The sequence below is a fragment of the Canis lupus genome, chromosome 9, assembly GCF_011100685.1.
Source record: "Canis lupus familiaris isolate Mischka breed German Shepherd chromosome 9, alternate assembly UU_Cfam_GSD_1.0, whole genome shotgun sequence".
NCBI classification, from domain to species: Eukaryota; Metazoa; Chordata; class Mammalia; order Carnivora; family Canidae; genus Canis; species Canis lupus.
In genome coordinates, this window is record NC_049230.1 from 24,706,176 (window position 1) to 24,985,419 (window position 279,244).

General features: G+C 49.5%; 11 protein-coding genes, 7 long non-coding RNA genes and 2 other non-coding genes across 46 annotated transcripts in view; 5 read left to right on the forward strand and 15 right to left on the reverse strand.

The window, feature by feature from the left end:
• Positions 1–5,318: 5,318 nt before the first annotated feature.
• On the reverse strand, positions 5,319–30,974 carry LOC102155920. 2 transcript variants are annotated; one of them, XR_005364039.1, is made up of 5 exons: positions 30,629–30,974; positions 28,637–28,775; positions 10,976–11,085; positions 8,859–8,964; positions 5,319–5,829 (listed from the first exon to the last, which is right to left on the reverse strand). It is a non-coding gene; the product is annotated as an uncharacterized LOC102155920 (long non-coding RNA). The 2 variants fall into 2 exon arrangements; XR_005364038.1 differs by having other exon boundaries at positions 8,842–8,964.
• A 6,389-nt stretch (positions 30,975–37,363) lies between these two features.
• HOXB1 (homeobox B1) lies at positions 37,364–40,901 on the reverse strand. The gene is made up of 2 exons (XM_038546141.1): positions 39,221–40,901; positions 37,364–38,724 (listed from the first exon to the last, which is right to left on the reverse strand). The coding sequence occupies exons 1-2, from the start codon at positions 39,807–39,809 to the stop codon at positions 38,396–38,398; spliced, it is 918 nt and encodes a 305-aa protein (XP_038402069.1). The 5' UTR covers positions 39,810–40,901; the 3' UTR covers positions 37,364–38,395.
• Positions 40,902–46,164: 5,263 nt separating this feature from the next.
• LOC111097369 lies at positions 46,165–48,861 on the forward strand. 2 transcript variants are annotated; one of them, XR_005364459.1, is made up of 4 exons: positions 46,165–46,430; positions 46,557–46,764; positions 47,379–47,442; positions 48,082–48,429. It is a non-coding gene; the product is annotated as an uncharacterized LOC111097369 (long non-coding RNA). The 2 variants fall into 2 exon arrangements; XR_005364460.1 differs by lacking the exons at positions 47,379–47,442; positions 48,082–48,429 and adding an exon at positions 48,628–48,861 and having other exon boundaries at positions 46,169–46,430.
• Positions 48,862–49,509: 648 nt separating this feature from the next.
• On the reverse strand, positions 49,510–53,773 carry HOXB2 (homeobox B2). Its single transcript, XM_038547580.1, has 3 exons — positions 52,763–53,773; positions 51,440–52,136; positions 49,510–50,589 (listed from the first exon to the last, which is right to left on the reverse strand). Exons 2-3 carry the CDS (start codon positions 51,816–51,818, stop codon positions 49,940–49,942), a joined length of 1,029 nt encoding a protein of 342 aa, XP_038403508.1. The 5' UTR covers positions 51,819–52,136; positions 52,763–53,773; the 3' UTR covers positions 49,510–49,939.
• On the forward strand, positions 53,037–58,160 carry LOC102156194. 2 transcript variants are annotated; one of them, XR_005364456.1, is made up of 4 exons: positions 53,037–53,631; positions 56,863–56,921; positions 57,364–57,436; positions 57,953–58,160. It is a non-coding gene; the product is annotated as an uncharacterized LOC102156194 (long non-coding RNA). The 2 variants fall into 2 exon arrangements; XR_005364455.1 differs by having other exon boundaries at positions 53,054–53,631; positions 57,364–57,426.
• Positions 55,828–112,556, reverse strand: HOXB3 (homeobox B3). Of its 14 annotated transcripts, none has more exons than XR_005364454.1 (6): positions 82,475–84,169; positions 81,257–81,434; positions 62,777–62,864; positions 59,108–59,705; positions 56,907–58,217; positions 55,828–56,581 (listed from the first exon to the last, which is right to left on the reverse strand). XR_005364454.1 is itself a non-coding variant. In XM_038547574.1 (6 exons), the coding sequence occupies exons 5-6, from the start codon at positions 59,553–59,555 to the stop codon at positions 57,358–57,360; spliced, it is 1,308 nt and encodes a 435-aa protein (XP_038403502.1). In that variant the 5' UTR covers positions 59,556–59,705; positions 62,777–62,864; positions 65,742–65,993; positions 81,257–81,434; positions 82,475–84,169; the 3' UTR covers positions 55,828–57,357. The 14 variants fall into 14 exon arrangements, 13 of the variants coding, with proteins under 13 accessions (XP_038403502.1, XP_038403501.1, XP_038403496.1 ...); XM_038547574.1 differs by adding an exon at positions 65,742–65,993 and having other exon boundaries at positions 55,828–58,217; XM_038547573.1 differs by adding an exon at positions 65,742–65,993 and having other exon boundaries at positions 55,828–58,217; positions 59,108–60,212.
• On the forward strand, positions 59,324–60,995 carry LOC119876645. Its single transcript, XR_005364461.1, has 2 exons — positions 59,324–60,422; positions 60,626–60,995. It is a non-coding gene; the product is annotated as an uncharacterized LOC119876645 (long non-coding RNA).
• Positions 84,172–86,078, reverse strand: HOXB4 (homeobox B4). Its single transcript, XM_038547582.1, has 2 exons — positions 85,406–86,078; positions 84,172–84,540 (listed from the first exon to the last, which is right to left on the reverse strand). The coding sequence occupies exons 1-2, from the start codon at positions 85,860–85,862 to the stop codon at positions 84,242–84,244; spliced, it is 756 nt and encodes a 251-aa protein (XP_038403510.1). The 5' UTR covers positions 85,863–86,078; the 3' UTR covers positions 84,172–84,241.
• On the reverse strand, positions 87,385–87,447 carry MIR10A (microRNA mir-10a). Its single transcript, NR_049387.1, has one exon. It is a non-coding gene; the product is annotated as a microRNA mir-10a (primary transcript).
• LOC119873282 lies at positions 98,126–114,583 on the forward strand. Of its 2 annotated transcripts, XR_005364458.1 has the most exons (4): positions 98,126–98,313; positions 108,409–108,507; positions 111,887–113,301; positions 114,153–114,583. It is a non-coding gene; the product is annotated as an uncharacterized LOC119873282 (long non-coding RNA). The 2 variants fall into 2 exon arrangements; XR_005364457.1 differs by having other exon boundaries at positions 111,887–114,582.
• Positions 98,988–101,704, reverse strand: HOXB5 (homeobox B5). The gene is made up of 2 exons (XM_038547581.1): positions 101,048–101,704; positions 98,988–100,283 (listed from the first exon to the last, which is right to left on the reverse strand). The coding sequence occupies exons 1-2, from the start codon at positions 101,607–101,609 to the stop codon at positions 100,036–100,038; spliced, it is 810 nt and encodes a 269-aa protein (XP_038403509.1). The 5' UTR covers positions 101,610–101,704; the 3' UTR covers positions 98,988–100,035.
• HOXB6 (homeobox B6) lies at positions 103,652–107,610 on the reverse strand. The gene is made up of 2 exons (XM_038547583.1): positions 105,596–107,610; positions 103,652–104,549 (listed from the first exon to the last, which is right to left on the reverse strand). The coding sequence occupies exons 1-2, from the start codon at positions 106,008–106,010 to the stop codon at positions 104,290–104,292; spliced, it is 675 nt and encodes a 224-aa protein (XP_038403511.1). The 5' UTR covers positions 106,011–107,610; the 3' UTR covers positions 103,652–104,289.
• Positions 114,584–115,278: 695 nt separating the features above from the next.
• On the reverse strand, positions 115,279–119,723 carry HOXB7 (homeobox B7). Of its 2 annotated transcripts, XM_038547592.1 has the most exons (3): positions 119,595–119,723; positions 118,298–119,402; positions 115,854–116,107 (listed from the first exon to the last, which is right to left on the reverse strand). In XM_038547592.1, exons 2-3 carry the CDS (start codon positions 118,695–118,697, stop codon positions 115,854–115,856), a joined length of 654 nt encoding a protein of 217 aa, XP_038403520.1. In that variant the 5' UTR covers positions 118,698–119,402; positions 119,595–119,723. The 2 variants fall into 2 exon arrangements, with proteins under 2 accessions (XP_038403519.1, XP_038403520.1); XM_038547591.1 differs by lacking the exon at positions 119,595–119,723 and having other exon boundaries at positions 115,279–116,107; positions 118,298–119,137.
• A 429-nt stretch (positions 119,724–120,152) lies between these two features.
• HOXB8 (homeobox B8) lies at positions 120,153–134,265 on the reverse strand. 5 transcript variants are annotated; one of them, XM_038547588.1, is made up of 4 exons: positions 134,120–134,265; positions 123,056–123,255; positions 122,280–122,751; positions 120,153–121,338 (listed from the first exon to the last, which is right to left on the reverse strand). In XM_038547588.1, the coding sequence occupies exons 3-4, from the start codon at positions 122,701–122,703 to the stop codon at positions 121,031–121,033; spliced, it is 732 nt and encodes a 243-aa protein (XP_038403516.1). In that variant the 5' UTR covers positions 122,704–122,751; positions 123,056–123,255; positions 134,120–134,265; the 3' UTR covers positions 120,153–121,030. The 5 variants fall into 5 exon arrangements, with proteins under 5 accessions (XP_038403516.1, XP_038403515.1, XP_038403517.1 ...); XM_038547587.1 differs by having other exon boundaries at positions 123,029–123,255; XM_038547589.1 differs by having other exon boundaries at positions 120,153–121,335; positions 122,280–123,255.
• Positions 130,066–134,654, reverse strand: HOXB9 (homeobox B9). Its single transcript, XM_038547584.1, is given in 2 exon segments — positions 130,066–131,396; positions 134,120–134,654. Coding segments are annotated over 2 exon segments (753 nt in total). The 5' UTR covers positions 134,637–134,654; the 3' UTR covers positions 130,066–131,160.
• A 2,324-nt stretch (positions 134,655–136,978) lies between these two features.
• Positions 136,979–141,862, forward strand: LOC119873284. Its single transcript, XR_005364462.1, has 3 exons — positions 136,979–138,085; positions 139,616–139,722; positions 141,230–141,862. It is a non-coding gene; the product is annotated as an uncharacterized LOC119873284 (long non-coding RNA).
• MIR196A-1 (microRNA mir-196a-1) lies at positions 140,928–141,018 on the reverse strand. The gene has a single exon (NR_049453.1). It is a non-coding gene; the product is annotated as a microRNA mir-196a-1 (primary transcript).
• Positions 141,863–142,159: 297 nt separating the features above from the next.
• On the reverse strand, positions 142,160–155,961 carry LOC119873428. The gene is made up of 2 exons (XR_005364040.1): positions 155,835–155,961; positions 142,160–145,095 (listed from the first exon to the last, which is right to left on the reverse strand). It is a non-coding gene; the product is annotated as an uncharacterized LOC119873428 (long non-coding RNA).
• A 46,250-nt stretch (positions 155,962–202,211) lies between these two features.
• HOXB13 (homeobox B13) lies at positions 202,212–206,794 on the reverse strand. The gene is made up of 2 exons (XM_038547593.1): positions 206,040–206,794; positions 202,212–204,870 (listed from the first exon to the last, which is right to left on the reverse strand). The coding sequence occupies exons 1-2, from the start codon at positions 206,641–206,643 to the stop codon at positions 204,617–204,619; spliced, it is 858 nt and encodes a 285-aa protein (XP_038403521.1). The 5' UTR covers positions 206,644–206,794; the 3' UTR covers positions 202,212–204,616.
• Positions 206,795–236,231: 29,437 nt separating this feature from the next.
• The window catches only part of TTLL6 (tubulin tyrosine ligase like 6), a 49,474-nt gene continuing 6,461 nt past the window's right edge, over positions 236,232–279,244 (reverse strand). Inside the window, exons 1-16 of one of the 5 annotated variants that reach the window (XR_005364464.1) lie at positions 277,582–277,622; positions 276,517–276,635; positions 276,249–276,379; positions 274,577–274,733; positions 273,271–273,414; positions 272,574–272,659; positions 266,956–267,181; positions 265,267–265,442; positions 262,953–263,141; positions 261,925–262,102; positions 260,754–261,035; positions 246,046–246,415; positions 245,087–245,355; positions 238,514–239,375; positions 237,589–237,646; positions 236,989–237,006 (exon numbers count right to left, since the gene is read on the reverse strand). Coding sequence is in view for 3 of the 5 variants with exons in the window: in XM_038547594.1 (XP_038403522.1) it covers positions 245,087–245,355; positions 246,046–246,415; positions 260,754–261,035; positions 261,925–262,102; positions 262,953–263,141; positions 265,267–265,442; positions 266,956–267,181; positions 272,574–272,659; positions 273,271–273,414; positions 274,577–274,733; positions 276,249–276,379; positions 276,517–276,635; positions 277,582–277,619; positions 279,043–279,244 (2,567 nt within the window). In the remaining 2 variants the exon portion in view is untranslated. Of the gene's footprint in view, positions 239,376–245,086; positions 245,356–246,045; positions 246,416–260,753; positions 261,036–261,924; positions 262,103–262,952; positions 263,142–265,266; positions 265,443–266,955; positions 267,182–272,573; positions 272,660–273,270; positions 273,415–274,576; positions 274,734–276,248; positions 276,380–276,516; positions 276,636–277,581; positions 277,623–279,042 lie in introns of those variants that run through there. The other 4 variants (XM_038547595.1, XM_038547594.1, XM_038547596.1 and 1 more) reach the window with 4 other exon arrangements.

The window sequence follows — 279,244 nt, forward strand, 5'->3', positions numbered from 1 at the left end:
GGGGGAGCGTCGAGGCAAAGGGAGAAAATGAGAGAAAGAAAGGCAGAGAGAGGCAGAGAGACCCACAAGAAAACTAAAATGACTCGGCCAAAGAGAACTTGAGTAGAGAGCTTTTCCCCTCTTTCTATTAAAATTGTATTTTCTGGGATCCCTGGGTGGCGCAGCGGTTTGGCGCCTGCCTTTGGCCCAGGGCGCGATCCTGGAGACCCGGGATCGAGTCCCACATCGGGCTCCCGGTGCATGGAGCCTGCTTCTCCCTCGGCCTGTGTCTCTGCCTCTCTCTCTCTCTCTCTCTGTGACTATCATAAATAAATAAAAGTTGAAAAAAAAAAAAAATAAATAAATAAATAAAATTGTATTTTCTCACCAATCTGTAGAGGTGCTGGTTTAAAGTGTTCTTTCCACCTGTCTTGCCTTCAAAGAGCTAATGCAAACCAAGTATTCTTAAAACACATTTGTGGATGCCTGGGTGGCTCAGGGGTTGAGTGTCTGCCTTTGGCTCAGGTAGTGATCCTGGAGTCCCTGGATCAAGTCCTGCATCAGGCTCCCAGCAAGGAGCCTGGTTCTCCCTCTGCCTGTGTCTCTGCCTCTCTCTCTCTCTCTCTGTGTGTCTTGAATTAATTAATTAATTAATTAACGAATAAATAAATAAATAAATTTTTTTTTAATAAATAAATTTTTAAAATGTATTTGTGATCCCCACAAAGGATCAAGTCTTCAAGAGTGATTTACTGTGTGACTTCAGGAAAGTCATTCAACTGTTCTGAGGCTTTATGCTCCTCTCTTTAAGAAAAAAAAAAAAAAAGGCAGAGATTACCCCGCAGGCTCTAAGGAGAGGCCTCATGGTCTAACTCACTAGAAGTGCTAAAGAGCTGTTCTTTCATCTGGAACTACCTAGGGAGAGATTTTCTTACCATGAGCTTTTACATCCTCATTCATTTGAATTGGCGCTCTGGGAGCCGGGAAGAGAACAGGTATTTTTATCTTACTTTAATGGATAAGCGGTGGTATAACTAGTAAAAAATGGATCTCTCCTTTGTTACACTCCTCTGCATACTGTGGAGAAGGCCCAGGCTTTCCCCCTTGAACAGGATTCTAAGACTTGGCTGAGCAGACTGGATTTTGGGGGATAGAAGGGGACCCTGCTCTTTGGAGAGGAGAGGCACCCATAGACTGGCATAGGGGCTGCTGGTATCATCAAAAGGCTTGAATTGGGAGCTCTCTCCTGAACCCAGCCACTCAGCCCACAGTTACACAAATCCATGGTATGGCCTGCTCTGGCTCTGTTTCAACGCAGGAACTTAACACAGGGCTATACTCCATAAGGCCCTGATAGGACAAGTCATAGGTGAGTCAGGAAGCAAAGCCAGTAATAAAACTTCCCAGGTCTGTGCCCTTCAGAGGCAAGAACAGTCACGTCTTCTTGTCCTGTCTTATGTGCTCACTCTCCCTTTCACTTTCCTCCAAGGCCTCCTCTCCCTTCCCACCCAACTGCTAGGTGGCAGCCCTTTATTTATACTCTTTTCTCCAAAGCCCTCATCCTCCAGGGGGCCGACTCAGATTACACCTGCTCTTGAGGAATCCTTCCTTTACTTTGTTATTAGATCCCCAAATTTGTCTACAAGAACAAGACCCTGGGCACACAGAAAGACAGCAGTAAATTAGGGGTGAGTTATATGTCTCGGGTGATGTGTGTGCTAGTGTGTAAGTTAACACCACATGGATGGAATCCAGAGCTGCCCCTGGTCAGGTGCTGCCTTGGGCTCTGGAAATTACCATTTTTAGGGAACTGGTTTCTAAAGAGTGGAAGGGACTATGATTCCCCTTGGTTGTTATTCCTTTTCTTTTTTTTTTTTTTTTAAGATTTTATTTATTTATTCATGAGAGACAGACAGAGAGAGAGAGAGAGGCAGAGACATAGGCAAAGGGAGAAGGAGGCTCCCTGCAGGGATCTGGATGCAGGACTCGATCCCAGGCACCGGGAATCACAGCCCAAGCCAAAGGCAGACGCTCAACTACTGAACCACCCAGGCGCCCCAGTTATTATTCCTTTTCTATGTGAAACACAGCCCTGGCCCTATGTCCCGCCTGCCCAGGACAAAGACCAAGTGGGAGGGCAGCCTGGGTGGCTCAGCGATCTAGCGCTGCCTTCAGCCCAGGGCATGATGCTAGAGACCTGGGATGGAGTCCCATGTCGGGCTCCCTTCATGGAGCCTGCTTTGCCCTCTGCCTGTCTCTCTCTCTCTCTCTCTCTCTCTCTCTCCCCCTCTGTGTGTGTGTGTGTGTGTGTCCCTCATGAATAAATAAATAAAATCTTAAAAAAAAAAAGAGAGAGAGACCAAGTGGGAGAGGGTACCCCCAGTGGGTGCGGGCTTCCTCCAGAACCACCCTGTGATATCACTGTTGAAGTGTCTGCCTCTCTGCTTTGAAGCCCACTACAGAAGAGTCTCCAGGAGGCAGAGGAGGCCTCCGTCATGCAAAAGACCAAAGGGAAGTTCCAAGTTCAAGTCCAGGAACAGCACTAGAGAGGAAGGGTCAGGTCATCAAGCAGAAGGAGCCTTTCCCTCAAGGAAGGATACAAAATTACCGAGGAACAGGAAGAGCTTCCTCCTGTCTCTACCTCCAGGATACCCAAGACCTCACTCCCTCTGCTCCCCCCCCCCCCCCGCCCCGTCCTTCCCCGACCTGCTCAACCGGAGAGAGACAGGGTCCCTAGACCTTGCAGGAGCCCCCTGAGCCAGGCCGGATCAGGGAAGGACGCCCGGGGAAGCTCCCAGGCAGAGCAGGGCGGGAACGCCGGGCCAGGGCTCCCCGGGCTGCGGCCGGACGGGTGCAGGAGGCGCAGGGGCCCGGCGGGCCGCGACCGGGGCCCCCGCTCTCCGCAGATTCTTTTCCAGGGTGCGCGGGGTGCGCGCGGGCGGGAGCAGGAGCGAGACGAGCGGGCGCGCGAGGAGGGGCCCGGGAGGGAGCCGGGGCGGGGCGGCGGCGGAGGCGGCGGGCCGCGCGGCGTGGGGCCGAGGCGCCGCTAGGGTGCAGCTGCGGGCCGGGCGGGCGGCGGGCGGCGGGCAGGGCCGGGGCGGGCGGAGCGGCCGGCGGCGCAGGCGAGGCCGCGCGGTGTTGTGTTTCCACTGTAACTATAATTAGGCGGATTCTGTGTTTATTTAGGCTGAGAGCTGTAAGATAAATGACAGCTTCGAAGATGCTTTTCAGCACTTCATAAATCACCCACGGGCCCGGGCGGTTGGCTTCTGCCCCGCCTGGGGTCGTCCTCGCGCCCTGCCCGCCCCCCCGCCGCCCCGGGGACCCGGGCACCCCTGGGACGACCCCCGGGACGATCCCCGGCGCTCCCAAGGGAAAAGGGTGCCTGTCCTTCCCGAAGCTGGCAGCGCCCGGGCACAGGCGGGGGGGGAGGGGGGCAGGCTGGTAGCAGGGCGGCCTCCTCCCCGAGGTGGTCCCGGGGGCCGCGCGGGGCTCAGGTTGACAGGCAGGCTTGCCCTCCTCTGGGAGAAGATGGTCTCTAATCGGCTCTAATTCAGGCTCTCTTCCCTGTGCCTGGCTGACACATCTGGAGATTTACAAGAGACATTTGAGAAGTATTTATAGCACAGGGGACTTTTCCTTCCCCTCCTCTGAGGGTCTGAGCCTCTCTAGGAGGCTCAGGGTGGGAGGCTCCGAGTCCTTTCCCATAGGAGAGCGCATTCTTGCAGAGGGGTGGTGGACAGCAGGCCCTCTCCCCGTTGGGACCTTGGAAGTCCCTGGCCAGGAAAAAGAGCAAAAAACTGGATGGTGACGCACCCGCTGCCTGGCCTGGCCTGGGTCAGGTCAGTTCCCTCAGCAGGAAGGGAGAGCAGGGTGGAGTGGAACATTGGGCCTATAGGGCTGGGACTGCAAGCATGCAAGCAGCACGCAGAGGTGGTAAACCCGACAGAGAAGTGAACGTGGTCTGAACCAGACATCTTCTCATGCAGAGGTTTCAAATCAAAACAGCCACTGCCAAGTCCCAGGTCAAGTGTCAAAGCTAGTGGCGTGGACCCTTCTCTTAGTCTGGGAGCACGGATTTGGAGAAATTGGCCTTGGTAAAAACAGCAGGCCAACATTCAGTAGGCAAAAGGCCACAATAATCTTATGAGGCCCCGTGCTGCCAAGCCTAGGCCCAGCGCCGGTTTGGGGAAGTTTCACCAAGCCAGCAAGGAGAGAAAGGGATTCCTGGCTTCAGACATCAAGGTCTGGCCGAAGGAAGGAGAGGTGCTATATGGACACTGCCCTGTCCCCTGGGCCTAGTCCTCCCCAGAAGGGGTCTGCATTCCACCAGAGAACAAAGCCATCTTCTCATATGGAATGCCGCACCCACAAGAAAATAAGCAGAGAGAGCAAACTCAGGAGCTCTGAGTAGATGTGCTCACGTGTGTGACCTTCGTGATCTCTATCAGAGTGGCATTCCTCACTTATTTGGTATTGATTAGCCACTGTCTCTGAGTCAGGCACTATGCTAGGTGTTAGGCACAAAAAGGTAAAAGACACAACCCTTTCCCTTCTATTCTAGTGGGAGAGATGAACATAAAAGCAAATCATCACAAGTGGTTATTATGACGACAAGTACAAAGTAGGATGGAGCCTGGCACCTCCTTGAGGAGACTGGGTCTTTTCTCTCCAAGGGTCTTTGGTGCCCCAGAGTGGGGATTTGGGGGATTCCTCAAATCTAGGAGTAGCTCTGAAAACACTACAGAGCAAGGGTTAGGAGCGTGGACTCTACAGTGGAGCATACTGAGTCTGAATTCTAAGTGCAACATGGGACTTAAACGCATGACCCTGAGGTGAAAGGTTACATGCTCTTCCTACTGAGCCAGGAAGGCACCCTCAGTCTGAATTCCAATTCTGTCACTTAATAATGGTATGATCTTGAGCAAGTGTTTGACTTCCCCATACCTCTTCTACAAAAATGGGGAGGAAGCGCAGCCGGGGTGGCTCAGTGGTTTAGCGCTGCGTTCAGCCCAGGGCCTGATCCTGGAGACCCGGGATTGAGTCCCACATCCTGCTCCCTGCATGGAGCCTGCTTCTCCCTCTACCTGTGTCTCTGCCTCTCTCTCGCTGTGTGTGTGTGTCTCTTGTGAATAAATAAATAAAATCTTAAAAAAAAATGGGGAGGAAGAGGATGATGATTACTATTGGGCTTACCTGGGGATCCCTGGGTGGCTCAGCGGTTTAGTGCCTGCCTTTGGCCCGGGGCGCGATCCTGGAGTCCCGGGATCGAGTCCCACGTCGGGCTCCTGGTATGGAGCCTGCTTCTCCCTCCTCCTGTGTCTCTGCCTCTCTCTCTCTTTCTATGTCTATCATAAATAAATAAATAAATAAATAATAAATAATAAATAAATAAATCTTAAAAAAAAAACTATTGGGCTTACCTCATAGGGTTAGCATGAAGATTAAGTGAGAAAATGCAGATCCAAGTGCCTGGAACATAATAAGTGCTCAATAAATGTTAGCAATGGAAAGGGAAAGAGAGAAAGAAACTGAATGGAAGAGAAAAGGAAGGAGGGAGTTTGAGAGAGGAGGAGAGATCAAGAAAGCCTCTGTGTGTTTAGGCAGGAAGAAAATTGGGAGAAAATGCTCAGGTCCCCTGAATGAGGGAAGTACTCTTTGGGAAGCCCCTGCTACCATCTCCATAGTTTGTAAGCACTTTCTGGTGAACTGAAAGGATTTGGTTCTCATCCCAGCTCTTCCATTAGTTGCTAACATGTTCTTTCTCAGTCTCCATGCTTCAGCTCCTCCTCTTTGAAAAGAAGCAGGCGGGCCTCCTTCTACAATCTTCGTTTCTGACATTTTATGGATCTGTTCAAGAATGCACACAAAAAATGAATGTTAGTATGTACATAGATAATTTTACAAATCAACTGCAAGACTGTATTGTTGCAACGGTTTCTAAGCAATGCTCTATCGCTGCTAAATGTCTTTTGTGGCACTCAAAATGATGATATATTATCAGCTGTCCTCCGTCCTGACAAACATCTTTGTGACACTATCAACAGCATAACAACCACACTGGGGCTGTAGCAATGTCAATGTCAATGTTGAAAAGGTCAAATTTCCAAACCCAGGGCCATTTTGGAAGTTTACCCCAGGTTCAGGCTACTCAGAAGAACTTAGATCTGCCATTTTTCTGAGACCTGATCTTTCTGATTCATATTTAGCTTTTCAAGTGCCCTTGTTCATCCAATTTAGTCGACTATACTGAATATTTTCCATGTGCTGGAAAACTTGGCTTAAGTTCATTGTCTTTTAAGGGGAAATACATGCAAGCAGATCAAAAAATGCAATAAAATGCTGCAAATGTGGCAACAAAAGTCTGAGTAGGTGACACTGGGGATGGTGAAGAGGAAGTGGTCTGTTTTCTCCCCTGTCTACACAGTGTTCTACACGTGCATACTTGTTTGACAAGTGAACCACCCAGTGAATAGCTGGGAGTGGAAGACTGCAGTGAGGGGGGCAGTGGGAGAGACGAGCAGGAAGGGAGAAAGAAATCTACCTGCCCACATACAGTGTTGAGACAATCAAACGAACTAAATTATAAAGCAAGTAGGAATGGGATTACACATCTCTAAGAACAACTGTGTGAGGTCAGAAATAGATATGCCCTGAAGCTTTCTTTCTGCCCCAACTCTTAGAAAAATCCCCAGGCTACAGATTTCCTGGCCAAAACAAGTTGAGCAGCACTGGGGCAAGGGGAGAACTTTCTTCCACCCACACCAGAAGAGCTGAATCCCTGCCTCCCTGACTGTTAATGTGGAAGCGAGGTCCTCCTCTTGCCGACTACTAACATAGTTGGATGAGGATGAAGCAAATCTTTCTAATCTTCATATGATCAAAGGCCACGTTGCATCTTGTTGCATCTGGGGCTTACTCTTGACTTTGGAGTCTGATACGCACAAAGGAAGACAAAGTTATAGGTTTATCTGTCTTATGGCTCACAGATTTCACCAACTACCAAGAGGACTGGATGAGAACATGTGAGTTAAGCCACACAACCAGCCCTACCCAGGTGGAAGAACCGCAAATATGTGGCCAGCTCACAGAGGGTGAGGATTGACAGCTTCCTTGCCAAAGACAGTATACTCCTTTCATTTATATTTCAGTGTAAGGTACTAAAATGCAGAGAAGTGCAATAGCTGTCACATTTCGTAATGGGATCCGTCTTTACAGCCCAGATCGTCGGAAAACTTCTTACAGAATAATAATTCAGCCCTCCTCGGGGCTTTGCTTCATTTCTGCTCTCCTGGGGAAGCAAGCAAAGAAAACTAGGCATTTCCTACTCAGCCCTGTGTCAGCCTAGAGGCACTGAAATCCTCTGTCTGGTTAACTTGAGGATTTTCCCATTGTCAACAATCTGAGAGGAAGCCTCAGACTTCAGCCAACTTTTACAGGCAGATCCCTGTTACTGTCACCCACTGATATCTTTCTGCTGACCCCTGGCTTCAAACTTGGCTCAGTCAGTGCTCTTGACTTTTCCCACACTCGGCACTTCCAATCTAAGAAAATGCAGCAGAGCCTGTTTTCCAGTGTAAGCATGTAAATTCCACACTCATCAACTCCAGGCATTTGCAACTCCGGCTTGGGCTCTACTCAGGAGACAGACACAGACGATGGAATTTGTTTTTAAAATCTGCCTTTCAGGTTAAGAAGATGGTGCCCCTAGTTTTTGTCAGGAGGCCCTGTAATTTGAATGTTTCTCTAGGACTAGAGAGAGGAGCCACAAAGACCCACAACACTCCTTCACCAATGCGCTTTGGTAATCAGCAGCTGAGAGCTCTCGCTCATGCTAGGTAATTCTATTTGGCTCAACAAACATTTGTTGAGTACCTATTAGATGCCAGGCGCTGTGACAGGTGCTGGCAATTATTGCTCACAACCTGTACTTGTGAAGCAGTTGGCCAGGGTTAGAGATGCTGTTAGGTGGCTGAGGGATAAAGGACAGAAGGGACAACCAAGCTCATCGTCACAGCGCTCCGTCTTTCAGAGAGCATCTTACACGTGAGAGAAACAGAAGCACAAAGCAGTCAAATCTCAGGATAACTCATTTGCTCTGAGTCAACTGCTTGTCTCTCCCTCTGAATCATAAGAGTAGTAGACCTGAGCTGAGGATCTAGAGTCCAAAGACCTGGGTTCAAATTCCAGTTCCTCCATGTAGTTGTGTGAGCATGGGCAAGTTGCTTCACCTTTGAGTCTCAGTTTCCATCGAAAAAATGGAAATCAGAATATTTGTCCTGCTCACCTCATAGGTCGAAGAGAAATTCAGAGCAAATAATGCAATGTGGACTAGTGCTTCTCAAACTTTAATGTGCGTATGAATCTCCTGGGGGGCTTGTTAAACTGCAGACTCTGGGTCAGATGTGGGTTGGTCTGAGAACTGACACTGCTAACAGGCTCTCCGGTGATGGTGCAGAGCATGGCCCATGGGTCACACTTTGAGTAGAAGTCTATGGACTGGGATGCCTGGGATCCCTGGGTGGCTCAGCAGTTGAGCATCTGCCTTTGGCCCAGGGTGTGATCCCACAGTCCTGGGATCGAGTCCCACATCGGGCTCCTGCGTTGAGCCTGCTTCTCCCTCTGCCTCTGTCTCTGCCTCTCTCTGTGTCTCTCATGAATAAATAAATAAAATCTAAAAAAAAAAAAAGAAGTTTATGGACTATTTACTAGTCAGACAAAAAGGATGATGATACCCAATAAGCATCACTATCTAAGTAAACATCCAGAACTCATACAGAATTCAGTAGAGCCATACTAAGTGATTAGAGATGTGTTAGGCAGTGTTAGGCAGCCACATTTGGAGCAATAGGAGAAACTTACAGCATGGCTTTGCTTACTTAGGTGAAACCATTAGAGAATCCATCTGATCCATCCAAACTCAGCAGCTAGGTCAGAAAAGAAAGAGTGGAATTCTTCTATCTCCTTCAGTTAAAAACATTTGCCCTGGATATAAAACATTTAGATAAAAATCAGAAGGCCCTTGATCCTGCTAGATCATATCCTGTACATTGTTACTATCTCCTGCCAAATTTCTATAGAGTCTTAAAGCTGTTGGAACAGATATGCTTGAGGTTAGGCACCTCATATCCTCCCCAGTCCTGAGCTTGGGCCTTATCCTAGTGTTTGAAGACCCTTTTGAGGTCATTTCTACCTGCTTCTGAGCACTGATGTTACCCTAGATGAGAAACATATTTCTGTTTTTCAAATGCTTTCAGAAAAAGCCTCTGCAGGGGCACCTGGGTGGCTCAGTGGTTGAGCGTCTGCCTTTGGCTCAGGGCATGATCCTGGGGTCCTGGGATCGAGTCCCACATCAGGCTCCCCACAGGGAGCCTGCTTCTACCTCTGCCTATGTCTCTGCCTCTCTGTGTGTGTCTCTCGTGAATAAGCAGTCTTAAAAAAAAAAAAAAAAAAAAAAAACTTCTGCATTTCCCTATGAAAATGACCACACACTCACACCCTTAGGAATATTTATATTTAGTTGATGTTTGTGTATCTCCTATGGGCTCAGGGGTAATCCGAGTAGTGTGCAACCTGGAAGAGATGAGCTGGACTCTGCTTGTCCCAATGACCTACAAAGAGATGATCCATGTCTTAGAATGTGCACAGCCAGATCTCCAAGGGCCAAAACAAAGCATAAAGTTGAGGGAATTATTGAGATAAATAGGAGGGGAAATATTATAATGAAATATTTTTGGTGGGAGGCAGGAGTCCCAGATTTTAGTCTTATCTTTGCCACTACTCTACTGATCTGGGATGGGGCTTCCAACATCTATAAACAGAATTTACCTGCTTGTAATGTACATACCTCTTCTGTGGCTAGAAAGGATTTATGATTCAAAGGAGATATGAAGGGAAAAAATGGTAGTAAAAAGCAAGAAAGCAAAACATAGAAATTTCTTTTCTCACAACTCTGGAGGCTTAAAAGTCCAACATTAGGGAGTCATCAGGGCTGGTGTCCTCTAAGGACTCTCTCCTTGGCTTGTGGATGGCCATCATCCTGTGTCTTCAGATAGTCTTCCCTCTGTGCGTGTCTGTGTCCTAATCTCCTCTTCATATAAGGACACTAGCCATATTGCATTATGACTCACCCTATTGGCCTCAGTTTGCCTTAATTGCTTCTTTAAAGAACATATCTACAGGGGTGCCTGGCTGGCTTAGTCAGTAGAGCATGCAAGTCTTGACCTGGGAGTTCTGAGTTCAAACTCCACATTGGGGATAGAACTTATTTAAAATAAAATTAATTAATTAACTAATTAATGAATTTTTAAAAACCACAAAAACATGTGTCACACTCTGGATACTAGGGAATATATTTGGGGGGGGATATATTTTTTAAGTTAACATTCCCCCAGTGGTTTTTACCTATATTTCTCAGTTGCTGGTTTCCTGCTTCTCTTTGGGTCTGAGAGTTGGGTTCAGTTGAAGCTAAGGGGAATCAAACAAGACTCTTATTGGAATTCCCTCCAGAACTTTCCTTGGAGAGCAACAGGCACTGGAGTCCTAGCTCCTGCTCCAAAGTTTGCTGCTGATGCAAAGTGGAGTCTTTCCTGGAGAAGGGAGGGCTGGGAGGAGTAAGTGGCGACAGTTTATCTGAAGCTGGCGCTGGGTTCATTAAGAGGCCTGGTGCAGTTTATCTGCTTCTTGTCCACAAGACTCAGCTGCTTCGAACGCAGAGTCCAGGCCTGTCACCATCCCAGCCCTGGCGGCGTCAGGTTGGAAGAGTGTGAAACAGGGCATCCTCTCCCCCCACTCGGCTCCCCTTGCCTCCAACTGTCTGTCCTCAAGGGGTCAGATAGGAGCTGCAGTTGTAGAAATGAGGCTTGAAGGCCCTCTGTCAATGCTTTCTACATACCCCTGAGACAGTGGGGTCCTGAGAGTTCACTTGGCTGCTCCAGCAAAGAAGAGGCCCAGACCTCAGCGGAAGGAGGTAGAGAGAGAAGAAGCACAGACTTACCTTTATCAAAGCCACCTTGCCCTAAATGTAGATGACACTTATTTTAAGTGGTCCCATTTGTCCTTGTTCTTGCCACATTTTGATGTTGGGGAGTAGGATAAACTTCTCTACTGCAAGAGAGGAGAGCAAGGGATTGTCAAGCCTCTTTCCTAATGTTGAACATTAAGCAACTCAGTGGTAGAATCAAACATGGAGGGACGCTCAGTGAGCTCACTCAGGGATGCTCACTGAGGGTGGCTCAGTGGTTGAACGTCTGCCTTTGGCTCAGGGCGTGATCCCGGCGTCCTGGGATCAAGTCCTGCATCAGGCTCCCTGCAAGGAGACTGCTTCTCCCTCTGTCTATGTCTCTGCCTCTCTCTGTGTGTCTCTCATGAATAAATAACTAAAATCTTTGAAGAAGAAGAAGAAGAAGAAGAAGAAGAAGAAGAGGAGGAGGAGGAGGAGGAGGAGGAGGAGGAGGAGGAGGAGGAGGAGGAGAAGGAGGAGGAAGTAGAAGAAGGAGAAGAAGAATCAAACATGGAACACAGAGCTCCTAAGTCCTGGACACCTTTTCTGGGACTGAGGCCCTGGCCAGGCCTAACATTCCTTCAATGCAGGGGAGAGTGGTGACTTGTCCAAACAACTCAAAACATCTGTCCCAGGAGGGAGGAGACACCCCCACCCCCAGAGGGTGAGTGCATTATTCAACTATTTGGAGTAGACTCCAACATCTGAGATTATTAACTTCCTGCTCTATCCAGAGAGTACCACCACTGTATCTACTATTGGGATTCATTTTCAGAAGACTATTGACTTTTTCCAGGAAGGTGGAAGGCAGTAGGTGGATTTATGCGAGTCAAAAGGACGGGATCCCTGGGTGGCGCAGCGGTTTGGCGCCTGCCTTTGGGCCCAGGGCGCGATCCCTGGAGACCCAGGATCGAATCCCACATCAGGCTCCCGGTGCATGGAGCCTGCTTCTCCCTCTGCCTGTGTCTCTGCCTCTCTCTCTCTCTGTGACTATCATAAATAAATAAAAAATTTAAAAAAAGGAAACAGTTGTTTTCATGGAAATCTGCCCCATTGAAACATGGAAAGTTGTTAGGGCGCTGAGGTCTCCTGCTCATCTCCAAATTCAGCTTCCCAGAGGGGCCGATTTACACTTACCCTTTGATATCTGCTTCTCCTAACTCCCCATCTGGATTTGCTTCCTCACTCCAGGCTCCACAGTGTACCGGGATGTCACTCTGAGTACCAGGGTATCACCAGGAAAAATCAGGCACCAACATTCCTCAACACACATCAGTGGCCATGTAACTCTGTGCCCCAGACTCGATCACCTGCGGTGTGTCTGTCCGCTACAGCCTGGTTGTTAAACGCTTGGGGCCGTGGAGCCAAGTTATCCCGTGTTTAATCTCAGCTCTTCTTACTGGCTGTATACTTAATCTCTCTAAACCCCTATTTCCTCATCTGTTAAACGGATGTAATAAGAGTATTTACTTCTTGGGATTAAATGAGATCAAGTGCTTAGCACAGGGCTTGGGCGCCTGGTAAGCACCCCATAAACGTTAGTTATTATCTTCAGTGACTTTTATGGAGGTGGCTTCCACACTCTCCACACCCATGTTCGTCCTTCCAGATTGCTATGTCTGCCCCCGTGGGCCTTCCTCTACTTTGTGTGCCCCTGTACCTTATAAAACATGATCATCTCTATGCCCTTTGCCTAGTAGATGCCCTTTCTCTCTTACTTCCATGGAGGCACAAAGGGCAGATGCGTTATTTGGCTACCTGTTTCCCAAATCTGTAAGTAGAGAAAGAGCACAAGGCCCTACCCTCCAGATAGCTGGAATGGAGGCCACTTGACCTTCCATAGAAACCCTCAGCAGCCCCCGTCCCAGTCCAGCCCTGCTCCCCCTAGCCTGGAGTGGGGGCTTCGGGGAGGTATGGAGCCCTATAAGTGTTCTCCCCGGACCCTCAGCAAGCTGCTTATCAGGGACCGATATGCCAGTCCAAGCTGCCTTGGGCCCGAGCTTGCCATGACAGCAGGAGCTGCCTGAGAAGAGAGGCTGAGATAAATGAAGGATCCTTCATCCCCGTCAGCACGGGCCAGACAGAAACCAGGTGCAGGGCAGCGAGCCTTCATCTTCTGTAAACAACTTCCATCGCCCACTGCGGCTGCTTGAGCCTGAGACAGGGATTAGAAGCACGGCTTCTGCAGGCCTGGGGCCTCTCAGCTGGACGGCACCTGAAAGGGCGCAAGATAACTGGCTGCTGGGAAAGAGGCTTGAGGAAACCCGGCCGGCCGTCCACAGGGGGTTTGCTTGACCTGGCAGGAGAGAATCTGATATCTAAACAGTTCCCTGAAGCCCTAAAGCTCTGAACGGTCTCCAACTAAATATTTGATATCACACTAGATAACAGCCCAGGGCTCTTCCCGGCTGGCGGGAGAAGGCTCTGCTTGGGTGGAGGGAGGCCTCACCCGTACTGGCTTCAGCTGACTTGAAGGGGAGGCCTTCCAGTTGGGCTGGTTTTGCTGTCCTTTAACCTGGGATAGTCCAACTAGGGGACAAATGTTGGTCTTCTGGGATGCCTGGGTGGCTCATTGGTTGAGTGTCTCCTGTCAGCTCAGGTTGTGATCCCTGGGGCCTGGGATCACGTCCTGCATCGGGCTCCCTGTGGGGAGCCTGCTTCTCCCTCTGCCTATGTCTCTGCCTTTCTCTCTCTCTCTCTCTCTGTGTCTCTCTCTCTCTCTGTGTCTCTCATGTATAAGTAAATAAAATCTTTAAAAAAAAAAATTGTCAGTCTCAGTGAACTCATGAAGAGACCTGGAACCTAAATCTCGTTGGAAGGCAGTCATCCCCTCCCTCTCCCACTTCTTTGGTAGAAGGTCCACTTTCTGGAGCTGAAAAAAATACCTATGACTCCCTGTGCTCAGCTTCATCCACCTGAGATGACAAAACAAAGTTAAGTGCTTGAATCCCAGGAGGGAGGTGAGGACGGACAGGCCTGGCCAAATGAAAGAGTGTCCCTAAGTAGAAGTCCTATTTTTCCAGCATTTCTCCAGATGAGAAAGTCCCCAATCCCGTGTTCAGAGTTCCTTGTAAGATGATCAGAACAAAAGCACGCTTCAGATAGTACTGCCTCCGAAAGGGTGTTCCACCTCTGGTTGTAAAGTAGGAAGCAAGAGTGAAGGATATGGCTCTCTGGCCAGACAGACCCGAGTTCAAATCCCAGCTCTGATACTAGCTATGAGATCTGGGCCAGTTATGTGACCTCACTAAGCCTTTCCTCATCTGCAAGACAGGGACAGTGGTACAGTCACAGCATGGTTGCAAGGGTCAAACAATGAAACGCGAGAAGGAAGCACTTACCCAAGTACCCGGTACAATAAAGGCTCAATAAATGGCAGCTGGTGTCTGTAATGAGATCTCAGTCAATCAAGCAAACTTAGAGACAGGAAAGTGAGATTTATCTCAGAACTGCTTCACAGGGGTATGATTTGAGCACAGAATATGGCTTTATTCTTTTTTTTAAACTTTGTATTTTTTTAAAGATTTATTTATTTCCTTATTCATGAGAGACACAGAGAGAGGCAGAGACCTAGGCAGAGGGAGAAGCAGACTCCCTGCAAGAAGCCCATTGTGGGACTGGATCCCAGGACCCTGGGATCATGACCTGAGCCAAAGGCAGAAGCTCAACTGCTGAGACACCCAGGCATTCCTAAAACTTCCTATTATAGAAAATTTCTTTTTTTTTTAAAGACTTTATTTATTCATGACAGAGACACAGAGAGAGGCAGAGACACAGGCAGAGGGAGAAGAAGGCTCCCCACGGGGAGCCTGATGTAGGACTCGATCTCAGGGCCCTGGGTTCATGACCCGAGCCGAAGGCAGACGCTCAACTGCCGGCCACCTATGCACCCTATTATAGAAAATTTCAAGCAGGGGTACCTGGGCGTCTCTGCAGTTGAGCATCTGACTTGGGCTCTTAGAGTCATGATCTTAGAGTCCTGAGATTGAACCCCACACCGGGCTCCCTGCTCAGTGGAGAGTCTGCTTCTCCCTCTCTCTCTGCCCTGCACCCCACTCATGCTCGCACTCGCTCTCTCAAATAAATAAATAAGTAAATAAATAAATACTTTTTTTAAAAAAAGAAAAATTTAAACATATACATAAATGACAGAATAGAATGGACTCTCCTAAACCTAACGATACCTAGTTTCAACACCTATCAATCAAGGCCAATCTTACATTGTCCATACCTCCCTATGCAGGTAGAGTCTGTTTTAAGCTAGATATTTTGGCCACAAGTCTAGGTTTATTTTAATAAGAGAAGGAATGTGGAATTTAGAGCCTAGAGAAGTGTTCCACTCTAGGCGGATCACTTAATTTATTTGACTCTCAGATTCTTCACCTATAAAATGATGATAATAATACTCGCCATATACATTTCACAGAGCTCTTGTAGAAATGAGCTGCCTTGAGAGGGCCTTATAAAAAGAAGTGCTATGCAAGCATGGGTTCTTAATGTCCCGCCTCTCACTCTGTGGCACCAAGTATGCTCTGAACAAACATTTATTGAGGCCGTTGTTAAGTGTTAGGTTATGCCAAAGAAAAACCTGTTCTTCAATTTGGGGTTGTGCCCCTAAGCCTAGCTGGTCACATTGCAAATGCTGTCACTAAGGCACCTGGGCCAGACAGAATGGATCACTCAGTGTGTCTCAAAGAATCCCCTCAGTATGCATGTTCTGTTGGACCAGAGACTCACTTCTCATACTCCATGTCCTTGTTCAATGTCAAGGCCTGCAAAATGTCAAACTATGTCAGGTCTCCAGGGCTGTATCTCCGTTAAGGTTCAGAGTGAGAATTACAGAGACAGCAAGACCTCAAAGTTAAGACCTCAAAATTACACTTTGAAAAAAAGAAGCTGTCCAGGACATAACCCAAATCGCCCCTTCAAAAATTATTTGGAGTTCAGTCTTACATCCAGACTTTAAAGGCATGAGAGGAGAGCAGAAGGGGATGTGTGACCCAAAGTTTGCCCCTAAAGCTATTTTGGCTTCAGCTGGAGAAGATGGCTATTTCTCTCTTGTTTTTCTTCCCTTCAAAAGAAGAGAATTCAGGATTTCATCCTTGCCCCAACCCTCTGCCTCCTGGTGGCCCAAGAAAACAATATTTTCCTGCTCAGCAGGGCAAAACCTCTTAATTTCTACACTGAAGTTCCCTGCTGCAGACAGATTTCTCCAGCAAGTTATTTTCTCACCACTGAGCCCTGGCTATTTTGCAACCCTGGAGCACATCAGGGCCGGAGCAGAAATGAAAGGACCAAGGCTGTGTCAGCTGCACTGGGGCCCAGGTCACTGGCGATCAAATTTTTTAATGAACATGGAGGCCAAGGACTTGAAAGGAAGGTCGGGGTTCCCTGAAAGGCGAATACAATATGTGTCTGGATTATTAAATCCTGAACATGAAGCCATCAATGTCCTTCCAATAGTCATTACTCCCAGGAGCTCAGGGCTGCCCTGATTGATCAGGTCCCTCAATCTCCTGGATGCCTCTGACTTCATGCTGTCAAAGAAGCATGAAGGACACTTGACCATAGGGATATGTCCCAAGAATCAGTATTTTGATGCGATATCTGCACTCTCATGTTCATTGCAGCATTATTCACAATAGTCAAGATATGGGAACAACTTAAACGTCCATCAATAGTTACATGATAAAGATGTGGCTTGTACACAGAGTGGAATATTACTTAGCCATTCAAAAGAATGAGATCTTGCCATTTGCAGCAACATGGATAGGTCTTGAGGGTATACCTTAAGTGAAGTAGAGAAAACCAGGTACCAATAATTTCACTCATATGTAGAATCTAAAAAAAGAAAAAAAACAAAACAAAACAAAAAAAAACACCCAAAACAGAAGCAGAATCATAAGTATAAAGAGGACATTGGGAAAAAATTATAAATAAATAAATAAAAAATAAAAATAAATTTAAAAAAACTAAAAAAGAGGACATTGGGAGTGACCAAAAGGGAGGGGCTGGAGGATGGGCAAAATAGGTGAGGGGAATTAAAAGGTACAAACTTCCAGTCATTAAATAAATAAGTCATGAGGAGGAGAAAAGTACAGCATAGGAAATATAGTCAATAATATTGTAAGAGCATTGCATGGTGACAGATGGTAACCATGCTTATCACAGTGAGCATGATATCTAGAACTGTCAAATCACTGTGCTGTATACCTGGAACTAATATAACATTGTATGTCAACTGTACTTTAATTTTAAAAAATTTACATATATTGCAATAGTGTTCAGCCATAAAAAAAGAAAGAAATCACGCCATTTGCAAGCACATATAGATGAACCTGAAGGACACTATGCTGAGTGAAATAAGCCAGACACAGAAAGATAGATATTGTATGATCTCATAGGTAGAATCTAAAAAGGTTGAATTCGTAGAACCAAAGAGTAAAGCAGAGGTTGTCAGGTACCTGGAGGCAGGGAAATGGAGAGATGTTGGTCAAAGAGTACAAATCTTCAGATTTAAGATGAGTAAATTCTGGGGAACTAAGGTATAAGCATAGTGATTATAGTTAATAACATTGTATTGTGTACTTGAAATTTGCCAAGAGAATAGATCTTGAGTGTTCTCACCATGCACACACAAACTCACACACACAAACTATGTGAGATGACAGATGTGTTCATTAACTTGACTGTGGTAATAATTTCACAATGCATACACATATTATTAAATCATCACATTGTACACCTTAAAAAAATCATGTTGTAGGGACGCCTAGGTGGCTCAGTGGTTGAACATCTGCCTTTGGCTCAGGGTGTAATCCCGGGATCCCTGATTGAGTCCCACATCAGGCTCCTTGCATGGAGCCTGCTTCTCCCTCTGCCTATGTCTCTGCCTCTTTCTCTCTCTGTGTCTCTCATGAATAAATAAATAAAATCTTTTTAAAAAATCATGTTGTAGGGGCAGCCTGGGTGGCTCAGTGGCTTAGCGCCACCTTCAGCCCAGGGTGTGATCCTGGAGACCCTGGATCAAGTCCCACGTCGGGTTCCCTGCATGGAGCCTGCTTCTCCCTCTGCCTGTGTGTCTGCCTCTCTGTGTCTCTAATAAATAAATAAAATATTTAAAAAATAAAAATAAAAAATCATGTTGTACAACCTAAATACATATAATTTTGTCAATCAATAAACGTGGAGTGGGGAAGGAATGAGATAATACATGCCTACATGAAAACATTATACATATGCTTTATAATCATCATCATCACTCTCCTCCTTTGGTCAACCTCCTCTGGATCTCTTCAGTACGTTGGGCTCAATTTAACATTTATTTGTTAGTTCAATAGGCATCAGAGAGCCAACAAATGGAGTAGGTACTGGGAAAAGCAGGACTAACAAGATGATCTCTGCCTTCAAGGTAATCAGAGGATTAGAATGCACAAAACCAAAGGCTGTGGTAGAGGCACATGCAGAGAATGAGGATCTAGGGGAAGGGCTCCTAACTCCAACTGAGTGGAGGAAGTAACAACTGGGCTGAGTTTAGAGGATGCATGGGAGTCACTCAGACAAAGGAAAGAGTGGGGGGCGTTCTAGGCAGAGATGAAAACATGCAAAGCCATGCAGTTTAACTGACATAAAAGTAAGCTATTTTGAATTCCAAAAGTCATTGCTGCTTCGAAGGACACAATCAGCAAGAGTGAAAAAGCAACCCATGGAATAGAAGAAAAGACTTGCAAATCATCCATCTGAGAAGGAGTTAATATCTGGAATATGTAATGAACCCCTACCACAACAACAACAGAAAACAAACAGCCCTCTGAAAATGGCCAAAGGACTTGAATAGGGTGCCTGGTGGCTCAGTGGTTGAATGTCTGCCTTCGTCTGCCTTTGGCTCAGGTCATGATCCTGGGGTCCTGGGATCGAGTTCCACATCAAGCTCCCCACAGGGATACTTCCCCAGAGAAGACATACAGATGACCAATGAGCACATTAAAAGATGCTTAATCTTTTAAATTATTTATATATATAAATATAAATATAAATCAAAACCACAATAAGATAGTACCTCACACCCATTAGGATGGGTACTAGGAAAAAAAACAGAAAATAGCAAGTGGTGGTAAGGACATACACAAATTGGAAAACTTGTGCACTGTTGGTAGGAATGTAAGATGACATGGCCACTATGGAAAATAGTATGGTGGTTCCTCAAAAAATTAAGACTTATCATGGGGGGCCTGGGGGGCTCAGTTGGTTAAGCATACAACTCTTGACTTGGGCTCAGGTCATGCTCTCAGGGTCATGAGATCCAACCCCACATCCAGCTCCACACTCAGTGGGGAGTCTGCTTGAGATTTGCTCTCTCCTTCCCCTCCCCCCACCAAAATAAATAAATATATTTTACAAACAGAGATATATCCAGCAATTCCACTTCTGGGTAATGCCCAAAAGGTTGGAAAGCATGGTCTCAAAGAGATATTTCTTCATAGCAGCACTATTCACAAATAAACATGGAAGCATCCCAAATATTCAACAACAAATTAATAGATAAACAAAATGTGGCATAGATGTACAATGTACTATTAACCAGCTTTTAAAAGGAAGGAGGGCAGCCCCAGTGGCTCAGCAGTTTAGCGCCGCTCTCAGCCCAGGGCGTGATCCTGAGCTGTTCTCACCATGATCTCACCAGGATCAAGTCCCTCATCGGGATCCCTGCATGGAGCCTGCTTCTCCCTCTGCCTATGTCTCTGCCTCTCTCTGTGTCTCTCATGAATAAATAAATAAAAGCTTTAAAAAATAAAATAAATAAAAAGGAAAGAAATTTTACATTTCCCATGATGCAACATGGATAAACTTTGAGTTCATTATGCTAAGTGAAATAAGCCAATCATAAAAAGACAAATTCTGCATGATTCTAGGTATATGAGGTACAATTTTGAGTAGTCAAATCCATAGAGATAGAATGTGGTTGTCAGGGGCTGGAAGCAGGAGAGAAAGGAAAGTGATTATTTAATAGATACAGAGTTTCAGGATGCGTAGGTGGCTCAGCCATTAAGCGCATCTGCCTTCAGCTCAGGGCATGATCCTGGAGTCCTGGGATCAAGTCCCACATCGGGGTCCCTGCAGGGAGCCTGCTTCTCCCTCTGCCTGTGTCTCTGCCTCTCTCTCTCTGTGTGTCTCTCATGAATAAATAAATAAAAATCTTGAAAAAATATAGAGAATTTCAGTTTTTTAAGATGAAAAGAGTTCTGGAATTGGCTGCATATAATGTGAATGTACTTAAAGTTAGTGAACCATACACTTGAAAATGATTAAAATGGTAGGTTGTATGTGTACTTTATCACAACTTTTTTATCACAATTTTTAAAAAAGCTATTGGGGAAGTTAGGAAAATTTGATATGTATTGCATGTTATTGCTAACTTTTTAGGTATGATAATGGTACTGTGATTATATAAAACACCGTCTTTATTCTCAGGAAGTGCAGACTGAAAAATACAAGGGTGAAGTGCAACCTATTTTCAAATGCATGAGTGGAAGGACGGACACCTAAATGAAGAGTTCCATAAAGCCAACCTGGCAAAAGGTTAACTGCTGAATTCAGGTGGTAGATGTAGTGTTCATTGTACTACACTTTCAGTATTTTCTTAATATGTGAAAATTTTCATGATGAAAGTTCGGAAAAATATTTAAATCACTGTATGGACTCAGCTGAAGAAAATACAATCAAGCCAACACATATGCAAGAATAATTAGATTTTTCCACAAGTTAAGTCTGATGTGACTGAAAAAAAAAATCCAACGAAACAAAAAAATAACAATTAGTTGTATTTTTTAAAAAGATGTTATTTATTTGAGACAGAGAGAAGGAGAGTGAGATCATAAGTGGCAGGTGGTCGGGGTAGGGTAGAGGGAGAAGCAGACTCCCTACAGAGCAGGGAGCTGGATGCGGCACTGGATCCCAGGACTCTAGGATCATGACTGGAGCCAAAGGCAGATGCTTAACCAACAGAACCACCCAAGTGCCCCCATTAACTGTGTTAATAGAAATTTAGTATCCGTGGTGTGACCCTGGACAAGTCATTTACCCTCTGTAAATCTTGGGTTCCACAGGATACAAAATGAGAATTATATTGATACTTTTCCTCTTTGGGTTGTGACAAGAATTAGATGAGACAATGTATGTAAAAGGCATGAAACAAAAGCCAATGTTTGATAGGCTCTCCATAAGTGGCTGGTGGGAGCAGAAGCACGAGGAAAATATTAGTCTTAATGGACCATGCTTGGGACACCTGGGTGGCTCAGCAGTTGAGCATTTGCCTTCAGCTCAGGGCGTGATCCCAGAGTTCCGGGATGGAGTCCCACATCAGGGTCCCTGCGAGGAGCCTGCTTCTCCCTCTCCCTATGTCTCTGCCTTCTCTCTGTGTCTCTCATGAAGAAAAAGAAAAAGGAAACCTTTATATCATATGGAGAAGAGATAAAACCAAAAACTAAATAAATTTGCTGTATCTGTCAGTTATTAATATTATACCATCTATGCTACGCGTTGGATCTGGCTCACCTTTACTCTTATAGTCATTTATCTTTTCAATATTTCATATCTATTTACCAGACATATTTTACCTAGGTACTAAGGATATAGAAATGAATAGACATATGAATAAGTGATGAGAGCAATGTGCTAAGTGCCCAGCAGCAGGATTAGTGAAGTATAAGCAACACAAAACGGAAAGAGATTCATCCTGTTTAGGGATGGTAGGAAGGCTTCTTCGAGGAAGTGAAACTTGAACTATGTTTTGGAAAATAGATAAGGATTCTTCAGACACAGAATGGGTAGAAAATCATTTCAGCAAATAGAAGAGCTTATTAAAAGCCAATAGAGAATGAGTATCATGTTTTGGAGGGACAAATAACCAGGTAAAATCAGATCTCAAGGAAATATGAAAAGCCAAGAATGTCAGGAACACATATACAATTCTAAAAGGAGATGGACAGACTGATTTAGACATCCAAACTCCTTTCTTCACACTTCACACTTCTACAACCTCCCTCCTAAAACCCTGTATCTCTTCATTCCATAAGCTGGTGACCTCATTCACACTCTAAGCTTTTTTTGTCCTCCAGTCATTGCCATATTTTAATAACATTTGCAGATACAACAACCTGGAATTGGTCTCTTCCTTACCTTATTGTACATTTCAGTTTTTTAAAAAAGATTTTATTTATCTGAGAGTGAAAGAGAGAGAGAGCACATGCACGAGCCAGGGGAGCGGCAGAGGGAGAAGGAGAAGCAGACTCCATCCGCGCTGAGCGTAGAGCTTGATGTGGGGCTCCATCCCAGGACCCTGAGATCATGACCTGAGCTGAAATCAGATGCCTAACCAACTGAGCCACCCAAGTGCCCCACATTTCAGAATTTTGACCTTTCAAAATAGACTTCACTTACTTACTTTACATTTTGATGGGCTTGTACTGATCTTCCATTAGGACCCTCCCTACAAAGTTGTCATGTGCAAAGAGCATTCACTTTCTTCCAGTCTTGCCTCCAACTAATTGAAATTCCTTTGGCCTCTATTGCCTCAGTTAACAAGCAAGGCTGATGATGGGAGGGATGAAAGTAAGAGTGAAAAAAAAAAAGAAAGAAAGTAAGAGTGGAAAGAGTCATAAAGCTTTAACTGGACCTTATAAAAAATAGCTCTCACTGCCCACCCCACCTCCATACTCTCACTGCTGTTTCATGATTTTTACTGATCCTCAGCCAAAATTGATATTCCCTTTGGTTAGGGGGCTGAGTAACTATCTACAAAGTAAGTGAAATATGGTGTGCTTGGAGTCCCGTAGCTTGTGAAATCACCAAGACCCATTATTTCAGCATGGTTGTCTCCAGGCCGGCTCCAACACATGAAAAGAAGACTGGGAAGATGCCTGGCTCCTGCCTTCCCATCAACTATTTAATTTGTTTGACACCTCTTACTGGTAAAAGCTCAAGTGAAGGCATTCTGTAGCCAGATGAGGGCTGAGATCTCTAAATATGTTGAAAATGTTCTCTGTTTTTTCTCAAATATGTCTCTCTCATTCAGGTATTTGCCCTATGATAGGCTTTTACCTTGACAGCCCTGAGTCTCCACAGCTTGCATTGCAGAGCCGATAAGGAAAGGCAAGATCCCCCAGATCGAGCACTGGGAGCACCTGGTGAGGAGAGGCCATATGTGATTTGTGCTGTGTGGCCTCACAACCAATGCTCACTAACCTCCCCCTTGCTGGGAATGCATTCTCATCTAGAGGGAAGGTAAAAGAAAGGAGAAAATAGTGGGTTTTCTCTGAGGGGCTCACACATGCACTCCCTAGTTGTCTCCTTATCTGCAGACTTGGCAAATTCTTTACAACATCTGATCAAGGAAGGGTTTTTTGTTGTTGTTGTTTTTTGATGTTTCTGCATGTTCTCGATGTGCTGCCCTGCTGCTAGGATATGATGAGATGCCCTTATCAGGAGCCCCTTTGGAGCTCTGCAAAGTCTGCGTATTTTTAAGTAAACAGCAAACTAGTCCCAGAATGTAGCTTCTTTGGGACTAAAGCAACATTTGCATCAAATAAGAGAGCAGATGCCAGACCCAAGTGGTCTACTGCCCCTAATTGGGCTCTGTGTCCTCGTCTCTCCTCTTCCTGTCTCACCCCAGGCTCCACATCATTCTATTGTCAGGACCCCTCTATAGCTTCCCCAGGACCTGGGCTGAGTTATAGGATAGGAAGCTGCTCATGGTCTCCAGCTTTCTGCCTTCCATCTGCTTTGTGTTTGGCTCTGCAGACCAGTGTCAGGAGTCTCGCAGGTGGAAGAGATTGGAGATTAGAACTTTTGATCTGCTTATTCCTCAAAGTCTTCAAAGCCCTGACCTATATGTCTACCATGTCCAGGATCTCCAACAAGGCCCTGGAGGGGAATGGCAGGGAATGAGGAATGTGGAAGAAGTCTGATTCCAATGAGAGTAGGCAGGGTGCTGAGTGGCCCAGTAGGTAAGGCCAAGAGTGGCACTCTTGATGTAGGCTCAGGTCCTGATCTCCAGGTCTTGAGATTGAGTCCCATGTCAGCTCCACGCTCAGTATGGAGGCTGCTTGAGGTAAGATCTCTCTCCCTCTCCCCTCTTGCTTGTGCTCTCTCTCTCAAATAAATAAATAAAATTCTTTTTAAAAAGTGAGAATCAGGGCACCTAGATGGCTCAGTAGGCTAGGTGTCTGGCCTTTGGCTCAGGTCATGATCTCAGGATCCTGGGATTGAGCCCTGCATCGGGGTCCCTGCTCAGCAGAGTCTGCTTCTTCCTCTCCCTCTGACCTGCCTCCTTGCTTGTGCTCTCTCTCCCTCTCTGTCTGTCAAATAAATAAAATCTTTTTTAAAAAATGAGAGTACGCAGGGATGCCTGGGTGGCTCAGCAGTTAAGCGTCTGCGTTGAGCTCAGGGAGTGATCCTGGGTCCGGGGATCGAGTACAGCATCAGGCTCCCTACAGGGATCCTGCTTCTCCCTCTGTCTCTCTTCATGTGTCTCTCTCATGAATAAACAAAATAAAAATCTTTTAAAATAGATAGATGATAGATGATAGATAGATAGATAGATAGATAGATAGATATGATAGATAGATGATAGATAAAAATCAGAGTAGGCAGCTGAGCAGTGCTACTGTCTCTAACTCCAGGGCTAAAAGCCTCTTCTTCTCATCCATCCATGAATCATGACTCCCATTTCCTGGGAGGTCATAGCCCCCACACGCCCATCATAAGAACTTAGAAAGAGATGTCCTCAAAGACAACCCTTCTCATATTCATGTTAAGAGCCCCCTTCCCATTTCCCCCTTCGCTGTAATATACCAAACCTTAAATTTTCAGCTTCAAGATCAGTCATGTTCAAAGTGTCTACCTCTTTCCAAACTTGGAAAAAACTGCTCCAAGGGAAGATCCCTAAGGCAAACCTCCCATCATGGGCAAACCCTGGACCATTAGAAGTTTTCATGGAACCTCTGAGTCAACCAATATTTGACTTGGACTCTATTTGCAGGAATTTTCTATCTTTAAAGGTTAGACAGAGAGAGCAATTCCCTAGTCGAACCCAGTGATCTTCAATACTTGGGTAGTCTGCTTGATTTCTCTTCCCTAAAAGGAAAAAGGCAATGACCTAAGACCCTGAACAAGGCCTGATAGTGAGGGACTTGGCTGCAGCAAAGATGGTGGAATAAAAGCCATGATCCTGAATGCATTGCATATTCTGAATATGTGGACTTACATATACATTCTTGAGGGCCAGAAGCAAAAAAAGAAAATCATATGTTGCTTTTCAGATATGCAATCTTGGGTACATTGCTTATTTTCTCCGTGCCTCGGGTTCCCTGTATGGGAGAACAAAGATCATAGAAACCTCCCAGAGATGCAATGAGAAGTAAGGGCTAATAGCAAAGTACTATATGGATGTCAATAACAACAACAATGGAAAAAAAAAAAACTGAGGCCCTCAAGAGGGGAGGTCAGGGTGAAGCATTAGGAAAGAAGTAGTTACCCAGAGAGCAATGATAAGGAAGAGCAGATGACCTGGGGTAGCTGGCTTAGCCCAGGTCATCTGCACTTCCTGCCCTTGAGATAATACAGCCTCTCCTTCTCACCTGTCCATAAGGTTTCTCTACTCCAAATGCTCCTTGTCCTTCTCACAAAAGACACAGGCTCCGCTCAGCAAATGTTTGTTCCCCACAAATGGCTGCCAGTCTGAGAGTGCTCACCCCTCCCAGAACTTGGGGATTTGTATGGATTATAGTTTTGATGACTGATGCAGCCCTAGACGTCAGGAAGATGAACACAACTGGCAAGAGATAAAGGATCCTTCTCATTTCTCACCAGCCACCAGCCTGCCCCATAGTCCTTTCCTGCCCAGGCCCTGCTGCCTGTCTCAACAGAAATATAGTGACCAGACCAAGGGATGTGATATTCCCACTCTGCTTAGAACTGATGCAATCACATGTTATAATTTCTGTTCCATTCTGGGCTCTTCATTTTATGGAAATATTAACTAAGGAAAGAAGAGCAAGATGGGGAAAGATCTGGAAATCTGGTCTCAGGAGAAACAAATGAAGCAATTGGGAATGTGTATCACTCTAGAGAAGGAAAGAACTAGGGACACACATGAGAGATGTTTTCAAATATTTGGAGGAGTAGCATGTGGAAAAGGAATTCAGAATCATTCTGTTGACTCCAAAAGGTGGCAAAATAAGATCAATGGGTGCAAGTCCTAAAGAGATGAGCTCCTAGTCTATATAAAGAAATATTTCCTGGGACACCTGGGTGGCTCAGCGGTTGAGCGTCTGCCTTTGGCTCAGGGCATGATCCTGGAGTCCTGGGATGGAGTCGCACATCAGGCTTCCTGCAGGGAGCCTGCTTCTCCCTCTGCCTGTGTCTCTGCCTCTTTCTCTGTGTCTCTCATGAATAAGTAAATAAATCTTAAAAAAAAAAAAAAGAATAAAGAATAAAGTCTATACAGACACCCCCATCTCCAAGCTTTTCATTATTCTTTTGCTTTGATTTGCCCCACCCTCATTCTCTAAGGCCTACTGAGGGGGGCTCTAGTGAGGCTGAGAAAAGAGGGAAATTCTCAACAATCATCAACTTCAGCATGTGTAGGTCTCCGGAAATTCACTCACCTGATGAGAAATTAAAGGCTTGTGGACTGTTTTGGGGGCGGCGGGGGGGAAGTGCATGGGAAAAGACAGAAGGGAAGAGAAGAGAGGGAGGCAACGCAGATTCCTCAGTTCTCTCTATGAGCTAAGAAGCAGCTAGATGGTTATCAAAATATCCAAAGGCAGTACAAATCAGAAAGCTGGAGTACAATCTCATGTGGGGGCAGGAACCTCTCTCCACATCTGCCAAAGGCCAGGAGAGAACACCTTTCCCTGCTACTAGAAGCAGATTTACAAGTAACTTACTCCTCCTCTGTCTCTATTCCTTAAACAACAAAACTCCTCCATTAAGCTTACTGTTGTGGGGACTGTGTGTGTGTGTATGTGTGTACGTGTTAGGAGAGGGGGAGAGGCCTTTCTCTCCAGGCACACCTAGGATGGAAACACCCACTATTCAGACCATCAGGGACCTGTGAACTTTTCTCTCCCTCTCCCAAACCAGGGCTTCAGACCTCATTGGTGAGTGGACCCTGTAACTCAGGAAACTGCTCCCAGTCCCAGACTGAGGTGGGAAGGGATGCTGAGGGTGCCTAGTCAGACCCTCTGTGACAGCAGGAAAATTCTCTGCACCTTAAACCCTGCCTTGGTTGAAAGGAGAGGGTGGAAGGCTTCAGGCTTCCTGCCTAGGCTTCAACTGACTTAAGAGAAGAATCTGAGTTATGTCTCAGCAACTGAGCAAACATTTACACTTGTCACCAAAAATAAATTTGAAAACTAAATTTAAAAAGATCTGGAGAGATGGAAAAAAAGAGAATCAGGTCTTTTCTTGTTTTCCAAAGGAGGAATCTGACATTCAGCTCAGCTCAGCACCTGGCCAACGCAGAAGACATAAGGGCAAGAGGTTTGTGTACTGACTAAATTAAATTCAAACCTAGGATTCTATTTCCCACCCCACCTTGGAGATTTGTGTAAAAGAGAGCTGGAGGAAGAAAAGGAAAAAAGTAAAATGTGCTTTAAATTTTTTCCAGCCACCTATATCCATTTGACTTAGAAAGTAATAAAGAGGCAGAAGAAAGAGCTATATCTATTGTAGATAAGCCTCTCATTAAAAAGAGGAATTTTTAAAAACGGGATTTTCTCTAGGGAAATAGAGGAGTTTTTCATAAAGGCAGAATTTGGGGACACACTCGGATTATTTTTGTTAGATTTATACAACGCACACTTGAAAGTCTGATTTTTTTTTTCCAAACAGTTTAGGATGTTGAAGAACACAAAGCTGGGGTTGGTAATAGGCACTAACTGGGTGCTATTTTCCTTTTATTTTAGTATCCATCCCTTTGTTCCTCATTATTAAATTCTAGAGATAAACACAAGCTCTTTTTCTTAGTCGAGGCAGGAAGATGCAGATAAAGTCTACTAAACTGTGGGTCCTGACACCCAAATGAAAACCAAGGAAAAAGTCAGCTTTGCAGATGTTCAGTATCCGATGAAGATAATGTAAGAGCTTGGCCATGTTTGGGATTGTTTGTTTTGCTTTGTCTTCATTATTGCTTTCCCTCTGAGTGCTTAGCCACAGGCCACCAAACTTGAAGAGCTGATTAATTTTCTACCTATTTCCTTTTCGTTTCCATTCTGGGAATTCTGGCAAGATAAATTTGACGAATTTTTAGCAAAAGGCCCTCCTCCTTTTCACCTGTATGCGGAGAACCCTTCTGTTTTCCACTCACACTTCTCAGAAGTGCTGCTTTGCACCACTGACAGTCAAAATACAAACTCAGGGGTGCCTGGGTGGCTCAGTGGTTGAGCATCTGCCTTTGGCCCAGGGCGTGATCCCAGGGTCCTGGGACCGAGTCCCACATCGGGCTCCCTGCAGGGAACATGCTTCTTCCTCTGCCTGTGTCTCTGCCTCTCTCTCTCTCTGCATTTCTCATGAATAAATAAATAAAAATTTTTAAAAATACAAATTCAAAGGAATGGGAGAGAAAGAGAATGTTTCCACGCAGGTTAACAATACCTGTCTCCCAGGGAGCCCGACTTCTCCAGCTGTTGCAGCCACATCTGTGAAGCTGTGTACTGGATTTTTGATTGAGAACACGAGTAACAGTGCTTGTTTATACATCGGTCTGCAAATGTGGAGGGGACGCCGGGGGACACTGCGGGAATATATCAAGGTGTGGATTTCAATAGGTTTTGAAATGTTCGCACCATAGGTGGGAGCCTGCAAGCATGCAGGCCCTTTCAAAGGCATCTTTGCAATTCCCTCATTTCCAATGCGCCTAAATTACTGAATTTGAATAGCTGAATAGAGACCCCCTGATGGATTCAGCACTTGCTAACCCCCCCCCCCTCCTCTGGGGTAGACGTTGCCTTTGTGGCTTCAGTCCCTGGGGTAGGATCTCTCCTGCCAAATCCCAAAGGTGGGGATTGAACAGTGAGTTCCGGAAGCTGACGGAGTGTAAATAGGAGAAACTGGAGGTGGTGGAGGGGGAAGGAAGAGTCGGGGCTGAAGAAGAAAGTGGGTTAGCTCTTCCACCACCTACCAGCCTTTGTCTGCTTACATACAGCTGGAAGACTTTTCCCCTAAATAACCTGTTATCCAGATTTTGCCTCTTCAGACTCCCCATCCTAAAAGACAAAAACACCTGGCAGAGCCTGCAGCCAATCCAAAATGGGGAACCAGAGAACCCTGGCAGAAGCCCTGGCCCTTTGCCTTCCTGCAGGTGGCTGCCCAGGAAGTCCCTTCTCTCAGCTTTGTTCCTACCGATCTAGAAACCTAGCCCCAGGTGGAGCAGAGGGTGCAGGGGACCTTTCCTTTTCCTTGACAGTTTTCCTTTTCTTTTAGATTCATTGTTAACTTTTTTATAAATTTTTTTTTAGATTTCTATTTCTTTATTTGACAGAGAAAGAGAGTGAGCACAAGCAAGGGGAGTGGCAGGGAGAGAGAGAGGGAGAAACAGACTCCCCATGGAGCAGGGAGCCCAATGCAGGACTCAATCCCAGGACCCTGGGATCATGACCTGAGCCGAAGGCAGATGCTTAAACGACTGAGCCACCCAGGCGCCCCTCCTTCCCTTTTCCTGACTTGTCAGGTTCCTGTTTCTGTGATCAGGATCCATGTGTGTAGATCTATGGTAGTAGTAAGCAAAAGGATGTCATCAATTGCCAGCAATTTCCAGCGATGGCAACTGACCAGGCTAGACTGGGTGATGCTCCTGAGGGCTCTTGGAAACTTCCAGCAGGTGGCCATCTCTCGCTATCCCCTTTCAGACTCAACAAGTCCATACACTGCCCTGTGCCAAGTCACCATATTGGCCTTAGAAGAGGAAGACAACCCAGACATTTTTAGAAAAGATGAAAGGAAACCTAGGTCCATTCGTGTATGGATGACCCTAGATTGTGTGGGGTTGAGTTGGGAGATGGAGAGGGAAAAGAAAGGCTTATTTGTGACAGGAGCACCTCACCAGGATCTCCTCAGCAAGATCTCCTCACCTGGATCACTCTGCAAAAGGATGGCTGCTCCGTCCCTCTTTTACCCACATTTCTATCAACCTAAACACCCAGGGGTGCCTTGCTGGCTCAGTCTCTAGAGCACGTGACTCTTGATCTTGGGTCGTGAGTAAGTTCAAACCCTATGTTGGGGGTAGAGATTACTTAAAAAAAAAAAAAAAAAAAAAAAACCTGGGATGCCTGGGAAGCTCATCTGTTGAGCTTCTGCCTTTGGCTCAGGACCTGATCCCGGATTTCCAGGATCAAGTCCCACAACGTGCTCCTTGCATGGAGTCTGCTTCACCTCCCTCTGCCTGTGTCTCTGCCTCTCTTTCTGTCTCTCATGAATAAATAAATAAAGTCTTAAAAAAAAAAAACAGCTGAGCCTTTAAATCCCTTACATTTCCAGAGTTGAGTATTTTCTTGAGTTTACACCTGCTAACCTAAAGAAGCCCCAAACAAAACCTCTGCGGGTGAGCCCTGGGAACAGACTTGCCCTGAAGCTAGGAAGTCAACTTACTGTCATTTGCCAGAGATAGACACCTTCAACGGACAACGGAGATGGTAGAGGAAGAAAATGCTTCTCGATCCCCCTCCCTACTTTCATTACCTCCATAGTAGTACACTGATGATGATAATACTCTTGGACTAATCAAACATTGGAAACTGATATCCTTTCAGGACACCAATTTTGGGATGCCCTCCTTCTAGACAGGAGCAGTTAGCTTCAATCTTCATTCACTCTCATAGGGCTCCCTGCATGAAGCCTGCTTCTCTCTCTGCCTATGTCTCTGCATCTCTCTCTGTGTCTCTCATGAATAAATAAATAAAATCTTAAAAAAAAAATCTTCACTTACTCCACAAATATTTACTGAGCATCTACTATGTGCCAGACACACAGAAATAGAACAATCAACAAAACAGACAAAATCTCAGCCTTCATGGACCTTACATTCTAGAATATTAGAATGCTAGAATGTTAGATTCTAACATTCTTACATTCTCTAACAGAATGTTAGAGACTGTTTTCATATATGGTTGCTGAGAATTGTGTCACCTCTTCATTGTATGAGCTCTTTTAGTGTCTTTGGAAAAAAAGTGCAGGCTATTACAAGTTTGCAAGTGTCTCTATGATTAAATATAATCTATAATACTAATAACGTGCAGATACATGACCCTTTGCAGCCCTGGATCATCTCCAAGACCCAATAGTTTCATTTTAGTCAATTTCCACTCCTTCTCTCAAAAGAAGGAGAATCATTTGCTGAGTCGTCTCTCCTCTGGGAGGCCCCGACTGCTTGCTGGTCCAACAAGAGTGGAGAGACCAGGGCATGACCCCACGACCGGGGGCCCTTCCCCCGCCCTTCTGGCCACAGCAATCCCCTGGACAGCCGGCTCCGCCAGGGCTGGGGGTGGGGGGCTGCTAGCCATTTTAGGGCTGAACTCTCCATGAACCAGGAAGGGAAGGGGCGGCAGCAGAGCAGAGCCAGCAGGAGCAGGCTAGGGAGGCCAGGCTTCTGGGCAAACCTCTCTGGCTGGGTAAATATTGAGCTGCCTCTTCTCCAAGGTGGGGGTTGAAACAGAGCTGTCACACCAGAGTAAACTGAAGGGAGCTTCAGGCCCCTGAGGAGCAGAGTGCACATGCTTTGTGGGACTCCCTCCCTCCTAGGTTCCCTTCCAGGCAGAAAGGGCTGCAAGGCTCAGAATCATCTGGACTCAGGCCAGTGATTTTGAGAGCTTAGAGGAAATGGACTGGGGGTAGGAAGAGAAAGAGTGATTTTAATTAGCTCTAACTGGGCCAGTAGACTATATCCAACAGGATGTTTCCCCCACCCCACCCTCCCATCCTCCTATCCCCATTAAGTTTTAACATTCTTTCTTACTTAGGTCTTCTTCTAGCCTCAGATGAAAGGATGAGTCAAGCTGCAGTGGGATAATTCAATTTATATGAAAGACTGGGAAAGCAGGCCCGGAGAGATTAGGTGACTTACCTGAGGACACACAGGAGTCTCCTGATGAGTAAACTTGGGTCCCCTGACTTCTTACAAAATGCTTTCTTCTCTGGAGTATCTGCTCCATCTATTTCCTGATGTGAAGAACAACAGTGGACAGGGGCCAGGAGGCCTTTAAGCCTCTCTCTTCTCCCAAGAAGGGACATAAAATATTTCTCATCTCCAACTCCTGTCCCACCCAGGATTCACTCTATTGTGTAAAGCACTTAGAGAGCCAAGGAAACAGCAAAAGCTGAAGCATCTGGAATATTGTGATTGAGTCATGCAAAAGAGGTCGTTCAAAGAGGATGCCTGGGTGGCTCAGCATTTTGGCGCCTGCCTTTGGCCCAGGGCCCAATCCTGGAGTCCCGGGATGGAGTCCCACATTGGACTCCCTGCATGGAGCCTGCTTCTCTCTCTCTGCCTGTGTCTCTGCCTCTCTCTCTATCTCTCATTAATAAATAAAATACTTTTTTAAAAGGAGGTCATTCAAGGGAGTCCTTAGAGTCAGGACTGAATCATCAGAAAAGAAAAAAGAGGGACGTCTGGGTAGCTCAGTGGTTAGGCGTCTGCCTTTGGCTCAGGGTGTGATTCTGGGGTCCAAGATCGAGTCACACATTGGGCTCCCCACAGGGAGCCTCCTTCTCCCTCTGCCTGTGTCTCTGCCTTTCTCTTTCTGTGTCTTTCATGAATAAATGAATGAAATCTGAAAGAAAGAAAAGAAAGGAAGAAAGAAAGAAAGAAAGAAAGAAAGAAAGAAAGAAAGAAAGAAAGAAAGGAAGGAAGGAAGGAAGGAAGAAGGAAGAGAAAGAAAGAAAGAAAGAAAGAAAGAAAGAAAGAAAGAAAGAAAGAAAGAAAGAAAGAAAGAAGAAAGAAAGAAAGAAGAAGAAAGAAAGAAAGAAAGAAAGAAAGAAAGAAAGAAAGAAAGAAAGAAAGAAAACAGAACAGGAAAGAAAAAAGAGAAAAGAAAAATCTGGTACAACACCAAGGGGTGCCAGTCTCATGGACAATAATAAGAATGTGCTCCCAGACTTATGCAATGAGGCTGTCCTGCCAAGAGCATGTCTTATCATGACCCTGTACCGGTATTCTGTGGGACTACCCTGAATCCTTTTGTTCCGAATTATTTTATTCCCTAACAGCAAGTAGCATGGTTATAGTACTAGTTGGGCCTGTGGCTACAGTGCAAGAGGGCCAGGGCTGGAGGTTGTCTGCTTCCATCACGCCAAGACCAAGAACAACTCAGTGTAAGAAAGTAAGAGAAGGGCAGCCCCAGTGGCTCAGTGGTTTAGTGCTGCCATCAGCCCAGGGCAGGATCCTGGAGACCCAGATCCCATGCCGGGCTCCCTGCAGGGAGCCTGCTTCTCCCTCTGCCTGTGTGTCTGCCTCTCTCTGTGTGTCTCTCATGGATAAATAAATAAAATCTTTTAAAAAGAAAGAAAGAAAGAAAGAAAGAAAGAAAGAAAGAAAGAAAGAAAGAAAGAAAGAAAGAAAGAAAGAAAGAAAGAGAAATGTCTTATGTGAATATATATATGACAGAAAATCTCTACTGAATGCCCTACCAGGCAGGTTCTAAGCAGGTCTCCTATATCTCATTTATTTTTCCACATCTCCCATTTTATATCAGAAGAGATGGAAGCACAGGAGAACTGAGTAACTGGCATAAGCTTACCCAGCCAGTAAGAGGGGACTCACTGACAATTGAGTCACACTTTAGAACCCTTGCCCTACACCACTCTAAGTCAGGAACTCAGCGTGTCTGCCTCCAGAACTACCCGTCCATCCTCCCATGGTAGAGAAGGGAAGAAAGTGCAGGAGGCCCAGATCACTCTTCCCCTCCACAGGTGAGTGCAGAGGCCTGAAGGGAACAAGGGGGCTCCTTCTCAGGCTCAAAGTAGGGAATCCCTTCTGTAGCTCCAAAATCTGCCACTAGTCCCATATGCCTATCAGGGATCAAACAAGCTAGGAGTGCGAGAATCAGAGTGTGTGTGCGCCAAAAAGTCCAGATGTGCCCTGGAATAGATTAGGGACCTATTAGAAGTGGGAGAGGACCTGTCTCCCTTAATAATGAGAATTATGATTATAGCTCAAATTTCTTTATTAGGGATTGTTTCAAGTATTTTACACATATTTTTAAAATATTGTATTTATTTGTCAAAGAGAGAGAGCACACAAGCAGGGGGAGCAGCAGAGGGAGAGGGCAAAGCAGGCTTCTCTCTGAGCAGAGAGCCAGATGCAAGACTCGATCCCAGCACCCCAGGATCATGACCTGAACCAAAGGCAGATGCTTAATTGACTGAGCCACCCAGCTGTCCCAGTATTTTACACATATTAACTAATTTAATCCCAACATCAACCCTAGGAAGATAGGTGCTCTTCCGATTGCCATTTTGTAGGTAGTGAAACTGATCACAGGGAATTAGACAACTTGGCCAAGGCCACCGGGAGGTGATAAGGCAGGATCTGAAGGAGTTGAACCCAGGTATCCTGGATGTTTTCCCAAATCCTCAGTCTTCCTTTCAGGCTCATCTGGATCTGCACCCCTGCCCCCATCTCAGTCCTCCCAAAGATGCCCCCAGCCTCCCCATCCCAATGCCCTTCCAGCAGCCCAGGGCTATGGGTGCAAGGAATGTTCATAACAAAGAAACTAACTTAAAAGTAAGGAGATCTTCAGGGTTTTTTAAATCTCTTTTTCTTGTCTCTCTTGTCCAGGAGATCAAAGGGCCTCACGTTGAGAGAACAAACGCTGAAGAAAAAGGCAAATGAAAGAAGAAAAGTTCACACTTCAGGCTGAGAAACAGATGGTGCAGAGGGTTGGGTGGAGTGGAGGCCCGACTGCCCCCCACCAGAGGGGGAAGGGTGAAGAGATGCTCCTCAGAAACCTTAACAGACTTGCAACCAGCCCTGAGAAGAATTCTCTGAAGACTCAAGGGGAAAAAATTCTCTTAAGATTTTAATTTTCAAAACAGGGGATTCTTCTTGAGATGGTCGTGGTATAAATGGAGGTGTGGGGTGGGAAGGGTTTTCCAGTTCTGTAGAAAATGCATGATCAGATCTCCTGGTGAATATAATTCCCCTCTTCTCCCTCCATGAAAAATCCACCTTTCTGAAAGCCGCAGTAGAATCTCTGAGTGAAGCAGTTTGGCATCTATTCTGGAAAGTTGAACAATGAAAACCATCAACTCAATTCAAGAGCAGCAAAGTGTGTGTGTGTGTGTGTGTGTGTGTGTGTGTGTGTGTGTGTTTTGCCATCCTCTCCCTGGTCGGGTTAGGATGGGATAGGAAAATGCAACGATATTTTCTTTCTCCAACTAAATGCCTGCCATGTAGACACATCTGGAGTCTGAGGTTCAAAAAGTGGGATTTAGGAGAGCACAAAGTGGGAAAGAGGGCAAGATTTTGGCATCTAAGGAAATGGGAGATTTGGACTTATTGTGGAGTATTTTGAGCCAGCCCCTCTGTTAACAGAGAATTGATCTGCCCCTCACCCTTCCCTGGGGGAATCTCGTGGCTCCTTCTGCTCTGACCAAAATCAAATGCGCCAGCCTTCCTCCTTCCTCCTGTCCCCTCTATCACGCTTCCCCCAGGACCTGTCAGCCCCAGTCCGAGGCCCAACTCCAACACCCTTGTATTCCTGCCCTAACCACTGCTCCTTCTTCCCTACATGCCTGCCCATTTGCTGGTCCAAAGGTTGGAAGATCCACAAACACCCCAATCAGAAGGCTCCACCGACTTGCAGTAAATGGCTTCAAGCAAAGGGAGTCTTGTTTCCATAGACACTTGCTCTCTCCCCTCTGTCAAGGTGACCCTTTTAGGGAAGCCAACCTTGGTGGCAATTTCAATTCAATGCAGAGAAGCAGTTAATAGATTTTTTTTTCCAAGACAGAGGGCAAGACAGCGGCCTCTGGGAAAGCTAGGCTTTCTCTAGCAAACACGCTTGCCTTCCTCTCCACCTGGGCTGTGCAATTATTGATAACGTTGCCTCTCCTATAATGGCACCGTTTTCATTAGGAAGCAAATGCTGAGCGCTTCCTACCTACACTCTAGTCCTTTTGGCCACCTCCCTTCCTTTTAGGTCAAGAATTAAACAGATGGGGTGGCTAGGAGCCCCCTTGCTGTCGCGCCACCCCCCAACCCCCTCAGCTGTCAGGGCTCGGGGCCTTTGGACTCCCCGGTAACCGGAATCAATAACCGGGTGGGAGCCCGCAGGCCCGTGTCAGCTCGATGGCACCGCGGGGCTAGTGAGCGATGGCGGTTTGTCGGCCGTCGCAGAGCTTCCTGAGCCCCGGCCCCCCGCCTCCGCAGACCAAAGGTTTGTCAGTGGGACCCGCCGGAGACAATAGCTGCCCCCGCGGGCTCGCTGTTGGCTTGTTTGGAAAACCCAGAGGCACTTGGAGGTAAAAAGGTCAGCGCGGGGATGGGGTCACCCCGGCCCCCTCTGCCCCCCAGGCTCCCAGCATCTCCCGGGCCCTGGGCGGCTCCCTGCCGGGCTCCCGCGCCCTCCCACCCGCCTCGGCCGCCTCCCCGCTGCGGTCCAGCGCCCCGAGCCCGGGACGTTCACCTTGAGCTCGGGGATGGCCCCTTGGCGCGGGTGGGCGTGCCCCCGGGGCCAGAGTCTGCCAGCTACCCTGGCCTCCTGTGTCCCCACGTCCAGGTCCCCGCTTCGGGGAAGGGCGCTGCGCTGCGGGCGGGGTGGAGGGGTAATCTGTGTGCCCGGCTGCACTTTGTCAGGGACCCATCCTCTGACGTTCTCTGAGCAAGAATTGGCGGGACTGGGCACACTGCACACCTTGCCTACCCCACAATCACCCCATCAGCATTTAGGGAGGGCCCACTCTAGGCCAGGCCTGGGGAGAGAGCAGGGGGAGGAGGCAGAGGGCCCTTGCCTTCTCCCACACTTCCTCCTCTTTTTAACACCTTTGCTGTTCTCTCCCAACAAGCTGTCTTCTCTCTTTTCCTGCCTTCCTCTCTCAGGACCCTCTCTGGATTATCCCCCCCACCCCCCATCTTTTTCCCTTCTCTCTTTCCTGGTTCCTCCAGTGATGTAAGGATGGCCACTGTCAGACGTGGAAGCTGGGCTCAGTTCTGCTTAGGACACTCCCAGTAAGTCCTTCTGTTTATCCAGTTGAGTGTTTACAGCTCACATCTCTCCAGCCCAACCAGCATTCACCAACTCTTCCCCCATCTCTCCCCAGGGCTCTTGGAGTATGCAGCCTCCTCTATCCCGGAGGTGGAGGAACAGAAGCAGTCTGGAAGAGGGTAAAACACAGACTTTATTGAAATGAGGTAGCTAGAGGTACAGAGAGAACCCGGTTTGCTTGGGGCTCTGGTTTCCAGAAACTCCGGTGGCACCTCCACTGTTGCTAAGGTTCAGAGAAATGTTTGCTGCTGCTAGCTCTCACTGCACCTGGGCCTCCCTAGGATGCCTCAGGGGTAGAGGTGGATGGAGTTGGGGAGGAGGGTCCTGGGTTTTCCAGGAGGCAATAAATAGGGGAGGAACTGGTGGGGGCGTGCCTGCGCCTTCCTGGTAGAGGCTTGCTGAGGGCAAGCCTCGAATGACAACAACGTTCCATAAGTCTCCAGAGTACCAAGTTCCAAAACACTTTGGTGGCTTAGAGATGAGGTTGCTGGTGGGAGGAGGCAGGTCTCAGAAAACAACCTCTGGAGGCTGCGTTAGTGCAATACAACCGTGCGGGGAGGGAGTTAATAAGGTTAAATGGGGCGGAGGGTGTTGGGGGGCTTTTTGGTCTGTCACAAGGCAGCTGGTGCTATTGTAAGGTCTGTGGTGACTGCAGAGATTGAGCATCGATAATATGCCTGCACCCAGAAGCCTCCCCCAAGAGAAATTTCAAGGCCTTCCCAGTGTCTTGGCCTAGAAGGGGGGAGTTAGGGTCTGAACGCAGGAGAAGAGTCCTCGAGACTCAAAGGCACTGAACTGAACACGCGGAAGTCGGCAGGGAGAGGAGAATTGGGGAGGAGGAGGCTTTGCTCCTACCTCCCCTCCCAGGTGCTGAGCCCCAGATGAAAGGCGGAAGGAAGCCCCTCCCTCCAAAGCTGACAGGTTCCTTGTCTCCCTGCCTCTGGTCCTGTAGTGTCCCCAGCCAGCAACACCCCACCCGCACCTAACAGGGAAGAAGTGGTTCCCCGCTCCCCCCACAGGCAGCTGTAAGCCTGCGCGCCGGCCTTGGCGAGGGTCGCCCGGGACACTACTGCCGAGGCCTGGTTAGGGAGGGCGGAGGAGAGGGCTGGCCCGGGGCGCTCCGGGGCCGCGGAGCCCCGACGGTAGGAGGTTTCATTCAGGAGGTGATGGAGCTGGGCGAGGCCTCCGGGGAGGTGCACGTCGACTGGTCGGAGGCGTCTCCGGCCGCCTCCTGGGGACAGCCCGGCGGGGCTGGGGGCACCCGGCCTCCCTCGCGCTCACGCTTCTTCTGCTTCATGCGCCGGTTCTGGAACCAAATCTTGACCTGCGTCTCGTTGAGCTCCAGGGTGGCGGCGATCTCCACCCTCCGGGCCCGGCTCAGATACTTGTTGAAATGGAACTCCTTCTCCAGCTCCGTCAGCTGCCTCGTGGTGAAGTTGGTGCGCAGCCCGCCAGGCGCGCCCAGGCCGGGCTCCGACACCTTCGCTGGGGGCGGGGCGGGAGAAAGGGCCACGTCAGTCCCCTCACCTCCTTCTCCTTCCCCTCTCCTCCTCCTGGGCCGGCTCGGCACCCCCACCCCCCACCCACCCCCAGCACACACATGCTCTGTCCAGCTTCGGCTCCCCACGGGTCCCTGGATCGCCCGACACCCCCAAGGTGACCTCCAAACTCAGACGGACCTCCCCCAACAAGTCCGTACCCCCCCTCCCGTCCTCCCCCAACCAGGTCCTGGGTCTGGGTGGGGCGCATGGATGAGCAAGCGGTGGCGGGAGGTGGTGGAGACTCACCCTTAAGGGTAACCGGGCACTCGCTGGGTGGGGAAACCCCAACCGACCTGCGCCTGGGCGGGGTGCTCTTACCTGCCTCGACCAGGGCCGCTCTACCTGTCCTGCCAGCCCAGGCCCGGGACCCCTCACTGCACGAGCAGCAGAGCTGCTTTGGGCCCCGCCCGGAGAGGAGGTAGGCCACGCCTGATTCATACCTGTCTTGGGTGGGTTCCTCTTAACCTTCATCCAGTCGAAGGTCCGGGCCGTGGGGGTGCTGGGTTCTGACGGGCAGGGCGACTCCTTGTCCTCGGAGAGGAGATCAGCATAGGCCGACGCGAAGCTCGCCGCCTGCTCGCTCCCGAAAGGGGGCTGCGGGGGCGGAGGGTAGGGCCCGGGGGCCGCTCCACCGGTTCCGTAGCCGTCGGACAAGCCCCCTAGCTGGGCCCCATAGCTCGAAGGATGATAATAGCCTCCATCTCCTTCCGGCTGGCCCAGAGGATAGTACTGAGAGGGCCCATAGCTGGGGCTGCAGGCGGCCGGGGCATACCCCGAGGTCGCGGAGCTGGGGAAGGGCACCCCGAGCGCCGAGGGCGGCTGCTGGGCGGGATAGCCTGAGTTCTGCTGGAGCGCGGGGCTGGGCAGTCCCCCACCATAGCGGGTCTCGCCTGCGTAACTGTCAACAGCCGGAGCGGAGCTGGGGGGGAAGGAGGTAGGGGCGCTGTGGGCGCTGTGGGCGCTGTAAGCGCTGGGTCCCCGGTTACAGAGTGGGTACTCTAGGAAGGAGTTCATCCTATTATAGTCCATGCGTGGAGGCCGCAGGAGGGTCGGCCCGTTTGGGGGAGACACCCTCTTGCCCTACAACCTTTCGGCAGTATGTCACAGCGCTGAAGCTTGCATCCATGGCCTGGCCCAGCTCGCCTGGGCCAGGGCTCCCCCAGGAAGGGGGTAGGGAGTGGGGGTGGAGGGGCGCATGTGATCTCTCCCAGGCCAATGGGCGCAGCGGGCCAGAGTTTGGCAGCCCCAGCGCCCATCCATCACCCCCCAAGCATTAGCATGACAAAGACACTTCAATCACCCGCAGCCCATCCATCTGAGAGCGACGTGGAAGCGTCAAAAACATCTTTCTTCAAAGACTTTTGGAAAGAAGGGACCAGAGGGAGAGGGGGTAAAAGTTAGAGGAATATTCAAGACTTTCCTCCCCTCCCAACCCCCAAGGCCTTCAATAGGCTCCCGGGTTATTAGATTTGGACAAATTCAACCCAGCTGCCCTTCACTCTTCCCACCCCCAAAGGAGCTTTCCTCCACCCCAAGACTGTAGATGGGAAATTGAGCCCCCTTACTTTGCCCCAAACGCCCACCGCTGGTCTCTTTCTCCCCATTTATCTTGGGGCGATGAGGATGGGACAGCAGGGGAAGGCATGTTATTCTTGGGCCAAATGGATAACTGTGAAGGAAGAGGGTGCAAAACACCCAAGGATGGGGCAGGGTCTAGAGTCTAGAGGAAAAATTCATTAACTGAGTGGTGGGAAATGCATTTAAGGGAACAAGGCAGGACGACAGAAATGTGGAGAGGAGGATGAGAAACGCCCCACTTCTCTTTCCACCTCTCCGCATAAATGCTCTCTCCTCATTCACACATCCATTTCTCTCCCTCAGCCTCACTTTATATTCTCTGTCTCAATCCATCTCTCCATTCGTCCATCTCTCTCCATATTTATATTCGTTCCCTACCTATCCATCACCTCATCTCTCTAGATGTATTTATCCTCTCTCTAGCCATCCATAGCTGTAGCTGGCTCGCTCACTCAGACTCAAATAACTTCTTGCATCTCTCCAGAGAGCCACAGTGGGCACAGAGCTAGGTGATGTTTACAGAGAAAGAAGAGAGAAATTTTATTCTCCTTCTCAATGTTTAAAACTAGTGGAGCTAATTCTAGGAAACAAACTGAGGGTTGCTGCAGTGGGGGGGTGGGTATGGGGTAACTGGGTGATGGGCATTAAGGATGGCACTTGATGTAATCAGCACTGGGTGTTCTATGTAACTGATGAATCGCTATAATATAATACAGTATATGTTAACTAAATTGAATTTAAATTAAAATTTTTAAAAAATAAAAAATAAATAAAACTACTGGGGCTCCTGTATTCCCCTGGTTGCCTCCTACTCCTCTCTCCCTCATCACCCACCATCTCTCCCCTACCTCCCCTCCTCTAAAAAAAATCCCAAGTCTCAAATTCATAAATTCAATACCAATCACATCTTTTAAAGATTAGTCAGACTTTCTAGAATAAATTAAGGGCGTTGGCTTGGAGAATGGGAGAATCAGTTTAGAGGTCTGAAGGTTCAGGAGTGGAGACTCACCCCTCTCTGCCCCCCACCCCCACATCTGTTGGGTTAGAGTTGAGGGAGGGGAGGGGAACAGGAAGTGCCTCCTTCTCTATCTTCAGACCTGAACAGGACTGGAAGAGAAGCTCTTAGGTGGAGCCCATTGATTCTCCTCCTCCAGACTCTGAGGACAAGAGCTTGGCGCAATCCAACACCCACGCTCATTTGTAACCTGTCAGGGTGTCTGCCTGACCAGAAGCCTGGGGCTGGAGCTCGGGCAAGTCCAGGAGGGCAAGAGTTCAGGGAGGGATCTCTGTAAACAACTGAACTCTGCAGAGGAAGGGAAGCAAGCGGGTGGGACAGGTCTGGGGAGGGCTCTCAAAGCTTCTCAGGTTTTCCCCACCCCTACAGGGGTAGAGTGAGTACTCATCCTTTGCCAAGAACCCCATAGCGTGCTCTCTCTCTCTCTCTCTCTCTCTCTGTCTCTGGGTCTCTCCATATTTCTGTTTCCCATTTCCCCTCAGTTAGCCTGTCCTTTATGGTCACTTCTCCAGCTTTCTATCTTTATCACTAGAATCACACAGCCTTTCTCTTCTCCTCATAACTGCGAGCCTGGCTTAGCCCCCCACAGGCCCCTTGCCCCTTTCTCTCCCCATGTGTTCTCTGCTTTGGACCCTGCTTCAGACTAGAACAAGTTGGAGGGGAGGGGGTCAGCTGGTAACTTCTTTAAGGGAGATACAGTGGGGAAGGGGGAGAGAATGTTCACTGCCAAAGGGAAAAGGGCAGACAAAGGAAAAGAGAGTTGAGATGGGGGCAGGGGTGGCCTGCAGAGGAGTTGAAGAGAAAAGGAGTTGTGGAGGTGAGAACAAGCATATTTCTTTCTATTCCCCCCCCCTTTTTTTAAAGATTTTATTTATTTATTAATGAAAGATAGAGAGACAGAGACAGAGACAGAGACACAGGCAGAGAGAGAGAAGCAGGCTCCATGCAGGGAGCCCTGATGTGGGACTCAATCCCAGGACTCCAGGATCATGCCCTGGGCCAAAGGCAGGCGCTAAACTGCTGAGCCACCCAGGGATCCTCTCTATTTCCCCTTTTGGGGTTGATAGATGTTCCCAACTTTCCCCTCTCACTTTAAGATATTCTCCACGGAGGTCTTTGGAGAAGAAGGGTTTATTTAGGGTTCGGATTTCTCTTCTAATCCCAAATCTGATTGAGGCCTATATCTGACCTGGCTGCCCTGCTTCTGAGGGACTTGAGACTTCTTCATTCTCTACCTTTCCCTCAACCCAGAAGGAACACGCTCACCTCATCCCTTGCTTTTACAATTAGGGTAACAATTTGAGGTCTAAATGAAGAAGTGAATTCCAAATCAGTTTGTTTGTTTTAAGAGGAAGAGGAGGGGCAAAGGGAGTGAGGGAAAGAAAGAATCTTAAGCAGGCTCTACCACCAGTGCGGAGCCTAACATGGGGCTCAATCTCAGGACCCTGAGACCATGACTTGAGCCAAAATCAAGAGTCAGATGCTTAACCAACCAACTGAGCCACCTAGGCGCCTCCTAAATCAGTTCAATAAGAGAGCAGAAATCTGTTTGGGAGTTGGGGAAATGCACTCTCCCTAGAAACAGCTGAAGTCACCAGTAGTCTATTATTAATGACAAAATGAAAAGAGTTGGGGAAAAAGTGTGTCAAGTGATACTGTTGATTACAGGGATAGCTTTGGCCTCAGCTCTCCAAATTCACATAATCCCTAATTCATCCCTGAACTTGTTGCCTCCCCTTGTGTAGTAGAAAGATTAAAACTTCCCCAAATTCCTATTGGCTCTCCCAGTCCCAGCAGAAATGACTGGCAGGGGGTGGGGGTGGGGGTAATAACTTGGCTCCTTATGTTCTCAAGTCTCTTCTTCCTTAAAAGAAACTTCACCAGCCTCTGGCCAGGGAGGAAATCTCTGAAGCCTGGGTTCCTTGCTAAATCCACAGCTGAGTATAAAACAAAACAAACAAACAAATAATCCACAGCTGGAATAACCTATAGGCTATAGCATTTTCTGGTATGACCAAATTAAGTTCCCCAGAGAAAGAAGGCCTGGGTGGACCCGACACCAAAGTGAAATCAAGCTGATTGATTTCCTTTTTTATAATCTATTTAGACACAGGAGAGCACAGGCATGTTTAGAACTGAAATTATCTTTGAGAGGCCCTAGTCCTTATCACACTGAGAATGCAAGCAGGGGAACCATTCTAATCAGAATGGGCATGTGTTAGAAGTTTACACCTGATTCTGGCCTTTTTTGTGGAGGAAGGTGCTTTTGCTGGGGGTGGGTAGCAGGAGCAATCTGCATAGTTCCTTCATAAGGTCCTCAAGTGTCTTTCTGCCTGTCCTCTCCAACTTAATTCTGGAGGCCCAAGGCCAAGCGCAAGATCAAAGGTTGGAACTCAAGAATTAAAAGGGCATTCGGGATTATAATTTTTTCTCTATAAGAGATGGCAATTTGAGGAGAGGATGGAATCTGAATTCAGTGGTATTTCTTTTTAAAACCAAGCTGATTAAACTGTCACAAATCCGGTTGAGAACCATAGACAACAAGCAGTATATAATCACAAGGGGAAGATGACTGGTTTGGGGTCCAGAATACTTAGGTTCAAATCCCTGCTTGGCCATTTCTTCGCATTATGACTCTGGCCAGGTTTCTTGGTCTCTCTGAATCATGGCCTCAGAGACAAAGAATGTATTTAATTCTACTTACTTCACTGCATTGTTAGTAGGATTAAAGCAAACAAGAAAGTATGAACAATAGAGAACTCTAAATGTCTCTAATGATATTAACATTAGATGCACATTCTGAAGTACTATGAGTCCGTCTTCTATTTTTTAATATAACTAGCATATTAAAATATGGAAATATGCATGTGATAGGAAAATAGCATATGTGCTGTATTTTCACATAATATACAGTCATATATTATACAATATGTATTGTATCATATGCAAATTTCTTTGAGAATTCAGAAGTTTGCTCTGTTTAGGCAAAGGATTTTCTAATTAAGCTGCAGTTTTTGAAAACTAAAACCTAATATTATATAATCTATAAAGAACCCAAATGATTCAAACTGTAGCAGAAGGGTGAGGCTAGATATTAGCAAGACCTTCCTTTTTTTAAGGTTTTATTTATTTATTCATGAGAGGCACAGAGAGAGAGAGACAGACATAGGCAGAGGGAGAAGCAGGCTCCCTGCAGGGAAGCCCAATGCAGGACTCAATCCTAGGACTCTGGGATCATGACCTGAGCCAAAGGCAGACACTCAACCACTGAGCCACCCAGGTGCCCCTAGCAAGAATTTCCTGATCTTCCAAATATTTGGAAAAGGTTTTCTGGGGAAAATGTTGTCTCTCTTTCCTTGAGGAACTTAGCTTACAAATTGCCCTACCTGGGTGGGAGTAGGGTTGAACCTGACTTCTGGATTCTAGATAGATTTCATCTGGACTGAAAATTAAGTCAGAAAGTTGGAATCTTTCTAAAAGGAAAAATTAGAGTGATATGAAGAATTGAAGTAATTTCCTACTTAATTGGGTTTCTCCAAGTGTGTTAGTTGTGGCCAAAATACCCACTTTGGAAACTTTATAGAACAATATTCAAGATGAATTTTTATCTGGATGACTGTCCAGACTGCGGATTTTTCTGTGGTGTTTGGGGAATTAGAGAAGTTTTAGGAGGGCTCTTTTACTGTTGACTGTCTTCTCAGGAGGAAGCAGTTTGTTACATCTCCTTCAGGCACTAAATATCTGCTTCCCAGCTGAGTGTGAAGAGGGGGATGGGGTGGGGACAGGAGGGCAGAGCTGAGCTGGAAAGGTCAAGGGAGGATTTGGGCCATACCAGCCATAGCAGGTAGAGGAGATGACTTAGGGGCTAGAGGCCACTTTCTGCAAACCAAGGACATGTATTTGACGAGGACACTTTCAGGAAGATGCACAGAAGACCACAAAATGCTTGTCAGAAACTTAGGGAAAAGGTGGGCAGGGGAATTTAGCAGGGCTATTTAGGGAGACTCGGAATTTGTGCCTACACTCTGATGCCCCAGCAACTAGACAAAACCTGACTACAGGGTACTTTTTAAGGTCTAGTACACCATGTCAAAGCAGTTTGGTGATTCTTCTTGTGTAAAATGCTCTACCATTTTTGAAACAAGAAGAAACATAACCAAATGTTGGAAAGGTGACAAAAGATGAATGTCAGAGGAAAACTTGGTTAGGACATTTCTGAATACCCATCTCTGTTGAATACCTGGCACATAACACTACACCCAATGACATGTTTGTTGAAAAGATTTCTTTCCCTGCTAGTTTAAATAATGATTGGGGGCATAATGGTGGGTATAAAGATACAAATTAAAATTTGTTAAAATGGCTCTACCAGATACTTGGGGAGGTGGGTTGTTGTCAAACATCAAAAGTCACAATCTCCACTTAAAAGCATATGACGCCAGCCATACTAAATATTTAATACATCGTCTGTGAGGACTAACAAATATACTTTGGGCAGAGACGCCTGGATGGCTCAGTGGTTGTGCCGTCTACCTTCAGCTCAGGGAGTGATTCTGGGATCCTGGATTGAGTCCCACATCCAGCTCCCCGCATGGAGCCTGCTTCTCCCTCTGTCTATGTCTCTGCCTCTCTCTCTCTCTCATGAATAAATAAATAAAATCTTTAAAAAAAAGGAAAAATATACTTTGGGCATATATCGATCGAGGTTATGAGAGGCATTAGTTCTTCCATTTATTTTACAGATGGAGAAACTGAGGTCTGGAAAGGGGAAGGACTTGCCCTGTCATCAGTTAATTTTTTTTTTTAATGACTCAAGGTTATCATGATGGCAAATAATTCCTCAATCTAATGGTCCTTTGCTTTCACCATAATATTAATGAGCCATTCTTCTTAAAAAAATGACTCACCAAGAGCAGAGCAGACTGACCAGCAGCTTTTGGGACTGCACTGAAACCTTCCCACTCCAACCACAGCCAATTTATAACCAGTCTGTGCTACAGACCACTCACACTTGGTCCTGACCCAAGAGGAGCCTTGCCCCAATCAGAATGGAATAAGTAAGTGCAGCTGCCTGGCATTGCCATCAGCTTACCATCAGGGGAGGTGGTGGTGGGGTGTTGGGGGGGGTGCTGCTGCCTTATCTGAAAACCCCCTCCCTCTTCTTCTTCCTTCTCCAAAACCAGCTGGGAAAACTCAGGCTAAACAGAGATGAAACAAGGAAAAGGAGCTTGGATGATTTGGAACACAAGCATCCTGAATACCAATCCTTTATGAATCCCAAATTGCCAGGCATTCCTTTGATTTTGAAACTCGGTGGGGAGATTGAAAACAGGAGTCCTTTCCTTCTGGAAATGCATTGTCTCTTTATTCTGCTGTGGTGCATCAGAGATGGTGAGTTTTGTGAATGTGGAAAAGGAGAGACAGAAAGGTTTGTGTATTGCCTGTAAAAGGAGTTCCAACTCCTCTCTAATAATCAACCAAGGGAAATGCTGGAAATATTCCTGATTTCCTGGATTCATTGCTTCCCACCCTCAGGATACAAAGTGCCTAGATGTGAACAAGTAGATGGAGCCTTTGGCTGGACCGTCCTGGCCTGCCACTCACTTTGGCAGGGAGGAATCAGGACTGGTGCAGCCTCAGGCAGGCATTCCCTGTTCTTTGGGCCACTAGTTTGGGTTGGGGAGGATGGGAAGGGAACAGCCAGGTAAAGCAGTTCAAAAAGTCTTAAGCACGGGAGGAAGGCAGGAAGCAAGGTGGCACTATGATCTAGTGGTGCTGCTCAAACTTTAATGTGCATATAAATTACTTGGAGATCTGCTAAATTGAGATTTTGATCCAGTAGACTTAAAGTGGGGCCTAAGATTCTGCATTTCTAGCTAGCTCACAGGTAGTGCTGATGCTGCTGGTCCAGGGAACAGTAAAGCTCTTAAAGAAACTGAAGCCTCAGAGGCCCCAGAATGTTGCAGACCAAGCCATGATCCCAGGATGTGAATTCTCTCCAGCAGAGCAGATCCTGTATTTTTGGCATTGATGAAGGGTGCTCTCCATCTGACTAAAGAAAGCTGGAAGGTGGGCAATTAGCAAGATCCTTCTGGTATTCTTGATCTTTGTAACAACCTGCTATAGCTGAAAGAGCATTTTTAATTAGACCAAATTATCTAGTTTGGCTGTCCATAGAAATCAAAGCCCCAGCTGAAATGTCTGTTTCATTTTGTTGGTGTAGAGATGGCTATGTGCTGGGATTTTTAAGAAGTTAAGCACTGCCTACCGGCATATTTTATGGAGAAATAAACACACAGCCCAATGAGATGTATAGTGTGCTTTTAATATATTGTATATTCGCTTATTTATGGGGAAAATAAATACACAAGCCAATAAGCTGTGTATTATTACTTTAATATATTGAATTTATTTCATACCTATATATTTTATGAGACAAAATAAACTAATAAGATACATGATATTATTATAATAACACATCTAATTGTTCTATATTAATTTATGAAAGAAATAAGTGCAACTTAACATGACATAAGATTATTTAATGCAGGAGATGAATTCTATATTAAGACAGTTTAAGGGATTGAATTCGGGCTGAATGGGATGTGTGCACTTCCCACACTGAGGGATCAGTTTAAAAAAAATATGGGAGAGCCCGTCTAGCCCTCTGTGTCATGACCCGTGTGGCTCCCGGGCTCTTCCTGACAGTTGTTGCCTCTCGGTGCCTGGTACTCGGAGCCCCCGTCCTGCTGGTCCAGGGGAAAGTCTGGGAGGCCCAGGAAATCAACTGCTCTTCAAGAACGGCAGCATCTGCTAGGGAGGTAGCCCCGCGGTGTCTGTTTCTGAGCCAGAGAAATATTAAGTAAACCTAAGGAGGATGGATGGCTTTCCAGGGCCCTTTAAATCTCCGCGTTCCCGGGAACGAACCAGAAGGCAGACGGGGTAGATCGATCCTCGGCTTCCCGCGTACCGGGTCTGCAAGGAGCGGGGCAGGGTGCGGAGGGGAAAGGAGACGGGGTTGAGCGGGCGGAGGAAGCTGCTGGAAGACCCGCAGGCCCGCATTCGGGGAGCGCGCGGGCGGCGGGCGGGCGGGCTTCGGGGCGCAGGGCGGGGGGTCGCGAGGCAGACCCCGCGAGGCCGAGCCGGGCCTGCCCGCCTGCCCGCCCGCCCCGCGCGGGCTCCACGTCCACCTCGCCTCCTGTTTTTTTTGTTTGTTTGTTTTTGTTTTTTTTTTCATAAAACAAAACCTACAAGGAGGCTCCCGGCTCCCTTTCTTCGGCGGCGCCCGGAAGGCCCGGAAAGGCGAAGACGCGCGCGGGGACCGAGCATCCCGGAGCGGCCGTCATGGCCGCCCAGGCTCTTCCCTCGCCCTCCCCGCAGCCCGGCCCCAGCGCCATTTTGAGCATCTTCCCCGCTTCCCCGTCGCGCTCCCGCTCTCTCCTCGCTCCTCCTTCCCGCCCCCGCGGGCCCAGCGCCTCCCGACACCGCCCGGGCCTCTGTCCCCCGGCTGGCCGCTCCGCCGCTGCTGGGACGCGCTCCGGCCCCCGAGCCCCCGAGCCCCCGAGCGGCCGCACTGTCCCCCCCGCCGCCCCGCCCCGCCCCGCTCCGCTCCTGCCCGCCTGGAACCTGCTGCCCGAGAAAACCCGCGACCCCCCTCCCCCCCGACGCCTTGGCCAGGCCCGGCGTCCCCGGGCTTCCTGCGTCCCGGAGAAAGCCTTTGGCTTGCACCCCGCTGGGGCACCGAAGCGAGAAACCCGGGAAACCCTAGGGTCCCCCCAAATTCGGCTACACCCCTCTGCGTCCCCTGCCACGACCCCCGAAGCCCGTCGCCAAGGCCTGCTCTCCCCGCACGCACGTCTGCACCTTCTCCCCCCACCCGCCCACCTTTATTTCTAGGCAGAGGCCCGGGAACACCAGCGCAGGGCCAAAGGCCGGCTGTTAGAGGGTGTGGAGGTGACGGAGCTCCCGGCAGATGCCCGACTGCTCCCGAACTGCGCGCCCGGGCGGCGGTGGCCAAATAGGTTACTTTTGTACCACCCGGACTGAGCCGGCCCGGGGTCGCGCGAGGAGTGACGGCGGCCTTGGGGTGGGGGATGCAGGGAAAGGGGCTGCTGGGTCCCAACACAAACACTCTTGTTCGTATGATAAAGACATTTATTTAATCTATGAAAATAATGTACAATAAATACTTTCCCCTTTTCCTATTATTAAAGAATTTTAATAAATAATCTACGGCCTAAAACTTAAAAAAAAAGAGAGGAAAACAAGTTCCTCTATTTCTTTTTTAAGAAAGCCCCCCTAGAGTTTAATTATTCCTGAGATTTCGTTGGAAGGAGTCTAGCAAACGGAATTTTCTTGTGTGATTCTAAAAAGACGCCCGAGTGCCCCATGTTTTAGAGAGAGGAGAAAGGAAATGGATTAAGCGCTAACTCAATAATACCTGAATTTTTGCAAAACACATAAAGAAGGTCTAAACGACTTGGGGGGGGGGTGAGAGGGGGTCCTCGGGTTTTCCAGCAGCCGGGCCGAGGGAGACGGCGTCAAGGGGCCGGGAGGAGGACCTAGGTTAAGGGAACTGCAGGTCGATGGCACAGAGGGTGCTGGTGAAGAAGTCCAGCTCTTCCTCGGAAAAGGGAACCGGGCTGTCGAGCGAGCCCTGCAGGCTGGGGGAGAGGCCTCCGGACAGCTGGAGACAGGAGTCGACCGCGAAGAAGTTGAGGTCGGGCAGGAAAGGAGAATCCTGGCGCTCCGGGAAGGCATCTTCCGGCAACGGCTCGGGCTCCAACCCCGCGGCCGCGCGCGAGGCGCCCCCCCCGGAAGCGGTCGGGGGCGGGGGGCCCGGGGGGGCCGGCGCGACCTCGGCCGGGTGGCAGCAGGCTTCCCGCGCTGGCCGCGAGGCGGAGGGCCGACCCGGGCCGGCCGCAGGCTCTTCGGCGGGCTCGCCGCTGTCCTCCAGGGCCCCCGGGCAGGCCGGCTCCCCGTCGGGCGGCTCTCGGTGCTGCGTCTGCCGCTTGTGCTTCATGCGCCGGTTCTGGAACCACACTTTGACCTGCCTCTCGGTGAGGTCCAGCAGGGCCGCGATCTCGACGCGGCGCGGCCGGCACAGATACTTGTTAAAGTGGAATTCCTTCTCCAGCTCCAGCAGTTGCGTGTTGGTGTAAGCAGTGCGCAGCCTGCGCGCCCCGCCGCCGGCGGCCTCCGGCGGGCCCGGGCCATCTGCGGGGAAAGCGGGCTGGGCGTCAGGGCGGGCTGTGTCCCTCGGCCCAACCGCGTTCAGCTGAAGTGAAGACCACCCCGTCCGCCAAAAACAGTATCAGCAGTAGCCCCCTCCTTCCCGCCCACCCCCCAAGGGTTGGCTCTCTTAGCTTCTGCGTTCTTTGCTGTCCCGCTCTCGCCGGCGGACCGGCCGGGGGTCAGGGCACAGCTTTCAGAGAGCCGCCCACGGGCCACGCAGGGGGTAGGGAGCGGCTCCCCCTTGCCCTCCCCCCCCACTTCAGAGCCTCTCTTCCGAGTCCTTGGAGTGAACCCCTCAATTCGGCACTTTCAAGCTCAACCCAGAGAGAGGGTTCACTAAGACTACCCCTCACCTCCTTTCCTCCCTAGCTTTCACATTCCCTCTTTCAGAGCCGTGGGAGATGGGACCGAATGGTTTCTCGCCCCCAAATGCAACCCCAGCAACACCACTTTCATTCCTCCACACAGATAAAGGTGAAAACCTACATCAAGCCCTTTTCTTCTAGCAGAGAAAAAGCTCTTCCCCAACCAGCTTCCAAAATCTGCTAGAGTGGGGGAAAAGAAGAAGGAAAGAAAAAGAAAGAAGAAAGAAAGAAAGAAAGAAAGAAAGAAAGAAAGAAAGAAAGAAAGAAAGAAAGAAAGAAAGAGAGAGAAAAGAGAGAAATGCTGGCAGCGGTCAGGCCTGAACCCCAGCAGTACATTTCCCTTCCTTGTCCCTGAAATCGATGGGGCAAGGATCCCCAACAGGCTCGACAGCCTTTCTACCTCCCCATCCTCTTTCTCCCCCTCTCTTCTCGCTGCCCCTCGCCCCACCCCTACCCCGCTCACCGACCTGCTGGCGAGCCGACCCCGGAGGCCGAAACGGAGGAGGCGGCTGGGGGAGACGAGGCGGATTGGCTGGGTTTCTTGGCGGATTTCTTCTCTTTCATCCAGGGGAACTCGGGGACCAAGGGGGCGGCGGGGAGCGGCGGCGGCGGCAGAGCGGGCCCATCTTCGGCTCGCTTTTGGCTCCCGGGTCTCTGAAGGGTGGAGGTGCCGGGCTGGAGGCTGGGGAAGGTTTGCTCGAAAGGAGGAGGAGGAGGAATTAATGTCGACTCCTTGATTGATGAAGTTTGAAATGTCTCCAAGACAGCGGGGAAGGAAGTCAGACACTCGGCGAGCGATGGCTGGCTGTTTATAAACCCAATCTCCCTCTCAAATTCAAAATTCATGGCTTTCAATGGTGGGGGAGGGGGCCTGCTGGGGGGGGCGTCAGGAGGGAGGATCGGAAGGGACCCCCCCTCCTGCCCCCCCCAGGTTTATGTGATGGAGCGATTTTGGGAGGGGGAGATTTCGTGCTCTTTCTCTCTCTCTCTCCCTCTCCCTCTCTCTCTCTCTTTTTTTTTTTTTTTAAATTTTGGGCCTTTATAATTGTATATTGCTGATAAATACAAGCGTATGGGGACTCTCTCTATTAAACCCAGGACTCCGGCGAAATTGCAGGGAATTCATGGTCACGGGACTGGCCTCGGCCAATCGCTTGTCTGGGCCTGGTGGAAAACAGAGAGCATTATTTGCTTTAATTGATTCAAAAACTCTAGAGGACCACGACCTGGACTCTGTGAGCCCCAAGTCCTATACTCCCTCTCCCCAATGCCTCCCTTTCTCCAGAAAAACTAAAGGAACCTTTCTCTCATCCCCTTCAGAGGATGGGAGGTTCCAAAAGCTGGGAAACAAGAGAATCTAAAGGAAAAGTCTTCCTCTTTTCCAAATATTTGTAATAGAATACATTAATGCTTTCTTCACAACGCCAGCAGCATTTTCTTCCCCACCCCTCCCCCACTAAAACAAGAAAAAAGAAAGAAGGCTGACTAAGGATCTCAACGTGGGAGGAAGAGGTAGTAAGTAGAAAGAGGCTCCCATCCTTTGGGAAAGGTCAGTGTTAAGGTGCAATAAGGAAGAGAAGAGATTTACAATCACCAGCACCAGGATCCCCTTCCCACCCCCCAAAAGCAACAGATAAATCTCAGAAAATCGACAGGCACTCCCAGGCTGACACAGAGGAGTGAGATAGATGGTGAGGGGCCCTTTTGGGCCTCTGGCCGCCATAGCTGTGTGGTCTCAGCTCCAGCATTTGCAGCACTGCCCTTGCCCCATGTCCACCTGCCTTTCTCACCTGGAGTCATTGTCACACTCTTTTCTGACACCCCACAACTGACAGGGCATAAGGTGCATCTGCTCCCATTCAGAGCTTCAAGTCAAGTATCCGTGTCTATATCCAGGGACAGGAACCAGAACGAAGGTAGTCGGATTTAACTTTGAGTTCCCTCCCAGGACAAAGAGTATCCCCCCTCTCCTATTTTTGCCAGTGTGCTAGTTAAAATTTAAAAAAAAAAATCCCTGGCAAGAAAAAATTCTCTGGGCATGGAGGGGGTGAAAACACTGACTAAGGAGATAATATTCCATTTCTGGCCCCTGGGGGAGATTTCTTTTTAATTTATTTATTTCAAGGGGATCAAGATAGTCTGAACTTTAGGGAGTGCTGTAATTTACTGGAGAGAGGGAACACAAGACTCCGGGCCCCAAGCCATTGGTGGGAAACCAGATCTCAAAAGCAGAAAATGAAAAGTCGATCTGGGGGAAGATTTTTAAATAAGTGGGTCAGAGGGACGGAGAGGAGATGAGGCGATCAATCTTAGCCCCCTGACAGCTCCCTCCGATGGCATCAAAGAATTTGGCTCTTTGGGAAAGCGGAGGGAACAGCCTAAATTCCACATCCCTTTAAAAGGCCTGGGGGTGGGGGGTGATAGCCAAAGAGAAAGGTGATTCTGCGAGAGCGGGGAAACAGATGGGAAATGGGGACAGAGGGAAGGCCGCTGAGTTGGGTGGAAAGTTTGTCTGGAGAACTCCCACGGCTCCGGCCTCCCCTCCCCCTCCCCCTCTCGGCGGCCGGGCCCAGAGAAGGCTGGTGAGCAGAGAAATGGCAGATGAGCCGGCCGCTGGAACTAGAAACTTTGTGTCACTGTAACAGTCGCGTGGGTGGCGGTGAGTATTCGTCCGCGTGGGTGGCGGTGAGTATTCTCGAAGGCCAGAGGAGAGCCAGGAGGGAGAAAGGGGATTTGTAGGTGGCAGGCTGCAGGGACAGGGGGTGGACGCCTCTGGAGGGCTCAGCAAAGAGAAGGATGCTCTGAACTGGGCAAACTGGCCAGAGACCGCAGCGTCCAGCTCCGCTCCAAAGAAGGCAGTTTTTGCCCTTGGGGTGGGGGTGGGGGTGGGGGTGGGGGTGTGCGGGGAGGAGGGTGGTGGAGGAGGGGGGGATGGGCACAGAAGAATCCGAGTAGAAGTCATCTGAAAGTTGTGCAGCGAGGCCTAAAAGAGGATTCTCCCTCCGGCCACCCCCTCGAGAAGCCGTGGACGTTCCTTCCACCGCCTCTCCAGCTGGCTGCAGGGTGGAGCGCCTGCTTCTCTCGGCATCACCCCCGGCCCAGACTGTCCCTGCAGGAAATACGGCTCTCTAACCCCGCTGACAGATTTTACGGCCAGATTAGAGAACAGCAGAAAAGTTGGGCGTTAAAAGGGGCCAAGGGAGCCCTCCTTCCCAGGGACACCGCTTCCCCGCCTCCTGTTGTGCTGGGAGTCTTACAGCAGAGATATTTACCCCCACGACTTTGGCTGCTGAGCCAGCGCCTGGAATCTCACAGGAAGAAGGCTAGAGGACACCAGGCCAAGTGGGCCCTTATTTTTCGTTTGCAATTCCAGCTTCCAGCCAAAGCTCCTTTTTTTTTTTTCAAACTCAAGCTAAATTCCTTCTCTTGGCCTGCCTCTCTCCTGCTAGATAAATAATCAATCCACTCCACCCCCAGAGCCAAACATGGCGCTTCATCTAGTTACATCATTCAGAAAATGTTATTCAGGGAAGAGGAAGAGGGAAAGACAGAAAGAAGAAAAACCCTTGAGCGTTATTTGATCCCAATCAAACTTTGCACGCTCTTATGCCTTTAAATTATAGCCTGACCCGATGCTAAATTGCTTGCTGCTTGGATGAGCCCAGTCCAGTTAAAAATCCTACTTGGTGGTGGTGGTGGGGGGGAGGGTGTAGAATTCAGGTTGCTTTTTTATTGTTATTTATTGTTGCATAAAGACTGTAATTACTAACCTTGGACTGCCAGGATGCAACATAAAAATGTAAATCAGCCCTCGCTTTAAGGCTGAGGGCCTGGAACGATTCTCACTGACACTGCCCCCCCATCACTACCACCAAATATATGCTCCTAATTAAGCAATGCGGGCGCATCGCTTACAATTAGAATTATGCAACTCTTCAGTGCAGCCATCGCTTCTCTTTCAACGAATTAGCTCCATATTTCAGCCGCCCTGTCTCTTCGCTCTTATCGGCTCCAGCGACGCGGTGGTGACATTTCATCTTTGACAGACCCTCTCTATCCTCGCTCCAACGTGATAAAACTTTTATGGAACCACGACTAAGAAATGAAGTTTTCCCAAGGATCGTGGAGCTGCACATTAGCCTGGGGACCATTTTATTTACGCTTGGATCCAACCGCTTCCCCCCTCCTCCCCTTTCCTGGGCAGGGCAATCAAAGGCACCTCCTCTCCCTCCGCCCCGAGTTTTATTTAGTGATTTAATTTCACTTTAGTTTTAAGGTTTGGCCTGAGAAGTCTAGGCCTCAGATTTTTTTTTTTAAATTATTTTCCTTTGTTTTCATTTTAGACCCAATGGTGGTTGGGCTTCGGGTCACGTGACGACTTCTTTGTAGCTCCGGAAGAGAACTGGGAAGTTTAGGGTGCTTGGAAGGAACAGTACACGGCCAGATTTTGTTGTTGTTGTCGTTGTTGCTGCTGCTCCTGTTGTTGTTGTTGTTGTTGTTGTTGGGTGAGGGAGGCCAGGAAGTTGTGGCCAAAGGAGCAAGAAGACAAAAGGTCAATGAGAAAAACTGAGAGGCAAGGAAGCCAAACAGAAAGACCTAAAGAGAGCACCTAAGGGTCCTCCTCCCCCACCCCCACCCCTGCAACTTGTTACTTAAATTTTAGCTAAAGAAGTTAGCAGAACATTCCAGGCCTGAGGCCTGACAAGGGGTGGGGGGGGGGGCGGTGGAGATAGGGGCCTGAGCCACCCACACAAAAAAGCCAGGATAAGGTCTTCACTGTCCTTCTCTCTCCTTGGGGGAAATCTGGCAGACACCAGCCTCACTCCGCTATCTAAATTGGACCACCAGGACAAGATAAAATTGATAACAGAAAGTTTATTCAAGAATTGGTTTGACAGACAACCCTTTCAAGTAAGGAAAAAAGTACGGAAGAACAAAGAAAGTTCCAAGAGGGAATTAACTCTAATTCTACAAATTCAGGACTATACAGTGACAATAGGAGCTGAGTTCATGCCTTTTAGAACTAATTACAATTGCTCATCAGTACGCGTTTAACATAAATCTACAGCTCTTTTCTAGAGTACAATAACTAAAATAGCTGGTTTTACATGACAGGAAACACAACGTCCTTTATAACAAGTAAATACTAGAAAAGTACAATTTTTCATTTTTTCCCTCATATAAATACATAATGTAGGGGGATAAATAATACAAAAAAGAAAATATTTTAACAGGCTATAACCAATAAATATATATGAAAATGTTCACTAGAACACACACTTTTTGAGCGATGCTGGACTCCTGAAGGCCCAAGCATCTCTCACAGTTGTTTTTATATCCATTAAAATGTAAACTCTAAGTGCAACAAAAGTGTCCTGTCAGGGGGCTGAGCAAGGCACACAGGCCCAGCTGCAGCCCCTGGCCGGGACAGACAGTTTGTTAAAATATACCCTGTTTTCACGTTAAGTCAAGAGAGCAACAGAAGAAAAGAAAAGTGTAGAACCTCGTGTCGCCGACTTTTTTGTGGAGAGAGGGGGATGGTCCTGGAGCTGAGACGGGAGGCAGCAGAATGGGCAAACCTGCAGTCCTGACATCTTGCCTGCTCTGGCCTCCCAGTTTCCATAAAAGAAAAAAATATATATTTATAATATAGACAGCTCTGACTTTCAGGATCTCTCACCATCCCTGAGCCCTCTGAAAACTGTAAAAGATGGGGGCGGCTGGGGTACAGATATTAAAGTCCTAAAGCAGAAAATATGGGATTAGCAATGGAGGGAATGCCCAAGAACCTCAAATAGATGGGAAGAAACTTGAGGCTTCGTGGAAAGGGGAGGGGAATTTGCTTTGTGCCCTTGGTTTTGAAATGCCTTTTTTTTTTTTAATTTTAAAGGAGAATTGCAAGAAAGAAAAAAAATCAAGATTTGGAGGAATTACCCACAAAGATGGAAGGTAAGTTGGTTGGTGATGGCTTAGCCATCTTGTCTGTTTTTTAAAATGTGCTTCTCTGCCTTGTTTCCCTATCTCCTCTTCCTCCACTCCACTGGGGAGCATGGCATTCCAACTGGGTATTGCTGGAGGCCTAGGGCTGATGGGGTCATCTCCACAGTCCGCTGTGGATTCTTCTCCAATGGGTTGGCAGGCAGATGGAGCAAGGACTGAAGGCCCGTAAAAAGCAACTTCTCAGGCCAGGGGTTGGGAGAGGAGCTCCAGGCCTGTTCTTCCAGGAATCGTGGCTATCACCTCTGGCGGGGGCGGGGGTGGGGGTGGGGGGGCTCGGGCTCATCCTTCGGATCTCTGGGCTGCCCTCCCAGAGCTCCGCGGGTCCTCGCACCCCTCCTGGCTCTCACCCACCCCATGACCTCGCCCCTCCGCCCTCCCTCTCCCATCACAGGTGTGTTAATTTGGGCGCTTCTTGGATTCTACCCTGAGGAGGAGGCGCGTGGTGAGAGGAGAGGTCTGTGTAGGTAGGGTGGGGATCGCAGGGTCCGTGGTGCTGGTTAGGAGCCATAGGGGGCGCCCCATTGTAGTCCAGGTTCCCCGAGGGGTGGTGGGAAAGGTGGTTGAGGCCGTAGAGGGAGGGGCCGGCAGGGGGCGGCAGCGGATCCGCGTAGCCGCCCCCGCCCACGTACACTGGGCTGCCCTGCATGGTGGGCGTCCCGTAGGCGCCTCCATTGGCTTGGAGGACGAGGGGCTCGTAATCGGGCGCCGGGGTCGGGGGGTACTTCTGCGGGGCGCCGCAGCCTTTGAGAGGGGGCTGGTAGTTGGAGGGCAGCGCGTAGGCATTCTGGTGGGCTTTGCCGAAGGCGGGCGGGGACGGGCTCTCGTAGCTGGGGGTCATGGAGTGCAAGGCGTTCATGAAGCCGGCCGTGGACTGCATGGGCTGCGGGGGGCTGCCGGCGGGAGAGGGGCCCCCGGACGACGAGGCCAGGCCCTTGGCCTTCTGGTCCTTCTTGTACTTCATGCGCCGGTTCTGGAACCAGATCTTGATCTGCCGCTCGCTGAGGTTCAGCAGGTTGGCCATCTCCACGCGGCGCGGCCGGCACAGGTAGCGGTTGAAGTGGAACTCCTTCTCCAGCTCCACCAGCTGCGCGCTCGTGTACGCCGTCCGCGCGCGCTTGGACGCCGCCGACCCCGGGGGGCTCTTGTCCCCTCCCCCGCCGCCGCCGCCGCCGCCCCCGCCGCCGCCGCTGCCACCGCCGCCGCCACCGCCGCCGCCGCCGCCGCCGCCGCCGCCGCAGCCCTCCGCTGGATCCGAGGGGGAGGGGTGGGAAGGGGACAAAATGAAATAAAAGATAATTACTGAACACGCCGAAATTGAATGCATGGTTTCTTAATAAATCCAGGCCTGGACTCGGAGCCCCCGCCGCCCTCCCCTTCCCGTCCCCGCCTCCTCCTCACCCCCCCCCCCCAACGCCCGTCGCATTAGCGGACACTCTATAATAGTGGCATTTATTAAGAGACCTGTTCTCCTCTTGCTGCCCCAGCTTATGAAAATTTGATCATGTCACGCAGACAGAGCCGCATGGCCATTTATTTAGAGCTGGATTTTCTCGCGCACGCTCTCTCCCCCCTATCCCCAGTTCCAGCTTCTGGGAAGACCTCCCCCCGCCGCGCCCCAACACACACACACACGCACACACACACACACTTCCCGCCGGGTCCTGTGGACAAGGTGGGCGGCCAAGGAGATCCCCTGGGGGAATCTGGACATTCGGTGGGTGGTTAGGGCGCCGAAGTGTGGCTCGAAGAGGCTGCTTTGCCTGGAGGCCGAGACCCCGGGGCCGCCCGAGCGATTGTGATTAATACCCACAGTAATCATACTTAATAATAATCAATCGTTGACGACTCTGCGTCTACGGGCAGTGTCTCGTGGCTCTGCGGCCTTGCAGAGGGCTGAGGCCGAGCGAGCACCTGGCTTTCTGGAGCTCAGGTGGAGGATGGCTGGAAGGAGAGGGTGTTGGCGGGTCAGGGGTCATCAGGTGGGGTGGGGGGGCGGGAAAAGCGCTGCTGCCGCAGCTGCCACCTGACATTGTTCCCAGGCCGCCGCCTGGGCGCCTAGGGGCCGGGTGCTAGAATAACAGTGACATTCCTGGCTCTGACAAAAGCTGACGAGGAGGAAGGCAGAGAGCTGGTACCTGTGCCGGGGGAGCTGTTTTTCAGCTTGGACGTTTGCCTTGACTCTTTCATCCAGGGGAATATCTGTTTGGTGAGGGTGGAGTTGGAGCCCGGAACGCACTTGGGGGTGCCGCTTTTGCCGGGCCCGCCCCCATTACTGCTGTTGCTAGTGGTACTGGTAGGTGCGGCGCTGGGCGGGGGTGAGCCGGGCGGGGCCGGCAGGGGCTCGGGGGCCAGGCCGGGCCTCATGCAGCTACCGTTGAGCTCCTTGCTCTTGGCCTGCGGGGCGGCGTTGCCCAGGGACTGCAGCGAGCACGCCGAGCGCTGGTAATCGCCCTCCAGGTGCGTGGCGGCCTGGAAGGGGGGTTGGGGGGGACCGTCGTAGCCGAAGCCATTGCTGCCAGGGTACGAGGAATAGCCTCCGAAGAGTGCTGCCGCGGCGTTGTCGTAGTAGGTGGCTTTCTGCATCGCTGGGCGAGGCCCGGGCAGTGGGTGGCAACTTGCAAGAGCCTGATACCCTCACGACCGGACATTGGCACCCGCGGGGGTCACGTGAGGCGCCGGACCCCCCCTCCCCTCTCTGCCCCCCTCCTCCCGAGTCCGTTGGGAGCGGCTGACCTGCGGGGTGAGAGAAGAGACACAAGGGGGAGAAGAGGACTGGGGCTCGAATCCATCTTAGGAGCTGAAAAGGGAACTGACATCAATAGGGTTTCTTCTTCTCCCCCACCCCAACATCTTCAAAGCAGATGCTGAGGCCACTTCCCTGACCTGAAATGGATTTTGCTTATTTCTTATTTTAATTTTAAAGAAAAAGCCCACCAGTTTTTATTTCCACTTCAAAAATAAGGACTCTACTCCTTTGGGGACTGCCTAAGTATTGAATCTTCCTACAGCGAAGGCCAGGGCTTCACTAGTGACTTAGTGCCATCTCCTGAGCTCTCCTCCTCCCCCTCCCTACCCACCCCTCCACCACTAACTCTGGGACTGGGTGGCTCAAGGAGGGGGGAACTAGGAGACTCCAAAATAAAAGCATCACCAACACCGTCCTCTGAGCTGAGAGGCCTCCTGTCTCCTGTCTTTGCCTCGCTCCGTGTCCATCTAGGTTTCTTACCCAAGCAGTCTAGCCTGGAGGAAAAAAAAAAAACCCAAAAAACAGAGGATCTCCGAGGGGACAGAAAGGAGAACCAAGTTGAGCAGGGAACCTTCTCCTGTGAGGAACCCTCTCTCTCCCCTCCCACCTCACGAGGACAGCATCAGCCTGACCTAGAAACTTCCAGAAGATTTTTAGCCTCCAGGAGCCAGCAGAACTAAGCGTCCTCCATGGCTCTGCTGCAGGTACCACCACTTTCCATCTGAGTCTTTGCTCAGCCAAGGCTGGGACCCAGCAGCTAGCAGCCCCCATGGGGCCTCCAGATGGAGCAGGATTGTTTCCATTTCCCTGGCCCGACTGGTTGGTGCAGTGACCATTTGGCCCAGGTCTTTCCCCACTCCATTTTTTTCATCAGACCTAATTTTTTTCCCTATCCTTTCCTTGACAGTCTGTTTCCTTTCATTTCTAAAAGAAAGAAGAAAGAAAGAAAGAAAGAAAGAAAGAAAGAAAGAAAGAAAGAAGAAAGAAAAGAAAGAAAAGAAAAGAAAAGAAAAGAAAAGAAAAGAAAAAAAGAGAGAAACTGGATAACGGCTGGACTTTTCTATCAAGAGATACGAAAGTGCTTCCTGAATGAGAACATCTTTCCCCAAGGCAGAAAAAAAAGAAAGTCAACAGAGCAATCAGAACAATATTATTTTCTGGGTTGGAAACAGAGTACCTTGCTTGCTGAAGTTTTCCAAGGCAAAAAAAAAAATCATTATTTTAATGCAGACTTTTAAAATGATACAAAAAGAATAAAGCTGTGAGCTGTCATAGGATTTTGTGTATTTCTCTAAAACTTCTGACTGCATTTTTTCCTCCCTGTCTTCCCGCATCTCTCACCATCGCATTTCATAAAACCTCCAGAGTGACCCTCTCTTCTGACATGTGAGTTTGGTCTACTTAAATCTCATTCAGCACAGCTGGTCAACTCCAAAGAAAACTCAAAATAGGAAAATAAAAGGAGTGCAGGTGAGGGAAGTCCCTCCCACACATAAATCCCCTTCTTAATGGCACAGATTTACACTCAAAAGGGAGCCCGGGTAGCCCTGAGTTCCGATTGGTTTCTGGGAAGAATTTATTTCTGGGAAATACACATGGGTCGGTAAAGTAGCAGGTCCGTCCAGGGAAGAGAACTGGAGTTCAATTGACCAGGCTGACCCAATCCCTTTATTATTATTACCATTAGCCTCTGATGATTTAACCAAAATTAGCTTCGGAGCAGCCCGGGATGAAGGGGGAATTAATTAACAGGCATCAGTTAAGTTTGTTATTAATAGATAGAGAAGAGAATGAAATAAAAACCTTGGAAAGGGTTGGCTGGCTGGGCCCTGGCTTTATTTAGTCTAAATGATTGTTACAGCAGTAATGATGATGATGATGATGATGATGATAATAAAGCAATAATCTGACTAGACGCCTGGGGCCGAAATTCCTGACGTTCACCCTGCAATAAACCTGCACACCATCGCAGGACAGAGGCCAGGCAGGCGAGTGTGGGAATCGGAGAAGCCAGAGACGTAACAGGAAAGAATGGAGACTCCGCCAGCGGCGAGAAAGGGCCGGGAGGTTTGTGGATGGAGCTAGCCCCTGGCTGCCGCCTCCGGGCTGTCTCGGCCGCTGCCGGGGTGGCTGGCCACCGGCTATGCTGGCCCAAGGAGCCGAAGAGGAAGCGTCCAGGACGCCTCGCCGGCTAGCAGCGGCAGGTTCCAAGCACACCGGGCTGAGGGCAGCAAGTTTGGGCGCTGGAGGTAACCGAATTAAAAGGCGCCTTAGCAACTCCGCTCGGGGAGTTGCCTTTGGCAGGCCTGGTTCAGCAGCAGGGCGCAGAGGCCTGGCTGATGGGACAGTGAGAAGAGGCGAAGGTGTGGAGGGGCTCCGAGATCTAGGGATCCAGGAGGAGAGGGGGTGGGGAGCAGCTCTACTAAGCCAAACATGTCTATTTCCCTTGCCTCCATGTTGGAAAAATCCAGGCTCCATATGGCTTCTCGGGAGAGAGGGAGGGAGGGAGACGGTGGCTCCGGGCTTCCCCCGGGGTCTCGCTGGAGCAGGGCGGTGAGCCACCCCAAGAACCCCACCTGTCCAGACGCGCCCCTGAAAAGAGCCGGGGAGAGTAACAATAGCGGGGGAAGCCAGGAGAGAGGGGATAGGCCACCTTCCAGGACTTAAAAAAAAAAAAAAATAGTGGAAGGAAGAAAAAAAAGAACAGGAAAGGAAAGGAGAGAAAGGTTAAGCTCTTCTCAGCAGCCGGGGGAAAAAATTCAGCCCTGGATCTGGCTGCTGAAAGAAAAGAGAGGAGAAAAGGAGAGAAGCAAGAAGGGAGAGGGAGAGAGGGAGAGAGAGAGAGAGAGAGAGAGAGAGAGAGAGAGAGAGAGGGAGGGAGGGAGGGAGGGGGAGGGAGGGAGAGAGAGAGAGAGAGAGAGAGGAGAGTCGCTGCGTGGAAGGAAGCTTAAAGCTTGTGAACTCTTCTTGAACCGAGATTGGAGTCATATGGGCCATAAATCATTGAGACATACTCTCCGCCATTCACAAACTGATAGCCTATTTCAGTCCAGCTTACCTTAGCCACCGACGAGGGGAGAACAGGCAGACATAATATATATTCACATCGAGCCCCAGCGCGAGCGGCAGGCGAGAAATCTCCCCTCCTTGAAGGCAAAGGAAAAAAAGACCACTGTTTAAAGCTGCGTCGCCCCCCCCCCAATAGCCACCCCGGCTGGGGAGCCCGAGGGGCAGAGCGGCCGGAGGAGCCGCGCGGCGTCCGCTTCAATTCACTCGGCTTAGGAGCGGGGTGCGCAGGAGGGAGGGGGTGGGGGAGCGGGGAAAAAAATAGAAGAAGACCGAAAGGTGCTCGGGCGGCTCAGCTCGCTGAGAATCCGGCTCCGGGCTCCGGCTCGGCCAAGCCGCCACAGTGTGGTTGCCCTACAAGACTGGTACGCCCTACTCTCCGTAACAATGGCCTCTGCTTTTGCACAGGGAAAAAACCACACAGACACACACACACACACACACACACACACTCACACACACACAAGCTCACACACACCCCCACCACTCCCCCTTTAGCAAGCTTAGATGCCTGATAAGGAGGGAAGGTGTTGGTGGTGATGGGGGAGGGGGAAATTTTTTTAACCCCCCCCTTCAAAAAAAAGTGAGAAAGGAAAGAAGGTAGAGATTTTTGTTTGAGGTTTTGTTTGTTGGTTGGGTTGTTGTTGTTTGTTTTTTTTTTTTTTTTTTTTTTTTTTTTCCCAGAACAGGTAAATTTTTAAATTGAGATTTTTGGCCGGGGAGGAAGAAGGGAGCACAGGCAAGGCAAAGCCAGTGGAGTTCACAGCCCCCCCCCCCCCCCGCCCCCCCCTGGTAAACCATTGTGCTGAGAAGTAGGTGGGGAGGCCTAGCCAAAGGCACCCAAAGTGCCTGGGGGTGGGACTGCTGGGTGCCCCTCTGTTCATTCGCTTGGGCAGGACTAGGGCTTTTTTTTTTTTTTTTTTTTTTTTTTTTTTTTTTTTTTGTAGTTTCACTCCTCGGGGACTAGTGGCTGGGTCTCCCGCCCTCTTGCCCTGGCTCCCCCCTCCTCCAAATCTCCCAGTCTGTTTCTTCTCTTCCCCCACACCCTCCCAATTCCTCCTCTCTCCCCACAAATCTCCAGTCCCAGTTTCCAACTGGTAGGGGGGACAGCCAGACCTTTCTTTTTTAAACACCCCCCCCCCCTTTTGAGAACAGACAACAAGCGGTGAGTGATTATTTTAAAAATCCAGACCATCTTGCAGGAGAAGGGGGGTTGAGGAGAGGGTGACAAAAGGAGCACTCTGTTTAGCTTGAGCTCCAGACGCGGCTGGCAATAGAGAGGCTGTAAGAACTTCACGGAGAAGTTTCTGTTAAGATTCTCACCTCCGGTTAGGCAGAAGGGGCTAATAGGTGATAAGGACATTTGTACTTCTAAGAAGGTGAGAAGAACTACCAAAATGGCTTCACCTTAAATGTGCTGGCAGAAGAGAAGGAGGGTAGTTATTATTATTATTCAGAACAAACCTGTTTGTTTCTCTTAGCTCTGCATGATTTATGACTCTTGGCACAACCATGGAGGACTACAAAAGCTAAACTTTTCTTAGGGTGTGTTTGAGAAGGGCAGGAAAAGGCAAGGAGGCCTGTAGGAGGGAACCAAGAGCCAAGAATGTAGGTGTCTGCAGATTTGGGGTGGGGGGGTGGGGAAGAGCCACTCCCGGTGGAGGAGAGACAAAAAGAGGACCAGGACATCTCCCAAAGCATGAGTGTTTGCAACTCTGCTTAACTGCTGAGTCGGGACTTAGGGGATAAAAAAGAAGGCAGATAGTCTCTCCTTTCTACAAAGGCACCTTGGAAAACTTGTTCCCTTCACTTGGAGTAGACAGAGGCAGAGCCAGCCACTACCCTGTGACCTCCTGGTTAAAATTCTTGGCTTTTGCCTTCTCCCATCTGGACGCACCAGAAGAGATGGGACTGGGAGAACAAAGGTGAGAGATGGTTCCAGCTATTGTCTCCTCTCCAGGAGAGGGTGGCTGTGTCTGGCAGGGCTTTCCTCACACCCCACTCACAAGTTCTGCTTTGGGCTGAGAAAGGGTCCTACTCTCATGACTCTCATGCAGAGTGTTACCCCGGCCTCCTCCAGCTTCTACTTCTTTCCATCCCGCTAAGTCAGTTTTCCTGGGCTGGAGCAGCCAGTTTCTTGGGGTCTTGCTGAACAGGGGGTGAGTGGGACTGCCTGCCCTCCAGCAACAGAACCACATGCAGAGCTTCCCACTGTGATATACCAAGGACCCTGCCACCTGCCTAGAGAGCTGGTGGCTGAAGGAAGGGGGTGGTGGTGAGGATAGATAGTGGGAGCCAGTTTTCTCTTTATTAGTAGTATTAGGAAAAGAAAATGCCCAAGCCCAAGCCAATGTTATGACTCACGCCCAGACCCTTAAAGAACGCCATCACCGGCTGCCTGTGTACATGGCTGCACAGAGCCTGTCCTGAGATTTCTAGACCCTAGTTTAGGGACCTACGCTGTTGATTTCTCCGGAGCTTTGGGCCTGGTGTGTTGGGGACTCAGCCCAGGGAGGCTTAAGGGAACGAGCACCTTTGGGTCTTTCCTCTTACTCCACAAAATTAAGAGTCAAAAATGTACCTTAGACCGTCCAGCTCTCCTAGCTGTTGCTACCACTAGCTGGAGAAGGTCATTGCAAAATTGAGAGAAGAGAAACAACTGATCACTATGGGGCTGCACAGCATTGCCTCAAGGAATTAAGAAACCCAGAGGGCACCCTGCCAGCTGCACAGGGCTGGGAGACAGGGCTGCAGGAGGACCCCGCCTGGAGCTGAGCTGAGGGAGGGCGGAGGAACTCTCCAAAGACAGCAATGGACCCTTCCCCTCCCAGAGCGTCCTCAACTCTTTGTGGTCCTTTCTGGGGACACCAGGAGCTGGGGCACAGTGGGGTGGGGGTGAAAAGGAGGACTGGAGATTCAGAAAGCTGACCTGGAGAAAAATTTCAGAGGACACGCACCCTCAAATGCAGAGGTAGGAGGAGCAGGGGCTTCCTACTAATTCTGGAGAACAGAGCCCATTGGAACTGGTTGGGAGGCAATTCGATCCCAGTCTGGTTTCTTTCTGGTCTTTTTTCTTCCTTCCTTGGAGGTTTCTGGCTGGCCAGTTGCCCCTGACTGGGGCTGGGAGGCTGGGAGGTGGATGGTGAAGCAGGCAGCATGGAGGGTGCAGGTTTCCTCTGAGCTGTTGCTGCAGGCGGAGACCTTTCAGACTTCAGGGGACAAAGGCGGGGCAGTGAGGAGTTTGGCCAGGGAACTCAGAGAAGGAGACATTAGAGGGGTGTGAGGGAAGACTGGGGTCTGGAGGAGTTTATCACCCCTGACCATGAAGTCATGATCTAGGGGCAGACCAGAGAGAGGAGAGAACAATTTCTTCCTGGACCCAAGTAGAGAAATTTGGGCAACCTTACTTTGTGTGTGTGTGTGTGTGTGTGTGTGTGTGTGTGTGTGTAGGGGGAGATTGAAAAAGAAAAACCGAGAAAAGATTAAGACAGAGACTTTAGGGTAATCTAACAAAGGCAGAAATCAATAAAAAAGGTAAAAATGAGAAAAAATGGCCCCCTTCTGGGCATATTTCCCCCTCCCACTCGCTAGAGCACCTCCCTCCCCCACTCCTAATCGGTACCCAGCACCAGCGGACAAGGAGCTCTTTAAACCTCTCTGAGCCATTCCTGGCTGCCCACCCTTCCAGGCCTTAGAGGGATCAGGTCTGTCTCCCTCTTCCCCTCTCCCAAAAAAAATCCACCAAAGAGCAAACGAAAATCCTCCTCTCAATAATCACAAAATGGCTGGCTCCTTGAAAATTTCTGATACCAGCCTTGGGGTGACCGCATCTGGCCCCAAGCTCAACTTCAAGGGCTCCCTGAGAAGCTGGGACCAAGGGAGTGGTGGGGCGGGGAGGTGGCCGGGCGATTAGAGATCCGTTTCTTTCCGGTCCTCTCTGGGCTTTGCCCCCCCGCCCGCCCCCCCCCACACACACACTCTTTCCCAGCTTCACTGCCCAATTTTGTGGCCTCAGCGGAGTCGTGTGAAGTCCACACACGCCCCGGAATGTCCATCTCTTCCTGAATGTTAATAAAGATTTCAAAGCTGGCGGTGGTAAAATCACATTGCTAATGAAGCTGGCTCTGGGTATCCGGATTCCCACCCCCACCCCCCCCTAAGATGCCCAGGCGGGAGGGAACAAAGGGGAAGCGGGAAGGAGAAGATTCCTTGCCTCCGCGCGCGCGGAGACCAGTGTAGACCCGGCTCAGCGGAAGCGGGGGATCGAAAGAAGACAGAGGCCGCCACCGCTGGAGAAGATGAACGGCAGCTCTGCTCTCTCCCCCTCACCCCCCCCAAGTGGAGGGGCTCGAGAGGGAGGCAGAAAAACCAGCGCAGCCACGAGGGTTCGCAAAGTGGCTCGGTGACCGCGGAGGCCGCCCGGGTGCGCCGGCGGGGCGGACGCAGGAGCCGCGCGGGCCGAGTCAGGAGTCAGGGGCGGGCGGGCGGGCGCCTTGGGGGCGCGCGAGCCGGTTCCGAATCCGGGGCCAGCCGCATCTAGGCGCTCAGCCCCCGCCCAGCACACGGCAGACTGCCCCCCTCCCCACGCCCCGGGCTGTTGTGGAGACAAAGGTGGGCAGACCGGTGGAGGCGAGAGGGAGCCCAGCGGCTGGGACGGCTTGGGGAGGCGGTGGGTGGCTGGGGAGGCGAGGGAGCAGCGGGCAAGAGGCGAACAGGGGCCCAGCCTGCCAGTGACTGGGCAGGTCTCTCCTGACAGATTGGATGTCTCTCTCCCGGTGACCTCTGTTTCGCAGACAATAACTCACCGGATTAATGACCAATCAGCGGAAGGCCTTCCGAATTGCCTCCAAATATAAAATCCCAGACTTAGAATAGGATAGGGCCAGGGTCTGGACTTGCCAGCCCTTTGGGTGTCCCCTCCTCTCAAAACCAGAGACTCATTTCCGGAACCCCAAAGATGAAGTTGTGCCCTTCTCTTCCCACTTCTCCACCAGAACTCTTGTACCTGACCACACTTCCCAAGGCAGTCTGGAAACCTTTGGTCCCCTGGTGGCCTCCCATATCCCTGACCCTACAAGAAACCTCCCTCTCACAACCATGCAACTTCTGAGAATTGTTATCTACTTCCAGTTGGGAAAGGAGATGAAAACAAGAACAAGAAGAGGGTGAGGGGTCCATCTGCTTCATAGGCCTTCTGTCTTGGCTGCCCTGGGAGGACACCTGTACATGCTGCAGCACCCTGTGTGTGTCCTCCCCCCAAAAGAGAAGGCCCAAAGGCCCTGGGGTCAGGGTGAGACTGGGGGACAGGTGGTGGCCTACCATTACAGTATCCAAATAATTCTGAAACCACATTTCAGTCCCTGGGCTGGAGTAGGAAGAATTTCAAAAACCGAAATTTGAACAACTCCAGCCTCAGCCCAGTGCCTGGCTGGGGAAACGCCTTGCTCTGTGAGGGAGGACACCCCCCTCCCCCGCCTTTCCTTAGCCCTCCCCCTCCAAATGCCAATCCCAATCCAACCCAGCTAGCTAGCCCTTCTTCACTGACTTCTATTTTAGTTGTTCTCAGTCTGGGCTTCTCTGCAGAAAATAAAGACAACTTCATGAGACGCCTGGGTGGCCCAGTGGTTGAACAGCTGCCTTCAGCTCAGATCCCGGGGTCCTGGGATCGAGTCCCACATCAGGCTCCTCACAGAGAGCATGCTTCTCCCTCTGCCTACCTCTCTGCCTCTCTCTGTGTCTCTCATGAATAAATAAAATCTTAAAAAAAAAAACACCTTCAAGAGGAGGAATGGTCCAGATTCTCATAGATTTCCTAGAGCCAGTAAGAGTAACTATCTACTGCTCTGGGCGTGTATATTGCTCCCTGTATATTGCAGATTAACCATGCAGTAACTTCTATCCCCAGACGCCCTCAGAATTCCAGCTCACAAGTGAGCTGCTCCCAAGCACTAGAGAGTTTCCCAAGGTCGGACCTAGGGAGAACTCAGACACTGTCGTTTCCAACCCCTGCCACTGTTACAGGCAGGGAAACTGAGGCTCGGAGCCAGGAAGTGATTTGTCTAAAGTCATACTTGGCAATAGGCTCAGCAGTCAGGAGGCTTGGATGCTAGGTGTTCCAGATCGGCTATATGATCTGAAGCAGTGAATTCCTTGGGCCTCAGTGTCCCCTCTGGAAAGCCAGAGCATATATGTGGAGGGGAGGCATTGGGCAAAGTGATCTCTAAGGTCCCTTTTTGGACGGACAGCTTGTGGTTCTCTGTGTGCTAATGTGAAAATGAGTGACAATATGTAGTAATAAACTGAATTTAGACAATAAAGGGCACTGTCTCTGCCAAAAGCATATTTCTTCTTGGGATTTAAATGTGTACACCCCCACTGCTGAGCACCAACCCCACTCCTGGTTCTCCTTGCCCCCACAGAGGCTCATACACTAGTTTTTACTGCTCTTGTGTGTGTGTGTGTGTGTGTGTGTGTGTGTGTGTGTGTTTGGGAGGAGGGTAGGTTGTTCTCTACCTCCATCACCAAATCAAAAGTGCTATTTTTGGACACAGCAACCTGAGCAGTAAATAATTAATTTGTATAATTAGAAGAGGAAGGCTTTGACCTGGCAATTTTTAACCAGGAGTCAATGCACCCATTGTACCAGTCTGGCCTTCTCACCCGACCCCCAACTCTGCCCACACACCTACTAGCCTCCCCAACTGCCTCCCCCTAGTTGGAGACCAGCATTCCCAAGATGGCCAGAAGGGCTCAGAGTCAGGCTCTGCTCCCTCCCCAACAAAGTTCCATTCTTTGCTTTGCTCCCCCCCACAGAAATGGGTCTGCTTGCAGCTGCCCCTCACAGCTTGCTTTCCCTACCCCCTAATGCTGTGCGGGCTCCACGTCCAGGCTCTCTGCTCTTGGGACGCATGAAATCCACCTCCCCAGTTCAAGATGCCCCAACAATGCAGCGAGTTTGCATTTCAAGAAACTCCCATTAATATCAATTTACTTCACTGAAACCTCGGGTTCTTCATCAAGTTGATGATTTATGATAAAATCAATTAAATTACGGCCACTTAGGGCCCAGCCGCTTCCTCTCAGATTTCATTGGTGCGGGGCCCAAGTGTCTGGTGGAAAAATGCAAGTTTAGCTGGAGGCGAGGAAAGATAATTCTGCGGCTGAGAAAATTTAATGCAAAACAATTTCCAGGCAAAGCCAGGCTTCTAGACAGAAATGCAAGAGCCACCAGTTGGCCTGAGGAAATAACTATCTGGGGTCAAAATATTTCCCTCCCCACCCCCACCATCCTGCATAGCTCCTTCGCTCTGTTTCCCTTTGTACTCACTTTCCCCTTCCCAAGCAGAGATTTGGGGGTAAATTCAGCAGTGATGGTGGAACCCAAGGCTGCCAAGGCCCAGTGTGAAACCATCTATCTCTCCTCCCCTCCCCATGCAGCCATGCTTACTAATTCCTTGGTCTCCCACGGCAAAGTTAAAGGCTCAAAGTGAAGATCAGGCCGCGTGGGCAGATGGCACGGAGGGGCCAGGGACCAGACCAAATGGACTGTGCTACATGTGGCTGTGGGAGGAAAGCAAGAACAGGCTCTACCCCCAGGTGAGGGCCCAGGGCAGCAAAGTGTATCCAGAGCTACCATAACACAGAGTCCCAGGACCAGAGAACACTGAGCCTCCCTCCCACCCTCCCAGCTCCCTTCACGCCCACTCACAAAGCGATGCTGTGCCCCACACACCCCAGCCCGAGTGCCTGTGTGCAAATGTCCTCTCACAGTACACTAACACACCTCCAACGTGCATGCTTGCACACTCTCCTTATACATCACACAGACCTACCACATCCTGCGCCTGCAAAGGGACAGTTCCCACCATCTCCCCACATCTGGGAAAATAAATCCCAGTGAATGAACCTGGCATCACCTCCCACTCCTGAGAGGGGCTCCTCCCGCCTCTGCTCTGTTTGGTTTTTGGTTTCCAGAGCAGTCTGGGAGTAAACATAGCTTCTCTGAAGCCATAAATCACCCCTTCTACCTTCTCAGTTTAACACCCGGCCTCACCGCAACCCTTGTAGTTTCAGCTTCAAATAACCCGCCAGGTGCTAAAAGGCTCACCATGGTGGCAGCTGGACTGTAGGAGCAGGGCCCAGCTGTCCCCCGACCCCAGGAGATGCCCCCACATTTCCTTCACGAGGCACAGCTTCCAACTCCTCCCTGGAAAACCCTCCAGAGCCTCCAACACCCTTCCAGAGCCACAGAGCTCCCCCATCCCCATCCCGTAATCCGGTCCTGGCCCACACATCCGGCGGGGGTACAGCGCCACATTCCTCCACATTGCCCCGCACAGCCGGACCCCTCTCCCCCGTCAGCACCCACCCGCCTCTTCAGAGGTGCTCTCAGCTTTGTCTTCCACGATTCAGATCCAGCCTCTTTCCTGATCCAGGAGAGAGACCCCGGGGGCTGAGGTCTTGGCCACCACCCCCGCCGCCTTCCCCCTCCGCACACACATCCCTAGCCGGACCCGGGCCGCTCCGCTCCGCACCCCCACTTACCTGTGCGGACTCGCGCTAGGGCGCAGGCCGCGGGCGACCGGGAGCGGCGGGCGCGCGGGAGCCGACTGCCAGGCCCGGGTCCCTCGGCCCCAGCGGGGGCGCCCCGGCCGCAGCCCGCCGCATCCCGCCCGAGCAGACCCGGGCAGCCCCGGAGCGGCGGGCGGCGCGGGGAGCGGCCCGGAAGCGCTCGCCCCCTCCCCGCCCCCGCCCCCGCCCCCGCCCCCGGCTTTGTTCGGCCCTCGAGGCCGCAGGGCAGCGGGGCGCGCACGGGGGCTGCGCTCGGGGCGCAGCCGGGAGGCGGGGGCGGGGTCCGGCCGGAGAAGCCGGAGGGCCCGCGTGGGGCTGCGGGGCGGCCGGGCGCGCCTGGCACCCAGCCGGGCCGGGGCTGCGAGAGCGGGCCAAGCTGCCGGGCGGGAGGAGCGGCGAATGACAGGGGGCACTGCGAGGCGCGGGGAGCGCCGGGGGCGCCACGGCGGAAGGCGGGCGCACGGGCGGCTCTTCAATGTCACCAGCGAAATGGGTTCCATATGTCCGGCCCGGCCGGGAAGGGCGGGGAAGGACGGGCCGGGAAGAGAGTTCTGGGCAGGACGGGCCGGGCGGGTGGGGGTGGGGGGCGCGGGGCGGGAGAGCGCGGCGGCGAGGGGGCGCGGGGACGCCTGGGGGAGGCGAGGAGGTTTGCATTTTCCAGGTTCCCTGGAGTTTTCTAAAGCTGCTTAGGCTCGTAGGAACTTTCTTTCCCCTTTTCCTTTTTTCCTTTTCTTTTCCTGAAAGATGGGGGAGGGAGGAGATTAGTAAGGGTAGCATCCGTTTGTTCCTGCTGGGGGTTCGAGGGAGGAGATGTGGATTGGAGGTGAAAGGGAAAGTTCTTGGGCGGCCGGCAGATCAACTTTTTTCTCCCCGACCCGAAAGAGGGAAAGAAGAGACCAAATCCGCCAGGGGAAAGAGAGGCGGAGGAAGGATTCCAGGGTCCGGGTGTGAGACCCTGACCCCAAATACCACCACCAACCCCCACCCCGTGGAATTCTGTTTTGGGAGATTCCAGCCATTAAGTTAGTGATGGTGGTGGAAGAGGAGACTGAAGTGCTAGGACCCTCTTGGCCATTCCCTGACACTTCGGTGCCTACCCCAGCTGCCTCACACCTGATTTAGCACCCCCCTGAGGGCCTACTCTAGGGCCAGTTGCTTCTGGGACGGCCACAGCTTTGGGCAGCTGCCTGGAAAGAAAGCACCGGGTCTGGAGGAGCTTCCAGACCCCTGCGGCCTCCCCTGTCTCTGTGCCTGCCCTCCCCCAGGGTTGGACTCTTTCAACAGTCTCTCTCTCTCTCTCTCTCTCTCTGTCTCTTCTGCCTTTTTAAAACCATCTCTGTTGTCTCTGTCCCTTTCTGACAGCCTCTTTGTCTTCTCATACTCAGCCTCTCTGACTTCAGTGAGTTTGAACTGAGCCCGTGAAAGACTTAGCAGTGTCTCCAGAAATCACTTCTGGGCTCACTCATTAGGCTGCCCCTCTTATTTGGGGGCAATGTGGAGCCCTTGGCCTGGGGCCCTTTCATCTGCAGGGGGTAGAGGGGACAACACACATCCTTCCATCACAAAGACATTCTCTTCTACAGAAAGGGGGACAAAGTGAGTGGTTTCTTTTCCAGTTCCCTCCTTCTCACTTAACTCTGTGTGTGTGTACCCATCCAAGTTGTGGGGTTCCTTGTCCCAGGACAGCCTCCCTGCCGCTCTGACTGGCCTTTATCTTTATTCTCCCTGTCATCTGCTTCTTGGACTCTGCCCTAACTTCTCCCCTCAGAAATGGATCCTCCTGCTTGTTCTCTCTCTGGGGCCCTCCCTTTTCCCTTCATCCTTTCTCTCTCTCTCTCTCCATCTTTTTATTCAATTCCTCTGATTGCTAAAACGTTGGCAGCCCAGCTTCTTAAAGGCACGGGGATCAACACTATAATCACCGGGGAGAAGAGTCTGGAGAGAAGAAGGAGTTAGCAGCTTTCCAAAAGCCCCTTCCACCAAATACATTCTACCTCAACCCCTGAACAGCACAAAAGCAAATGGGGTATATATGTGTATATGTGCAGAACTGATAAGAGGCAAGACGCTTCATGGCTAAGTAAACCAAGTATTTGTATATACAAAAGAACAACAACAACAAAGTCTTTCCAAACTTGCTGATTCGGGCGTAGGCCTATATGCCTGGATGGAGGGCACCAGGCCTCACATGGAGAGATTCAGCAAGGAGCCAGCAACTGAGACATAATGGTGAAGAGGATGATCTCCCCGCTTTTGTCTCTCCTGGGGGAAGACTGAGTATGAGTTGGGGAAAAGAAAGGGGAGGGGGTGCCCCCAGGGCCAGAAGAGACAAAGACCTGAAGGGGGCTGAGAGAATGGAGAGGAAAAGAGGGGGGTATCAGTCCTTCACGTCACTGGCCAAGGCAGCAGGAGGAGGGAAGACAGAGAAGTAGGGAGAGTTGGTAACACTGGGGTAGAGGTCTATAGGACTGGCTCCCAGCTCTCCCCCTTACCTCTGACCTGTCCCAAAGAGCAAAATCCTTCAGGCTTTCCCTTTTGTTTCCCATCTTCCAGGCTGGGAAACAGGCTGGGAAACAGGCTGAATTCAGAAGCTAATAAAACCTGGTTCCACCCTCTTCTTCTCCCTCCTGTCCCTCCTCCTCTCCAAGGAAGAGGTCATCTTTCCCCCTTCTCTCAGGGATTCCAAGACTTTGGCCTAAATTCTGGAATGCTGCCTTGGGGAAAAAGCACCGGAGAAACTCTCCCTACATTTACATCCTTGCCCCCCACCACCAACTTCCCAGATGAGGGAAAAAGACTCGCCTCTCACCCTGAGTGTGTGGGGGATTCTCCGGCGCTGGAAAAGGGTAGCCTGAAGGGTTGGAGCACCCATCCTTCAAATCTTTCTCCCCCAGTCCTCCCCTTCCCCCACCCTCTGCAGTCCTGTCAAGGCTGCCCCTGAATCCACACTCTCTCTGCTTTCTTTTATCCAAACTAGGTAACACCACACCACACTCATCCTAACCTAGAAGCTTGACTTCTCCTTCTCTTTTTCCCTAAATCCCTTTCAACCCAGACTTCCAATCTGGGAGGCTTCATCCACCACCCACCACCCACAAATCTTCCTGTTAACAAGGATGGGGCTCAGCGCCACTTGGAACAGAACATGGGAGCCGGCTCCTGTATGCTCCAGACTGAGGCCGAAGCCACCACTTCCACAAGGCTGATGCCATGAATAATTAACACCTGGGTGCGGCGTCACTCTAATTTTTCTCCTCAAAGGTTTACACTAGCAGGCAGAGTTAAATATCATGGATAATAGTGGCTATAAAGTCACTTGGCTGGGCTCCAGCCAGAAAAGGAAAAGCCAGCAGCCCTGACCAGACTTGGCAAACACTCTGGCCCTCTGCTCCTCATCCATCACAACTTTGGGGTGCAGTGTAGAATGTCCCCAGAAGCTCCTTCTGGCTTTGCTCTTGACCATCAGGCTCTTCTCTAATGGGGAGGGATGGAGACCCCCACATGAAACACAAGGGGAAAGTTATCAGTTCTCCCCTCCCAATCTGCACCCCATTTGCTCTCTCTCTGGATGGGGGCTTAGGGAGGGGAACACACCATATGTCCTAAAACACTCACCAACTTTCTGGGACCACCTGATTCCTGGAACATTTCTTTTCAAGAAAAACTTAGAGAACTTCTTCCTGCTTTAGCCCCAAACACACACAGTCCCTCACTGCTGAGGAAACTTTCTTTGTTTCAGGAGGTCGAAGGAAGGCTACTGGGGTGTGAATTCATTTCCTTGTTTTGTTAGCCAGGAGGGTGGGGAGCCAAGGCTTTCAGCTTCTCTCCCTACTCTTCACCCTCTGCCCCCATTGTCTCCCCCAATTTGGATTTGAGTATAGCTCCTTCTCTACCCTCGATACCCTGTCATACACATCGATCCTACCATGAAGCTTTAGTTCTACAAAGAAAACCTTCCATCCCCCTTTCAAGTGCAGAGGGCTTCGATTTGATCCCCATCGATTACAAAAATCTTTGCCTTCAACTCCAATAATTTCTCCCTCTGCCTCCACCTCTCTTGCCCCCAGGCTCCTTCTGCCTTCAGAGTTGGGTTCTTTACCCTGGGCTGGAGTCGGAGCCGCCAAACTCCTGGAGGGGAACCGCTGAAAAATGGAGCTCTGTCTGCTGCTTCAGGAATGTTGGCTCTATCAGGCTTGCAAATATAATTTTTATATTAGGTCGTGGTCTTTGACTGGGTTTATATGCCAATGAGGCATTTCTGGTTTACCAAATTTATACAAATCTCCCCTTAATTGATAATCACAGATGCTGTAATTTAAGACCTCCAGCCATAGAGCTTTCATATTAACTGCTGATATATTACTGTAAATCGTCTGAAATAACCAACTCCTGGGAGCAGAGCAGAGAGGGAGGAAGTGGCTCCGAGAGCGAGTCTCTCCCCGGCCGCAGAAATAGCCTAGCTTCCACATCATTTTCCGTGAGAAATGATTTATCGAAGACATGGCCATAAACAACACAACTCGCTCACAAACACACAGACGCACGCGCGCACGCACACACACACACACACACACACACACACACACACAATGGCTGGCATGCCGGTCGAGAAGCTGACACCCATATTGCTATAAATCAAGAAAAAGGTTGGAGGAGAGGGAGAGAGACAGAGAAAGAGGGGGAGAGAGAGAGAGAGAGAGAAGAGGAATATTCCTAAAATCTCTATGCAATGCCTCAATGGGTATAAACACACAGAGCACCGTGTGAAGAGAAATGGCAGGAAATGAAGATGGCTATTTGTCACATTTTACGACAATAACATTAATAACAAACAATAAATTTACATGGACATATAAGACGCGGTAGGTAGTGAGAAATCCCTTCTACTTACAATACCCCAGCCCGCGATGTGGCTCCGGCTGCGGGGCTGTTTTATTGCTGTCTCCCTCTCTTTTTCTCTCTCTCTCTCCCTCTCTCCCCCTCTCTCTTTTTTTTCTCGGGGTACAGGCTTGTTTTTCAAAGGACAGTTGAATTGCACGTCAGAAACAGGGAGACCGAGCCTGCGATTTTCCTGACGAATACATATCTATTCTGCAACCTCGGCATTAATTATTTAATGAATCACGTGACCAGGAGGGGGAAGGGGGTCTTTCGATTTCAGGCTCAAAGGACCACTATGACCTTCCCCTTCAGGAGGAGAAATTTTCCTGCAAAATAGGTTCCCCCCAACCCACCAATGGAAGAGTAGTGAGTTTTCCTTCTCTCTCCCACATTCACATCTATACCTACTCTACCTACAGCTCCCTAACCTCCCCCCACCCAGGCACACACTTACCCACAGCCCACCTCTCCTCTCTCCCTTCTCCTCCTGCTTCTGCTTAGTTCGTGGAGGTGCAGAAATAGTCTGCAGGGGCGTCTGGGGGGTGGGGGTGGGGTGGGCACGGAGCCCGGCTCCAAGCCCCTGGATTTCTCAGCTTCCACTTCTTCTCTCTGCATCCTTTAAGATCAAGATTGCCCTCAACTCCGTTCGTTCTCTCTCTCACTCCTCAGATATTGATTTTAGTGGGACCAACTCCCTCCTCCCTAAAAAAGCAAGAACATTTCTAAAGGGACCAGCTTCAAAAGAAACACTTTATAAGTCCAAGTTACATATGTATAAAGAATGGGGCTTTAATTCTCCTTCTGATCTTGTATGGTACCTTTGGAAGGGGCAGAAAAGGGACAGGGTAAAGAAATGACGCTGGAGCTCCCAGGGCTGAGAATAACCACAAGGGGGACTCCCCCCTCCCCCGTTGTGTTATTACCATCCCAGGGAATCAAATTCTACTGACCAGCTGAGAATACGCTCTAGAGACAAAGACCCCAGACTAAGGTATCTACACAAAAGCAGTGAATACTCAGTGTCTCTCTACCTAGGTCACACCTCATCTCTGTGCCCCCCTCCACCCCAAACACACTAGTGAAGACAGCTTGAAGATTTGAACTAGAGAGGAAGGAAAGGGAGGAAAGAGGCTTTGAAGGCTGCCTGGCAGGCAGGGGTCCCTATTACCCAGGTGTTAGTACCCTAAGCTCCCAATCAGCAGACAATGGAGCCTGATCTATGGGGAGAGATGGCAAGGGTGTCTCATAATAAAGGGTTAAACACAGGGATGATAGGAGAAATCCATTCCCTAGGCCCAGAGAGAGAAACAGACACATGCTCCTTCATCTTGGACGTAAACAAAACAAAACAAAAAATCCCCCAAACCTTCACTTACAGCTTGGCCCCAGAATGAGCAGACCAGTTACAACCAGAATCTGAGTCCTGGCCCACCGTGCGGGGTGGGAATGCAAAGGGGAGCAGAAAAGACATTCCTGAAGGAGCCCCTCTCGCCACATTCCCAGCCTTATCTTCAGCAGCTCCGTCTGGGTGCAGCCTGGCCTACATCGCCAGAGCAGGCAGGGCAGGGAGAATAAATTCAGCTTAGGGTAGGGGAGCAGGGGCGGAGGGGTCACCATCGGTTCGTTTGGAGAGGTCTGAACCAAAACCAACTCAATGGGAAGAAGGCTGAGGACCCAGGTGCCTTAACAACCCCCAAAGAAACAGCCGGCCTGGCCCGGTAAGTTCCCGGTGGGGCAACAGGGCAGCCCCTGCCTCCTCCCTGGAATCCCGCTCCCCAATGCTCGGGTGGGACGCCAGCGGAGCCCAGACTCTGTAGGGGGGTGGCCGGCTTTGATTGTTGTCCAGATACAAAACGCAGACTGGTATTGAATTCAGCCTGCTGCCGATGTGAGCCCTGCTCCCGGCTCCAGCCAGGGCAACTCCTTACAAAGTCCTGGCCACAAATCCATTAGAAATGGTCCCCTATATGCAAACAGTCCACTAAAGTCTGAAAGAAAAAATCAGAGAGACAGAGAGATTGGAAGTAATATGCAGGAGCATGAAAGCAATCTCTGAAACCGAGAAACTATCTTTAAGGACAAGAAAAAGAACAGCAGAGTGACACGAAGGCACGCCAGGCAGGTTCTGTTAAAATGCCCACACTCTTTTCGGATCCTGGGAATGTCCATGTTCAAATAAACAAGCGCCTGAGCGCTAGCGGAGCGCTTTCTTGCTGCCGATAAAGCGAACGTTCATTCTGCGAGAAAGACGAGATTGATTTACGAATCTGAACGCGCCGGTTTTATGGCTGATCACAAATCCGTCAGCGCTCAACTCACGCTGGGAAACTTCCCAACTCTGTTTTCCAACCAGACTCCCCTCCCCTGGCTGGCCACTCTTCCCAGGGAGACCCACCGTGGGCGCTGGGGTGGCCCGGGAGACTCTGGCAGCACTGGGGGCAGCCCCTCTGCCCCGGTAGATGCAAGTAGGAGGGCCAGCGGGAAGGGCCCAGGGACTTGGAGGGAAGACGCGGCAAAGATAAGGAATGCTAGCCGGGCTCCTAGAATTGTAGGAGGTGAGACCATCCCATTGGGGAGCCTGTGGAGGTGCTCAGCCCTGGAAAGACTGGGAGTCTGGGACTGAGGGAATCTCCAAGCTCCGGCCTCTGGGGCTGAAACCCTTGAATGAACCCCAAACTCCCCTTCCATTGTTTCCTTCCTCTTCTCTTTGATGGGCCCCTCACACTGCAGAGAGCAGCTCCTATGTTCCCAGGTGACTACAGCTTCCTCACCTGGGCCTCTAGAGGGCCCACAATCGGTCATCTGCCCCTATGAGTAATGGGTGCACATCTGACATGAGCCTCAAAAATGTGCAGTCCAGGAGCGGCCCAGCTCCCTTTCTACTCACTCCCTCTCCTGCCCGGGGCCTCTAGCCCCTGCATGTATTATGGCACTTAGGCACAAAGGAGACAGTACCAGCCAACCGAGGCCAGTTGTTCCTTGCCTGAGATAGAGTCCCCAAGTTCTAGGAAACGATTTACAAACTGCGAATCAATACCTCCCTTCCCCGCACACATCCCAGCAAGGTTCTGTCTCTCCTACCTTTAATTGAAGGAACATTTCCTCTCTTCCCAGCTGGAGTCTCGGTCTGTCTGTCTGTCTGCCTGTCTGTCTCTTTGTCTCTACCTCCTCCTAAGAGAATGGCTGCTGGTGTGGATTTTAAGATACAGCAAGTAGAACAGAGATTTGGAAAGGCTCCATATGAGCAAATTCTCCACCCATCTCTTAAAATTCAAAGTTGCTAAAAACTTTGTTTGATGTGGCAGGGCTGTCCCTGGAAATGGTCACAACACCCTGTCCTGAGCCTTCTCCCCTCTCTCTTGTTCCTCTGATGGGGAGGTAGGTACTCATGGGCTCTGTGAGTAGCTGGGGTGGGACTAGGGATTTGGGGAAGGGGACACAAGTGATTATACGAATAGCTTCCTAAACAAAGGAACTTTAGAAAATGGGTTGAGAAGCTGTGGATTTGGATCTCACACCTTGAGAGAAAGTAGCCTCCAAGGGACTGTTAGTTGGGGGCAAAGGGGGGAGGCTTCCCTCTCTTTAGAACCCACGGGCTTCTTCCCTTAGCCCCCTTAGCCCTCTGAAGCCTCTCACATCACTTCCCTTTTGTCTTTCTTCCCTCAGCTCCCTCCATGAGAAAGAGGAAAGAAGCAGGGATGAGCTGGACATGGGTGGGGGGCAGTTTGAACCCGACCTAAGGAAGGAGTTCTACACAGAGGGTCAGATCAGCACCTTCCCTCCCTCCCTTAGCTGTACCCTTGAGCTAAATTTTTTACTCCTTTTCTCCCCAGTGGACAGTAATAGAAAAACAATCCAGAAATTCCCAAAGAGCAAAGAAGGGGTTGGGAACTGGAGGGAGATGAGAAGATGGGCCACACAGCAGCCCAAGGACCCCTCACTGCAGAGGTATGACTTTCCCTCCTGGGCAGGAGTCAGGAGCCAGCATACTGTCCAGTCTCAGAGAGGTCAAGGGGCTTCCGAGGTCATTTTGTGGTTCTAATACTGAGCTAATCGCCTAGAAAACGTGGCCTTTCCATGAACTCTCTCTCCTGCCAACCTCCTGCCTCCAAAGCCTCAGTGAGCCCCAGGGTAAAAGAGCCAGCACATTCAGGTCTGAGGCAGAGCCCACTGACTCCCTCGCCCTCAGAAGCAGGGCCCCAGAAGGGAGAACATAGCCCCCAAAACAAGAGAGCAAAAGGAAACCAAACGGAACACTGAGCGTCCAGGAAGAAGGGCGGGGGTGGGAGCAGCATCGAAGAGGAAGACTCCCGCATCAATGAACCTTGCCTGTAAACGGAACAGTTTCCTGCTCCAGAGTTGCAAACATTTGTCTAGAATCCCAAGTTAGAGAAAGAGAAAGAAGAAAGAAAGAAAGAAAGAAAGAAAGAAAGAAAGAAAGAAAGAAAGAAAGAAAGAAAGAAAGAAAGAAAGAGAGAGACATCTACCTATACCCCGCTCCAAGCCTGAGGCATTCCATCCAAGAACTGCATTCCATTTTTCCAGGAGTCGGCAGTGACAACATCTCACCAGTAAATAGACAGAGGGGACACAAGCCCCCAGTGTAGACCAGCGAAGTCACGGAACACACCGGCCACATGTGCCTGTCACCAAACAGGCACACACATGCATGCATGCTGGAGCTCTCCCGGCCTGCCTGCATTTTCCAAAACCCGAAAAGCACTTCTGAGCTGCCTCACAAACAACCTTCTCTGGGATTTTTCAGGGGCCCTGACACCTCAGTCCCAAGCAGTTCAAACACTCTCCAGGTGTGAGGCCCCTGTCTCTCCCTCTGACCCGAGCATCAGTCATCATAAAAGGCAGCAGATCTGACCAAGCATCCACCATCAAAAAACCCCGCAAAGAAAGTTGAAAAAGGAAAAGAAAGAGGAGAGAGAGTTTCTTCTTTCCTTTGTAAGAAGAGCTCATAAAACGATTTAAAAAAAAAAAAAAAAGTCAGCCCAGGCCAGGGCTTTGTTACCTTTGCGCCTCTTGCCTCCTCTGGCATGAATTCCGCGGATCCCATTCATGACGAAGGGCTTCTTCCATACTGAGAGAAAAAAGTTTTCAACTTTATGGTTCCAAATTTTTTCCCCCTCGCAGATCCGGGAGAGCCAGCTAACACTTTTTTCCCCCAACAGCCGGTCTGCGGAGATTTGCTGTTGAATAATAACAAAGGAGAGAGGATACGTATTTAAAGAAAAGAAGTGATTAATGGTTTTCTGTATAATTCTCACATTTTTCTTAGCTCTTGTCTACACAGAATGGCTGTGAACTTTAAGCTCCATAGAAATCTTTTTTTTATTCTATTCATACCTTCCAAGGAGCAGCTTTGATTTGGTTCTATAGAGACATTCCTGGGGGGGCATATGCTTTTTAAGAACGATTTTCCCCCTCCACGAAGGGCAGCCGCATCCCCTGGCAGCCAAACATCACACCGCGATTCGACCGAAACAAAGCTCGCCGCTCTGAGGCTCCAGGTCCCGGCAAATTTTTTATGAGCCTTCCAGAAGCATTTCAACGGGGCAGTTCTACCGCCCTTGCCCCGCGCTGTGGACACCGGGGGTGCCCCCGCCCTGTGTCCTGGGCCCTCCCCAGCCTCCAACTCCTAGGCGCTGCAAACCCGCAGGAATACAAAAGAAATAACAAGAAAACGTGCTGGTGGAAATCAGCTATGTTTATTTTCTGGAGGGAGACGGGACCGAAAAATACTTTTAATTGCATATGCCCTCTTGAGCCCCATGCTTTTTGGTGGTGGGTGGCTGTACTCTGGCCCACCACAAGACCAGAGACCCCGAGCAAATCTGGAGCCCTTGGACCTTAGCACTTCTCTTGGGTGCTGTCCCCCCAAAGTGGCTAGAGCCTGACAGAACTGGTGAGGGTCCTCAGCACCCCCTTCCCCTTCCCCCACTCCATTCTAGGGGTGACTGGGACCTCAGAGACACAAAGCTATTTGGTCCCCAGTCGTACTTTCGATACTTTCTATGAGAAAGAAAATGAAAATTAATACAGGAGCAGGGTTTCACAAAAGAGGCCATTTGTCTTCTTGATTATCTATTTGCTTGTCAGAGTTTGAGCTATGGCACCGGCTAGCTCCTTTGTAATATAAAAATACTCTGAAAACCTGCAAACACCCAGAAACATCTGTGCAAAAAATTAGACTCATTAAAGCTTTAAACACCTCAGAGGAAAACGATACCTTCTTAGGCGGGAGGAAAGAGGCCGGCCTCGCAGAATCCTCCCTCCGAACCTTAATAAGCAAAGAGTCGTCTGTCTAGAAAGAGACAGCTTAACCGCATTTTATTTGCTTATGACAAATAAATCACGATATGAAAGGCTTTGCCATACTTAAGCCTCTCGCGTCCTACAATGAAACATTCCCCCCCCCCATTAGGAATTGGAGTCAGCCCTCCCAGTACTTTCGATCCATTTTTGGACTGGAGGGAAAAAATTAAAAGCCCCAAACAAAACACACCCACCCCAAAAGGAAAACAAACGAACTACCACAATTGGGAGTCCTCAGAGATTGAAAGTCCCCTTGGACCCTTTGAAAAAAATCCTCAACCACATCCAACATGAGGCCGAATGGACTGGGATGCTTAACATATATCCTGGGTGGCATATTTGTCTGTATCTTCACATCAGGGTTTCAACAAAAACACGCCGTGCTGGTCACAAGAAACCAAACATTTATTTCTATTGTCACTCTGTACAGGACACAAAATTTCACGCCAACGAAGGGTTCTAGACTTGGGCAGCCCCCAAACTAGGAAGGGGCCTGGTTTGGAATGTCAGAGAGAACAGGGAGAGGACGCACATGACATAAAATAATAATAATAATCATAATAATAATAATAAAATAATTAATAATAATAATAATAATCAATGCAAAACAATGATAAACTATGGGAGAGGTCTCTGCAACATTATCTCCCAGACCGGGAGGGGTGCCACATTTTATTTGCGAGTTTCACATTCGTTTGCAGTCTAGGAGAGAAAGCCTTCCCTGTAAAACTAGATTGGTGACAGGGTTGTGCCCAGCTCCCAGAACTCAACTGGCTCCTCACTCTGCCAGGAATGGCTTGACCTTCTAGAAGAAGGCCCTCCCAGTCTCCCGGTCTCTCTTTTTGTCTTAGGCTCAACTTCCCTGCCTGCTCCTGCGTTACCAGGGCCACCCCACCACCACCTCCACTTGTCTCCTTCCTGCTGTCGCCCACCCCGGCCCCCTCTCGGTGGAAAGGGGTGAGAAATCAGTGTGCCCGTGGAGGGGCACAGAAGGGAAGGAGGGTGTGTGTGTGTGTGTGTGTGTGTGTGTGTGTGTGTTATGTGTTACCGTGGCCAAAACACTGCGCTATCTGGCAGTCACAGGGTGCTTTCGCTGGGTGTCAGGAATGGGGGACACAAAGAAAGAGAATCCAGGCTGTCTTCCAGCGGCGGCAGCAGCAGAGGCGGCGGCGGCGAGCCGGGCCTCATTTGTTAGCCGGGTGTCGAGGTAATGGTCGCCACCGAGGCCCGTCCTCTCCTCGGCAGAGTAAACAAGACAGATGGGCCTGGGCCTGGCGTGATTAAAGATGAAACGTGGATCCATCTTCGCCAAAGCTGAAAGCGAGGAGTACAGCCTCCTCCTATTTCTCTTAATGTCTCCTTCTTTCTCTTCTTCTTTCTTTTCTTCTTTTTTTTTTTTTTTTTAAGGAAGAAAGCAAGAGACTTGAACCTTGCTTCTGGGGGGGCCTCACCCGGCTCCCCATTGTCATTTCTATAAATAAAGCTTCCCCTCCCCCTCCTTTGCGTTTATTCGTGTAAATAGATAAAGTGGGGGAGGGGGAGGGCAGGTAGGCTTTTGCGGTCCCAGGCCCCAGGGTCCCCTCCCGCAACTCCTCCCGCCCCGCCCCCACCCCACCCCCCCGCGCTCACAACCCACCCCCGCCCCAAGGTTCGCGGCTCCCGTGCGGGGGGGCGGGGGGCACTAGAGCGCGGGGGGACCTCCGTTGGGCCGGCCAGGGGGCCCTCCGGCCGTGCCTGCGGTGCCACCCGAGCGGATCTTGGTGTTGGGCAACTTGTGGTCTTTTTTCCACTTCATGCGCCGGTTCTGAAACCAGATCTTGATCTGGCGCTCGGACAGGCAGAGCGCGTGGGCAATCTCCACCCTCCGGCGCCGCGTCAGGTAGCGGTTGTAGTGAAATTCCTTCTCCAGCTCCAAGACCTGCTGGCGAGTGTAGGCTGTCCGAGAGCGCTTGGGCTCCCCGCCGGCGTAATTGGGGTTTACTGGACACACACAGAGAGAGGGAGAAAGAGAAAGTTTTATTGCCCCGAACGGGAGGAGGGAGAGCCCTTTCTTCCAGCTAACACAGTGTATCCCTCCCTCCCTCGCCCGTCACCTCTTCTTCCTCCAGAGGAGGGGTGGGGTGGGGACGGAAAGGGAAGAATGAGGGGGGCCCCAGGAAGAGAAAGGGACCTCAAAGTTTTGGAGGGTTGTGTCGTCTCCACGTTGTTGTTTGGGTGTCTGGAGAGGGGGCAGGGGGAGTGAAGAATCCTCACAAGGTTTTAACCGCTCCTCTCTCTGCCCTCTTTGGCCTGGGGCCCAGGGTTCGAGAATGCGGGGTGAAAGGGGAGGGGGCTTCCCTAAACCTTTCTTCTGTTAGTTCCCACCCTCTGTGCTCAGATTCCACGGAGCGCATGCCCCCAGTAAAAACTTTTGCTCACTTCTGGAGCCAAGGAGCCAGACTAGAGGAAAGAAAGGAAAAAAATAAATACTGGGAGTTGACTCAACTCTCTGCTCAAATACAGATTACCTCCTCCTCCTTCTCCTCCCCCACGCCGCACACCCCTCCCCAACTTCCAACTTCACTGAGACTGCATCTCCCTGGCAAAAAAAGTCGCTGGTGAGAATGGCAAAAGAGGATGGGGGAACTGACTTCAAAGGCGTGGGGCCCACCAGGCCATAAAAATTTATGGGGGATGTAATTATGTGGCTCTGAAAACAGGCGACCGTAAATCTCCGGCAATGGCGAGTTTATAGCGGGGACAATTGGCTTCCCCCAGCTCTCCTCCCCCCCCCCCCCAGGCCTCCGATGTCCCTTCGGTGTAAACCGCCGGGGGTGGGAGGGGGAAGGGGTGCCCACGCACTCACCCGTGCTCACGTGAACTTTGCGCATCCAGGGGTAGACGACGGGCTCTTTGCACGCGGAGTGGGAAGGGCTGGGGTGCAGGGGGTTCTGGGCGCAGGGAGGCGGCGGGGGGCTGCTGCTGACCGCCTCGCAGCGCTGGCCGGGCTCCGGGAGGAGGGCCCCGGAGGGCGGCGGCGCAGGAGCCCGAGGGGACAGCCCGGGCGGCGGCGGGGGCGGCGGGGGCGGCGGCGGAGGCGGCGGGGGCCCGGGGTCCCGGCAGGCCGCGTAGCGCTGCACGGTGCAAGCCGCGCGCCGCCCGAAGCCCGCCTCCGGCTGGAAGCTGCTCTCTCGCCTCTGGCCGCCGGCGTAGTACCCCGGCGAGTGGTCGCTGGGTAGGTAATCGCTCTGTGAATATTCCTCGCACGGAGGGAACTTGGGGTCGACATAGTTTGAGTTGATCAAAAAAGAACTCATAGCCATTAATTTCTGGGAATTGCCCACAAAATATACTAAAATTTATTCCGACCCCTGACTCGTTTTCCTGTTTCCGAAAGCCCTCCTACTTACTGTCAAGTGAACAAAGTTAGGGACCCACGTGATCCTCGGAGCCAATGGCCGCCCCGCCTGCGATTCCCGGATAAGGAAATCTGCTCACCCGGACCCTACTCCAGCCAAAGAGGTTTATTTCCCCCTTCTTCTCTTTCTCCCTCCCCACCCACCCACCCAACACCAGGATTTACATAGGGCTCCTGCGGGGCGACCGCCTCCACGCCCAGCTCTCTCCGGGATCAGAGAAAGGGAGGGAGGGAGAGAGAAAGAGCAGGTTGCCGCCGGACGGCCTGTTGGGGCGCTGGGCAGAGAACAATCCCCGGATCCCCTCGGAAGTTGGGGCTCTCGGTGCAGCTCTCTCTTCCAGCCCCCTGCCCCGCCTCACCGCCCGGAATTCTGTGCCTTACATAGGCCCCCATGCCCTCCTGGAGACGGGGAAGGAGTCCAGGAGTCAGTCTGGGGAGTTAAGTGAGAGGCAGACTGGGGGCTCCGTCTGGAGAGGGGAGCCCACATGGGGGCGAGAGGCAATGAGCACACCGGGCTTTTCTCTGCAGCCGACCGGGGAGGGGTAGGGAGTGAGAGAGGAGGCGTCGGTAGGAAGCAGGCGGGTGCAGGAGGGACTTGTCAGAGATGAATGGAACCGCGGGCGGATCGATAGGAAATTCATGCACTAATTCGGGGAGACCTCGCCTTCCAAATCGCATTTAGCTGCGCTATTAGTTTGGCTGTGTCAGTCTTTCCGTTCCCCTCTCTTATCCACTCCTTCCCTTACCCCACATGGCCCACGCCGGGAGAAAAGACTTAGTTTCCCACCCTGAACATGAGTGCTGGAATAAAAATCTTGCAACTTTTGATAGCACACTGAATAGCAATTTGCTAATACCAGAACCACCGGAGCAATGCTAACCACGGTGTCCAGACGTTCTAATTGCCGCTAATGCAGCTGCCTCTGTAGTGAAGAGAAATCTCACATCCTTATGATGCTGGGGGTAAGAGCCCTAGGGGTGATGCATACACACACAATGACACTCCTTGGGAATCGCATATTTCCAGGGCATCTTGTTCTTATCCTAAACGAAAAGGCGACCACAACATCCGTTTGAAAAGCAATTTTCTTTGCCTTCGCACACTGATGACAACAGTTACTTTTTCCAGATTTTCAGTAAAACCTTCCTGATCCCAGAATAGAGAATAAGTGGGCTTGAGGGAGAGGATAAAACGCCACCACCAATATTAACCTATTAAGTGAAAGGGACCAAGTCTTCCAGGGGCAGGCATGGGAAATTTCAGGTAGATGATTCCTCCATCTCTAACCAATGAGGGAGGAAAAAGAAAGAGGAAGAAAAAAAAAAGAAAAGAGTCTTCGTGTGGTCAGTCACCGGATGGTCCTCATTTGGGAAAAAAATTTTTTTCTTCGGGAAAAAAAATGAGCGGAGTGTTTATGTCAACTACATATTCCCCTAGATACGAATTTGTGACCACAAAATTCCTTACACAAATTCGGATCTACAGGGTATATACAGAAGACAGATAGATCTTCTTGGCCCAGAAATTTTCCAGTTCTCCTACTTTCCACGCCTTCTTCGTTTGGGGTGTGGTTTCAGTGCTTGGATTTTATTTCGTTTTGAGCCCTGGGAGCAGGAAAAGGCACCGCGCGGGTCCATTTGTGGGATTACGAGGTTTTCAACTCTCTTTCTCTTCTATTAGAGAAAAATAGAAGTAGCCAGTCCCGCAAAGGGACGCGAACCTCCGGGCCACCGCACAACCCAGGGCGGCGCATGAATTATGAGATGTAAACATTAGCTAAGCACAAAAGGAGGAAGGGTCATCCCGAGGCTGCAGCGAAGTCAGAATCAGGCCCTTCTGGGTGCCCTCGCGCCCCTCCCCTCCGCCCAGGACTTTTATTTTTTTTTAAAGAAAAACAAAACCCCAATCGGTTCCTCCGTGCCCCTCGCAGCCTTTAGTTTGCCATCAAACGAATATCTAGATATTTTTCAAGGCGCCTCTCGGCAAAGGGAGGAGGGAGAGGCGGCTGGGTGTGAAGGAGGAGTCATAAAAGTCCTTTTGGAAAAATTCAATGGTAAAAAGAGAGAGAAACAGCTGTAAAGAAAAATGCTGGGAGACCAAACAGATGGGGCCCCGGATATTTAATGACGGGCAATTCCGTTTACAACCTGAGAAAAAGATCAAAGGCGTTTCATTTCCGAATGAAGGGCAATGAGGAACCATAAAAGATGCAGCCTGATGATATTCGGGGCCCCTCCCAACCTCCCGTACCTCCTGGGGCCAGAAAAGGGGATAATCCCTGAAGTGTATGGAGGAACCCCATTTTCCCCACCTCCCCAGCCCCAGGCAGGCTCTCTCTGTCTAAATTTGCTCATTCTGCCACCTGCTAGGGTCTCTGGCAGTGGGACCAAAATGGGGATCTGGTAAACCTGGGGGAATCTGGGGTTTCCAAATGAACTTTCTGAGAGTCCCAGTAACTGGTGAATTTACTAAACTGGGAGATTGGGATTGGACTGCAAGGGAACTGAGTCCTAGATGGAATGCTGAGACCATTGCAGGGTGAGAGGAATTGGCACAGAGAAAGCCTCCACCTTGCCCAGACTCCCTACCCATCTCCCTGAGAAATACTTGCATCCCGACCTAGCAAGTCAGAACGATATCAATTTCATTAACAGATAACAGCAACAACACACACAAAAAAACAACCCTCTAACCACCACATTGCAGAAGTCTCTGCCCATCCCCAGTCCTGGGACCCTCGCAGGTGGGTAGGAGGAGTGCTCCCTCCCACTTGCCAGAAACCAGGTCCCCAGACCCTTTGGTTTTCTATCCCAAATCTAGATTGCCAATTTTGATCTCCCGGCCTGATTTCTAACACCAACACTCTCCAAGCCAGGCTGACTTGCAGATAGTTGAAACATCACACACACACACACACACACACACACACACACACACACACACACACACTTATATTTTAATTATCTTTGCCGAGAGAGTCCAATAGACTCCCATTTGGGCACCGAGGGAGACTAGAGTCTGGCCCTGGGCCCATTGACAAAATGCCTGGGTAGGACCCCAACCAGCCCCCCAGCGCCAAGCAGGGATCTTTCCAAGTCTTGTCAAAGGCCACTTAGTCAGGGGTTCCAAGACCCATTCCAACTGGCCAGGCCCCTCCCCCACCCCATACCTCCTGTCCTTCTCAACTCGCTTGCTCTCTGAAACCCCGTCCAACTCAGTCGGCTTTTCGGAATTTGGGGAGGGCCGCTAGGCTGGCCATCGGGCCTCTCTGCTGCTCTACACTTCGCAAAGGATGCAGCCCAGGTGCTCGGAGCACCCCAAGAGAGAGGTATGGGAGGCAGAGTCACTGCGGGGCTGGGTACGGCTGATCCTCCGGACAGAGCGCAGAGATTTTCTCTGCTGCGCGCTGGGAGCCGCCACCTGCCCATCCCACCGAGGCGTCGCACCCCCCACCCCCCACCCCAGTCGAGTGCAGCCGCGATGGGTGGGGGACAAGGTTTATCGGCGACTCCCCGGACGGATTTCACCCAAACCGCCGGCCGCCTCTCCCCTCCCCTCCCAAAAGAATACTAACACGAGTACTCATAATAAAAATAAGGAAAAGCAAGGGCTCTGCGCGCGCGTCCCGAGCCACCTCCCCTGCGCTCCCCGGTCGTCCGCCGGCTGGCCGGCCGCCTTCCCCCGGCAGCCACAGGTTGCTAGAGTGACCTCTCGCCGCTCAGCCCCCTCCGCTGTCCCGGGTGTGCCCAGCCCACACGGAATCATCTACCTTTTGTCGCCAGGGAGAGAGCACGGAGCCAGGGAGGGAGACCGGAGGGCCGAGGAGGCGAGCCCCCAGCCGGCCGGCGCAGCGGAGGCCGCGCGGAGGAGAGGAAGGCCCGGGGGGAGCGGGCAGCAGTACTCACCGGGCGGCTCCCTGCGCCCTCCGGCCGCACACCCGCCCGCGGGCCCGCTCGGCCACCGAGGAGCTCGCTCTTGTCCACTATTGTGTGTCCGGAAAACCGAACCGCGGCTGCGGGCACAGCGGCTATGGGCCCCCTTGGAGGCCGGAACAAGACTTTTTTTTTTTTTTTTTTTGATGTGTTTTTGTTTTTGAAGCGCAAGTTTTCGTATTAATCTCATACTTTGGCAGTCTTTGTTAAACAGCGAGGCGCGTCACGAGGCTCTCGAACATTTTAATAATTTTTAGACGCCGTGACCTACGGTTCACCCCTCTCCGGGCCTCCCCCACGAGCAGGCAGTTACTATAATACGCTCGCACAGTTCGCTCGGTCATATTGAATTTTGCGCAGGTCATTACTTGGGAGAAAAATGACGGAGCAGGAATTTGATTCAGCTCATCCTCTCCAGCTTCGACTTTTTGCCAGAACCTTCTCTTCCCTTCACCCATACCCCCACCCCCCCAAAAAAGTTCGTAGAGGGTAGGACTCAGCTTACTCCAACCTCTGCTTTTATATTCCATCATTCCTACATTTTCGTCTGTTCTGGTTCCCTGGGCAAAGTGGGAGAGGGTAGGATTTCACAGGGGTTCCCTTTGGGGCCTGTGAGGGAGGATAGCACCTGGAGAAGTGGAAATGCAACCTTGGGAATCTAGGTCCCAGAGAGCAGGCCTGAGCCAGAGCCAGAGCCCCCTTCCCTCCTGCCTTCCCATTAAATGGCTGCATTGGCAGGGTCTGTATCCCTGCCCCCTTGCATACTCCATCTGCTTTATTCCCTCCCCCAATGCCAGAGATATCCCATTTCTGCCCAAACTCTGGAGGTTCCAAGGGCCCCAGGAATGACTCCTCCACTTCCTGGAGCTGAGATTTGGTCCCTAGGCCAGCACATCCAGGGAAGACAGAGAGAACCCTTCAATAAGAGCTGGACCATGCTGGTCAAAATGGGAGACTTGGTTTTCAGAGGCTTTAATTTCTCCTTAAAAACAAAACCAATACCCACCTCCCTCCATTTTTGTTTAAAACCACTTCTCATCTATACAGTATCTCTTTTGCCTACCCCCATCACCACCACAAGGAGGTACAGGAAGCATTAAAAATACTCAGAGGTCTTCTTTGGTTTGTCTCTCAACGATTAGAATTAGTGGACTGTCAACAACACATTTTCCCCTTTCTCTGGTCTCCAAGGGACCAGCAGAGTAGGTCAGGTGACTCCCCTTCCACCCAGTTTAGGTCTAGGGGAATGTCTGCAAGGAGATATCCCCCTAGTACAAGGAGTTGAGAGAGAACATCCCAAGACACCCAGTTTGGCCTGTGATGGCAGAGGACTCTCTTTCCCCATCCTGAGGCCCCTGTAGCCCAGGCCCTTTGGCTGCTCCAGGCTATTCCACAGAACCACAAGTTTATTAGCATTCTGTCCTGGAAAAGAGACAGGAGAAACAGAAGGAGATAGTCTCCAGTTCAGGCTTTGACCTCTACTTCTTCTGAACCTCGGGAATTCCTTCCTGGCCTGACTCCCCAGAGAAACTTGTCTCGAGGCTGAATCGAAATGGGGACCCACACCAGTTGGTTTAGTCAAAAACTGGGGCAAACTGATTTGAAATCTGATATTAAGTTGTTGTCTCTTCTGGCCATATTTCAAAGGTGTCTTTACGAAAACTCTCAGGTTATCTCTATTCTGGCAGGACAAACACCCACATGGCACCTCCTATATCCACTGCTTGGAAGAGAATATGATGACATTTCCTAACACAACAAACAAAAAAGTCATTTAAAGACCAAAAATAGGCATATGCCCTGGTGTAATAATTACAGAGTCTCTGTAAACATTTTACTTATGAGCTAAGCCCAATGCATAGATTCAAGGTTCATTTCAGGTCGCTTGTTTCATCTACAGCTAAAAAGATCTCTGTGAGGCCATTCAGTAATTTTCCTTCTCATTCCCCCTCCCTCCTCCAATTGGGAAGAGAGGGATTCTGTGGAGGGATACAAGGGGAGGTTTGGGAGAGAATGGGAGAATTAGCAAGCCAACCTTCTTCCTATATGCAACTTTTCAAACCCAAGCAATTTGGAAAGAGAAATGGGAGTTCAGAAACCCTCCAGTCCTGGCCCACAGTCACGGACTCCAGCTGCCTGGACCCAGCCTGGGGGTTAGGAATCCCTGAAGCAGAGGCCTGCCTGATAGATGGGGGGAGTTGGAGAGAGTCAGCTGTTTGGATCCTTTAGGGAAAGCAGGGTGGGGCTGATGTTGGTGAGAATCAGGCCTTCACCTTGGAAGCCTTCTTTGGCCCCATCAAACGTCCTGCAAGGACACGTGGGTAATTGGATTTTTTTTTTTAATGTGTGCGGCTGGGTAGGTTTTAATTAAATTTTATATGGTGACTCAAAGGTTATCTTTGGGAGAGACAATTGAGCAGAGGATTCACCATGCCTCCAGCGCTCTTTGGTACAGCTCCCCACCCCACCAACTCCAGAGGGTTTTGGGGAAAGGTTTCTACCGCACCCCAAGTTCTCCTTCCCCAGATATCTGCCTCTCCTCCTCCCCAGTTCTGCTTCCGGGCTCCCCAAACACACAAGCCTTCCTTACCTCCAGCACCCCTTGCTGTCCCTCTCTTCTCTCTCGGCTCACACGGCCTCCTCCCCTCTCACAAGCCCGCCCCCACCGCTAGACTGCGCCAACCGCTCACGCACACCGTAAACTTTTGACCCTCCAACTTTGCGACCCCTCTGGCAATAACACCGGCCTCTGGCCCCGAGGTCTCATTCTACTGCGCCGGCTGCAGAAACCCAAGCGCAAAACGCCTTCCGTGCCCCTCCCCCGCTCGCCCCCTCTCCAACCCCCCCCCACAAGGGCCTTAGATCTGGGGAAGAGGAGTCTTTTGATTATGAAATGACACCTTGGGAAAAGATGCCACCCCACTTTCCGCCTCGACCCCACTTCCCGCATTTCCAAACGGTCTCTCGTGTGGATAGCCTGCGAAAGCTTTGGTGGTGACCCACCCGCTCCTGTCCCCCATTGCCGCGGTCGCTGGGCATAGGGACCTACGGGGTGCCCTACGACGCATAGGCTGACCTGGAGAAGGGAATTTCTGGAGTGAAGAGTGGAGAGAGCTTGGAGCAAGGGTTCCTTGAGAGCGGAGGGGTCCACAGTCCCCAAAGGGCTGAAGAGAGCGCTCAGTCTCTAGGCCATTCGAGACCCAGCGGGCCTGGGGCCACCTTGCACCGCCGCTCGCTGGAGCCTCGGAGGCCCCAGCCTGGCTGTGAACTTGGTCTAAGGCGGACTCTACTGGCAGCTCGGGGACGTTACAGCCTCTGCCTTGGCCAGCGCAGCGCTCGGGCGACCTGCGCTCTTTCGGTTTTCGTCGCATCATCCAAATATCCCTTCCCAGGACCCCACCTCTCAACGAGAAGCGTTTGTTCCCTCTTCCCTAGGGGCCCGTTAGGAGTCTGAAAGCAGAAGAGAGCGGATTAGAGGGAAAGAGAGAGAAAGTGGAACAAGCCTGCAGAAGCTCAAAATACAGGGATTATGGTGCATCTCGCCCTCAAGCCCTAAGGGGAGACATTCCCACATGCTGGCACTTTCCCTCCACTTTTCCCCTAGATGCTGCCTTCCAAGCAGAATCCTCCCCTTCCCCCGTGGCCTGGGCCATCTCTTGACTAAGCAAGCTGGACTGGGGCTTGCGAGGTCCCTTTCCTCCCTGGATGCATTCATCCCGACCCCACGGGGGGCTCCGAGGTCAGGGATCCCCACAATCAAAGGCAGCCTTGGTGCTCAGAGGCCACAACCCAGCCGGAGCTACGTGGGCTCAGCCCCAACCCACGCGGAGCGCAGGGCCAGGGCACTGCTGGGCAGCCTGGGAGCCGTTTCCAGGGAAGAGAAGCTGGAGGATGCTGCAGAGAGCGCATTTTCCTCCCCTAAGAGGAAATTTGGGGAGAGAAGAGAGAGAACAGAAGACGACTCAAACAGAGGGAAAAAAAGGGGGGGGGGGAGTGGGGAGAGATTAGAACTTGAAAATATGGTGATAATCCAGGTCCGACAGGTCCCAAATTGCCCGAAGTCCAGCCTCTCCAGTCTCCTAAATCTCCCACTTCCTCTGGGAGCTTGCAATCTGGGTCTCAGTAAATTTCAGAAAAGGAAAAACGAAAAATCGAAAAATCGGCCTAAACCTGTCGGCATGCCCAGGCCCTGGCCCCAGCCCCGAGCCGCTGAGGTGGCGGCAGCGAGGCCTGAGGCGGGTAATGTATGCGGCAGCGGCTCGGAGCCCCAAGCAGGCCGGCGCTTCGGCCCCGTCTGCTGACCTCTGCGTGATCCCGGACTCTATGAATTATTGATGAGATATGAGCGTAGATTTCCCCTTTCAGGATGCAAACTCCATTATATTGTTAAAATGGCGATTTAATCGTTGAGAATAGCTTTGGTGTGGGTTTTTTCCCCCAACTCATTTGCGCCTCCTTCCTTTTCATTTAACTGTCTTAATTAAATCCTTTAACAGATTTTAATCACTTTTTGGAGGGAGGGGTAGGAGGAAGGGGAAGGCCATCACTACCACCACCACCACCACCACCACCACCACCACCACCACCACCACCACCACCACCAAACACTAAAAACAAAACAAGCTCCCCCTCCCCCAGAAAAAGCTTCTACCTTGGGGAAGTGGGAAGAAAGGTAGGGAGGAGTTGCTAAGCCCTCTAGAAAGGTTGTCCTGAGAACATCCACCAAAGGATCCATCCATCCAAGGACTGGGACAACCTATGTCTGACAAGGAAGAGTCAGGCCTGAGAGGTGTTTAATTCCACCCCTGAGATTTGTGTGTAGACTCTGACTGAGGAGAGTGAGACACATTTACCCCTGCTGAGAAGTCCAGGGGCTTCAAGCTTGGTGAAGGCCATACTATTTTGGTGGGGAAGGACTCTCCAATCTGGGCCCCAGGGGCACTTGAGGGGAAAATGTTCATTTTCTTTAAGGGGCCCCCATTTCTTGCCTCCTCCTCCCCAAGCTGCTCAGTTTCCAGGCCGGTGTCTGGGTTAATTAATATGGATGTGTAACAGCACTGCAGCAATCGATAAACCCTGCTGTGGGCAGATCCCAGCCTCGAAATCTGATTACTTCTAGAAACTCCAAAAATGGAGAGAATGACCCTAAAGGATGGGAGGGGTTCTTCCCAGCTCTGTCCTCCTTGGTCGATCCTGTTTGGCCCCAAGCTGGAAAAAATTTAAAAAAAAAAAAAAAAAAAAACATGCATGGGAAGCCTTCTCTCTACCCTGGAAGGGATTGAGTTTGAGAGATTTTTCTAAGAGATCTGTCTTCTCTCCTGTTCCAAATCCTTGGCTTCTGCCCCAGCATCCAGACCCGAGGGATAAAGGAAGCAGGCCAAGAGAGGAGCTTCCACTTGGATCTGGCCCCCACTTCCCCCCCCACCCCGGCTACCCCACCTCCACCCCCAGTGAACATGTTCTCACAGCCAGGGAAGGGTTAAGTGTCCCCGCTCCAGTTATGGAGAGGAAGCCGATGAAATATGGGCGCTCGGAACTCCAGGGCCGGCTGGCTTTCCTGTTTACACTTCTTTATACTTCCTCCCACCCCGCGCACAGAGAAACAAAACAAAACAAAACGAAATAACCAAATCAAGCAAAAAAATTCAAAATCAGATTATCTGCTGAGAGGTGGGTCAGGCAGGCCTTGGAGGGTAAAAAGGCAACTGCCACCTTAATCCCTGGCTGCCCAGGTGGAGGGCGCTGAGTGGCTGGGCGGCTGGGCAAGAGATCTGGCTGGAGGGTGCCAGCCTGGAGCTCACAAGGTGGAGGCCTGGACTCAGCCAGGGAGAGGAAAGCAGGTGGGCAGGGAGGAAGGCAAAAGTCCTTAAGATTAAGGAGCAGCTTTCCCAGGGAAAGTCTTGGGAAGGCAGGAGGGGAGGGCAGGAATCCATGGCTCCATGACAAGGAAGAGTTCCTTTGCACCAGAAACCCCTTCTCAACTCTCACCCCTTCCTCCTGACTGTCCTTATTGGGTTTCAAGAGAGACCATTGCCCAGCGAACCTGAAGCAAGAAAGAAGAAAAACAACTAGGGAGTCTTCTCCAGGAACTGCTTAGAGCAGGAGGAGACCCTTCAAGGGTTCTGACCTCCAAACGGAAGTGGGCACCCCCTCATACACCACCCCACCCAGGGCTGCTCTTCACCATTCCGGAAAATCTTTCTAGATATGCCTAGCAGATGTCCTGGGGCCACCGGCCCCACACATTCTTTATCAGAGTTTGCAGAGCTGACATAGAAGGGGGGAAAAAATCTTCAGGGGCAGGCCTGGTGGTCTGGGGTTTCTGGGAGAAGAGAAACAGGGCACATGGGAATGGGGGTTCCAAGGAGGCCCCAGGTCAAATTCTGCCCCTGCTATATCCTTCCTCTGCACCTTACTCAACTCGTTTGCCTTTTCCAGAGTGTACGCCTGTGGAAGCTGTGCCTCCAGAATGTACTGATATCTTAAATGATGCTGGGGACCCTCTGGGAGCTGACCAGAGTCTCTTTTCCAAGGGATATAAATTTCTCCTCCTTCCTGGGGGGGATTCGTCTTCAAGTCAGGGTAGGGACCCCAAGCCCTCTGTCCTCTTTGCTCTCAAACCTGTGAAGATTCTCCTGTAAGTCAGGCCTGGGCAGGGACTGGAGAGCTCAGGGAACAGAGAATGGCTGCAGGAAAGAAGGGATACAGGCAGAGTGTGCAGATATCCTTCAATGGGGGAATAGAGGGAATCTCATGGCCCTCCCCTTGTCCCAAAGATCAGAAGCCCCATAAGGTGCCACATGTTCAATTCTATCGACTGTTCACCGGAGTTAGGCTGAATCAAGAGCCAGAAGGCTGGCAAAGGCAGGAGTAACACGGTGGTGGTAGACCCCATGGGTCTTAAAATGGGGGGGTCAGTTTGGTGGAGAGGAGGCCACTGGTTTTTAGAAGAGGGTGATTTGCCCATAGGAAATAACAGGCCCCCTGGGGGTCAAATGATGAAATCCCTCTGGTTTGTGGTGCCACAAAACAAAGGGGCTTTTTTAAGGGTCTAGTAGGGAGAGAAGAGGGAGGGAGAGGAGAAGAAAGACAGAACCTCTCTGATTTTTTTCTCTCCTGTTCCTGAGTTCCTTTTTCTCCCTCCAGACAGTTGGGGTCTGTGTTCTTGAGCAAGTTTTCTTTATGGAGGGCCTGCCAGAGATCTGCTTAGACACCTAACTCCTCCAGGCAAGGGAAGAAGCTCTCCCCTTCCCCCCATTCCTGGCCAGGAATTAGGTTTGGAATTTGAGGGGATTTGTGCCCCTCTGACCCTCCTCAGAGCCAAGCAATAAGGTTGGTTTGGAATTTACAGGCTGAAGTTGAATGCAAAAGTGTCACATTCCTCATCCTGGGTAACCCTGATGAGGTCATGGAGAAATGCGGGGTACCCCCTTTCACAGAGTTCAAAAATCTGAAAGCCAGAGAGAGCCCCAGTGCGGGGCAGCCCACAGCAGCCGCGTTAGCCTTCCTGATGCTTTTGCTCAGCTCAGATGTATCCAGATAAAAGTGCCCAGCGGCGCGTCCCCACACACCCCTGACAAATGAATGTCATAAAGTTTCTTTCCTGGGGGTGGAGAGATGACCAAGGGTCTCAAGATATCCAGCAGTGAAGTGGCCCCCCACAAGGGGCCCTCCTTTCAGTAGTACACACCCCTTTCCTCTTGTCCCCCTAAATTTCCAAGGACATTGAAGGAACCCACACAAGCCTTTTCCCCCACAAAGAGTCAGACACTCCTGCGAATAAAAACCAGGCACCCCAACCACTGAGGCCTTACAGAGCTGAGAGCCCCCACTTCAGACACTCAGCCTGTCAGAACTTGGTGCAAAAAGAGCAGTCTAAATGCCCCCCTATTCGTAGTCCTACAGCTCTGCCGGAGGCAAGATTTCCTTCCCCAGTTCCAAGCCCCAAAATTGCAGGGGGAGAAAGCGAAAGCTGGAAGCCACTTACCGCGGGAGTGCCGCCACTGCCTTCTGGGCTGGGAGAGCGCTCACCTACCTCTGCCCCCTTCCCCACCACGGCGAGCAGTTAAAGTGTCACTTAACATTCTGGAGAATGTGAAATATACCGCGCGGTGTCAACTCCCCAAAACCATAAAACTAACTTTATGGACCTCACGTGACTTTCTCGAGCCAGTGAGGGGTATCTGTCTGACTTCTCGGCGATTTTTACGATCTAACTTCGAGATAAAACCCCTATCCATTTGACATCTAAATGTCATAGCGACTTTTGGGATAGTTTGCTATGGACAAAGGGGGACAAAGTCAAGGGGCGAGGGGGAAGGAGGGCCCAGTAGAGCCTCTACGATTCTTGGCTGTCTCCTCACCAGCTCCCCTCCCCCCCAAGTCCTGTAAGAAGTTGGGCCAAGCTGGAAGGGATTGACCGGGTAAGTGTCCAGACTTGACTCTTGCACTCAGGGTAAAGGCGGACTTGGATGGAGGAGTACTGGGCCCTAACCCTGGGCTACTCCGGCTGGCAGGGGAGCCAGGGGTCTTCCAGGAGGGACCCCAACTCCTAACCAAGAGGGAAGGTCAGTTGGGCTCCTGGAGAGAGGGAGCCCTTGATAAGCTTCGAGAAAACTGAGGTTGAGAGGAAACCTTTGAAATTGAGCTGATTTTTTTTTTGAGGGAGGGGTCTTAGTGGGTGGTAGAGCAGAATTGGGATTTGGGCCAGGGGACAGGGGGGCTGGGCAGGCCTGTACCACTCCCAAAAGGTCAGGAGCCTCCTGCTCAGAACTTAGGCCCAAATTACTTTCCCTGAAGAGGTTTCCAGAGGCTTTTTTGGCTGGCTGGCTGGTGGAAGGCCAGGGTGGAGTCCAGCTCACTCTTTCCCTTGCCCCAGCTCTATGTGGGATTTCTGGGCCTCTCAGTCCCCAGACATGAAAGCCTATCCCCTGACCCAAGAACTCGGCTGACTAAGCAAGGGATGTAGGTGGCTAAGAGGGGCTGCTGGTAAGCATCCTGCTTTCCCTTCCCTACACCCCAGATCTGTCAAAAATGGTCTAGGGTGTGCCCAGTGAGGGAGGGACAGGCCCCCAGAGAAAAGACAAGTGGAAGGGCAGTGGATTAGGGGAAACATTTATTTGACTTCAAGGAAAGCTACAAATACCAAAAGCGAATCACTGAGACAGGCCCGGCAAAGGCAAAGACAGATTTCACGCGTAGCACAGCATCCACTCGCTCACTACAAATGGTCTTGGAAGCGAAATGGGTGTAGGGGGGGAGGGGATGGGTCTGACCCAGACTATCCCCATATTTACAAGCTTTGGGCCCTCTACTCCAGACCCATGAATTCACAGAGAAATACACAAGACATTTTACACTGAGGATTATTTGTGTTTCCATACACTCCCAGGCCAGGCCTTGTGGGGCCTACCCAGGCGGCAGGAACTTAATTCTCACGGTTTACCTTCCCTCTTCTCCATATCACCCCTTTGGTCCTTCCTGCCTCCTTCCCACCCTTTGACCAAGCCTCTGGAAGACTTGGGCCTGGGGAGTGGGGAGGGAGGAAGAGGGAGGAGGAGGAGGAGGAGGAGGAGGAGGAGGAGGAGGAGGAGGAGGAGGAGGAGGAGGAGGAGGAGGATGGAAAGAGACAGTCATGGACTCCATGTCCGAGACCAGCTCAGCTGGGCCGGGCGCTGCTCCGGCACTGCCCCACCTCAACTGCTGCCCCTTAGAGAAGTTTCAAGCTGAAACTCAAAACACAGCACTCATCCCTTTATAAATAAGTTAGAAGAACACAGATAGGAAGGGGACTGTTCACATTAAACATGCGAGTTTCTTTCTTTCCTGGGGGAAGGAGTGCAACCACAGACACGAACATTCAGAAACACTGGCGGATTGGGGGCTGAGTGGAGGGGAGTGGGGAGCAGGGAGGGAAAATAATAATTATCATTATTATTAACAATAATAACAAGATTAACCAGTCCAGGAGAGAGGGAGCCACAGGAAGACCTAAGACCAAACGAAAACTCGTAACACAAGGCCGGTGCGAGGCAGGCTCGTGGGAACCGGTCCCCAGCGGGCAGTGGCAGCGCAGGGAGGTTTGGAGGGGCCAGGGCTGGGGGCGGCAAGGGCTCTTGGGCCACCCAGGGCTCCTCCAGGCGGGCTCAGGGCTGGAAGGCGCTGCCGGCTGTAGCCAGGCTCATACTTTTCAGTTTGTTGTCTTTCTTCCACTTCATGCGCCGATTCTGGAACCAGATCTTGATCTGGCGCTCGGACAGGCAGAGCGCGTGGGCGATCTCGATGCGCCGCCGCCGCGTCAGGTAGCGGTTGAAGTGGAACTCCTTCTCCAGCTCCAGGGTCTGGTAGCGGGTGTACGCGGTCCGGGCCCTTTTCCCGTCCGGACCGGTCATATCTGAAGCAGACAGAGTAGAGCCCGGGAGGCAACGTTATTCCGGTTAAGGGAGGGGGCACTGGATGGGAGAGGGGCGTGGAGCAGGACCCAGGCGTCCCCGGTACCCAGCTCCCCGCAGCTCGAATCCTCCCCCACTCCAGACGCCCCGCATCCGAGCTCGCTTCTGCTCCCCCTTCTCTTGCAGCCCCCACTTCGGCGGCAGCGAATGCGCCCGGCTTTGTCTCTTGCTTCCTCCCTGTGCCTCACCCTTCGCTGGGCTCAGGCCGCCGCTCGCCCCGGGAGGGAGGAGAGAGGCTGCACTTTTGCCCTGGAAAGCTCCCTTTCCTGCTGCTCGCCCCTCCTTTGCTAGCATCAGCCTCAAAATTTCGGGGCTTAAGCAGGACCCTTCCCCACGTTACATAAACCCCATCCTTCATCCTAGAGCTAGTACAGCTGGGTGAAGAAAACCTTAGCGGAATCTGGAGACAAATCATTCAAAATACTCCTCCCCAGCTAAAGACCTAGACCTTCTTTGGCTCTATCCCCCTGAGCTGCGAGGACCCTCTTAGAGACTTCTACCCCTCTGTGAAAAATAGAAAAAAAATAAATCTATATTTGAGGAGAAGCCAAGCTCTCCTCGCCTCCCCCCCCCACCTCCCCAAACGCAGAGAAGGAAAGCCTACGAGACAAAAAAAAAAAAAAAAAGAAAGAAAAGAAAGAAAGAAAGAATGAAAGAAAGAAAAGAAAAGAAAAAAGGAAAGAAAAGGAGCGAAAGCGAGAATTACCATGGCTGATGTGAAGCTTCCTCATCCAAGGGAATATCTGCGGAGTCTGCCCCTCGGGCGCGGCTGTGGAGGTGGCCATGGGCTCTGGCTGTGCCCGAGCTAGGCTCGGGCTGCTTAGCTGGCTCGCGGCTTCCTCAGGCTCCGAGGACGCGCTGGCCTCGTCTATTTCGGTGAAATTGGCGCTGGAGCTGGCCGGGGTCGCCTGGTCGGAGGGGGACGAAGCAGAGGGCTTGGCGCCGTGGCTGTCGCCGTTGGTGCAGGGCAGGGACTCGGGCGAGGACAGGGAGCAGCTCGACGCCGCTTGCCTGAAGCGGGGCTCCTGGGCGGGCGCGGGGAAGGCGCGCGAGCTCTCGCCCACCGCCCCAAAGTGGCTGGAGGAGGCCGAGGAGCGGTTGACGCTGAGGTCCATCCCATTGTAATTGTAGCCGTAAGAGCCGGTGTGCATGGCAGCGGGATCCCTGTAAGAGCCGCTCAGAGAGCTGCCACTGCCATAATTTAGCAACTGATAGTCCGGGCCATTTGGATAACGCCCCGAGAAGGAGTTTACAAAGTACGAGCTCATTTGGGTGATTTTGGAGGGCTTGATTTGTGGATCGTGGTCGTTATAACCCTGTGCTTCACGATTTATGATGTATTAATGAATTATAGCGATGCACTGTACTTCGTTTTGCTATGTATGCGGCCAAATATGGGGGGGGGGGTTGGAAGGGGGATGGGGGGGCGTTAGGGAATCACGTGCTTTTGTTGACCAGTCGTAAATTCTCGCTGATGACCTCAAGAGGTAATTCATGCTCTATGGTTACAAATAATGACGATCCGAGAATCGTTAGGGCCGATTCAATGCGAGCCTCTGAGAGAGGGGGAAAAACGGAGAAGGGGGAGAAACAGGGAGAAGGTTGGCGGCGGCCTCTGAGCAGAGCGCGCCACCTCCCGGTGGTCGGCGGGAGCGCGGGCCGCAGACTGCCATGGCGGCGACGGCTGCCTCCCTGCTGGCTCCCTGCAAACCGCCGGGAGAGAAAGAAACCCGGGCTGGGCTCTTCCTCAGAGTTGAGTCTTTTAGAGGAGGGACTCACTTGAGCCCTCACCCACTTTCTTGGGAGTGGGTTTAGACTATCTGTGTCCTTCTCCTTGTCGTTGTTATTAGTATCATCATCATTATTATTTTCACTCTGGATGAGATGATCAAAAATTGAGTTGCTTTTCCCTCACTGGGGCTCTGCAAGTCTCCGGGTTGGGGCGGAAATGGGGGAGGAGGGTTGGAAGATGTGTGTGGAAAACAATTATTACAATGCGTTTCCCAGTGAGCTCGGCCTGGCCTGCTTCCTTCCCCGGCTGTCCTTCCCATGCATGGCGTCCAGGCGGAGCTGGCAGGGCTGGACCAAGGGGTCCATGGGGAAGCTTTCACTTCTGTGCCCTTTAGAAGTTTGGGATCCTCTTCCTGACCTCCTCCTCCTCCTCAGCCCAGGCACAGAGAATGGCAAATCAGGACAGGGACCCCAGAGGATGTGCTCTGCTGGGGCTAAGCGGGCCTACTTGCAGGGAGGAAATGGTGGCAGCGACAGAATAGGTGGTCGGGGTTTGGGGTTCTGAGAGTTCGGGATCAAGGCAAGAAAACCCTGTCACCTCCTCACCAGATGCCCTCTATTACATTGGGACACCCCACTCGAGGCCCCTCGCCGACGTCTGAGTAGTTTCAGAATTTGCCCGGCAGCCCACATCTTCCCTGGAAAGGGATTCGGAGGACCAGCGGCGCCTTGCTGAGCGCGCTGGGCGGCCAGAGACCGCCGCAGCTGGGCTCCTTCTGCCAGGCAGCTATTTTCTTTACAAATAATAAAAAAAAAAGGGAGACAGAGGGAGGAGAAAGAAAGGAAAACACTGTCCCCAGCTTGCTGCCTGGGTGAGGGTGGGGGTGGGAGAGAATGGGTCGTTTTTTGGTGGAGGGGATGAGACCAAAGCACCCCATCACCTGGCCTCCTGCGCCTCGGGTCTCCCAGGAGCAGGGGAAAGCCGCGCCCTTCACCCCGTGCCTGCCAGCCGCTTTCAGTTCCCCTACTTGTCGCAGAATTCCTGCTTGAGGAAGGAAGGGGTGCCTGGAGGCTTCAGCTGCGGGTTGAGAGTTGCCTGGTGGCCCGGGTTTAGTCTCCGGAGCCACAGGCCCAGAGCTGAGGGCCAGGGCGGGCGGAGATCAGGCCATGCGGGCAGGCCACAGGCTTCAGGCCTCGCCAGCGTGATGACAGGACACTGCTGAGGCGCGAGACCCGCCTGGCTGTCTCTGCAGAGGCTCCGGGCTCAGGGCCTCGGCGATGTCCCTGGTGCCACGGATAAACGAGGAAAAGCTAGAGAATAAGAGGGAAACGGCCTTTCTCAGTCCCCCGAGTCTGCACTCAGAGAGGCTGTTAGGAGTCTCAGCCCTGGCGAGGTGCAGCGCCCGGAGCCTGGGCTGGACCGCCCCAGCCTTTATCTCAACTGTAACTTCCGAGTCGTGCTTGGCCGCCGGGCGGACCAGGGGCTCCTGCCTTCCAGGCCCTGTTTCTGGCACCCGGACACTGCGGTGGCCTTGGGGGTGGGGGAGTGGCAGGGGAGGAGCACAGGTGACCAAGCGGCGAGTTTTTACATCTTTATTATTATTATCATCATCATCATTAATAATATTAATATTATTACCGAAGTATTTCACGTCCAGAGCTAAGACAAGACTACAAACACAACACATAGAAAATTAATAAAATAGAACTTTGTTTTCTTCTGAGGCTCCTCTTCTTACTTCTAGGTAGTATGTGCTCCTTCCAGTGGCTTTTGGGGGGGAGGAGAGGTCTGGGGTCAGGGAGTCTTCGAGGCCCCCCGCTGAGGGCACTGCGAATCTACCATTGAACCGTGCACGGGGAACAAGGACGAAATGAGACGCGACAGGGACCAGAGCATTTGCTCTGCTTCCAGGAAATATCAAGTGAGTCCGGTCCTCAGTTCTCACGGGGGAGCCTGCTGGGGCTGAAGCGGCTCCGTAGGGACGGAGGGGGCGCTCGGGGTGCTGGGTGGGCTCAGGCGGCAAGGCCTCCCAGCACCCAGTGAGAGCTCTGCGGGGCGGGGGCATCCAGAAGAGCGCTGGGCCCCGCCTGTAGCGCGCTGGAGAGCAGGTCCCCGGGACCCCGCCCCCGCCCGCAGAGCCTTCTGGGGGGGCTCTCGGATGCCCTCGGCTCCCCGCAGGCCGCTCCCTTGGCGTCCCCCCTCCCTTTCCAGCGCCTTCACTCGGCTGGCTTTTCTTCCTCCTCCTCCGCACTGAGCTGAGACGCGCTGAGCAGTTTGCTTTCCTTTTTCCACTTCATGCGCCGGTTCTGGAACCAGATCTTGATCTGCCGCTCGGTCAAGCACAGGGCGTGCGCAATCTCGATGCGCCGCCGCCGCGTCAGGTAGCGATTGTAGTGAAACTCCTTCTCCAACTCCAGGGTCTGGTAGCGCGTGTAGGTCTGGCGGCCGCGGCGGCCGCTGGGCCCAAAGGAGGAACCTGTTACGCCGAGAGAAGATGCTGAGGCCTGGGGTCATCAGGGCCAGAACCCCCTCCCCCACTCGACCCTCAAACATGGACTCTAGCCTGTCCCGGGATGCCCTCCACTCTTCGAGTTTCCTGCCCACCCACCCCCTTCCTCACTCCTCCAGCGCCCCCTCCAGATTCCCTCTGGGCCTCCCAAGCCCGTGCCTCTCTGGTCTAGACCTTTGGTGGGGGGATGGGAGGCGAGTTTAAAAATCCCACCTGAGCCTAGTGGGGAGGGGCCGGGGAAGCACGGCCAGGTGTGTCTCTTCCTAGCCTTATCTTTTCTTTCCATCTATCTGGCTTCCCCACCACCCTGTGATAGATTCCAGCCCTTAATCCGTAATGACGTGGATCGATCCACAGTCGGCATTAACGGCTCCTCACTTTCGTGTCCCACTAATGGACATCAATTTGGGACTTAAGGCCGACAAATAATCCAACCTGAGACCCAGGCGCCTGCTTCTCCCTCTCTCCCCCTCCGCCTGCTGCCTCTCCCGTTCTTCCCCCTCATTCTCCCTCCCTCCTCTGACTACCACCCCTTTCCTGGTGCCTCCTCATTCCCCGGCCCCGAACCCCCAGGGAAACACAGTCCCGGACAGACTGCACTCTCCCTCGCCAGCGTCACGACGCCCCCCTTCCCATGACGCACTCCGTTTTTAATGGAACCGTCTTCGGGTGGGGGGACCCGACCAGGGCTGGGGCGGGGGGGGGTGCGCGAGGGAAAGCCACGCCAGTGGCTGCGGCCCCTGCCCCCTCCCCGGCCCCGGGCCCCGGAATCGCGCTCTGGCGCGGCGCTCCGGGAGAGCCCACTCGCTCCCCCTGGTTCCCAGTGCGGCTGGGACTTTGCAAACTTTGTAACTCCTGAGGGCGAGAGGACAGAGCGGGAGACCCGGGACGGGCGCCCCGGCTTCCCTTAGCTCCTAACTGAGATGCCCAGCCGGCACCCTGGGGGCTGCCGGGGGTGGGGGGCGCGCTACTTCTGCCCCGGGGGGTGGGGGACCGCGGGAGGGCTCACTCACTGTTGCACGAATTCATCCGCTGCATCCACGGGTAGACCGGAGTGGAGCACTTCTGCTCTTCGGCCTCGCCGAACACGCTCTTGTCCTGCGCACAGTCGGACTTCCGCGGCTCGGGGTGGAACCGGGGCGGCTCTTCCGCGCCCGAGAGCGCGCAGGCCGACTCCTTCTCGCGGTAGAAGGCCGGCGCCGGCCCGTAGTCGCAGGGCGCCGCTCGGCCGTAGCCGCCGCCCGCGGGCGGGTAATAGGAGGAAGCGGCAAAGCCCTTGTCCTGACCGGGCCCGGGCCCGTAGGGCGCGGGGTAGTGCCTCAGCGGGTCCGCATAGCCCGACGAGTAGAGCGGTAGCTGGCCCAGGAAGGACTCCTGCCCGCTGGCCAGAGTGACGGGGAAGGTGGAGTTCACAAAATAGGAACTCATTGGGAGGGGAGGCGCGCTCGGCCGCTGCTGCTCCGCCGGGTTTATGATTTGTTGTGTTTTATAGTCCGAGCGCCGCGCCTATTAGTAGTATATCTGAGATTGGGTTTTAGCTGAGGGGGGATGGCGAGGTGCCAGTGAGGGCCAGAAGGAAATACAACCATCTGATCCAACACTGACCAATGGCAGAGGCAGGAATTGTCAAATAGCACCCAGGAGGAGCGCAGCCCGCGCGAGGGACCCGCGCACAAACCTATCAACCTTTTTTTTTTCCTCCTTCTTCTTCTCGTTTCTCTCTCTCTCTCTCTCTCTCCCCCCAACAACACAACGCGTCCTGTTCCACCTACGTAGGATCTGCGAAAGAGGCGTCTGTGTCTTGGAGGGAGGAGGGAGCATTTGGATTGAGACCACCCCATCCCCCAGTGATTAAATAAATATATCCCTCCCCTCCCCACGCAGGATAGGAAAAAGTTAATTGTGTTTTCAGAAAAGTTAACCCCTGCGTTGCTTGGACCCCTTCCCTCAAGGGAAGGGTGCCTAAACGTCCCTCTCTGCGTGGTGACGAGAGAACCAAAGGGAAAGACTTGTTTCTAGGGTTTTCTGTAGGTAGGAGAGAAGAGTTCACTATTTAGCATCGCTTTCAGGGGAGGCGAAGAAGAAGAAACACTCTCCTTCCCAGGTTTTGAAAACTGTTTTTCCTGTTTCTCAGTTCTCCTCTGCCTCCTCCAAGCCTGGGTTTATAATTCTTGCTTCTTCACAGCTCTTACCGGCTGAAGGGCAGGCCAGAGCCTGCTGCCCAGAGAACCCAGGAGGTTGGGAAATGGGAGGAGAGTCTGAGCCCAAGCTTCTCCCTCTGGCTCTGTGGCTAGGTTAGGCGAGGCTAGACTAGGAGCTTCTTGGAAGGCTGCTGCTGCTGCTGCTGCTTCAGCTGCCCAAGACATCCTGCCTGGTTGGAGCATGTGATGCTTGTTCTTGGCCCCTGAAGGGACACTGGGGAAAGGGACTAGCTAGCCTTCTCTTCCGCTTGCTGGGGGCATAGGGAGAGTAGGAGTGAGGGGCATCCCCCAGCCTAGGTTTGTCTAGGATAGGGATCCTGCCTGCCACCCTCGCTCCATCCCACCCCCTACGCCCCAAATCACTAGAATATCCTGGGCTACAGATTCTTAGGGATCAAAGATGTCTCAGTACCCCTGGGCACAGGGAAGAAAATGTTCTTCCTCCAATTCTGGGTCCTCAAAATTTCCTGATTTTTGAGACAATCAAAGACAACCGGAAAGAGAAAGGCCCTTGCTCCTTTTCCAGGTCTCTCTAGAAGCTGGCAGTTCTTTTGAAAATGAATTCTTTCTCAATAATTGGTTTGGGTTTAGTTTTCTAAGGAGGGAGAGCTGTCCAGGTCCTCCTGGGGACTCAGCAGGCAGCTTACAACCATCAGCCCGAACCCCCTTCTGTCCGCCTCTCAGGATCCCTCCAGTCCCTCCCACATCTCATATTTGTATCACCAGCTTTGCTGCTGCACAAGCTAGGATGTGAGAAAGAGTGCCCATCTCCGTTCATTTCTCTCTCTCTCTCTCTTTCCCTCTCTCTCCTTCTCCCTCCCTCCTTCTCCCTCCCTCCCTCCCCCCCCCCACCATGTAAGGAAAATGAGCATTGAAGCCAAGCTGGAAGACTGAACCATAATATATTTTCAACAATCTAACTATGCATGTGGAGGCCAGGCATTAAAGGGAGATAACCTTCAGACCTGGGTTCCGAAATGAGCCAGAATGTGTGGCAAAATCTGATGATAAAGGGGCCAGGCTGACTCTCCTCTGCCTTGTCCTTTGGGCTCCTTCTTGTGGGCCAGATTTTTGTCCACTGAAGATGGCACGAGACACGAGTTAAAGTGGTAGAGGGCTGAGGTTGGTGACCCGAGAGTAGGAAGCTGGTTGATTGCAAAGTGGCCTGCAAGGCTTCCTGAACTCAGGACAACTTCTAGGCTATAAATTCATGGCCGAGTAGTTATCCCTGCATGTCCCACCAACCACTTCCTAGTCAAACTCTAAGGAGGTGTTATCAAGATTTAAGAAAACTCAAGCATCCTAATGATGAATCCTAAGTGCCCCAGTCTAGCTGTAATTGGGCCCATTCCTAGAGAGGAATGGAGAACATTTGGTCTAGGGGAGGGGCAAGATCAGGAGAGTGCCAGTCTGCACCTCCCTCCTCTCTGCCACAGACCTTGGGCCTTGGACCACAACCATCCTGCCTCCTCCCTGACCACAATGCCCTCTTCCTAGAACTGGACAGTATGGGCTTTGCTACAGAATCTGGACTAAGTAGGATGCCATAAGGAAGGGCATGAGAAGCACTAAAATAACTGCTTGATCCTTAGAGTCACAGCCCCAAATTAACCTCACCTCTGCAGGTTGCCTGTCGTGAGATGGAGCCGCCAAGGCAGGGCCTGGGCGCCTGGAGTCCGGCATGAAAGGAAATAGCGCCTCATCGCTCTTATCTAAGCCCAGAGGTATTTATGAGCGTTTATTCGTCTGATCCGTTTGTTTGGGAGAAAGAGCAGACGGGCAGGGCCCGGCCAGAGGCCGCCTGGTTTCTGGAGCCAGATCTCTACGAATTTGTCTGTAGTTCGGTCCACTGCCGTCCGTCTGTCTCCAACGGGGAATATGTAAATACCCAGCAGGCACAGCTGTCTGCCAGTCCGGGGTGTCTCTCTCAGCCTCATGGAGAAAGTGTGTAGATAGAGAGGTGAACATAAATGTGTACCAAGTCTTGAGTACACAACAGAAGGACTGTACAGAAACCCCACAGGCAGAATTTATAATTGTAATTTTCTATGCTGTGAATATGAGCTCCTGTGGATGTGCACGCATTTTCATCTCCCAGGGAAATGTCCAAGTTGTGTTCAGCTCATGACTAAAATTCTCCTGTACTGGTAACCTCAGGAAGGGATTTTGCCTGGATGTGTACAGAGAGGAGGGGGGATTGAGACACTGTCCAAGCTTCTCATTTTCTCTCAGCTACAAAGCTCCCCCCACCTCCAGCTCATTGGGTTGTGAGCATCTTGCTCCAACCCACTCCCAACTCCAGCTGGGGTGGAGCAAATTAAGACATCTCAACCCAATTCTTCCCCTAGACTCTGTGATTCTCTGAATTTGGGGAACGTAAATGTTCCCAGAGGGAGTTCTCAACCTTTGGGAGCTGTTGACATGGGATATTGCCTTAAAATTGGCCGGTCCAACCTGAGCTACAAAGACTTCATTTCCATTATGCAAATGAACATCGTGGTCTCCGAACTTGGGGGGGGGGCGGGGAACGGGGTGGGATAAGGCGGTGGCCAAAGGCTCCTTCTCCCTTCTCCCTAACCAGGTCCACGGGCACTCTAAGAGCCAAAGGGTATCAACCCCCTGTACCAACCGCCTCTCTCCCCACCTGTCCTGCGGATAGCCCCCAAGAAAGAGGGGCCCCAGACTTTCCCGCGGCTCCCCCGAGGCCTCCACACTAAGCCCGGCCTTCTGGCGGCGGAAAGTCACTCTTGCTGCCCGGAAACCTGAAAGGGCAGCTCCTGTGGTTCAACTCTCAAGGCGCCAGGAATGCAGGGACCACAGCCCCTAGGTCTGCCCCCCCCAGCTCCGCCGGGCCCCTCGATCTCAGAGACTCCTCCAGCTCTGGGCCAGACCCTAGTAACACCTCGGCCTGCCTGGCACCGCAGGCAATTTCCTGCAGCCCCCGCCCAGGAACTGGGGCCACAGCACCTTGAAAGGAGCGGCCAGAGCTTCCTCCTGCGGCTTGAAAGCCCGAGCTAATCAGTAACCCGTGAGACAGGGGCCAATATTCAAACGCGGCGGCAGCAGAGGCGCGTACCCCTGCCATCACCACCCCCTTCTGGGAAGGCGGTCGGGTTAAGCGAGTGTGAGGGGTCCGCCGGAACGGAAATCACAATGGTTTGGTTCCTTAAGGATCGATCCCCACTCCCACTCCCAATGTTTCCCCCAAGACATATTTGTGTCAATTTCGCTTGAAACGATCAGGAATGGGGGAGGGGACCCACACTCACTTGCAGACACCAACAGTTTCCAGAAAATTTCGGCTCCATTCCTTTACCACGGGCTCACCGGCCAAGCAACTGGCAAGACTCACCGGCCAACCCGGAGAACACAGACCCGGGTTTGTCTTTTGACAGCCGAGTGGAACTGCGGGGGCCGGCGCCTCCCGTGCTGCCCCCTCCCTCCCTTGGCCGAAAAGAAAACCAAATAAACCTTGAACAGCCTTGGCCTCGCATCTCCCGAGCGTCCCTGATGATCCCCTCTCGAGCCTTGGAGGGGTGGGTAGGCCGGCGGGCGAGTGCGTGCGACTCTGATCTCCCACCCTTGGGGTTCAGGGCCCCCTGCCCGCGAGATGCAGTATTAGTCCTTTTTAAATATGACCTAGAAAAAGCCGCTTTTCCAGCCAGCCGCTGGTTTTGGAGCTAGGATGGGGCGGGCGAGGGGGGAGGGCACACTTGTTCTCTAATCCACACGCGGACAGGCGGGTACCAAGCTGCAGCGGAAAGCAGCAATCTGGGCCGAAGTCCCCCCAAAACCCTCCGAACCTGAGCAGCGGGGGCTCTAGGCAGCGGCGCGGTTCAGGCAGTGTCGCCGGGCTTTGCGGCGCCGAAGCCGCATGTCTCCGAACGGACGGTAGATGGCAGCAAACCGCATAATTTGGGTCAGAGCAAACTGTCTAAGGGATGATTTATTCCCCGCCAAGACTACAGGAGAAAAAGACCTTTAGTCTGGATGGGTTTGGGGGATTTTTCCTTTGAGAATAGGCCCCGAGTACCGTAGGTGCTGGCCCAGAAGTTCTCTCGCGGCGCAGCCCGGGGGTCCCTGCAGGCACCCAGTCCAGGCCTGCTTCAGGGGCATCTACCTGTGCCTCCAGGGGCCCCCTTCCCGCGCCACAAGTGGCCTGCATCCCTCTCCTCCCAGCTCAGGCTTGAGAGGGCCAATATCGCCCGACCCACCCTCATCCCCTGCAACCCCTAGCCAACCAGACATCCGAGGCTGAACGCTCCTCATTTGGTCTTTAAAAAGAGAAAAGCAGTCACCTATTTATGCAAACCAAACTAAATCAGTCTCTCCTGCCCTTGACGCCCAGAGCCACTTATCTCTCCGCTGGCAGCCTCCCCAGAAGCCCTCTCACTACGTTTTTAGGTTTTAACCGGCTTTCCCCTTCTTCCACCCCACCAGCTACTTTAGACATTTCAGTCTCCCGCCCAACGTTTCTTCTCCACCCCCCTCCTTCACCCCCAGGAGGCCTGGCTGGAGAATGAAATCAGGCACGGGAGGGACAAGACTAGCTGTCTGAGCTCAGGGCCAGGCAGCTTTGCAGTCCGGAAACCATCAGGTTCCCTTATTGGGTTCTCTTTTTATTTTCTCCTTCTCCCACTCTGTTCCCCTCTTTTTTTTTTTTTTTTTTTGTTTTGTTTTTGTTTACGAGCTTAAAACACAACATGCTCAGCAGCTTCTCCACAATCAACACGTTTGGATCCCGGAAAGTTTGCAGCGTTTCCACCTCAGACACCACACATGGCAATTTTCTCCACCGAAATCCACACACCCATACCGATAAAAACACAAGTAATAGAATCAATATTGCACAGAAACCAACACGCTGTAACCTACCGCATTAAAAACCACAAAACTGTCTCCCTGCAGAGCGAGGCTCCCTCCTGTGGGAGTGGTGAGAGACCTGGGCATTCTCAGGCTGGCTTCCTGGGGGGGGGGGGGAGGCGGGGAGGGGGGTGTCCCTCGATTTGGGTGCCTCCACCCACAGCCCTTTAATTTCAGAACCGTCTCCGCAGAGAGATAAGGAGCATTTCTCTGTGAATTGTTCTCTGTGTGTCCCTCTAGCCGCCGCCTCCTCGCCCTCGAGGGCCTCTGCGGAGATTCCAGGCCCTCCAGAGACCCGGACGTCCCTCAGCGCCACCGCCCCTGTGCCAATGCCGCTGGGAAACCGCCGAGACCCGCACCGGGCAAGAGAACTGCAGGGGGCCAACTGGGGGAGGCCGGAACGAGGGAGGGAAGGGGGGAGGGGGCGCACACCCACAGAGGCCAGAGCGACCGGCTTCTGGGCGCCCTGAAGCCCAGACACCCCTATGCTGTCTTTCGCAGCCCCCTCTCTGGAGCCTCCTCTCTCAGCTTAAAAGGGCGACTTAGAGCTCGCCTCCGTGGCCCCTTTCGGTTCCTCCTCCCATCTTCCCTGCCTTGGCTCCCCCTCCAGGAAGCAGCCACCCCTCTCTCTTTCTCAGCCACCGAATTTCCTGGGAAGCCTCTCCCTGCAGCGCCCAGAGATGGGGTTCAGCCCCGTCTTGGGGTGGGGGGAGAGGGAGACAAACCTAAGCCCCACCCCCTCCAAAATCGATGCAAAAGAATAAGAATTGTAGAATCTCCCTTACCTTTGTAGACCTTGGGATTTCTTCCCTCCGATTGAAAGGGGTGAAGAGGAAGGGGGGGGGGAAGCGTTCTGTTTCTTCTTCATCTTCCAGATAATATTGTCCCAACCTGAGAGCCGTCGCTTCCCCTTCTCTGACTTGGGAGAGAGGGTGTTTCGCTTTTCTGATATTTGCATAGAAAATGGAGTAAGTTCTGGCTTTGAAAAATGGTATCAGGCTGCAGTCCTGGGCAGATTGTCCATTTACCCTCCATGATGACTAAAATCCCAGATCAGCAAGCAAATCAACTTAGAAATTAAAATTATTTTTGGTTCTCTCTTTTGTGTAATTCCCACCCCTCCTTCTTTCTCTCTTTCTCTCTCTCTCTCTCTCTCTCTCTCTCTCTCCCTCCTTTCCCTCTCTCTTCCTCTCTCTCTTTTGCTTTATCGAGCTGATATTGAAGTATAAAAATATCAAGAGGCTGGAGCCCTGAAGGACGACAGTGCTCCGACCTAGGTGTGGTGTCCAAAAGAATGCTGCATTATAACCACCAGGGAAATGATAAAAAGTTCATGTTCACGATCGCCCGGCCACATGACCGGCGCCGGCCAATCGCTGGATTCAACCACTCATAAACTTCTATCACAAAGTTGTAAATTTTCATAAAACAACAAGGAATTTATTGCATTTCTTCATGGCTGCTCCACCAGCAACCCTTTTCTCGGTCGCCATCTTCTTTTCTTCTCCTTCTCGCTATTTGGGGAAACCCCAATCTGAGAAGGGATGAGATTTGGGGTGCAGGGAATCAGACTGAGGAGCCACAGGGGTCCATCTGGAGAGGGGATTCTCTCCAGAACCTCCCTATTCTCACAGGAGCTCTGCCTCCCTCTTCTAGTAAGAATTCACCCCAAATCCTCCACACAGGGGCCATTCTAAGGCAGTTTTGGGGTGAGTCGGGAGTAACAGCGGGTATCCAAAATTGCCACTTGCATCAAGGCAAAATGAAGGCTTCAGGGTCCCCTCTCCTCCTCTGAATGCCCCCCTCATTCCCAGCCCTCTAGATGGTGGGACCCCCACCTGTGAGGCGTGTAGCATTGCGGGTGTGGGGGTCTTAGATCCCCTAGGGCCTAGTTTTCACCTAGGAAAGAAAGGCGGCCCTGACAGAGGCCAAGGTGGACAGCCTAGCAACCAGAGTCTCGCCTCTGCACCCCAGAAACTGGAAGAGGGTGAAGCCAGATCCCTGCCTCTTCCACCCAAATGCCCACATGCTCAGGTTCCCAATGACAGCTCCATGTGCTCTCCAGGGGGTTCTGCGGTCATTAATGGGGGAAAGTGCCGGTTCAGGGGGACTTTTACCTACAAATTCAAATTAAAGAGATTCTCCTAAAACGCGCTTCCATTCAAACCTGCTTCTTTCTTTCTGTCCCAAAACCTGTTCTTTGCATTTAAATAATCCAAGGTCTGTAATCGAATAAATTCTAAAAATCAGCTCCACAGGTCTAGATGCGTAGGCACCGTCCTCCAGGTTTATGTTCCTCAATCAAGGGGTGTTTTGGAGGAAAAAACCCTACAAAACAAACAAAAAAATCTCCACCGCCACCAAACAGAATTCACCCCGTGTTTCCCAGGGCCCCTGAAATACTGCTGTATTTTGAATTGAGCTACCAGCGCCCAAGTGCAGGAAACGAAATAACATCCCCCAAAAAACGTTTTCTCTTTTTTCTCTCTTTCTCTGTATTCCCGAGGAGATTCCAGGTTGCCGGCAGCGCGGACCGCGGGCAGCAAGGCGCGGAGGGAGCCCGCGGAGCTTGGGCGGGCGGCGCGGCCGGGCTCCGAGCGGCCGGGATGCGGCCACACCAGCCGGGTAAACTTGCACCGCTCAGACTCTCGTTCTCAGGGCTCATCCACTCCCCCACCTCCCCACGTAAAAATTTTATTTGGATCGCTGTGTTAATTTAGAATGAGATAAATTAAAGTAAATGAAAGCAAAATGAGTTGCAATAAAGTCACCGAATAGCTCTTGCGGAAGATGCTTGCTCGTTGGGCGGAAGCCGGGAGCGCCCTGGCGTTGGAGGCCTCTTCGGGCAGGCGGTGTCTGCTAGCCGCCCCGCTTCTGCCCAACGCTGCCCGCCCCACCCCCAGAAGCGGGAGTGGATCTGGGTGGTCACCTTCCCTTTCCTTCCACTCTTCCTCCTTAGGGGGCCTAACACTTCGGATTTCAGCTCCGTACTTGGGCGGCCCAGCCTGGCCATCAAGCCGCAGCCTGGTTTGAAGGCCTGGTTGGGGCAGGGTTGGCGGAACTGTGGGGGTTTTGTTTTGTGAATGTGTGTGTGACTGGGCGTGTGGGCTCCTGGATGTGCTTCCTTGGGGGCAAATGTGAATCTGTGTTTATAAGCCAGTGTGTGAATGTACATTGGTATGTATAAATGTCTCTGTGAGTGAGTGTGAATGGGTGTTTACTTGTGAGTGTGTGTGAACGTGAATGCATGTGTTCCAGCCTAGAGTTGGGTTGTGTGAATGCCTGTAGGTTATTTATGGATGTATGAATATAGGGGTTTATTTGTGACTGTAGGGTGATAATGTATATATTCACTTGCGTGTGATGTCAGCCTATAAATATGTGTGATTGGGGCATTTGTGTATGTCGGTATGTATAGAAAATGTAAAGGGAATGTGTTGTTATATCGGGGTTCACTTGATGGCAGCCCCCAGAGCAAGCAGCACCAGGAAAAAGAGCAGACCCCAGCACAGAAAGAAATGACTAGCAGCAGAAGTTGAAGCCAAGGGGCTCTGGGATGCACGGCTAACCCTGTTACCACCACCACTACCCACAACCCCCCAGCTTTAGGGAAACAGAAAATAGGGCAACTGTTCATTTTTAAACTGTGTTTTATTTCTTCAGGTACACATAAGATGTAACGAGGATCACAGGGGCTGGCGGGAGCAAGGAGCATCGGGCAGACCAGGTGCACAGAGGGGACACTTGAGCTAGTTGGTGGGTCCATAGGGCTGCCTAAGGCCCCTTCAATGCTGCTACTGGGAAGGCGGGGGCTCAGGAGGACGGGGAACCACACGAATGAGTCCAGACCCACAGACCACAAAGACAGCATCAAAGAAAGGGGCCTTACAAAACAGCAAAATTTTACAAAGACCTTACAATAGCGACATAGAAAAGGGGAGGCAGAAAATCTACAGAACAGGTAGGTGATGTTCTTCCCATATTGTACAAAACACACCCGACGGACTTTTCTATAGGTAGTATTTTTTTTCAGTGTTAAGAAACCAAAACTTCACCTTCTCTCCTTAAAAAATTTTAAACTGCTTTCCGCTACTTAAATAGTTTTCCCCCTCCCTATTTAATTTGAGTTTCCTGGTTCAGTTCTCAGAGCTGGGCTTCACCCTCTCTCCCTTCCTCTCACTCTCTTCCTCTACCGGGTCTCTGGCTCTCACTCTTCCTCATCCTCCTCCACCTCGGCCTTGTCCTGGCCTGTGGCCCCAGGGCCCGTGCTCTTGTTCTCCTTTTTCCATTTCATGCGCCGGTTCTGAAACCAGATCTTGATCTGTCTTTCGGTGAGGCAGAGCGCGTGCGCGATCTCGATGCGCCGCCGCCGTGTCAGGTAGCGGTTGTAGTGAAACTCCTTCTCCAGCTCCAGGGTCTGGTAGCGGGTGTAGGTCTGGCGGCCTCGCTTTCGGTCCGTCCCTGCGCACAGTATTTAAAGGAGAAGAATTAGTGCTCGTGGGGAAAGCCAGAGAGTGCCCGAGTCCCTCTCAGACCTCAGGTTTGGGGGTCAGTGGTGGGAAGAGCCCATTTCCCCATGAAACCAAATTCTTACTTTCCATATACCCCAACGTGTGCCTTCCCACTTCCCTCCTTGTACAGGCATTTCTAGAGGCCTCTGGAGGCAAACGTCCCCATTTGCCACCCAGAAAGGCTTTCAGCCCAGGGGTTCTGAGCCCAAGATTTAACCTGCTGGCTCTTGAAGGCTTTGCACCTGAGAGGTGTATGTAGGATGAAAGAAGGTTAATCTTCCCATCACCCCTGAGACCAGGCATCCTAGGATTCCCCTTTTGGGTACTGACTGGATGGTCTTTAGGGTAAGAGGCAATGGAAGCCATGCAAGTGACCCTGGAGTGGATCTCTAGGCCTGGCCTGAGTGCTTTTCCCAAAAAGAAAAGGAAACAAAGGAGACTCACAGACACTGACCCAGTCTCTCTCTCTGTCTTTTTCTCTCTGTCTCTGTCTCTCTCTCTCTCTCTCACACACACACACACACACACACACACACACAGCCTGTTATAGAATGAGAAGGAGGTGAGAATTTGCAGATTTCCTTGGAGCCTGGAGTTTCCCTGAGAGCAGCTGCCTTCTGATGACTCTTTTTCCAGTGAATGGCTCAGGTTCAGACAGGGCTAGGCTGTCCTGCCTGCCCACCTGCCCAGACAACCCAGTTCTCCAAATCAACCTTTGGGCCCTCCAGGAAGGCACGGGGAAGAGAGCAGCCTGGTTTGGGGTAGAACATGAAGTATCTGGATGGTGGGGGATGTAGGGTAGAGGAGAGCCTTCCAGAGTAGGCCAAAACCCTGAAGAGCCCTGGGGGATGTTGTATGGGGGGAGGTGCTGGTGCCAGCCCTCCTGGGAAGGAGACATGGGAGGAGGGCTTAGGGGCCTTAATTTCCAGTCAGATAAAAGCCAAGCTGAAATGTTTACGAGCAGAAAAATTTGGGCTTTGATAAATCAACTGGAAAGGCAGTTGAATTATGGAGCAGGTAATGGAGACCGTGACCACCAATACTGATGGCGTAAGAGCCAGGCTTCTTTGGACTGGATTGGGAGGCTCTGACCACAAGTCTCGGGCCTTCTGAACCTTGGGGTTGGCCCCTGAGTCCAGGGCAGCGTTAAGAAGAATGTCTGGTTCAGGCTAGTCAGGAGACCCCACGGAGCCCTGGTCTCCTGGGGCTTCCGCAGCAGCTGGCTCAGTGGCCTGAACTGTCTAAGTCACGATTTGGCAAGGCATAATCCAAGTCCCTTCCCTGAGGACATTCACCCTTCTGGAATGATACCTGCAAACTTGCTGGCCAGTTCTCCAGGGGGGCACTTAGGAGGCCTAGGAAGGGCACCTGAGGAAGCCAGCCATAGTCTGATGAGGCTTCCGACCCTTTCTCTGGTTCTGCTTCTCCCTGCCCAAGTTCACTGGGGGGTCAGGAGCCTCATCTCTCTTGGCTTCAGCCCCCCTCTCTCCACCTGCCTCTCTGGCTCTGTGTCCCTGGCTGGATCTTCATCTCTTCTCATACCCCCTCCTCCCGCCAAGCCTCTAGAGCCCACCTCTAATTGTCCAGAAGGGAATAATGGGGGAGCTGGGTTGGCTAGGAGGGAAGGGGGAGGGGAGAATTGCTCTGCGCTGCGGGCCCCCTCCCCCAGACCTCCAAGCTGGGGCTGGGGGACACACCCAGAGCTGAGATCCCCGGCGGCGGGGAAAAGAGAAGGGAGGGGGGAGACCCTAATGGCTATTCTCTGCAAACCCCAGCCTTCCTCCACAAGACAAACGGCCTCGTCTCCAGCCCGTGCCGGCGCGGCTGATAAATATTTAAAGCTAAAAGGCCGGGAGGAAAGGTGGGGGGCGGGCGGGGGGCTCGGAGCGCCAAGGCGTCGGCGAAGAGAGATCCGCCAGGGGAGCAGAAGGAGCCTGAGAGCACCGAGCAAAAATGGGGGGGGGGGTGGGGGCGGCGCGCCGGGTTGCGGCGGAGCTGCAGCCGAGTCCCCAGGGCCGACCTCCTACCGGGAGCACTCTGGACGCGGAAAGGGGCACTTGGCCGGGAAGGGGGCGCCCTGGGGGGGGATGCGCCCGGGCCACTGCGGCTCGGCTCGGGATGGCTCGGTGCGCGGCGTTACCTGAGCTTCGCATCCAGGGGTAGATCCGGAAGTTACTCTCGGCCGCCAAGTCCGAGTCCCTCTGCTCCTTGGCGCCCGCCGCCTTGGCGGAGTCGCCGGGACACACCCCGGAGAGGTTCTGCTCAAAGGGCGCGCAGTGCATGTTGAAGGAACTCGGCTCGAGCCCGTAGCCGGCCGCGTAGACGCCGGCTGCACTCTGGCCCGCCATGCCCCCCCCGCCGGGGTACAAGCCCTGCATCGAGGCGGCGAAGGAAGCGCCCGAACCCGCTCCATAGCCCGGGCGCTGGGGGTTGGAAGCAAACGCACAAGAAGTTTGTTCAGGGAAGGCTCCGGTGGCGAAAACCGAACTTGCGGCTGGATATTTAGAAAATAAAGCATTCGCATAATACAATGAACTCATAATTTGGCCGGATGATTTGTAGGCAGGGACGTTTTAGTGTCGGTTTTACGAGATTCCTTGATATATTACAGAATTAGAGTCCAGATTTACACCAAAAAGGACCCCCTTTTTCCTCTCCGGACCACGTGACCCCGCCCACGTGACGCGCCCTCCGCCAATGGCCCGGCAGCCTCCCCACGGCTCCCGGTAATGTGGAAAAAATTGTGTGGCGTTCGATTTATAAAATATGATCAATAATGAATGGGAGAGCCGAGCCCTGCGGATTGGGGCTGGGGGCTCAAGGGCCGCCGTCGACCCTCTTGGGCTGGAGGCAGCTTGCAGGCGAGATTTGGGGAGGAATGGATTGAGTAGGAGGGAAAATAAATAACCTCTGAGCCATCCGTGTTGTCACCCCACCACCACCACCCACCTCCCCAGCCGGTTGCCCAACAAGAAACAAATGCAGGGATTGCCCGCAACTGGGTGGGTGGGCGGGTGGGGGCAGGTCAGGTCTTTATTAATCTGGGCCAGTGCAGCCTCGCTGGGCCTTAGCGGGGACCTTGGTCCGGTTCTCCCGAGGTGAGCGGCGGAGGTGAGCCTGGCCTCCTGGCTCGCTCTCTCGGTGCCCCCAGACATACAGGCAGGGATGGAATGAAGCTTCGTGGGTGCTCCTACAGGCGCGGGATCCAGCCCACGGGCGTGGGATGCTGCGGTTTCTGGTGGTGGCTAAAACAAACAAACAAACACAACTGTTTGAAAATAAAAAAAGGAAGGGGGTGGGGTGGCTGGGAAGAGAAAGGAAGGGAGGAGGGCGGCCTGGGTATGCTGCTCTCCTGGTTCCGGGAGGCGGATGCCTCAGTGGAGCGTGGCTGCGGGAGCAGCAGGGGCAGCGAGGGAAGGAAGGGGGCGAGCCACGACCTCAGAGCTGGGCGAAGGTGGCCAAGTCGCGAAGAGGGAGAGGCGGGGAAGTGCATCTCTTCTCTCCTCCTGCTCCCCCCACCCCCAGCCACCCACTCAGCCAGCCAGCCAATCTGGGAAAAATAAATGTATAAGCTTGTTCAGCGGCCCTGCGCTCCACTTTTATACACACACACACACACACACACCAGCACACACACAAGCGCACACGGGAGAGGGCCCGCAGAAACAAAGGGGGAGGCGGCGGGGGATACAGCCACCAGTCCCGGCGCATCCCTCCAGCGTGGCCTGGGCGCCCGGGTCTCGCGCCGGCAGCCTCTGAACGCGAAGGGAGGGGGTTTCTCTGGGCTCCCCTCCCCCGTTCCTCTCTCCTCCAATCAGGCGCAGCCGCCTCCCTCACCCCCTGCGCCCCTGGGCCAAGGGACTCGCACCACCTGCCTCCAGCCCCCGCCCCCTCCTCTGGGCGGCCCGGCCTGGCGGGCGCAGGAGCCGGGTGACCGGCTCCCCCCAGCTCTGCAAGGCGCCGGGGGCAAATGAGGAGCGCGGGCCGGGCCAGTCTCGGGTTCTCGCTTGTAAACTTTATTGTAACTCTTCCGCCCTTTTCAGGCGCAGACAACAGAACAAAGTATAGAGGAACAACAAAATATATAATTAGCCCTCCCACCCCCCAATAAAGCAATTCACGGATACAGGATACATTCTCTTCACAGTAAACCTAAGAACACTTTTAACAATTGCCCACAGCGCGCATGCTAACTAAAGTAACCTCTTTTGAGAAACACTTAAGACGAAATTGCCAAACCAAAGGCGGTGGGGGGCGGGTGTTGGGAGGAAAAGAGAAGCAAGAGAGAAAGCCAGCGAGCTAGGGAGGGCAGCGGGGAGAGAGGGGTTGGGAGGGGGAAATGAGGACGGGGAGAGAGAGAGAGAGAGAGAGAGAGAGAGAGAGAGAGAGAGAGAGAAGGAGAGGGAGAGGGAGACAGAAAGAATTACGGTGTGAATAGGCAGTTTCATGTTGTTGGGAGAACTTAGCAGAAATCGGTACCTCGGTCATTACAAAGAAGCACGTTCAAAGGAAAAAAGACCATTGCACAAGGAGGCTTTTTACACGGGGCGGGGGCTTGGGGGGGCTCAGCCAGCCGCAGCCGCTCACCCTCGCAGGGCGAGGGAGTCCTTGCTCAAAATCCTTTTCTTGTCCCCCCTCCCCCGGCCCCCGAGAGAAGGGAAGGAGATCCACGGTAGCTCACACACAGAAGCTATTACGAGATACTACCACTAGCGGGGGACTGGCGCGGCGGGGGACGCTGCGGCGGGAGGCCGGGCTCCGGGCCCTGCTCGCGGGGCCAGAGCTCTCTCGGGCGGGGGCGGGCGGCGGCGGTGAGGTCCGGGGGGACCCACGGACCGAGGGCGGCCGCGGCCCTGGCAGTCCCAGCTGGAGCCTACTTCTTGTCGCCCTTCTGCGCGTCGCCCTCGTCCGCCGCCTCCGGGGCCCGCTCCAGCTTCTGTTTCTCCAGCTCCTCCTGCTCGCATTTGCTGCTGGGGAACTTGTCTTTGTTGTTCTCTTTTTTCCACTTCATCCTCCGGTTCTGGAACCAGATTTTGACCTGTCTCTCTGTCAGTCCCAGCGCATGCGATACCTCGATCCGCCGCTTGCGAGTCAGATAGGGATTAAATAGGAACTCCTTCTCCAGCTCCAGGGTCTGGTAGCGGCTGTAGGTCTGTCGGCCTCGCCTGCGTCCGGCGGCTGCTAGGAATGGGGGAAAGGGCGAGACAGGGGTGGGGGGGGAGGGAGGGGGGAGAGGGCAGAGACGGAGAAGGTTGGAAGATTCGTGAACCAGCCTAGGAGACCAGTATAATAAGGGCAGGGGACCTTCTACCCCTTGCAGGGGAGGGGAGGCCGCGATCAGCGGTCGGGGTGGGGGGTGGGGGGTAGGGTGGTGGTGGTGGTGAGAGGGATCAGACACCACTGAATCTAAGGGAGCCAGAAGGGGGGAGCCCCCTCCTCTGCTAACCAGCACCAGAGAGTTGGGTGGAGGTGGTTCAAATCTATTAAAAGTGCCATAAACTTTAGAAGGAAGGATGTGAAGAAGGAGGGAAATAAGAATAAAAAAAGCTGGGATGGGGACGAATGGACCCACCTTGAAAAGCCCCCAGAGCCTCTGCCCCAGAAGAAAAGTTTCTTCAGGGTAATTAAACTATAAAGCAATTGAGAAGTGCAAAAGTTGAGCGCCCCCACTCCCACCACCCTCTCTCCACTACCCCCATAAAACAGTAAAAGGGGGGGGGGAAGGATGAGAAGAAGAAAAGTAAGGCCGGGTGAGGGGTTTATGGATTCAGGAAATGTCGCTTAGCGACCCCCCTTCAAGGGAAACAAAAAGGAAAGGGAGGGAGGGAGGAAGGGAGGGAGGGAGGAAGGGAGGAAGGAAGGAAGGAAGGAAGGAAGGAAGGAAGGAAGGAAGGAAGGAAGGAAGGAAGGAAAAAAGGGAGGAAGGAAGGGAGAGAGGGAAGGAGGGAGGGAAGGAGGGAGGGAAGGAGGGAAGAAGGAGGAAAGAAATGGGAGGCGATCCGATCGGAGCAGGCATGTCTTCCAGGAGCTGGAGGAAACGCTCCCGGCCTGGCGGGCCCCCTGCCCCGCTCGGGGCCCTGCGGTCTCCCCTCTGGCCCCGGCCGGACCTGCCGCGAGCTCACCTTGCGGGCGCATCCAGGGGAAGAGCTGTGTGGGCGACGGGCTCTGCTCTGAACCCTCGGCCTCCTCGCCCAGGCCGCTGGCGGCGGCGAGCTTGCAGTCGGCGTACTGCACCAGGTCTGGATCCTGCGCACCAAACAGGCTCTGCCGCTGCAGCGGGTCGTAGCCGTAGAAGTTGCCCGGGTCCCCGTGGCACGCCACGGCGCACGGGTTCTGCTGGTAGGGAGCGGTGGACAGCGACGACGGCCCGTGGTAGAACTCCTGGATTTGCGACGGGTGCTGGAAGCTGCCGCCGCTGCTGGGACCGTATACCACGGTGGGTCGGCCGCCCAGGTCCTGGGCGAAGCCGCAGTCATAATAATTGGGGCGCAGGGACTCCCCGGTTTTGTATTTGGAGAACAGTGAGTTGACGAAATAAGAGCTCATTTTATTGAATTTTGAGGCGGCGGCGGCGGCGGCGGCTGTAGTTGGGGGCTGTTGGGGAGGGGGTGGGGAGGGGGAGAGGGAGGGAGAGAGAGAAAAAAACGCGGATTCGCCGGCTCCTAGTCACCCTCGCCAGGAAAGGAGAGGGAAAGGGAGGAGGGGGAAAAAAGAAAAGAAAGAAAAGGCGAAGAAGATCTCGAAGCCGCCACACTTTTTGTGATTTCCAGGAATAGAAAAGGACAGCGAAGCCTCCAAAAGTCTAAGCTTGCATGGCAGCCGCGGCTCGCTCGCCCTCCCCCCACCCCCCACCCCCCAAACAAAAATATACCGCCACTTAAAGAGGTCCTCGCTTTACATTTCGAAGAAGGGATGCCAGTTCATAAACAGTTTTCGGTGATTTACTTCCCTGCAAATGAGTTGTTTCATATTTTGCACTGTCTTTTCATGATCATTTGCATCCATTAGAGCCCCCGCATCCTATTGGCTTCTCCGTACTCCTCCCGGACAGAACGCAGAGCGAGGGTGCGAGCGAGAGAGAGCGAGCGAGAGAGAGAGCTAGAGCGAGCGAGCGCCAGGGAGTGAGGAGAGAGCGGAAAAAAAAAAAAAAAAAAAGGAAGGGAAGAAAAAAAAAACACCCAGGGAGAGCGAGGGGGAGAGAGGGAGAGGGGGGGTAGAGGGAGAGGGGGTGAGAGAGAGAATGAATACGGATTAAATCTGTTTAACTACCTACATTAATGAGATATCTCTCGCCTCACAACAAATCAAATACCTTCGCAGACCACCCCCAAAGACTGATGTGGGGGAGTCGCGGAAAAAAAAAAAACCACGCACACACACATACACAACGCGCCAGGCGTAGGCACGCTGTTAATTTCGCGATTTTAACGAGGCAGTTGGAGTCTTTTTAAATGTCAGGGTCGCTTCGGAAAAATGTAAAAGAACACGGTTTAATTGCGCCGAGTTTTAAAAGGTCCTATAAATGTAATTGGTATTTTAATACAAGTTATCAAATCATACAGCTTCCTCTCCTAAACATATTTTCAAACAAACGAGGTAGTCATATTTAAGGCTTTAATGATCAATTTCCTTATTATTGATAAAGGTTTAACTATCGTGTGGAGGGAATTGGCTGGGTAACCGGCCCCCCAAAAACGGCTGTAAACTCTTTAACAAACTATAAAACGCAATAAAGCCGGAGTCTGTTGTTGTTTATGCCGCAGCGCATAAAAGCTGTTAGCATTTTACGAGTTCTTTCCTCTACAGCTATAAAACTGCAGCTTCGAACGCCCCGCCGCCCGACTGCAGCGCGGTGGGGGTGACGAAGCCGAAATGAGAACGATTATGGGTTTTTTTCGGCGCAAACGGTTACTTTTCTGAGATTTTCACCTCCTTCAGCTGTGGCCAGCACCTGCCCCCACCCCCTTCTCTGGAGCCCCCAAACCACCTCCTCTCTGCCCCACCCAGGCCACTCACCAACTTTCTCTCATTAAACAAACAAGCAAGAATTTTCTTTGGAGAAGGGGACCTGCAAGACATGAGGAGGGACCAGGAGGGAGTGGGGGGGGCGGAGAAACTTTCTGGTTAATGGACAGTGGTGAGGCAGGGAGCAAAGTTCGCCCTGCAACTACCAATTCTTCGGTATTGCACAACCTTCTTGGCCTGGAGAGGTGCTGGAATGGGGAGGAGGGTCTCTAGTCAGTGCTTTGAGGGTCCCACTCTGTGTGATGGGAGAGGGGCCTGGTGCCACTAGCAGGATAATGCCCAGCTGGGCTGTCCCACTCCTGCACCCAGGCCTTGGGACCTGCTAACCAGGCTCAGTTGGCTCCCAACCTTCCAGGCCAGTCCTCTGCACCTTCCGTGGCACCCTAGGGTGAGGAGGTACCACCAAGCCCATCAGCACATCAAAGGGAGGGAAGGGCCTTGGTGGCTGCTGCCAGACCTGGAGGCCCAGGTGCTTGGTCTTGATGCTCACTGTCCCGTCCTCTTCTCTGCTCTAGGCAGAGGCTGCAGAGTTTATTATGGGGTGGGGGCACCTCTTCGCTTTCAGCGTCCTTTGAGCCATCATCACTACCAAACTGACCTTGAGGTAACAGGGATTTGGATGCAGCAAGGCCACAGAGTCCCCCATATTCTCTCCTCTCCCCTTGGGGAGCCTGTAGTTAAGCCCAGCCCTCTCTCTCCAGACCTGAGGACCTGGGGTTTGGGGCACAGGGCCGAGCTGAGTGGGTGCCACCCTCTCCTGCCTTAGCCTCCCCCAGCCTACCCGGCCTACTGAGGATGGTGGCCAGGTTTTTGAAGGCCCCAGTCTCAGGGTCCCAACCAATGGCCTCCTGAATCGGCTCACTGGCCAAGGAAAGGAAAGAAAGAAGGGAAAAGGAGAGGGGGAGAAAGAATGAATATTTTTAGTAACAAAGGTAGAGCCTTCACAAACACATTCAAGCCACCGTTTATTCACCAGAGAGTGGTTTGCTTTTGGAAGGGTGCTGGGGGAGGGGGGGGAATCCCATTTATCCCAGCCTTTGTAAAAATGAAACCATCAGCTTTTTCCAAGGGGAAGTTACCAGTAGAGCCACTTGGTCCTTCAAAAGTGAATCAGGAGAATGGGAGAGGGGCTGAAAGGGATGGAGAGAGGGGAGAAGAGGAGAGAGAAGTGGTCTTGGATTTTCAGCGCGAGGCTGAGGGGGCGGTGAGGCAGCGGAAGGGAGAGTTAAGTTGTTGCCGAAGAGAACATTTTTATCAAGTGCGGGGGATTTTATGGTCATGATTTGAGGACTCACCGGTGAGGTAGAAATTCAATGGCTTGTTCTAAATCATCCCTACACCGTGCCAGAAATTCCTGATGGAGGGAAAATGTTTCTATTATAAGAAAAAACAAGAAAGAGCTAGGAGATAATTTATAAACACCCAATGGAGCACAGATTTATTAGAGAAACTCAAGTTGAGAAACTCCGCTTGCCTCTTTGCACCAGGTCCTGGGGGAAGCAAGAGAAACCTCGTCGGGGCTAATTTTAAGGAGGGGTGTGTGTGTGTGTGTGTGTGTGTGTGTGTGTGTGTGTGTTTCTCAGGCAGGTTTGTCTGGATGGGGGACACGGATCAGGCTGGCCCGAGAGGAAATGGGAGATTTGGAATTAAAAGGGTTATGGGCAGACAGCGTGCGCGGGTCTCAGAAGGAAAATTGCCCGAGTCCAGGCCTCCAGCTGCTAATTTGCGAAAGGACCCTCACCCCCAAGGTTTGCCGGGGCGGCCTCGGCGCACGGAGCCCGAGCTCTCACCTGGAAGCCACGCAATGCGGGGAGAACCGAGCTCCTGCTTCCTGCCACCGTGCCTGCCCCCCACATCCATCCGGAAAACGCACACTTTTTTTGGTTTCCCAACTTGGGACGAGCAGAACCACCGAGAAAAATACGAGACCTCCCCGCGCCGCGCCCGTTCTGGGGGAGCCCCTGCCCCGCGCCTGGGTCACCGGCGCGATCCCAGCCCCGGACCCGTACAAAGGCTCTGAAGCCTCAGCCGGTGCTCATCAGCCCTGCCGGCTCTGGGCACCTCCGAATGCCCACAAAGCCGGGGATCTACTCCCTACCCCCCCCTCCAGTTGTACCCCCAGACCCCGGGCTGGCTCACCCGGTTCCCTCTGCTGCTGATCCCGTTTCAGGGCAGCTTCCTCTGCGTCCGACCTTCTTCTGCCGGCTTTCCCCTTTCACCTGACCTGCTCACCCGCATCCGCAGACCTTCATCTAGCCCCCCTCCCGGAAAATCTCATTTTTCAGAGCCAATTCTCCTCTTTTATTTTTTCCCATTTTCCTATTATTATTATTATCGTTCCCCGTTTTCATGCATTTGTTGCCCTGCCGACCACAGAAAATGGGTGAGAAGCACTGACACCTCCTCCTGGGGTAAATTCAGAAAATTGACCATTTGAGGGGAGAGGGGGTAATACACTCTATCTAAAATCTATAAAATGGGGGAAACGGCCACAATGAACCCTATATTTTTATTACGCGCTAATTATTCATGACTTTTGGTAGCGCTCAGTTCAGAGATTCCGGGCCCGACCAAGGTGCGATGAGCAGCCGCCAGAGTCCGCAGCCGCCGCACCGGGGATTTTCACGTGGAGCAAGGGTGCCATCTAGCGGCTGTTCTGAGAAAAGGCGCCGCCGCCGCCACCGGCTCGGCCAGTTTCTCCGGAGAGCCTGCCAACCAGGCGAGCGTCGAGAGAAACTTTCATTATTAGCAGAAAAGGGGGAGGGAGACGAGAACAGGCGACAGAAAAGGCAACGGAAATCAGGAAATGGCTCATGAAATTGTGCAGATAAGCTAAAAAGAAAAAAAGGCTGGGGTGTAGGGAAGGGAAAAAAGAACCCATAAGCTTTTTTCATCTCCTACTTACCCCCGGCCCTCCACCCTCTCAGCCTCCAACCTCAAACCCCTAATTTCTGGCGGAGACCGCCAGGCAGTGCACCGTTTATGGCCCGTAAAAGGGGGAGCCGAGCACTTTTCAAACCCAACACGATTGTTTCAAATTCTGAGAAGAAACAATTGGGCTTTTGGGGTGGGGGAGAGAAGAGGCCTGGGAGGGTGGGATGGGGCTGTAAAAGGATCAAGAGGCTGCCGCGCCCAGACGTCTGGCCCCGCCGGACCCGTGTGTGTGCATGTGTGTGTGTGTGTGTGTGTGTGTGTGTGCGTGTGCGCAAGGGGGCTTCTCGTTTATGACGCCCGGTTCTGGAGGGGGTGCGAAGAACAAAGAAAATGGCCCGAACTGCGTTCTCTGAAGCATTTGTGACAACAAAGTGTTCTTCCCTCTTTTCCTCCCTTTGCACCCTGGGCCCCCCTTCCCCGGAAACCCCGATCCCCGCGGCCCCGCGGCCCCCGGGGCGGGTGTGGATGGGGGCTCCAGAGCCCAGGGGGCCCTCCCGTGCACCCGCCGGCCCCAGAGCCCAGGCCCAGCTACGGCTCTCTCTCTCTCGGCTCCGGAAAGTTTCCCCTCACTGTTTGCTTTGCTGCTGTTTAGTTCCTTAACCTTCAGAAATTTATACGCTATAAACTTTTATAGCGGTCATATTCTTTTATTGCTGCGCACACGGCATTGAATTCCTCTCCCGGCTTCTCCGTCGCGCACTCTTCGCGGTCTCCCTCTCTTGCCTCGCTCGCTCTCTTTTATGACAGCAGATTTCCCCATCTCCGGCTTCCCAGCCTCCGCATCCTCGCCTTTGTTTGTCTTTAAAGAAGCCACCCCGGGCTCGGGACCCAGACGCCGCCGCCCGCCGGAGGCTTCCCCGGGAGGCCAGGCCCCCTACCCCGCCGCTCCCGGCCGGTTCCAGCCGCGCCTTTGCCTTTCCTCCCGGAGGAAGCCGGTGCCCGCTGGGGCTCACCCTCCGCCCCGGCCGGCTCCCCGGCTCCGGCAGCCGGGGATGCGGAGGGAGCCTAGTCTACACAAGCTCTAAAGCCAGATTCATTTTACAGCCCGAATGAACGGAACCCTCCCTCCTTGGAGGATGCGGTCCCGGCCCTGCGGGAGCCCAGAGCTTCGCCTTCTCCTGCCTCCTGCTACTCTAGGTAGCTGTCCGCGGCCGCCTTGCGTTCGCTGGAGAGGGGTAGGCCTGGCCTTTCCGCGTCCAGGCGCCTCTCGCTCGGGTCACGCTTTGTCCCCACCTCTCCCGCGACCTTGGGGCTCTGCGGGCTGCAGCGCCGCTGGGGTGGGCCTGGCAGGAGGCTCCGGGGCTGGCGGCCGGCTCCCCAGCGCCAGCCGGACAGCAGCCGAATCCCCACGCCCGGCTGAGACAGGCCAGGCCTCGGGGAACAGCGGTCCTCAAAAGAGGCCCTGGCGGGACGCCACAATCTGATAGGGATGGAAAGGTGCTTCTGGAAACCCAAGTGAGTTCTGGGGTCTGAGTGGGAAGTGGATTCTCTCTCTCTCTCTCTTTCTCTCCTGAGACATTTCTGTTCCACTCCCAAACTCCCTGTCCCTTCCTATCTATGGGACCCCCCCTGCTCAGGCCTCTCCCGCTTCCAGACTCCACAGGCCTTACACCAAGGCTGCACCCTGTAGCTCACATCGGTGCCTCAAACTCCAACTGAGGGCCAGAACCCTAAGAGATTCACTCCTCTGGAGTGGAAAGAAGGACAGCCTGGCCTTCCTAAAGCCTCTATCCCCAGCCAGTAGCCCTGCTGCAGGGATAGCTGAAGGAAGTGAGTGCCTTCCCCACTTGCATGCTATTTTTAAGTGGACCAAACCAAGGTGATGCTCTCAGCCACCTGAAGAGAGGAACGGCTTTCAGGAGTAGCAGGGCAGGCCTTGCCCTCCCTCTGGCCCTGGAGTGGGTAGTGAGGTCTCCAGTGCCACTTTAGAGGAAGATTTCATTGCTCCCTGCAGACCCAGACCCCTCTCCAAATCACCAATCTTTCCTTTCATCCCCCTCCAGTCTCCCAGCTCTCCTGTTGGAAGGCTCTTGCTCAGTTTAAGCAGAGGTCTTGGGACCTTGGGTCCAGACCAGTTCTCAGCTCCACCAGGGAGCCTGCTCTGCTAGGTCTAAGGAGACACCTCTTGGGCACAGGAGTCTCTCCCCCCCCCTTTTCTCCCCCAAGCTGTCCTCTTGGAACTAGGACCTCCACCTCTGGCCAGGTGAGGAGGGCCAACACAGAATGAGACACGGAGAGATTTATTTCTAGAGTGATATATATTTTTTTGTTCTTTTTTCTTTTTTTTTCTTCCAAAACAAACAACCAGAGCTCTAGGCCCCTCGCCCTCCCCATTCCCACCCACAACCCTCCCGATATAAGCGACAACTGAAAACACGCGAGACGATCACCCCCAAAGAAATCACAAAACACAGCACAATTTCACGACAGCCACCGACAAGGCAAAAAAAAAAAAACCCAAACAAACAAAGTTCTACTGGAATGTTCCCTTGCAGGGTCGGGAGAAGCGGGAGCAAGAAGAGTTCATGAAATTGAAGGGGGCTGGACAGATGGGGGAGCAGGGAAGAGGGGAAGCAGAGAGGAAGCTTCGGCCTGCTGCCTAGGTGCGGTTTCGCCTCTTTTCCTTTGCACGCGGGACCGCGTTGCGCAGAATCGCGCGCAGCAGCCGAGGAGACGGCCGTCCAGGCCCGAGTCGCGGGAGGCAAGGCCGGCGGGCGCCGGGGCAGGGCTCGTCGCGTGCTGGGGCGGGCAGCCGCCGGCCCGGGCTCCTCCGCTTGGGCCAGTGGTGGGCAGGATGGGGAGGGACGCGCCGGGCTCCCCGCGCCGGAGCCTTTGCTCCTCCCTGTCCTCCACCAGTTATCCCGGAAGGGAGCTTCGGGGATCTTCCGGGATCGATTCACAATAAATTCTCAATAGGACTCTCCTGACCTGGCTTTCCTGTCTCTCTCCTACGGTTGCGCTAGTGGAGGATGGAGAGGGGGTGGAGGTGGGGGGGCTTCTCCAAGGGGTGGCTTGACTCGCTGGTGCAAGGTGGATTCGGCCGAAACAGAGTTGATTTCGGAGCTGGGGAGGGTGCGGAAGAACGCAGGGCCGGGGCAGAGCAAGAGAAGCTACAGTCTCTGTCAAGCGGGGCACAGATGAACGGACAGACAACATTGTCAAGGCTTACGACCCACGATGTGACCTCCTTTTGTTGGAAGGAGAGGGGAAAAAACATGCAGAATTAAACATTTCCTGCAACAAAATGTGTGTGTGTGGAACACCTTCACAAGTCCGGGGATGCCTTCATAAGACCACTGCTGCTTTTCCTTGCCCCTTCTAGCCCACCAGCCGGGGGCCCGTTTACTCCCATTTGCCCTTGGGTCCAGATGGGATAGAACTGGGGATTCCATAGAGACGGTATGGTGATGCTGAGCCCTTTGGGCCTCAGAGAGCCTCATTCAGGAGTGTGTCTCTAGACATCTTCTTGATGTATATTTGTATCAAGGGTAAAACCTGGGCTTGCTGGTGGCCTGAGGGCTGTTCTACCAGATTTGGGGTGCGATGGTCTGCATTTGGGGTGTCACTTCATTTGAGTGTTGGCTGCGAGCTTTCCCTGTTATTACAGGCTTTATGTATGTGGACTTCTGTGGGGCTGTATGCAGTTGGAGTGTCTCTGGGTGACTCTGGGATAGGTGTGAGTAAGGGGTGAAGATAGGTAGGCTGGAAGTGAAGGGCTGGGGGCTTCCCAGAAAAATTAAGGAGATTGCTAGGGGCTCGACTAGGGTCTCTCTTTCCTTGTGGCCCATTACCTTGTTAGAAACCAACTACATGTCTATCTTCTAAATCAACAAAACTTCCTTCTGAGGCTCAGGGAGAAGAGAAGGACAGGTAAGGGCAAAGGAAAAGAGATGCTCTAGATGCAGAAAAGGACTTTGAAGAGAAAGACTCCCTTCCCCATTCACTTGAATACATCCCAGACAGCACTGGCCCTGCAGCCATCACTTATAAATAAGCGTGAGATGGGGAAGGGGTGGGGAGGGCTGGGGAAGGGGGGGGGTGTCTTCACTCTTTGCCCTGTTCCTTATTCATTTTCTTCATTTTCATCCGCCGGTTCTGAAACCAGATTTTGACTTGTCTCTCACTCAGATTGAGGAGTCTGGCCACTTCGTGCCTACGGTCCCTGGTGAGGTACATATTGAACAGAAACTCCTTCTCTAGCTCCAGCGTCTGGTATTTGGTGTAGGGACAGCGCTTTTTCCGGGAAGAGCGAGCGTGCAGCCAGTTGGCAGAGGGGTTGGCTGAAAGAGAAGCAGCGATAGAATCAAAGAAAGGAAGGGGGATGAAAGGCCCCCATGTTCTCCTTCAGAAGAGGACTTACCCCTGGCCTTCACTCCCCCATCTTGCATTGCAGAGAGGGAACCTGGGCCTTTGCATTCCCAGAAAGGGTCCCAGAGATGGGCCAGGAGTTGCTATTGACACCTCCAGGTGAGAGTTACTTGGACAGAGTGGAGCTAAACATGTACCAGGCTTCTCAGCATTTCCAAAGCTTTGCCCACCTCAAGATCTCTTTCTCTGCTTGGGTCCCCACTGGTTAGGACTCAGGTCAAAGTCCTGCATGGCTAAAACGCCCCCCACCCAGCCACCCCCCCAGCACCACCAGACTAACCAGAGGTAGCTGACCTGAAGGGACCTGGCCCTAGTTCTGGGAGGTAAGAGAAAGGTTGGGCTGGGGGAGAGCTGCTTCTGTTCAGCCAGAGCCACAGCCAAGAGACCTGGCTCTCCAGTCCAGTCAGAGTGCATCCTGCCTTAATCACAAGCTTGCATTTCCTGGCCACATGGCATCAGGCATGTGTGTCTGTAGATATCTTGTCCATACACACACACACACGCACACACACACCTCGCAAACATGGATCTGCACTTAGAGACGCAAACATCCAGCACACTCCAATTCACATGCAACCCAATTGCAACCATTTATCAACTCCAGCCTGTGGACAAGGGAGCGCCGGGGGCTCACAGATAACTTATGGTTGCAATAGTCTCTCCTTTTCCGCTCCCTGCTCAGCTCGCATTTTGGTTAAAGCAAGTTCAGGGAAATTGGGAGGCAAGATTGCTCCAGTCCCAAGGTGGGGAGCCATGGATGATGAGGGGGTAACAGAAAGCCCTTCACAGCACACCTAACTCCAACTGTCTCCATGTGGTGAGAAGGAGCAGAGAAAGGGATAATTGAGTGGAAGGGAGGGTAAGGGGAAACAAAATATATACAGACTTGTCTCCTTTTCACCGGCTTTCTCCCTGACCTCCCCCCCCCAACTCAGAAAAGTTGCCAAATAAAGCAGAGCCAATTAAAAATAACAGCCACCCTTTGCTAGATTCTTCTCCCCAAATGAAAAGCACTGAATATATTTTTTTAAAAATACTCTGGTTCCTCCTACACTAAGTACCGTGTCTTACCAATTTGCAGTGCTATTTCCTTAATGTGATTGCCTGGGATGGGACCCGCAGCCGCATTAAATATGAAAGAGGAAAAAAACTGTTAATAATTGATCCTAGCCAAACCACTGCCTTGCAGTAATGGGCTTTCCAGGCAGAGTTTGGAGGTTTGGGATGGGGGTCTGGTTGGGTGTGAGTCGGGAGGTTTGGGGAAGAGCCCGTGTTACCCAAACGCTAGTTGTCCTTATTAATCCGGGCAGGCTGGAGGTGGTAGGGCCCTGCCAGGGGCCTCAGGGGCGTGGGGCAGCTCTCTATCCTCCAGCAGACAAGGGTGCCCCAAAGGGCCTGTGGGCCACTCTGTTGATGGGAAATCTGGCAGGGCAAGCAGAAACTTAAAAAAAAAAAAAAATCTGACCCTCACTCCCCCAAAAGAGTAAGAAGTGAGGACTTGTTCCGGCCAGCGTGGGGGTAATTGTTTGGAGTTAAGAGCCCCCAACCAATTTGCTTTTCTCAACCTTAGAAATGAAAAGCAGGAGACTCCCCCCACCCTACATCCAGCCAGCAGCACCTCCTGGAAATTAGCCAGACTGGGGTTCCTGGCGGAGGTACTTTTGGAGGAGTGGGAGATGAGGGGTAACTACCATCGGATAGTAAAGTTCTCCGCCTTTCCGCAAGCCTCCTTCCCCCCACCCTTCCTCTCCCCAGGGTCCCTTCGGGATCTCTCCTTCTCCACTCTGGCTGTCAGCCCCGAAGTTCAGAAGCGATTCCCGCACTCCCGGAGAGGCGGACAGCTCCGACTGGGGCCAGGGAGCCCCGCGGAGCGCAGCGGGGGCTGCAGAAAAGGAAGCTGCAACCTAGGCGAGGATGCCAAGGAGGGGAGGGGGCGGCCGGAGGGATGGCTCCCGGGGAGGGGCCGGCGCATCCGGGGAGGGGGCTCAGTCGCCGGGTTCTGGGCTTCCCCGCCCCTCCCGGCGCCGGCTGCGGACCCCGAGCGGCTACTGCGTGAGATCTGCTAGGAACAATCCTCCGCCAAGCTGTTGCATCGCAAATAAAATCCTAATGAGCCCCCTCCCACTTCCCCTTGGCCGGCTTTTACGGTCTGCGCGTGGCGCGGGGAGCTCTGCCAGCAGCGCGGCCCCGGGCAGCCCCGTGCGCTCCAGCCCTCGCCCGCGCGGGCTCTCGGCCTCGCCGGCTGCGTCCCGGGCCCCGGCCCCGCCAGCCCCTCTCCCGGCCGGCCGTCGTCAGCCTCCTCCCGGGCTCTGAGCCCCGAGCGCCGAGCGCCGAGCCCCGGGGGAGTGGGGGAAGGGAGGCCGAGAGACCAGCGAGGTGGTGCCTGCGCCCCAGTCCCCTCCAGGACGCACAGGAGTGGGGGCGGCGCTTCTCCCGCGGCCTCAGTCTCCCCTTCGGGGGCACCCAGCTTGCTGGCTTCCTTCCTTCCTTCCTCCCTCCCTCTCCTCTCCTCCCCCGCTCGCTCTCCGGCCACCGCCGCGGTCTCCCTTCACATTGTCCGCAGTTTATTGCCTCTCCCCTCCCCTCCCCCTCGCCTGGCCTTCGGCCTGGTATTTCCTCACTTTTTATAACTTACTTTGATCCGGCCTCTCTTTGTCCTCGCTTCCTTCGCAAATTTTATTGTCCCCGTAGCCGGGTCTTTGATTAGACAGGACGGCCTCCCTGCCCGCCGAAGTTTCCAAACTGTACTCGGGCGTGCCCTGTTTGAGCAGCTACCCAGGCGCGCCCAGCAGCGGCTCCGCCTTCACCGCCGCCTGGCCCTGCCCCGGAGCAGCTTCGCCGCGCGGCGCCGGCTCCAGCCAGGTGCGGAGGTACCTGCTCTCGGCCGGCGGGACGCCCTGGGGCTGCAGGTAGGGGTGGTAGACGGACGGCAGGCTCCCGGACGCGTGCGGGCTCAGCGGCGCCCAGGAGGCGCCGAACACCGGCGCTTTGGGCTGGAAGCTGCACGAGGGGAACTCCAGGTGCTCCGCGTGGCCCGGCTGCCGGGGGCTCGCGTACTGGCCGGAAGGAAACTTGGCTGGAGGAGCGTCCTCACTCTCGTGACTTATGATCGAGTCGACATAATAGCTGCTAAGCGTCCCAGAAATGGACATTCTCAGACATTATCCGGGCGCTCGCAGGGGGAAGGGAAGCGCTCGCGCGGCGGCGCCCAAGCAGGGAGAGGTGGCACCCAGACCGGTGTGAGGGCTTTCGGACGCGACCCCCCCGGCCCCCCACCCTCCCACCCCCACCCCCTGCTCAACTTCTCAGCCAACAAAGTACAGTGGAGCAGCCCGGCTCAGCGCTCCTTGCAAAATGATTGGTCAAAGTTTTTCCGACTGCCTGATAAAGCGTCAGCTCCAACATAAATCAATCGGGCGAGGGGGCTGCGCTCTCGCTGTCATCCGTCCGCACCGCATTCCATATCGAGGATGGATTGTTTTATGCTGATGCAATGTGCTATCACGTCAGGGCTCCGGCGGCCACGTAACCTCAGCCCGAGCTGCCGGCCGCCCGCCACCCCCCCTCTTTTTGCAGGAAGGGGGGTTGTTCTCGACATGGGGCGGCGGGGGCGGAGGAGAGGCGGAGGGAAAGCAGCGGGCTGCCTCGGGAGGGATGCAGGCTGTGGAACCCTCTCCCCAGGCGGGTCCGGGAGGAAGAGAGGGAGAGCTGGGGGGGGGGGGGCGGGGGGAGATCCAGACCAGGGCGCAGACCGAGAGGTCCACAGCATAATTAAGGAGGAGGTGGTCCTGTCCCCCCACCCAACGCACTGCCACTCCACCCCGCAGGCCTCGTTTCCTCTCCTCCGTCCCCTTGACACAAGATGTTTATTAAACAGCAGTGCAGCGGCAATCCACCGGAGATGAAGTAAAAGAGATGGGAGAGAAGTTGAGGGGGAGGTTTATAGGGCGTTATCAGCTTTGGAGGGCTCTCTGTGACTATGTTGGGAGGTTTACAGGCCTGGGAGCTTCTACTGACCCCTCCGTAGCTGAGAGAGAAGAGAGGGGAATAAAAGGGGGTGAGTGTCCAACGATCCTAAAATTTAGCTGTCCTAAAATTAGAACCTACATGAGGTTAAAGGTATTCATTAGGCTCTGGAAAGTTGAGCCTCTGAAAGAGTTTAATACAACTAGCCAAAGCTCCTTTAAATTCCCAGGGCCTCTCTCTGGCCCTGGTCAGAGGGAAGTATGGGGTGTGTGTGTGGGGGGGGGGGGCAGTTAGGGCATATCCATTATTCCTATCCTTCCCAGCTAATGCCCAGGCCCTTAAAATTGCCTGTTGGGGGGAAGTTGAATGTGAGAAAGGGTTAAGGGAACTTCCCTAAGGTGTCAGCAGAGCAGAAGCATGGGAGGGGTCCCAGGGATATCTCCCCTTACACCCAGTGAAGAAGGGGACCAGTGAGTTTTCACCTCTTCTGGATGGTTCCTCTCGGCGGGCATTGCGGTCCTGATAGATTTCCAAATATGCGTATTGGGTACCAGGGTAGATAGAGAGCCTGCGGGTCAGTCTCTCCACCACCGCTCGCCTTCTCTCCTGTGAACTCTCTGGCTGGAGCTTTCAGATAGCCCGTTTTATTGGTATCTACTCTGCGGCTCTGCGCTGGGACTCCCCTGGGGCCCCGGCTGGCTTCCTGGCTCATCTCCCAGCCGCTGCTCCTCCAGCTTGTGCCCTGGGTACAGTGGCTTCTTGTGGTGCAGGCGCACAGGGAGGCGCAGCCCCTGGCCAGCCCCGATTCTCCCCCGGTTGGGTTTAGGAGCAGGCTGGGGCGGGTTTTCTTAGCATCGCCGGGCCCTGGGCCCTTAACCGATAGGCTGTCCCCAGCCCTGTCCTTTCAACAAAAGCGGGGCCATTCTAATGTGAGGTTTTATCTTTTTGGCCACATACCCCTCTGCCGTGCAGAAGGCTGTGGATCACCTCCGCGAGCGCACACACACAGACACACTCCCGCCCGCTTTTCTTTTCCAAATGAAGCCATCTCGTGTCATTACGTGTGAAATACGAGGGTGAAGCGCCATATTTCTTCACATTATGGCGATTTCAAAATGATTTTTTAAAGATCAATGCCGGCGCCCAGCCGGCCCCCTCCTTTCCCACCCCAGCTCTCCGAGGGCGACAGCCCAGCAGATCCGGAACCAAACAGCATGAAGCTCTGCTTTTTCCATGGGACCCAAGTGGGAAAACAAAAATCAGATGCAAATTCTTCTAAGTAGCGGCTGGACGCTTGGAAAAGTCAAGGGAGCTCTCCGGACTCAACAGCGAGAAAGCTGCGCGCAGAGTGAATGAATCACAGTTAAGGCAAAGCACCTGTTCTCGATTTGCCAGACGTATGGAGTCTGCTGTTGGCTTTACCTGTAATAAATACATTCTTCAAAGAAAAAAAAAAAAAAACCTCTCTCCTGCCATAAATAATGGTGTTATGAAGCATGGCGGACTGAGTATATGACTTTCTCTAGTATATAAATTAGGGCCCAAAAGGCCATGTGGACTGTGGGCAGGGCCTTTTTTTTATTTATAGAAAAGTCACAGCGCTGGGCTGTTCTTAAGACCCAAGCTGTGCAGGCGCTGGGCTCTGACTAGCCCTTCTGCTTCCCATTCCCCGCCCAGACGTTGCTGCTGCCTCTCTCTGCAATACGAGAGAGAAGTCGAGAGGGGCCCTTAGTTTAGGGAAGAAGTTAGGGGAAGAATACCTGGCCTCATGACTTGTGCCCTACAAGGGTAGAGAGTCCCAGCAGATAAGGTCTAAGGTTGTGAGCTACTGTCTGTATGGGGACTTGCTCCTCAGCCCTGGTGGCTCCTAGGTGCTGGGTAAGGAGGAGACCCAGGCCTCTTTTCTGAGACCAGAGCTTAGCCTTTGCTCCTAAAACTGGAGGGTGGGGACAGTTTCAAAATGACAGGTTTTGAGGTCTCAGCCCACTCAGGAGAGGCAACCCTGGAGGGAAGAGAATGAACATGCGTGCCCAAGCCCTGGACTCTGTACCCTGCACCCTAGCTCTCCTCCCTCCAGGTGGGGATGAGGATACATCAAGCAATGGTCCCACCCCAGCCAGGCTTTCTAGAAAACACTGCAGTCCCAAATTGGAGCTCAACTCCAGCTCAGGGGAAGGGTTAAAGGGTCAGCTGGGAAGAAGCCCCTTGTTTGGGTGCTCTGAGTCTGTGGACACCCTCAAAACCTTGTTTGCTCTCCCAAACAATGGTACCCACTGTGAAGGAAGGAGGCAAACAGGATTGCCGCCCTGGAGTCCAGCTTCTAAAGATGCTTAATAGAGAGGTTGCTTGAGTGTGGGGTGGGGGGGGGTGTCACTTTGTCCTGAGAGCAAACTGCTCCCCACCCCACCCCTAATCCTAAAGAGAAAGAAGGAAAACCTTGCCTTCCCTCGCAGGCTCCAGCCATTCCCAGCACCGGAGCCGCGCCTGAACACAGCTAAGGCCAGTAACTGGTGGCTCGGAGAAGGGCAGGCAGGGGAAAGCTGCAACCTTTGGCCACACTGGGGCCCAGAGCAGCCAGGAGCGAGGCCGAAGTGGGGAGAACAGAGGCCGACCCTGGCCAGGACCAGCCCAGCCGGTGAGTGCCTGTGCTTTAGGGGCAGCTTTTGGAGAGATTCTTGTCAATGAGAAGAGAGAGAAAATCTAAACAGAGGGAAGGAAAAGAAAGAGAAGGAAAAACAAAAGGAAAAACAATAAATGGGAAAGGGGGAAAAGTTTGTTTTTAATAGATAAGCTAAACTGAAATTTATGCATGCTGTATTTGAATTTATGTGTGTATCCTGTAGGTATATTTCAAATTGATATTTATTTATGGGGACCCAGAGTGGCTGTGCTCTATGCAGTGTATAGACTATGTAATAAATAAATATGCCCAACTTATAATACTGGATGTGCTTGGGCGTTCACATAGAAGATCCGATGATGCGTATGTGGATGCGTGTAAAACCCCTGTGAATGATGTGGGTTTGCAATTCTGTTCATATAAGAAGATCTATCACCCAGAAGCTTGTGCATACATTTTTATAACCATCACACACTTATGGAAAAGGCAAAAACTTGAGTATTTGTGTACTTGAATTTTGGCTATAAAACAGTAGCTGATTAGAAAGCTTTGCTTGAAAATCTCCTGTTGACTTGATATTCAAGCAAAATATATACCGCATCCTCCAACAAATGCATGTGACTTACATCTGAATTCTTTTACAACTTTCTCCTGAAATATTTCTCTGGAAGGTGAAGGAAATGCCTTGAATTGGCCCAGGAGAGGTCATGAAATTTTGTGACTTTTTTGTCTGACTATGACACCCTTTACTGCATATCTCATCCCAAACTGCAGGGACAGCGTGCGTTGTGTGATCCTTGTTTCATGGTAGTGATGGGCATAAGAATGAAGGGCACCCTTGCTTGTGCACAAGTGTGTCCCTCACAAGTGTGAATCTGGCCAGTGGGCAAAGATGAGTTGAATGTGAAAGCCCTCAGGTAACTGTGGGGGTCATACCAAAGCATTGCGGTCTCCAACGAAATCAGAAAGGTCCCCAAGTCTATGTCCCCAGCCAGCCAGAGATATTTCTTCTGACCCAGAACCAGAATCCAGACCCACTCTGGGAAAGATAGAGGTGTGGGGATCTTGCTTCAGGGGGAGCGAAGAAATCAAGGTCCCCATAACCTTCAGTTTTCATCCAAAACTGCCTCTAAAATGGATCACATCGAATCTACACACATGGGTTCAAACCCCAGTGCTTCTAAACCCTCCAAGTGGGGATTTTAATTGGAAAGTAACGAAATCTTCTGCAAAATCTCCCTCCCAGGATGTCAGAGGTGAAAGGCAGAACGGAGAGGTCAGCGGCCCAAGCAGACCTCGGGAATCTTCTTACCAACTCTCAGCCATCAGGGATTTGGAAGGCCGTGGGGGTGGCTGGCTCTTTGGGAGGGGGCATCCAGGAGGCCAAACGGGGTGGGCGGCAGGCGGGGCGGAAAGGAGCTGAGCAGGTAGGAGGTTATTACGGAATTGCTTCCATAAAACCTGTGGCTGTTGTAAAACTCTCTTCTTTCCAAAGACTTTATTTCCTCTTTTCTCTCTAACATCCCCCCTTTTTTCTTTTTACAGCACAGTTCCTGGGAGGGGGTGGCCAAGAGACGCCAGGGATGGAAGACAGTCAGGCTCCAGGCTCCGAGTGGTTGGGCAGGTTTGTGAGAGGCCCAGAGAGAAGAAAGGTAAGGCAGTAAGACACTCCAGGCCACCTCCACCCAGGCTGGAGGACAAGAAAATGTCAAGGAACAGCATTGTTGGCCTTTGCTCACCAGGATGGTGGATTGAAGGCTGCATTTCTTCCAGGGCTGGGGGTGGGTCTCCTAAGGGCCCTTCCACTCCTAGCAGATGCCCCTTGTTCAAAGACCACCACCACCCCCACCCTCACCCTCCATGTCAGCTTGGCGCCTGAGCCCCATCCGGTTGGCCTCTTTCCCGGCCCCTTTGCACACTTCCTCTGCCTCAAGCAGGGGGGAAAGTTTGGGAACAAAAGTTAGCTTATGCTTTGGACCGGCCCCCTCCTTCCGCCAGCATTTCTAGTTATTCCTTTCCTGGGCAGAGAGCCAGCAGCCTGAAATGGGTTGGGGTCAAAGAGGGTATCACAGCTTTGCCCCTGCCCCACCCCCCTACTCGGCCTCCTGGCAGTCCATAAGTCTAGAACGAATTGCTTAACAGCCTGGGCTCCCCTTTAGCCAGCAAGTCAGGCCCCTGTCCCAGTGGATGAGGTTAACCTGCAGCCCAGCCCAGGAGTCTATGGGGAAGCCTTGGCCACTTTGTGGGGAAGGAGCTGAGGGCTTGGGAAAGGTAGGACGTTTTTCTGCCTCACCTCTGCCCCACTAGGGGGCTCTAGGAAGGCCCCTGTAGGCCCCCAGGCTGAGGCTACTTTGGATCCTGTTATTTCCCTTTCAGAATAGGACATACTGAGCCCTCTTCAAGGACCTGAAGCTTCCTGTTGAAGTGGAGTCCTGTTCCCCCTCCAAGGGTTACAAGGACCTCAAGGACTCCCCTGTGTATCTCTTGAAATCAAGCATTTGCCAAGTTGGAGAGACCTACTTGGGAAAACCTAAATGTAGGCAGGAGCCCAAGATCCCAAGGCAGAAAGCCTGAAACCCTAACCAGAGCTGTTGGCTCTATGCAACAGCCCAGCAAGGTGCCTCTGGAGAGTGGAACGCTCCACTTTCCCCCTTTCCCTCCCAACACACACTTAAAAAAAAAAAAAAAATACAGAAGCAGAAAGACACCATAGGACTTCCCAGATCTCTTTTCCAGGGGAACATCCTCGCTGCTTCTGGGTGAGGGACCTCAAACCTCTTCACCATTTTGCATGGGTGATGTACTAGACCTGCCTCTGCTTCCCTACCCAGCTCCCCACTCCTCCAGCTAAGCGAGGAGCAGTAACTGCCGTGAGTCGGGTGGTTTAATGTTGTTGTGTTCAGAAATCCAGGCCCAACAACATGAAACTACCTAATTCACTCAGCAGTTCCAGTTCACGCTCCAGGTCAAGGGCTCACTGAGGGCAGGCCCCTGCAGCCATTTTGTGGGCCAAATCGGCTGGCCAGCTAACTTCATTTTCCTCCACAACTTTCCCAACAGAACCCAGTTGCTAGTAAACAACATGTCCAAAGAACTGGAGGCAGGCCTCTGGAGCCAGTCCTGGCAGCTCAGATTCCAGTGACTTTTGCTCTCTTCCAGGAGCCCTCGTGGATGGGGACCCCAGGCCTGGGCAGGGTCTCACGGATACACCTGCCTGGTCACCGCCTCTCCACCACCGTCTCTGCAGCTGGAGGTCTCCCCGGATAAGATTGCTCACCTTCAGATGGTTATCAAGGTGTGTCTACACTCCCCATCGGGCTAGTGCCTCTATTCTGGGGTCATTCAGGGTAGCTCTGAGAGCCCTGAGCCAAACCCCTGATTTGATACTTGAGTATAGACAGGAGAGTGGAGGTGAGTGCTGAGAACGTGACTGCTGGAGACACAGACAGAAAAGCAGAGTGTGAGAAAGTACCAGAAAGACTAGGGAGCAAACAGAAGAACACGGCAGGCAAGAACAGCGGGTTGACCTAAACAGTCGCTGTGTAGTTGCCCTGCCAGAAACGTCCTGGGGTGGGGTGGGGGCACTGGCTCCGCAGGGGCTGAGCCGTCCCAGATAGGACCATCCATTCCGAATTCGCAAACGAAGCCGAGAGGCTGAGGACTCAGATGGGGACAGAGAACAAGTTTGCATCCTCCTTCCTGACCTTCAGCCTGGGCCCTTCGCTCCCCGCCCCCACCGACGGATGCCCCTCCTGCCCCCTGCAGACCCCCGCGCCGTCGCAGGTGCCCACGCACACAGCCCGCAGCGGGCGGGGGGCCCCGCGGGCCGGGGCGGCGGACTCACCTGCGCGGCGGCAGCGGCGCGGGGCGGGAGCGGCCGTCGGAAGGTGCGGCAGGTGCGGGCGGTGCGGAGCCAGCGGCCTGTCGCCATCCGGCCCGGCTCCCTCCCGCCCTGGCCCCGGAGGCGAGGGTCCGAGCGGCCACGTGTCCGGCGGGGGAGTCCGAGGGAGCGAGGGAGTCTGCGGGCCGCCCGCTCCCCCTCCCGGGTATAAATCTTGGGGACCGGAAATACAATAAAACTTCACCGTGTTGATGAACTTCAAATGGTTTACATCCCCTCATGTCCTGAAAAGAAAGACGGCCGGGGGGCGGGTTAAAGGAAAGGGAAACAAATTTACGAGCCGCCGAAGCAGGCGCCCCGGCCCCTTTCTTTCGCCCGAGCGGACTGCGTCCGCGTGGGGAGAAGCCGCCTCGGCCGCCGGCCCCCGGGACGTTGCCTCGGCCGAGCCCGCCGGGGACTCGCCTCCTCGGGGAGTCGCCCAGCGCGGCGGCCAGGACGGCAGCCACCGTCTAGGCTGACAGTTCTCCGAGCCCCACGCACAGCCCCCTCGGCTCCCGGGGCTCGGGGCTCGTCGCCACCGCGGAGCCAGACGCCCCGTCCTTCCCCGCCGGAGCCGGGGCTCTGCCGGCCACGCCCTGTGGCCTCGGTTCTTTGCATCTTTCCGCCGAAAGCGGGTTTTTTATTTTCTCCTCCTCGGTCTCTAGCTGCCAGACCTCTGCCCTGCCCCACCCGTTTACTGCCAGGTACTTGCTCAAAGGGGAGAGAGGCTCAGAAGGCCTGAAAGGGGCTGAGCGAGGGCAGGGGCTCCCAGAAGAGACACCGAGAGGCCGGTCTTGGCCAGAGTGGAGGTGACGGCCAGCGCCGAGTCGTGTCCAAACTGGCGTCGCCCGAGCTCTGCCACCGGCTCCTGTCCGGCTCCTTCAAAGCCTCCGAGTCAAACAAAAACAACCACTACCTGGCACTTCCACTGCCCTCCCTATAGTTCTTTTCCACTACTGGATCGTTCGTTGTTGTTTTTGTTTTGCTTCTGGTTTTTTGTTTTTTACTAAACTTTGTGGAATCCGGATTTGGAATCGCTGACAGGCCGCGGTGAATCCAGACCACGGAAAATCCCTTTTCACTGCGGGCTCCAGATAAGTGGGTGTGAAGTTGATTTTCTGCTCACTTTGTCTCCTGGAGGGGTCTGCTTAGGCACACTTCTGGGTGGGAGAGCCAAGAATTCGATCATGCCTCACGGTTATTCAGCAAAAAAAATACCAAGGATTCTGGTCTAAGAGTTGTTGGAGGGCTAAGATGAAATCGGGTTCAGTCAGGGCTGGGTCCAGGACTTGGGTCCGGCTGCAGACCTTGGAGGGGGTCTGGTGTACTGACAGCCCCTTCTTCCCAGATGGACACAGGTGTGGCCCTGTGTGACCTGCTGGCTCCACGCCGGACCCTCATTCCAGAAAAGGCCCCAAAACCACTTCTGGCGACTTCTTTTTAAAGTGATAAAAAAAGACAGGAGCACCTGGTTGGCTCATTCCACAGAGTATGCAACTCCTTATCTCGGGGTTGTGAGTTTGAGCCCCACGTTGGGCATAGGGATTACTTGAAAAGAAAGAAAGAAAGAAAGAAAGAAAGAAAGAAAGAAAGAAAGAAAGAAAGAAAGAAAGAAAGAAAGAAAATTTAAAAAAATAAAGTTATAAAAAATGGCATGGGTAGGGAAAATACTATGGTCTACAGTTTGAAAATTTTTTGAAAGGCAGCCCCACTCTATCCCTGCCAGTCCGTGTTGGGAGTAGTGCTCTCTGGGTCCTTCCTTGCCCCAGGAGGAGGAAGGGGGGAGCTTATTAACAGCTGGAAGACAGGAAGTAGCTTGTTTCCATCCCAATATTCATATTCCAGGATATGCATGAGGAGGCACCTCCAGCTCCCTCCTTATTATGTGCCCGAACTCCCTCATTTCACTCTTTATCATGCTCTATTTTTATTAAAAAATACTGTGATGGCAGCTACTAGCAGTCACCCCTCCTCTGAGGAGTTGCCTCTGAGAGCTGTTAGGTTGGGAGGCCAGTAGTTTCCACACCATTCAAGACTGTTATTACCCACCCTCTGCCCCACTCTAGAGGCCTGCAATGGGGGCAGGTCTGTTTGCCGGCTCCCTGCCCATTGCTGACCTGGGTCTCATGATTCCCCGGGCCGAGGAAAGGGGATTGAACCATTTTAGAGTCTTGGATGCTAGAAAATCTGAAGAGGCCACGGCCACAGAACAGATGGATCTGTGCACATGCAAGACGTGCATATACTTTTCAAGGGTTTTGTAGCTTCTCCCTACCCCGATCCCTAGCCATGGATCTGCATTTAAAAAACAACTCTCTGCATGAGGCTGAACTGCACCCTCAAATACATTCCCATAGATGCCAGCCAGCCTTCTTATTCCGGGGTGGCCTGGCCCCAAATGAGTCAACTTTCAATGCCCAGCACAGACACCCACCAACAGAGGCGCTAGTGCCAACAGGCACCCTCCTGAATGCCACTCAGACACTAGTTGAACTGATGGTCACTCAGTGAATAAAGGCCATTTAGGCAATGTTTCTTTTCACCCTAAGATGTTTTCTGAATACTCTCCCCAAAGCTGGCGATCTCCAAATTATTCAGAAAGTGTAGGTGAGCATGCTGTAAGATTTAGGGGCAACTTTTCCCTACTTTGTCCCTCCTTGAAGATAAAGCGGAGTTCTAGCATAATTGAAGGGGACTGGCCACTGAATGGTGAGAGGAGGCAGTAGAGACTCAGATGCAGAACCCAGGATTCTCAAAGACACCCAAATGGAGACCCCCCCCCCAACACACACACACTTCCATTTAGTTGGAGTCACAAGGAGAATAAATATGTCTGGGCCTTCTTCTTCCGTTTCCTTTCCTACGGTTCCTTATGCGGGAGGGGTGGATTTCAGAGCAGTCTGAGGTGCCGGAAGCCGCATCCCTGAGACCCAGGCTGGATTTTTCTGACCCGGATTTCTGGTCGCCACGGGGAAGCCGCTCTGCTGTCGCTGGCGGGGGAGCCGAGGCCGCGGCCGACCTCTAGGCGGCGCCCTGGCGTTGAGTCCTCGCGCTGCTCTGGGTCCCGCGGTGGTGATTCGGCCGCTTCGCAGACGCGCTGGGCTTGGCCACCAGCTGGCCGCCGGCGCGTCGCCTTTGGCGCCCTCTGCCAAGCAAGAGAAACACGAGGAAACCGGTGAGGGCTGGGGAAGGAATCGGCAGCTCCTCCTGGCTCCCTCCGCTCCCCACCCCCTACCCTCACTCATTCCGGGCTCGGGGGGAGCCTTCCATAGCCCCAGCGCCTGTGGTCTCGCCAGAGGCCTGCTCAAGGGCAGCGCCTGAATCCTTAGCCCCCACCCGCCCATAATGCAGACGAAGACACTGAGACCTGAAGTGGTTAGCCCAAGATCACAGCAGCTATTAAAATGGTGAGGCAGAGCCGGAGGACACGTCCTCTACTCTGAGAACCGAATGTTCTCACGTTAGCACCACCCCAGCAAAAAATGTATTCCTCGTAGGCAAAATTCATTTCCAGAAAGGCAGACTTTGGGGGTTGTCTGTTTGGAAGTTTGAGGTTTTCTGGATTTAAGATTTGGAGGAGCACATAAGGGAATTGGAAGCAGATGCAGGACCATCTACATACAGGACTGGGAGCCAAGACCCTCCCTTCCAGGACATGGCCAGCTCAGTGTTCATAACCTCCCTAGAAGTGCCTGATGGAGGGCAAGTGCCTTAGTCCTTCAAGGTATGGATGAAAATCGACCTACTGGATGGGGTATTGTGAGGTTTGAATACTTTGTAAGAGGCTCTGATGACTAAGAGAAGGTGCAGAATAGACAACTGGCCCATAAACCCAAAGGAGGCAGGACTTTGGGGCAGACAGTAACGTCACTCTCCTTGGTTCAAATGGCCAGTCGAATTATAGGAAAGGAAGCCAAAGTACAGGTGGGAAAAAGAAGCCTTACTCGGGGACCCAGTCCCTATGAGTCCAAGCTCAGAGACGCCCAGAACCTGAGAAGCACAGGGTAGGAAAAACTGGGGTCCCTCTACTTCTGCCAAGGCAGAGATGCCATTTTATACTGTGAGGCCTTCTTGAACACATCTCTCCAAAGTTCCTCTTAGGACAGTGGTCCCCGAGAACCCCCTGCGGGGAAGGAAGGGAAGAAGAGGAGCCAGGGGGCCCCCAGGGCCCAGGGCAGCAAAGGGCACGCCCCACCACGGGGCAGACTAGGGGCGCAGCGCCGCCCAGGGCTCAGGTCCTCCGCCCGCCCCGGGAGACGCGCCTTCCCCTCCGGGCAGGGGTTCTCTGGCCGCCTAATTACTGAGAGCACATCTGGAGCAGCTGCGCCCTAGCAAGCCTCGGGCACATTATTCCTCGCCAAACTCTATTTTCATTCCCGAGGCTGAATCATAAAAGACTCCAGAGGCAGGATAAATTTGGGTCTGTGTGTGTCAGCAATCTTGTGCGTGTGCGTGCGCGTGCCAGTATGCGAGCGTCCGGGAGGCGTCTGTGCGTCTCACTGTGATTGCCCAATTGATTCGCAAAAGTTAGGGGGAGAAATGGAGCAACATCAGGCGAATTCAACTGCGAACATACTGTCGGCCTCATTATCCGCCCATTTCCAGGGAAAGCATTTGGGGCTGGGAATTAGCCAGTTAATTGCATCACTTCTTTGTTCACTTTAGGGCAGGAGAAACTATCTGCTTTCTGTTAAAACATTCCATATTTCAAAAACTTTAAGATCTTCTCATTGTCAATTTTCTTTATTTCCATCCCCCTTATACCACTTGAACATTCAGATCTGCTGGTATCATATCAACATATCACACACACACACACACACACACACACACACACAGGCTTTATGCTGGGATAAGGAGACTCAGTTTCTGCATCTGCAAAATCTGGATATCTTAACTCTTAGGGTTGTTGTAAGGATTAATTAATGTACAATGTGTCTAGGATTTAGCACAGTGCCTGGTGAACAGGGAGTATTTAGTAAATAATACCTATTAATAATAAGAGAAAAGGAGGGAACAAGGGAGGGGGGAGGAGGGAAGGGGGGGAGGAGGAAGCCTGCTTTGTTCTCAGAGAGCTAGTCTAGGTTGGAGGGTATGTTCTCAGCCTGTATATGTATAATGTATTCTTTTGACTTAGAGCAATGTCCATAAAAGTGAGGCCCCTTGAACCCCTTGGCCTGTAACTACCTCTTCAATAAGGAGCAGAGAATTGGGGCAATTATCTGGCTCATTTCAGGTTCAAACTCCCTTTAGCCTGAAGTATCTGGATCTGGTGGGGGAAAGGTCTGGGAAGTGGTGGCATATTCTCATTCAGCTTCTCAATGAGCATTTTCCTTTTGCTGGAGTGAGCAAGATCCTGCTTTAGAGAATGGGTGGAAAAAGGGGACCCAGAGAGCTGGAATTAAAGCAGAATATCTGAGAAATACTTTTTAAAAACTAGAGCTTGCTCATTTCCTGGGCATCAGGAAGCTTTGGGGTTCTCCATGCATCAGCCTCAGAGACTCTCCAGACAAATCACAGACCTTTGCCTGGTGGGAACTCTCATTCTGAATTCCACAAACATCTCCTGAGTGTCTACTGTGTGCCTAGCACTGAGCTAAGCTCTGGGGCTCCAGCGGGAGCTGCACCCCCCTAGTTAGCAGTGCTGACTTGCAGCCAGTGAGAGGTCTCTGCTCCCAGAAACTAGTCCAGGGATCCCAGAAGGGGGAAGACCCTGCTGGGTGAGAACTTCTGGCCAATGACAGCACTGCTTTTTCAGGGCCAAAGTTCTGGTGCAGGGGCGGGGCCAGATGGTCTGAGGGCACCCCCCTCCCATTGTCTGTCTGAAAGAGGCCAACTCCACGGTGCGGATGGCCTTGTGGGGGGAGGGGTGGGGCACAGGGAATTGAGAAGGGGTGGAGAGATGGCTTGAGGCTCCTGACCCTCAGTCGGAGGTTCCTGAGAACACCAATTAGCTTTTTTTTTTTAATTAGTAAAGTAGGGAACAAATGGGCATATATTTCTTCTGCTCTGATTAAAAGCATTTAGGTCAGGTGTTCCCAGCCTGAATTATTCAGTTTAAGTTGTCCCAAGCAGAAAATTGTTTATTTTTCCTTTTTATTTTCAGGCAGGGGTCTGAATACTATTAGCCAGCCATTGGCTTCTTGTTACAGCCCAGAACTGTGGGGGCTGGTAGGTGGTGGTTGTGTCAGCCCAGAGAAAGACAACTAGCAATGGGTTGGAGTCTTTCCTTCCCCAAAAAGCATTTGCTTGAAATATGTAGGCAATTGAGGTCTAACCTGGAGGGGCTGGGTTTTGTGGTGTCTGTGTGTGTTAGGGTGTGTGTGTGTGATAAGCTGGATAATTTCCTCTTCCTTTTTTTTTTTAAGATTTTATTTATTTATTCATGAGAGACACACAGAGAGAGGCAGAGACACAGGCAGAGGGAGAAGCAGGCTCCATCCTGGGAGCCTAACGCGGGACTCAATCCCAGGACTCCAGGATCATTCCCTGAGCCAAAGGCAGGCACTCAACCGCTGAGCCACCCAGGCATCCCAATTTCCAGTTCCCTTAATTTGTCTGAATGTAGGTAGTCCTCCTAGAAGAAGGAATTTTGCTCACTTCCCAGACCTCAATGAAATCTGACTTTCTTCAGGGAGTTCCAGCTTGGTCAGGTCACAGGTAGGGAGAAGGCTGGAGAGCTGTTACTAGGCTGCGGATGAAGAGTCTAAAGAAGCCACAACACACAGACTGGGTGAAACTAGAGGTCCTCCAGGTTTGGCAGGGGCTACCTGATGTGCTTGGCTCCTTACTAACAAAATTACAAAAACTTTTAGGAGCAAGTCCTTCCCCTCTCAACCCACAGTTTGGAATCCCCAGCCTCTAACCCTGGCTAAACCCTCAGTCCCACAATGAGTTGGGGTCTCTGAGGAAACTGAATAAGTAGATTAATAAGGAACAAAAAAGAACATTCCACTGCTTGATCCCTATTTGCTTGGCCCTCAGACAGCATTACCTAGGGGGTTGTCACCAGATAGCCTTCCCTTTCCAGATGTTTCAGTACTTATTTTTTTATTTCCTGGGAGGCTGCCCAAGTCCCACTTCTTTCTAGCAGCTGGTCCCACCCTGGACCAGTCCATGATCAGTTTTCCCCAGCAAAGCTCGAGACCCTGTTCAGGGAAAGAGGAAAAACCGATTCCCACTGGGAACCCAGGCCCCGCATGCAGGTAGAGGTGGAGAGAGGGACACTGCTGCTTGGATGTTTTTAAAGACGAAGGTTGACCTGGTAAACACCAAGGTATCAGCTACAGGCAAAAAAGTGAAGACCTGTATTAACTGACCATATTTGGTCTCAGCATTTTCCAGACATCAGCTTCTTTAACCAATCCAAATAGGAGTTCTTAACCTGGGGTCCAAGGGGTCTGAAATCCTCTGAAATTGTGGGATTTGGTGAGTACTACAAAAGTATCCCCCCGCCCTCCGGAAAGAATCAATAGTTTTCATCAGTATTTTAAAGTATCAGTTGAGTGAAGAGTTAAGAACCTTTCACCCACCATTCACATACAAATACCTCAAATGTGACGCAGAGGGAGGCAGTGAAATAGACTTGGGCATCTGACAGGAAAAATTAAAAGAGAAGACGAACAATTATATCATAAGGTCTGGTGAATACTGTCACCTGGCCTGCACCAGAAAAACGGGCACCTGCTCACAGGTACTGGGCGCTCCAGGACAGAGACAGGTGGGCCCACAAACCCATCCTGACCTCGTTGCACCCTTGCTCGCGCAGAGGAGTGAGCAAGGTCTCTGGGGCTCTAATTGAAAATGACATGGAGCTTTTTCTCCACTGGGGCCTGGATCTTCTGCCATTTGTGGCCTTGCCCCGAGTTGGCCCATACGGAAAAGGAACTGAAAGTTTCAGCATCCGTTTTTCCCTCGGAAAGGACTCGCTCGCTGCGGAGATCCACGGATGGATCTCTAGCTCCCTGGATCCCAGCCAGGGCCCAGGGGCCGAGTCTGAGACCCGGGAGCCTAGACGGCCAGCCGGGCCGCTAGCCATGACCTTAAAGTTCTCTTGGCCTCGGGTTGGGCGCGGTAGGGGAGGGAGAGGCCGTCAACAGGTAGACAGAAGCAGACACAAAGGAAGGGGCCGCTGAAAGCAGCTAAAGAGAATGACAAAGAGGGAGCCAGACAGGAGCCGGGAGCCGGAGCGCGGGGGCAGGTGGAGCCGGCAAACCCGCGTGCTGAGAAGGGCCCACGGGGGCCGCGAGGCAGCCAGGCGCGTCTCCTTTACCCATCTTTACCGGGAGGTTAATGACTCCGCCAGCGCCCCCTCGTTCCAAACTGCCCATTGAGGACTCCTCGGTCTCCTTAAGGCTCTCTGGTTAATTAGCCGGTTCGGGAGGATAGAGGTGGACCTGGCGGGGTTTCGCTAGATCGTTAGTTAATTGTGGGGAGGAAGGGCGCATCCAGGAGGAGAAATCCGGGGCCGGGAATGGGGGCAAGTGGTGCAGGCGCCGTAGGCCGGAGGGAGCAAATGAACTCTGGGTGCGCGGGGTGGCCGATCCCAGGACCCACTCGCCCCCGGGGCAGAAGAGCGGCAAGACGCTCCCTCGGAAAGCGCGCCCTGTCGCAGCCTCTGCGGGTCCCCGCGCGCCAAGATCCCGGTTGAGGCGAGGCGCTGGGTCAGCCTGCACAGCCGCGGGTGGCCGGCCGGAGCCCCCACCCGACCCCATCTCCTCGGGAGACCGCAGACGCCGGGAGTCCGCCGGCCCTTGGCGTTGCGGCGTCCGAGGGGGCACCTGTGTGATTGCGACCTCCCTTCGCCCCTTTATTGCCGCTTCCGGACGCCTGGGCGGGTTTGAACGCCTCCTTTCTAATCCCTCCGCCAGGTTCCCGCCTCGGGAGGCCCCGGGCTCGGAGCCGGGCCGTCCCAGGCTTGCAGATCCCACCCCTGCGGCGCCAGACTGCTACTGGGCTGGCGGCGGCGGCTGGGGCGGGCGGCGCGCCGAGTCTCCGCGGCGACTGCGGCCACTGCGTGCGGCCGCCAACCTGCCCGGCGACCTCCCGGTCCTCCTGCCCGCCGCGGGGAGGCCGTCGCGGAGCCGGCCCTGAGACCTTCGCTCCGCGCCCCGCCGGGAGGTGATCCCCAACCGAGCACTGCGGGGTGCGTGCCGTCGGGGACCGCTGCGCTGCTGGCCCAGCGCAAGGGAACCTTGCACGGGACTTGGGGACGTTCCGCACAGCTCCCAGCAATGTTTGGATTTGGGGGACCGAGGGGCGCTGCTGTCACAAATCCCTCGCACGGAGAGGCGACTGTCCGGAACCCCCGGAACCCCCCCCCCCAAGACCTGGTCCCACGGCAGAGGGCGGTGACGCGGTCTCTCCCGGGAGCTGCAGCAGGAGTCGCGAGGCAGGGACACCTCAGTCTGCAGGAGGAGGAGCCGTGGAGGGAGAAGGTGGCTGCGAGGGGCCTCACTCCGTCCGCTTCACCTCAGAGCCGGGAGGTCCCCGAGGCCTGGGAGCGCAACCGCTGAGCAAGAGGTAAGTAGCGATTTGGCTCCTCTCCCTCTTACACTGTTTTAAAGGACAAAGTCTTTGGGTATTGACTTCTCTCGCCATAAAAGAGTTTGGGGCAATCTGACCGGTCCTGGCGAGTCGGGGGCCTTGGCCGTAGTTTAAGGGGAAAAAAAAATCCGTTGGATAGTGGAGGCTCAGAAGTTTGTGGTTATTTTTCTCATTATGATTAGTTAATATCCAGGTTATTTTGGACTAAATCCTCACTTCCACTCAAGCCAAGATTCAGCCTTGGACAGCTGCCCGGCTGTACTTCAAAGGCAGAGGACTGAAACCGGGCACCTCAGGGAGCCCCAAGATGGGATGTGATGAGGATGGGGCTCTTTGGCCTTAATTATCCCTGCAAGATAAAGGGTGTTATTCCTGTAACTGGGGTTGAGGATGGAGGTAGGGCAAGGATGGAAAGTGGGCTGAGGTAGCCACTCTGGCATCTTCCTGAGGAAGAAGGAGTTGAGATTTGGGCAACTTTTCAGATCCTAGTGGGTTACAGACAGTGGTGGGGAGAAGAGAGCCTCCTGGGGGCTTCTGCAGGTGGAGACCCACCTAGTAAGCAGTGAGGTATCAGCCCAAGGGGAAAAAAAGTGAAAACCTACATTAATGACCATATTTGGTCTCAACATTTTCCAGGCACAGACTCCTCTGATCAATCCAAATAGGAATTCTTAACCTGGCATTCAAGGAGTGTGAAATCCTCTGAAATTGTGGGATTTCATGGCTCTACACAAAGCCCTTAGTCATCTTCTGAGAAGGTCTGGGAGGGGAAGGAGGCAGGGGGAACATAGGAAAAGGTGAGAGGTCACAGACCCTGAAGCCTAGCTCCCTAGAGACTGAGCTCTGAACCTCAAAACCTGAAACCTCAAGCTGACCCTATGTATGTATTACCAAATTGGAGAGTGGAAAGGTGCAAGTCAACCAAGGAGAAAATTTTCTCCATTGTTTGCAAGATGGGTCTGGATGTCTAAGTAGATTGCAAATCTGGATGTTTTTAGGATTTTTTTTGTTTTGTTTTGTTTTTCCTTTTCAGTTGTTCCTGATTTTTGACTGGGCTCTAGGGCCAGTAGGGCAGCCAGGCAGGAGGAAAGGGACGGGGATCTCCAGCAACCCCCCTCCCCACCACCTCCACCTGGTGAACAACCTAGGGTCTCCTGCCCACCAGGTCAGGGCCAAGCCTACCCTGGCCAAGGCTCATTCGGTGGCAGGCCTGGCCTCGACCCGGTTAGCACTGAGGACTCATTTATTTTTCTGTGAGCCCAGACCTGCCCAAGCTACACACTGCCTCCACACTGCCAGATGTGCCTCCACATCTGGCCACCCAAATAACTAGAGCATTTTCTCTTCTTCCTGTTTTTGAAAACTGCATTAGTCTCACATCCTTAGTTCCTCTTAAGGAAGATGGTGCCATTGGATCTTGGGGTATGGGGGCTGCAGAATCAAACTACGTCTAAGCATTGGACAGCAAGGTCTACAATGACAACTTGGCACCTCCAATCACAGTTCTTGGTGCTGACTGGATGGGTCAAAAATTCTCTCCTTTCTCTCTCCATCCCTTCTCCCCAAGCCCAGAAGAGTCATGGATTTTCTGTCTTTCTGTGTTTGGAGAGGAAGAGAAAACAAAACCTAAGAGTCAGAGAGTAAGCAATGAGGGAGGAGAAAGTGAGGGAGATAATTCCAATAGATTAAAAAAATCTACCTCTCTTTCTAAACCAACAGCATCTGAATACTAATATTTGTTTTAATCAGGCCAGGAAGAGGAGTTGGAGACAGAGTGGGCAGGAGACTAAGTTCCCAGCTTAACAGATGCTCCAATCATGAGGTCAGTGGCTTCCAAGGCAGTGAGAAGTCAAAAGTGCCAACCGTCTGCTCAGGATGGTCTGAGTCTCCCAAATTGCAGTGTAGAAGAGTGAGGGGCTCCCCTTAGGGGCCTCTGAGGTCTCCCATAGTGCCTTGCCTGGGGTTAGTAAAGCCTTTCCTTGTGTTTCTTCTGAGGTAGTGTGCACATGTATGTTTGTGTTGGGGTGGTGGTTCTAAACCACGGCAGAGGTAGGGTAATGCACTTCCTGGGGAGTCTATGGTGTTGTGGTTGGGAGTGGAAGGGGGTTTCACCCCTCCTGGACTGGGGTAGTGAGGAGGCCTCGCTGGACTTGAAACCAAGTGCTCTAGACTCTAGGGAAAGGGAGGCGCTGCAGCTCCAAAGAGGATTTGCAGGGAAGATCAGATCAGAAAAAGCCCCAGACTCTCTTCCTTCAAGGGTGAGAGAAATACACTGAGAAATGTGAACTTTCACTCAGGGAACACCTCCATTCCATGATGGGTCATCATGCTTGTACTGTGCTGTATGTTTCCACATTTAGCATACGTGGAATATGTGAAATATACCATGCACTGGTCTAATTTGGAAGAGGGGGTGTATACAGGTGAAAATGTGAATTTCCCACCTGGAACCTTATTATTGAGCACAACTGGGAGCACATAATTTTCTGTCTCTTTTGCATGTTTTTTTTTTTTTTTTAACCAATCCTCAATCTTTACCGGGTGCTTAAATACTGGGAAAGGCACAGCTGCCCTGATACAGGAATTCCCACTGATTCTTGAGGTTTACTAATTCCTGAGAGACCCCACAATACTGCATACCCCTTTATGTCTACTTCTCTCTGCACGCCTTTTCAACAGCACATAGGTGCCCCTGAACCAGTCCATACAGATTGAGGTCCTTTCCCTCCTTTTGCTCCTTACCATGAACAACCAAATCCTCTACAAAAATGCACAGGCATCATTTTCGGGAGTGTGAGTTTCAAGTAAGATGGCGGCCCAGGCATCCCTGCAGATTTGGATACATGCTTTCCTAGGCAGGAGGCCACCCCAGCCCCAGCACAATCCAGAGGGCAAGGAAACCTGGATTCCCTTGCAGCAGGGAAAAGCCATCAGAAGGAAGAGACTCCTCCTAGCAGTCTCCCTCCATCCCTTGCAGGGGACTCCTAGAGAGAGAGCTGATTCTACCCCCCGGGGGGCCTGGTGCTCCCGTCTGGACCCAGAGTTCCAGGCCAATTTCTAATTTCCACGGAGAAAGAATAGCATTTCCCTTTCCAAGCTACCCCCACCCGCGAGGCCATTCGGGACGGACAGCCCGGTCTCTCTGGCTACATCCGCTTGGAATCTGGAGTTGCAAGGGGGAGACCCGGCGGAGAGGGCCCGAGGCTGCGGAGACGCTCAGCCCGCGGCTGTGGGGAGCCAGGGCTGCGGGGAAGCGACGGGAGGCGAGCCTCGGCCTCTCACACTCCTCGGCTAGGAGCAGGAGTCCAGCGCGAGCGGGGCGGGAGGTCAAGGCTTTGCGCTCTGGTCCCGGGAGGCCCCACCCGGGAGGCTGGGTCCGTCCGGAGCCCAAGGTTAACCGGCGGCCCGGGGTGGCCCGCGCTGGCCTCACAGCGCGGCCGGGGACTGCTGGACCCCAGAGGGGTCTTCTGCGCCTCGCTTTGAGCTGCGTGGTCGCGGCCTCCGGCGGCGAGCGGAGGCCGGGCGGGGAGTGTCTCACCTACCTCTCCGAACCGCGCCGTCCTCCGCGCGTCTTCAGAGGCTGCAGCGACCCGGGCTTTGGGCGCGCCAGAGCTAGGGACCCAGGTGCCGACTCCGGGGCCCAGGGCTCGGCGGCTTCGGGCTGCCGCCCCCCGCCCGTGAGGCCTCTGGGCGCAGAGTCTAGGTCTGGGGCGCCCGGGTGCAAGGAGGCTCGTGCGTCCTCTATCCCCCTGGAGCCGGCGAGGGGGCGACAGGGGCGAGGACAGGGCCGAGGGGGCGCATTGGCGCGGGCGCCACCGTCCTCCGCTCCGCCCGGGCGGGGCCCCCGCCAATCTCACCTGCCCCCTTCCTGGGGCGCCGTCGGATGACCGCGCGGCGGTTCCAAGAGTGGGCCTTGCGCGGCGTGGGGAAAGGCCAAAGCCGCGGAGGAAAGGCGCCGAGATGGCCGGCAGACAGAGAGACTCGTGTGTGTGTGTGTGTGTGTGTGTGTGTGTGTGTGTGTGTGAGAGAGAGAGAGAGAGAGAGAGAGAGAGAACGGACAAGAGAGAAGGAGATGCGGGGATCGCTTCCCAGAGAAGCCGTCAAATGCAGACATAGACAAAAGAAGTAGGGGAGAAAGAGTCTGGGGGACAGAAAGAAGCCCCGAGGGTTTCTGAAGCGACAAGTTGTCCTTGGGAGTTGGGAATGTGAGAGGGAGGGGCAAGGCCAGAGGAGTCTAAGAAGAGGAGGGGGCGTGCAGACCCTTGGCTGGAGGCGACCGATCCACGTAGAGGACGCAGAACCCGGGCCCTCCTCCGTCCCCCTCCCCCAGACCCTCACCCTGTTGCAGCCCATCTCCGGCTGGATGCAGCGCAGCGCCAGGCGCTTCCCGCGCTCCCTTCCTGGTGCCCCGCCTATCTGGGGCTCGGTCCCGCCTAGGGGACAGCACCAGGCTGAGGGCTGCCCTACCAACTGTTCCTTTCTTCTGTTCGCTGGGCCTTAAATGAGATTCTCCCCTCATTAGATGATAAGGACAAGTGAGGCCAAAGGGAACGACCTTGGCCAAGGTCAAAGGAAGAACTTGGAAGTTTCACTTTCCATCCCAACCCTTAGGATCTCTTTGCGTCTTTGCCCTTCTGGTTACTAGAATGGCATCCTGAAACCACAGGCTTTTCTCTTTCTCTCCAAGACCAGATAGAGATCCCAACTTACCTGCACTCGTGGAAGGGCCACAAAACAGCCCAGCTGGCTGGTCTCCAGGAGTTATTTGGCCTCAGATCTGAGACCTTCCTCCTCAGCCAGCAAAAGGCTGGGGACCTACTGGTAATCCAGCCCTTTCCTGCAAATGGCTGTCCAGGATGGGGGTGGGGTGTGTCTGAGATCTGAGTTCTAGGCCCGGCTCCCCTGCTCTTACCCTGGAACTTCAGCCCCACCCCCTCTCCAGGTTTTAGTTTCCTCTGAATCTGCAGGAGCAGGCTGGGTGATTGATGCTTAGCCTCTTCATCCTCCTCTGGTTTGCAGGTTCTGGTGAACTTTCACTGTGGAGACCAAAACATATCCGCATGGTGATTTTATTCTGTAGCCATTCTATATTCATTAATCACAAATATGGAAATAATAGTAAAGTTAAATTTTGCTTCCATGACTATTTTTCTATTTTCCTTTTCTGTACTTTCTATTTATTATAGTATGAATGCAGCAAAGAGTGCTGATATTAACTGTATGGCTCAATGTATTTTGCATATGTACACATGTATATAATCACCACTTAGGTCAAGATATTTCCAGCCTGCCAGAAGTCTCCCTTATAATTCCTTCCAATGAAAAAATCTCTTAGTTCATAACCTCCAGAAGTAACCATAACTCTGTCTTCTCTCACCATAGATTAGTTTTGTCTGTCCTTAAAAGATATATAATGTAATAATGTTATGTATTCTTTTGTGTTTGGCTTCATGAGCTCAGGATTATGTGTATGGGAATCGTACGTGTTGCCGTATGCTACAGTAGTTCATTCTATTTATCGCCATACTCCATTTAGTGTCATATTCCCTTGTATGGATATGTCCCAATATATTTATCCATTCTTCTCTTGGTGGATGTTTGGCTTGTTCCCAGTTTGGGGCTGCACTTAGAGACTCAGGATTGGAAATGCTTTGCCATAGGATAGGAATAGTATGCTAGATACTGACAGTTTTCTAAAGTGGTTGACCATTTGACACTCCCACCAGCAATGTATGAGAGAGCTAGTTGCTCACGTACTTTCTAACACCTGGCGTTGTCTATCTTGTTCATTTTAATCATTATGGTGATGTTCCAACGTGTGTGTGGGTGTGTTTAAAAAATTGTGATTAAAACAAAGCTTCCGGGATCCCTGGGTGGCGCAGTGGTTTAGCGCCTGCCTTTGGCCCAGGGCGTGATCCTGGAGACCCGGGATCAAATCCCACGTCGGGCTCCCGGTGCATGGAGCCTGCTTCTCCCTCTGCCTGTGTCTCTGCCTCTCTCTCTCTGTGTCTCTCATGAATAAATAAATAAAATCTTTAAAAAAAAAAAAAACAAAGCTTCCCATCATAACCGTTTAAGGTGGACAGTTCAATAGTTAACTATATTCACATCATTGTATAACAGATCTCTAGAACTTTTTCGTCTGCAAAACTGACTCTATGCCCACTAAGCAACAATTCCTCCTTCTCCCATTTCCTCCAGCCTTTGGCAAGGACATCTACTTTCTGTTTCTATAAGGTTGACTACTTTAGATATCTCCTATAAGTTGACTCATACAATATTTGTCTTGTTATGACTACCTTATTTCACTTAGCATAATATCCTCAAGGTTCATCCATTTTGCAGCATGTGATAAGATTTCCCTATTATTTAAGGCTGAATAATATGCCATTGCTGTGTATACCACATTTTTTTTATTCATTGATCTGTCGATGGACATTGGGTTCCCTTTACCTCTTGACTACTGTAAATAACACTGCAGTGAATATAGTGTGCAAACAGATTTTCAAGATCCTGCTTTCAAATCTTTTTTTTAAAGATCTTTTTACAGTAACTGTACACCTAATGTGGGGCTCAAACTCACAACCCCAAGATCAAGAGTCACATGCTCTACCAACTGAGCCAGCCAGACACCCCAACTGCTTTCAAGTCTTTTGGGTCTATACCCAGATATGGGATTGCTGGGTCATATGGTAATTCTATTTTTAACTTTTGGTGGAACCTGTATACTGTTTTCCACAATGGCTGTGCCATTTTACATTCCTATGGACAGCACATAAGAATTCCAATCTCTCCACATCTCACCAACACCTGTAATTTTTCTGTTTATTTTTAATAGCAGTCATTCTGGTAGGTGTGAGGTGGTATCTCTTTGTAGTTTTAATGTGCATTTCTTTGGAGATGAGTGAAGTTGAGCACTTTTTCATATATTTATTGGCCATTCCTATATCTTCCTCTGTGAATGTTCTCTAAGCCATTCCTATATTCTCCTCTGTGAAAGTCTTCCCCACTTGCATACTCTTTCTCTTGCTAAAATAAATATAAATAAAATCTTTTTTTAAAAAAATAACACCTTTCCCCCTCTTTGTACTAAGTTTGTAAGTTATTTCCATTGCAAACATTTCTCCCAGTTTTCTATCAATTTTGTTTATGGTATGTTTTCCATATGTTTTTAAAATAAGATCAAAGATCTTTATCTTTTTTAAATAGAAATTTGGGGTATCTGGCTTTCTTTTTTTCTTCTTTCTTTCTTTCTTTCTTTCTTTCTTTCTTTCTTTCTTTCTTTCTTTTCTTTCTTTCTTTTTTTTTTTTGTATCTGGCTTTCTTTAGAAAGTTCTCCTTGACCCAGAAAGTGTTCATATTGCCACCACAAGTAACTATAAGAAATCTGTCATTTTACAATTTGTAGATTAAAAGTCACACACAGGTTTCACTGGGCTGAAATCAAGGAATTGGAAGGACTGTGTTCCTTTCTGGAGGCTCTTAAGGGAGGATCTGTTTCCTTGCTCTTTCGGGTTGTTGGCAGAATGTAAGCCTTCTTACACTGCAGGACCCCTGATCTCTAGCGGCTAATAGAGGGCTGTTCTCAGCATCTAGTGGCACCCACATTTCTCACCTGTCTCTCCTCCACCTTCAAAGCCAGCAATGGCCTGTCAAGTCCTCCTAGTACTTCAAATTTCTTTTCATTCTTCTGAGGTCTCATTTCTCTAGTTTGGCCAGGAAAGTTTCTCCAGTTTTAAAGATCCACATGATTAGATTGGTCCCACCCAGATAATCCAGGATAATCTCCCCTTCTCCAGGTCTTTATCTACAAAGCCCTTTTGCTGTATAAGGTAACATACTTACAGATTCCAGGAATTAGGGTAAGGACATCTTTGGTAGGGTGGGTGTGGGGGATTAATCTGTCTACCACGATACCTAAATGTTGTTTTTCCTTATTTTTTTTTAAAATGTAAGCCTTTAGGGGATCCCTGGGTGGCGCAGTGGTTTAGCGCCTGCCTTTGGCCCAGGGCGCGATCCTGGAGACCCGGGATCAAATCCCATATCAGGCTCCCGGTGCATGGAGCCTGCTTCTCCCTCTGCCTGTGTCTCTGCCTCTCTCTCTCTCTCTCTGTGACTATCATACATAAATAAATAAATATTTTTTAATAGAAAAGATTTAAAAATAAAAAATGTAAGCCTTTAATATACCTGAGATATATATAGTGTGAGAGTGCATGTTTGTTCACAGTCTTGGTCATCTTTCCCTGTGATTATTGGCTCTTCTATAAATGGCTCATTTAAAACCTTAGCTCATTTTATTTATTTTTTTTAAGATTTTATTTTTATGTACTCTCTATACCCAACATGGGAATCAAACTCACAACCCTGAGACCAAGAGTCATATGCCCCACCGAATGAGCCAGCCAGGTGCCTCAAAACTTTAGCTCATTTTTATCATTGGCCTTTTCATTGTCACTTAATGAGAGCTCTTAATTTTTTGGTAAATACTAATCTTTAACCCTTTAACTGCCAGTCATGGTGAAAATGGCCTTTTGTTTTGTTGAACAAAAATCAACAGTTCTTGACCTCATGAAACTATATTCTGTCAAATAAATTTATTAACCTAGAAGCCAGCATTTAATTTCTAATTCATATAAAGTACTTGAAGAATACAAGGAACTGGGTGCTATGATAGAGAATAATGAAGGAACATAATTTGAAAGTGGTCCAAGGAAGTTGTCTATAAGGATGTGATGCTGAAACTAAGATCTGAAAAATAAGATAAAGAGTTATCTTGGAGAAGCATGGAAGGCAGGAGTGTTTCTGGCAGAGGACAACTATTGAAAGGATCCTGAAGTAGTATATCCAGGCTAATTAGAGAATAATTTTCTGTCATTCTGTAAAACTGTCTTTAGAACAGGTTATTTTGTGCTCGCTTTGGCAGCACATATACTAAAAATAGAATAGGTTATTTTAGTCTGGACTGCAGATACTTAGATTCATAAAACTTTTTTTTTTTTTATGATAGTCACAAAGAGAGAGAGAGAGAGGCAGAGACACAGGCAGAGGGAGAAGCAGGCTCCATGCACCAGGAGCCCGACGTGGGATTCGATCTCGATCCTGGGTCTCCAGGATGGCGCCCTGGGCCAAAGGCAGGCGCTAAACCGCTGTGCCACCCAGGGATCCCCATAGAACTTTTTTTAAAAAGATTTTATTTATTGGGGATCCCCAGGTGGCTCAGCGATTTAGCACCTGCCTTTGGCCCTTTTTAAATCTTTAAAAAAAAAAAGATTTTATTTATTTATTCATGAGAGACACAGAGAGAGAGAGAGAGAGGCAAAGACACAGGCAGAAGGAGAAGTAGGCTCCATGCAGGGAGCCCAATGTGGGACTTGATCCCAGGACTCCAGGATCACGCCCTGGGCTGAAGGCAGCGTTAAACCACTGAGACACCCAGGATGCCCACTTTTTTTTTTTTTTTTTGGAGGTTTTTTTTTTTTAAGATTTTATTTATTTATTCATGATAGACATAGAGAAAGAGAGAGAGAGGCAGAGACACAGGCAGAAGGAGAAGCAGGCTCCATGCCAGGAGCCCAACACAGGACTTGATCCCAGGATTCCAGGATCCCGCCCTGGGCCAAAGGCAGGCGCTGAACTGCTGAGACACCCAGGGATCCCCTTTTGGAGGTTTTCTTTTGGAAGAGGTCAGCTTTATTGAGGTATAATTTATATGTAATAAAATTCACTATTTTAAGGTGTATCATCCAATGCTTTTTAACAAATGCGTACATCTGTGTAACTACTACCACCATCATAATATAGAACATTTCTATCACCACAAAAAGTGTCCTGGTGCACTTTTGCTGTCAATCTCCTCCCCACCCATCCCCAGACCCAGGTCATCTATGACCCTGTTGTCACCATTGTCTTGATTTTTCTAGAATTTCCTGTAGAGGGAATCATGTGAGAATGTTTTTGCCCGTTTTTCTCTTACTTTGCATAATGCTTTTGAAATTTAACTAGGGGATCCCTGCGTGGCTCAGTGGTTTAATGCCTGCCTTCAGCCCAGGGCGTGATCCTGGAGTCCCGGGATCGGGATCGAGTCCCACATTGGGCTCCCTGCATGGAGCCTACTTCTTCCTCTGCCTGTGTCTCTGCCTCTCTCTCTCTCTGTGTCTCTCATGAATAAATAAATAAAATCTTTAAAAAAAAAGATTAAAAAAATGAAATTTAACTATATTTTGTGTTTCGGTAATTGGTTTCCTTTTATCATGGAGTGTATTTATTCCCCCCCCCCTTTTTTTTTTGTAATAGAAGCACGGCAATTTATTGATTGATTCACCAACTGTTGGACATTGGGGTTGTTTCCAGTTTGGGGCTATTATGAACAAAGCTGCCATAAACATTCACTACCAGTCTTCATGTAGACAGATGTTTTCATTTCTCTTGGGAAAATACCTAGGAGTGGAATTGCTGGATCATCTGGTTGGTGTATATTTCACTTGTATCCTGTGACCTTGCTCATATCTTTTATTAGCTCTAGAAACATTTTTTTTTTGTATACTCCTTAGGATTTTCAACATAGATGATCATTTCATCTGTGGATAAAGACAGTTTTATGTCTTTCCAGTCTATATGCCTCTTATTCATTTCTCACGCCTGTTTCACTGAATAGGACCTCTAGTACAAAGTTAATGGTGAGAGCAAATAATCCTGTTTTGTCCTGACCTTATGGGGAAAGCATTCAGTCTTTCACTATTAGGTATAATGTAAGGTTAGATGTAAAGTTTTCTTTTTTTTTTCTTTTTTTTTCTTTTAAAGATTTTATTTACTTATTCATGAGAGACACACAGAGAGAGGCAGAGACCCAGGCAGAGGGAGAAGCAGGCTCCATGCAGGGAGCCCGATGTGGGACTCGATCCCAGGACCCCGGGATCACACCCTGGGCCGAAGGCAGATGCTTAACCGCTGAGCCACCAGGCGTCCCAGATGTAAAGTTTTCTTAGTTGCTCTTTATCAAGTTAAGGGAGTTCCCTTCTATTCCTAGTTTGCTGGAAGTTTTTATCATGAGTGGATGGAAAATTTCATCAAATAGTTTATGCCTCTATTTCTTTAGGTGCTTTTTTTTTTTTAATGTAGTGAATTGAATTGTATTGATTGGTTTTTCATGTGTCAAACCAATCTTTGCATTCCCAGGATGAACCCCATTTGATCTTGATGCATTAGCCTTGTTATTTATTGCAGCATTTGGTTTGGTTAAATTTTTTTATGGTGAAAAAATTTATATTTAGATTTATAGCTGGCTGGACTCCGTTTAGATGATCCCAATTTTGTTGGCAACATCCAAAGCATCATAGTCAGGAGCCAGTCAAACATATGCTTTCTTCTCTCCATCAGGTCTGATCAAGGTGTTGACCTTGGCCACATCAATGTCATGGAGCTTCTTCACAGCCTGTTTGATCTGGTGCTTATTGGCCTTGACATCCACAATGAACATAAGTGTGTTGTTGTCTTCTATTTTCTTCCTGGCTGACTCAGTAGTTAGGGGGAACTTGATGATGGCATAGTGATCAAGCTTGTTTCTCCTGGGGGTGCTCTTTCAAGGATATTTGGGCTGCCTTCAGAGATGCAGGTTCTTGGGTTGTCAGAATGTAGGTGACATAAGGATCTTTTTTTTGTGATTGTGCACGCCTTTCTTTTTTTTTTAAAAAGATTTTATTTATTTATTCATGAGAACACACAGAGAGGATTGAGAGAGAGAGAGAGGCAGAGGCACAGGCAGAGGGAGAAGCAGGCTCCATGCAGGGAGCCCGATGTGGGACTCGATCCCGGGTCTCCAGGATCACGACCTGGGCTGAAGGCGGCGCTAAACCGCTGAGCCACTCAGGCTGCCCTGTGCACGCCTTTCAGCACCGCATTTTTAGCTTTCAAAGACTGCTTTGGCTTGGGCTTTGGGAGGGGCAGGAGCTTCCTTCTTCGCCTTTGGCGCCATCTTCTTCAAAGGGCTGGTTTGCTTAAACTTTAAGGACTTTCAGATCTATGTTCCTGAGGATTATTGATTTATACCTTGTTGGTTTTGTTTCATTTTGTCATATCTTTTTCCTCATTTTGGTATTATGGCAATCCTCACCTTCCAAAATAAACTGGGAAGGGCTGCCTCTTCTTTTGTTTCCTGGGAAAGTTTGTGTAGAATTGGTATTCTTCACTAAACGTGTTGTAGAATCTACCATGAAGGCCACCTACACTTGTAGTTTTCTTTGTGGGGAGATTTTTTTTTTACCACATGTTTGATTTCTTTGTAATCATAAAATTATTCAGGTTATATATTTCTTTTTTTTTAAGAGATTTTTATTTATCTGAGAGAGAAAGAGAGAATGAGAGAGAGAGAGAGAGCACAAGCGGGGGAGGGGGTTGAGAGAAGGAGAGGGAAGAGAAGATTCCCTGCTGGGCAGGGAGCCCAGTGTGGGGCTAGATCCCAAAACCCTGGGATCATGACTTGAGCCAAAGGCAGACGCTTAACTCACTGAACCACCCAGGTGACCCAGTTTTATTGATCTTTTAAAAAAGTGTTTGTTTTCATTGATTTTTCTCTATTGTGTATACATTTTCTATTTCATTGATTTCTACTCTATTATTTCCATCTTCTGCTTACTTTGGGTTTATTTTGCTCTTTTTTTTTTCTAATTTCATAAGGTACAAGCTTAGATAATTGTTGTTAGACCTTTCTTTTTTGTTGTTTTTTAAAAAAGTTTTATTTATTTATTCATGAGAGATGCAAAGAGAGAGGCAGAGACACAGGCAGAGGGAGAAGGAGGCTCCTCGCAGGGAGCCCAAGGCAGGACTTGATCCCAGATCCTGGGATCACGCCCTGAGCAGAAGGCAGACACCCAACCACTGAGCCACCCAGGCATCCCATAGACCCCTTATATAAGTAATAAATGCTATCATTTCCTCTGAAGGACTGCCTTAGCTGCATCCACACATTGTGATACGCTGTATTATTCAGTTTCATTCAGCTCAAAATGCTTTCTAGTTTCCTTTGTGAGTTCTCATATGATCTGTGAGTTATTTAGAAGTGTTTTGTTTAATTTCCAGAATTAAAAAAAGACTTTATTTGTTTGAGAGAGAGAGAGAGAGAGAACATCCCTATGCTCAGAAGCAGGGGGGGAAAAAAGGAAAAAAAAAGAAAAAAAAAGAGGAAAAAAAAGAAAAAATTAAAAATTAAAAAAAGTTAAAAAAAGAAGCAGGGGGAAGAACAGAGGGAGAGGGAGAGAATCTTAGGCAGGCTCTACTCTTGGCACAGAGCCAGTAGTGAGGGTCCATCCCAGGACCTTGAGATCATGACCTGAGCCAAAGCCAAGAGTCAGATGCTTAACCAACAGAGCCACCCAGGCGCCTCTAATTTCCAGAAATTGTGATTACTTGTCAGACCTGTTGTTACTGATTTTGGTTTAATTTTGTCTTGGTCAGAGAACATACTTTATATAATTTCAATCCTTTAAAATTTATTGAGAATTATTGTATTGCTCAGATAATGAGCTGATAACCAGATACAAAGATAAGCAAGTCCATCAACAAACATGGACTCTATTACACTTCAACTGTGATGTTTGATAACTAAAATGTGTTGTTTCACTTAATTAAACTTAAACTTGTTTAAGTAAGCCATCATGGTGCCCTATGAGGACAACCACCTTGTAGCTGAAAGTTCTATTAAACAGCTTGTTTAAGAGTGCAGGGTTATGTATTTTCAGCAGTGAAATGAATGCCTTAGTCTTTCTCAATAATATCTACAACCCTGAAGAGGATAAACGGTGTTGGGTGAGGCCTTGTATTGTGGCATTTGTACATGCAGAGACTATCTGTCCTTGATTTGTATTTTTGGGTAAAATACAAAGGCAAAGAACATGTCCAGAATTCTTTCCTCCAAAGGGAGTGACTATGGATAAAGAGTTGCCATTGTTATTGCCACTGGTTGGACCAGGTGGCTAGATTATTGGCAATGGCCCAAGAGTCTGGGGACACCTAGGTGGCTCAGCAGTTGAGCGTCTGCCTTCAGCTCAGGTCCTGATCCCGGAATCTGGGATCAAGTCCTGCATCGGGCTCCCTGCATGGAGCCTGCTTCTACCTCTGCCTATGTCTCTGCCTCTCTCTCTTTCTGTGCCTCTCATGAATAAATAAATAAAATCTTTAACAAAAAATGGCCTAAAAGTCTGAAAAAATATACAGATGGGGCCAACTCTTGTCCAAGGCAGTCTTTATCGCTAAGGCGACAGCCAACATTTGGCAAATTTTGTGGGCCCTGGGTCCTGTCTCTAATCAGAGGTGTCTGTTAAGGGATGGAAGGCACAGATAGAAGGCAGGAAGGCAAGCCTCATCAGGTGTGACAATGGTGCAGTCATCCTCAAAATATATGAACTCTCTCTGCTGCTTATTCAGTTGATCCTAAAGACTTCCCAAATAGCCAAGGGGATTAGGACAGGGATGACCTTCTCACACTGTGACATGCGATGAGGAACAGAGGGCAGGAGAGGCTCCCCCTCTTTCAGGTGGAGTATACTGTAAGATCAGATCTGGCTCTGTCCTGCAGATATTTTTATTTTAGCAAGGAGGTGTTGACGCACTGCCACTTTTGTAAGCAATTTGTTATGCAGCAAGAGATAATTGGAACAATCACCAACATTTATTTTTTTATTTTTTTATTATTTTTAAAAAAGATTTTATTTATTTATTCATGAGAGACACACACACACACAGAGGCAGAGACACAGGCAGAGGGAGAAGCAGGCTCCATGCAGGGAGCCCAACGTGGGACTCGATCCCGGGGCTCCAGGATCAGATCCTGGGCTGAAGGCGGCGCTAAACCGCTGAGCCATCCAGGCTGCCCTTTTTTTTTTTTTTTTTTTTTAAAGATTTATTTGAGAGAGAGAGAGTGTGTGTTATAATTCTTTTCTGTTTTTATTTTTTTAAGATTGTATTTATTTATTTGAGACAGTGCACAGGTCAGGGGGAAGAGCAGAGGGAGAAGCGGATTCCCGGCTGAGCAGGGAGCCCAATGCGGGGCTTGAGCCCAGGACCCCAGGATCATGACCTGAGGCAAAGGCAGATGCTTAATCGACTGAGTCATCCACGTGCCCTTTTTTTTTTTTTTTTTTCTGTTTTTCAATTCACTCTGCTCTGTGACCCAGGAAAAGGTCAGATATTCTCTCCTTAGGTTTTAGAGTGGTGAAGAGTAAGGTCTTTGGAGACAGGCAAACCGAAGTATACCTATGGGTCTACATTCACTGTAGACCTAATTGGGGACCTAATTAATTGCTCAAGTCCCAGTTTCCTTAACTTTAGAACTCAGTTAATAATTCTTTGAGGCAATGCCATGTGATAATGCATGGAAATAGTTTAACCTAGTGCTTATCATATCATAAGCTTTCAATAACTGTTAATTATAATTTTTCTTACCGGATTTGCATCTCTGCTATTTACTGTTTGTGAGCCATCCTGAACATCAGTCTTTTCATCTGTTACATGAGGAAAATAATAGCAACATCTCAGAGCTGTTTTGAGACCTTGCCCGGTATCTACTGCTGCAACACATATACCCTTAGTGTAACAGACCAGGGCACAAACACCAAAGATCCACCACCCTATTAACTGTCATGGGACCTCTGACACTCTGGAACTCAAACATCTCTACAAAATGTAGTGGCTCCTACAATACAACTCAACATACACTCTCCTCCTATCCAGTTCATCAGCATCCCAAACACTCTCAGCCCTGGTTGCTGAGGGGTATTTTTATTGTGTATAATACCATGGTTAAAGACTGCAGTCCTGGAGGCAGATAGTCCTGTGTTCAAACCCTAGATCCTCCTCTTAGCTGCATGAAACGGGGCAGATTACTTAATTTCCCTGAAATTCAAATGTAAATGGGGACTTATTAATGCCTATCATCTGTCAATGTACCATCACAGAGAAAGCTAACTCCAACCCCTGAAGTTTAGAGAAAAATATAATTGAATAAGCAAGTGATATTTAAAAAATAAGGTTACTGTTTTTTTTTTGTTTTTTGTTTTTTTTTTTTTAATAAGGTTACTGTTTTAACCATAGGTCCTGTCACCAAAAAAGAAGTGATCTAAAGTCTTTATTTCCCCCCGCCCCCAAAAAAAGGAGCAGAATGGCTTTGGCATGAAGAGTTTAATTTAGATTTAAGAAAATAGTTTTGGTAGCGTGGGACACTCAAAGAAAACTGGCCTGACCATATAGTCCTGGGCAGGCAGTAAGAGAGCTAGTGGTTTTTGTATGGTTTTGGTCAGTCATATATATATACACACACATACAAAGATAGAGAGATTGAAGATTGAGAGACTAGACTAAGTTCTAAATTATTATGCGCTCTAGTGTTTTCCTGGTCTATTGTATTTTTGTTTTTAAAGTTCTGGTCACAATCCACTAGGCTGTTTACACATCTCATCCATGAACACAGCCACAGTTTGAAAATGCTAGAAATAATTATTTCTTTCTGTCCCTTTCATTCTGAACCCAAGAAAGGCTCATTCTCATTCTACATTTAGTGTTTCAATATAAATCTTGACTTCTGTAAATTATAATTCTTCCAAGTAGCCAGGAGAAATTTGAAGAATTATCTTGGAATTGCCCATCGTTATGGCTTTTCCTTGACAGTAAACCAAAAATGTCTAAAAGCATGATTATGAAGTCTGACCACTTGGACTGTATTCTGGCTCTGCTGCTAACGTGCTGTGTCACTTGCCTTGGTTTCTTCATCTGTATACTGGAAATAATGAATAACAACAACAACAACAATAAATGATAATAGACTCCTTCTTGTGGATACCCAGGTAAGCAATTAACACAGGGCCTGGGACATAGTAAGTGCTCAAAAGTTGTTGGCAACTATGTTACTTATTATTTTATAAACTGTCAGTGGTTTTATCTTGTAGCGGAGACCTGAGAGCAGCTTAGCCATAAACAGCACTAAACTTGCCAGTAAACAGGGATCTTTGAAGTTTCACATTAGACCTGCCTTACTTTAGATGGACACTAGAGGGTGCTCCACACCCAGAAAGCCACATGTTTCCAGGCCCAGGGACTGGCCAGCAAGTGCTGGCCTGAAAACTTTCCATTCCTGTCTGATGATTTACTTTGGAGAAGAAGCTGCTGCATTGGGTCCCAAACTAAAGATTTTGCAGGATTTAGGAGGGGACAGTAAATGGCTGTATGGAGCAGAAATCTGGTTTCCTCAAATTCACCAATTGGCTTTCTCCTGGGCTGTGACCTTCTGGAGCTCTGGGGCAGCATCTTATTCATCCATGAGCCCTAGGACCCAACGCACATAGTATCTGGCTTATGGTAATCACTTTGTAAATATTTGTAGAATGGGACCATCCAATAGAAGAATCTGAGACCTAAATGATTATAACTACAAATAGGCAAATGCTGGTGTATATGACCGCCGAGTGTTGTCGGACCTCACAGAGGGTTGGGGGCTGGGAGCTGGGGAAGGTTGGTCAGAACAGCTATCTTAAATTCAGCAGTCCTGGTCCTCTCTAGAGTACAAAGAAAATATTTGTTCTTCCACATCTGGCTTTCAGATATTTAAAAACAACTTCATGCTTCTTTTCCTTCATGTTCTTCATGTGGAATGATTTCCAGGTTTTTCACCAAGTTGATCACTCTCTGTAGAATTGTAGGAAGGCAAATAATAAGTTTGCTACTGTGTTCAAGCATCTCCTATTATCTCTATTATGTGATTTAATTATGGCTTTATCTCATTTATTTATTTTTTTTTAATTTTTATTTATTTATGATAGTCACACACAGAGAGAGAGAGAGGCAGAGACACAGGCAGAAGCAGGCTCCACGCACCGGGAGCCCAACGTGGGACTCGATCCCGGGTCTCCAGGATCGCGCCCTGGGCCAAAGGCAGGGGCCAAACCGCTGCGCCACCCAGGGATCCATTTATCTCATTTAATCCTCACAACAACCCTACGAGGTCAAGGTCATTATCTACATTCTACAGATTAGATATGACAAGGTTTAAGAAATGGCCCAACTCACACTATTGGGAATGTTAGGGCCAGTATTAGAAGCCTGATAATTCTTTTTTAAGATTTTATTTATTTATTTGTGAGAGACAAAGAGAGGAGCAAAGACATAAGCAGAGGGAGAAGCAGGATCCCTCTGGGGAGCCTGATGTGGGACTCGACCCCAGGACACTGGGATCACTACCTGAGCCAAAGGCAGATGCTCAACCAGTGAGCCACCCAGGTGCCCCTAGAGCATAATAATCAAACTTCAAAAGATGCTTCTTAAAAGTTTTACTTTTCTGGGACGTCTGGGTGGCTCAGCGGTTGAGCGTCTGCCTTTAGTTCAGGTGGTGATCCCGGGGTCCTGGGATCGAGTCCCACATCAGGTTCTCCACAGGGAGCCTGCTTCTCCCTCTGCCTGTGTCTCTGACTCTCTCTCTCTCTGTGTCTCTCATGAATAAATAAGTAAAATCTTTTTTTTAAGTTTACTTTACTTTTTTTTTTAAGATTTTATTCATTTATACATGAGAGACACACACAGAGAGAGAGAGTCAGAGACACAGGAAGAGGGAGAGGCAGTCTCCATGCAGGGAACCCAACATGGGACTCAATCCCAGGTCTCCAGGATCAGGCCCTGGGCTGAAGGCGGCACTAAACTGCTGAGCCACCCGGGCTGCCCCAAAAGTTTACTTTTCTTATACCATACACAAAAATAAACTCAAAAGACCTAAACGCAAGACAAGAATTCATTAAAATCCTAGAGGAGAACACAGGTAGCAACCTGTGGCTCAGCCACAGCAACTTCTTGATAGACATGTCTCCAAAGGCAAGGGAAACAAAGGCAAAAAGTAACTACTGGGACTTCATCAAGATAAAAAGCTTTTGCACAGCAAAAGAAACACTTAACAAAACCAAAAGATGACCTACAGAGTGGGAGAAGTTATTTGCAAATGTCTTATCAGATAAAGGGCTTGTTATAAAAATCTTTTTTTTTAAGACTTTTTTTTAAAGTTTTTTTTTTTTTTTAATTTATTCATGAGAGACACAGAGAGAGAGGCAGAGACACAGGTAGAGGGAGAAGCAGGCTCCATGCAGAAAGCCCGATGCAGAGCTCGATCCCCAAACTCTGGGATCATGCCAAGTCAAGGGCAGACACTCAACTGCTGAGCCACCCAGGCATCCCAGTAATCAAAATCTATAAAGAATTTATAAAACTCAACACCCAAAGGACAAATAATCCAGTCAAGAAATAGGCAAAAGACATGAACAGACATTTCTCCAAAGAAGACAAACAAATGGCCAGCAGACACATGAAAAAATGTTCAACATCACTTGGCATCGGGGAAATACAAATCAAAACCACAATGAGATACCACCTCACACCAGTTAGAATGGCTAAAATTAACAAGTCAGAAAATAACAAATGTTAGCCTGGATACAGAGAAAGGGGAATCCTCTTACACTGTTGGTGGGAATGCAAGCTGGTGCAGTCACCCTGGAAAACAGTATGGAGGTTCCTCAGAAAATTAGAAACAGAGCTACCCCATGACCCAACAATGTCACTACTGGGTATTTACCCCAAAGATATAAATGTAATGATTCAAAGGGGCACCTGCACCCCAATGTTTATAGCAGCAATGTCCACAATAGCCAAACTATGGAAAGAGCCCAAATGTCCATCGACAGTTGAATGAATAAAGAAGATGTGGTGTGTGTGTATGTGTGTATACATGGAATATTACTCAGCTATCAAAAATGAAATCTTGCCATTTGCAAAAACATGGATGGAACCAGAGGGTATTATGCTAAGCTAAATAAACCAATCAGAAAAAAGACAATTAAAAAAAAAGACAATTACGTGATTTCACTCATATGTGGATCATAGGGGAAGAGGATCATAGGGGAAGAGAGAAAAAATAAAACAAAATTAAATCAGAGAGGGAGACAAACCATAAGAGACTCTTAATCATAGGAAACAAACTAAGGATTGCTGGAGGGTAGGGGGTGGGGGGATGGGGTAACTTGGTGATGAGCATTAAAGAGGGCATGTGATACACACTGGGTATTATATACAACTGATGAGTTGCGGAACTCTACCTCTGAAACTAATAATACACTCTATGTTAATTAATGGAATTTAAATAAAATTAAATTTAAAAATTTTAAAGTGCAGCATAGGGAAAATAGTCAATATTGTAATAGCTTTGTATGCTGACAGATGGTGACTACATTTATATGGTGAGCACTGAGTAATGTTTGAATTGTAGAATCATTATGTTGTACAACTGAAACCAATATAACATTGTGTGTCAACTTATCTCAATAATAAACAAGGGAGACATAATAAAACAATTTTCACTTAAAAGAATAACCTGGGTGGCTCAGTTAGTTGAGTATCTGCCTTTGGCTCAGGTCATGATCCTAGGGTCCTGGGATTGAGCTCCCCGTGTGGTGGGCTCCCTACTCAGCAGGGAATCTGTTTCCTCCTCTCCCTCTGCCCCTTGCCACCCACTTGTGCTGTCTCTCTCTCCCAAATAAATAAAATCTTTAAAAAAAATTTTTTAAAGAATAATAATAGCAAAAACAGCAGTGTTTAACAATACAGATGGGCAGCCCTGATGGCCCAGCAGTTTGGCGCCGCCTTCAGCCCAGGGTATGGTCCTGGGGACCCGGAATTGAGTCCCACGTCAGGCTCCCTGCATAGAGCCTGCTTCTCCCTCTGCCTGTGTCTCTGCCTCTTTCTCTCTCTCTCTCTGTGTGTCTGTCATGAATAAATAAATAAAATCTTAAAAAAAAAAAAACAATATAGAGGACACCAGATACTTTTCTAAGTGTTTTGTTAATTTATTTATTTATTAACTCACTTTAGTTATTTAATTGTCACACACACAGCTGTCACCTTTTTTATTAGTATAAAAATCTTAATATAGAAAAGCAAAGAGGGGGTGCCTGGCTGGCTCAGTCAGAAGAGCATGCAACCCTTGACCTTGAGGTTGTGAGTTCAAGCCCCACAGTAGTTGTAGAGATTACTTAAAAATAAAATCCTTTTAAAAAAGAAAAGTGAGGGCAGCCCCGGTGGCATAGCGGTTTAATGCAGCCTAGGGTGTGATCCTGGAGACCTGGGATCGAGTCCCATGTTGGGCTTCCTGTATGGAGCCTGCTTCTCCCTCTGCCTGTGTCTCTGTCTCTATGAATAAATAAAATCTTTTAAAAAAAGAAAAAAAGAAAAAAGAAAAGTGAAAAATATAACAAATTTCCATATACTTACCACTAGAATGAAAAAAATTAATATTAAAACCAATATTTTCGGGCAGCCTGGGTGGCTCAGCGGTTTAGCGCCACCTTCAGCCCAGGTCGTGATCCTGGAGACCCGGGATCGAGTCCCACGTCGGGCTCCCTGCATGGAGCCTGCTTCTCCCTCTGCCTGTGTCTCTGCCTCTCTCTCTCTCAATCCTCTCTGTGTGTTCTCATGAATAAATAAATAAAATCTTTAAAAAAAAAAAAAAACAATATTTTCTAGCCAAATCCATCTTGAAAAAGAACAAAGTTTGAGGACTCACACTTCCCAATTTTAAAAGCTACAGTAATCCAGGCATTGTAGGATAGGATAGTATCCAGGCAAAAGGATAGACATATAAGTCAATGGAATAGAATTGAGAATCCAGAAATAGACCAATATATCTATGGTCAAGGTGTTAAGAACTTTCAGTGAGGGAAATGTTGGGACAACTGGATATCCACATGCAAAAGAATGTATTTGGACCCCCTACCACCAACCATCTACAAAAAATTAACTCAAAATGGGTTAAAGACATAAATGTAAAAGCTAAAACTATAACTCTTGGAAGAAAACATAAGTGTAAATCCTTTTTGGGTGTAGACAATATTTTCTTCGATGTGCATAGCACAAGAGGAAAAAATAGCTAAATTGGACTTTGTTATAATTAAAATATTTTACGGGTCAAGGCATTATCAAGAAAGTTGAAAGACAAACCACAGAATGGAAGGAAACATTTGCAAATTATACTCTGATAATGGTCTTATACCCAGAACATATAAAGAGCTCTTACAACTCAACAATAAAAAGATAAACAACTTAACTTAAAATTGGACAAATGACTGGTAGAGACATTTCTCCATGGAAAATGGACAAATGGTCAACAAGCATGTGAAAAGATATTCAACAACATTAGTTATTAGGGAAATGCAAATGAAAACTACAATGAGACATCACTTCACTGCCTATAATCAAAAAGACAGTAACAAGTGTTAGCAAGGATGTAGAGAAATTGGAAACCTTCACATATTGCTGGTAGGAATATAAAATGGTGCAGCCACTGTGCAAACCAGTTTCACAGGTCCTCAAAAAGTTAAACATGGAGTTACTATAAGACCCAATAGGGCAGCCCTGGTGGCTCAGCGGTTTAGCGCCGCCTTCAGCCCAGGGTGTGATCCTGGAGACCTGGGATCGAGTCCCATGTTGGGCTCCCTGTGTGGAGCCTGCTTCTCCGTCTGTCTGTGTCTCTGTCTCTGTCTCTCTCTCTGTCGCTCATGAATAAATAAATAATAAAATCTTAAAAAAAAAGACCCAACAATTCCACTTCTAGGTATATGCCCAAGATAATTGAAAATATATATTTATATAAAAATGGGTACATGAATGTTCATAGCAACATGAATCATAATAGCCAGAAAGTGAGAATAACCCAAATGTCCACCAAATGATGTGTGCATTAATGGGATTGGTATATCCTTCCAACGGAATTATATTCTACCTTGAAAAGGAACAGAGTACAAATACATCTACCACATGGGTGAATCTTGGAAGAAGTGAAAGAATGCTAAGTGAAAGAAGCTATCACAAAACATCATCTATTGTGTGATTCTGATTATATTAAATAACCAGATATGTAAATATACTGTGATCTGTGTTTTCCAGGAGCTCGAAAGAGAGGGCAATGAAGAGTGAGTGGTACAGATACAAGATTCCTTTTTGGGGATAATGAGATGTTTTAGAATTAGTGATGATGGTTGCACAACCTTGTGAATATATTAACAACACTGAATTGTACACTTTAAAATGGTGAATTTTGGGACACCTGGGTGGTTCAGTGGTTGAGCATCTGCCTTTGGCTCAGTTCGTGATCCCGGGGTCCTTGGATCAAGTCCTGCATTGGGCTCCCCACAGGGAGTCTGCTTCTCCCTCTGACTGTGCCTCTACCTCTCTGTGTGTGTCTCTCACAAGTAAATAAATAAAATCTTTTTAGAAAATCTTTTAAATGGCGAATTTTATGGCATCTGAATTATAGCTCAATAAGAAAAAAAAAGAGGGAGAAATGGTATTCTTATCTCTAGTTCAGTGCTTTGCAAACATTTTGGTCTCAAAAATCCCTTATATTCTTAATGATTATTGGGCCCCAAAGAGCTTTTGTTCACGTGTTTTTTTTTTATATGTTTATGTTAAATATCCATTGTCATTCACCATGTTAGAAATTAAAATTGAGAAAATTTTCAGATACTTACTATTAATTAATTTGAAATAGCATTAATGAAACATATACATGTTACCATAAGTAGCAGTTTATGACGAATAACTACATCTCCCAAATTTAAAAAAATCGTGAGGAGAGTGGCATTTTTGCAAGTATCTTTAATGTCTGGCTTAATAGGAGACAAGCAGATTCTTATCTCTGTTTATATATTCAATCTGTTGTGGTATGTTGTTTTGGCTGAAATATATGGAAAAAATCTGAAATCTGACTTCATACAGATAATATAGTTAGAAAAGGGAAGACTCACAGCCTTTCCAAATTATTGAGGGTATTTTTCTTAACACACCATAACAGGACAAGTGGTAGTTTCCTAAAGGTTAGTTGCAAGGTAGAGTCTGCAATCACATCAGTGAGCTTTTTATTCTCTTATATTAAAATCCGTTGGGGGCAGCCCCGGTGGTGCAGCGGTTTAGCGCCGCCTGCAGCCTGGGGTGTGATCCTGGAGACCCGGGATCAAGTCCCACATCGGGCTCCCTGCATGGAGCTTGCTTCTCCCTCTGCCTATGTCTCTGCCTCTCTGCCTGCCTTTCTCTCTCTCTGCCTCTGAATAAGTTAAAAAAAAAAAAAAGGGGGTCTCTTGGAAAAAAAAATAAAAAAGAAAATAAAATCCGTTGGTCTATACTGTACTTCGAATAGATCTTTTATCCATGCCTGATATTGGAACATTCTGCATTGGTCATTTGGAAAATATTTGTTTCACTGAGTTATGTTGCTCTTCCAAATGTTGACTCATTGCCACAATATCATACTTGTTAATACCAACCCCAAGCTCATCAGAATGGTCTTTAGATTTTGGGAAGCTGTCAAGCTCTCAGTGGTAGATACAAATTTTCCAAAAGTCAATATTTGTTTTAAACCTTGAATTTCAAAACTGGCAATGAACACTGCCAGTTGTTTTCCTCGGAAGGGAAAATTCCTTTTGTTTTCCAACAAAATGTCTGCCCCAAATGTGAATTACCATAGACTTTTTTGGGGGGAGAGTCAATCACTCTTTCAAGGAAAAAGGGTGTTTCCCCCCAAAAAAGAGGGTGAGCTTAGCTCACAATTCAAACAAGTGCTTTTCCTCAGGACAACTACCGTCCTTTGGAATGCAGAAGTATTTTATCACTGCTTTTTATTTCATGCCCTCAAGGATTAAGTTTTAATAAAACTAAGAATTTTTATTGCTTCATCAAGGCCATTTTTCCTGTTTATTTATTTATGTTTTAATTCCAGTATAATTATTTTTCTAAAGATTTTATTTCTTTATTCATGAGAGACAGAGAGAAAGAGAGAGAGAGAGGGAGGCAGAGACACAGGCAGAGAGAGAAGCAGGCTCCATGCAGGGAGCCCGATGTGGGACTTGATCCCGGGACCCCAGGATCACGCCCCGGGCCAAAGGCAGGCACTAAACCACTGAGTCACCCCGGGATCCCCAATTCCAGTATAATTAATGTAAGGTATTCTATTAGTTTGGGGTGTACAATATAGTGACTCAACAATTCAAGACATGATTAAGTGCTCATCATGGTGAGTGTGCTCTCCATCTCCTTCACCTATTTCATCCATCAAGGACATTTTTTTTTAAATATTTATTTATTTATTCATGAGAGACACAGAGAGAGAGGCAGAGACATAGGGAGAGGGAGAAGCAGAATCCACACAAGGAGCCCGATGTGAGACTCCATCCCAAGACCTGGGGATCACAACCCAAGTGGAAAACACATGCTCAACCACTGAGCCACATAGACATCTGCATCAGGACATTCTTCAGTGGACCTGACTTTTGTCTTGTTCTACTGTCAGAATTTCCTGATGTTTTTGTCTTGTCTTTACTGCTAAGAGTGCAATGCTTACTAGAACAATTTGGTGCCATGGTCGCTTTACACATCATTGTTCTTGCACCATCATTGTAAATGAGGTCAGCGTCAATGCAGTGAAAAAGACAAATTATGACTTAGTGTTTGACTTCATAGGACCCCTGGAAGAGTGTAGAGACCCCCAGGAGTCTCTGGACCAGACCTTGAGAACCACTGCTCAAGTTTGATCATTTGTTCAAATATTTTCATGGAGCACATGGCAGGTGCTAGGCTTTATTCCAGGTCCTAGAGACACAGAGGGAAACAAGACAAGGCCTTGCATCCTCATGGGGAGAAAGACAAGAAACACATACATACATAAGTAAACAAGAAATGTTCACATGGTGGCATTATTAAAATGAAAGAACAGGTGCACCTGGGTGGCTCAGGTGGTTAAGTGTCTGCCCTTGGCTCAGGTCATGATCCCAGGTCCTGAGATTGAGCCCCACATCAGGCTCTCTGCTCAGTGGGGAGTCTGCTTCTTCTTCTCCCTCTGCTTCTGCTTGTGCTCCTGTGTGCTCTCTCTCTCTCTTTCAAATAAACAAATGAAATCTAAAAAAAAAAAAAAAAAGTGAAAGAACATTAGAGGAAGGGAAAACACTAGATAGGTCAGGGAAGACCTCTCTGGGATGACATTTGAGTGGAGACCTAACTGAAACTGAGAAGAAGACAGTCTGATGGCATTCTTGTTAAAAGGCAGTGTTCAAGAGGGCAAAGGATGCAGAGCATCTCCCTTCAGAGTCTGCAAGTCCCATTTTATTAAGAAGGCATCAAGGTATTGGCTTGGCATCACTCTGATGCCATCTTTCCATCAAACTAATCTTTTTATTTTGTCTGAATTTCATTTTTCATTTTATTTTTTGGAGAGGTAGGGAGGGGCAGAGAGAAGGAGAGAGAAAATCTTAAGCAGGCTCCACACCCAACACAGAGCCCAACCCTGAGATCATGACCTGAGCCCAAACCAAGGGTCGGGGTCATTTAACTGCATGAGCCACCCAGGCACCCCTGGAAAGTTCTTAATACATTGTAAATGTGAGTGTTGCCTACTCAGTCAGGCTTGGCTGCCATCCTCTGCAGACCCCTGGGCTGCAGGGCTTCCTACCCTGAGTGCTCAGTCCCTTATTCCCTCTCCTTGTTACAGCACTGTTAGCTGAGTCAGATCTCTTCCATTTCAGGCAGGGGTTCTTGATTTGGAGAGACCTACTGTCAATCCTTACTTTCTTTTTTTTTTTTTTCAATCCTTACTTTTGAAAACATCTTATTACTTTCTTTTTTTTACAAAAATATTTTATTTATTTATTCATGAGAGACACAGAGAGAGGCAGAGACATAGGCAGAGGGAGAAGCAGGCTCCCTGCAGGGAGCCTGAGGCAGGACTTGATCCCAGGACCCCAGGATCATGACCTGAATCAAAGGCAGATGCTCAATTTCTGAGCCACCCACATGCCCATCTTGTAACTTTCTTAAAGATAATCCTGACTAATTGAAATCTTTTTAAATCCTGCCTCCTCAATCAATATATTTTAATTTCTAACAAGCCTTTCCTTGTTTTATCCAAGTCATGAAGTTAAATGCCAAGCCCTGCACAGGATGCTATCTCTAACTTCACATTATTATGTGGGCCGTAAGTCATCTCTCCAGCTTGTTCTCTGGCTCAGTTAGATGTTTGGCTGCAGTACAGACAAGGTTTCTTGTAGATTGCTCCCCGAAGGGTTTCTCTTTTTTATAAGAAATGCATATGATTATATGAAGACAGGCTGTTTACTTCCTTCTCAGAGTGTTTAACTCACTTCATTTTGCAGAGAGCAACTGGAGGTGCAGAGCCACGCAGGAATTAAAAGCTGAGAATACTGGCTTTTAACTCTTTTTTTTTTTTTTTTTTTTTTTTTTAGCAGTTCTGGCCACGGAAAATGGAAAGCAAAGAGGGAGGGCATGGGATGAAGTGGGGAGAAGCCTGATTCCAACATCTGGGCTAGCAGCCTGAAAAGGCCTTAGTAGGCATGCTCTAGAGGATTAACCCTCTAGACCCAGATGCAGGCAGGCGCACAGGGCATGCCAGGAGTGGGAACAGAAGCAGCAACATTTAGTGGCAGCTGCCACAGAAGGTCTCCTCAGCCAGAAAGCAACTGGCATTTGGTCCAGAGTTGGTTAAAATGCCCCACATGAGGCTGGGGCTCAGCCCGAGGGGCATCTCCCCCACCCAGCCCCAGGTGGCTGGCATTGTAGGAGGGAAGAGGCGGGACCGTAACAAGGAGGGGAACCGTACTGCAAGGGGAGGCCAGGGAAATGCTCGGAAGGGGGTCCTGCGGCAGGGAAAGTCTCAGCTCTGGCCCCTTCTGATCAAAAGCTGGGTGAGTGGGTGGGGAGGGCGGTGATGCATCGTTGCCCTAGGTGGCCCAGGAGGGCACTAAAGTCATGAGATGCCGCCCCTTCTCTAGCCTTCTGCCTTGTTCCGGGAGAAGGAGTGCAGTCCCCCCACCCCCACCCCCGCCCACCTTCGGCTCCGGCCTCTCTGCCCCCCAAGCGGCCGGCAGGGGTCAGTATTTGGCTGCAGGTGAGTAGATGGCATCCAGATGCTGATCTGGTTCCTCTGCCCGGGTCTTGCCTGTTACTCACCAGCCTGGACTTGTTCACTGGCCTTTATCTGGGTTCTTGCCTACCTGGCCCACACGTCTCTCCTGATTCCTCCAGACTGTCCCTCCCCAGTAGCAGTGCCCGCACCCCTCCTTTAGCATACCCCACTCCGAGCATGAATAAATACTTCTTGACCTCTTGCCTGACAGTGGTGCCAAAATGTGGGCGTGGCTTGGAATCAGATTTGGGTTCAAGTTCTTGCTCTGACAATTTACGGGCTGTGTAACTTTGAGTAAATCCCTTTACCTCTCTGTGTCAAGTTTCTCATCTTCAAAAATGAGCTAATGACAAGAATAGCTATTACGCAGTGTGCCAAGGGTTTATATATGCCATATGCTCTGCATATATTACCTCAGAGCTCAAGATGAGGAAACTGGCCACCAGAGAGGAGAGATCCATAGCTGCAGAAAATAGCAGATTCAGCATTTGAGCTGGGTCTGACTTTCCCCCACTATGTCACCCTGCCCGGCAGAGCTATAGTGAGACTTCAAATGTGAAGATTTTATGATTTTTCTCTTCTAACAGTTTGGCCTGGATCCTAGTGGGTGTTCTCTCCTACTAAAAGGCATTTTTTAAATTTTAAAAGGGAACTTCCCATTTTAAAAGGAAAAGGCATTTTGTTACTAAAAATGTTCCCAGTTAGCAAAAGTAACCTACTAGAATACAGCTTCCTTTTTTTTTTTTTTTTTTTTTTTCAGCTTCCTGAAGGGTATGGACCTCAGCTGTTTGGCTCACTGTCTGAGTCTGTTGCTCAACATACTTCCAGATATACTGTAAATACACAATAAATATGAAGGAATACATAAATTCATACTCCTCCTACCTTCATTCCAAGACAGATCCTAACATGGAGCCATTTTTTCATATCAACCATTCAATTATGAGGCAAGTGACACTAATTACTAACTCTAATAGCCATTGTCTAATTTAATTAAGGGGGATTATTGGATCTCCTGAAACTCCTGCCATCCTCCCATTAGCTAAATCATGGGGGTTCAATAACAGTCTTTTTATTAGTATGTTCACAAGATAAATTAAATAAACCAGCTTAATGACTCATCTTTGTGACTTATGACATTGAGAATAGGTGTGAGGAAATGATAAATGTGTAACACTGAAGACTTGAGGAAAATGCTGTGGGTGTATGGCTCCAAATGTCTCACAAGCTTTCCCCTGCAGCCTCGGGACCTCAGCAACCCTCAGACTCCCCTCCATCTCCATCTTCTCTCTGCTTAAATGATGTATTTGCCCTTGTCCAAAGCATTTTTTAGAAACTGATTTCTCTTTGTGCTGATCAGGTCCAAAACCCTAAACAGACCAAATCCACTGCAACTATTGACCAATAGGATGGCAACCACAGAAGGCAGAGGAGAGGCAGCCTTTAGTTCAAGACCAGCCATAGGACCCCAGAGGGAAATTGAAAAATAAAACAGGTTGTCTATACTGACTCTCTCCCTTAAAGCCCAGTTTGGAAAAGCAACAACACGAAGTGATAGAAATCCATGGGAAAAAAAGAAAGAAAGAAAGAAAGAAAGAAAGAAAGAAAGAAAGAAAGAAAGAAAGAAAGAAAGAAAGAAATCCATGGGACTTTTTGGACAGTGGTGCAAGGAACAGAACAAAGACAGATATGAGCCAACTTCTTAGCCGCTCAGCTCCACCTTCCTCAACACTAAACGGGGGCGTGTGATACTGTGATATATATAACAGAAAATATATTTGGTCTTCATCCCCATTTCTGGCACACAGCTCCTAAAACCCTTGGAATTTCCTGTGATGAAAGGGTGGAGGGTAAATAGATGTCTGTTGTTATGTTAATGAGGTGACTTTCAGACCTAAGGGTGAGGGTCAACCAAGTGATTAGAGGGTGGGAAATGTTGGTCTTACCCTGACTCCCCAACCTTAGGGAGGGGAGAGGGGCTGGAGATTGATTTCAATCACCAATGGCCAGTGATTTCATCAGTCATGCCTATGTAATAAGGCCTCCATAAAACCTCAAAAGGAATAAGTTTAGAGAACGTTCAGGTTTGTGACCTTGTGGAGATTCAGGAAAGTGGTGCACTCTGGTGAGTATGACAGCTCCACACCCATTCCCTTTACCCTGTACCTTGTCCTATGCATCTTTTCCATCTGGCCATTCCTGAGTTCTATCCTTTTCTAGTAAATCAGTGATCTAGTAAGTAAAGTGATTCTCTGAGTTCTGCGAGCCACTCTAGCAAATTAATTAAACCCAAGGAGGGGGTTGTAAGAACCTCTGATTTTTTAAAAAAATATTTTATTTATTTATTCATGAGAGACAGAGAGAGAGGCAGAGACACAGGCAGAGGGAGAAGCAGGTTGCACGCAGGGAGCCCAATGTAGGACTCGATCCCAGGACTCCAGGATCACGCCCTGGGCCGAAGGCAGGCATTAAACCATAGAGCCACCCAGGGATCCCCAGAACCTCTGATTTATAGCGTTTGATCAGAAGCACAGGCGACAACCTGGGCTTTCAGTGGGTATCTAAATTGGGGGGGGGCAGTTTTTTACAACTAAACCCTTAACGGGTGGGATCTGATGCTATCTCTGGGTGGACAGTGTCAGAACTGAGTTGGTTGCTACGACCTCCAGCTGGTGTTCTGAGAATCGCATGGTGGTATTGGGAGAGTTCCCCCCACAAACACTTCAACTGGGTCCAGGAACCCAAAGTAGGCAGTACTTTCCCCTGGTTTTCTTCCTACTTCTCTGTACAGCCCTTTTATTTATTTTTTTAAAGATTTTATTTATTCATGAGAGACACACAGAGAGAGGCAGAGACACAGGCAGAGGGAGAAGCAGGTTTCATGCAGGGAGCCCGATGTGGGAACTCTATCCTGGAACTCCAGGGTCACATCCTGAGCCAAAGGCAGATACTCAACCACTGAGCCACCTAGGCATCCCTGTACAACCCTTTTATTTCAGCTGGAAAGTCTTTTTAACTTTTGGTAGATTTCATCCTCAGACTTCTGTTTTTCTTCTCCTACACTCTTTTGTCGAGAAGTGTTGTTAGAAAGTCTTATCCAGGAAGAAAAGAAAGGAAAGAAAGAAAGAAAGAGAGAAAGAAGATACGAAAGGACAGAAAGAACGAAGAAATAAGAAAGAAAGAAGAAAGAAATAAGGAAGGGGACAGAGGAAACGAGAGAAAGACGAACATCGAGACTCATCTCGCATAGCCGAGAAACAGAATAATAGAGATCGAAGATAATAGCCTGATCTCATAAGAGAAGAGAAGGACTCATTTACAGGAGATGCCTGTCTGGCTCAGTCAGTAGAGTAATCTTGGGGTTGTGAGCTTGAGCTCCACGTTGGGTGTAGCAATTACTTAAAAAAAAAAGAAAGAAGAGTAAGAAAGAAAGTCTCATCCATTCATGTATCCAATTCCTACCTAATCAGGGTGATTCTCAGATTTATTTTTTTATTTTTTTTAAGATTTTATTTATTCATTCATAGAGATGCAGAAAGAGAGAGAGAGAGAGAGAGGCAGAGACACAGGCAGAGGGAGAAGCAGGCTCCATGCAGGGAGCCTGACGTGGGACTGGATCCCGGGTCTCCAGGATCATGCCCTGGGCTGCAGGCGGCGCTAAACCGCTGCGCCACCGGGGCTGCCCCGATTCTCAGATTTATTACCAGTTCTGTCTCAAGTGTTCCCCCCTTCCAAAAAAAAAACCCTCAAAAACAAAAAGAACTTTGGGGTCAGGTGTCCACCCTTGACCAGTCAACTGTAGCTAGGGGCATGATGTCTTTATGAACATAGCAGCTTCCATTGGAATCACAGAAATGGGGTCAGGGAAGGAGTATTTAGCAGAGCAAGTCTGGGCTGGGGGTGGAAACCTGGGTGGACCACCACTGAGAGCTATCAGTTGAGGACCTTTCTACTTGAATATGCACTCACAGGCCTTTTGTAGTCTTCCCCCCAAACCTGAATCTCCTCCTATTCTCACTTCAGTGAATGCGGCTACCATGCACCAACTCATCCCAGCTAAAGAGGCATTCTACAACCTGAGAATCATCCTACAGTCCTCCTTCTCTCTTACCAAGCCCAGTACATCTAATCACTCACCAAATCCCTCCAATTCTACTATTTACATACTTCCCCTCTCCCCTCCTACTACCACTTTCAGAGTTCAGACCATCCTCATAAATCATCTGGAATATTACAATAGCTTCTTAGCTGGTCTCTCTTCTACTAATCTTGCTTCCTCTAATCCATTCTCCTCACTGGTGGCTTTTGTTTTCCTGAATGAAACACATTTATTCCAGGTGGGTTAAGAGAGATACAGAGAGAGAGAGAGAGAGAAAGAGAGAGGCAAAGACCCAGGCAGAGGGAGAAGCAGGCTCCATGCAGGGAGCCTGACGTGGGACTCAGTCCCGGGTCTCCAGGATCACACCCTGGGCTGTAGGCTGCGCTAAAACGCTGAGCCACCAGGGCTGCCCTTTTTTTTCTTTCTTGTCTCCTCTTTTTCTTTCTTGTCTCTTTTCTTTCTCTCTCCCCACTTTTGCTTTATTCTCTCTGTCCTCCATCTCTTTCCCTCCCTTTTTATATGATCTCCAAAACATAGTCTCTTCGCAGAGCTGCTTCTCTGAAAGACAAGACATTGGTCCAGGGGAGCAATTCTTTGTGTGACCTCTAATTTGTATTGCTAGTGATCGGTTAAATTCTTTCTGCAGAAGACTTCTGTATTCTTTCTAGTTTTTCCTTGAAAAAAAAAGTGTATATATATATATATATTATATATATATATATATGCCTTAAATAAAAAGAGCTGCCACTTATCTGATTAAAAAGAAAAGTTCCCCTTTCTATCCTTTCTCTCTCCCCCTCCCTCCCACACCTAGTGTTCCATATATCAAGTGGAGTTTTATCACCTTCTGCAGGGGCAGCCCTGCCACCTGTCACAGAGTTGATGGGCTGGTGACAGTATATGGATGTTGTCACCTCACAAGGTTCAGGGGCAGCATCAGGAATAGTCCCCTAAAACCTTCAGCAACCTCTTTTACTTTTAAGAGAAATACATTTACACAGTTTAAAAAAACATATAAAAATATAGGTGAAAAAAAATGTAGGTGAAAAAATCTCTCCCCAACTATGCTCCCTCTCTCCCGTTCTCACCGTAACTCTGTCCCCTCAAAGAAAACCACTGTGATTTTCTTTTATATGCCCCTCCAAATTGTCCTTATCTGGATGAAAACTTCAGTGATGATATACTCTTATTTTCGTCCCTTTTTATTTTATTTTTTTAAGATTTTATTTATTTATTCATGAGAGACACAGAGAGATAGAGAGAGAGAGAGAGAGAGAGAGGCAGACACACAGGCAGAGGGAGAAGCAGGCTCCATGCAAGGAGCCTGACGTGATACTCCATCCCGGGTCTCCAGGATCACGCCCCCGGCTGAAGGCGGCACTAAACCACTGAGCCACCTGGGCTGCCCCCTCGTCCCTTTTTAGACAGAAGATAGTCTCATAATCCTATTCAATTCTCTTTTTTTTTTTTTTCACTTAACAATCAACAAGTGGGTTTTTTTTTTACAAGTGGGTTTTTTTTTAATTGTTCGTCCCTGTTTTATTTATCTATTTTTAAAGATTTTATTTATTTATTTGTTTGTTTGTTTGTTTGTTTATGAGAGAGAGAGAGAACACAAGTAGGGGGAGCAGGAGAGGGAGAAGCAGTTTCCCTGCTAAGCCCATGTGGGGCTTGATCCCACGACCCTGAGATCATGACCTGAGCCAAAGGCAGCCGCTTAACTGATTGAGCCACCCAAGCTCTCCAACAAGTGTCTATTGAGTAGTTACCATGTGCCAGACCCTGTGCACTGCACAGTGTGTGACATACAGGTGAATTAGACGCAATCCTCCTGTTCAAGGAACATACAATCTAGTGACAGAGCCTAGCCTCATCCGCAGATAACCACACTGTGTTTCAAAAACTGTATTTTTAGGGATCCCTGGGTGGTGCAGCAGTTTGGCGCCTGCCTTTGGCCCAGGGTGCGATCCTGGAGACCCGGGATCGAATCCCACATCGGGCTTCCGGTGCATGGAGCCTGCTTCTCCCTCTGCCTATGTCTCTGCTTCTCTCTCTTTCTCTCTCTGTGACTATCATAAATAAATACAAATTTTAAAAAATTCTTTAAAAACTGTATTTTTAATAACCCCACCATATATTTTTTTTAAGTAGGCCCAACATGAGACTTGAACTCACGAACCCAAGTTCAAGACCTGGGCGGAAATCGAGAGTTGGATGCTTAACCAACTGAGCCACCCAAGTGCCCCTAAAGAACCACACCATATTTTAAAGCATTCAGTAAAGTCAGGGCAAGGAGAGCACAGGCAAGGGAGGAAGACTAAATACAATGAGGTGGCTCAGAGAGGAGGGGACTCTGAGCTGAACTTTGGAAAATGGATAGGATCCTGAGCACACAGAGCTGGGCAGGTGGGCCTTCCATGTGGTCAAAGCTCCAGAAGTGGGAAAGTTCTGATGAAGAGAAAAGAGTGAAAAGTAGAGGCTCAAGGGTTGGGAAAGCAGTGGAGTCAACAACCTGGATTCAAGTCCTGGCTCTCCCTCCTGTTAGCTGGTAGTTTCTTCAACTGTAAAATGGGGGTGGGGGGTGGGGGATTGTTATCTCCCAGCATGGTGAGAAAGACAAAATGAGGCAATATTTGTGAACACCCTGTAAATAATTAAGGACTAGACAGTGTGAATTGCTAAAGCTGCAAATGTAAATAGGAATTTGATCTTAGTGCTCAGTTCGGCAGCACATATACTAACCTTATGTTGTCCTAAACAATGCAGAGTTTAGGCCTTATTCTGAAGGCCTTCAAGAAGGGAATACTAAAGACTTTGGGATAAAGAAATGACTTATAGGGGACACCTGGGTGGCTCAGCAGTTTGGCGCCTTACTTCGGCCTGGGGCGTGATCCTGGAGGCCCGGGATCGAGTTCCACGTCAGGCTCGCTGCATGGAGGCTGCTTCTCTCTCTCTGCCTCTCTCTCTGTATCTCTCATGAATAAATAAATAAAACTTAAAAAAATAATAATAATAAATAAATAATAAATAAATGACTTATAGGACTCAGATAAGAAGGGGTGGTAGGGCAGGCATTTCATTAAGTACCAAAAAATAGTATTAGAATCTTATCTCTCAGTTAACAATGAAAGGCAACCCTGTATCAAATAAACTTTTTATTTTATTTTATTTTATTTTATTTATTTACTCATGAGAGACACATAGAGAGAGGGAGAGACATAGGCAAAGGGAGAAGCAGGCTCCTCGCAGGGAGCCCATGCGGGACTCTATCCCAGGACCCCAGGATCACGACCTGAACCAAAGGCAGATAGATGCTCAACCCCTGAGCCACCCAGGTGTCCCCATCAAGTCCCAGTTAACTGCAAGAGAATTTTCTGCCCTGTGAGTCTCTTGGCTAACATGATAACCAACACTCTGGACATCATGACTTTACCCTTTCAACCTAACTCCCCTGTGGTCTTTAGCACCAGCAGTGGTTGACTCCTTCCCACTGCAGGAAGCTAGAAGCCTGAGAAAAATGTGACCATTGTTGATCTTGACATTCAAGGGAGAGGAAAGCTTGTCTTAAGTTAGGCTCTGGTTTTGTTTTCTGTGTCATGTTGTTCCAGAGAGACAGCAGGTACTACCGAGAGGTTGTGGAAATCACTTTCTTCACTCAGCCCTCATAGCATAGCTTGGGAACTTGACTTCAGGGCCACAAGTCCTGACTCTGGACGTTGAATAAATACTGGTTGGATGAATGAATAAGCAAGGAGTGAATAAATCAGTGTATTCCAGAGAAGCCATTGCACAGTTACATATCTCACAAGACTGAAACTACATTTGAAAGGAAAACTGTCAATCATGTTTATAATAAAAATGTCTTTGTTTTTATTTATTTTATTTATTCATGAGAGAAACAGAGAGAGAGAGAGAGAGAGAGGAAAAGGGAGAAGCAGGCTCCATGCAGGAAGCCTGACGTGGAACTCAATCCCAGGTCTCCAGGATCACACCCTGGGCTGAAGAGGGCGCTAAACTGCTGAGCCACCCAGGCTGCCCCATTAGATGTTTTTAAAATGAAAAGGCTTCTGCGTGGAGCCTGCTTCTCCCTCTCTGCCTATGTCTCTGCCTCTCTCTGTGTGTCTCTCATGAATAAATAAATAAATAAATCTTAAAAACAACAACAACAACAAAAGCCTGGGACTTGATGGTGTATCATTCCCTGGTTCAATTCTCCCTTTGGAGGTTCAAGATGGGGGGGGGGGGGCGGAGAGAAATGCCTCATCCCCACTTGCCTCTCTCCCCAGATTCTCCTCAGCTTTGCAGCTTCCTCCTCTTAAGAGAGTAGAGGATATGGATTGAGGTGTGGTTGAAGTTTCAGGGTTGGTGTGGTTGAAGCTTCACTTTTGCCCAAGAGCTGTGCCCAAAATGAATCTGGGACATAGAAACAGTCAGAGTACAAAAAGGATATGGGGCACGTAAGATGCTTCCAAGGAAATCTTCTTGGGGAAAAATAAAATGCTTTTATTGGGAAAGGGTTTGCATTAGTCATCGAAATCATCTCTGAAATGAAACAAGAATCAGTGTCCAGTTACTCTGGGTTGAAGGAGGTGCTCCCAGGAGGAAACCCCTGATTGCTTTGCATGTGAATGGAACAATCCTTTGTTTCAGAGCCAGGGCTCACAGTCCCAGAGAGCAGTCTTAGGAAGGGAGGCTGTTGATTCTCAGGTCCAAGCCCAGTTCTGCCTGTAAGGCTAAGTCCGCCCCATTTGGGGCCATGCTGGGAGGGAGGCAACCCTGTTTTTAACAGCCACATCTACACACTCCACAATGATCCCAGACATGACATTTTCAGATCTCCCATACCTCAGACCCCAGGGCACTAAATATCCAGATGAAAAATTCAATTAGGCACAAACTGGGCATCATTTTCCTGTAGGCTGCTGATGTCAAAACAACTGGAAATTTAGAGGAGTTCATTTTGCTTATCCAACTATTTATCTTTTTAAGATCTTATTTATTGGGACGCCTGGGTGGCTCAGCGGTTGAACGTCTGCCTTGGGCTCAGGATGTCATCTCAGAGTTCCGGGATCAAGTCTCGCATCAGGCTCCTGCATGGAGCCTGCTTCTCCTCCCTCTGCCTATGTCTCTGCCTCTCTCTGTGTCTCTCATGAATAAACAAATAAAATCTTTTTTTTTTTTTTTAAAAAGATCTTATTTATTGATTTTATTTTTTTTTTTTTTTTTTTTTTTTTTTAATTTTTATTTATTTATGATAGTCACAGAGAGAGAGAGAGAGAGAGAGAGGCAGAGACACAGGCAGAGGGAGAAGCAGGCTCCATGCACCGGGAGCCCGATGTGGGATTCGATCCCGGGTCTCCAGGATCGCGCCCTGGGCCAAAGGCAGGCGCCAAACCGCTGCGCCACCCAGGGATCCCTTATTTATTGATTTTAGACAGGGAGTAGGGAGGGGAGGGGCAGAGGAGGAAAGAACGAGAATCTCAAGCTGACGCTATACCCAGCAGAGAGCCTGAGGTGGGGCTTGATCCCACAACCGTGAGATCATGATTTTTTTTAAAGATTTTATGTATTTATTCATAAAAGACACACACAGAGAGAGAGGCAGAGACATAGGCAGAGAGGGAAGCAGGCTCCATGCAGGGAGCCTGATGTGGGACTCGATCCAGGACTCCAGGATCATACCCTGGGCCAAAGGGAGGCACTCAACCGCTGAGCCACCCAGGTCCCCATCCAACTATTTTAATAAAGGGGAGAGGAGATTGAGGAAAATACTCTTGAGTCTTCAGCTAGAGTGTCGGGCATGTAGCATGTAACCCCAAACTTGCTAGAGCAGTTTTTTATAAGTAATATAAACCCTAAAAGTACATGAAATCAGTCACATGTATTGTGAAATATCTGATATTCCATGGCAACTATATTATTTGTTAAAATAGAAACCAAGACTCAGAAAATTATGAGTATTTTGCGATGATGCAGCTGAAAATGACCCTTCAACCTCACTTCTTAGGGAGATCCTCACCACTATAATGTCTAAGAAATTGGGTTTCCCAATTCCCATATCCCCACTCCAAGCACTTCAGATGAAATATCTACTGACAGGCTAGACTGTTAGGTAGTAGTGCTTGGTTCAGTCATGTGGCTAATTCTTGTCCTGACCATTTTGATCATTTCCTTAGATCTCCCTACATGACGCAGAAAGTTCATTGATAATTTGGATAATTCAGCTAGAGTGGGAGTAGAGAAACTTTGTGGAGGCATAAAAACTGGCTTAACCCTGAGAGATCTTTTTTTTTTAATGATTTTATTTATTTATTTATTCATAGAGACAGAGAGAGAGAGAGAGAGAGAGAGAGAGGCAGAGGCACAGGCAGAGGGAGAAGCAAGCTCCATGCAGGGAGCCTGATATAGGACTCGATCCAGGGTCCCCAGGATCAAACCCCAGGCTGCAGGTGGCGCTAAACCCCTGCGCCACCGGGGCTGCACAACCCTGAGAGATCTTCATGAAATTTCTCCTGGTCCCTTCATTCAAACTTTTGTGATCACCCCCAAAGTGGCCCAGGCGAGAAAGACAAAAGCTAATTAGTCAGAGGCTCCTTTTGCTTCCAAAAACAACGAACAAGGTGCTACCCCTAGGTTTTACCCTTTCTGTAAAATGGGCTGATTTTCCTTCTCCCTGTGCCTTACACAAGATAGAAGATGAGATGGTACACAGATACTTGAAAGATTAAAAAACACCACACAAATATAAGAGGGCTTTCTCCCATGCACGGCTGGGACTTGAATCTAACCCATCTGCTCGAAGTTCCCTGCTTAGGCCACTCCACTGCAACTGTTGTGCATGGACATAAGCTCTGTCTCAGGCCAGGCCAAGGCCAGGTCAGATATAGCTCAATGTGGCCAGTGAGGGCCTGTGAGCTGGGTCAACCTGCTATGATGGTCAACCTGAGAAATAAAAACAGCTCCTAATGCTCAGAGGGTAGCTGCAGAAATAGCGCTGGGTTTCCTTCCTCTTGAATATTAAAATGCTCATAATGCTCTCTCCATGTCCCAGATTATGATGTGGAGCTGGAAATTAGCATTCTGTTCCAACACACTGTGGCACCTTTGCTTTGGGAGTTGAAATGACGGTTTTTAATAAGCTGGCTCCAGGCATCTGTCACCAGTAATGGAAGTTCTGCCCAGGAAGATAGATCACTGCTTGTTAAAAGACCACAGGGCAATAAATTTCCCAAGTCATAACTCAGCTTCCAAATCAGGACTCCAGAGAATCGCTTCCATCTTTTAGCACTAACCCCAGAGCCGCGGACCCTGCTGATCCTGACCATTGACCTCGATCACAGTTCTTCTTTGCCTTCACTCTTTGCACTTGCATTTGGGGTTCAGTGAGATCCACACACATATAACTTGCAGATCCAGCTGTGCTTCAAGACTGGATCAGTGGAGGGAGGCTACAAGAATCAGAGCCTGAGTTTTAATGCTCTACTAGCAGCAAACTCAAATTTTTGCTATCTCAAGGAACCAGGTCATTAAGACTTCAAAATAAGTTCATTATAGAAATTTAAGCAAATGTAATCATATCCATCAAGGTTGGACTTTTCTTCCTCTTAAATCTGAGCACATTGCACCAGCTGTAGGAAATTAGGACTGGCTTATAAATAATTTGATTTTTATTTTATTTTATTTTATTATTTATTTATTTATTCATGATAGACATAGAGAGAGAGAGAGGCAGAGGGAGAAGCAGGCTCCATGCTGGGAGCCCGATGCGGGACTCGATCCCGGGACTCCAGGATCACGCCCTGGGCCAAAGGCAGGCGCCAAACCGCTGAGCCACCCAGGGATCCCCAATAATTTGATTTTTAAAGATACCACATAGCTGGGGTGCCTGAGTGGCTCAGTCCATTGGGCGTCTGCCTTCAGCTCAGGTCATGACCCAAGGGTCCTGTGATCAAGCCCTGCATTAGGTTCTCCGATCTGCGGGGAGCCTGCTTCTCCCTCTCCCTCTGCCTGCTGCTTTGCCTACTTGTGCTCTCTCTCTTTGTCAAATAAATAAAATCTTTTTTTAAAAAGGCATAACATAGCTAGTGAAGTTAAACATATACCTACTCTAAATCCAGAAATTCTATAGGATGTGAGTCGATTTTTCCACCAGAAGAACCGTTCAAGAACATTCATAATAGGGACACCTGGGTGGCTCAGTGGTTGAGTGCCTGCCTTTGGCCCGGGGATCCTGGAGACCTGGGATCAAGTCCCACATCAGGCTTCCTGCATGGAGCCTGCTTCCCTCTCTGCCTGTGTCTCTGCCCCTCTCTGTGTGTGTCTCTCATGAATAAATAAATAAATAAAATCTTTAAAAAAAAGAATATTCTTAATAGCTTTATTTGTAATAGCCCAAAACAGAAACAATTCCAATGTCCATCAAGAGGTGAATGGAAAAAAAAAAAAAAAAAAGAGGTGAATGGATAAACTAGTTGTGGTATGTCCATACAATGGAATAACATTAAGCAATTTAAAAGAATAAACTACTGGGCAGCCCAGGTGGCTCAGCGGTTTGGGGCCGCCTTCAGCCCAGGGCGTGATTCTGGAGACCTGGAGTCGAGTCCCACGTCGGGCTTCCTGTGTGGAACCTGCTTCTCCCTCTGCCTGTGTCTCTCATGAATAAATAAATAAAATCTTAAAAAAAAAGAATAAACTACTGATACACACAACATAGACAAATCACACAGACATTTTGATGAATGGCATAAACCAGACCCAAGAGTATACACAGTATGACTCTATTTATATGAAAGTCAAGAATAGGCAAAACTAATTCATAGCAATGGAAATCAGAATAGCAGTTATCTGTGGAATATTATACCTGCTATTGGAACTACATGGATGCAAGAATTGTTCTATATCTTGTTCTGAACAATGGTTATATGAATAAATATTCCTTGAGCCATATACTTAAAATTAATGCACTTTACTGAATTATATTATACTTTAAAAGGGGGGATGAAGCTTTTTTATAAAATGCCCCCAGTATCTTTTCCTGAAACAGAAAGATGTCTTTTATGTCTTCATCAGATATTAAAAATCCAATTTCATCCCAATCCTAATGAAAGGGAGTGAAATGACAATAAAAAATTAAAAATCACTGGAGTGTCTGGCTGGCTGTTGGTGGTAGAGCATATGACTTGATCTTGGAGTCTTGCGTTCAAACCCCATGTTGGGCAGCCTAATTTTTAAAATTAATTAAAATAAATGAATAAATAAAAAGTAAGTGAATAAATAAATTTAAAAATCACAGCTGAATATTGAGCAGTGGTTATAACTGTCTTCTGTTCAAAGCACTACAGGAAAATACTGGCACCAAATAGTTGGAAGGTTTTTCTCCTCTCCTCCAGCATTCTAGGGATTAAGCATATGTTCCAGCCTGCACACAGTGCCACACAAGATAGTGCCAATAAAACAAACTCAGACCCCAGACAGCATTCTAGTCCCTCACAGGTCCATATTGTCATCTGGGAGGGCAGTTGTCCCCACAGCCTCCAGATCCTGCCTGCCATCTTTCTAAGTGAAAAGGCAGATTACAAAATAGAGGGGCGCCTGGGTGGCTCAGCGGTTGGGCGCCTGCCTTCAGCCCAGGGCCTGATCCTGGAGACCCGGGATGAGTCCCACATTGAGTCCCACATTGGGCTCCCCACCGGGAGCCTGCTTCTCCCTCTGCCTGTGTCTCTGCCTCTCTCTGTGTGTCTCTCATGAATAAATAAAATCTTTAAAAAAACAAAAACAAAAACAAAATAGATCCAAAATGATTCTTTTTCCTGAATTAAAAAAAATTTACGTTATATAGAAACCTCTATTTCACATGACAATGTTAGCAGGGTAAGCTGTTTATGCGTTCATTTTAACCTTTTTTATAAACCTCTTCTATCCTATTTTTACTCCTCTTCTACTCACCAGGGAAATTCAAAGCCATAGAGCACAACTATAATAGAAAACCCATCTTTACTTAGCAAGGGTTAGCACTGGGGTTGTGGAGAAGGGCCTGGCTCTTTTCCTCCCCCTCACCACTAGCTGTCAAATATTTACTTTTGGGCTCTGTGAACTAGCCAATGGATGTACTGGTCCAGTTTGGGCTGGTCCCCATCCCTTCCCCACTTCCTCCACCTATTTCCTGCATTGTTCTTTCTCTATGTAAACAGATATAAACTTTCCAGACTGGGAGAGCTGTTTAAAAATTTAAAAGTCCACTGATCTTAAATGTTTAGCTTAATTAATCTTTCCAGTGCATCCACACCTGTGTGACCACCACCCTGACCAAAACACAGAATATTTCAAGCACTCTGAAAGGCCTCCTTTTTGTTCCCTTCCAATCAATAGTAGGAGGAGGAATTTTTTAGCTACAAAATGTGAAGCATTCTATCCTTGAATTTTGACGATTCAACTCTTATCTCCCTATCAGCATTCATAGGGGCATAACAGTGTTCTCTTTCTTATTAATTATTCTTATTTTTTAAAAAAGATTCTATTTATTTATTCATGAAAGACACACACAGAGAGAGGGGCAGAGATACAGGCAAAGGGAGAAGCAGGCTCCATGCAGGGAGCCCGATGTGGGACTCATCCTGGGACTCTGGGATCATGCCCTGGGTTGAAGGCAGTGCTAAACCGCTGAACCACCCAGGCTGCCCCTGAATTATTTTTAAAAGTAAACATGGGGGATCCCTGGGTGGCGCAGCGGTTTGGCGCCTGCCTTTGGCCCGGGGCACGATCCTGGAGACCCGGGATCGAATCCCACGTCGGGCTCCCGGTGCATGGAGCCTGCTTCTCCCTCTGCCTGTGTCTCTGCCTCTCTCTCTCTCTCTGTGACTATCATAAATAAATAAAAATTTAAAAAATTTAAAAAAAAAATAAATAAATAAAAGTAAACATGGAAGCTGTCTCCATGATCCATAATTGCAGAAAATGTTTTCCACCTGCTGACACACCTCGAGGTCTGGATGCTATGCAATCCTTCAAGTTGTGCTTTTGGAGAATATTTAATGATACTGAGAATAATATTAAATTAAAAGGCAAGATACACAAAATGTTCATGCAGAAGATCGGTTTTGAAATTATACCCATGGGCAAGGAAAAACAACTGACAATTAGCTTTGATAAGCTTTGGGTGATAGAATATGGGATGGTTTTAATTTTTGTCTTTATATTTTTTATCTTTGAAATTCCTGGCAATGAGAATGTGTTACTTTTTTTATGGTTTTATTTATTTATTCATGAGAGACAGAGAGAGAGAGGCAGAGACAGAAGCAGGCTCCATGCAGGGAGCTCAACTCGATCCTGGGACTCCAGGATCATGCTCTGAGCCAAAACTCTCAACCGCTGAGCCACTAGACATCCCTACTTTTCTAATTAGGAAAAAAAAAAAAAGTTTTCTTTTTAAATATGAGTCAACCAAAATGATCATTAGGGCAATGGTTTTCTAAATTATGACAACTCATTTTGTTGCATATTATCCATTTTTTAAAATGACATTTTAAAGACTAATAACTTGAAAATGGCCTAAGATGTAGTCAATGTACAGTGTTTTTTAGAGTCACGGGGTGCCTAGCTGGTTCAGTAGATAAAGCCTGCGGACTCTTGACATCAGGGTCGGAGTTCAAGCCGACCTGATGTCGGGTGTGGAGCTTGCTTTAAAAAAATTAATTAAAAGAAGAAAGAAAAGAAAATCAGGACAGAATGCATATAACTAAGGTGGGAGAGGGAGACACAAAAATAATAACAGCGGTTGCAAATTGTAAAACAAGAGCACTGAAATCTCAAACGGGGGACAAAAGGTGATTGTTTATTAAAAAGTTTTTTGTAAGTATGCATGTGTTAAAAAAAATAAGTATGCATGTGTTAAAAAAACCCATATTTTATTTTCTGCGATCTGGATATGTTTTTTGTATTTTGAGGGGTTTTTTTTTTTTTTTAAGTCAGGAATGTTGGGAGTAATCATTTCAATGTGTTTTAGTCTGAAGCCTTTGGGAAACTGTAGATGTGGCCTCTTTTACTCTGAATCGGATTACATAGAAACCATTGTATCCAACACTGGAAATCCTTAATTTTCACAAATGCCAGAGCAAAATGCAAAACGACCAAGTGCCAAAGATTTAATGCCATTTCTGGGAAGCTCATTCCTTGAGATCTTTGCATTTATTTTTCCAAACAAATGGCTCCAATTTGAAAGATGGGTCAGGTGATTTCTCCCATACTGAGCTGAGGAAAGGGGAGGGCAGGGATGTGAGAACCCAACAACAAACTAAAATTGAAAAGCCCTTCTCCGCAGCTTCTACCTCCCTGCCCACCTCCCACCCCCCACATATACACACGCAAACTCCAATTGCTTAGGATTCTCCTGACCCGGGTGCCAACCGTGGCCCCACTTTCCCTAGAAGCAGCAGCTGGATGGGTGAACTTGACCCAGGGGCCACGCCTCTTTCACCCGCAAAGTTAGACAAAGGAAGAAGAGCTGGCTGGGTTCTTTCCAGGGCCGAGAACATAAAACAACAAACCCCTCTGATGCGAGTCCTGCAGCAGGTAAAAGCCAGATGGGGTGCTGGCTAGAACTTGGAGAGCCTCATCCTGACAACTCCCTCAGGCCTCTTTCTGGGTTTGCCAATGAGGATCTGCCTGCGCGCCCTTTATCTGGCCCCCCAAAAGGAAACCAGGAGCTTTTTGTGGATTCCCGGGTTTCCGGTGCGTTCTTGGCGGCGGCTGAGCCGCCAGGGCTCCTTGCCCCGGAGGAAGCCAGCCGGGCGCGGGACCTGGAGTAGCGTCCCCAGCCCTGCGCGTCAGTTCCTACCATACTGCATCTTATTAAGCCTGGAAGACACGGCAGAGTGGAATATTTGATCCTCCTTTGCTCCAGGATCTTAGAATCTTAGAGAAAGAAGAAAGAAGAAAAGAAAGAAAGAAAGAAAGAAAGAAAGAAAGAAAGAAAGGAAGAAAGAAAGAAAGAAAGAAAAAAAGAAAGAAAGAAAGAAGAAAGAAAGAAAGAAAGAGAGAAAGAAGGAAGGAGAAAGAAAGGAAGAGAGAAAGAAAAAAGGAAGGAAGGAAGGAGAGAGAGAAAAAGAGAGAAAGAAGGAAGGAGAAAGAAAAAAAGGAAGGAAGGAAGGAAGGAAGAAAGAAAAGAAAGGAAGGAAGGAAGGAAGGAAGGAAGGAAGGAAAGAGAAAAAGGAAAAAACCAAAAGCACTAACTGCGCCAGGATAGGCCGCCCTGCGCAGCTTCCCCCGCCGGCCTGTCCCTGGGAGGGCCGCGCGGATTCCCGGGTCTGGCATCTCCGCAGGCCAGTATTTCCTCGGCCACAGACGTGGGGGTGGGGACCCTGTTCACCAAGTTCAAGTTTCCAGAGCCAGAGGAGACCGAGGGCTCCTTGGGCCTCCACGGCCACCCGCTGGAATGACCCCGCAGAGAGAGGCGCTTTGAAAACGGAGGCGTGGGTCGGGGAAGGACCTACTCCAATGCTCTTTAATAATTCATCTGCTTTAGCTATTATTCGTTTGCTGTTTTTTAAAGTAATCTCTACACCCCACGTGGGGCTCGAACTCACAACCCTGAGATCAAGAGTCCCGGCTCCACCGACTCAGCCAGTCAAGCGTCCCTCTTTTGCTATTTATACGTTTGTTTTTCCTAGTTATTTAAAAAGGGGAGGGAGGAGGGGAATTTTGCTGCCAAAACAAAAAACAACAACAACAAAAAAACACCCACAATCCTGCTCTAACTTGAGGAGGGCCTCACTAACCGGGATTTTAAATGCAGACCGGGCGAGTTTTCCGCGGAAGACAAAGGACAGACGCTTGTGGTTAAAGCCATGCAGGCTTGGCTGGGAGAGGCCTCTGCGTTCCGGTTCCTTCCACAACCCTCCCCTGCCCCCTTTCTCTCCACCCGCCCCGCGTCCCGATCCAGCTCCCGGAGGGGTGAAGGAATGTTTATGGCCTGACTCAAGTTCAATGACAAAACCCTGCCTGGAGGGGGAGGGGCAGCGAACATCAACCGTCCTTCAGACAAAGGCCCAGCGCAGGTCTTGGGCGAGGCTGGAAGCGGGGAGCTGAAGGTCCTCGGGAAGGGTACCGATCCGGCTCTCCGAGAGCTCTTGGTCCCCTGCCTGCCTGGGGCCTGCGGGGCGACACCATCCCTGGGTGCAGGCTGCCCTGCGCGGGAGTGGGGCGGTCGCAGTGGGAATGGCGAGGAGCGTGCGATCGCGGCGCGGGCTTGGCCCAGCGTTCAGAGCCCGGTGCTCACGCCCCTGCGTTCTCGCCTGCCTGCTCCGCCCGCGGAGCCCCGGCCCCACCGATCTCTCTGCACAACCTGCGTTTCCCAGCCGCCGCCGCCTCCTCCTGGATTTTCCCTGTAGGATTTGATATTATAAGCATCTTTCTTGATGCTGTTCCAACACGACCTTTTCTGGGAAGCTCCCCCAGATACCATGGGGAGAGGGACGAATCTTTCTCACTCCTCGTGAGAAAGATTTGTCCTCGTGTAGTCATTGACCGGGCCACACGGTGTGGGAGGTCACATCTGAAGAAGCCGCAGACCCAAGATCTGGCAGCAAGAGCGAGGCAGGGCTCAGTGGGATGGGAGAGGGTCTTTCCATGGTCTCTTCTACAGCCTCCTACTCGCAGTGGAAGATTTTGCATGCAGTAGATACTTGGTAACTGAATGGTGGATTGAACTAAATTTCCATTTGTCTTTAATCCCTCTTTTTTTCTTCACTTATGCAAATAGCCTGATGCACCCTGGAGGGGCTAGGGAGCTTAAGTGCCCCTGTGGGACACTAGGGGATGGCTCCGGATGGAAACAAGGATTTGCCAGAGTCTGGGGAACCTTGTGAAAAGAGGCATGCGGGGGTCTTGAAGAGACTGGGCTTCCTATTCTCTCCCAGGGTATCGGCAAAGGAGCTTAGCTTTTTTTTTAAAATAAATTTATTTTTTATTGGTGTTCAATTTACCAACATACAGAATAACACCCAGTGCTCATCCCGTCAAGTGCCCCCCTCAGCGCACGTCACCCATTCACCCCCACCCCCCCCGCCCTCCTCCCCTTCCACCACCCTAGCTCTTGCTTTGGGGATCACCTCTGCTTCGGCAGGCCGATTGACAGTGATCAAGAAACTTATCCTCTCTTGGTCTCAACTTCCTTATTTTATGAAATGTGCACCCAATTGTAGGTTTTGTCAGTGTGATAGGAGCTCTGAAGGGGGCATGAACAGGAGGAGTCAGTTTGGGGGGCAGGGAAGAGGGGACCTGTTAGTCCTGAGTGTGCCTGTAGATTACCCTGCCCACCCTAAGACCAACAGATTAGCAGTGTCAGTGCCTAAGGACTTGGTGGGGACTCTGAGCCCCTGTGCACATATACCAGTGGCATGTGTCCTCTCCAGTTGTTCCTCAGCTCCTGGGCACTTACTAAGCTTCTGAAAAGGATGCAGGAATGGGGAGGGGATAGTGGGGTGGGGAGAGAAGGCAGCGGTTCAGAGAGTAAGGTATACTGATTTTTTTAAGTTTTATTTCTTTAGGTAATCTCTACACCCAATGTGGGGGCTTGAACTCACCACTCCACTCAGAGATCAAGTCCAAAGCTCTTCAGACTGTGCCAGCCAGGCGCTCCCTGATTTATTTTTTTAAGGGCCAGAGCCTTTCTCTTAAGGGTGAGCTAATCAATCATCAGAGTTATCGTTACAGTTAATTTTCACGGAGTTTTCCAAAATAGGTGTGTTGGAAAGAATTATTATTTTAAATAAGAACAATTGCAATAGCATTAACAATAATATTAATTGTGTCTGTGCCAGGATTCCATCCAGTTGGAGACAAATAGAGGTCATCTGGGAGCCCCCTGCACCTGGCACTGGCTCCCACCCGCCAGCCTGTCCCCTGCTGAGGTCCGGGCAGGTCCCGCATGCTGCGAAGCGCTTTCTGCTCAGGCAGCTGCGTGTCTCTCCAGGAACCGACGTGGAGGTGCCCGCGCCAGGTGGTGGGTCTCTGTCTGGCCTCAAGTCCCTTCTATCTGCCCTTCCCTGCCCGCTTAGCCCGCGGAGGCCTCCAAATTCCTGGGAGGATCACCCCGGGGCTTCCTGAGGCGGGTCCCAGACTGAGAAAGCGGTTAGTGCCTTTGGCCCACGGATCAGTTTACCTTGTTACGGAGAAACGCACTCTTGGAGGTATTGAAACGGGCCGGTCCCTGGTCTGAGAAATGGGCACATAACACTCTTGTTTTCTCTGCAAAGGAGAGACCTTCAGCTTGCGTCCGGGCCCTGAGCGCTGCAGGCCCCCGCCGGAAGGTTTCAGCTTCGGAGCGGCCCGGGGCTGGGGCTCCGCTCGAGCACCTGGGGCCAGAGGCGGAAGGACAGGTCGCGCAGCACTAGGTGCCCCCCTCCCAGCAGTCTGGGGCGGAGCTCAGGGAGAGGGCGCTCTGTGGAATGCTCCCCACCTTGGGCGAAGGCTGGAGCGTCTCCTCCCCAGCGCAGACCCAGGCCTCCTCGCCTCCCCGCCACCTTCGGCATCCCCAGCCGTCCTCCAGTTCTCTCCAGCCTTTCCCCACTGCATGACCTTCTCACTCCTTCCCAAGACCGGAGGTGGTCCCCCACCCTTCCCTCATCCTTCCCCCACCTTTCCCCCCAACTTCTAGCACAGCGTTTAGGAGAGTGGGGGCGGAGGCGGTGGAGACCACCTACCTGAAACTTCAAGTTCAATGGCAAAGCCCCTGACCCTCCCCTCGCATTCGATCCCCTCCCCTCCAGGCATCGGCAGACTCTCTCCTTTTCTCATTCTGGGGGCGATTGAACTCTTGCTGTAGCCAAACCCTCTCTCACTTCGGGGGCAATTTAGGGGAGGGAAGCCCATGGTGGAACTCTTTCCTTCATCTGCTCGACCACCCTCACTCCCTTTCGAGACAGAGGTAACTTGTAGCCGACAGAGTCCGAAAGGCTGGCATCAAGTCGCCCCAGGATGTTTTTAAGTCTCTCTCCAGGCCCAGATCTGCGCCGACGGGGGCGGGGGGGGGGGGGGAGGGGAGCGGAGGGGTGTCCCACTCGGGTGAGAGGCGGAGAGCCACTCTACTGCTTCCTCCCCCCTCTCCTGGAGAGGAACCGTTCAAGGCGGGGAGAATAGGATATAAATTTCTTCCAGAACAGCAGAACCGTCTCCTTTTGCCCCGGTGCAGCAGGCACCTCCGCGCTCCATTGCAGGTTTACGCATCTAATCCACGATCTTGGCTCCGGGGTTTCTAGGAGACCGGACGGGGGCGGGGGCACAGAGAGTTTCCCCCGAAGGAAACCAAATTAAAGTGCTGCACTTGGGCCTTCGGATAAAACATCAATGAAGGGAAGGAGGGGAGGGCAGTTTGCTGGAGTCGGAGGAGGGGAGCCGGGCCGCTGGGAGAACTGGGGGGCGGAGGGGGCTCGATCAGAGTCTTTTTCCAGCCTCAGGGGCAGCTTCCCGCTCTGGAGAGACTCCCGGGAGGGGTGGCTGGGGCGGGGGACACCGCAGCCCGCGGAGTGCCGAGCTGCCGCAAGCGTTCACCAGCGTGAGTAGAGGACCCCAGGGCCGGAGCCCCCGCCTGGCTCTTCGCTAGGCTGCAGCGGGGATTTAGATTCGAAAAGAGCTTCCGGAGGTCGCGTCTACGCACTTCTCCACCACTACCCCCCAAATTGGCCTCTGGAAGCCTAATAAAAATAACAACTGCTTTGGAGTTAGAAGTGATTTCGGCTGTGGAGCCGGCGTAGACGCGACCCTCCGATCCGATTTGGACGCTTGCTGAGACTCACAGGCCGAAATGTTTGGCTCCGAGTGAGAGAGGGCGCGTGGAGCGCAGCTCTGAGAACAATTACGCCTCGGTAGTGGATAAAGACGCCTGGTGTATTTTCAGGAGTCTATTTGGACACTTCTACATGCATTTGGTCGAGATTGTCTGAATTTAGCCATTTATGAACGTTGTGCTCACATGTTTCAGTCTGGATAATTTTTAGCAAAACACGTTCCCCGGGATCTAAAACCGGCCCTACTCAGAAGCAAATCGCTGCAGTCAAGTAAATGTAAACGTAAATGTATGGGTTTTGTTAAAATTTAACCCAAATTAGTGAGAGATTTTTAAATGCTCGGTCTGGGTGGGAGGGGGTATAGTTTGCCTCGGGAGTAAAATTGGTGTTTGGAAAGGGGTTTCATGAAAGGATGTAAAGCCAAACGAAATTTAAATTTGTTTTGTTTTGCATAGGTTCCATACCTCACTCCCAGGAGAAAAAAGGAGGGTGTCACCGCGAACTGCTCTGCGGAGGAAGATAAAGAAAATACTCCGTCCGCTGGAGGACCTGGACCCGGGGCGGAGGGCGCCGCGGCCTGGCTTCTGGAGCCCTGGAGAGCCTGTTCTCTATTCCAGATCGCTCGCGCTGCCCTGCTCGCCCGCCTCTTGGTCTCTCGCTGGCTGGACCGATACATCTGCAGATACCTTGGCCCAATCTCTGGCGGCTCCGGGTCCCGTCGCTCTCACAAGCTGCCCCAAACTCCCCAACCCCGCGAGGCCGGAGACCCCAGGCATCCGGAAGCCTGGGGCTCCTTGAGGGAACAGTCCAGGCCCAGCCGCCCGGCGGGTTTCCCTGAAATAGCAAACTTCTGCCGGAAGGGGGCGACCTTGCCTTTTTAATAATCCACAAACTCACATTGGTAGCGAAATAAATCTCTAAAATCCCAAATTTTTGGTTCGTTCTGAAATTATTGCGAACGAATAATACAACGAAACTTTAAGTCCCTGGTAGCGGAGAAGTTAGAGCCCCGGGAGGACAGGATCTCGAGGTCTCTGACTCCTTTTGAGGGCTCCACCTAGGCTGGCTCGTTTAGTCCAAGTGTCAGCCCCTTTTGGGGTCTTTCCTCTCCTCTGGAAGGGGACCCCGCACCATAAAGCCCCCTTCATTTCTCCCGCACCCTGCCCACATCCCTATGTGCACTGAAGTCTGGCCACTTCTGAAGCAGCGAGGGAGGGGTCCGCACACACTATCCTTGAGGACCCCTGAAGTTAAAAGCTACTCGCTTGAGACTTTGCTTAGAAGAGAATGAAAAGCAGGAAGTAACTTCCTCTGAGCCGGGTGCTTTATCAAGGAGCTTAAACGGGACCCGGGTGTTTGGAAGGGTTTGTTTTGTTTTGTCTTTTAATCACAAAATTGAAAAAAACAAAACAAAACAAAACAAAATTGACACCTCCCCTCTTCTCCCTTAAGCAGACACAGTCAAGGAGTCCCAACAGGGGAGGGTGACGGCCACCTCTGGAGCCTTTCCCCTTTGGCCCTGGGTTCCTCTTTGGTAAATAGATTAAGGAGAATCTGAGTTGCTTCTCAACTCATTCCCAGGAAAGGAGCCAGGACTAGAATCCCACCTGACAGCAGGGGTTGTAAACGTGCCTTGGCTACACAGGGCTTCCTGGAGAACTAGGAGGCTGAGCCAGCTCTGAGACACCATTGAGACAGTCACCGCCGGCCTCACCAGCTGCTCCTGGCGGTGTCTGGGATCTTGGGTTGTACAGGTCCTCTCCACTTCGAGCCTGGGCTCTGGATCACAGGGAGTGTGTCGGCCCAGGCAAAGGAAGATCCAGGGCCAACCCGCTGACTTGGCCGGTGCAGCCAAGGTGGTGAATCCCACAGGGCAGTGGGCCCAGGTACGTGACATGAGGGAGCCCTCACAGAGACCAAGGCTCCGTGTCAGGGTCCTGGGTTCTGCAGCTCTGTGAACAGCATGTCTGCCCCAGGTGTCTACAATTCCACACGTTCAGTCTCTGTCTATGTGGATGGAGAAAAGAGAGTTGGTGCCAACATGATCCTCTACCTACCCAGGATTCAGGGTAGTTGGACCAAACCAGCACAAAGTGAAAAGGAAAGAGATCTGCAGCCACTCTTGCCTAAGACGCCTCACCTGGGTCTTTGCGCTTCTGCCACCCACTGTTTTTTCACTCACAAAGGGGCCTGACCCATCTCCCAGGCTTGGGACCCACAACTTCTCCTGATGTCAAGTAGAAGCAAAGCAGAGGGAGAATGGGTGGTGAAGGGCCATTTTCTGGTTTTCTTTCCAGCCTGGCTATTCCAGCGTGTTTGTGATGTGCCTGCCAATAGGGTAGCGTTCTACTCCCTAGTTCTGTAACTATTTGTGCCTGGGAGGGGCACGTCTACAAGGCCACAAATACCTATTTCATGCAACTCCCAAATGCCCCAATGAACTATAACCTGGACAGAACCACCAGGATTGTTAAGGGAAGACTTGGAAAGTTTAGGGGAGGAAATGAGAGATGATGAATTATCCAGGAGCTTTCTCAAACTCAGTTTTTCTGGAGGCAGGAGGACTCAGGAGGGCAGTTCACTGGCTTCATTTTCACACAAGGACAAAATCTAAGAGTTAAGGATGGGATTTCTGAGACCTCAGCATACAACCCAGGGTGTGGGCAGGGAGGGAGGGAGAGGTACCCCCCAGTGTTGTCCATCCTGCCCAGGGGTCATCTTAGAAAAATGCCAAATGAGCAATGGTAGTCACAGGAGTGAATCTGCCTTTTCTCCTATCTGCTGCAATCACTGGGGTGGGGGACAGGATTTGGAAATGGATGTGGATGCAAAGGAAGCTTCCCTGCCTTGGGTCTCCCTCCAAGTTTATTCATTATCAGTTCAATCCATGCAAGCAGTTTCTCAAGTGCTCTTCAGAGCTCTAGATAAAAATTTGAAACTAATTATCATGGCAACTCATACTGGTTATGGTGACTATTACCACTACCAGGATGAATGATTGTGACTGGCGACAGGTCCTGTGGGTGGTATGTGGCTCTGGTGGATTGGACTGTAACTCTGGGCCTCACTGGCTCCCTAAAACATATGGGGGCACCCAGGCCATCCCTGAGGAACAGCCCAGGAGCTGTGGCCTGGGAAGAGTGCAACCTCTGGGAGCCCCTCGGCAGAGTCCTGCGCTCCAGCCTGGCGCTGGCAGGCTCCTGGTTTCCCTAGGATACTTCCATTTCTCCCCCACTCCCCCAGCCAGGGATCTCCCTCACAGAGTAGTGCTGGTCTTGACCTTGGCAAGGACTTTCTTCTCCTTAACCCGGCGGTTCTGAAACCAGATGGTGATCTGGCGCTCTGAAAGGCTGGTGGCCGCAGAGATCTTACGCCTCTTGTCCTTGGTGATGAACTTGTTAGCTGAATACTCGCGCTCCAGCTCCCGCAACTGCCCCTTGCTGTAAGGAATGCGCTTCTTACGGCCACGTCGGAAGGCACAACCATCAGGAGGGTGCTGTGTGCCTGACTCTGCCATGGAAGAAGAGAGAGAGAGCCACACTCAGACCTCCACCCACAAGCCCACGCACAAACGCAGGCCCTACAAGCTAAGCAATCCTATGGGAGCACCCAGACACAACCACTCCCCCAAAGCACTGGGGGACACCTTGACTTCTGGCTGTTTTCTGATGACCACTTAGGTTTTGAAAGACCAGGTTCCTGCAAGCCATCCTCACCCATCCCTGTCCTCAGCATTGCAGGTCTGCAAACACACCCATCACACCCTGCCAGACCTTTGCCCACAGTCACATATATCCACCCTCACATGCATTTTCAGACTCTTGGCCACTCTCATAGATTCTACAGGCAAATTAAGTGCAGAAAGGAACACATTTCTGCTCCCACTCCCAATACACAAACACACATACACACACCTCCCCCCCCCAACATGCACACAACGCACACACACATACACATGCCCCTAAATTATGACTGCAGGGAATCTAAATTTTCCTTTAGAAACTGAAAAATTGGGATCCCTGGATGGCTCAGCAGTTTAGTGCCTGCCTTCGGCCCAGGGCGTGATCCTGGGGTCCCAGGATCCAGTCCCACATCAGGCTCCCTGCATGGAGCCTGCTTCTTCCTCTGCCTGTGTCTCTGCCTCTCGCTCTCTCTGTCTCTCATGAATAAATAAAATATTTTTGAAAAGAAACTGAAAAATTCATCTGAAAGAAAATGAGGGTTTGTATTCTTCACAGAACATTCAATATCCATGTTCCTACCCACCCCATCCCCATTACTCACTGAATAGAGAGTCATTTAGCCTTTTGGTAGAATTAACCCTGGGATCTGCGAGGTAGAACAGCCTGATTCCCGTCAACAGCAAAAAGAATCAAACACTTGGACATATTGAAAAGCAGGTCCCAAGGCCTCCTAAGGAGATGAAGGTACCTGGTAGCCCACAGCCTTCCAATAGCACCCAGCTCAGGCCCCTCATGCTGACCCTCTGGGGCCTCCACCCTGTCTCTTCAACTGCCTGAACCCTCCTTCAGCGTCCTAACAGCCAACTGATGAGCACAAGCTCCTCCTCACAGGCCCCAAATCTCCCTTCACTTCCTCCCCCTGCGAGCACCAGCACGGCCTACCACCCACAGTCAGCAGCACCAAGGGGACCCAACAAACATAGTGGGGCAAGTTACCTGCAAATGCTGCCTTCCAGAAGGCACTGGGTGGGTTCTGCTCCCCCTGGCAACACATCTGGCCGTTCCAGCCACCGGTGAGGGCCCAGGGCTGGTAACTGTCCACAGGCAGCAGGGAGTCGTGGCGAGGCTCCCCGGGGGCTCCCAGAGTCTGCACCACCGACACATCCAGGTAACTGGCCATTGGCTGGTAGGGTCCCGGGTACCCAGGATAGAAGGCAAACTCGGTGGGTCGGCTGGGGTACTCCTCCCCGGCCGTGGCCGTCTCCGCGGGGTAGGCAGCGAGGGTGGCCGCCTGGGCACAGGGTTTCAGCGAGCTCCGGGCCACCCGGCAGGAGTAGTACCCGCCTCCAAAGTAGCCGTAAGGCACCGGAGCCGGGGCCGCCCCCTGGGGCACCCCGGGGCAAGGGTGGCACTGCTTCGGCGGTTCCGCGGGGCCCGGCAGATCCAGCGGCGCGTAGCTGACAGCGGGCATCAGCGGAGGCGCCGCGGCCGGGTGGGTGGCCAGCGGCGACGGGGCCACGAGATTCCGACCCCCTCCCACTACCGACAAGCCTTCCAGGTCCTTGGCCCCGTCCAGGGTGGCGTAGTCGCCGGGCTCCATGGGGCCGAGGGTCCGCTCATGGGGCGCTGGGGCGGGGGGATCCGGGGGGCACCCAGCCGTCTCTCCCCACCCAGGCCCCGGGAATCCAAGGCGTTTTAAATCGCTCCCAGCTCTCACGGCGCTGCATTCGCTCAGCCCGGCAGCCCTGACGCAGGAGACGCAGGTGCCAGGGCACGCGCGCTGATTGGCCGCGGCCTGCGGGAGGAGGCTAATAAAATCTTCGGGGCAGAAATTGCGAAAATACTTTACCCCTGCTCCTCTCTGTCTCTTCTCCTCCCTCCCTCCCTCCTTCCCTCCCTCCCTCTCTCCCTCCCTTCGTCTCTCCCTCTTTCCCTCTCCCTCACTTTTATTGCCTGTGAAAACAAGAACGCAGAGGAAAGCTGCTTTCCAGTTTGGAGCTACCCAGCTGGGGGGGGGGGGGGGGCGGAGAGGAGGGAGGCGGAGGGAGAGAAGACAGGGGCCATCCCGCCCCCGCCGCCTCCTCTCCCTCCCCGGCTCTCTGTCTCCGGTGCTTTGGCTGGTTTAACGAGAGAATAAAAAGCTCCCCCTATAAAACGTGCGTCTCAAGGGGAAGGGGGGGCGGGGAGTCGGGGGGGGCGGGGGCGGGAGGCCGCTCTGTGCCTGAAAGGGGAACCTGGGAATGTGCCTGAACCAGAAGAGGCTGGGAAATGGGGGCCAAAGGGTATTTCTGGGAGCCCCCGGCTCTGGGTCCTGGCTACCAGCAACCCGGTTCATTCCAGGTGCCCCTCCTATTCCGGATGCGCGTAATACGCTGCCCAGGGAAGTGCCTGGCAAGCCCCTTCCCCGGGGATCCCAGCTCCCGCCCCTGCCGCTCCCGGATCGGGGTGGGGCAGAAGGAGAGGGAGGGGGACAAGAGCTCGGAAGAAGACGGGACATCTGGAGCCTGGGACGTGCAACGGTCAGATCTGAAGGGGAAATGAAGTTTCTAGATGTAGCCTGTGAAAGGGGGGTCTGGATTTGCATTTAATGGTGGGGAGAGAGATATGTAGGAGAGAGGACACGCATGACCTGTATATTCAGAGAGAGAGAGGCAGGGATAGCAGCACAAAGGGAGAAAGAGACAACTTGAAGGAGGGAATGGGAACGGATCTTATAAAATCCTGAAGTACCAGCCAGAAAAGAGGACCTCTTCCCTCCCTCGTTTTCTGAGATCTAAGGAATTTCTGCGAAGCCAGGCCTAATTGGCCATGCATTAGTTGCAGGGGTTCTGGACCCCAAGAAAGAAGAAGCCTGCCCTGTGTGGAGATGTCTAGCCTCTCTGCCCTGGGGTTCTCCTCTTATGTTCCAAGAGGCCCAGGTGACTCACTCTGACCCTGACACATTCCTACCCAAGCTGAGTATCCAGAAAGCCCAGGACCCCTATCTGCTTCCTCCAGGCTTTCCACTTCCTTAGAAGGAAAAAGGGATTGAAGAGAGAGCCCCACCATTGCAAGAATTTCTGGAGGCCCCTCTGTTGAGCCCCCGCCTTTTTTAAAAAGAGATATTTTATTTATTCATGAGAGACAGAAGCAGAGGGAGGAACAGGCTCCCTGTGGGGAGCCGATGCAGGACTTGATCCCAGGACCCCAAGATCATGCCCTGGGCATGAAGGCAAATGCTCAACCGCTGAGCCAACCAGGCATCCCTGTTGAGCCCTTTCATACAGAGCAATTCAGAAGACTCAAACCAATTTGTTTCACAAATCTTCAGAGGTTTTGTTTCCTTCGCTACCCCACCCAAATAAAATCCTTCTGAGTCTACTTTTCTAGAACCCCTCAGATTTTCTGGAGAAGGCAGGAAACTTTCCTTTCCACACCAGGGTGGTGACAACTGTGTGGAACAAACCACTCTGACTCGAGGTGGGCTTTGCCATGCCCAACCTTACCAACCTGAACCTGAACCTGAACCTGAACCATCTTTCAGAAAATGGCTCATGCAAACTGAAATTTTCCCAAGCTGTGGGATTGTAGTGGAGATTATATCTCACCCTCAATGAAAATTGCTAATAATAGAAGACACCAAGCACAAAATTCTCACTAGATTTTATTGTATTTGAAAACCCTATGAGAGGAAAAGGAGAAGATATCTCTTTGATGCTTTCTAGTTTCTTGTCATAGCCTCTTGCTTGTCTAATAATGAAGTGCAGAATTACCAGGATTTGTACCTAAAAACTAAAACGTTTTCACTTTGTTATTGTGTGTGTGTGTGTGTGTGTGTGTTTTTAAAGTAGACTCTACACCCAGTGTGGGGCTTGAACTCACAACCCCAAGATCAAGAGTTACATGCTCCACCAACTGAGCCAGCCAGGTGCCCCTTTTCACTGGTTCTTACTTGGTAGATGACAGTACAGACATATAGATCCCTAAATTCAGAAATAAATAATTTTATTTGTAGTTTATAACCCAGCAATTTCATTCCTGTACATATACCCAACAGAAATGAATGCTCGTGTCCATCAAAAGGCACGTACTAGAATGTCCAAAGCAGCTTAATTCACTGGAGCTAAAAAACAGAAACAACCCAAATGTCCACAGGTAGTAGAATGGGTAAGTAAATCATGCTATAATTAAAGAATGGAGTAATATGTAGCAATAAAAAAATACTACCACTACACACACACAACATGGATGAGTCACACAGATATGTGAGTGAAAGTAGCCAGATGCAAGAGTGTAACTATTGTATGATTCTATTTCTGTGCAGTTCAAGAACAGGCAAAATTAATCTGTGGTGATAGAGGTCAGAGGAGATTACCCTGGGAAGGAAGGTTCCTGACTCAGAGGTGACCTAAGGAAGCCTTCTGGGGTGCTGGAAATGTTCTTGATCTCAATCTGCTCGCTAGTTACATGGGTGTGTTCACTTTGTGAAAATCCAATCTGTACACTTGATGTTTCTGCACTTTACTGTACATCAGTTTTATCTCTATTTTTAGAAGGAAAATAATTAAATATAAGAATTTAAAGACTCGGGCAGCCCGGGTGGCTCAGCGGTTTAGCGCCGCCTTCAGCCCAGGGCGTGATCCTGGAGACCCGAGATCGAGTCCCACGTCGGGCCCCCTGCATGGAGCCTGCTTCTCCCTCTGCCTGTGTCTCTGCCTCTCTCTCTCTCTCTCTCTCTCTCTCTATATATATATATATATATATATATATATAGACACATATGTCTATATATATATATGTCTATCATGAATAAATAAATCTTTAAAAAAAAAAAGAATTTAAAGACTCCTAGCAACACTACCTGTCTTTGTGATTTGGGGGTGTAGGGTTCTAGTTCATGTGTGTGAAACTCTGCAGCTGTGCTATTCACTCCTATGGAAACAGATACATTCCAACACAAATAAATACTATAGGATTTTTGTTTCTGTGTTTGTCATACTCTGCAATTTATTTAGTATCTACTAGATCCCAGGGAATAGTTCTGGATATCATATTTATTAGCATACAAGCATGCGTTCCCATTTCCTGTACACATATATGTATGTGCATCTGTCTGTGACTTATAGATCTTAGCTGCCAATCCGATAAGGTAGGACTAATTCTCCTTATCTGTAAATATTATCTGCCTCCTTATGGGGACGATGATTTCTACCTCACAGGAATGCTGTGAAGACTAAGTGAAATTTTGCACTTGAGAGCATTTTATAAACTGAATAAAAATGAGCTCTATGTGTGCTTCTGTAAGTGTATCCGTGTCTCATGAACAATAGCCACCTGTTCTTATTTGAAGAGAAAAGGACCGTTGCCCTAAATAGAGTACTGGTCACTTCTCACTTGCCTCTCATAGCTCTGGGTATGCCTGAGACTCCCACGAAGAGAAACTGAGGCTCAGAGCCTCCAAATCCTCCCAGGAGCTCCACGTGAGCTCCGCTAAGGTCTCAGAACAACCCAGGCCTCCTGACCTCCCAGCCTGCGGGGGCCGGAGCCAACCCTTCCCCCAGCCCCGCAGACTCCTTTGTGTCCTGCTGGGAGCCTCCACTCAGACCCTCCGGGGGACCCCCGCCCCCCGCCAGCCGCCCCCTCCCGCACCCCCCGGCTAGCATTACCGACCCAGCCAAACGCGCTGAAAGCCTCAGCGGCTCCTTTACATACCGCCCAGACACCTCCAGGAAGGTCAAGGCCAAGTTGAAAGTTAAGAGCCTGTTTACCTCCGGGAGCCCATTCAGCGCGGCCCCACAGACAGCCTCTGACCTTTACGACCCGGCCTTTGAGCGCGGCCGCCGCGCCCCCAGGGGTTCCGGCCACCGGGACTTGGAACCTCGGTGTCAGCTCCCCCCCACCCCCCAGCACCCCCCCCCCCCAGCCGGGGCTCGGGCTCGGGCTCGGGCGCCAGCGAGGGGAAGGGGGCGAGAGGTGCCCACTCGCCCCACCGGGGACACTTGTTAAATTATGCTTTTTTTTTTTTTTTTTTTGCAAAGCGAGATGAGCGCCCAGTGGCTTCCATCAGCGCCCCGAGGCTTCCCTCTCGCACCTGGAACGACGTATAAGATCGCACGACCCAGGCCTCGGGTCGGCCGCGGAGGATAAAGAGAATTTATCTGTGGCGCCGACAATTCCTGTCCTGAAAAGGTCGGGGCTCCGCTGCGCTAAACTGCTTGGCGTCGCGTCCTTTATACAAAAGGCCTAACGCGGTGTGCTCTATTCTTTCCTCTTTTCTAATATCTTTCCTTCCCCTCGGTGTTTTCTTTCGTCCCTCTTTAGTCTCTTGGTATCTTTCTTTTCATCTTTGTTCTCCTTTCTGCCTTTCTTCCCTTCGAGTTTAATGAGTTTTCTTTTCGGGAGTTCTTTCTTTCTGTCTGTGGTGCTTCCTTCCTCTACCCACCCCCATCCTGGGGTCCTTTTACTTATCTTTTGGTCCCCTTCTCGCAACCTGTCCCTTACACTATTTTTTCTTTGTTTGCTTTTCCCTCCTTTCATTTTTTCTTTCGTTTTCTTTTTTCCTTCCTCCTTTTCTTTCTTTCCATTTCTTTCTATTTTTTTTTTCTATTTCTCCCTTATCCCTGATTTACTGTTCTCTGTCCCCTTCCCCCCAGTACACTCGCTTTTTTCTTTTTTTTCCTTTCCGGTCCTCTCAATTTTCCATTGTTCTTCTCCCAAGTCTGGAAGGGGCCTGTGGGGCGGCAGCTCTCCGGCGGCGGGGAGCCTGCCCCTGGCAAGTCTGCAGGGAGGCCTGGAGCCAGTGGCCCGCCGCAGAGCCCTGCCAGCCGCTGGGGCTGAGAGGGAGCCCAGGCCCTTCTCTCGGAAATGAACTCAACTGGGGACTCTCCCGATCTTCGAGAAAAGTCTTTGGGAAAATTTGAGGGCCAGGCACAGGAGCTACAAGGACCAGAGATTGGACACCGGACTCTTCAGAAGGAGGCTACTGTCAACTCTGTCGTTCCTCCCCACCCAGGGACGCCTGGAGACATCCCAGGGATGGGGCCCTCTCGGGACAAATCCAAGTGCTTCAGAAGCAGGGACTGAGGAGAGCTACAAAATGAGCCGATTGATCGCGGCCTCCAGCATGGAACACTGCAGTGAAAAGATGGTCTGTTAGGGGAAGCAGCTAGCTGCCACTGCACGGCCACTGCTGCCTGCCCTGGTGACGCCTGGAAACCAGAGATGCACTCAGCCAAGCCCAAGAACCGTGAGTGGGGTCCAGAGTGGAGGGACGGAGGGAGCGAGGGGGGAGGAAACTGAGGGTCGCTGAACAGAGATCAAGAGCCTCTAGTCCTTTGGTCCTGCAGCTGTGGGCCTGCAAGCAGGCTGGTCCCTGCCTGCCACGTGTGCTGTGTGCCAGCTGGAAGGGCTGCTAAAGTCCCCAGCCCCCTCTTCCCACCCTGGGCTTTGCTGGGGAGAATAGACCTCAGTTATCCGCCCCCACCCCCACCCCGCACCCAAACCAGAGAAGTCCAGCATGGATCTGGCCTGAACCACCAGGAATTTGGGGCCTAGAGCACTGCAGAGCACAAGTTTTACACAAAGTTCTGTTGGGCAGTCATTTCCAATCTCTGAGCCTTGTCTTCCCATCTGCTTGTGTAAGGAGAGAAGGTCTAGCCCAGCTCTCTAAATCTGCCTCAGTGCTGCTCACTTTGGGCAGAAGAGCAGCAGCAAGCAGAAGCACAGAAGGGAGCATTCTCAGAGGTTGAGGGTATTAGTGGGGAGGAAAACCAGAGAGAGAGCCACAACTAGGCCCTGGGGCTGGCCACTGATTACTCTGCAAGGATCTAGGGCAGGGCATGGTTATTATGTCCTTGAGGGAGCCCTGCCCTGAAACCTGGCTCCGTAAGTCAACCATCAGGGGCTGACTCAGTTGGGACAGTCAGCCCCAGGGTGTAAACTTCACAGTAGCCCATTAAATAGGACCAAATTGGTGCGAGGGGATCACCTCCTCCACCCTCATTCTGTAATGCCCTGAGGAGCCCTCTAGCTTCCTGATCTTACAAAGGCTGGAAGTGGAGTAGCAGAGGTGGGATCCTCAAATGGAGACTCACAACCAATATCTTTGGGGTTTGCAGCAGCTTCTCAGGACCATAGAGACTGAGCTTCCTTTGTTCTAGCCCCTGTGATCCTGGATGGGTCTCAGGAATGTAGAATATATATCAGAAAACCTACCTACAACTTCCAGAAAGTAATTTGAGTTACAACCTCCCCACCCCACTCCCTCCACCTTGTTTTTTCCGTGTTTAGTGAGGGACACATGACTATAGGTGATAATTACAGGATAAATGCTGCCTACTGTCAGGGGTCCTAGAGTATAGACCTTCCTAGCGACGATGAAGACTGAGTTTCCATTTCTGCAATCAAGTGGAATGTCAGCACCAAGGCCCTGGCCCCTCAAGTCCAAACCCACTTACCTGGCCTAAAGTGGAGCTATAGGTTTGAGGCTTAGGGGAGAGTACAGTTTGAGAGATTTAATTTTTTGTTCTTATTTCCCCCACCTCTATACCAAAAAAATCTTCCCTTTGCTTTTCATTAAGCTATCTGTTCCAAGAAACAAAGTTGGAAAGGAGAAAGGTAGGCATTTCATACACACACACACACACACACACAACACACACAACACACACACACACACAACACACACGATGGGGCAAAGAAAAATGGCCCATAATCCAAGCTTACTAAGGCCTGTCCTGTCCATGGTGCTCATGGGTTCCTCTCATTGAAGAAGCATAACCATGATAGGAGGGGAAAAGTGCCACAAAGGACTACCTCCTTGAAAACAACCTCTGTAAAAAAAAAGAAAGAAAGAAAACAACCTCTGTGCTGTCCATAAACACACACACACACACACACACACACTTTTCTGAATCTCAGCCCCAGCCTAAGATAACATCTGGTAGTTTCTGGTTACTACTTAAGTGCTCTGATCTGGAGGAAAGTCCATCTCAGGCCAGCCACCAAGTTTCTGGGCCAGCCATTTTCCCCAGACCCCAACATGTTACGAGCCTGGAGAAATCTGGCTGATTGTCTGCTGCCTGTCTACACTGACCCTAAATATCCAGAGCTGATATTGGGCCATGCACAGTGAACTCTTCCATTAACGGAGATTTGGGGTTGGAGCAGAGCTGTGGGCTCTGGATCACTTGGGTTTAAACTAGTACTTCTTCCCCTCTAGCCTCCTCCAGGGGTTTTCTAAGAGCTTTGAGAGTAGATGAAATATCCTTCACTTTAAATCGGAAAATCACCTGCCAAAAAAAATTTTTTTTTAATTTAGTCTCCACAGAGTCTATAAGCTTTGTCCACAATTAGAGGAGACTGTAGCTGCTATTGGCCCTGGATGCCAGAAGCTTTCCCCCAGAGACATGAAGAATGTTGCTCTCCCTCAAGTTGTTTATATGGCTGGGGTAGGGCTTAGGAGAAGATTCTGATCTTGGAGGCTACTGTGTAGAAACTCACACCAGGGACTAAGGATCTCGGAGCTGAAGAGGATAGAAAAGCTTTCTCCTATGAAATCATGAATTAGAGCTATCTCAGGGCACCTGGGTGGCTCAGTGATTGAGCGTCTGCCTTTGGCTCAGTTTGTGATCCCGGGGTCCTGGGATCGAGTCCTGCATCAGGCTTCCCACAGGGAGTCTGCCTCTTCCTCTGCCTGTGACTCTGACTCTCCCTGTGTCTCTCATGAATAAGCAAATAAAATCTTAAGAAAAATAATTAGAGCCAGCTCTGATTGGGGGATATGTACGGCTCCGCTTTCTCTCTTCTTTCCTTGAAGAATAGGAAGTCCCAAATTCTGTAGTTACTGGAACTAGTCAGTTGATGTTTGGTATAGGGAGGGGATCCTTAGAGATCATTTTAGCCAGTGATGTGTTCAAGTGTTTGGGTGGTAGATGCCTAGGGAAAGAAGCTATCTTGCCCAAATGTCAGAATGAATTGACCTCAGGATGAATGGCCAGTTCTGTGGTTCCAGACAACTTTTAGCTGCCATAGTGAGCAGGACAAATGAATAACACAGAAGGTAGGCAACTATGGCAGCTAGATGCAATGTTGGAACTTGCAGTAATGCCCTGATGGTCCCTCTCCATGTCTGCCCCAGGAGACTCCCAAATGCCAGACTGAGTGGGACGTGGGACGTGAGCGTGCAGAAGCTCGACAAGTTTCACTCCATGTCTACCAGGTTCTACAGGGCCGAAGCTTGGCCGCAAAGGCACCTCTTCCCAGGCTAAGGGACTGCCGGTCTGGCTATTCTGGACCCATTGAACAAGACCAGAGTTCTCAGTTTCTTATTCCTAAGGTTAGCCAGGTAATTTTCCCTAAGAACCAGGCTCAGTTCCAGAGGCCCAGTTGGAGGCCTGGAGAAGAGCCATGGTAAGCAGACCCCCATATCTCCATCCCCCCCCACAATTCCTTTTTTTTTTTTTTAAAGAGAGAACCTTTTTTTTTCTTTTTTTTTTTTTTGAACCTTTTTTTTCCTATATTTTATTTATTTATTCATGAGAGACACACAGAGAGAGAGAGAGAGAGAGAGGCAGAAACACAGGCAAAGGTTGAAGCAGGCTCCATGCAGGGAGCCTGACGTGGGACTTGATCCTGGGACTTGATCCTGGGACTCCAGGATCACACCCTGGGCCAAAGGCCGGCGCTAAACCGTTGAGCCACCCAGGGATCCCCCCTCCCCCACACACAATTCCTTAATAACCACTGGGATCTGGCAAAGCCCAGCCCAGATCTCCAGCTACGGGTGTTTGGAGGATAATGCAGACAGGAATTCGGGGTACTTGCCCTCCAGCTTTGGATTGGAATCTCCCACACCAGCCTACCTTCAGGTTCTGCCTCATTTGTCCCCTGCTTGCCCCTTCTGTGTGGCCTTTCTAGCCTCAGGAATCACCTGTCCCAGGGGTACTCGCCAAGGCTTGGACCAGGGCAGGCACAGATGGATGGTGGACCAGCTCCTCATCCATGGTGCTTCGTGGCCTGAGATCTGTGCTAAGTGGCTCCCTCCAGAAAGGACATTTCATAGGAACCAAAGGGCCCTAGGAACAACTCTCCATCAAGAGGAGGGGCAGCCTAAAGACTTTCCCCCTTTAGTCCTAGAGCCTTACCTCCCTTACTTCCGGGCGTGTAAACACCTGGTGGAGCCAATTTTTTAGTAATGTGGTGGAACGCACTCCAACGGCGCCCAGTCGGGTTTACTCACCCGCACCCACTCTTGGAAAAGCAGCCCCGCAGATGGGTGGCTCTACCCTCAGACAGCTCCGCTGGAGAAAGAGTGGGAGCCTCCTTCTACCCACCCGAAGACCTCTGTGCCAGGAGGTGCACCCTCCTCCCAGAGAGCCCCTACCCTAAGGCAGAGGTTTTACTTCCAGGTGAAAATTCCCACTGGACCCAAACCTGCTTTGTTCGGCGGCGGCGAAGAGCCTTGCGCCGCAGCCTGTTGCACCAGGCGTAGGGACTGCGGTCCCCGCGCCCCTTGGGCCAGCCCCTCGCACCTGCATCCCCCCCAACATCCCTGTCTGTCCCGCTGCCCCTCAGGCTTCTCCAGGCTGCCGCTTCGGGATTCTTGTGATTCTAATCTAACACGTCCTTTGCTGAGGACCATCAATGCCCCGTGTGTAACTTTCGTTTAATCCCAACAATAGAACTGAGCAGAAGGCCATGGTTACTGTGGTTTTTGTAGATAAGAAAATTAAGGTTGAGGAGATTAATTTGTCCAACTTCTAGAGGCTAATGGATGATGAAGCCTGGACTCCAACCCGCGTCTTCATGGCACCAAATCCTGGCTCTGACCACTTCACTTTCTCTTCCCTGTTCAAATGTGGAGCTGGTTCCAATTTCTGAAATGTAAACCAATCCCATTAGAAAGTACACCGATGCTGAAAATGGACCTAGGACATTTGAGAAGTTATCGAATGGGAAAAGGGAAAAATGAAGGGGTTCGGGGAAAATAAAATACTGACTCCAAAATAAAGGAATTCGGGGCGGGGGGCGCGGAATCCCTGGGTGGCTCAGCAGTTTAATGCCTGCCTTTGGCCCAGGGCGTGATCCTGGAGTCCCAGGATCCAGTCCCACGTCGGGGTCCCTGCATGGAGCCTGCTTTCCCCTCTGCTTGTGTCTCTGCCTCTCTCTCTCTCTATATATATATATATCTCTCAGGAATAAATAAATAAAATCTTTTTTTTTTTAAAGGAATTTTTGGGCAGCCCGGGGGCGCAGCGGTTTAGCGCCGCGTTCAGCCCAGGGTGTGATCCTGGAGTCCCAGGATCGAGTCCCACGTCGGGCTCCCTGCATGGAGCCTGCTTCTCCCTCTGCCTGTGTCTCTGCCTCTCTCTCTCTCTAAATAAATAAATAAAACACTTAAAAGTTTTTTTAAAAAGGAATTCTTTAACACATAGTTATTTTAGACCAGTGACCTCCCCCCACACCGGATCTTTAAAACTGTAAATGTGGGGACTAAATTCAAACTCCCTTTGTTTGCCTCTATATCACCACTCTCACCACCCTGTTTCACTTCGGAGCTGAGTCTATCTGGGAAACAACGGGTTTGCCGGGAGATTTTCACCTAGAGCTAAACGACTGAAACCCAAACTTTTTCGGGTCTCCCTGCTGGGCTGTTCACACCCACAGCACCGCAAAGAACAGAAGAACACAGTGTGGTTGATCTGCCGTTAAATCACTTTCTAATTCTGTCCTTTCGTGGGGAAAAACGGTGTTTGGAGAGCTTTAGGATTCTGCACCTGCTTCCATGGGCTCACCCTGTGAAATCGAAAGTTGGTACGTGTGTGCGGTTTTCTGGGAGATGTGGATCCACAGCTTTATTGATATATTTTCAGTAAATTTGAAATGGAAAATTTCACATTTCCCATATACACTATGGCAAATTTCACATATACAGGAAACGATAAAAAAAAAGTAAAATTTGCCTATGCAGAAGAGGATAAATAATCTTTTCCTTATACTTATCATTCAGCCTCATCGGTTGTCACTCATAGCCAGTTTATTTCAGGGTTTTTTTTTTCCTGGAGCAATTTAAAACAAATCTTAGACATTATTTTACCCAAAATTACTTCAGTCGGAATGTTGAACAGATAAGGACTTCTTCGTATCTTTCTTTTTGTTTTCTTTTAACAAATCCTCCATGTGATTATCATATGTAACACAATTAACAACAATCCCTTAATACTATCCATGTTTCAATTTCCTCAGCAGTCTCAAAATTCTTTTTACCATTAGTTTTTCAAAACATGACCTAAAAAGAATCCACACCTTACATTTGGCTGCCACATCTCTTAACTTGTGTTTCCTCCTCTTTTTTTCTCATACCAGTTTCCTTTGCTCCTTTTTCCCATGACATTTATTCATTAATTGGGTCAACTCAATTCTCAAAGGTATTGGTCATCCTCAAAAAAGATTACTGCTCTGTGTTGGACAAGCAACTTATTCTTACAGGCTCCACTGTCCATGGCCGCTGGCTGTGGCCAGGAATGCTACTCGGTTGTCTCTGCTTCCTCCCAGAGCCGGTGGAGCTGGGCCAGGCAGGCCCCACTCCCCACCACCACCACTTCCTGACTCTCTTTGGTTCCCTTATTGCTCTTGGAAGGGGAGACCTCCCTCCCTCCTTTTCCTACTCTCAGATAGCCAAGAATAGGATCCTCTGATGAGTCCTTGGATTATTCAGGGCTCAGAGAGTGTCAAAGACTGAATATAGTCCCAGACCTAGAGGCAAAATTGCTGTTATCAGGCCAGAACTATCCAGTTCTTTCCTTGGGAATGCCCTGAGAGACCTCCATGCTTCCCAAGTGAACCAGAGCAGCCTTTGTTTCTGAGGTGGAATATCCAGACTAGTTTTGCTATCTCTTACTCCTTTCTGCTCCTAGGGCATCACTGCAGGGGGAACTTGAACTTCTGTCCCCGCTGTTCTGTGTTGCCAGCTGAGTGCCCTTGGGCTAGCTGCCTCCTCGCTCGGACCTTCAGTCTCCTCATCAGTAGAGTGGAAGTGATTTTCTTTGCCTACCCTTCTTCCCTGGGGCTGCTAAGAGACAGAGGAGGGAAGGAAAGATTGTCAAATTTACTATACATATGTAAATAACGGGTTGTTTCTGTCGTAGCTGCTGGTATCAGAGGAGAAGGTGAGGATTTCCACTGGGAGAAGAAGAACCAACCTACAACCTTGATCTGGCCTCATGCCTATGGAGAAACACTGCTCCCCACACCCACACAACACGACCTCCCAAACTGGGAGGTGAGCTGAGCTTGGTGGTGCCCAGCCAGAGGAGAAGCTGTGACTTCTCGGCTTGGAGAAGAGGATCAGGATGCCCACTCCTCTTTCCCAGGGACTGTGAAGGAGTCTGGAGCCAGGATTTTGTCTCATCCCTGAATTCCCTCCCTACAGCCCACACCCCTTCTGGCTTTCCAAGGCGCCCAGCTCTGCTGTATCAACCACCCCACAGCCCCAACTTGTTTCCAGGAGGAACTCCAGAAAACACTGGTGGGGTGGCCCTGGATACAGAAGCTGAAGAGGGGGTGCTACAGGCTGCTCTGCCCTACTCGTCTTAGCTGAAGTCCCTCCCACCACCCGGAGAGTTTGCTCTTGGGGACCTGGTGAGAGGGAGTCTCCATGAGCGAGTGCTGAAAGCAGCGCCGACCTCATTCATTGAAGAGTGCTCGCATTTTTCATTTCCAAACTACACCTAGCTCATAAAAAGCTGGCAAATGTAATAAATTCTCCTCTGCAAGACATGGCTTTAATTAATTATTGGGTTATTCAAGGTGACTCATGTGTGAAACACAATTTGCCCTCGTAAACCGAATCTCACATAATCCATCCCGAGTAACGGGCTGCTTGTGATCCTCTCTGAGACATACACAAAACTTGTATTTATCCTTTGAAAGCCTTGGGGTGAAATATAAGCGTGACTTTTGCTTAGAGTGAGCTTGCTCATCCTAGCAGCAGTGCCTCTGTGAGAGAGAGAGAGAGAGAGAGAGAGAGAGAGAAGGGAGGGAGCTGGGGGAGAGCAAGCTAACTCACGCAGCCAGCCAGGGGTATTAAGTGAGTCTGATTTTCTCAACTGCTGGTTTGATAGGATTTCTTTCTTTAAAAATCTGTTTTTTTGGGTGCCTGGGTGGCTCAGCGGCTGAGCCTCTGCCTTTGGCTCAGGGCGTGATCCCGAGTCCCAGGATCGAGTCGAGTCCCGCATCAGGCTCCCTGCAGGAAGCCTGCTTCACCCCCGCTTATGTCTCTCTCTCTCTCTATCTATCTGTGTCTCTCATGAATAAATAAATAAAATCTTTTTTAAAAAAGAAAATCTGGTGTTTTATACACAAACACATCTTTATATACCTTATTCACTTGTTCTACAATATCTGCAAGGGACACGTGAAGCTATCTCATTGCAGAAAAGAAATTTAGGCTCAATTTTGCTTCCGCTGACCTGGCAACTGCAGCTCCTCCTCCTACTGGGGCCTCTGGGTCTTTATCATCCAAGATTCCAGTTTGCCTTACATCACGAGGTCTTTGCAGCATGGAGTTTCCGTTTGGGATTTAAATTCCTTTCCATCCAACGTAAAAGCCCTTTACTCCAGACCCCCATCGACAAAGCAGGCTCCTTCCCTACGGAGTGCTGGATCCCCCTAGAGCCATTAGCATTGCAGGGATGGTTCCTGGCACCAGGGAATCTACATTTTGAAAACTTTTTTGATTTGCTGGGATTGGAAAGCTGAAGCCCTTTATTTAAAGAGAATCTGGAAATACCATGTGGAGCGGGGCAATCTGGAGACTCTGGGCAGTGACACCTGTATGCCAAGCTCCTTTGCCCTGACCAGGACAGTGCAGAGTGGGGCAGGAAAGGTAGGAGAGTGGCAGGGATTCAAGGGGGACTTGGAGCCGGCCAACCTGAGTTCAAGCAAGAAGGGGTGGAAGACTCTGGCACTGCATCTGGGTTCCTGCCTCAGAGAAGAGTATGGGTATTTGAGGCGGGGAAAGAAGGGAAGACTTAAGGAAGAACAGCAGGATGGCTTGTTTACACAGTCTTTGGCACCTGAGGTGGGTGTGGAAGGTTCTGCTAGGGGCCCAAGACTGAGCCAGTTCTGAGCTAAGAAGGGCCTCACCACCGCCAGCTTTTTTTTCTTCCTGGTTTTCTTTTCCCTTTTGCCTCCTTTAATTTCCTTCCTTGGGTGCCTGGGTGGCTCAGGAGTTGAGCGTTTGCCTTCAGCTCAGGGCATGATCCTGGGGTCCTGGGATTGAGTCCCACATCAGGCTTCCGGCAGGAAGCCTCCTTCTCTCTCTGCCTATGTCTCTGCCTCTCACTGTGCCTCATGGATAAATAAATAAAATCTTTAAAAAAACTTTTACTTCATTTGGATGCCAGAACTTATTTATTTTTTAGCAAAAGGGAGGCTGGATTCTAAACACCTTAGCTCCCTCTTAGTCCCCTCTGGACCCCAGAACTCTGTCCTAGCAGTTCCATCCAGTTCCCCAGATCCTTCCGAATGTAGGTGGTAAAGTCTGTATCTCAGCTGGAGTCTTGGCCTGGAAACTTTTTTTTTCCATTCATGGCCAGGCCAACAAGACTACAAACTGAAACAAAATAAAATCTTCCGTCTATGACCTACTCGAATTTTCAGTTTCAGGAGGAACGAAATTTTGATGCTATTTCAAAGTGTGTGGGAATTTAATAAACACAGGCAGACAGCAGCTGCGTCCTCACATACAGGATCTCTGATGTAGCATTTGAACAAGCCAATTAATGGGTAACCAGGTAATTCCATCACCAGACCTATGGGACTGAATCCAGAGGAACCCCAGAACCCCCAGAGAAATGGATGCAGTGACAGACAGAGAAACAGATAGGAATATATATGTGTGGAGGAGGGAGGAAATGGATGAAAACTGAAGTTAAAGAACTTAGGGAATTTCAGTGCACACAGAGCAAAGGGAAGTCCGAACAAACTAGACAAGAGGATAGCAGGGGCTGGAATCATCCAGACCCCATGTTGACACAAATACAGATCACCTAGTTCAGTACCTGCTAGGCTGGCTTTCTAAGATGCCAAAGTAACCAGCTAGGCTCAGCCAATTCTGGAAGAAATCAGCCAGAGCCATTGTTTTGCTTTTCTTTGACCAAATATTTGATTGTCTGGAATATTCACTCTACCTGAGTTGTTAACTCCTGTAGGGAGGCTGTCAGGCCTCCTTTGCCCTTATCCAGGTATAGATCCACCCTTATGGGGGAAAATCTCTCACTTCTACCAATTACCGATTATTGAAGAGAAAGTATTCTGGTTCCTTGCTTATAAACAAATCAATCTAGAGTGATACTGAAGTTTTATCAGTTCTAATCTTATGTCGGAAGCAAGACCAAAGATCCACCCACAATTTAAAGTCCTCCAAAGCCAATGAGGTTTTGTTTCTATGTTTAGTGTTTAGTATAAGTCTTATTCTTGGTCATCTCCTCTCGTTTGGTGTTACAGAGCCACATTACACAAAGAAAGCTAGAGCACTCAGATTCCAAGCCTCCCCTTCCTCCAGTTTAAGTCACGCCAGTCAAAGGGGGGAAAGAAGGAGGTGGTGGGGGTGACAGAGGAATACGATTCCAAGGACCTTGCTTAGCAGACACTAATCGGCCCTCATTTCCCAGTTTCTTTGAAGGGAACTGGCAACGCTGACAACTGGTAGCAGAGTCCCCAGTAAGGGAGAGGAAGGAGAAAAGGGAGGAAATTGATGGTTTTGGATGGGGAGGGGGTAAATCCAGTCAGTTTATAATTCCAATAATGTTTGGATCATTTTAGCATCTGAGAGGCTGCTTTTTGAGAAGACTCCAGAAGCTGGGAAGGTTGGCTTGCTGGCTCTCAAGTCCGAGTTCTGCTCCCCAGGGCTCCTTGTGAGGCTCCTGGAGGGTCAGATCTCCCTGTTCTCCAGGATCCCCTCTCCTGGTTAGGATGTCTCTCACCCCCAGTTAGGGCTTTACCTCTTTGTTCCTCCTCACACCACGACGTGTCTTGGGCTTGCCAAGGATCCTGCTGACCACAAAACCATCCCGAGATCTCCTAATCCAATTGCAGCAAATCTCTTTATAATCTTCTGTGCCTCTGTTTCCCTGTATTTTTAGAGAAGGAGACCCGCAAGATAGCCGAGGCCTCGGTCTATGCAGGAAAGAGGATTTGGGCAAAGCTGCGGGGAGGGGTGTCTGACCCCAGGCCCAGGGTTCTGCTGAACGGGTCCAAGCGATCGCTGGTCGCTCCAGGGACCAGGAGAGCAAGCGCCCTGAGTCGCCCCAACCGAAAGGGCGCCCCGCTCTCGCTCCACGTTTTCCGAGGGGTGGGGGGTGCCCAGCTCAGTACGGGCGGCGGGAGAACCTCAGGCCCGACGGCTTCCCCACCCAGTCCTCGGAGAACCTGCACCGGGAGGCCGACCTCTTTCTGAGTGAGGCGCGGGAACCGGCCCGACCCGCTGAGATTGCCCGAAGCGGGGCCCCAGCGACCCGGCGGGTCGGGGCGAAGGGCTCGGGGTCCAGGCCCTCCCTCTCGCCTGGGGTCTGGGGAGGCCGCAGACAAGCATTTCTTTCCATCAGGAGTACGGTGCACCGTGCACGCTCTCTCTGCCCCATCTCGGTTCCCAGGTGCCCTGGGCCCCCCAACCCCCGCGGCCCAGGGGCCCAGCGGCCGCCGCCGCAGCTTCTCCGCGGGCCAGGGACGAAAGGGCCGGAGATCCACGGAGCCACGCCGCCCAGGGAATTTGGGGAGCCCCCAGCAGACTCACACAGTGCCTATGTTTCCACTTAAAAACGCACGGTTAGACTTTGGCTTCATTTTTAGTCTGAATGGTGCAAATCTTTTCCCCTTCATTCTGCGTTGTTCCGAGGTCTCAGCTGTACAGACCTGGTCTGGGCGCCAAAAGAGTGAGTTCTTACACACCCTCCGCCCCCACCGAATACATCTTTTCACCCGGACCTGCTTTGGCATCATCCTGGTTGGATTAAACTGCAAACCTGCTTCAGAAAAAAAAAAAGTAATAATAACTCTTTTTATTTTTTCAATGGATTAAGTCAACGATCTGATATTTTATTAGTTGTAATTATCTGAGAAAAGTCCACACGTTAGTTATTATCAAGATTGTGTAGATGAGATCTTATAAAAACAGGCATGTAATTTGTTTTTAATTTTTGTTTTCAATTTTTTTCACAATAAATTTCTATTGCCTACATAACACCATGTAACACAATACCTACATAACAAAATGAACACAATTAAAATAATAATTCCTGGCTTTTAATCCATCTTTTAAAAAACAGATAATGTATGCTAAAGGAAAAATTCAAAAGTTACCAAAAGACATACGTTGAAAAGAAAAGTACTCCCGCTTCTTTCCTCAGACCTTCCCAGAAGCAACTGCTCTGCTGAGTTTTCAGTATCCTTATAAATATAGCCCTTAACACAAATAGCAGCATGCCATACACAAAGCTTTGTATTTTGTCTTTTATTTTAAAAATCATGTTGATAATGGTTCTCTATCTTTACTAATGCCTCCTTTTTAGTGACTCTATTTTATTGTATGAATGTGCCAGAACTTACTTAACTAGGCAACTATTGATAGCTATCTAAATTGTTTCCAATTTTTGTCTTCCTTTTCTTCTACTACTGTATACAAAATGCACAACTCGGTGTGTATATGCATGTTATAGTCTTAGAAATGGGTCCTATCAAAAGCCTTGTGCATTTTTTGCAAAGTTAATGATTTATTTATTTGTTCTGACTAGTAGGATAACATTTTCACTACTATAATGATTTATTTATTTGTTCTGACTAGTAGGATAACATTTTCACTACTATATACCAAAAGATTATTGAATATTGTAAATCTACATTCCCTTGTGCATTTTTAATGATCGCAGAGTCTAAACTTATTTTCATAGTGTTACTTTTAACAATTTGTGTGTCCTTTTTTAGAGAACTGTCTTTTTGGATCTGCCCATTTTCTACTGTTTTTTGTTGATCTAGATTCTTTTTTTGTTTTTTAAGATTTTATCTATCTATTCATGAGAGACACCAAGAAAGCGGCAGAGACATAGGCAGAGGGAGGAGAAGCAGGCTCCATGCAAGGAGCCAGATGTGGGACTTGATCCCAGGACCCTGGGATCACACTCTGGGCCGAAGGCAGAGGCTCAACCGCTGAACCACCCAGTGTCCTAGATTCATACTAATTTGTTTTTTATTATACTTATTAAAATGTAAGATTGTGGTTTTGTTCTGTCATTAGAGTTATACATGCGACAGAGGACTTAAAATGTACCCATCAGGGGATCCCTGAGTGGCTCAGCGGTTTAGCACCTGCCTTCCACCTGGGTGTGATCCTGGAGTCTTGGGATCTAATCTCACATCAGGTTTCCTGCATGGAGCCTGCTTCTCCCTCTACCTGTGTCTCTGCCTCTCTCTCTCTCTCTCTCTCTCTCTCTCTCTCTCTCTCTCTCTCTCTCTCGGTGTCTCATGAATAAATAAATAAAAATAAAAATTTAATTAAAAAATAAATAAAATGGGGATCCCTGGGTGGCGCAGCGGTTTGGCGCCTGCCTTTGGCCCAGGGCGCGATCCTGGAGACCCGGGATCGAATCCCACGTCGGGCTCCCGGTGCATGGAGCCTGCTTCTCCCTCTGCCTGTGTCTCTGCCTCTCTCTCTCTCTGTGTGACTATCATAAATAAATTTAAAAAAATTTAAAAAGAAGTAAACTGTTAAATAAATAAATAAATAAATAAATAAATAAATAAATGTATCCATCTGTAGGTACTGGAGTTTTTTTTCTGGGAGGTGACAATTTTTTTCTGGGAGCTGAAGAAAAAAAATGGATGAAATGGGCTGTAGATTTAGGACTATTGCCCACTTCGATTTTCTCTTGCAGAATTCCATCTGTATTGGAAAATGGGGGTGGGAGATTTGGTTATTTTCTTAATTATCTCCTTGTCTTCTCCATTCTCCTTAAGATTAGAGGACACAGGGGCTCCTAGCTGGCTGTCGAACATGGGACTCTCCATTTGGGGTTGTAAATTCGAGTCCCAGATTGGGCTTATTACTTAAAAAAAAAAAAAAAAAGACACAGGAAAGTCCCATGTCGGACAATGATGGAAACTTCAGCGTTGCAGAACAGAGACCTCAGGTCCGATGCTCGCTCATCCTGGCTCCCTCTAAGCTTCAGCCCAGTGCAATGGCCTCCCAAGGTCACCAGACTCTCATCCAACAGCTTACAAAATACTAGAAAATTGGGGTGGAGTCTAAGATATAGCTCCTCCAGGCTTCTGGCAGATAGGTTTCTGGAAATTCCACCTTTCTAAGGGGGGGTGGGGTGATGGTCTGTCTTTTGAGCCTCCAATTTTCTGGGGGAACTGAGAGAAAACAGCCAGTGCCCTGGCTGCTCCCTCCCATGACCTAGTGATCGCCATCCACTTATTACATCCGCAGAGGACACAAGGGACCACAAAGACTGGGTGGGGGCAGGAGGTTCAGTGGGACTGGAGTTGGGGTGCTAGGGTGCAAGAGAGGCAAGCAAGGAGTCAGAGATCCGAGGAGCCGCAGAGATCACTTTTTCAGACATGGGATCCCCACAGGGAGCCGACTGCCGGGGATCCCAGGGACAAAGCTGCAGGCGGGGGCTCCGCTGTCCCAGGCTTGGTGGCAAATGTAGCCCCATAAGGCTACACCAAATTTTCCACTGAATGGAGCGCTTCGGAGCCGGGCCATGGCCAGCGCTTTGCTGGGGGTTTACTGCTCAGCCCTGCACTCCCGGCATTTCCAGGAGTTCTTTGGAAGACAGAATGGTTTGCGTCCATTTATGTGCTTGAGATACTAGTCAAGAGACGTGGCAAAAAACCTAAGCAGATCTTTAGAGGGAAAGTCAAGAGAGAATTCAAGCCCCCTGCAGAGTTCCACTGAAGGGAGCCAGGGCCACCGCTGCAGAGGGGACGGTGTCGCTAACATTTACTGAGCACTACGGCAAGCCAGGAACTTGCTAACAACTTTGGGGTTGCGGGATCTCTCTGGTCAAACGGCTCAGGGCAGTATTCAAAGTTTGAAAATGATATATACTTCCCCCCAAAGTTTTGTTATTAAGCTTCATCCCCTCAAGAATTGTTGGAAGTGACATATAGATTGGGTAAATCACATTTTAAAGATTTTTTTAAGTATTCAGGTAATGATTTAATATCGATTTCTTTTTTGTCAAAAGACCTCTCTTTTGGAAAGAAATCTAAGGGCTTTACTACCTAATTTCTGGCCAAACGACATTTAATTTTGTGGTCCTATTACTGCATTACTTTCAGTTAGAAAATGTTCTCATTTGAGCACCTGGGTGGCTCAGTCGGTTAAGCATCTGCCTTCAGTTCAGGTCGTGATCCCAGGGTCCTGGGGTTGAGCCCCACGTGGGCTCCCTGCTCAGCGGGGAGCTTTCTTCTTCCTCTCCCTCTGCTGCTCCCCCTGCTTGCGTGCTCTCTTTCTAACAAATAAATAATCTTTTTTTAAGGGAAAAGTTCTGATTTATCCAAATAATTGTTCAAATTGGTAGAAACTGCACACTTAGACTTAAGACCTCAGGTCCCATCTAGAAAGGATGGTGGCCCCTCCAGGAAGGAAGAGCTCTCATCCCCACCCACATCTGCCCTCTCTCCTGGATGCCACTTCCCCACACCCCCACCCTGCCTCTTTGGCCAGAGCCTGTCTTCCAGGGGTCTCTTCCAGGAGCCTTCTCTTTCTTTGGAGAAGGAGTGGGGAGAAGAGGGCTAGGAAAGATTCGAGGGCAGATTCCATGCCCCTGGTGGCAGTGAGAGTGCCTGGAGCAAGCAGCTGCATCAAAAATGACCGGCTTCTTTTCTTTTCTTTCTTCTGTTTTTTTCTTCCTTTCTGTTTTCTTTCTTTCTTTCCTTCTAAATATTTTATTTATTTGAGAGAGAGCGAGAGAGCACATGGAGGAACATAGAGTCACAAGTAGACTCTATGTTCAGTGCTCAGCCCGACATGGGGCTTGATCTCAGGACCCTGACATCATGACCTAAGCTGAAACCAAGAGTCAGAGGTTTCATCAACTGTGCCACCCAGGCACCCCAAGAATGATAAGCTTTCTTCTTCTTCTTCTTCTTCTTCTTCTTCTTCTTCTTCTTCTTCTTCTTCTTCTTTTTTTTTTTTTTTTTTTGATAAGCTTTCAAACAGTGGTTCCCTCTGTCCCGGACAGATGGCCTGCAAACTCGAGACCGTGATCCACACTTTGTCCACACTCCGTCCATACCAGGGGAAAACTACCATCCTGATACTTCCCAGCAACTGGTTGTTTTGGTATAGACATTATCTCCTGTCTGTCCGATTCCTCCTTTTCCTTTGTGAGCGAGGTTCTGAAAGGCAAAGGGAAATGAGCAACTCAGAACACTATTTGGTTGTGCAGTCCCAGTGGACAACCCAACTCCTTTCCCCTCACGTTCACAGTTAGGCTGAGAGGGATTTTAAGTTTCAATTTGTGAAATCGTTGCTGACATTTTCTGACATCCTTTCTCTCTCTGAGTTTTACTGTTTCCTGGAAGTCTTCTAAGAAGGTCCACATAGGCAAGATGAGTTGTGGCTCATGGAGGGTGAGAAAACATTATTTTAGACCAACAGAGTGTCACAGAAAGTTGGTTCCTGGTCCAGAAGCATGAGGATGGGAAAGCAGACGTGTGGCAAAGGCCATATGTGTGGTGTGTAGAAGTCCAGTTCCCAGAGAAACTACAGACATCCACCCAGGCAACCCCTCCGCCTGAGGTCGGAGAAAGGACAGGCAGGAGTCTAGAAAGGCAAAGAAGTTAACGATGTTTAGCTGTCTGGGGGCTTATCAGTGTGTCGGGGTCAGGTGGGGGCGGGGGCAACACAGCTTGGGCAGATGAGGCTGGGTTGAGGCTGCACAGGTGAGGGAGGGGGCAGCCTGGGGCCCTTGCCACCCCACTGACCCAACCTGGGACCTGCCTTTCCCAGCCTGCAGACAGACGGGGTAGCTGGTAAAATATTAACCCCTTCTGGGTTCTGAAGTGGGATATTGTCCCTGGAGGGCTTAGAGAAAGGGGGTGGGGAGGCTGCATTTATTCTTCTTCCCTTAATCCTGGGCTTCAAATCCAAGCCTTTGAACCCCTAACTCCTGGCCAATGGGAAGGTGCGAGTTCTCGTGTCTCCCTGCGTCCAGGCTCTTCCTCCATCAGTTTTTCAGCCCAGTTTGGAGGGGTGGAGGGTTGCTGAGCAGAGATCGCTAGGCTTTCAGCTGGGTATGCCTCAGGCAGGGTCACGAAAGTCTTCTAGTGAGTTGGGGTGAGGTGGAGCATATTATGGGCAACTGTCCTTCAGCGCCCTCGATCTCAATCCAGACAGGGACTTGGGGGTGGGGGCCACCCAGGGCCACCTAGGAGTTCTCCTAAGGTCTAGCTCTCATCCAGACCTGGCCAGCGGTGGGGGGGGGGGGGGGGTAGGGCCGGTGGCGGGAGGGATGCCCTTGGGGCTGGGGAGGCGCAGAGACGTTTATTGGCTGGGCGGGGTGGCGTTTCCCAGCCTTGATCACCTCCCTTAAGCCCGCCTGCTTGGGGCCCACTGGGCCGGGGCCGGGCTTGGGTTCCTCCCTGCGGTGAATCAGGCTTCTGACCTCAGCCTAGAGTCCGCCTTGCTCAGGAGGGTAAACATCCTCTGCGTTTTGGGAACTGGTGGGACCAGAAAGGTGAGGGGGTGGCGAGAGAGGGAGGAGGGTTAGCAGAGAGGCTGAGAAGAGGGGACGTTCTGAAATCCCGTCTGCCTCCAGCCAGGAATCCAGTGGGCCCTCCTTGGGGGCTTCTGTGCTGCCTACCGGAGGCCAAAGAAGGAGCATCCCATGGCGCTGTCTCTCTCCTCCTACATAAAGAATCGGGTTACTCAAACCTGGGAAATGTGACTTTGGAAAAGGTCCCAGGCTTAGGGAGTGGGGGTAGGAGGGAGCAGGAAAGGGCTGAGAGGTGCCGGCCCTGTTCCCATTCCCCCAGGATTACCTGAAGGATATCCCTCTGAAGGGAGACAGGGCATGGGAGGGGTTAAGGACCTAGGCAGGATAAGAATGTAATCTTCACTCCTTAGGGAGGGACTTGGTCACAAAACTTTAAGAACATGGTTATTAAGGCTATCATTTTTGAAGGTTGAAGAATGGTGTGAAAAGAGCCTGTTTGGACTCCCAATTCAAGCCATCCTTGGGCTGGTCGAGAGGAGCTCTCAAGCCAAACAGATCCAGCATAGACCTGGATCCCAGTGCCCACCAGCTTCAGGCCCAGCAAGTGTCTTCGTCACCCTGAGTAGTCTCCTTGCTTGTAAAAGAGAGATGACACTAACAGCCACAGAGTTGATGCTGGAATCAAATCAACAAACGGAGTGGCCCGCCCAGCACTTAGTGACCACAGGGATGTCCTGCCAGCCTCAGCTCCCTCTCTGACCTTGCCAAGCCCTGACTGCATATATCCCAGAGAAACCCTCTGCCACTTGTCTTCTGCTTAGTCCTAACCAAGTGACTAAAGGCCCTGAGAAGTGGATCAAAGGAAAAGTCATACTCTGCTCTTCTCCACAGCCCCCCTCCCCGCCCCAAGGGAGGGAAGCATGGAGTTCCATTCTCTGCTCTGGAGCCCAGGGGGTGGCCCTCCACACCAAGAGGTTCAATGGCTCTGAGAAGAGGTAGATGTGAGTAGATCTTACGTACTGTGGTCCAGAGACACTCCGTGTTTTCAGCATCCCATTTACTTCAAAGATGAAAATAATTCATGAGAGGGCTGAAAGCGCTTCCTGGGTTTAGGACATCAGAAGCCCTTTCGTGGAGCTGGCCTCTGGACTACCTGGGCCCTGGATGTGGCTGAACTTGTTCCTAGTCTGGAAAACTGGGGGAACTGTCATTCCCACCAAGTCTTCCCTCCCGAGGGGTCCTTATGAGAACAGTGACAGAATGGAGGGGACTACACTGGAATGCTCTGTCTCCTGCGTGGTATTGCAATGATCTCCACACTAGGAACTAATTCGGAGCACGCAGTTTCAAGTTCAAGCAACCGTCTCCTTGGAGTCGTGACCAAATTCAGTCTTGCCTCCCATACATATTGCCTCTAGCATTACTCTGCCTCTCAGGGCCCAGTTTTCTAATCTGTAAATGGGGACTGAACCCCTGCCCCCCATTAGGTGGTTTTAGCTCGGAAAGCGGAAAGCGCTTGGCCCCGGGGCCTGGCACATAAACGGGCAACACAAGCAGCACAAAATGCAGTGTTCCCTGCGAAGGGGGGGGGGCGGGGCTTACCTCTGCGGCTTTGGGGTACCTGAGTGGGAGCCTCTGGGGCGCAACCTGGAGCGGGAGGCTCTTGGTAACTGGCGGTCGACCCGGCCCTGAGCGTTTCCACTGGGAGCTCGGCAGCTCCTCCAGCCCCGTCGTACTTCCTCCAGCCTCGAGCGGATCCTCCTGGGACCCCGCTGGGGCGAAGTCGGGCTTCTCTGCGCGCGAGGAGCCCCGAGACGAGACGCTGGGCTGGGCGGCCCCACGCACCAGACGGATTTTTCCCGGGCCAGGAGAGCGCGGGGCTCAGCCTCAGCCGAAGACCTCGGTCGCTTGGAATGGGCCTGGGTCGTGGGGAGTGAACTTTTCTTCTCCGTGTGTCCTAATCTCCAATTCTGTGCAAAGTTGCCGGCTGCGCCTTTTCGCGCGCACCTTCTCCCACAGAACCCCCAAACCAGCCCCGCACAGGCCTCTCCCCCGACCCCCCTCCGGGATCCCTCTAAGTCCTCGCTCCAGATGTGGGGGATGGAGAACTCTCTCCAACCGAGCCCTCCGCCTCTACCATCCCAGGCCCCCTCTGGCGAATGGCATTTCCCTGCAAGGTCCCCGGAGGCAGAGCGAAGGAAAATTCCAGGGCAAGAGGACAGGTTGTAGGGGTTGAGTCTCATGAGAGACGCCTCTTTCCTCCTCCCGTCTTTCCCTCCCCTCAAAGAGGCACGATTGGAAAATAATCTGGAATTTTCAAAGACTCAGGAAATTTGCTGAGGAATGGAGACCCAGAAGAGAACAGGCAATCCAACAGCTGCCTTTCCTTCTCTCCGTAGGAACCCAGTCCTTCCATCACATAGGACTACAGCTACTGTACATCTTTCCATGAAACCTGAATTTCCCAACCAGGCTGCAAGAAATATGAATTTTTATGGGTACACTGAGCCTTTGAACCACAGAGACGCCAGGTTGTAAGAGGGTCTATTCAGGCCAAGTCTAACTACAACCAAATTATAATATGAAAACCAGAGATCTTGATTCAAATCTTTTATGTGTAAATAAAGAGGAGGGGATGGTACCTGGGTGGCTCAGTGGTTGAGTGTCTGCCTTTGGCTCAGGCGGTGATCCTGGGATGGAGTCCAGCATCAGGCTTCCCATGGGGAGCCTGCTTCTCCCTCTGCCTGTGTATCTCTCTGCCTCACTCTGTCTCTCATGAAAAAATAAATAAATAAAATCTTTTTTAAAAGAGAGAAGAAGAAAAGAGAAAGAAAGAAGAAAGAAGAAAGAAAGAAAGAAAGAAAGAAAGAAAGAAGAAAGAAAGAAAGAAAGAAGAAAGAAAGAAAGAAAGAAAGAAAAGAAAAGAAAAGGAAAGAAAGGAGGGGGGACACACTTTTGAAATCTCCAAAGAATTCGAACTATTCATAAAGAGATTCATCTCACTGGGCTTCTGGTTGGCGGGTGTGGCAGATAGAATCTGGGACAGCAACTAGCTATTCTCTGGTCTAAAACAAACATAACCCCCAACACACACCTCCTTTGAGCCTCTGCTCCTCAGCTATGAAATAGAAAGAACCCAGGTCCCATTTAGATGGTGAAAATTGACTTTGGAGAGTTCAAGGTGGAGAGATGGGTGGGTGGAGGGAATAGGAAGTGCAATAGGCACTGAATCAGAGGCCCTGAGGCTAAGTCCTGGCTGAGTCTTGACTTGCCCCTAGCCTCAGTGTTCTCATATGTAAAATGGGGATAATACTGACCTCCCAGGACTCCTGTGAAGAATAAACAAATACAGATGAAAGTGTTATCATTATCAGACTTTCCTTAGCCTATCCCAAATTGAAAGAGGACCTTGGCAAAGGAAAACAAGGGTTCAGCTTGGGGCTTTGCCTGGGGTTGGGTATGAGCATCCCCATGGCTACTTGATGCCTTGACACGTGGCTCTGCTGGCTCGGTCTCACCCTCCACCAAGATCCAAGGGGAAGCGAGAGTCCACTGCAGCGGGCCTGCCTCAGCCTCTGTTTGCTTTGGCCACATCGTGATGGCCCTGCTAGGCTTGCCAACCGGATTTTGGTGTTTGCTCTCCCACCTGGCATGACTGCTGAGGCAGCTGGCATTCTGTTCCCAATTACCCCGCCAACAATGTTGCCCGTAGTGAGAGGGATCTGTCTCAGCACTACCTGCTGGACTTCCTGTTATTTCCACCCCTTTCTCAGATGGATGGGGTCCCTTTTCATTTTTAAGACTCCTAGGCGGGATGGGGGGGGGGTGTGTGACAGCACAGTCTTGCCCTTTAAAATGGCTGCCCAAGGGGCACCTGGGTGGCTCAGTGGCTGAACATTTGCCTTTGGTTCAGGTTGTGATCTTAGAGTCCTGGGATCGAGTCTCATATCTGGTTCCCCATGGGGAGCCTGCTCCTCCTTCTGCCCATGTCTCTGTGTCTTGCTCTGTGTCTCTCATGAATAAATAAGTGAAATCTTAAAATAAAATAAAATGAAGTAAATAAAAATAAAATAAAATAAAATGGTTGCCCAAGAAGTACATTTTCAAGGATTGAAAGGAATCAAGAAATAAGTCAGGAAAAGAAATCAGACAGCCAGAGAAATCAGGCACCAATTCTAGACTTTTTTTTTTTTTTTATGATAGTCACAGAGAGAGAGAGAGAGAGAGAGAGGCAGAGACATAGGCAGAGGGAGAAGCAGGCTCCATGCACCGGGAGCCCGATGTGGGATTCGATCCCGGGTCTCCAGGATCGCGCCCTGGGCCAAAGGCAGGCGCCAAACCGCTGCGCCACCCAAGGATCCCTAGACTTTTTTTGAATGACTTGTTTTGCTTTTCTACATTTCTTTCCTCATGTTTTCTGGGGATAGTAGATAGTTCAGGAGTAAAGAGGAAGGGGGACCCTTGTTGGAGGTCACCCCAGACCAGAGTCTGTGGTTCAGGAGAGTCATGGTGGATGAATGATTAGCAAGTACCTGATGGGAAGAACACATGCTCAGAGCAATCACAACCCTTCCCACCCCAAAGTAGCTCCTGGAGCCTCCAGCCACCTCCCCAACACACAGTACGCACTCAGGAGTCATGAAATATACTCCACATGACACATTGCCTACTTGGCTTTCCCAGGCTGCTGGTTAGTAACTTGAAGTCATGGCTGAAGAATGCAAAATAATTGAAAGCAATGCTTAGTAAATTGCAGTTCCACGGTCTTCATTGCCTTCCTAACAATTTGCAAAACCCATTTCATTGCTTTTTTAGATTCCTTGAATTGAAATGCCACTGTGTGCTGTAATTAAGCTAAGTGACATGCCAGCTGTAAAGACAAGGGTTGTGAATGATTATATTCAGCTCATGTAATCATCCAGTACCAGTGGGGGAAGCCGCTTGAACCAGCTGCCAATCTGCTTGACTTCCACTCCCTGCCAGAATGGAAGGAAAACTGGAATCTGCAATTGCCCTTTTAAGGCTAAGGAGAGTTTCCCAGCCTGTTCCACACATGGGTTAGGGGTTGCCCAGTGTGCGATGAGCCAGATAAGTGGCTCCCAAACCTGGCTATGGGGGAGCTTTCTAATTCAGGTCAACACTCTCCCCCATACTGACTACTCTGGTTTTCAAAGGGTGGAGCACACATGTATCTTAAGCTGCCCAGGTAGTTCTGAGCCTAGAGAACCTGCCCAGTCCAAGATGGCTATTTTTAACCATCTGGTCTTCAGGAAAATCATTTTTGCACTTGGAAGGTTTTCCTTTAGCGTTGTTCTTTTTTTATTATTTAAATTCAATTAACATATAATGTATTATTAGTTTCAGAGATAGTGGTCAGTAATACCTCAGTCTTATGTAACACCCAGTGCTCATTATATCATGTGCCCTCCTTAATGTCCATCACCCAGTTACCCTATCCCTCCTCCCCCCTCCCCTCCAGCAACTCTGTTTCCTATGATTAAGAGTCTCTTATGGTTTGTCTCCAACCCTGATTTTGTCGTTTTATTTTTCCCTCTCTTCCTCTGTGATCCTCTGTTCTGTTTTTAAACTCCATATATGAATGAGATCATATGATAATTATCTTTTTCTGATTGATTTATTTTGCTTAAGCATAATACCCTCTAGTTCCATCCACATCATTGCATGATTTTGTTTTTTGACGGCTGAGTAGTATGCCATTCTTTTAAATATATCTGCGGACTGGAACTCATCCACCTGCTTTATGAAATAGATGATGTGATTTCCATCACCCCAAAGCTCCTTCTCCCAATGTTTCTATTTTCTTTGAGGGGGCTCAGTTCTTTTTTTTTTTTTAAGTAGGCTCCATGCCCACTGTGAAGCCCAATACAAGGCTTGAACTCATGACTCTAAGATCAAGACCTAAGCTGAGATCAAGAGTAGGATACTTAACCAACTGCACCACCCAGGCACAAGACTCAGCTCTTTTGAAGCTGTCATTGCTCTTCTCTTTTCCTACTCCCTTTCGTTCACTCAGCTGTGATGTCCCAGCTCTCCAGTGTTTTTCTCACCTGCCTCCTTTTCTTTCCCATGGCCCATCATCCTAAGAAGGGCTGCGAGGGCTTGACCTCTTATGGAGGTCACCAAAAGAGCCTCCTAACTGCTCTCCCACAATGGGTCTCTCCCTTATGCCAGTCATCCATTTTACCATCTCCCACCAGATTCGATTTTTTTTAAAGATTTTATTTATTTATCCATAGACACAGAGAGAGAGAGAGGTAGAGACACAGGAAGAGGGAGAAGTAGGCTCCACACAGGGAGCCAGATGTGGGACTCGATCCCAGGTCTCTAGGATCACACCCTGGGCTGCAGGCGGTGCCAAACCGCTGCACCACCGGGGCTGCCCCAGATTCGATTTTTTTTTTGTATTTTATTAAAGATTTTATTTATTTATTCATGAGAGACACAGAGAGAGAGAGGCAGAGGGAGAAGCAGGCTCCATGCAGGGAGCCAGACGCGGGTCTCAATCCCGGGACTTCAGGATCATGCCCTGGGCTGAAGGCGGCGCTAAACCGCTGAGCCACCCAGGCTGCCCCAGATTCGATTTTCTAATGCTCAAATCCCCCACTCAAAATCTCTGTTGGTTTTCCACTGAATTCTGTAAACACTTCCCAGGATAACATTTTAGATCCTCAATATTCAGTCATTCAGCAAATATTTACCGAATTTTTATCATGTCCTAGGCACTAGGCTAAAAGCAGGGGATATAAAGATGTAAAGAAAAATAAAAAAATATATAAAAAAAAGATGTAAAGACATGGTATAGCCCTGTGGAGAGACAGCCACGTAAACAAGTTCACCATCACGAGGAACGCAATACTGGTGATATAAACAAGGGCGCTGGGGTCTCCAATATGGTCTGGTCTCACACACCACCTTCTCATTGTCACCTCCCAATTTTCCTTTTGGAACTATCCAGATTGGACTCGGCTTTGCTTTTTGACCATGTTTGGGATTGTTTTTGTCTTCTTCCAGACCAGTAAGCCTCAGTACCACACCTCATATCCGCTTTAAAAAGTCATATTTATTGTAAGGCACCTGGGTGTCTCAGTTGGTTAGGCACCCGACTCTTGGTTTCAGCTCAGGTCTGGTCTCAGGGTCTCAGGGTTGTGGGATCGAGCCCTGCATCCGGCTCCACACTCAGCCGGCAGTCTTCTTGAGGATTCTCTTCTCCCTCTCCCTTTGCCCCTCTTCCCACCCGTCTAAAATAAAATAAATCTTTTAAAAAACAATTCAAAATTGTATTTATCTTTCCTTGCCATCTCAAATATCACCTCCTCTGAAGAAGGGGACTTGATCCTCCCAGCTGGTGCGAGGGCATTTCCTTCTCAACTAATGACACTTTTTATTAGTGGCACTTAATTCAGGCCAGCTGTCTGTGGACCTGTTTTAGTCTACTGCCAATCCACAGGGGCAAGGTCTGTCACAAGCATTTTTTGTTCAGCAGACAGTTGTTCTGCAAAACCCTATGGGTGAATAGGCAGGCGGTGCATGGGGCCTGCCATTTTGCCTTCTCATTGGATAACTCAGACCTGTTGAAGCCAGTAGCAGGACTGGCTACATAATGTGGTGGGTGCAAAATGAAAATGCGGGGCTCCTTGTTCAAAAAATGTCCAGAATTTCAAGAGGGTGACAACAGAGCATTAACCAAGTATAGGGCCCTTCTAAGTGTGGAGCCATGTGAGATTACACAGATTGCATGCTCATGAAGCTGAAACTATGTCTAGGATTAAGGATGTGGACACCAAATTGTCCCCTAGAAAGACAAATAATTCTGACTTCACCTTATTAAAAGAATTCCTTTTTATCAGCTTAGGAACCTTGACTGGCTGGGGCTGGTGACTAGGGAGAAAAAGGGAAAGACATCGAGGTTTTAGAAAGCCCCATTTCAGAAAGTCTTAAAGTCTTACATCTTTTGTGTGGTCCAGGCTATAATCTATAGCAAACTGATAATGACAATGGAAAAACTGGCCTTGAATCAGTCCTTTTTGAGACTTCTAAATGGTGTTGGGAAAGGGCTGGCAAAGGGAGAGTGGATTTTTTTAAAAGTAATCTCTACACCCAATGTGGGGCTCAAACTCACAACCCCAAGATCAAGAGTCGCATGCTCCACTGACAGCCAGCCAGGTGCCCCAGGAGGGTTAATTTTTTACTAATCTCCCTAGTTGTAATCACGGCTTCCTTCTGCCATCCAGGTAGGCCTCAACTCACTAAGAACTCTACACCAGGAGTCTTTGAAAACCAGGCATAAGTGGAGATGAAGGTGTTATGTATGTGTGTGTTTCACAGCTGGATGCAAATGGATTTTCCATTCAGTGTTTTGGATAATTAAGTGAGGAATAGTGTAGGCTTCAATTATCTCAGAATCTCCTGACATCCCTGGGGCCAGAAATTCATCCCATTAGGACTTCATAGAGCAAAGCTGAATCAACATTGTGAAGCAGGCTCTTGACTTCAGACCTCATTCTTCTTCCACCCCTGCCCCATACTCCTCTTCCAAAGCTCATTCCTGGGACCTAACTCAGAAAGAGCAAGTGAGGCAAAGTCTTGGATCACATTCTTAGAGAGGGTAGAGAACGAACTGGCAAAATGAAATGTTATGCCTGGAGTCTAGCCAGGATTGATGTTGGGCAGACACATGGCAACCATGGAGCCCCCCAAAAGGTCCACCTCAGACACAAGGCTCTCAGCAAGGAGGACAGGGCTTACCATTCATCCAAAGAAATTCTTCAAAGGCTCCCGATGCATTTTTGGTGAATTTGGACCTTTCTTAATGAGGAGTGCTCAGGAAAACTCTCTCTCCCACTTCCGTCTGCTCATTCTCACTCTGGATCAGGCTCACCATCCCAGCACTGAGCATGGCAATTTATTTTATTAACAGATACCTGAGGGGAAGATGCATCATTTCTGCAGGCTGATGGAAGAAACACCTGCAGGCTGGGTATTCTTGCCTCACTTCTTCTTCAGCAAGATTGATGTGGCTGTGGACTGGTAAGGGAGGTAGCAAGAAGGTGTTGGGCACAGAGGTGGCTCAGGTGGGAGGAGGAGGTCTGGTCTGTACCTGGTAAAGTTATACCTGCCTCAATTCTCTTACTCAGGGTTCAGAATCTTCCATCAAGCCTTGCCCTTTCTCTGTCTTTTCTCTTTGGAGTTGAAAACCTACTGACACAGACCTGTTGGTAGACTGAGGGCTTTAGATTCCTGGAAACTTTGAGTTCCTCTCTGAAACAGTCCTCCGTTCATATTGCTCTATCTGGGGGGAGTGTTCTGGATGATAGTGTCATCTGAGGGACCCAAAGGAATGCCACTAGTGGGGCAACTGGGGTGTGTCCTGGAGTAGCACCGATACGTCTCAGAAGTCATGGGCCTACAGCACTAACTGGGAGGGTATAAAACACAAGGCTGTTGGCCCAGTGGTGTTAATGGGAAGTTATAAGACCAGGTTATCTAGATGAGGAAATAAAACTTTCAGTTGATTCTATGGACATTGTAGACACTTTAAAAAAAGATAAATCTTTTCCTGGGAATAAGAGGTAGAAAGAGGGAGAAATGGCAGAGATCCAGTATGATTCTGAAAAGAAAAAAAAAGATTTTTTTCTTAGATTTTCCTTTAAAATGGCATCTAGAAGATTCCAGTCAATTAACTCTCCTTACCATCCTGTCCAGCAGGTCAGGAGGCACTCAGATGATCACCTCCATAATCACCAGAAACTCATTTTACCTACATGCCATTTATCTTCCTGCATCCTTACAGCCCCAAACATTGAATATGGACCATTTAAGAGCAGCCAAGATGGCTGGTCAGAGACAATAAGAGGTAGTGGTTAAGTGCATAGGCCCAGGAGCTCTGAGTGTTCTCGTGCAAGTTACTTAATCTCTCTAACCTTTGGCTTTCTCGTTTGAAAAAAAAAAAAAAAAAAAAAGAATAGGGATCCCTGGGTGGCTCAGGGGTTTAACGTCTGCCTTCGGCCCAGGGTGTGATCCTGGAGTCCCAGGATCAAGTCCCGCATCAGGCTTCCTGCATGGAGCCTGCTTCTCCTTCTGCTATGTCTCTGCCTCTCTCTCTCTCTGTGCCTCTCATGAATAAATAAAATCTTAAAAAAAAAAAAAAGAATTATAGTGATTCTTACCACACAGTTACTTTGAGGATGGAGAGAATGCACACAAAGCTTTTAAAAGTACACCAAAAGCAAGTGTGTTTTGCTTTAGTACCTACTGGGGTCATCACCATCAATACAGTATCATTATCATGATCATCATCACCACTGCAGCCACCATATACTCACCAGGGTGCCAAGCATCCCCCTTAATAAGCTTTTTTTTTTTTTAGATTTTATTTATTTATTCATGAGAGACAGAGAGAAAGAGAGGCAGAGACACAGGCAGAGGGAGAAGCAGGCTCCATGCAGGGAGCCCGACATGGGACTCGATCCCGGGACTCCAGGATCACTCCCTGGGCCAAAGGCAGGTGCCAAACCACTGAGCAACCCAGGGATCCCCCCTTAATAAGCTTTTAATCATCTTAAAATCTACAAAGTGGGCTATTTATCCCCTAAAACTCAATTGTTGACAGATCTGAAACCCTAGGCTCAGTGGCTGACCCACTGCGAAAGTAGATCGAGAGGAAGGATGATGAGATGATAGTGATCTAAGTAGAGACATGCAGGAAATTGTCAGGGCTCCTTCTTCACATGGATCAAGATGGAAGAAACATCATGCTATTTGTCCAGAATGCATCACTTGTGTGAGGTTGGGCGAGTCATTTACTGCCCCAAATTGATGTCTTCTTGCTAACCTCACAGCACTGACCTGAGGAATTACACGGGACATGGTACCTCAACTTGATGTGTGGAGGGTATTACACTGACCAAGAGAGCCCTTGATCCATAATTCAGACCTCTGCTCTACTCTTTCCTTCCTTCATTCAACCATTATTTATTTTATTTTATTCATTTATTTGACAGAGAGAAAGCACAAGCGGGGAGAGCAGCAGGCAGAGGAAAAGGGAGAAACAGGTTTCCTGTGGAACAGGGAGCCCAATGCAGGGCTCGATCCCAGGAAGATCATGAGATCTTGAGTCCCATGACTCGAGAGTCCTATAAGATCATGACTAGAGCCCAAGGCAGACAGCCTAACTGACAGAGCCACCCAGGTGCTCCTAACCATTACTTATTATACAGAAGCCCTATTCTTATGCCACATCATCCTCCATTTGTTTTTGTTTTTAAGATTTTTTATTTATTTATTCATGAGAGACAAGAGAGAGAGGCAGAGATACAGGCAGAGGGAGAAGCAGGCTCCATGCAGGGAGCCCAACATGGGACTCGATCCCGGGTCCCCAGGATCACGCCCTGGGCAAGCACTAAACCGCTGAGCCACCCAGGCTGCCCTCATCCTTCATTTGTAAATCAAAGCATCGATAGCCAGGCATTGCCCTGTATATAACTAGACTTTATGAGTTTGCCTTGTATGTGTCAGTCCTTTGTGGACTGATTAATTGGGCATTTTTTGAAGCCATCATTTGACCTAAGAGCAGAGAGCCAGCTCTGAGATCTGGTGACCCCCATGGCATTCTAAGAGGCCTTGCCTGGTCTTGGCTACCTGTGCTACCTGCAGAAATGCCTTCATACAGAGCTATTTATTATGCCCTTAGGCTCAAACTGAAGATTATTATTATTTTTTTAAAGATTTTATTTATTTATTCATGAGAGATGGAGAGAGAGGCAGAGACACAGGCAGAGGAAGAAGCAGGCTCTCTGCAGGAGCCTGATGTGGGACCCGATCCCCAAACCCAGGATCAGGCCCTGAGTCAAAGGCAGATGCTTAACCACTAAGCCACCCAGGCGTCCCATCAAACTGAAGATTATTAAAAATGCCATTTGAAAGAAAGATAGTATGGTTTGGGAATCAGAAACATCTGACTCATATCCTTGCTCTATCACTTAAAAGCTGTGTGACCTCCCAAAGGTTAGGCGTTATGCTTTTTGAGACTCAATTTTTTTTCTTTTCTAAAGTGCACAATTGAGATTGGAATGAAATTAGATTAAAAAAATAAGTGCTGGCACACTTATATGGTAGACTACCAAAAAAATAGAGGTAACTATTACCATCATTAATATTCATTAAAAGTCAATGCCTTCAGTCACTGTCCACTACGGTAGTAAAAATCTATAATATGAGACTCCGTATGACAAACTGCTCTCAGAAATTAGAGCCAGGGCAACAAGTCTCTCCTAAGGAATTATCTATCTTTATTTTTTAACTTATTTTTACTCATTTAGGAGAAAATACCAAAAACTTCTCTGCCAAAAAAAAAAATCTCAGAGCCTCTCAGGGAGTCTCAATCCACGCTGGACTTTGCTAAAGAATGACACAAAGAGGGGTGCCTGACGTCAGAGATTCAACTGAGCAAAAAGCTCTCCCTGTTTCCAGCTCACTATAACCCAAATCTGGTGTTGAGGAACCAATCATATAAGTGCCAGCATGGGGGCACCTGGAGGGTACAGTCAGTTAAGCCTCTGGCTCTTGGTTTTGACTCAGGTCATGATCTCAGGGTCATGAGATCAAGCCCCAAGTCTAGCTCCACACTCAGTGTGAAGTCTGCTTGAGATTCTCTCTCCCTCTGTCCCTGTCCCCAAGAATGCGCGCTGTCTCTGTCTAAAAATAAATAAATAAATATATTTTTTTAAATACCAGTATGTACAAGGATGTACCAAGAGCCCAGGGGATGAAGTGACCAATAGCCCTAATCTTTGAGGAGCTCCCAGTCTGGGCTTAGCAGGGGAGATGCAGCCCCTGCCCTCAGGAAGACCCCAGTCTGACAGTAGAGACATAGTCCATATACTTTTTTTAAAACCTTTTTTTTTTTTTTTTTTTTTTTTTTAGGATTTTATTTATTTATTCAAAGAGACACACACAGAGAGAAGCAGAGACATGGGCAGAGGGAGAAGCAGGCTTCTGGACTCGATCCTGGATTGTGGATCCTGCGATCACGCCCTGAGCCAAAGGCAGGCGCTCAACTGCTGAGTCACCCAGGTGTCCCCATAGTCCATATCCTTAAGAGAGTCTCTATTCTTATTGGAGAGACAAGAAAGACCCAAACAGAATGCTTTGTTTGGCCTTTTCTGTTTAAGAGATTCTGGGCCAGGGGATCCCTGGGTGGCTCAGCGGTTTGGCGCCTGCTTTCGGCCAGGCCGCAATCCTGGAGTCCCGGGATTGAGTCCCACGACGGGCTTCCGGTATGGAGCCTGCTTCTCCCTCTGCCTGTGTCTCTGCCTCTCTCTCTCTCTATGTCTATCATGAATAAATAAATAAAATCTCTTTAAAAAAAAAAACTTAAAAAAAAAAAAAAGAGATTCTGAGCCAAATTCAATAGTCAATTCAAGAAGCCCTTTATCACTCTCTCTTAATATAATGATCTTCTCTCTTTCTCTGTGTGGCATCTGATCATTATAACTTCATTGTAACAGTCACACTGAATAAATTTTTCACTGTAATCTGCTATATCACCCCCCCTTTTCTTAACAATAGGAGCATAAATAGCAATAAATAAGTAACCGTATCTTCACTTAAATTTTGAATTTGGGGTACCTGGGTGGCTCAGTTGGTTAGGCATCTGACTCTTGATTTTGGCTCAGGTCATGATCTCAGGGTTATGAGACTGAGCCCCAGGTGGGGCTCCATGCTCATCTGGAAATCTGCTTGAGATTCTTTCCTTCTGCCCCTTCCCTTGGTTGGCTTGGCCACCTGCATGTGCACACATTTATACATGCATTTTCTCTCTCTCTCTCTCTCTCTCTCCCCCTAAAATAAATAAAAAAATCTAAAAAATTTTTTTTTAAATTTTAGTACTAGAAAATTACAAACCAAAGATAGTAGGGGTAGGTTTGAGCTCCATAAGGATCAGGGAGTTTTGTACTAATATCAGGCCCACAGGTCAGGCCTGGCTATCACAGGTTCCTCTGCCCAGGCCTGGGTCTAGATGTAGGACAGTCCTCACTACCACACCTGAGGTACTTATTCAAGAGACAGATGCCCAGGGCCTCATCTCAAGCCTCTTGTGCCAATTTTCAGGGGTGTCACCCAGAAAGCAATAGGCTTAACAAGGGCCCCCCATGATTTGTATTGCCAAAGGAAGTTTGGGAAACACCAGGCCCACTTTTTCTCTGAGGGTGGTGAGAAGGGCATCAGAATCATAAAGAAGACCTTCTCAAATGCAAATTCTTGGGCCCCTACTAGGTCTTATTGAATCAGAATTTCTGGAAGCAGGCCCTGGCATATGCATTTTTACAAGCACCCGAAGTGTTTACTGGCCCACCCTTCTGCAGTGTGAGCTACTGGTCATGAAAGGGCCCAGTCAAACTGGTGGTCATAGTCTGCTTTAGTGGCAGGAGTGAGGGTGATGATTAGAATGCAGAGCCTTGGGGTGCCTGGGTGGCTCATTTCATTAAGCGTTTGCCTTCGGCTCAGGTCATGATCTCAGGGTCCTGGGATGGAGCTCCAGGTCCGGCTCCCTCCTCAGTGGGGAGTCTGCTTCTCTCTCTGCCTCTGCCTCTCCGCCCTGCTCACGCACCTGTGCTCTCTCTCTCTCTCAAATAAATAAATAAAATCTTAAAAAAAAAAGCACAGCCTTCCTCTCTAGGTAGCCAAGTGGCATAAGCCCCCCTTCTTCACACCACGCTATGCTGTCGAGCTCTCCTAAGTTGGTACATACCAGCCTTGATCATTTGGATCCCACAAAATGACGTTGTGGAAGCCTAGGGCTTCTTCCTATGCCTTCTTGATTTAAACAGACTAAATAAGCCAAGCTCATCACAGAGGGCTCCTTGCTATCTCCTCCATTCTTGCACATAGTGGGATCAAAGCTTCTCCAGGGTCTTTGTTTTCAGATCTCCTCAGGTTCCATTGTCCTGTTGTATTGTCCCTTCTGTGCATGTCATTAGAGGGCCAGCTTTTGGGGCAAGAGACCTGGACTGAGGTGGAATGAAAGGTGTGGTAATCAATCCCTCATGGTTCTACTTCTGGGATCAATGTTAACGACTCTCAATTTTAGCCATAAGTGGAAGACAAGCAAAGCACCCCCAAAGCAGTGGGGACAGAGTGGTCATGGCAGATTTATACATTGCAAGGGGGCCACATCATGACTGAGGTCTGTCTTAATTATTTACTTACCTGTATGTCTTTATCCATCCAATCATCTACCTACCTACCTGATGTTCCAGAAATATGCACGTGGTGCCTGCCAATGAAACAAGCACATGAAGGGAACATGGGTGGGCCTACCTAGTCCCTCTCACATCCTTTCTGGCCAGAGATCAGGCCGTGGCTGTATGCTTCCTGCTCCTGCACACACGGGCCTCTCATGGCGCCACTATGGCTCCTGCCAGGCCTGGGATCCAGTCGGGCCGGGGTGGCAACCACCAGCAGATCATTCAGAGACACGTCAGGGCTGGGAGGATCATTCAGGAGGAGCACGGAGGACACACGCAGCTGTTTCTTCTCACCAGAGCTCCGGCTGCTGAAGTAGCCCTCCCAGGGCGGGGAGCGGTTTTCTGGAAAGGTGAAGTGATAGGCATCAGATATTTGTGTTGCTGGACTGGGCACACGTTGCGGGCGGGAGGCCACCTCCCACAAGGGTCCCCTGGCTTAAAAACCAGCTGAAGTTCCTGAATCACAAACAGCCACGACATGCCCCTTAACTGATGCAGACTCAGCTGCATGTGCCTCACCTGAGTAACAACCAGGAAACGTGGAACAGGGTACCTGTCTAAAGCATTCTGTTTACCCTTTTTTTTTTTTTTTGTATTTTCTTTTCGTTTTTTTTAAAGATTTTATTTATTTATTCATGAAAGACAAAGGAAGAGGGGCAGAGACATAGGCAGAGGGAGAAGCAGGCTCCCTGTGGGGAGCTCGATGGGGGACTCAATCTCAGGACCCTGGGATCACGACCTAGCCAAAGGCAGACGCTCAACCACTGAGCCACCCAGGTACCCTCCACCATGTTTTTTTTTTTTTTTTTTTTTTTTTTGTATTTCAGTAAGACCTGAGATCCCCTAAGGATGTGGCCTATGTCTCCACTATCAGGTGGGGGTCTCCCTGCAGGCAGGGGCTGCATCTCCCCCAATCCCCCCAAACTGGGCTCTCTGCAAAGACGAGACTGGTTGTGTTAGTTACCCGGTCCCCTGGACTGGTTGTGTTAGTTACCTGGTCCCCTGGACAGGCCTGGACACACTGGCACTCACGTGACTTGCTATTCAGCATCAGCTTCGGGTTGTAGTAAGCTGGGAACAGGGAAAGTTTCTCCCTCGGTTGAACCTTGGTGAAGAGCTCTGACATCAGATGCTGCTTCCTCCTGTCGTTCTTCAGTGAAGTCCGCTTTCGGTTCAGACTTCCTAAGAAGGTCTGGGATTTGGTTGGAAGAGAAATTTTTGCTATTTTACCCTGGATGAGGTGCTGGGGAGTGTAGTGGTGCTTGTATTTAAGGGAGACCGCCTTATCCATCTCGGGGCTGCTGCATTCAGAGCTGGTTGTCCCGGTCCTGCTCAGCAGAGACTCTGGGGAGTCTGAGACCTGGGTGGCAGAGTCTGAGGAGGTTTCTATTGAGGTTAAGGGCTGGAAGAGAAAACAGTCCAAAATGAGGTTGTGGAAGCTTAGGGCTCCTTCCTATGCCTTCTTGATTTATTTTTTATTTTTTTAAGATTTTATTTATTTATTCATGAGAGACACAGAGAGAGGGAGGCAGAGACATAGGAAGAGGGAAGAGAAGCAGGCTCCATGCAAAGATCCCGATGAGGGACTCGATCTAGGGACTCTGGGATCACGCCTGAGCCAAAGGCAGATGCTCAACCGCTGAGCCACCCAGACGTCCCTTTTTTTTTCCTTTTTTAATATATTTATTTATTCATGAGAGACACAGAGAGAGGCAGAGACACAGACAGAGGGAGAAGCAGGCTTCGTGCTGGGAGCCTGATGTGGGACTCGATTCCCAGATCCCGGGATCATGACCTGAACCAAAGGCAGTCGCTCAGCCACTGAGCCACGCAGGTGCTCCGCCTTCTTGATTTAAACAGACTAAGTAAGCCAAGCTCATCAGCAACAAGAAAGATTAGGTTAGAATCATTTCCTAATCGATTCCTAACCAGGAATCGACTAACCACTAGGGCAGAGGATGGTGGAGAGGTCCACAGAGCTTCTTCTGTTTTTTGTTGTTGTTGTTGTTGTTGTTAACAAACGAGAGATTTTTAAACTCTAGAAACCGGTCATCAGAAAAATAGATATTATTTCACAGCTATGATACTGGAAAAAATTAGAAAGCTATTGGTGGGGGTGCAGAATAGGGACTCTCATGCACTGCTGATAATGTAGACTGGTATAGTCATTCTGGTGAATCATCTGGAAATAGTTAAATAAGATTATAAATACTCTGTGACCCAGTATTTCTGCTTCTAGGTATGAGTTATTATATGACTCCTTTTTAAAAGGCATGTACACCAACATTCCCAGCAACATTATTCATAACAGCCAAAAGGTGGACATAACCCAAATATCCACCAATGGATGAATGGATGGAATACTATTCAGTTTTTTTTTTTTTAATTTTTATTTATTTATGATAGTCACAGAGAGAGAGAGAGAGAGAGAGGCAGAGACACAGGCAGAGGGAGAAGCAGGCTCCATGCACCTGGGAGCCCGATGTGGGACTCGATCCCGGGTCTCCAGGATCGCGCCCTAGGCCGAAGGCAGGCGCCAAACCGCTGCGCCACCCAGGGATCCCGGAATACTATTCAGTTTTAAAAAGGAAGGAAATTCTGATCTATACTACAACATGAGTGAACTTTGACATGTTATGCTAAGTGAAATAAACCAGACACAACAGTATAAATATTGTATGATTCTAATTATCTGAGGTACCTACAGTGATAGACACAGTAAAATAGAGGAATGAAATAAGGCAGAAAAAATACTTGAAGAAATAATAGCCATAAACTTGTCAAATTTGGTAAAAGACATCAATTTATAAAACCAACAAGCTCAAGAATCTTAAATAGAATAAGTACAAATAAAATGACACCCAGATGCAGTGCCCGGCTGGCTCAGTCAAAAGCATGTGACTCTTTTTTTTTTAAGATTTTATTTATATATTCATGAGAGACAGAGAGAAAGAGAGAGAGAGAGAGAGAGAGAGAGAGAGGCAAAGACACCAGCAGAGGGAGAAGCAGGCTCCACGCAGGGAGCCCGACATGGAACTCCATCCTGGGTCTCCAGGATCACGCCCTGGGCCAAAGGAGGCGCCAAACCACTGAGCCACCCGGGCTGCCCTAGAGATTACTTAAAAAAAAAATAAAATCTTTAAAAATAATGACACCCAGACACATCATAGTCAAATTGCTGAAATCCAAAGATAGAACAGCCAAAGAAAAATGACAGTGCATATAGGGGACAATGTTACAAATACAGTTGACTTCTTAAAAAAGAAAAAGAAGACGGGAAGATAATGAAACAACATTTTTTAAAAATATTTTATTTATTTATTCATGAGAGACAGAGAGAGAGAGAGACAGAGACGCAGAGACACAGGCACAGGGAGAAGCAGACTCCATAGAGGGAGCCTGATGTGGAACTTGATCCCAGGACTGCAGGATCATGCCCTGGGTCGAAGGCAGGTGCTAAACCGCTGAGCCACCAAGGGATCCCCTGAAACAATATTTTTAAAATGCTGCAAGAAAAAAATGTCAACCCAGAATTCTAGGTCCAATAAAAATAGCCTTCAAAATGAAAGCTAAATAAAGACATTTTTAGATAAACAAAAATAGAAAATTCATCACCAGCAAAGAGATATGCACTACAGTAAATGCTAGAGAGAGTTTTTCCGGCTAAAAGGAAATGACATATAGATATACATACATATGCATATAAACACACATATATACATATTTTACATATATACATACAAATATATTCTTAAAATATCCTTCTTCTTCTTAAGGCACCTGGGTGGTGCAGTTGGTTAAGCATCCACTCTTGGTTTGGGCTCAGGTCCTGATTTTGGGGTCATGGAGCCAAGCTCCCCCCAGTGGGTTCTGTTCTTGGCATGGAGTCTGCTTGGGATTCTTTCTCCCACTCCCTCTGCTCCTCCTACTTGTTCTCTCTCTCTTTCTCTCTCTCAAATAAATACATAGATATTTTTAAAAATATCTTCCTGGGATGCCTGGGTGGTTCAGTGGTTGAGCATTCGCCTTCAGCTCAGATCATGATCCCGGGGTCCTAGGATCAAGTATCACATCAGGCTCCCACAGATGTCTCTCTCTGCCTATGTCTCTGCCTCTCTCTGTATGTCTCTCATGAGTAAATAAATAAGTAATCTTTAAAAATTTTCTAAATACAAATAATATCTTCCTCTTAATTCTTTTAAATATTATGACTGTTTAAAGCAAAATTTAGGTGCACCTGGCTGGCTCAGTCAGTGGAACATGCAATTCCTGATCTCAGGGTTGTGAGTTCAAGCCCCACATTGGGTGTAGAGCTTATTTAAAAATAAAATCTTTTTTAAAACAAGAAAAATTGGGGACCCCTGGGTGGCGCAGCAGTTTAGCGCCTGCCTTTGGCCCAGGGCGCGATCCTGGAGACCCGGGATCGAATCCCACGTGGGACTCCCGGTGCATGGAGCCTGCTTCTCCCTCTGCCTATGTCTCTGCCTCTCTCTCTCTGTGTGTGACTATCATAAATAAAAAAAAGATGTGTATATATATTTAAAAAAAACCAAGAAAAATGTATAACACTGTGTTGTGGGATTTATAATGTATGTTAGAACAAAAGAGGGAATTATTTTCCCATATTCAAAATGAAATATATTACCTCTAAGTAGATTCTAACAAGCTGGAGATACATTTTGGAATCCCCAGAGCAACCACTAAGAAAAAAAGCAAAAAGTTATAACTAAAAAAAATTATATACATATGAATAAAAACAAATATTCAATTTTGAATTAACCCAAAAGAAGGCAAAAAAAGAGGAACATGAGAAAAAAGCAATAGAAAACATAAAATTTCAGCCCTAAATTCAATTGTATTAATAATTATATTAAATGAAAATGGAGTAAATATTCCAATTTGAAGGCAGAGGTTGTCATACTGGATTTTATTTTATTTTTATTTTATCCACTTATTTTGTCTATAAGAGATGTTCTTTAAATATGAGAGGGTGAGAGGGTCACCGGGGTGTCTCAGTCACTTAAGTGTCTGACTCTTGATTTTGGCTCAAGTCATGATCTCTAGGTTGTGGGATCAAGCCCTCCATAAGGCTCCATACTCAGTGCAGTCAGCTTGGGATTCTCTCTGCCCCTCCCCCTACTCACAGTCTCTCTCTCTCTCTCTCTCTCTCTCTCTCTTTCTCTCTGTCTTTCTCTTTCTCTCAAATAAATACAATCTTGGGAAGCCCAGGTGGCTCAGCGGTTTAGCGCCGCCTTCAGCCCAGGGCATGATCCTGGAGACCCGGATCAAGTCCCACATCAGGCTCCCTGCATAGAGCCTGCTGCTCCCTCTGCCTGTGTCTCTGCCTCTCTTTCTCTCTGTGTGTCTCATGAATAAATAAATAAAATCTTTATAAATAAAATGAGAAAAATAAGTTGAAAGTAAAAAGATATATCAAAAAAGATATATAAACATTAATCATAACCAGCTCAAGTGGTTATATTAATATTAAACAAAATAGATTCTTTTTTTTTTAAGATTTCATTTATTTATATGAGAGAGTATGTGTGTGTGCAGATGAGCTGGTGGAGGGGCAGAGGGAGAGGAAGAGAGAATCCTGAGCAGACTCCTTGCTGAGTGTGGAGTCAATGTCGGGCTCAATTCCATGGCCCTGAGATCATGACCTGAACTGAAATCAAGACACACTTACCCCACTGAGCCTCCCAGGCGCCCCCAACAAAACAGATTCTAAGACAAGGAGTATTATCTAGGATAAATAGGATTTTATCATTTCATGATGATTTTAAAAAAGGGTCAATACATCAAAAAGGCAAGGTAATTGCAAATATGTACCTAATAAAAGACCTTCAAAATACATGAAACAGAAACACAGGGTAAAAATGAATAAATCCACAATTAGAGTTGAGATTTTAACATCTCTCTCAGTAACCAAAATAAAAAGTAGACACTGAATTAGTCTGGGTATGAACAATCTGAACAACACTGCCAACCACAGTGATCTAACTGACACGTAAGACACTATACTCAACAATTGTAGAATACACATTTTTTTTTGAAGTGCACATCGGATATTAATCAAGATAAACCATTTGCTGGGTCATAAAACAATTCTTGGAAAATTTCAAGCACTGAAATTTCACAAAGCATGTACACTAGCCACAAAGGAATTAAATTAGAAACTAATAACAGTACAAGATACTTCTAAAAACCCCCAAAACTTAAAAATTCAACAATACACTTCTAGATCACCCATGGGACAAAAATGAAATCAGAAGGAAATTAGACAAGGGGGCGCCTGGGTGGCTCAGTGGTTGAGTGTCTGCCTTTGGCTCAGGTCGTGATCTCCTAGTCCTGGGATGGGGTCCCGCATCAGGCTCTTCACAGGAAGCCTGCTTCTCCCTCTGCCTATGTCTCTGCCTCTTTCTCTGTGTTTCTCATGAATAAATAAATAAAATCTTTTTAAAAAAATTTAAAAGAAGCTAATTAGACAGTATTTCAAACTGAATGATAATAAAAATGCAACATCTCAAAATTTGTGGTGTGCAGATAAAACTAGTGTGTACAGGTGCCTAGGTGGCTCAGTGGGTTGAATTCGAAAATAAATCACAGAGAAAAGTTAACAAAACCTAAAGTTCTTTTTTTTTTTTTTTTAAGATTTTGTTTATTCATGAGAGACAAAGAGGCAGAGACATAGGCAGAGGGAGAAGCAGGCTCCCCGCAGAGAGCCTGATATGGGACTTGATCCCAGGACCCTGGGATCACAATCTGAGCCTCAGGCTCAACCACTGAGCTACCCAGGCCAATGAACTGGATGGATCTGTCGATGGAAAAAGACCCACCATCCAAACACTAATCAAAAGAAAGCAGGAGTGGCTTTATGAATATCAGACAAGGCAGACTTCAGAATCAAATAATTAGAGCAAGAGAGTTAAGAGGAAGTGCATAACGAGAAAAGGGTCAATTTGCCAAGACATAACAATCCTAAATATGTATATACCTAATGAGAAGGCTGCAAAATACATGAAGAAAGAGCTTCCAGAAATGAAACGAGAAATGGACAAATTCCTAATTATATTTGGAGATTTCATCATTTCTCTCTCACAGGAATTGATAGAACTCATACACAGAAAATTAACAAGGACATAGAAGAATTAAACATCATTAATGAAACAAATGCAATTGACCACTACCCAGCAACGGCAAGATGCACATTCCCCAAAAGAAACTAATATCCTGGGTCATAACCTAAACTTTGACAAGTTTAGAAGAACTGAAATCTGACCATATGGAATTAAAATAGAAATCAGTAACAGGAAAAACACCAGGAAGATCTCCAAACAACTGGAAATTAAATAACACATTTCTAAATAATCCATAAGTCATAAAGGAAATCTGAAGTGAAATTAGAAAGCATTTTGAACTAAATGAAAACAAAAAAACAGTATAGTGGAATGCCTGGGTGGCTCAGTGGCTGAGTGTCTCCCTTCGGCTCAGGGAGTGATCCTGGGGCCAGGGATGAGTCCTGCATCAGGCTCCTTGCAAGGAGCCTGCTTCTCTCTCTGCCTATGTCTCTGCCTCTCTTTCTCTCTCTATGTCTCTAATGAATAAATAAATAAAATCTTTTTAAAAACCAGTATGGCAAAATATACCAAAATATAGCATTAAATGTTATATTAGAAAAGGTCTTGGGCATCTGGCTGGCTCAGTTGATATAGCATAGGACTCTTTTTTTAAATATTTTATTTATTTATTCATGAGAGACACAGACTGAGAGAGAGGCAGAGACACAGGCAGAAGGAGAAGCAGGCTCCATGCAGGGAGCCCGATGTGGGACCCGATCCCAGGACTCCAGGATCACACCCTGGACCCAAGGCAGGCACCAAACCGCTGAGCCACTTAGGGATCCCCAGCATAGGACTCTTGATCTCTGGGTTGTAAGTTTAGCCCCACACTGGGTGTAGAAATTACTTAAAATTTTTTAAAAATAAAATATTTAAATAGAAAGAAAGAAACAAAGAAAGGGAAAGAAAAGGTCTTAAGACACCTGGCTGGCTTGTAGGCAGAGCACGCAACTCTTGACCTCAGGGTGTAGGTTCAGTGTGGAGCCTACTTTACAAAAAAAAAGGAAAAAGGTTTTAACCAATAATCAAAGCTTTCAAAGCTTCTCCCTTAAAAAACTAGAAAAAGGGGGCAGCCTGGGTGGCTCAGCGGTTTAGCACCGCCTTCAGCCCAGGACATGATCCTGGAGTCCTGGGATCGAGTCCCACATCGGGCTCCCTGCATGGAGCCTGCTTCTCTCTCTACCTGTGTCTCTGCCACTCTCTCTCTGTGTCTCCCATGAATAAATAAATAAAATCTTAAAAAAAAAAAACTAGAAAAATGAAAGGAAAATAAATCCAAAGAAAGCAGAAGGAAAACATTAATAAAGAGCAGAAATCAGTAAAATCAAAAGTAGAAAAACCATGTGATCTTATCAACTGATACCAAAAGAACACTTGACAAAATTCAATATCCATGCATGATTTAAAACAACTCTCAGCAAACTAGGAATTGAAGTGAACTTCTTCAATCTGATAAAGAACCCCTACAAAAACCCTACAGTTCACATCATACTTGATGATAGAAGACTGAATGTTTCCCCCCCTAAGACTGGAAACAGGTCAAGGATGTCTTCTCTATCCAATGTCATACTAGAAATCTCAGTGCATAATAAGGCAAGAAAAAGAGATAAAGGCATAATGATTGGAAAGAAGTAAAAATGTCTTTATTTAAAAGTGACATAATTTTGATAAAAATTCTGAAGAATCAACAACAAAAAACTTACCAGCAAAGCATTTGCATGAGAAAAGAAAGTCTTTTCAATAAATAATATTAGAAGTAGATACATATATGGGAAAAACAAACCCTAGTTCCCGTTACTGAATGTATTCAAAAATTAATTTGAAGTAGATCATGGACCTATACACAAAGTTAAAGCTATAAAGCTTTTAGAAAAGATCTAGGGAAAAGAAAAAAAGAAAAAAAAAAAAAGATCTAGGGGAGGGATGCCTGAGTGGCTCAGTGGTTGAGCGTCTGCCTTCGGCTCAGGTCATGATGCTGGAATTCTGGGATAGAGTCCCACATAGGGCTCCCTGCATGAAGCCTGCTTCTCCCTCTGCCTGTGTCTCTGCCTTTCTTTCTGTCTCTCTCATGAATAAAGAAATAAAATTTTAAAAGAAAGAAGAAAGAAAGAAAGAAAAAGAAAGAAAAAGAAGAAAGAAAGAAAGAAGAAGAAGAAGAAGAAGAAGAAGAAGAAGAAGAAGAAGAAGAAGAAGAAAGAAAGAAAGAAAGAAAGAAAGAAAGAAAGAAAGAAAGAAAGAAAGAAAGAAAGAAAGAAAGAAAGAAAGAAAGAAAACCTAGAAGAAGGGTGCCTGGGTAGCTTGGGTGATTAAGCGTCTGCCTTCAGCTCAGATCAGGGTCCTGGGATCAAGCCCTATGTTGGGCTCCCTGCTCAGTGGAAAGTCTGCTACTCCCTCTGCCCTCCTCCCCTACTCATGCCCTCTCTCTCTCTCTCTCTCTCTCTCCCCCTCTCTCTGTCTCTCTCTCTCAAATAAATAAATAAATAAAATCTTAGAAAAGAAAAGAAAAAATCTCGGAGAACATCTTTGTGACCTGGAAGTACCTGAAAATGTCTTAGGTAAGACATAGAAAGCAATAACCATAAGAGAAAATTTGATAATATTCATCAAAATTAAAAATTTTCACTAATCAAAGACATTATTAAGAAAAAGAATAGGTTGGGCGCTTGGGGGTAGCTCAGTGGTTGAGAATCTGCCTTTGGCTCAGGTTGTGATCCCGGGGGTCCTAGGATCGAGTCCCACATTGGGCTCCCCATGAGGAGCCTGCTTCTCCCTCTGCCTGTGTCTCTGCCTCTCTGTCTCTCATGAATAAATAAATTTTTTTAAAAAGTAAAAGAATAAGCAAGTTTCCAGAATATACAAAGAATTGCTACAATTAAATAGAAAGATAAATAATCCTTTTTTCTTTTTTTATCTTTTTTTTAAAGATCTTATCTATTCATCCATGAGAGACAGAGAGACAGAGAGAGAGAGAGGCAGAGACACAGGCAGAGGGAGAAGCAGGCTCCATGCAGGGAGCCCGACACGGGACTCGATCTCGGGACTCCAGAACCATGCCCCAGGCAAAGACAGGCGCTAAACCGCTGAGCCACCCAGGGATCCCCTTTTTTACATTTTTTAAATTTAAATTCAATCTCCCAACATATAGTATAACACCCAGTGCTCATCCCATCAAATGCTCTCCCAGTGTCCATCACCCAGTTACCCCATTCCCCCCACCCCACTTACCCTTCCACAACCCTTTGTTTGCTTCCCAAAGTTAGGAGTCTCTCGTGGTTTGTTTCCATCTCTAATTTTTCCCACGTAGTTCCCCTTCTTCCTTTATAATTCCTAATAATCCTAATTTTTAAAAGAGAGGGAAGCAAAACCCTGAAATACTCTTCACAAAGTAAGACATATAAATGGGGGCACCTGGGTGGCATAGTTGGTTAAATGTCTGACTCTTGGTTTCAGCTCAGGTCATAATCTCAGGGATGTGAGATCAAGCCTGGCATCTGGTTCTGCACTCAGTATGGAGTCTGCTTGAGATTCTCCCTCCCTCTCCCTCTGCCGCTCCTTCTCGTGCTCTCTCTCTCAAATAAATAACTTTTAAAAACAACAAAGATGGGATCCCTGGGTGGCGCAGCGGTTTGGCGCCTGCCTTTGGCCCAGGGCGCGATCCTGGAGACCCGGGATCGAATCCCACATCAGGCTCCCAGTGCATGGAGCCTGCTTCTCCCTCTGCCTATGTCTCTGCCTCTCTCTCTCTCTCTCTGTGACTATCATAAATAAATAAAAATTAAAAAAAAATTAAAAAAAAAAAAAACAACAACAAAGATATATGAATGGCCAACAAGCACGTGGCAAAGTGCTTAACACAGTTAATCATCAGGGAAATACAAATTAAAACCACAGTGTAAAATCACAAATAGCCATCAGAGTGGCTAAAATTTAAAAAGTGGGTAATACCAAATGTTGACAAAGATGGAACTCTCATTCATTGCTGGCTGACATGTACAATGATACAATCCCTTTAAATAAAGATTTTGGAATTTCTTATGAAGTTATACATAGACCTACCTTTTGACCTGACAAATCCCTCCTAAGTAGTTATTCAAGGGAAATGAAAACATATGTTCACAAAGACTTGTACAGGAATGTTCATAGGAACTTTAATCACAATAGCAATAAAAAAATAAAAACCGGGAACATCCCAAATGTCCATCAACAGAAGACTAATAAACAAACTGCAGTGTATTTGCACTGATATAGAATATATCATTCAGCAATAAAGAACAAGCTATTGATATACCCAACAACATGAATGGATCTCACAGATATAATATTGAGCTAAAGAAGCCAAACACAAAAGAATATATACTATATCATTGTATTTATATAAAATTTGAGAATAGGCAAAATAGTCCAAAGAAAAAAGAAAAAAAAATGAGAGTCAGGATAATGGATTTCTTGAAGAGGGATATGAGGGACAGGGGGAAATTGCCTGGGAAAGGACAAGAGGGAACTTTCTGGAGAGGTCAGAAATTTCTATACAATGATAGGGATATAGGTTACATGGGTATATTTATTTGTCAGAATAATACAGTTAAGATTCAAGCATTTTCGGGTGCTTAGCTGGCTCAGTCAGAAGAGCATGTAACTCTGGATCTCGTGGTTGTGAGCTCGAGCCCCATATTGGATGTAGAGATTTACTTAAACTTTTTAAAAAAGGCTGGGGTGGGGGGTGCCTGGGTGTTTGTTTGTTTGTTTGTTTTTAAGATTTTATTTATTTATTCATGAGAGAGAGAGAGAGAGAGAGAGGCAGAGACATGGGCAGAGGGAGAAGCAGGCTAGGCTCCATGCAGGGAGCCCAATGTGGGACTTGATCCTGAGACCACAGGATCACTCCCTGAGCAGATACTCAACTGCTGAGCCACCAGGCGTCCCAAGTGCTTTTTTAAAATCTTTAGGGCAGCCCGGGTGGTTCAGCGGTTTAGCACTGCCTTGGGTCCAGGGCCTGATCCTGGAGGCCCGGGATCGAGTCCCGCGTCGGGCTCCCTGCACGGAGCCTGCTTCTCCCTCTGCCTGTGTCTGTGCCTTCTCTCTCTCTCTCTCATGAATAAATAAATAAAATATTTTTAAAATAAAATAAAATAAAATCTTAAAAAAATAGGGACACCTGGGTGGCTCAGCGCTTGAGCATCTGCCTTTGGCTCAGGGTGTGATCCCAGGGTCTAGGGATCGAATCCCACATCGGGCTCCCGGCAGGGAGCCTGCTTCTCTCTCTGCCTCTCTCTGTGTCTCTCATGAATAAATAAAATCTTTAAGGGCAACCCCGGTGGCGCAGCGGTTTAGCGCTGCCTGCAGCCCAGGGCGTGATCCTAGAGACCCTGGATCGAGTCCCGTGTAGGGCTCTCTGCGTGGAGCCTGTGTCTCTGCTTCTCTATGTCTCTATGAATAAATAAATAAAATCTTTAAAATAAATAAATAAATAAAAATCTTTTAAAAAGAAAAAAAATCTTTTAAAAAAAGAAAAAAAATGTTCAAGAAGAAAAAGAATAGGTGATAGAATGAAATAAATGACCCAATCACATTTAAATAAAGTTTAAATGTATACATTTTTTAAAAGATCCCTACTTTGCCAGGAAACATTCTTTTTGTTTTTTCTTTTCTCTTTTTTTTAAGACTTTATTTATTGGGGGGGGATCCCTGGGTGGCTCAGCGGTTTAGCGCCTGCCTTTGGCCCTGGGCATGATCCTGGAGTCCCAGGATCGAGTCCCGCATCAGACTCCCTGTATGGAGCCTGCTTCTCCCTCTGCCTGTGTCTCTGTCTCTCTCTCTCTGTGTGTCTTTCATGAATAAATAAATAAACTCTTTTAAAAAATAAGACTTTATTTATTGGGGATGCATTATTCATGAGAGACACATAGAGAGAGGGAGAGACATAGGCAGAGAGAGAAGCAGGCTCCCAGCAGGAAGCCTGATATGGGACTCAATCCCAGGACCTGGAGATCATGACCTGAGACAAAGTCAGATGCTTAATCAACTGAGTCACTCAGGCACCCAAATACATTTTTTTTAGATGGGGAAACTGAGGGAGCTAAGAGTGGCTAGATGTAAGTCATGGAGGAGACTCCAGGATCCAAACAGAGGCAGCCAGATCCCAATAGATACTCTCTTTTTTCTTTATTGCAGGAAAAAAAAAAAAAAAAAAACCTACACACACGACATAAAATTTACTACAATAACCATTTTTAAATATACAGTAAGTAGCATTAACAATATGCACAATGTTATGCAACAGACATCTGGAATCTTTTTAATTTGTAAGATTGAAGCTCTATCACTATGAAATAACTCTGTAAGCCCTGGCAACTGCCATTCTACTTTCTTAGGAGTTTCTACCCTCAATAGCTCACATAAGTGGAATCATGCAGTCTTCCACTTTTTGTGACTGGCTTATTTTTGGAGACATGTCTATTTAATTCCTTTGCTCATTTTATTTTTTTTAAAGATTTATTTATTATTTATTTATTTACTTATTTATTATTTTAGGGAGAATAGAGAGTGGGGGTGGGGGCAGAGGGAGAGAATCTTCCAAGAAGACTCCTCGCTGAGTAGGAAGCCTGACATGGGGCTTGATTCCATGACCCCTGAGATCACCACTAAGAGTCAGAAGCTTAACTGGCTGAGTCACCCAAGTGCCCCTCATTTTTTTTTTAAAGATTGATTGATTGATTGATTCCAGAAAAGGGTAGGGGGAAGGGCAGAGGGAGAGAGAGAGGGAGAGAAAATCTCAAGCAGACTTCACACTGAGTGTGGAGCCGAATGGAGGAGCTTGATCCCACAACCCCAAGATCACAGCCTGAGCTGAAACCAAGAACCAAGAACTCAACCAACTGGGCCACCCATAAATATTTTGGCCATTTCAAAACCAGATTATCTTTGTGGCTTTTTTTTTTTCAGATTATCTTTGTTATGAGTTGTAACGGTCCTTTATATTTTCTGGATATGAACCCCTTATCAGATACACCATTTGAAAATATTTCCTGCCATTTCACAGGTTGCCTTTTAACTCTGTTGATTGTTCAAGTTTGATGTAGTCCCATTTATCTATTTTTGCTTTTTGTTTGTTTATTTATTTACTTAAGTAATCTTTACCTGCATCATGGGGCTTGAACTCATGGCCCCAAGATCAAGAGCCACACACTCTTCTGATTGAGCCAGCCAGGCAGCCCTGCTTTTGTTGCCTGTGCTTTTGTGTCATGTCTGTGACATACAATGTCATGAAGTTCCAAAGCCTACCTTCTTAAAGGTGTTTCTCGAACAGTGGTTGTAAATGTATTAACCAGTCATGAAATTAATTTAGTGGGTTGTAACTGTTTTTTTTTCAAGAATAGAACAGAATAGAATAAATATGAAAAGAGTCACCATGGGTGGTATTGCTAATCATTGTTCTAAAAATTTTTTTCCAGTGTGTGTATACGGATGGATGAAATAAAACAGATTTCTACTGTGGGATATGGTTAGAAACTTGAAACACACTGCACTCCTCTATATTGCACTTGGACCCAGCAAAGGCCCAACAATGCTGAAGAGTTTCTAGTTCTTACAATACAGTCATCATATAGCTTTTGGTGGGATGACTACAGTAAACACAGAGGGACTTATTCTAGAACCATCAGTACCACATTTATGTGGCAACATAGTTTCTGCAAAAAAAAAAAAAAAAAATCAACTGTCACATTCAATATAATATTTTTGATGTTTACTTTCATTGGTGATGTTTATTTTGATTTCATAGTTTCATAGTTGTATGAGAGTTGTAAACATAAAGATTTTATAAATCTGGTTTTATGCTTGTATATATCTATAAAAATTATTTAGATCTGCCATGGGGATCTGGAAGAGTTTTCTTTCCTTCAAAAGATGTCCATACACAAATGGAGTTTGAAAAACACTGTTTAAGTGATGTACCAACAGTGCCACAAGTGCTCAGAAGGTGACCTTATTTGGAAATAGAGTCTTTGTAGATATAATCAGTCAAATTAAAGTGAGATCATACAGGATTAGGGTGGGCCCTAAATCCAATGCCTGGTGTCCTTACACGAAGGCCACATAAGGATATATAGAGGAGAAACTCAAGGAGGGAGTCTGTGTAACAAGACAACAGAGGTAGAGGTTGAGGTCATGGTGCCACAAGTCAAGGAACAGCAAGGATTGCTGGCAACCACCAGAATCTAGCCAGAAGCAAGGAAGGATCCTCCCTCTAGGGCCTTCAGATGCCCTGCCAACACCTTGTTTTCAGACTTCTAGCCTCCAGAACTGTGAAAGAATAAACTTGTGCTTTCAGCCCCCAAGTCTGTGGTGAGCTAGCTGCTCCAGTAGCCACAGGAAGCTAACACAGCTTCCTATGGGACTAAAGATGGGGTGCAGAAGATGGCCATTCGAAGAGCCCTAAAAGTATGGGTGCATTCTCCTAGCTGGTAAGCTATTCCACAACTTGGGTTCCACAGGTGGGGAAATTGGGGCTCGAGCGGCTTACTTAAAGGGAGACAGCAAGTCAGGAGTGGAAAAGGGACCAGAAAGTAAGCCATTGGCCCCCGAGGTTAGCCCTGTGGGGAGGTAGACCGCTCTACTCACCACAGTGTGGGTGAGTATGTTCACTGCAGAGGCAGACTTGACCTCCTTGATCCTGGAGATGGGTTTGCTGAGCTCCAGCCCCGGGCCGCAGAGAAGGCTCGAGTGCCTCAGGTCGGGTACAGAGGTATACCGCCTTGCAGATACCGGCTCGCAGGGAGCAGGGCTGGCCTCTTTGGTGGGGGTTTCCTGCTCGAGGCTGCTGTTCGTCTCGTTTTTCTTTGCATCTCTGACACTCAAGAGCAAGTCAGGGGTGCAGCACACTAGTGTCGATGGCTGGAGATACTGGGAAGGAGGAAACCAGACAGCCCATGGGAACCCAGCTCTGTCCACTTCCAGTTTCACTTGCACCAAGGGTAGGTGCCAAGGAGAAGAAGAGGTTCTTATCCTGGGGTGTAGGGACTCCCCGAAGGCTCACAGATGGTTTCACGGGGTCCTTGAACCACTTAGAACTGCAGTTTTAAAACTGTATCTTTGTATAGTTTATGGCAAGAGAGTCCATAGCTTTTATCAGTTTCTCAAAAGGCCTATGACCCTCACAAAGTTATAAAATACAAGAAGCCAAAAATATCCTGCTCTAACCGTGTCCCTTCCAGTGAGTGTTTGAGAAAAAGGTAATTGACCACAAAGCCATCTGGGTCTTTCCACTGAGCCCAAAGAGACGGGGAAGCAGACAGGGGCCATCCAAAGATTTGGATTGTGGGACAACTGAATAGCTGGCCCACGGTACAGGGCCAGTCCCCACTTTGAACAGAGAGCAGGCTGGTGGGAGCCAGCTATGGTCAGTCACCCCAGGTGATGGTGAGGGTCCCAGCTCCCTGCAGCCCATCTCTGCGGTCCCCTCTCTCAGCTGTGCCCCTGGCCTGCCAGAGGGGAGCAACCCAACTCAAACTGGAGTTGGGACCCATGAGTACAAGCAGTCCCAGTGCCCACTCCCTACATGGGGATTGGCTTTTACTCCTACCGAGGGACACAAAGAGGGTGAGAGTTCTCTGAAGGGTGCCAGGCTCCTGGTGACCTCCAGGGTCCCCTCCTGTGGCTCAGCCCTCTGCGCAGCCTCGTTCCTTCAGTGTGTCAGGGCTCTGAGCAGTGATCTCCTTGGCACCCCCCCACAGATCGGCCCCAGGCGGGGAAGGGTGCTGGCCACACATGCTCCCCTCCCAGCCAGGTTTACTTGTTTGGAGGTGAGGGTGGTGTCCTTGTATTTCTGCTGTGGTTTCTGTTGGCAGCTCTTCATGCTCTTGCCTCTCACTTGCTCGCCTGCCGACTCCCCCTGCATCTCCACGTTCTTCTCTTTCCCAATTTGGAAGGATTTTTTCTCCTGCTTTAGCCTCAGGTTCTGGATCAGTTGCCTGTCCAAGAGGAATGGGGAGTGTTATGGAAGTTAGGGGATGGGCTGCAAATGTGGGTGCTCTCTCCAAGGGGTGGGTGGATGATGCTTGGCAAAGAGTGCGGTGTTCCTCGTGCCTTCCCTCAGTGTGTCCAGTCTGCACAAATGGTTGTGGGGCACAGAGCAGGAGGTGGGGGCGGGGGGAAGTCATTTTTCTCATCATACCATTTCCAGTCTGCGGAATAGCATCCAAGGAGAGATGCAAAGTCAGCAGCACTACCCAGTTCCCCTACCTTCTCTCTCTCCTCACTTCCCAGCTGGCCAAATGCCACACATGGAAGGTGCTGGGAAAAGGGTCTGGGTTGGTGGCCGGACCGAGAGGCCCCCACATCGGACCATTTTATACCTGGGCCTCTCTGGCCAATGATACAGTGTAAATAACACAGTCACATGGGTCAGGAGACAGGGATCATCACCTGCCATATGACCCTTTCTGTGCTCTGACTTCCCAGTCTATAACATGAGGTGATGGGTAGGGATTGGACTGGACAGGAAGAGTCCCTTCCAGCTCTTAGATTTCATGCCTATGTGAATCCAGGAGGTAGCTCCCAGGGGCTGGGAATTCTGGAGAAGGGTGAGGGTACCTGTCTCAGGGGTCGAGTTTCTAAAAACAGCTACATATCAGCACCCCCCACCAAGGAATCTTATGATTCCTGATCCTCATGAGACTAAAGCAAATGTTCCCCTGGCAACTTCTAGGTTGGGGACTGAAGCTCATAAGACCCTCTTGACCATCCCAGGCTGGTCACCCAGAAGTCAAGCACCACCCAACGGACCCCAACACCCACCCACATCACCCAGGGCTTTCCTACCGGGCATATACCTCCCGAGCCCTGGAGGTAACAGTATTCTGGAAGAGGGAGTTGTTATCCTGGAAAAACTTGTCATACTTCTCCGAATTCAGAGTAGGATAAATCAGACGGAACCCCCCACAGTTTTCCTTCTCGTACTTCTCCATTTTCTCCAACCGAATGGCCCGGAAGCCTTTGACTTCCTCTATCCTGTGGTGGAACAGAACACAGGGCTGCTGTAGATTTTTCTCAGGGCAAATCTTGGAAGGGATGTGCCAAGCTGGATGCCATGTGGGGCCCGGCAGAGGCCTTGCACACAACAGTGGTCCACCTGTTTTTGCTAAATAAACTTGTGTTTCCCTAAAAGGAGAATCTAGCCCTCTCAGGGCAGCCAGCATCATGAGGCACTGCAAGCTGGTTAGAAACAGTCTTTCTGACAGCTCACCAAATTCTCTCCTCATACAAAAATCCATTTCCCCTTGGCTCAGTTCTGTCGCCACCTCCCCATTCACAGCCCTTATAACCCTCCTCTGAAGAACAGCAGCTTGCATTTTGCTGAATTTGAGGGCTTCTTGGATGAGCTTTTATGAGCTATGATGATCTCATTCTCCCTCACAGCCCCTCGGGGAGGTGGAGGTCGCAGGGGGAAGGAATGATAAGCCCCTTTTATAGCAAGGAAACCGAGAGCACTGAGCTACCCAGGGCCAAGTCATGACAAAGAGAATGATCCAGGGCAGGGCCCAGCTCCTCCCTGATGTTGCCTCCTCCTTCAGAAAATTAGAGAGTGCTGGCAAAGTGGAAGGCATCCTGGAATCCCAAGGAACACTACTCACTGTGCTCTGGCACTAGGCCTGCCACCTCCCAGCAAGGGGATCTTGCACATGTGAGCTCCCCTTCCAGAAGCCTGGTCTCCTTAGCTCCAACAACAGGACCAATGTAACACCCCCACTACCTATCCACCACCCTCCTCATAGGGAAGACAGGGCACCTGCAAAAGTGCTCTGAGAAACACAGTGCCATCTGAACATAGATGCTATTGCCCCCAGTTCTAGAAGCTGATAACCAAGAATCAGCAGGCTCTGCACATGGGGACCTGGGGGCTGCTGTGGGACCTGACAAGCAACAAAGGCATCTCTTTGACCAGGTTCCGAGTCTTCAGACACTAGAATCACTCCACAGAATGGAGGCCTCTGTTTAAAGGCAAATGCTGCCATGCAGGAAGCAGGGGACATAGATCCTACCAACCCAGTAACATGAAGTAGGTCAGACAAATGTGTCTTTTTTTTTTTTAAGGGATTTTTTTTTTAATTCATGGCCTAGTTGTTGTTGTTGTTGTTTTTAAGATTTTATTTATTTATTCATGAGAGACACACAGAGAGAGACACAGGCAGAGGGAGAAGCAGGCTCCATGCAGGAAGCCTGACGCAGGACTCGATCCCAGGACTCCAGGATCACGCCCTGGGCCAAAGACAGGCACTGAACCACTGGGCCACCCAGGGATCCCCGACAAATGTGTCTTTCTGTAAAAATAAAGCAATGGCTTTATTTTTTGATTGGTAATCCCTGAATCTTCATATTATATTAATAACTCATATCCATGATACATAGTTCCGTCTATAACTTAATCTCCTATTTTTAGGTACAAAAAAAAAATGCTCACAGTAAAACTATCCAAACTGCCACATTCTGCAAATATAAACTAATTTTCAAATAGGATTATCATTTGTTAGAACTGACTCCCTGCCCTACCAACTCCAAGCAAGAGTCTTTTTAAAAATTTAATTGTTTTTTTTTTATCGAAGTATAATAGACGGATAATGCTCTGTCAGTTTCTTGGGCATGCAACACGATTCACTATTTGTATGTATTGTGAAATGACCACCACAGCAAGTATATTTAACTTCTGTAACCATACATCATTAACAAAATTTTTTTCTTCTGATGAGAACTCTTAAGATCGTAGCAACTTTCAAATATGCAATACAATCTTACCAACTATAGTCACCAACATTACCTCCCCATGACTTATTTATTTTGTAACTAGAAGTTTGTATCTTAACCTCCTTCACTCATTTTGCCCAGGCAATCCCCTTCACCATCTCTAACACACACTATAGTGTCAGGCACTGTGACGAACCTTTGATTATACATTATTTCATTCAATTCCACCTTAGAGATTATTGGCTCCATTTGACAGAAAGAACACTGAAGCTCAGAGAAGTGACATAAAGGCCATATAACTAGTAGGTTGTCGAGGACCAGGACAGGCCAGTCTTACTGGGAGCAGGGAAGTCATAGAGAATGGGGTTCCCTGGGTGCTGGGGCATCTCTGTACCTGATCTCCCGAGAACGACATTGCTGTAGGAATCGTCCCCGTTGTCTCTCTTCCTCCAAGACTTTCTTTTTGTCACAGCTTCCCAGGTTGATCAGAACCAAGGTGTCATAGAGCAGACTGTCTTTTACCTCTTTATCCAGCCAGGAGTCAGTGGAGAAGCTCGGAGAGTGGTTGACCTGTGTGCAGCAGGGGTGTCAGGGGGTTGGGCTGTTCAGAGCCGAAGCACGGAGCAAGGCCAAAACACCGCCTCCCTGGAGCCACCTAAGGCCAGTGAGAGGCCCTGGCTACCAGAGGAGCAGGTGTGGGAGAGATGGGGAGAGGGAGTCTGCACCAGAGCCACAGTGAGGAGAGAAGGAAGCAGAATCTCCTCTACTTTAACCAGTTTGATTTCAATCTTTTCCTCTTGAGAAGCATCGGGGTGCCCTGTCTTTTGTCTCCCCTCCACCTGGTGGGTGTGCTTGGGTGTGCTTTCTCACATACACAGCATACCATAGAGCAGATGGAAGGGGGCAATACAAAGGGTCAGGCTGGGACATGGGAAAGAAACCAGAGTGATGCATTCAGGACCCTCACCAGGACTGAGGGGGAGGCAGGTGGGAGGAGGGAGAGGACTCAGTCCTGCTCACAGTAAAGTCCGTATGCACTATGTAACATAAGAAGATTTCTAGCAGTTTCTGAAGGCCTGTGCCTGGTGGCCAATTCCGCTCTTTGTGTAAGAGCTCCAAACACCCGGGGCACCTGGGTGGCTCAGTGGTTGAGCATCTGCCTTTAGTTCAGGTCGTGATCCTGGGGTTCCGGGATCATGGAACCCGGGCTTCCTGTGAGGAGCCTGCTTCTCCCTCTGCCTGTGCCTCTGCCTCTCTCTGTATCTCTCATGAATAAGTAAATAAAAATTTTTAAAATTTTTTAAAAAAGAGCTCCAAACACCCATATTCTCCTTCCCACCTATACCTGGGAACAGGGGCTGGGAATGGAGGAAAGGCAAGGCCCCAGGAATGGGACCCATAATTCTGGCTCTGCCTCCTGAAGGCTGACTATGACCACGTACCAACCGGCCCTAGCACCTCTGACTTGGCACCTCGCTTCCCACAACCTCACCTCCTTATAATGGATCCTGAAGGGCCCCTTGAGGGCTGCTGAACACAAGTCTAATTGGGAAGAGAGAGAGACAGCCAGATGCTTTTCTTTCTCCTTCATCTACCCTGCCATGGGTCTGGGGGAGGCAGGAAACTCACTGCATGGCTCCTCATCTGTGCCCTGGGCCACAGACTCCAGGCCACTTTCCATTGGTGCTGGGCACTCAGTGGCCCAAGCCCCTGAGAGCCAAGCTTGGCAGCTCCTCTCTGATCTTAACATCAACTAAGCTTTGATGAAGAATACCCCCTTTCTGGGAGATGATTTTTGTTACAAAAAATAGAGCTGTCTTTAGAGTCTTTCCGTGCCTGAGATCCAAGTTTCCAGGTCTGGGTGGACCTCAAGGAGGCACAAAGAATTCTCTAATTCCCAGCCATCTACCCCCCTCTGGTGGCCACTTCTCAGCTAAGGGAGAAGCCTCGGGCAGCAAGCACAGGGCCTGGCCAGGAAGTTGATGAAAATGACCTGACTGAGCCAGGGATGAAGGGATGAGCCTGACCCTGGCTGACCCCAGTAACAGTGGCCGATTTTTACCCCTCGCCCTGACCCCTCTACCTCCAGCAGCCACGGCTTGAGTTTGTGGTCCAACAAGATGTCAAAGCCCAGGATTTCAAAGCAGGCGCTGTTGAGTGTGTGGTTGGGGAAGCAGGTGTGGTAGTTATGCTTGATGATGGGGTGGGCGGAGATGATCGTCTTGATGATGACATCCTCAATATCTCTCCAGATCTGCTCTGTGTTGTAGCCACGGTTCTCCATGTACATGTTAAAGGTGGAGAGCTTCCTGGAAGGAAACTGCAGGCTATGAGGCAAAGCAGCCCACCTCTGGTCATCTAAGGCCATCTCATGCTGGGAACCAGAAGATTCTGGAGAAGTTAAGTCTCCAGAGGTAATGGGGACAGACATCTGGAACCCAGGGAGACAACAGGGCTATGTCAGCTCAGGAAGGACCTGCAGGAACCACAGAGTCACAAGCCTCCACTGTCTGAAAGTGGGTGCTGGTATAATGACGCATAAGACTTGGCTTTTGGTACTTTCACTGTGACCCAGAAAACACCCACTAGGCTGGGGCAGGGACTGGGTATTCTGGGTGGAAAGCTTAATGGGTGAATTAAAAACAAAAACAAAAACAAAAATCCTACATCATGGTTTTGCTTTGATGGCAAATGGTTTCTCAGCCTTTGGTGTTCATTAGAAACACTTTTAAGAACACCTACACCTGAGTCCTACCCCAGCCATCTGACGGGATTCTGGGGACCCCCAAAGTCACACAAACTTTGCTTTAGGACTTCCACAAAGAAAAGGCAGCCCCAAGGCATGTCAAAAGATGGGGTTAACAACTGTCCAGGTAAATCAAGATGGTCTTGATTTCAGATAAATAAGATGTGGTATAGGGGTGCCTGGGTGGCTCAGTGGTTGAGCATCTGCCTTTGGCTCAGGACATGATCCTGGGGTCCTGGGATCGAGTCTCACATCAGGACCCCTGCTCAGTGGGGAGCCTGATTCTCCCTCTGCCTATGTCTCTGACCCTCTATCTGTCTCTCATGAATAAATAAATAATTTTTTTTAAAAAAAGATGTGGTATATATATATATAATGGAATATTACTCAGCCATCAAAAATGAAATCTTGCCATTTGCAGCAATGTGGATGGAACTAGAGGGTATTATGCTAAGCAAAATAAGTCAATCAGAGAAAGACGATTATCATATGATTTCACCCATATGTGGAATTCAAGAAACAAAACAGAAGAGTCTAGGGGCAGGAGGGAAAAATAAAATAAAATGAAATCAGGGACAGAGACAAACCATAGGAGACTCTTAACTATAGGAAACAAACTGAGGCAGTCGCTGGAGAGGAGGGGGCCGGGGGAGGGGGTAATTGTGTGATAGACATTAAGGAGGGTGCAGGATGTAATGAGCACTGGGTGGCTCATGAGGCAGTTCAAAGAGCTCACTGGACCCCAGCCAGCAGAGCCAAAAAGTATGAAGCTGGGGTGGCCAGCCAATGCACACTTGCTAAAGGACTGCTGTACACATGAAATGAGAGAACCCCAAGAAACTGCCCCCACTGTCATGGGGAGCCTAAGGACCATTTGGGGAGGGTTCAACACACATATGGAACAACTGAGGATGCATTTATATAAAGACAGATTAGTAAAGGCCACTCAATTCAGAGGCCTACTGCCTCTACCTGTCATTGTCAGGGAATAATATGTGGCACATAAATGAATTTTCCAGATCGCTTGAAGCCAATCCACTCAAGTGCAAAAAAAGATGTGCTTAATTTGCCTAATTGGGAAATAAATTTTCCCAAAATAGATTATATACTTCCTTGCCTTCTTATAACAGACACTGCAAATCATAACATAACCTCTTCTTGATGATTCAGGCACATCACAATGAATATATATTATTGTATAATTTCATAATGCCCAGTGGTTAGCCAATTCAATTTAACACACCAGTTATGTGCCAGGCGCCCTGAGAGATGAAGAGGACCTGGTCTCTGCCCCCAAGCCCTGCCAGATTTCCAGTCGTTCTGTCTTTCCTTCACTGTTTCTGCTAAGTTTACAGCTGGTGGGGGGTTTACCTGGGGTGCAGTTGGCCGAGCTGGGGATGAGGGAATTGGGGCAGGTGAGGTAGTCAGAATGAGAAGCAGATCGCCTCAGAAGAGGAGGAAGGGGAAGAACAGGAGAGGTAAAAGGAAAAGGGAGGAACAGGAGGAAAGAAGGACTCTGCCCAGCATATGGGAGGCGCCTAGAAGGCCAGGGTGCCACTCTAACCCTCAAGGAGGCTAAGCACAATTGAGAACACGTGACAGACGTGTGCACCAAGCCAAGAGCGGTCATGAGGTATGGCTGATGTTGACCAGAGGGTAGTGGGAGTCCAGAGATGGGAAGGTTGCTGTGGGTGGTTTGACTCGGATTCCACAGGCTCGTCCTCAGAGACAGATCTCATCTGATTAACTGAGCAGAGACTCACAGAGAAGGCTGGCTTCACGGTGGCAATATGGCTGGACCAGGACCCAAAGCCAGATCAGGGGAGGCAACATGGAAGCCCAGTGAGCCAGAAGAACCTTCAAGGATGTTATCCCATGTTTTTGGTTGGTGCTGAGCAAAGATGGAGAAGTGGGAATGAACAAGGCCCATATATGGAATGTGAGCCACAGAGTGTCCAACAGACACCACAGAGAGAACAGACAGACGGTGTGGCCCAGTGGTTAAGGGTAGAGACTCAGGAGTTTTCCTTGCAGCTCTACTACCTGTTTCCTAATACGCAAAATCATGCTGATAATAATAATTCTTACCTTCAAGTGCTGTTGTGAGTGTTGTGAGTGGGCTGAGGTGTGTATGTTTCCTAGAGTAGTGCCTGCCAGATAGCAAGTCCCCAACAATGCTGACTACCAGTGTAGTAGTGTAACAATGGATGGTGGCGTCTGGTCAAATTACAGTAGATTGAGAAGAAGAGTTTGAACCTGAATCTCTAGGTACCTGGGAGCCCCATCTCTGTGGAAGTAATGAGTAGAGAAGTCCTCCCTTATGTATGGAGGACGCTTGGCCCCATGGATAGTGCCAAACTCTACATGCACTGCTTTTCTCCTATACATACACTTCTATAATAAAGGTTAGTTTATAAATTAGGCCCAGAAAGAGATCCATAATAGTAACGTCACATGCCTACATCATTCACCTCATTTATCTCATCAGGTAGGACCTTATCATTTCACATCATCATCATAAGGAGGGCCAGTACAGTAAAGGAAGATATTATGAGAGAGAGAGAGAGAGAGAGAGAGAGAGACACCGCATTCACCTAACTGCAGGTAGCTGAAACCATGGATAAGCAGGGACCACTGGATACGGAATACAGAATAACAATAACATTCACCTGCATGGGGGTTAATGTTTTTGAAGCCCATTCGTACACGTCATCTCAATAGGTCCCTCATGGCAAATCTGAGGATGGCCAGCCAGAATTCATATTTTCCTGTCATTTTATTTTATTTTTTAAAGATTTATTTACTTATTTACGACAGACACACACAGAGAGAGAGAGAGAGAGAGAGAGGCAGAGACACGGGCAGAGGGAGAAGCAGGCTCCATGCAGGGAGCCTGACGCGGGACTCGATCCCAGGTCTCCAGGATCACACCCCCGGCCAAAGGCGGCGCTAAACTGCTGAGCCACCAGGGCTGCCCTTTCCTGTCATTTTAGAGATGAGAAAATGGAGGTACCAAGAAGTCAAAGCCTGGATTTAGGGAGAAAAGCAAGGAGGCTGAGCAGACATCAGGTCTGAGGCAGAAGCAAGGCCTAGGTCTAGTGGAAAGAAGGGACACGGGGACATCTGCAGGAGGAACCTTCAAGATTCAACAACCAAGATGACACCAAACTCCCCCATCCTGCAGGCCAGGAGGCAGAGATGGGGAAGTTGAGCAAGGGGACCATTTTGGAACTCTGGGGTGGGAACAAGGAGCAAGAAAAGGCTGAGTTGTAGGCAACAGATGTCAGGGTATAGTGAGGGATGAGCCTGGTGCTTAGGGAGAGGTGGCAGGGTGGAGGCCAGGGGAGCAGAGCAGAAGGGTGAGGCCTGACCTGGGGGGAGAGAGAGGTGAGGAAAAAGAGCAGGAAGGGAGGGGGGTGAAGGGCAGCAGAACAATTCTGCACACTCTTCTCCCTGAGTCCTGGCACCCCCTAACACCCCATCCATCATGGCCTGAGGGCCCAAAGCCTGTTGATGGGGTGTCTTCTCCTAAGAAGAAAGAAATGGGGGTCCTTAGGTTACATGCCTTCTGACTAAGAAAAAAAATCCCTGCAGCTATCAGGGGCCATTTGAGTCTCACAGTGACCCTGGGAGGTGGGCAGGGCACACAGGACAGGGCAGGGCAAGACATATCACTGCCCTCATTGTACACACCAAGTGGAGGCTCAGAGAGCTGAAGAGCCTTGCCTACACTTACTTAGCTGGCAAGAGTCGGAGCCGGGCCTGAAAGCTAGGCCTCACCGAGCACCGGCTCTCGGCCTGCAGCAGCATGGGAGGCTGAGCTGGTGCCCACGGGCCTGATGAGGAGCTGAGAGCTTCGGGCGAGACGGGTGCCGGCACCCTCCGACGCAGGGGAGACTTCCCCTTCAAGCAGGCATCAGCTAGTGATTTTCCATTTGCTTTTTGGCACTCTGCCACCAGGGGAGTTGGGAAATTTCACGTGCCTCTCTGATGCTTTGAAGCCAAACAGACTGTGTGTTTATCCATCCTTTGAAGCCTGCTGCAAGGGGACGGAGCATGCGCCTTGCAACCGACAGACCTACTTTCTCATCCTGCTCTAACATTTACAGCTGTGTGACCTTGGGCAGCTTAGCCTCTCAGAGACTCAGTTTCCTTGTCTGTAAAGAAAATGAGATGGTACCTAACTCATTGTTCTGCACCTACAAAGGGCAGATGACAACGCCCCTGTCATGGTGTGGTGAAGATGCAATGGGGAACAATGCACACGGACTCCCCTGCACAGGCCCCACCACACAGGAGGCCTCCATAAGTACTGCCTCCTTGTGCCTGGCTGTGTTCACTTCTTTCAGCTCCCCCTTTTTCCTACAACTCAACCCCATCCATCTCAGATGAGACAGGATTAGGATTAGACAATAACATGCATGTAATAACTGGGAAGACTCTCATGCATTCCTCCCATCTCTCCCCTCTCCTGGGGAATCTCAAAGCCAGCCAGCCACGGTCAGGCCACACCAGGCATCGTGACCTATCATTCAAGAATCTCTGTTGGAGCAACACCCCGGAAGCCACAGGCCAACAACTGCCTGGCATGTCCACCTCCCTTGGCTGACTAGCAATCGATAAATATCCGTTGGTTTGGAAATGTCAGAAATGCCCAGGGTAACAAGCATATGTTTTGGGGTGTGTGTGTGTGTGTGTGTGTGTGTGTGTGTGTCCTGCTGGGGAAACGTTCATGTTTATCTCTCCTCCTCCCAACCTCCTAGGGTTTACGATGTAGCCTTCTTTTAATGATTAACAGCCAGAGGGCAGAGACTAAGGAGGCAAAGAAATATTTGCTGAGACCATGTGACCCAAGATAGAAACACTGCTGGGGACTGACAGGGTTTGGGTAGAATCCTAGGCAGCAACTCTGAGCCTGGCAGGGCAAGAAAAGAGAAGTGAAGCAGCTTCCTTACCTCTTGCTTCCAGCGTGAGCGTCTCGAATGAAATTGGAACTGTGCTTATTAATGGAATAATTAGTCAGGTGCATGCAGATCTCATCCTGGGGAAAGAGACACAATTCTGTGAGGTCAGGAGGAAGGGCAGGCCATCCGCTTTTTCTCTGTACCCTCCTGTGTAGCCCCCACGGCATGAAGAGAGGAGGGGAAGTCTTGGGGCTTACTTCAATTGATGAAACAGAGGCAGCAAAGTGGGAGCCTGCAACCTGGGGTAGGAGAGAGTCCAGCTCCTCCTGAGATTGGGTGGTTCACTGCCTGAGGGAGATTTCAGAAGTCCTGGGGGATCAGAGGGTGCAGGGTATGGGTGGGGGAGAGACCCATGGCCTTCTCCCCTCAGATACCACAGATATGGGGCACTAGCTTTGTGGTAGGGCAGATCTGGCCATGACGAGGCCCAGCCTCATCTCTTCCCAGATCTGTGACCTTGGACAAGTTCCTTTTACTGAGTTTTCATTTCCTCATTTGTAAAATGGAAATTATAATCCCTATTTCTGAGGGCTTCTAAGAGGGCTAAACGAAGGGACATCTGCAACCTGGCACATAGGAAGTGTTCAGCAAATGACAGCCATATCCGCAACGCCTTGAGAATGTGGAATGAACTGGGATTTTTCATCCCCCTAAGGAGGAGGGGGAAGGACACATCCACTGAGCTCACCAGGTTGTCTGTGCTGGGGTGGGAGTAAGAGGTGGTGGCGAAGCGTGCTAGTCCTTCCTTGTATGCAAAAATCCTGAGAGGGTCACAGGATGTCATCAGAACATAAATCCGGAGGTCAAACTTGAACCCATCAATAATAAAGGGCTACGAGGAGGGAAGAGAAGTCATGTAAGCTTCCGAGGAGAGATTCAGTCTTGAATATTAGTGCCTTGTCTTGGTCTTGGTACTACAGAGTACGGGCTGGGCTGGGGTAGGGGACGAGGACAAGGTGACTTGACCCGTGGGAGTCACTAAACTACACCGTGCCTCAGTTTCCTGCAGCACAAGTAACCTCCTCCCAGAGATCTCCTGGCAACCAAACAAAATAACATTATAAAGTCCTGTGATAGGGCCCCTGGGTGGCTCAGTTGGTTAAGTGTCTGCCTTTGGCTCATGTCATGATCCTGGGGTCCTGGGATTGAGTCCCACATCGGGGTCTCTGCTCAGCGAGAGCCTGATTCTCTCTTTCCCTTTGCTGCTCCCCTTGCTTGTGTGCGTACTCTCTCTCTCTCAAATGAAGAAATATTTTTTTAAAAATTAAAAGTCCTGTGATGAAGGACATGTGTCACCATCGAGGGCTGTATTACATGGCAGCTCTGCAAAAGTGTTTCCTACAATGCTGGCCAGTCCTTTCCAGTCCACACATACTTCTAGAGGGTTCCCCCCTGCGGTGAGCTATACCACTGTGACTTCTGACCTCCAGCCATGGAGGAAGGCTGGTTACCATGAACCCTCCAGGACTATTACCCTCTCCTAAATGAAATGGGGCATCCACAGACCAAATGTGCCCTCTAGCTGTCATCTGTTAGAGGTGACAGGCCAGCCTACTAAGGCCAGACCAGCTACAAGGGTACAAGGGTGAGGGATGCTCTGGCCCAGACACATGTCACAGCCCTGGTCGGAAGGCCTGGTCTGGGGAAATTGGGTGGCTCAATGGTTGAGCTTCTGCCTTCAGCTCAGGTCACAGTCCTGGGGTCCTGGGATCGAGTCCAACATCGGGCTCCCCACAGGGAGCCTGCTTCTCCCTCTGCCTATGTCTCTGCCTCTCTCTCTCTGTATCTCTCATGGATAAATAAATAAAATCTTTAGGGAAAAAAAAAGAAGGCTTCTGACAACTTTTAAGGCAGAAGACCGGACTCAGCTTTGACACGCACACACCCCGACCCCCCCCCCCCCCCCCGCCTCATTCCCTCACTGCCCTTGGTGCGGAGGAGCTAGAGCTGAGGTTGCTATGAGCGAGAAATAAATGACCATGATGAAGAAGTACCTTTGAAATATAGAGCTGACAGATCTTATCCTCGCCTGGCTTGATATCTTTCACTGTCCGGGTGATGAATATACCTCTCCCTTGGCAGCCCGAATCCGGCTTACAAATGTATGTCTTATTTTTTCTTGACCTGCTGTAGTTCTGCAAATCCCCCCAGCTACCAGAGCAGCAGGGAGGGAACGAGATACACCTTTAGTGGAGGGAGCAGTGAAAAGGAAGCCTAGCTCTTTATTTAAAAAAAAAAAACCACCAAAAACCAAAAAACCACTAAAGCTATCTCATGTGACAAAGCCCCAGAGTTGACAGACATGTCAACTGGCAAGAAGAGAAACAGCCATGCACGTGGATACATGGTGGAGAGAGGGTGGGCTTTGGAGGGAACTCAGGCCTGGATTTAAACCCAGGCTACACCACTTACCAGCTGTGTGACCCTCTGCAAGGACTTAACCTATTTAAGCCTAAATTCCACTTTCTACACAATGAGGATAATGACACCTGTTTTGTACAGTGGTTAATTATGTAACAGACAGGCAAGGTGCTGATACATGTTGCATGGCCCATGAAGGTAGCTGTGATCCAAGTACTTTGACTTTCTAGGTTTGCAGACAGGAGACGTGGACTTCTGTGTGGGGCACAAGCCCTGACAAGTGTTGTGACCTTGGATACACCAGTCTCTTCCTCTATTCCAGGCTGCAGCTCTTCCCCAGGAACACCCCCACTCCAGCCAGAGTATCAAAGCACAAATACTGTCCTCGAATATACTCTGTAGAAAGTATATTCAGAAGAAAGAAACCACTTTAATGCATTCTAGATCTCAGGCTTGCTCCACTTCTTGTTTCGCATTTGAACTCATTTGCATCGAGATCACTGGAGAAGTCACTTCACTGCAATGTTCCTCAGTGGCCATGAAATCTGGAGGTGACTGAAGGCAAGTATGTTTCCTTCTAAGTTGCTATTAAGTCCTAAAACTTTCCAGACTCGGGAAGTCTGGGAATCCTGGAGCTCTTAGTTTTGAAAAGCAGTGAGTGCAGAGGACAGAGTGGGATTCTTGTCATGTGAATATAATTCCAATGGCAATGCTTCTCTGCACCCCCTCTCCTCATCCCAAAGACCAGACTGTACCCCGGTGACAATCATGTCATCTCGCATTTCTTCTGTTTCTTGGTGCTACGGTCCAGAGCATTTTGTATACTAAGAATGGATGCTCAGTTTCAAGATGGATAAAGCGAGGCAGGAGACAGGGAAAGGCTGGCTGCCATCCATGCTTCTGCCATGGAACAGAGGTCAGGTGTCCCTCCCTACTCCTAATCTGGGCACTAACCATTATCTCACTCCCTCCAGAAGTGCTCACGGTCCTTAAAAATTCAGAAACTGCACAGTTAAGAAGCTGGAACAAGTTCAAAATCAACAGATTTCAGGGTCAGAACAAATTCTCATCCCAACTGCAGGCACGGGTTCCAAGGCACCCAGCCCCTAAATGTCATCTGATTCTTTTATAGCAGAGCCTTGTATTCTCTTAACCTTGGACACACCCTTTATCCCTCCTCTTCCTGAAAAGGAGAGAGAGATGGGAGATCCTCTGGGAAGGGAAGTAGCACTGGGGAATGAGGAGCAAGCGGGAAATGTAAATTGGGGGTGGGTGGCATAGAAGGGAACACAGGTAGGCACTCACTCAGCAGGAAGACACCAGGTCCTAGGGAAAAAGTGGAAATCCCTAGGGAACATCTTTAACATGCGGCTCATATTCCTGGCCAGCAAGTCCTTGCGGCAGATTTCACTCATCCCAGGGAAGTGATTGATTTTCTGCAAAGGAAGGCAAAATTCATGAACAACAGGGGCCATGGGAGTACCCAGGAGATCCCCTCAGGGGACAGTCCAAAAAGTAGGGACCCACTGAGTAGATGTCACCCTTATACGGAGGACCAGCTCTGCCCAGATACCTGGTAACTTTTCATTTCCATCACCCTCTCCAGCGACACAGAGTAGTCCGTCCAGTAGAGAGTCCAGTCATTGGTTTCCCCTCCCTCTCGAAGGCCATATCTCTGGGCAGCCCTACGCACTGCCATGGAGTTGGAAAAAGAAAGGCCTGTTAGTCCAGGAAGTGGGGGAGGAGTGTGGGGTGGGGAGGTTATGTTTCTAGGTGCTCTCAGACCACATGCTGAAGAGAGACACCTCAGCTTATTGGGCCTGGAAGCCATCTTGCCCGGCCTGACCTCACCACTGCCAAGAAAGGAACATGAAGAGCTATTGAGGCATACAGCCAATACCCAGTGAACCCCACAGCAGGTTATCTGGGAAGAATGTTTTATCCGCACTGCTTCCCCTTACCAGGAAGTAGAATTCTGGCTTTCCTCCAAATACTAAGCACAGAATGTTCAGGGAAGATAAACCTAAACTTAACATCAGCCAGAGCCAAGCTTAATTAGAAGATAAATTGACAGAAAAAGAAAAAAGCATACAATGATTTTCAAAACCACATATATGCTATCACAGCCTTCTTCCCCTGTCCCTCTTAGCATTAGTAACTGCGAGCTGACTCCAACACAAACTCAAATGTCTTCAAGGACCTGGAAAACCAGAAGTGCCTTCAGTGACCCAGAGGAGTCAGGACTAGCCTAAAACATTCTGATTTGAAATCCATATAATGACAACACTGCTCTGTAGTACAATGTAGGTCTGTAGGTCATTTTCAGTCTGTGGACTGCTAATCTCTAACTTATGCTCTAGCAAGGAGCAACAACTGCCTTCTCTACAATCAGATTCCCAAAGAACCCTATATGAGAACTACAGAGAGCTGAAATATACACCAACTGTGGTCAAAACCCATATTTTCTTGGAATAAGATTCCCAACTTCTTCAAATAGTTAATCCAGCTAGATGAAGGAAACAATGGGATGTGAAGACACCCACTTTTCATCCTCAAGAATATACAAGAGTGACCCTTCCCAACCCTTTGGGGTAATCCCCTGGTCCCCATCATGGATCCCTTGAATGCAAGTGCTCACCACTCTCATATCGGCAGGTGGAGAGATCGATCACCAATCATCTGGAAAAGAGAAAAAGGAAAGCAAGACAGAGACAGACACACTTGCCAGAACAAGTGACCACACCCAGAAGCATCCGGTCCTGGGCGAGGCTGCATGAAACCCACTCTGCCACACTAATCCTGGTTTGATGAACCCCACTAACTGAAGACACAAATCCAAAGGGTTGCAGAGAGGCAGAAGGCAGACTCAACTGGTACCCTATCCACAGGGTAGGAATTCTGTATTGGGGTCATAACTAATTCTGCTTCAGCTCCATATGAATATCATCACCTCTTCAATCCTTTTGCTCCAGCGGCCCATCAGGAACAGGAAGTGAAAATCTTTTGGGCCAGGGTGTGATCCTGGAGACCAGGGATCAAGTCCCGCATCAGGCTTCCTGCATGGAGCCTGCTTCTCTCTGCCTGTGTCTCTGCCTCTCTCTCCGTCTGTGTCTCTCATGCATAAATAAATAAAATCTTAAAAAAAAAAAAAAAAAAGAAAAAGAAAATCTCTTGGGCCAAATTACTTCATGGTCTCCCTCCTCTTGCCCCCCACAAAAGGAAGTTGTGAGTTAGAAAGTGGACAAACTTTCAGACAACAATGAGTCTGAGGAGTAACTCATTGTCCCCAAAAGGAACCAGGTTTGACAGAATAGTAAGTAGGAACTAAAAGGCAGAAGCCACAGGCAGATCCTAAGAAGTCAGCATCAGCTTCATTATCTTTAAAATGTACTAAGTTCCCAGGACAATAAGCACTTCCTTAAAACAAGGAAATTAAATTATCTTTCTCCACACAGTTAAAAAAAGGGGAGGGGGATCCCTGGGTGGCTCAGTGGTTTAGCGCCTGCCTTTGGCCCAGGGCGTGATCCTGGAGTCCCGGGATCGAGTCTCCCATCGGGCTCCCTGCATGGAGCCTGCTTCTCCCTCTGCCTGTGTCTCTGCCTCTCTCTGTCTCTGTATCTTTCATGAATAAATAAATAAAATCTTTTTTTAAAAAAAAAAAGCATTCTAAACACATATGGAATGAAGATTAGTGGGACACCTGCATGGTTCAGTGGTTGGGTGTCTGCCTTTGGCTCAGGTCGTGATCCCTGGGTCCTGGGATCGAGTCCTGCATCAGGTTCCCCACAGGGAGCCTGCTTCTCCCTCTGCCTGTGTCTCTGCCTCTCTCTGTGCATCTCACGAGTTAATAAATAAAATCTTAAAAAAAAAAAAAAAGGAATGAAGATTAGGACAGGGTGTGGTTGGAGATTACACACACCATTATCTGATTCTATAAAACTGATCATCAGGTGGGTTCTTCCCATACACCTGAATGGGGGTGTGATTTTGAGCACACAGCATCTCTTTAACCTCTCATTAGTGGCCAAGGCCCCCTCCCTTCCAGGTCCCTTCTGCTCCCAACAATGTGGACTCCCATTCCTTATCTTTCAGTCCTAACCTCTTTTTCTTCCTCTTCTTCTTGCCTTGCTGCTGGGCATTCTGAAGCCCCTCGTGCACCCCAGTGTCCTCGCTCACGAAAGCCAGGGTGATGATTTCTTTCAGATCGTCTTGGGAACTGTCTTCTCGCACTTCTGAATCTGCTCCTTCCTCACCTTCCAAAGACAGGCACTGAAGCATCTCCCTAGCCTGGGAGGAGGCTC

Coding starts and splice junctions, on each gene's coding strand:
- HOXB1 (XM_038546141.1), bottom strand. CDS start 39,809: ATGGACTATAATAGGATGAACTCCTTCCTAGAGTACCCACTCTGTAAC. Junction 38,725..39,220: donor GAGGAACCCACCCAAGACAG/GTATGAATCAGG, acceptor CCCCGCCCCCAG/CGAAGGTGTCGGAGCCCGGC.
- HOXB3 (XM_038547568.1), bottom strand. CDS start 59,555: ATGCAGAAAGCCACCTACTACGACAACGCCGCGGCAGCACTCTTCGGA. Junction 58,218..59,107: donor AAACAGCTCCCCCGGCACAG/GTACCAGCTCTC, acceptor CCTCGGATCCAG/CGGAGGGCTGCGGCGGCGGC.
- HOXB2 (XM_038547580.1), bottom strand. CDS start 51,818: ATGAATTTTGAATTTGAGAGGGAGATTGGGTTTATAAACAGCCAGCCA. Junction 50,590..51,439: donor CGGGGTCGGCTCGCCAGCAG/GTCGGTGAGCGG, acceptor CTTTCCCCGCAG/ATGGCCCGGGCCCGCCGGAG.
- HOXB6 (XM_038547583.1), bottom strand. CDS start 106,010: ATGAGTTCCTATTTTGTGAACTCCACCTTCCCCGTCACTCTGGCCAGC. Junction 104,550..105,595: donor GCGGATGAATTCGTGCAACA/GTGAGTGAGCCC, acceptor TCGGCGTAACAG/GTTCCTCCTTTGGGCCCAGC.
- HOXB13 (XM_038547593.1), bottom strand. CDS start 206,643: ATGGAGCCCGGCGACTACGCCACCCTGGACGGGGCCAAGGACCTGGAA. Junction 204,871..206,039: donor CTGGAAGGCAGCATTTGCAG/GTAACTTGCCCC, acceptor CTTCCATGGCAG/AGTCAGGCACACAGCACCCT.
- HOXB8 (XM_038547588.1), bottom strand. CDS start 122,703: ATGAGCTCTTATTTCGTCAACTCACTGTTCTCCAAATACAAAACCGGG. Junction 121,339..122,279: donor CCCCTGGATGCGCCCGCAAG/GTGAGCTCGCGG, acceptor CCCCATTCCTAG/CAGCCGCCGGACGCAGGCGA.
- HOXB7 (XM_038547591.1), bottom strand. CDS start 118,697: ATGAGTTCATTGTATTATGCGAATGCTTTATTTTCTAAATATCCAGCC. Junction 116,108..118,297: donor CCCCTGGATGCGAAGCTCAG/GTAACGCCGCGC, acceptor TACTGTGCGCAG/GGACGGACCGAAAGCGAGGC.
- HOXB4 (XM_038547582.1), bottom strand. CDS start 85,862: ATGGCTATGAGTTCTTTTTTGATCAACTCAAACTATGTCGACCCCAAG. Junction 84,541..85,405: donor CAAAGTTCACGTGAGCACGG/GTGAGTGCGTGG, acceptor GTGTGTGTCCAG/TAAACCCCAATTACGCCGGC.
- HOXB5 (XM_038547581.1), bottom strand. CDS start 101,609: ATGAGCTCGTACTTTGTAAACTCCTTCTCGGGGCGTTATCCAAATGGC. Junction 100,284..101,047: donor GAAGCTTCACATCAGCCATG/GTAATTCTCGCT, acceptor TGTCTGCTTCAG/ATATGACCGGTCCGGACGGG.